The following is a 288358-nucleotide window of genomic DNA, read 5'->3' as shown; positions in this document are numbered from 1 at the left end:
CATTGTCAGGCTCCTACTATTACATATTTATCTTTCTTAAATCCATAGTAGCACGAGTAATCCATAATTTTTAATTCCATTTCCCGGGCAGACGGTAACAACAAAATTCATGCCATTTCAATAACATAAACTATTAAAATAACGGAATGTGTAATGGAATCTTCTTGAAGAATACATTTTTGCATAAGGGTTTAATAACAATTTATGTTATCATAACAAAATTTGTTATTGGTCTTATATTGGTTGAAAGCCAAAACAACTTTGGAATAACATATTTTGTTAAGGAAGAATACTGCCAACTGTTATTGGGATGATCGGATTAGTTGTTAAAATAACGAAAAATAATAATAAAGATTTATCCGAAGAATAACTAAAAAGGTTATTAGTTTGCTATTACAATAACAATCCAATAACAAAAAAATCATAACGACGAATAACAAATCTTGTAATAAATAACAAAAAATGTTATTGGCCTAGTATTTTCAAATATCAAAAAATGTTATTCCCAAGTTATTTCCGTCTGCTCGGGTTCTCGAATACTATTCAATAAATTGAATTAATTCTACTGCGCAAGTGCAAATCTTATCTGAAATATGTAAAATTTTTAATCTAATTGGGTAAGAAAAAAATCTCGGGAATTCCCGGGACGGAAAATTGGACGCTCTGAATAGAAGCTTTCATGGAATTTTCTTATCCTTCAGTTTTTTTTGGTAATTTCAAGATCAATCCATACTTTTTAAATCTAAGAGAACCATAAAATTTAAACTGATGAAAATAAAAAAAATAGATGTTTTATTTGAAATTTTCTGAATCAACTTGAGTGAACTTTTTCTAGTTAATTAAAACTTCACCAAAAGATTGTCAACGAAATAAGTCGAAACAAATTGAGCTAAACAGATTATTTGAAATCTTTATATAAAATGTACTTTTTTGTAAATCGATATTTCAAGTAGTTTTTATAAACTTCAACTTTTCCCTTGACCACTCAATCACGGCCACAAAGAGCACAGGAAAGGACTCGAATAAATTGTCCCATGCCGCGTCGCAGGACGACAGGAAAGGGCCAGTAGCGGGATCTTGGTAGTGCTGCAGCAACAGCAGAAAAAAAGAGAGACGTATTAACACGTTAGACTAGTATGATTACTAACTGCTGACGTTTTCATTTCCTGCCTTTTTTTTCCTCCGTATACCTTCACCAAAGAGAGAAAGGCTGAGAAAAAAAAAGTGCAGAATGAAATCTCTTTGTGTGCGACCCTCTTTAGTTGTCGAAGGTAGAGTGTGGGTGGGGAAGGGGGTTGTTTGTTGGAACTCTGCATGGTCTGGCCTAGGAAAAACAGGTGGTTTTCCCGTTCCCTCCCCCTCAACCCAGTATCATCAACGTTGGTGTAGGTTCGTTATGAAACCACACCGACAAATGGAGGAAAATGCCCTGGACGACATCGAGTAAAGAGGCAAAAATTGAAGGAAATACGACAAGTACTCAAGTCGAAGTGCAGCAGCCATTGTGCCTCTCCGCCCAGGTTGAACTATAATCAAATAGATTGTCGTGGAGGCCCTCACCAGGTTTTTTTTTTTTGGGAGCAAAAGTCGATTTCAAAGATTACGCTCCCGGCGATATGTCGAACAAATCCGGGATGAATCTCGGAATTGTAGGTGCAATCCAATTTATGAGTATACACAATTTTTATATGATTTTTTCTTCTTCTACAATTCTCATTCATTTTAAAAATAGAGTCGCTTTCATTAGTTGGAGAGAAGTTGCTTTCTTTCGAATGAGTGGTATAGTCTGAATGTCCTGAATGCCGTGAAGGATGCAGCCGCAGCTCCTCGCTCCGGTGACATTTATAATGGTTGAAAAAGTGCTTCGGTTTTCAAAGAAGCAGAGACTCGTCAGAGTGTAAGCAGGGAAAATTGCCGTCATGACCTTTTTTCCCTCGTCCTTTCTATTCTTTTTGCTTTTTTCTTTTGCTCACGTAGTAAACCTACCGTAATGATGCGATCGAATTGAATGGTGGAATTACACTAATGAATCAGCAGCAAGCAGCACCAGCAGCAGGTATCGAGAGGGTGGAAAATGGAAAAGTTTTAATTGTATGCATTTTTTTGTGCTGATGACTTGGGAGCATGAAAAAGGGTTTCTTGGTTAAAAGCTTGTTGTAAGTATGCAATTAAAAAATGATCGGAAGTTTGAATCAATAATTTTGAGAATGATTCTTTAAAACAATCATTTTAAAACCGAAAGGGGTTTTTTGCTTTTAAGTTGAATTTAACCAAATAATAATTCTACTTCAGAACAGTTCTGACTCGATGCAAATCGATTTTGATTTTGAATAGTACACTCAGTTAAAGTAGATTTCACGAAAATTTAACACTATTTCTTTTCTCACAAAAATGCTCCTGCATTTTTCGTGAGTCTTTTTGTAACATCTTAGGCTAGTTTTACAAAAAAAATTGAACGAAAAAAAATCGTGGGCTCACCTTCAAATTTGACTTTAAAACATAAAAATCGAAAAATCTCCAAATAGTGGCGTGTATTTTTCTTTCAGTGTTCGGTGTCCGGAAAGCCCGTCAAATTTCCTACAAATTTGTCTTTGACCACTTTTTGATACGATGCTTCGAGATACAGCGATATTTAAATTACGAAATGCAAAAATATTTAAAACACTCTCGCGCTTCTCAAATAACATGGTCGAGTGAAACTAGCTCCTTATACACGAAAATAGCTAACCTAAGCATAGAATAACATGTTCACAAAGTTTAAAAAAAATCCTATTTTGGGATGGAATTGCTATCTACAGAAATTCAAATGCAAAGGAACTCAAACCAAGGCCATAACTGTCTCTCCATGGTGCAAATTGAGCAATGACTTTATCACGTCATTATTATGTCTAATTGTTCGGAATATTTTGAAAGAAATTGATCAAAAATTGCAAATGCTTTGTATTCAATGAATTTCAATCATGTTACTTGACTGAGTCATTAGATATCATTGAAATAGATTTGCTAATTATAATCAAAAATAAATTTATTGAGGAACCAGTATAAAAGTTTAAAATAAACGAACATATTGGCATTATTCCTGAATTTAGTTTAACAACAAAAACAAAAGAAATGATTAGAAATATTACATTTACGACGTCGATTGATTAATTGCTTTGTAATAAAAAAACCTAACTTTTCAAAATGGCTTATGGTTTGGGTTTCTTGAAAATTAAGTTAATTTTTTTTTTCGAACCATAAGTAAATGAAAAATCTTCATTTGTAATTGAATAATAAAAAGGTAAAAATCAGAAAAACTCATTCTGCTAAACGTTTAATATTTGCAATGCAAACTAAGTGGAAAATGGATTTTCCGAAAAATTGAGAGATTTAAGAGTATCTGAGAAGAGTTGTTGCAAATGAGAAGGGGCAACTTTTGATTAGGTAGAAAATTAGGGTGGTTCACGATTAGGGTGATTTTGAAAATGTGATTTTTCAGGAACATTTATTGGTTTTTTTTCGTTTCAAAAAAGTTGTTGGGGTTGCCACTCCAAGCAACTTTGTCGAAGACACCAAAATTTTATTTCATAATCTACGCCTTCTACGACCAAATTTAGGAAAAGCATCTGTGTAAACCTTCAAACATCATTTTTTTGAACGTAGCAATTCAGGGTTCAGTATTAGTGAAAAGCGATATTGGAAGCACTAAAAAACTTTTTTTTTTAATAAGTAAATTTTAAATTAAGGGTAAAATGTGACAGCCATTTTAAGGCAAAAAAATGTAAATTTAAAACTTTAGTATCTCGAAAAGGCGCAAATATTAAGAGGCAGCAACATTCAAAATGGACATGCAAAGCTATAAACGCTGAAAAATCTCAGGATGTTTTTCTTTATACTCAAGATATCTTCATTTTAAGATGACTAATTTTCAAGTGAAAGGTGACGGGACAACCCTAACGAAATTCAAAAATTGTCCAACTTTATGTTTTTCCATGTAATTTTGCCCACTGAATCCAAGTTCCCTCAGAATTGAACAAAAGTGTCAAAATATTGATTTTTGGACATATTTTGAATTTATATGGACCACTGTGCAGCGTTTATTTATTTTTCTAGATAATTTTCCGTTCATTTCAAAGATGAATAGACACTATTTATGAAATTAAAAAAAAGGGTTTTCCTTAAAAAAAATAGCAACTTTTTTTGTATTCCCTATTCCCATTTCAATTTCGACAAAAGCTAAATTTTTCAAAATTTCAAATTAAAAAACAAAATATACACGAATAAAAAAATAAAGAATACTCGATTTACGAAAACGCTTAGATTGTCCAAGCCATATCCTAAGTTATTTTTGTTGTGTTCAAATCCTTGATCTGCTACACAGATCATACTGGCAGCTTTCTTAATTAATGAAACCACTGGTTACAATTTTATTCAATTTTAAAATAAAAAAATTTTGTTAAATTACAATTTATTTTAAATTTGTTTTGTATGCTTGCAGTGGGTTAATTCAAAAGAAAATTAAAATTAACTCATGCATTTGATAAAAAAAACATGGAAATCGCTGATTGTCTGTTGCTCGTTTATAATTTCAATCACATGATTAAACAAAATGATTGTCCATTGCAATTGAATGTAAATTTAAATATATTTAATACTTGAGCAACTCTGACATTGAAAGTGTGTCCATGATACTTGAAAAAAAAGATTGTAAATTTAATTAATTTTCCCTACTAACACACATTCGCCCTAGAAAAGAACAAAATATTTTTAATTAAATTGCAAAATTGCTGAGCAGAGCAAGCCGAATAATGCAACTGGTATGTAATTGCACGTGAAAAAAAAGACAGAATAAAAAAAAACTCCAACCCATCTGGCTAGATAATCACCCAGGGCGAGCCAAATAATCGCTTTGCAGAGCTCTTAATTTTACAAATTTGGTTTAAAATCCTCGCCGTCCCACACTGTGCCCGGTTGGGAGTCGGACTAATGAAATCAATCCCCCTATTTGGCTGCAGTCAGACAATTCACTCTGTACGCATTCTGATTCTGATTCGACAAATGAATGGGCCCGCTCGCATCATAAATGACAAAGTTATTGACAGGGGGGGGCATTATTACATTTTACAACAAGCATTTCGAGGAGTGTCCCTGCCCGAGTGATTGATTAATCAATATTGGCAATATCGAAAGGCGGAACGGCAAACCAACTGCGAAAACGACGACCTGCTCTGTTTAGTCAAAGGACTAACTTGGACTTTCGATTGGGCCCTTTATTTGCATTTATGCTTGCCCAACTTGACGGACCCGCGCTGTAATGATGATTTGCCTCAGCTCAGGGACGAGGGGAAAATATGTTGACGACGATGTCGTCAAAAGCTAGCTTTACTTTTCCACCGTGAAAAGGGGCGCGCGCGCGATGTACTTATCCTACGCCTTAACAAACTGGCGACGAAACGAAATTTTTAATGAGTATTTACCCAAAGCATCAAATCAGCGTCGTCGCTCGGGCCTGATGTTTACAATACTGATTTACGCTATTTGCCCCGCGCGATAGCGCAAAGGTTACGTAACGCGGTTCACGGAGAAAAATGATCGTTGAAATTACGTGAAAGTGCGCGTAAAGGTTCGAAGGCTTGCTGAACAAATCGATTTTCGGTCATTTGAAGCATACTGATTTACGAAACCTCTGAAAATTTACTTGCTTCAGAAAAATCACGGAAAAATTACTTGTATGTAACTAATCACTAACGTGCAAAATATTACATGAAATCCTATGTAAATTTACCGTTATATTTACATTGATGGAAATAAGTTGAGCTTTGCTGCAAAACTCCTATTGTGAGTTATTTTAAAGAAAACAATTACACTACAAACTCTAAATTACTTGTATTTGTACAGTAAATTAGCATACAATTGTCTGTAACAATGACTAGATTTTCCCCCGTGCAGTCAGACTGACTAACCGATGGCAAGGGCAACGGCGACTCCCACGACGCTAGTTGATTTTATTATTGTGATGACGATGATAATGTTTCAAAATGTGCCAAATTTACGCGTGTCAGAGGAAAGCCAGATCCACCCAGCAGTGTTTCGTTTTACTTTTTTACGATCGCATTCGTGCTCGAATAAGGTCTTTTTTATTGTTTTTTAGTCCCAAAATACCAAAACAAACTCTGTTTCGAGTGCCAAATTAGTGTCATGGTTATAGGTTTTTAACGATACGTTCTCCTTCGAAGCAATATTATTTAACTAGTCAAAAAAGAACGCAACGCATTGGCCATATGTATGTATTTTCTCCAAGAGATTAGAAGTTTGCCAAAACAAAAAAAAAAACGAAGAAGCAAAGTTAGGTCAACGCGGAAATACTCGAATTTCAGCCGACTCTCGGGAGGGCAATCAGATTGTTCTTATCGATACAGGGACATTTTGAGCGGTTGGAACAAAGAAACAAAAATATAGTCAAAGTCTGTTTTATACATAAGACCACCCAGATCCAGTCGGTATATTTACCTTATGAGTTGAACCAAAAATAAACTGATGATGCAATAGTAGTTATACCAAAAAGAAAGAATAAAAATTGAAGGCAACACGAAACCAAATAATAACATGTAAAAAAAATCACAAACACACATGTATACAAACATTCTCGAAAAAGAAGCAAAAACCAATGATGACAAAAACAAAAACACCCACACGGAACCCACACTTGGTACCAGACAAGTATTAGGTGAATAAATAAAAATGATCGAATTTATCGTAAAGTAATTATTTAAAATAATAACCTCTTGATTTTACCCCATTTTATAAGACTTAAGTGAAGAGAGAGAGAGAGAGTAAATCGAATCGAAAATGGAAGCACGCGTTAGATTAGTCAAAAGGTCAATATTATTGATGCCAAAAAAAGAAAAAGAGAGAAAAATCAATTAAACCAAAATCCCAGCATGAGCAGACACAGGAAGAAACCATCACAAAATGAAACAATATTTATTCAAGTAAACAATAAAGCAAAAATAATAATTTATACCGCAGCTGCAAGAGATACCGAAAGGGAATACAGAAAACAGAAAACAGTTTATCACATAATTTGACAAAACAATGGAAAATAAGAGACAACACAACACGAAACATAAAATGATGATAAACAACAGAAAAAATGGAGATAAAAATATTTGTGCATAAAATAGAGCTATATATACAACATAAACTGTAAAACCACTTTAGAAGAACACTGTACATGTTATTGTAATCATTTAAAGCAACGAGCATTTTTATTTCAACATTGAGAAATTCCTTGAGATTTTGACTTTGGATGACAGAACTTATGAATATCACACTAAGCCTATGTTGAAGATCAATATTTAAATGAAAAACTAACAGGTAAGAATAATTAACATCAAACCAACTTTGTTTTCAGTTGAAGTTATTTTTGCCATAAGTTTCCAAAGTTTCAAACTGAGTTATTGAACAATTTTAACTCTATTTACATTCGAGTTGGGTCGTGAGTAGGTTTTGTGATTTTTCACGATTTCGGAGAAGCCGCGTAATCGGTGAACCTGAACCTGAAATTTGATAAACACCGACAAATGCTTCAAAATGTTAAAATAATCTTATGTGTATTTTAGATTTAATTTTAGAATTCCAACACTCCATAAAATTTCAAACTGCCATTTTGGAAGCAGTATCAAAAAATGTATGGCAAATTTAGAACTTTGTTTAATATTATTGACTACAATATTTTAGGAAACGTAGGAAAAAAGCAAAAAATGGTTACGCTGTCCGCTTTGTAAGCGGATGATTCTGGGTTCGATTCCCATCTGCTGCAACCTTCCATCGGATGAGGAAGTAAAATGTCGGTCCCAGCCTTGGTTGTTGTTAGGCCGTTAAGTCATTCCAGGTGTAGGAGTCGTCTCCATGCCATAAGTACAAACAACACACCAAACCAAGCCCCTACTCCGGTGGAATCGCTGGCGGCGGTTGGACTCGCAATCCAAAAGTCTTCAGTTCAAACACTGGGGTGGAAGGTTCCTTGGAGTAAAAAGAGGTTTGGGTGCTCTCCCCATTCAAGCCTTCGGACTCCTAGGTTCGAGCAGAAACTTGCAATAGAGACCACAAAAGACCCGGGGGTCGTTAATGTGGATGGTTTGATTTGAGATAATTGATTGTAAATTTCTAGTGGAAATATATCTTATCGAAAACAATGGACGATAACTCTTTTTTTATATATTTCTTAAATTGACTTAATCCAACCAAAAAATTAGGCTTAGTAATTTTCACGCTCGAAAATTGCAAATTTAACGGGGATCTTAATTTCAAAATACCAAATTTCACGGAAATTTTGCGACACATGAAAAATGTTGAAAAAAAAAAAAATATTATGTAAATTAGTCAATTTTAACAAGTTTTTGTTGAAAAGCCAATATTTTTAAAACTTAAGCTTTTGGCATGAAAATAACTGCAATCAAATATTTGATATCATTCTTTTGATAAGATTATGGTTCCGAGAATATGTTTTTTACTTTGATTGATTTTTGTTTACGTCATTTAAGTATTCACAGCATTCACTTCTTAGTAAATGTTGTAACAATTTTATGTTAATGTGTGTTTTACCAACAATTCCTCAAATAGTACACATCCCGTTTTTCAATTTGAAACTTCAAAAAATTAACTTAACAAACCTTTATGGATTAAATACTAATTATGTTGTTATTTCAATGAATTGATTTGAGAAAATTGATAAATTTACGGTATTTCATGGAAATCTTAAAATTTCACGAATTGCACGCTGTTCGCGAAATCGTGAAAATTCACTAACCCTACAAATCATGTTTGATTTTCAAAGCTTTTACTAAGATTTTTCTTGACAATCTGGTATGTTTCAAAGTATAAATACGAAAAAACAGAATAATTATTTTTCCGAAAATACTCAAATTTTCATAATTCAATTATATGGGTATCAAACGAAGGGAAATTATGAGTGCATTTTTATTTAATTAATACTTAAATTCTCACAAAAAAGTTTAATTTTGTTAAATACTCAACTTATTATAGCTTGCAATATGAGTATCGATCGATTTGAAATTTCGTATTCATTTTTGCTATTTTGAAGTTTGTTGCACTTGAAAAAAAATGTATTTTTTTTAAACTCAAATTATCATAATTTGCAATAACGTGAAGACTTCCATCATTGCCATGATTTTAGCATAGTGGCACATGCTGATTCCTTTTGGTAACGATTGCCCCATTCCTTGCAAAGTTATACAAATCGTCATTAATCAATGATTTCCAACTAGGGGAACAGCATCTAATTCCAGCGTGCCTCTAATGTTAGCAGGTCGGAACTTTGACATTCAATTAAAGCTAATTTAAAGCGTTTTCAACTGAAATCGAGTGATAAATAGCTCAATAAGAAGTGAGCAAGCAAGTTTTTATCAAAAGTTTTGCAAAATTAGTTGTTTGAATAGTGAAAATCAGCATATTGGATGGAATTAGGAGCGAGTGCTTAACCTGCCAAACATACGAGAATTTCCCCTAGGACGCCAATGATTGTACCGCAAAATTATACAAATTTTGAAACACATTTGAATTGGACCAAAAATTCTTTCAGTGGCTTCAAGAAGGCAACAACCGGCACATGCTGATTCATTTTGGTGGCGAATTTCGTTAAACTGAATTCAATACAGAGAATTTTAGAGTGATGATCAATTTTCTTTCTTCGAATAAACTACTCTTATTTTCTCAAAATAGCGTTTTTGAAACATAAGTTTTTTTTATAATTTGCAATAAAGGTAAAAATTTCAATGCTTTATAACTTTTGTTAGAATTTTTCGAAAAAAATGTGGCATTTTTTGAAAATTTTAATATTTTATTTTAAAAATTCCAAAACAATGGAAATGAATACGAAATGTCAATTCGTTTGATACCTATATTGCAATTATGAACACATGAGTACTTAAAATACACGGTATTTTGTTAAAATTTAAGTATTTCATTCCAAAAAATTTAAAACAATGGAAATGCATCCAAAATTTGGAATCGTTAGATACCCCTGTTGCAAATCAGGAAAATTTAAGTATTATCAAAAAAATTCGGTATTCTGCAAGTATTTTGTGAAAATTTTAGAATTAAAGAAAAGTAATAATAAGTAAAAAAGCATACACAATTTCGCTACGTTTGTGATGTACTCATACCGCAAATTTTGAAAATTTGAGTATTTAGTACATAATTCAACAATATCTTCAGTTTTAGATTCAGTATTACAAGTTTCTAAGTAAATTTAGAAAATTTATTAGCCATGGTACTAAATTGTTTTATAAAGGTCGTCAGTTCAAATCCCGGGGTGGATGGAAGCTTAGGTGTAAAAAGAGGTTTGCAATTGCCTCAACAATCAAGCCTTCGGACACCTAGTTTCGATTAGGAATCTCGCAATCGAGAACGTCAAGGCAATGCAATAGAGCGAATAATTTGATTTTGATTTTAGACAAGCAAACTATGCTAAAAAAATATTAAATATCATTGACTAAATCACATCCCTTATTTTTTAAATAAAAAATGTTCAATATTTTCAACATTCCATTTGAATGATTTCCAAACAATATATTAATAATTGGGTTTTCTCTACCAATATTTTCACCTGATCGCCCCCAAAACTAACTCGTCTGCAACCCGCCAAATGAGCGATAAAGTAAATCCAAATCCATTAGTGGGCCAACAAATTTGATCGTTCTATCAACCCCGGCTCATAATTCATCATTTTTATTTATTCTCGAGTATAAACAGTGCGCACACGGAATGGAATGGAAATGGGTTTTCCCGAGAAGCTCAACCTCCTTCCCCCAAATAAAAGAAAAAGTCAGTTCGAAGATGATTCAACCATCGCGATGTCGACGCCGTTTTAACGTAATTAATCAGCAGCAGCAGCAGCGTTTTACGCCAAAAATTAACCACCCTCTGCGATGATGGCCTCCTGGTGGAGTCATGGTGAGGCGTGGGTAATCAAAACTGTTTTAAAACAAGATTCCAAACGATGAAAAACAAGCGGCGTCTTCCGCCGAAAGTGAGAGCGCATAACAACGAGCGGAGGAGGAAGTGTACAATCAACAACATTTATAAGCGCAGTCGGGAGGATTTTCCACGGGAGTTTGGGGGAGGATCAGACAAACAAGCTCCAAAAGGTTTAACCTCCCGCCGGTTTATGAGCTATTTTTCACCAATTTTACTTGGTAATGATAACGAGGTGGTAACTTGAAAACAGTACGGGATTATAACAATAACTTAGAGTTTTTTTAAGCAATTAAAGATTTCCAAACTGATTATTTTTTCACTGAAAATTATAAAACCACAAATATGACACTTGAAATATATGTTTTGAATGTAAATCTAAATGGTACCAAGATCATGCAAGTCATGGAATATTTATCTGGTAATACTCGCTATGAACATTGTTTTCTTTCTACCACCACGGAGTCCGTGTCCGGATTAAGACTGAGAACGATAACAAAGAAATAACGCGTGTTTAACAAGATCATTTCCTGCTCGTGGCCCAGCGGGACGTATTTTAAAGGTGCCCACTATACAATGTCGAATGAGAAATGGGTGGTGGGTGCATGTTATTGCCAGGAGGATAGATAAACAAGATAGACTTGGTGGTGTAACATCGGTTTTGAAAATGTTACAAGACCAGATAGGGCAGCGAATGACCAAGAAGGTTAAAGCTGCCAGAAATAAATAAATTAACAACAACAACAACAAGACCAGATAACATTTATTTTTTTCAGATTTTTTTATTTTTTGAAATTCCTTATTGATTTGGTGTCTTCAGAAATTTTGTAGGTATTGATGAGAGGACTATTGAGTTTTTTGCCGATTTTTTCTTTAATTTTCGATTTTTTTATTGTTTTAATTTACTAAAATAGGAAATTTTGTCTCATAGATAAGACTATAAATTCTTGATGAGGAAAACACCGTTCACTTTACCTATATAGCTCCTTGGTATTACAAAATCTGTTTAAGAATCATTTTGTTAAATTTGGAACATGGAACATAAAAAATAAAACTGTGTATTCACTGTTTACAAAAAATTTCTTTGATATCTGATTTCAATAATTACTAAATCAAATCTATAAAAAATGTCAAGTTGTCGAGGAGTATTCCTTTTCTAAACAAATTTTTTTAGCATCCAAATCAGTGCTATAATACATTTTCAGCACTATTGTTTACAGTTTGATATTTTGTCTTTCAACTAAATCAAAATCATCAGAATAACCGTTTTAATAAAAAAAAACAATTTAAAACTTAATTGAAAAAAGATGTTTTTGTCATCTGAACATTTCTCTACGAAGTCAGTCTTTTTATTAATTTTAATTTTTGCATTTTTCAATCCGGCTGAAACTTTTTTGTTGCCTTCGGTATGCCCAAAGAAGCCATTTTGCATCATTAGTTTGTCCATATAATATTCCTTACAAATTTGGCAGCTGTCCATATAAAATGATGTATGCAAATTCAAAAATCTGTATCTTTTGAAGGCAAAGTTGTAGGTATGAATAAGGACCAGGTGGTAATAGGAATTTATGCAACAAGTGGCAGAAGAAGATTTTTTCAACACGAGTCGTACATTTATCCAACGTGGTTTACCGAGTTGGATAATTACGACGAGTGCTGAAAAAATCAAGTTTTGCAACGAGTTGCTTACAACTTTTTTTTGCAATTCCGAAAAACGCCTTTTGAATGAAATTTTATGCCAAAAAACCATGTGCTAAGTAAATTCATCGATCAAAACAAAAAATATGGGTAATTCTCCGCCAACTCACACAGCAGTTGCCCCGACCCCTCTTCGATTTGCGTGAAACTTTGTCCTAAGGGGTAACTTTTGTCCCTGATCACGAATCCGAGGTCCGTTTTTTGATATCTCGTGACGGAGGGGCGGTACGACCCCTTCCATTTTTGCACATGCGAAAAAAGAGGTGTTTTTCAATAATTTGCAGCCTGAAACGGTGATGAGATAGAAATTTGGTGTCAAAGGGACTTTTATGTAAAATTAGACGCCCGATTTGATGGCGTACTCAGAATTCCGAAAAAACGTATTTTTCATCGAAAAAAACACTAAAAAAGTTTTAAAAATTCTCCCATTTTCCGTTACTCGACTGTAAAAAATTTTGGAACATGTCATTTTATGGGAAATTTAATGTACTTTTCGAATCTACATTGTCCCAGAAGGGTCATTTTTTCATTTAGAACAAAATTTTTCATTTTAAAATTTCGTGTTTTTTCTAACTTTGCAGGGTTATTTTTTAGAGTGTAACAGTGTTCTACAAAGTTGTAGAGCAGACAATTACAAAAATTTTGATATATATACATAAGGGGTTTGCTTATAAACATCACAAGTTATCACGATTTTACGAAAAAAAGTTTTAAAAAAGTTGGTCGTCATCGATCATGGCCGTTCATGGTCACCCGCGACAGACACGGACGACGAAACAAAGAGAAACGCAAAAAGTAACTTTTTCAAAACTTTTTTTCGTAAAATCGCGATAACTTGTGATGTTTATAAGCAAACCCCTTATGTCTATATATCAAAATTTTTGTAATTGTCTGTTCTACAACTTTGTAGAACATTGTTACACTCTAAAAAATAACCCTGCAAAGTTAGAAAAAACACGAAATTTTAAAATGAAAATTTTTGTTCTAAATGAAAAAATGACCCTTCTGGGACAATAAAGATTCGAAAAGTACATTAAATTTCCCATAAAATGACATGTTCCAAAATTTTTTACAGTCGAGTAACGGAAAATGGGAGAATTTTTAAAACTTTTTTAGTGTTTTTTTCGATGAAAAATACGTTTTTTCGGAATTCTGAGTACGCCATCAAATCGGGCGTCTAATTTTACATAAAAGTCCCTTTGACACCAAATTTCTATCTCATCACCGTTTCAGGCTGCAAATTATTGAAAAACACCTCTTTTTTCGCATGTTCAAAAATGGAAGGGGTCGTACCGCCCCTCCGTCACGAGATATCAAAAAACGGACCTCGGATTCTTGATCAGGGACAAAAGTTACCCCTTAGGACAAAGTTTCACGCAAATCGAAGAGGGGTCGGGGCAACTTTTCCCGATTTCGTGTGAGTTGGTAGAGAATTACCCATATTGAAAAATGTTACATTTCGATACTAGTGCAGAAAAGTTCAACTTTTCAGCACCCATTTCAGTGCTGAAAAGTAGAACTTTTCAGCACTGGTATTAAAAGGTACTAATTTTCTATTTTGCTATTTTTGGTAGTGAAAAGCAGGCCGTTTTGTCGCCCGAGAATGACAGGAAAAGTAAGTAGTTTCACGACGGAATCGCAAAAAAAATTGATGATTTTTAATTTAACTTTTTGTCACTAAAACATGATTTGCAAAAAAAAAACTATTTTAATTTTTTTAATATTTTGATATGTTTTAGGGGACATCATATGCCAACTTTTCAGAAATTTCCAGAAAAAATCGAAATACTGGTCGCAAAAATTTTTCAACTTCATTTTTCGATGTAAAATCCAATTCGGCGAAATGTCCTGCACCCGGTCGTATTAACAATGTTCAAAAAAGCAAAATATAGAGAATTTTCTCAGCTTTTCAAAAAAAAAATTCGTTAGTGGGCAAACATGTGCACTAATTTAAAAAAATGAAAAACTGTGACTATTTTCAGAAAAGTCATCTAAAAATGGATTTAACTTGAAAACGGTGCACTTTATCAAAGATTCACAAAAGTACTTTTTGATTGCAAATTTGATTTGACATCGAAAAATGAAGTTGAATTTTTTTTGCGACAGTATTGATCGGTATTGATTCAAAAATTCATAACTCAGTCAAAGATTTTTCTCACAACCTGGAAATTTCTGAAAAGTTGGCATTTGATGTCCTCTAAAACATATAAAAAAATAAAAAAAAATAAAATAGTGTTTTTTGCAAATCAAGTTTTAGTGACAAAAAGTTAAATAAAAAATCACCAATTTTTTTTTTACCGTGCATCATTTTTATTCAGTGTGGTCCATATGCATACCTACAACTTTGCCGAAGACACCAAATCGATCGAAAAATTCCTTAAAAAGATACAGATTTTTGAATGTTCATATATCATTTTTGTATGGCCAGCTGCCAAATTTGTATGGAAAATTATATGGACAAACTAATGATGCAAAATGGCTTCGAAGGCACCAAAAAAGTTTCAGTCTGATTAAAATATACAAAAAAAAATCTAATGACCGAAATTTGAGGCAAAATTAAATTCAGAATAATGAGCATGGCATTTTAAGAGGCACCCTTTGTTTCTCTATGTTCTATTAGATACACATTTGTTTGTACGTGTTTGTGCAGAAAACAACGAATAAAATTATATAAGACTTTTACAATCGGAAGAGCTATTCATTATAGAACTTGAAATAATTACATAAATATACATGGGTAATTCTCTACCAACTCACACGAAATCGGGAAAAGTTGCCCCGACCCCTCTTCGATTTGCGTGAAACTTTGTCCTAAGGGGTAACTTTTGTCCCTGATCACGAAACCGAGGTCCGTTTTTTGATATCTCGTGACGAAGGGGCGGTACGACCCCTTCCATTTTTGAACATGCGAAAAAAGAGGTGTTTTTCAATAATTTGCAGCCTGAAACGGTGATGAGATAGAAATTTGATGTCAAAGGGACTTTTATGTAAAATTAGACGCCCGATTTGATGGCGTACTCAGAATTCCGAATAAACGTATTTTTCATCGAAAAAAACACTAAAAAAGTTTTGAAAATTCTCCCATTTTCCGTTACTCGACTGTAAAAAATTTTGGAACATGTCATTTTATGGGAAATTTAATGTACTTTTCGAATCTAGTTGGTCGTCATCGATCATGGCCATTCATGGTCACTCGCGACAGACACGGATGACGAAACAAAGAGAAACGCAAAAAGTAACTTTTTCAAAACTTTTTTTCGTAAAATCGCGATAACTCGAGATGTTTATAAGCAAACCCCTTATGTCTATATATCAAAATTTTTGTAATTGTCTGCTCTACAACTTTGTACAACATTGTTACACTCTAAAAAATAACCCTGCAAAGTTAGAAAAAACACGAAATTTTAAAATGAAAAATTTTGTTCTAAATGAAAAAATGACCCTTCTGGGACAGTGTAGATTCGAAAAGTACATTAAATTTCCCATAAAATGACAAGTTCCAAAATTTTTTACAGTCGAGTAACGGAAAATGGGAGAATTTTTAAAACTTTTTTAGTGTTTTTTTTTTCGATGAAAAATACGTTTTTTCGGAATTCGGAGTACGCCATCAAATCGGGCGTCTAATTTTCATAAAAGTCCCTTTGACACCAAATTTCTATCTCATCACCGTTTCAGGCTGCAAATTATTGAAAAACACCTCTTTTTTTGCATGTTCAAAAATGGAAGGGGTCGTACCGCCCCTCCGTCACGAGATATCAAAAAACGGACCTCGGATTCGTGATCAGAGACAAAAGTTACCCCTTAGGACAAAGTTTCACGCAAATCGAAGAGGGGTCGGGGCAACTGCTGTGTGAGTTGGCGGAGAATTACCCACATAAGACATTAAATTGACAAAGCAATCCTTTATAAAGTGACTTGAAATAATTACATAAATATAGGGAAAATAAACCAATTTTAAGCCTAATAAGCGGTCTTGTTTGAATGACGCTGCATATTCTGGATTGTTCCTTGAAATCTACTAAAATCAAATACACCAACGAGTAGAACAACTTTTTGTGAATATTTCTGGTTATTTTTACTTTTACTAAAAGTTATATTATTCCTTTTACAAGCATTTGAAAAAAATATTTCCAAAATGATTTCTAATCAAAGGAGTGCATTGGGCCACGCTCATTTTCCTATTTTCAGCTTAGTTCTTTTTTCTTCCAGCGCTCTGCTTAGTGCTGCCAAAATTGATGAAATTTTAAGCGAACACTCACGAAAACTAGCATTTATAGAGAAAATTTCCTGGCATCACTGGCTCACTCCAACAGGCGCTACTGGTGGTGTTTGTTCTTTATTTGCCTTCGCTTCTCGCTTGGTTTTCTTCAGCCTTCGATTGGAATGGGTCGCCAAATTCAAACGTCAAAAGACTTGGCGCGTTTGTTTTTTTGATGGCGCTTGCTTATTATTTACATGTTTCGGGATTATTTTTCAAGTGAGTGACCAACTAATGCGCAAAAGAACATGTTGCCGAAAGTTGGGGGCAGTTTTGTATCGAGAGCGCCGTGAAAATGTAAGCGAAAGTTAAAAGTTGATTTTGGCGATATTCATTAAGCGTTTGAGGGTATCTCGCGTGTGCCACCAAAATGACGAGAAATGGTCTCGCAAAATAGAAATTATGATCAAAAGTGCATTAAATTTGATCTTTTTGGCCAGTAAATGGCATAAATTTGCGTGCTTACTCGAGGCGGTACTGTTGCTGGTAAGTTTATAGCCTAAATAGTATTTTTGGAGCTTTAATCGAGCATCAAACTCTCCATATGACGAAGATAGGTGTTTGATTGGAAAGGGTAGATTTCTCCTACATCTCTAATCTCTAATCTCATAAACTTCTGACGCCGCTTCTGGCCATGTATCATTACGATGAAGTCGCATTTCCTGCTTCATCATACTTCACCACGAGTACACGGAGTGGCGTTAAATTCTGCGCTGTGACAACACCGAAAAATATGTTTCACTCAACTCCGCCATCCAAGCCGCATCTCAATCAGCGGGCAAGTGCCGACTGACTGCCAGCAGTGGCAGAGAAGAGGGCAGGTCCCTGTACAACATAATCACTGATGAGTGGCAACTCGAGGACGCCACACCGGCGTCGTCGTCACCGTCACCGTCCTTCCTTCTCGTGGTCCTGGTCGCGTTACACCAACCAACCGACCAGCAGACGTCAACGGTTGACGACGACGACCACTCGAAATTGCACGCGGCCACATCGCACGTCAAGGGCGCTAACCGACCGACCAGATCCAGCCAACCAACTCCATCGTCACTCTACCCGGAAAGCCAGGCCCGGCAGCATATCGTTGATTCATAATTGAATTGCTCTCTTTTTTACAACTCAAATCAAGTGTACCGAATTCAACAATTTCTGTCGGTGCCTTTTTTTAATTTTTATTTTGTTTCCGGACTTTGTCCCTCCCCCTCTTGCTGTGCTCTATGTGGTGACTTTTTTTGTTGCACACAAAGCCGTGGTTTAGGGTTAGTTCAGGACTCGGGACAGTGATAAATTACAGGCAAAAGAAAAAAATATAATTAAAAAAGGTGCAGGTGGTTATGTTCTACATGACCAATATGACAAAGAACTTTGTACAAAACTCAAAAAATCATGCTATTTTTATTTATATTTTTTAATTCTTTGCCAATTGATTTAATCCCGAGTAATTAATTCTAATTAAATATTTGCATTCAATGGCTCCCCTGTGGATATAAATTGCCCATATTGACCCAAGTCGAATGGCTCGATAAACGTCCCCCCGGTAGAACCTTCCCTCAGGGCCATGGCCACTCCGGGTGTGGCCAATCCTGTCAAAATGGCCATTTTCACTACCAGTATCAAAAACCATGAATTTTGATACCCATATTGCCCCAAGTCGAATGGTTCGATAAATGTCCCCCCGGTAGAACCTTCTCCAAGGCACTGGCCACTCCGGGTGTGGCCAATCCTGTCAAAATGGCAATTTTCACTACCACACCCAAAGTTAAAGAACGAGGGGATAGTCCTAACGAAAAGAAGCGTGAGGAAAGTGCTATTTTGCGAGAGTATAGTCCTCTCGCGTGTTCATTCGCTCATTGGAATAGTTCATCCTACTGAATGGCTTATATGGACAAATGACCAACATTCTGTCACCGAACCATGGTGGCCCATACGGCAAAGGCACGGATCAATATGCCGAAGGTCTTGGGTTCGAGTCTCGGTACCGGTTCGTTTTTATATGGATGAACTTTTTTTGAAGATGAACCCATGAGTAAAGTACTCTCGGTAATTTCGGGATTTATCCTCTCAGTTCGCAAACAGTAACATTTTACTACCGAATCGTGCTCTTTATACTCTCGAATGCCGATGTCCAGTTCTGGGTGCAGTATCAAAAACCATGAATTTTGATATCCATATTGCCCCAAGTCGTATGGTTCGATAAATGTACCCCCGGTAAAACCTTCTTCAGGACACTGGCCACTCCGGGTGTGGCCAATCCTGTCAAAATGGCCATTTTCACTACCAGTATCAAAAACCATGCATTTTGTTACCCATATTGCCACAAGTCGAATGGTTCGATAAATGTCCCCCCGGTAGAACCTTCCTGCAGGGCCATGGCCACTCCGGGTGTGGCCAATCCTGTCAAAATGGCCATTTTCACTACCAGTATAAAAAAAACCATGAATTTTGATACCCATATTGCCCCAAGTTGAATGGTTCGATAAATGTCCCCCCGGTAGAACCTTCCCTCAGGGCCATGGCCACTCCGGGTGTGGCCAATCCTGTCAAAATGGCCATTTTTACTACCAGTATCAAAAACCATGAATTTTGATACCCATATTGCCCCAAGTCGAATGGTTCGATAAATGTCCCCCCGGTAGAACCTTCCCGCAGGGCCATGGCCACTCCGGGTGTGGCCAATCCTGTCAAAATGGCCATTTTCACTACCAGTATAAAAAACCATGAATTTTGATACCCATATTGCCCCAAGTCGAAAGGTTTGATAAATGTCCCCCCGGTAGAACCTTCCCTCAGGGCCATGGCCACTCCGGGTGTGGCCAATCCTGTCAAAATGGCCATTTTCACTACCAGTATCAAAAACCATGAATTTTGATACCCATATTGCCCCAAGTCGAAAGGTTTGATAAATGTCCCCCCGGTAGAACCTTCCCTCAGGGCCATGGCCACTCCGGGTGTGGCCAATCCTGTCAAAATGGCCATTTTCACTACCAGTATAAAAAACCATGAATTTTGATACCCATATTGCCCCAAGTCGAAAGGTTTGATAAATGTCCCCCCGGTAGAACCTTCCCTCAGGGCCATGGCCACTCCGGGTGTGGCCAATCCTGTCAAAATGGCCATTTTCATTATCAGTATCAAAAACCATGAATTTTGATACCCATATTGCCCCAAGTCGAAAGGTTTGATAAATGTCCCCCCGGTAGAACCTTCCCTCAGGGCCATGGCCACTCCGGGTGTGGCCAATCCTGTCAAAATGGCCATTTTCACTACCAGTATAAAAAACCATGAATTTTGATACCCATATTGCCCCAAGTCGAATGGTTCGATAAATGTCCCCCCGGTAGAACCTTCCTGCAGGGCCATGGCCACTCCGGGTGTGGCCAATCCTGTCAAAATGGCCATTTTCACTACCAGTATAAAAAACTATGAATTTTGATACCCATATTGCCCCAAGTTGAATGGTTTGATAAATGTCCCCCCGGTAGAACCTTCCCTCAGGGCCATGGCCACTCCGGGTGTGGCCAATCCTGTCAAAATGGCCATTTTTACTACCAGTATCAAAAACCATGAATTTTGATACCCATATTGCCCCAAGTCGAATGGTTCGATAAATGTCCCCCCGGTAGAACCTTCCCGCAGGGCCATGGCCACTCCGGGTGTGGCCAATCCTGTCAAAATGGCCATTTTCACTACCAGTATAAAAAACCATGAATTTTGATACCCATATTGCCCCAAGTCGAAAGGTTTGATAAATGTCCCCCCGGTAGAACCTTCCCTCAGGGCCATGGCCACTCCGGGTGTGGCCAATCCTGTCAAAATGGCCATTTTCATTATCAGTATCAAAAACCATGAATTTTGATACCCATATTGCCCCAAGTCGAAAGGTTTGATAAATGTCCCCCCGGTAGAACCTTCCCTCAGGGCCATGGCCACTCCGGGTGTGGCCAATCCTGTCAAAATGGCCATTTTCACTACCAGTATAAAAAACCATGAATTTTGATACCCATATTGCCCCAAGTCGAATGGTTCGATAAATGTCCCCCCGGTAGAACCTTCCTGCAGGGCCATGGCCACTCCGGGTGTGGCCAATCCTGTCAAAATGGCCATTTTCACTACCAGTATAAAAAACCATGAATTTTGATACCCATATTGCCCCAAGTCGAATGGTTCGATAAATGTTCCCCCGGTAGAACCTTCCTGCAGGGCCATGGCCACTCCGGGTGTGGCCAATCCTGTCAAAAAGGCCATTTTCACTACCAGTATCAAAAACCATGAATTTTGATACCCATATTGCCCCAAGTCGAATGGTTCGATAAATGTTCCCCCGGTAGAACCTTCCTGCAGGGCCATGTTCACTCCGGGTGTGGCCAATCCTGTCAAAATGGCCATTTTCACTACCAGTATAAAAAAACCATGAATTTTGATACCCATATTGCCCCAAGTCGAATGGTTCGATAAATGTCCCCCCGGTAGAACCTTCCCGCAGGGCCATGGCCACTCCGGGTGTGGCCAATCCTGTCAAAATGGCCATTTTCATTATCAGTATAAAAAACCATGAATTTTGATACCCATATTGCCCCAAGTCGAATGGTTCGATAAATGTCACCCCGGTAGAACCTTCCCTCAGGGCCATGGCCACTCCGGGTGTGGCCAATATCCTACCAGTTTGGTCCCAACCCCATTGCCTTAAATCATTCTGGTTTTCGAGTGACCGATCAAACAATCTTCGTTAAAACAGAATTCCTCCCAAGTTGGTGCACAACCTGTGTCTTTCAATGTGTGCATGTGTGTGTGAGCAATAAAATTACCACCGTCGATCCGTCTCTGACGGATTTTCGAATAAAACTAAAATTGTTCAGAGGTTATCTGTTACTTATATAGTTCGCATGAAATGTGGCAACAATGGTGCAGCATTCTCGCGTGACAGTTCCAAGAAAGCAGGAGACGAGGCAAAATTTGCACCATGTTGCCACATTTCATGCTAACTATATAAGCTAACAGATAGCCTCTGAACAATTTTAGTTTTATTCAAAAATCCGTCAGAGACGGATCGACGGTGGTAATTTTATTGATACACACACATGCACACATTGAAAGACACAGGTTGTGCACCAACTTGGGAGGAATTCTGTTTTAACGAAGATTGTTTGATCGGTCACTCGAAAACCAGAATGATTTAAGGCAATGGGGTTGGGACCAAACTGGTAGGATATTGGCCACACCCGGAGTGGCCATGGCCCTGAGGGAAGGTTCTACCGGGGTGACATTTATCGAACCATTCGACTTGGGGCAATATGGGTATCAAAATTCATGGTTTTTTATACTGATAATGAAAATGGCCATTTTGACAGGATTGGCCACACCCGGAGTGGCCATGGCCCTGCGGGAAGGTTCTACCGGGGGGACATTTATCGAACCATTCGACTTGGGGCAATATGGGTATCAAAATTCATGGTTTTTTATACTGGTAGTGAAAATGGCCATTTTGACAGGATTGGCCACACCCGGAGTGGCCATGGCCCTGCAGGAAGGTTCTACCGGGGGAACATTTATCGAACCATTCGACTTGGGGCAATATGGGTATCAAAATTCATGGTTTTTTATACTGGTAGTGAAAATTACGGGAAGGTTTTCCCGGGAGGGTTCTGTTGGATGACGTTGTAGGGCTTTGAAGTATTGGGCAAAGTTGTAGAGGAGAAAATTTCATGAAAGTTTGTCAAAGGTGCCAAATTTTTAGCTCTTAATCTACTCGAAATATATGCCATTTTTGCAAAAATGGTAAAAAAGCACTTTTTTGGTGATAACTTAAATGTTAGCATTTTAGCGGCCTACTATGTTCTGAAGAGTTGTTTATGACATAAAATTACCCATCTTTGCCGAAGACAGCAAAATGTTTCGAGCCTTTATTGAGGAGTTTAAAAAAAATTTAAGTGATTTTGAGCCTATTTTCAAGTTGCAATGTTTTCAAATGGCGCATTTTGGCGCATAATCGAACAATGCACCTGAAAGTACACACTTTCAACTACATTTTCTGAAATTTTTTTCGTGTTTATTTGTGTCTATTTTCAGATAGCTCAATTTGAATTCGTCAGATTTTTAATAATTTTATTTATGAATGTTATTCGAAATCATAATTAATACAAGGTGAAAATCGGTAAATTGAAGGGTAAATTGATCGATTTTTATGGAAATTACATCGTCTATGAAAAATTACGACAACTTTTCCAGAGTGACCTAATATAACAGGAAATACTTAATTCTAAATACGGACAATCATTTAAAATTTTCACTTACATTAGTTTTGAGAAAACATGTTTTTATTCATAATTTTAAAATATATATCATAATTTTAAGCATATACAATGTATTTTCCATAAAAAACGATCAATTTACCGATTATTACCACGTTTCAATAAGATTCCGCTTAAAAATTATAATTAAATTGATTAAAAACCGTCAAATTCAAATTGAGATATCTAAAAATAGACACCGATAGACACGGAGATATATTCAGAAAATCTAGTTGAAAGTGTGTACTTTCATGTGCATTGTTCGGTTTTGCGCCAAAATGCGCCATTTTGAAAACATTGCAACTTGAAAATAGTTTCAAAATCACTTAAAAATGGTTATAAGTAAAAGTAAAAGTAAATCTTTCCCAGCTCCTGAGGGGAACACCCTTGAAGAGTATCGGGGCCAGCAATTACAAAGCGGATTCTGTGGCAGTTTCAAAAATGGTTATAACTCCTCAATAAAGGCTCAACACATTTTGCTGTCTTCGGCAAAGATGTGTAATTTTATGTCATAAACAACTCTTCAGAACATAGTAGGCCGCTAAAATGCTAACATTTTAAGTTATCACCAAAAAAGTGCTTTTTAACCATTGTTGCAAAAATGGCGTATATCTCGAGTAGATTAAGAGCTACAAATTTGGCGCCTTTGACAAACTTTCATGAAATTTTCTCCCCAACTTTTCCCAATACACCAAAGCCCTACAACGTCATCCAACAGAACACTCCCGGGAAAACCTTCCCGTAATTTTTATTACCAGTATCGAAAACCATTAATTTTGATACCCATATTGCCCCAAGTCGTATGGTTCGATAAATGTCCCCCCGGTAGAACCTTCTTCATGGCACTGGCAACTCCGGGTGTGGGCAATCCTGTCAAAATGGCCATTTTCACTACCAGTATCAAAAACCATGAATTTTGATACCCATATTGCCCCAAGTCGAATGGTTCGATAAATGTCCCCCCGGTAGAACCTTCCCTCAGGGCCATGGCCACTCCGGGTGTGGCCAATGCTGTCAAAATGGCCATTTTCACTACCAGTATCAAAAACCATGAATTTTGATACCCATATTGCCCCAAGTCAAATGGTTCGATAAATGTCCCCCCGGTAGAACCTTCCCTCAGGGCCATGGCCACTCCGGGTGTGGCCAATCCTGTCAAAATGGCCATTTTCACTACCAGTATCAAAAACCATGAATTTTGATACCCATATTGCCCCAAGTCGAATGGTTCGATAAATGTCCCCCCGGTAGAACCTTCCCTCAGGGCCATGGCCACTCCGGGTGTGGCCAATCCTGTCAAAATGGCCATTTTCACTACCAGTATCAAAAACCATGAATTTTGATACCCATATTGCCCCAAGTCGAATGGTTCGATAAATGTCCCCCCGGTAGAACCTTCCCGCAGGGCCATGGCCACTCCGGGTGTGGCCAATCCTGTCAAAATGGCCATTTTCACTACCAGTATCAAAAACCATGAATTTTGATACCCATATTGCCCCAAGTCGAATGGTTCGATAAATGTCCCCCCGGTAGAATCTTCCCGCAGGACCATGGCCACTCCGGGTGTGGCCAATCCTGTCAAAATGGCCATTTTCACTACCAGTATCAAAAAACATGAATTTTGATACCCATATTGCCCCAAGTCGAATGGTTCGATAAATGTCCCCCCGGTAGAACCTTCCCTCAGGGCCATGGCCACTCCGGGTGTGGCCAATCCTGTCAAAATTGCCATTTTCACTACCAGTATCAAAAACCATGAATTTTGATACCCATATTGCCCCAAGTCAAATGGTTCGATAAATGTCCCCCCGGTAGAACCTTCCCTCAGGGCCATGGCCACTCCGGGTGTGGCCAATCCTGTCAAAATGGCCATTTTCACTACCAGTATAAAAAACCATGAATTTTGATACCCATATTGCCCCAAGTCGAATGGTTCGATAAATGTCCCCCCGGTAGAACCTTCCCTCAGGGCCATGGCCACTCCGGGTGTGGCCAATATCCTACCAGTTTGGTCCCAACCCCATTGCCTTAAATCATTCTGGTTTTCGAGTGACCGATCCAACAACTTCGTTAGAACAGAATTCCTCCCAAGTTGGTGCACAACCTGTGTCTTTCAATGTGTGCATGTGTGTGTGAGCAATAAAATTACCACCGTCGATCCGTCTCTGACGGATTTTCGAATAAAACTAAAATTGTTCAGAGGCTATCTGTTAGCTTATATAGTTAGCATGAAATGTGGCAACATGGTGCAAATTTTGCCTCGTCTCCTGCTTTCTTGGAACTGTCACGCGAGAATGCTGCACCATTGTTGCCACATTTCATTCGTTGCAGACCCCTTCCGCAGTACCAAGCATGCAACATTTTCGTAACGCGCGACATTTTTCGTTTTTCTGGATTGACACCTCACCAGAATAGAGCCCTTAGGACAAAGTTCTTTGTCAAAATTTCGCAAGCTTAAGAATCTTTAAAAATATGCATATTTTTCCACTTCATAACATTAAAAAATCTTTTAACCTTGAAGTCTCACAATAATTAAAATTACATTCAATTATAATTTCTTAAAACCAATCTTTCAAGTTTTAAATATCAAATCACAATTCAAAAGCTCCCGCTATCCTTTGACCATTCCACCCACGTTCAATTCATCTCACCCAGAGCTACCGTTTCTCGTATCCTTTCCGGGACTTCCTTTTCGTGCCCACCAGGCTTATAGCATCCCTTCGCCCAACTCCCCCTACTTGTTCCTGCCCTTTTTTCTCGTTTTCCTCATCAGAATAATGACACATACTTAATTTTCCGTTTTATTCCACTTTTCCTGACTTTCCGCCCGGCTGCAAAATGCGAATAAATCCAATCTTGGTCGCAATTCTTGTGCATATCATCATCAGTCGCTTCTTGCCTCTTTCTGTATGAGTGTGTGTGTGTGTGTTTCTTCCTTAATCCACCCCAACCAAAACTCCCACTCATTCGCTTGCACTAGCTGAAATGTATGCTGTTTGTATGTTGCAATGTGTGCCAATTTGTGGTGAGCCCATTGTTGCTCCTTTTTTGTGGATGACTTGATGAGTGTTTCCTTGTTGCTAAGGAAAATTAATTTGGATGATGATGCGTTGATTTTTCATAATTCAAAATTCATGACTTTTAGTTATTGAATTTATATTTTATTTGACATAATTAATGTGACTTTTTACCAATACTCAATCTCTCCTTTAAGACGAGTTGGAAGTAATCAATACAACTATCATTACTGCAACATCAAATCAACCACGAAAAGCAATACCAAACAGAACCAAGCTTCGCCCATCACACACAAACAAACCGTTCATTCCTTTTTCCAATCGACTTGTACCAGCAATACTATATTGCTGATTAAAATCTAGCCCCCTCCAGTCAGTGCAACAATCAGCCTCAGCCAGTAGTGGAAATGCCACCTCCTCACCTACCGCGCATCCGTTCCACGTGGGATTCAGAAACTGATGTTTTCACCCCGTGGCAAAATCAGATGCAAGAAGCATTAGCGTGCAACGGATTCGCAGCTCAAATGTTGCAGGATCTCATCGGCTCATTCTGATTTAGTTCGAAAATCTACAGTTGATTAGATCTTTTGAAATATAATACGTGAGTAGTGTTACTACAGTTTTTATGGATTATTTTTGAAACCAAATATTTTTTGGGTTTAAATGTTTAGAATATAGAAAAGTTTTTTAAAATCTAAAAAATTGTCAAAAATAGCATTAGCATTAGCAATAGAGGTCGCACAATTCCGGATGGCTGCACAACGCTTATCTTGCTGTTTAACTGTAATTAATCGTATAATAGCATTAGACTCTCATCCGGTTACAATATTCCAACAAGAGAGATGCCATGTTTTCATCTTTAGATGAGCGTGTAATACTATCCAGTAGGATAAGGGGATCCTGGCCGGTACCTTGCTAACCTCGGGTATTGGAAGGTATGTTAGTAAACATCTATCTAGAATACGCAGAGATCTCTACGTCACCTAGTGGTAGGGGCGGTGGGGGCAAAATGGCCCATGGGGGCAGAATCGGCCACCCTTGGGTTTGGGCTTTAGAATGGATTTAGAAAAATTGTAAGGCACGGGTCTTAAAAAGGACGTCAAATAACTTCACCATACCGAAAACGACGTTTGAATTCATTGTAGTTTTCGAATTATGAGCAAAAATGTAAATTTATTGACAAAACTATGCAAATGTTGTTTATTTCGAGGTTTTTAAATAAGCTTTCTGAAAAGTTGGATTGTTTGAAAAAGTTTACTCAATGCTTACAACGTTACTAGATGTTACTACCAAGGTATACAAACAACAACGGAACCTTAAAATCATTTAGAGGCTTGGTGGTGGAAGTGGTAAATTAAAATCCACTTGGGGCAGAATAGACCACCCTTATCCTGCCTTATAAAAACAATAAAAAGTTATGAAATTTGGATAAAATGGATTATTTCACTCCTGGTAGCTTCACAAATAACGTTTAATGCAACGTTAGTTTATTTTTTGGTTGTTTTGATGGTTGAATGTAAAAATAGTGTCCATTTTCAATATATTAACACTATTTTCAAAAATGTTTGTTTTGGTAAGTGTCTTTTTTTTAAGTGGTCTAACTTTATGGAAACTATGTTAGAAAGGTACCTTAAGTCATTTCTTATCTCCCTTCAACGTTGTATTAGACGAAATGGCTTGTTTGCTAAGGTGGCCCATAAGGGTGTAATATCAAAATCGATTTTCCAGCACGGCAATTTTTCAGTTCCTTTTGGGGTCCTAAACAACTCCCCAAAGTTTGGGAACGATTGGTTTAGTCCTCGCTTTGCGCAAAGCGATTCAATTTTCAATATAAATTTGTATAGGAAAAATCATGTTTTTGAATTTTAATATTTAAAAAATCACGCTGTTCTAAAACCGGATTCATATTCGGATGCTCTGGAAGGTTCTCTACAACCATACTCTCTTCGGGAAAGTTGTAGAGCACCTCCCAGAGCATCCGAATATGAATCCAGTTTGAGTACAGCATGAAACGTGGATTTTATAATTATCAAAATCCAAAAAAATGGTTTTTCCCATACAAATTTATATGGAAAATTGAATCGCTTTGCGCAAAGCGAGGACTAAACCAATCGTTCCCAAATTCTCTCGGAATGCCTAAAGAAGCCATTTTGCATCATAAATTTGTCCATAGAATTTTCCATACAAATTAGGCAGCTGTACATTCAAAATTGATGCATGAACATTCAAAAATCTGTAGGGGAGAGTGGGGAGACTTGATCCCCGGGGACACTTGATCCCAAGCCTGTATCTCGTAAGCATGTGGGTAAAACAATTAGCTTTGCTCTAGAAAGTTGTGCGAAATTTAGTAAAACTCATTGTAGAAAACAAAGAAAAAAATTAAAAAATGTTCAGATTGAGTTACACACATTTTTCTAAAAAGTGCTGCACCCCCCAACCCCCTCTCAAAAATAAAATTAAAAACACAATATAAACACCACCCCACCACACAAAAATAACACAACCTCAATAAAATTCAACCCCATCCAAATAAATCACCCAACACCCCACCCCCCCCCCAAACTCCAAATCTAACCCAAATCACTACAACCACAAAAACCCCAACCAATAAACCACAGCCCTATCTAAACTTCTATCCAATAACCATCCAAAAACCCTACCATTCCACCCCTCCACCCTCACCCCACACTTTATTCATTAAAACTAACATAATAAACTTAGCACATAATACCACCCAACCATCCTAACTACCCAAAAAACCCACTTAAAATACAAAACACACAACCCTAAACATAACCCTACCCTACCAAAAATACACCACACACTCCCCAATAACTAAATACACACAAAACAATACCCAATAACAAATCCCCCACTACTTAATCCATTACCCAATCATAACAACACTCCCCCAACCTAAATTATCTCAATCACCCCAAAATACATAAACAACCCCATAATCCTTTTTCACCCACCCAAAATCCCATTTAAAACCCACAAAAAACACCTAATTCCACAATCTCTAAAAATCAATCCTCCCAACACTCCATAATAATCATCAAACCAAACCATCCCCACTCAACCACTAAAATATCTCCCACTCCCTCTAACATATTCACCCCCACACTTTTCCCCCAACACCCCCCACATACACAAAATCCTTCCAAAAAATCACTCAAATTATACAACTTCCCCTAATACTTACATTCACCTTCCACCCATCCCCCCCATCACCCTTACCCCCCCCAATTATCAAAAAACAAACCCAAAAACACCACCCCAATCAAATCCCCCCCCCCCCCACAAAAAACAAAAAAATCCACAAAAAAAAACACCCTTACCCCCCACATTACACTACACCCCCAAAATTTGACTTAATTTTTGAATGTAAAATCAAATTTGCAATCAAAAGTACTGTAGTGAAATTATGATAAAGTGCACCGATTTCAAGTAATAGCCATTTTTAAGTAACTTTTTTGAAAATAGTCGCAGTTATTGATTTTTTAAAAATAGTGCCCATGTTTGCCCACCTTAAAAAATAAATTTTTGAAAAGCTGAGAAAATTCTCTATATTTGGCTTTTTCGGACTTTGTTGATACGACCCTTAGTTGCTGAGATATTGGTACAGGAAAATTAATATTTTTAAGTCTTACCCAAACAACTCACCATTTACAAAGCAGTTCTAATCACCGTACGATATGTTTTTGATTTGATACACAAGAGCTCAGCTTAATAAAACATTGTTTTTTTCTTTTTCATAAATATTTCAGTAAAAAATAATTGAATGAATAAAATTTTACTTAAAATTTAAATCTGATTTAATTTAAAGTTTATTGAAGTTTATAAAAATTCTAAGATCAAAAAACAATATTATTGCATAAGTTAGCCTGCTAGGTTAAGCTAGCTTAAAACCACTGTTTTAAGTCAAGAATTAAATTTTTATACAGTGTGTACATTTTCAATTTTTAAGACATTCTGACAAGGTGCAAATAATACAAAAAATGCATGATTCTAGATTGAATCAAACCGTTGAAAGTTTCATTGTATTTTTTGTTTCTGGCAATTAAGTACTATCCAACTTCTTGGCCTTATTACACTGAAATCAACATAATTTAAAATTCATCATGAAAAAAACTTTCCTCAAAGTAAAAAAAATCATCTAACGAGCTAAACAATTCTGATAAAATGCTGAAAACTATATTTTTGTTGTTATTACAAATACTTTTTTTATGGTTTCACTAATCTCAACTTTATTCCGTTCCAAGCCTCTGTTTCTGGGTTCACCAGCCCTGTCTAAGACTCCAGCGCAGCGCTTTTCTCACAAACTCCGTTGACTAGCTCGACTATCAGTGAGGCACGATCAGATTGGTGGCCACCACCAACCGACCACCCTCCCCAAAACGATGACGATCCTTGCCAGGCCACGGACGGCAAAACGAAACGGTTCATAGAAATGAATGGAAATCTTGTACATGCATTACAATGGAGAGAAAAATCTGACTAATGTACATGTTACAATGTGCTCCCTTCCCCCTTCCGCTCCTTGCTCGTCAAGAATTTCGAGGAAAAAGCGATGGAAAAAGAACATTTCTTGGCAGTATTAAAAAAATATATATTCCCTCCCGATTTTTTTTTTATTTTCCCGACTCGCTCCACCGAAACGAACCCAAACGAGAGCCCACAGAAACGGAGTTGGTGAGGGAAAATCCACCCACCAATTTACCACCCATTTCGATTTCTTTCTCCCCGCGAGTTGTTTCTCAAGCAGAAAACTCCAACGACGAATGATGACGACGACGCTGGGTAAGGAAAACTGCACACAGAAATGAATCAAAAAATAAAGAGAGAAAAATAAAACATAAAGGAAAATACGCTCCAGCAAATAATAATCGATATCGGAAAGCGAAAATGCTGGGAAATTCGCCAACAAGCACACACGAGACGACCCCCCTGGCAAACATAACTCATACAACATATCGGCAATTTGTTCCGGGAAAATCGAAATCATCAAACGACGTGAGCAATCGGAAAAGTGCGCGCATAAGAAAGTTTGACGGTAGATACCTAATGCAAATCGGGGAAAAAAGAGTTTGGGAGTGGTGGAAAAATTAAGTAAATGAATAAATAAAAGGTACACGGTTATAAATGATTTATGAATGAAGCGAACCTGGTGTCGGGCGTCATGAAGAAGGAGTGCATGTAAATGACAGAATCAATGCATAATTAAAGTAGTTGTAGTTGGACAATAAACGTAATTGCAATATAAATAGGATAATGCAAAATATGCAATGGATATGTTTTAAAAATATTTAAATTGATTTTTGAACACAATGTTGCTCATGATATAGAGAAAAAAGTGCTTGCCAGGATTTTTTTTACAATTTTTTTTTGCAAGATTTTTTTTTCTGTTCAGACTTGGTAACTCTGGTTATTACTCAAATGGTGCCCAAAATGAAGATCTATCTACAATTTAAAAGTGTTCACCATTAAACACACAAAAATGATCGATTTTAAAGGTCAAGCTTCAGCAATTTATTAAACAAAAACCCATAAAATCGCCATAGTTTTTAAGAATAAATTATCTATTTATAATGCACACCTTTGCACAACCACCAGGTTGAACTTGAGACACGGAGATGATTTCTCGGATTAGTTTTCAAAAAGCCGTAAGAGCCATTGGTAAACAACCCGAGCAGGGGTAAATAACACGGGAATACCAAATTTTGGTATTACTTGGGCAAATAACAGCGACCAAAATGTGCCCTTGGTTGCTCAGTAATAGATGGTAAAATACCATGAAATCATACCAAAATCTTGTATATGTAAGGGCACAAAAATACCAAACCATGTTATTCCAAGGGTAAAATAATACCTCAAAATAAAACCATTTCAATACCATGTTGAGGTCTTCTGGATTTTGAACATTGCTTGAATACCAAAACTTGGTATTGCCATGGTTTTATTTTTAGGTATTCCCGCGCCCTTGGAAAATCATATTTTGGTATTTCTGTGGTCTTTCACATACATGATTTTGGTATGATTTCATGGTATTTTACCATCTATTACTGGGCAACCAAGAGCACATTATGGTCGCTTGTATTTGAACAAGTAATACCAAAATTTGGTATTTTCATACCATTTTTAGTGCAGCAGTTGCAGTTAGTGAAAAAACGGAAATTATTCAACAGCCAAATCTACTCACCTGATGATTCCATGTTGTTATTAGTGATATTCTTCACCACACCGAATGCATTTGTCATTGATGAACGGCCTGTGCTTGAAGTTCTTGAAGCTTCTGAAAAATAACAAGATTGAAAAATAAGTATTATTAAAATGAAACTGAATTGAAATTCACCAAAATTCATTAATCTGTCGATTGACTCGTTTTTCAAAGTATTTGGTTATCCCGACTTAGAGATATTTCAACGTTTTTGAAAAAAATATTAGTGTGTATATCACACTAATTTTTAAAATCATCTTTAACATTTTTTGGTTTCAAGTCATTTTAGCGCAAAATTAATTAACTCGTGAAATTTTTTTAACAAATTTCCCATAGTTTCAGAGAAAATTGATGAAACCTTTCAATATTAAAATAATACCAAAATGTGCCATCCTGACTTAAAATTTTTTCCACAATTTCAAGTCATTTCTGTAGGGGGTATATCAAAAATGTTTAAAATAAAGTATGAAATTTCCGGTTTTGAATGAAAGCATTCGCTTTGAGACATCATTTTAGCGCAAAATTAATTATTTTGTAAAAATTGGTCAAAATTTTCCCATAGTTTCAGAGGAATTTGATAAAACACTTAAATACCAAAATAATACCAAAATGTGCCATCCTGACTTAGAAAATTTTCCACAATTTCAAGTCATTTCTATAGGGGGTATATCAAAAATGTTTAAAATCAAGTTTGAAATTTCCGGTTTTGAATGAAAGCATTCGCTTTGAGACATCATTATAGCGCAAAATTAATTATTTTGTCAAAATTGGTCAAAATTTTCCCATAGCTGCAGAGGAATTTGATAAAATACTGTAATACCAAAAGAATACCAAAATGTGGTGTTCGATCATTGACAAATTCTGCAATTTTGCAATATCAAAACAATACCTTAAATTGGTATGATACCACATTTTGCTCTTGCATAATCCTTAAGACAAATTTTACAGGGTCCAGGAATACCAAAATTTGGCATTGATACCAGAGAAAAGTATTATTACGCATTTCCCTTGTTATTTACCCATGCTCGGGAAAGTCCTTTTTTGCATCGGTATTCGACCTACTTACGAAAAACCAATATCAAAAATGCTCGAGATTGTTCATCTACACGTCCTTCAAGTGCCCAATACTTGAAATTAATGAAATTTTGTTTCATTTTCGAGAAAAACGAAAATTAGTGTCAGAGGTCACAGTGACTCTAACGGCTTTTTGAAAACCCACCCGAGATTTTTCCTATTTTTAATGAGATCTAAATTGATATAGAAAAAATCACGATGTGGTCAACTGGAAAACTTTTAGACTTGACCTTCACCGATTTGGACCAAACTTGGAGGGAACGTTCATCTATCGATAGTTAAAACAAATCCCAAGTTTGGTCCTGATTGGACCATCCCTCTATTTTTGGCACCGCCCTTTTTTGACGATTTTGTAAAAAAATAATTTATTTTTAACCATAACTTTGTAACTATTTGAGCAAAAGACTTTCTAGAGGTTGCATTTTACACCCAACTGGCAGTCGCATGATTGTGATGCATGGCGGCATGAAAGTATATCAGAATCTGCATGAAATCTGTCCTCATGCATTTTTGCCTTTCTTACTAAAGAAAGGTATAGGTTTTACTTTAAGCCAGGACGTCATTTCCAGCTTCGTAAATATGTCGATTCAGCATGAATTTTAAACCGAAAAATCGCTAAAAAATCACACTGCATCGATTTTCGACGCTCTATCGATTCACCTTGATAGAACTCGTCTATCTCGAACCCTCGAATTTTGAGAAAATAAATTCCGTGGAGGTCGAGTGATGTTCGTATGTGGTAAAATTTTGCAAAATTTTGTGTCGCGCCGTTCTCAGCTCCCATAAATCCGATTTCGATTCTCCTAAATGCAGATGAAAGCTAGTGTGCTGAACCTGGGCGAGTTGCCGCGCAAATTTCGAATTATCCATCTGTTTTCGGATGCGGCCAGACTTTTCCAGAAAATACACAGTTTCCAAATGAAAATATGGTCCAATTTTTTCATTTTCCTATCTTTTATTTATCTCAAAAATTGCATTTTTCCAGCTCTACAACCTCCCAAATTTTCATCCAGATTCATAATATGGTTCTGGAGTTAGAGCCGTTTGATTGACCTACCATAAGAAACAAAATCCCTAAAAAAAGGTAAAAGCCCACCTGGTGACCTTCGCCAACATTTTTCATTTCTGATTTTATTCGAAATTTCTTGCTACATTCATAGTACAGACCATGAGTGAGCATCTGAAACAAATTTGACATCGATCGGCAATCCCGATCAATTTTTAGAACGATTTACTTTTTGCCTTTCTTACTAAAGAAAGGTATAGGTTTTACTTTAAGCCAGGACGTCATTTCCAGCTTCGTAAATATGTCGATTCAGCATGAATTTTAAACCGAAAAATCGCTAAAAAATCACACTGCATCGATTTTCGACGCTTCGTCGCCAAGTCGACAAGTTGTCAAGTTGAGCTTCGAATACTGGCGCGAGAATGCTGGCGCATATGTTTCGGCTCGACTTATACTCGTTCGTAGTAGCTTGTCTACCGATGTTTCCTTCAACATGTAAGATATCGTAGCTTTTCGGTTTCTTTTGCTCTGTCCGTTTTTGCATAACTGTCCAATGTTAATGCAAAAACTTTTTTGACATAGGACATTCATCCGGGTACAATCAATTTGTTTCCCGTGTGCTCCTAAAATCGCCTTTAAGTAGGCTTCATTTGTCGTGTCGTTTTATTAAACAGAGTTCATTGGATTCCAATAGGAGCTTTCGAAGCTTCTAAGCTTTATATCGTTTTCAAAGTTTTCAATGCTCGCGACGCCAATGGCTATCTACCTAAGGTATTGCGATTGAGTGTGTAGTGGTGCGTTTGTAAAAATATATATCTCTGACTCTCTCACTTTCGTAGACGCTGAATGGCAAGCTTCCCACTGTGCGGTTAACTCGGTTTTGCTTTGCGCCTGCTTTGTTCGGTTTTTGGGCTCGTACCAAAACTAGAAAACCAAAACCGCGGTGTGTGTCGTCACTTGCGCATTGGAAGCTAAGAATTTGTACGATTAAAAATATTCGATAGGTGAAAATTGTGTTTTCAATTTCTTTTAGAAAACACATCATTAATAATACCTTGCTTTCATCATAAGATTTTTTGTATCAAGTCGATGTTGTGAATTGAGAGAAGTTATATTCTTTAGTAAGAAAGGCTCTATCTCACCCCTGGTGGGATTAAATCGGGTTTTGCGATATAGGAGTATGACATTTTTGCCCGTTACCGACAATTATCGATATTAACGACGGCTTTTTGGTTGTTTTTCACAAAAAAAAACACTTAGCAGAACGAGGATCGAACCACCAACTTCTTGGTTATTGATCCGACACGCTACCACCGCGCCATGGACGCTTGATGAAAAGTGAGTGAAAGAGCACCAACATATGCTTCTCTTTGGAGTGTTGCTCGGGGACGGGCCAGCTTTATATGTGTTGGTGAGAACTGCAGATCGCTGAAATTTTTACACGCGGGCAAAAATGATCTACGGGCTTGCTGCAAAAAATGTTATAAAATATGACATTTTCTGCAGCAAATCCAATGTTGCAGATTTTGAGATATATTTTTCCTTTGGGTGTATAGAAAATTGTACAAGGAATTTGATAAAAATAAAATTTTAACCCTTAAATGCCCCCTAACATTATATTTTATCGTTTCAAGTATTAAAATTCAGTTTTGATCCATTCCTTATATTTTTATTTTTTTTTTATTGCTTTTTTTTATTGCTGTTCTTTTTTCTTCCAGCGCTCTGCTTAGTGCTGCCCAAATTGATGAAATTTTTAGCGAACACTCACGAAAACTAGCAGTTATAGAGAAAATTTCCTGGCATCACTGGCTCACTCCAACAGGCGCCGCACCAGCATGTTGGTGGTGTTGGTGGCCACCCTTTGTTCTTTAATTGCATTCGCTTCTCGCTCGGTTTTTTTCAGCCATCAATTAGAATGGGTCGTCAAAACTCAAACGTCAAAAGACTTGGCGCGTTTGTTTTTTTGATGGCGCTTGCTAATTATTTACAGGTTTCGGGATTATTTTTCAAGTGAGTGTCTAACTAATGTTCAAAAGAACATGTTGCCTGTAGTTGGAATCAATTTTATATCTTAAGCGCTTTGAAATCATTAGCGCAAGTGAAAAGATGTTGATGGCGACTTTTGTTAAGCAGTTAACCTCTGATCTTGCGTGTGGATGTGTGTGCCACCAAAATGATGAGAAATGCTCTCGCAAAATAGAAAATAATGATCAAAAGTGGATTAAATTTGATCTTTCTGGCCAGTAAATGGCATAAATTTGCGTGCTTACTTGAGGCGGTGCTGGTAAGTTTATAGCCTAAATAGTATTTTTGGAGCTTTAATCTTTAACTTTGGGTGTAGTGTCCAACTTTCAATCATGCACTCAATGTTTACATTTGTTTATAGGACCTTATAAAAAAAAGGTGCAGGTGGTTATGTTCTACATGACCAATATGACAAAGAACTTTGTGCAAAATTCCTAAAAAATTATTCTATTACATTTTATTTTTAAATCATTGCCTATTTATTTAATCCTGAATAATTTATTCTAATTAAATGTTTCCAATCTTTGGCACCTCTGTGGAAATAAATTGCCAAAACACGAAAATATTGCCAAAACAAGTATGGTTCGGAAAATGCCACGGAACCGGCCACTCTAGGTTGTGGTCACCACAATCAAAATGGTTATTTTCATGTCCAGTATCAAAAACCATGAATTTTGATACCCATATTGCCCCAAGTCGGATGGTTCGATCAATGTCCTCCCGGACTAGCGTGCCCAGGTCCTCAAGGAAGGTGGGGCAAAAATATTAGAGTTTTGAAAATTTCGTCGTGTATGGACACCCCCTGCCCAATTTTAGAACAAATTTCCGAGGATGGTGGGGCAACTGCCCCATGTTGCCCCACCCTGGGCACGCTAGTGCTCCCGGTAGAACCTTCCCTTGGACACTGGCCACTCCGGGTGTGACCAATCCGGTCAAAATGGCCATTTCCATTACCAGTTTCAAAAAACATGAATTTTGATACCCATATTGCCCCAAGTCGTATGGTTCGGTAAATGTCCCCCCGGAAGAACCTTCCCCAGGGCACTGGCCACTCCGGGTGTGGCCAATATTCTACCAATGTGGTCCCAACCCCATTGCCCCAAATCATTCTAGTTTTCCGGTCACCTTCCTAACAATCTTCATTAGAACAGAATTCCTCCCAATTTGGTGCACATACTGTGTCGTTCAATGTGTGCGTGTGTGAGCAATAAAATTACCACCGTGGATCCGTCTTTGACGAAACCGCGATAGGCACTGAAATTTTCTGAGGCTAAGTGCTAGCTTATATAGTTCGCATGAAATGTGGCAACAGTGGTGCCAAACTCTCGCGTGAGAGTTTCGCGAAAGCAGGAGAGGAAGCAAAATTTGCACCATGTTGTCACATTTCATGCAAACTATTTAAGCTAGCACTTAGCCTCAGAAAATTTCAGTGCCTATCGCGGTTTCGTCAAAGACGGATCCACGGTGGTAATTGTATTGCCCATACACACACACGCACACATTGGAAGACACAGTTTGTACACCAACTTGGGAGGAATTCTGTGTTAATGAAGATTGTAAGGATGGTCACCGGAAAACCAGAATGATTTGAGGCAATGGGGTTGGGACCACATTTATAGGATATTGGCCAAACTCGGAGTGGCCAGTGCCCTGGGAAAGGTTCTACCGGGGGGACATTAATCGAACCATACTACTTAGGGCAATATGGGTATCAAAAATCATGGTTTTTGAAACTGGTAATGGAAATGGCCATTTTGACTGGATTGGCCACACCCGGAGTCGCCAGTGCCCTGGGAAAGGTTCTACCAGGGGGACATTAATCGAACCATACGACTTGAGGCAATTTTGATACCAATATTACCCCAAGTCGTATAGTTCGGTAAATGTCCCCCCGGAAGAACCTTCCCCAGGGCTATGGCCACTCCGGGTGTGGCCAATCCGGTCAAAATGGCCATTTCCATTACCAGTTTCAAAAACCATGATTTTTGATACCCATATTGCCCTAAGTAGTATGGTTCGATTAATGTCCCCCCGGTAGAACCTTTCCCAGGGCACTGGCCACTCCGGGTGTGGCCAATCCGGTCGAAATGGCCATTTTCATTACCAGTTTCAAAAACCATGAATTTTGATACCCATATTGCCCCAAGTCGTATGGTTCGGTAAATGTCCCCCCGGAAGAACCTTCCCCAGGGCACTGGCCACTCCGGGTGTGGCCAATATTCTATCAATGTGGTCCCAACCCCATTGCCCCAAATCATTCTAGTTTTCCGGTCACCTTCCTAACAATCTTCATTAGAACAGAATTCCTCCCAATTTGGTGCACATACTGTGTCGTTCAATGTGTGTGTGTGTGTGTGTGAGCAATAAAATTACCACCGTGGATCCGTCTTTGACGAAACCGCGATAGGCACTGAAATTTTCTGAGGCTAAGTGCTAGCTTATATAGTTCGCATGAAATGTGGCAACAGTGGTGCCAAACTCTCGCGTGAGAGTTTTGCGAAAGCAGGAGAGGAAGCAACATTTGCTACGTGCTTTCAGCCAATCAGCAGCCGGGATTTTTCTTGCATTCATTTTTTATTTTCATCTTAACTTTTAAGTACTTTAACAAAGTTTTATCAACTTTGTGAGGTAGTCAACTTGTACTTTAAGACTTCCCCTTTCGTTTGGTGTGTAAAACATAAAGATTGTTTGAATGGGGGGGAAGATATAAGCATTTGAAAAACGACAGAAAATCGTTACACTTTCGCTTCGCGAAATTTTGGATTGACACCCGTAGACAGTGCCCTTAGGACAAAGTTCTTTGTCAAAAAAAGTCGAGAAATGTTCAGAACGATCCGGATAACTTTTTGCAAAATGGATCAAGTCATGGATATTTTTTTAGATTTTGGCAACATTCCATAGAACAAGACTGACAAAACCGCAATTTTTTGTTGAAGATTATCTAGAATTTTTCTTGAAAGATGGGAATTTTCAAGTCTGACAAAGCAAAGTGCACTTCAATCACTACTTATTTCTTATTCATTTACATTACAAATGCAAGTCCATCAAGTAACAGCTCAAACATTGGCTTGTATCTACCCAAAAGACGATATCTCTGTACTTCAACAAACGACATTAACCCACACACTCGAGACACCTTCCTCACACGTGCATGACACCCTCCCTGTGCGTTCGAGACACCACCGGGGCTCATAAATGTCTCAACGCTCCAATTAATGCGATGATCAACTTGCGCGCCTCCCTGCTCAATTCGATCCATTTATTATTATATCAACACAAGATTGCTTCTGGTCCAACGCGACTTCTGTATATCGTATAGACGGTGCCACGGGAGGGAAGAGGGCAAAACAGGAAGTGCCAAAGTGCCTGTTGCTTTCCATCATCTTTCCCCGAGCGGACTCTTGGTCTTGGTCAGTTTCTTCTGAGAGTGGTATAACTCATACCTTTCCGTTTTTGCCGGTTGGGGGCGTAAACAAATCGTAAATCATTGGTCCAAGACAGACGTCGAAGGTTGGGGGATGCTGCATTTCTTCAAACATTTATAATCGAATAAATCACTCGACATGCGAAGACCTGTGCGTGAGATGTTCACGCCACGCAGCAGGATCCGAAAGCGTCCAACACCGGCAGGAGGCCGGCGAGTCTAGGGGAGTAGTTGGGCGGAATGCCATCTAGCTGGACTAATTAGTTTGGTCCCTCTAGTTTGGACTTCGTATCAGGTCTATGGGGGCTGCTGAAGACATTTTGATAGCACGCCAGAATTTTTACAAACGATTTTTAAAATTTTCGATACAATCATCATATTATTCTATATTTTCTAGAATATTTATTTTTACATTTTCATCATCTGGAAGAATTCTACCGTTGTTCTCACTTTCACCGTTCTCTCACCTAGTTGTGGTGGTTGTACCAATGGACCATTTCTCGGTGGTCATTTGGCACGGTCATAATTCATGCCATTCCTGTTCCACGCGCGCGGCTGGCGTTTGCGTGTTCCAAATATTTACATTGCACGCTGTTCGAGCCGAGTTATGGCGTTGTGTCGATCCCCGATTTAGCAGCGTGAATCCAACCGAATAGTATTTGAATAATTGCAAGTGAGATATATCAACAAAGTATTCGGTTCATAACATTGCATAACAATAATTTGCTCAAACTGACACACACAGCCATACGTGGGCTAGGAGAAGTGGCTAATGGGATTAGGATGCCATCAATGCTAATTTATTTATGCGTGCATTGATGAAAATGGATCTCACTCGAATCAACACTACTGAAAACGCGCGCGAAATTGAGTTCAGTAAGATTTCCTTCCTCGCCCGAATTTCCCTCCCCGCAAATATTTGCGGTTAAACAACAGCTCAAGAAGTGCGGCGAGAGGAACAACGCTCTGTCTAGAACCAAACCACCCCTTTTTCGTGCCATATCACTCGCCACTAATTGAAAACAACATTCGCACTCAGCAAAACCACTCTAGAGCAGCGCTAAAATGATTTTTAATTTTTAATTCATCTCCCTCCGGTTAGATGTTGAAGAATTAAAACATTTCTCTCTTGCCCATTGTTTTGTCCTCCGACCGACCGGTCCTGCCCTACTCCCGCTAGCAGCCCCATTTTACTACACACGCACACACATTTGTAATCCACCCCGCAACTGGCAAACACACAAACACACCCCCTCGTGAGAGCTGAACTAGCAGGTTTTTCCTGGCATTTTTCACTGGCGGTTTACTACGAACCGTGGTGTCAAGTAATTTTGTTTTTTTTTTTACTCCCATGTGATTTTTTGCGATCTTTGATTTTCAAAATTTCTAAATACTGACGAAAATTGTATTTTTGCGGAAAAAAAGTTTTTGCGGTGCTGTACATTGTAATTTCATAAAAATTCAAAATATTTTAAACGAGTCCAAACATGTTAAATATGATTATCAATGCAGAAAAAGGCATTATAGATTGTTCTCAGTTGATTAGACTTCTATTTCCATTGAAATTTGGATATTTTTTTGAAAAAAAAAATACAAAACGACATAAACTTTGAAAAATATTTGCAACGGCCTTATTTGACATTCATAAACACAGTTGGCCTTTTTTGAGACTTGATTTATTTGATTACTCGTTCTGTGGGATTGGGAAGAAAAAATTGGTCCCGACCTAGGATAGAGGATACATTGTTAGATCCAGCGATGGAATAATCATCATCAAAAGAAAATCTCTGGACGTTCATCAAGAGAAAAAAAATACGAAGGGAGCATGGCTCTCCTCTCAAGCGCACAAGAGATCGGTAAAAAGAATCTAAAAAAATCATCATCTTGATCAGGCCTGCAAAAAATTTCCAACCCAGCGTACATATGAAGCAAACCAAAATGTCAGTTCACTGCCCGCATAAACGAGAACCTTAAAAAAACTTTTTTTTAAATGGTTTTCTCACCATTTCAGAGATCGTAACCACTATTTGAAAAATGGTAGGAAAACCTTAAAAATACCATATCGGAAATGGTACCCTACCATTTATTATAAAGATCGACCATCTGAATTGAGGGTGGTTAGCAACGGTAACCTTAAAAATCCCCGAACAACGTTTCGTCAAATTACCATTTGTGTAATGGTAAAAATAAAGTAAATTTTCTCGAAAAAGCGACGTTTTTCCTCCGGTTTTTACTGTTTCAGAAATGGTTTTTAAATGGTATTTTAAGGTTGTTCGCACAATTTTTAACCTTGCTGCTACTACTTTAGAAATGGTTCGTAAATGGTTTTTAAGGGTTTTTCTTGCTATTTTTACCTAGCGCTACTATTTTGAAAATAGTTTTCATATAGTTATTTAAGGTTTATCCTACATTTTTTCCCAGTTTCACTATTTCAGAAATAGTTTTCAAATGATAAATTAAAGTTTATCATACAAATTTACACTTTTTGAGAAATAGTTTTGAAATAGTTTTTAAAAGTTTTTCTCACATTTTTTACTTACCTATTTTTTACTGAATTGTTCACTTTTTGACGGATGGTTCACAGCAATAATATTTGAACTTTAGAGGCGATGTCGATTCTGTTTAGTTGATCATACTGCCAAAATCGTCCAAACCTGAAAAAGTAAGAAGAAAAAAATCACAAAGTATCAAGTTGAATATAATATTCAAATATCATATGTACTTATCTAAGGATTCAGATTGATTGCTGCCAATTGTTCGTTCGCTTGATCGCATCCTCGGCGGAACAAATTTTGCGTTCGATTTTATATTGTCGGCCGGCAAGATCTCTTTTGATTACCGATCGAATCCTGCAGCACCAGCTGTTCCGTTTTATCAAGTTCTCCACGGCGCTGAAATGAAAAATATAAACAAATTATCTGGTAAATCAAATGATTTGTTTGAAAATTATACCTGCGCACAAAACGTAAACAACAACCAGCCGCACAAACGTTTCACATCAGACTGTTTTTGCCTGCGCAGTGCGCTGCGCTTGCCTGCGAAAGAGCAGGTAACGGAGCGTAGCGAGAGAAGAGAAAAGAGAGTTTAATTTAATTTTGCGTTTAATCCAAAATGTTGTTAACTACTAAATTGATTTAGAAGTACAAATATTGCCTAAAGAATTGAAATTAATAAACAATAATTTAAGACATGAGATTCTGCAATCTGCATTCAAAGAAAGGCGAGCCCTTACGTTAGTGAAGATTGCGTTTCCTTCGATGGTTGGCGTAAATTATGCGAAACCAAGAATAACGGAGGTTCTGAAACTCAATTTCGGTGGGGTAAACGCCCTATTTTTATAAAATATCACACTACACCTCCACATCACCGATTCCGTTGATGCTAGAGAACGGAACCGTAATTCCGCTGGTCAATCTAACCGATCTGACACTGTGCAATCAGCAGCTCGAAGAAGGGGTGCCTTTGCGAAGATCGTCTTTCGATGGCAAGGAGCGGTCCAAACGAATTTACTAACTTCCGCTCATCACACTCGGAACATCTGGGGTGAATCGGGACTACAGTCGGGACCCAACGCTGCCATAGTGATACAATCACTTGCGAAAACACCGCTGCAATTCAAACACCGCGAGTCCAAGGCGAAACAGCTGAAACACTTACCGCCGGATCCTGCGACTTAATCTCGCCGGCTTCTTTTCATCCACCTCAGGAAGTCCTTCTGGAACATTCAAATCGCCATCATCCTTACTTTTGTAGTCTTCCACTTGGATGATCTCGTACCGATCGAGGTAGAAAAAGTCCTCATGTCGGTGATCTGCAGCAGAACACGACGCGAAACGTTCAGATTGAACATCAGTCCACCTTGGTACTCGTCAACGGCGCTCACACAACCCAGTCTGATTTTCAGCCGGTTCTGCGGAATGAGCTTTGGCGCGGACGGATCATAGTTCTTCCGCCCCATATCTAAAGTCTTCAACACCTTCATAATCCGCTGGAAGAAAATGTTGTAGAACTGGATGTTTTCAGACTTCTGCTAGTTCCGTTTGTACATGCACCGGATAGTGACCGTGTGTACGTCATTGGCGGCGGTCAACTCGTCCGACACTCGCTGCGCACTGCCATAATCCTTCTTGTTGACCTTGTCCATCTCCTGCTCCTTCAAGTCCATTATGTTCAATGTTCACCTGCATCATTGGCTGGAAGTACATCTTCTGCAGCTTTTCCGTCGTCATCGACACGTACGCCAGCTGCATGTAGTTGCACAGTGTCGGCGTGTCCGCAAAGCTGCAACAGAGCAACGTTATTGTAACAATTTAGATACATTCATTGAAATACTCACGTCTGGATGTAGTTGCAAAACGGCGTCAGATCCATCCGCCGTTAGTACGCGTCCAGCTCGTCCGACTCGGTGTGCTGGAGGAACTCGAGCAGCGCCTGCCGTCTCGATAGTGAGGTTCTTCAGTGGGATCGTTTTGTCCTCCTCGCGCAGCCCGAGAATCGTGGCGACTTCGTTGATGCCGTATTTACTGCGAGAAAATTGCTTACTAGAAACTCACGTAAAGATCTCCTTCAGCGCAAGCTTGGCCGTCTTCGCGAACCGTTCCTTCTAGTCCGCGTCGATTTTGAGTGCCTTCACGAACGCCACATAATTCTGGTGGTACGACTCGAACCACTGCACGTTCTTGACGACCCGCTGCACCGACGGGGTCACGTCCCGCATTCGTTCCAGATGGTACTTTAGAATCTGATCGTCGATGTCATCGTCCAGGGGTGCATCCGGTCCCATGGCGTTCAGGACCATGATACTTTTCCTTGATCTCCCCATAAACGACCATCTTCGCCTCAATTTCCCACCTAAGGCGATCAATGTGCTTTCATTATCGTATTCGACGCACATCCGTTCACCTTGGCCTTACCTCGGCACGACCAGTTCCACAAACGTGTTTGAATCGCTGGCCACGCCGCTGTCTACCAAGCTGCTTCAGGTAACGGGTTCGAAAATGTCCGAAAACGCCGTCGCATATCCGGCTCGATCTCGACTGACGACGCTGACGATGAGCTGCTGGATAGTGCACGCTCCTCCGAGTTCCGCAACGATCTGAGCTTGCCATTTAGGCGGTTCAGGAAGACCTTCAGAAGAACCCTGGCGGAGACAAAATAGGTCGTTCCTGCCGTGGAAGGATCATCCACTCGATCTCCCGCAGCTGAAAGTCAATTCGACAACCCGCGCATCAAGATGATGAAAAAATGTATAATTAAACAAAATTGAAATTTTAATAAAATTCAACAAAATAATCAAAACGAAAAACTGTACCTACCTTACCATTACTGATAAAGACGACAAAATTAATACCGAAATAAAATTGAAAATTTCTCCAAAAAATATAATATTATGTTCGTGGGTCGTCGCAGCAGTTGTTTTGTAAACAAAGCACGTGTTGATTTCCAAGGTTGTCATTTTACACGGAGGATCGGCATTACACGAAATCGAGTTCGATTACACGAAATTCAGTTCAGGTACGATTACATACTTTCGTGTAACAGGGGTCGAACTGGATTTCGTGTAAAATCGAAATTGAAATGTTTCACCGGGTGAAAATTGCATATTGCCTACATTTGGGCGTTTTTGGATTTTCTTTGGGATTCCTATTAAGAGAAATTAAATTTCAATTTAACTATTAGATTAAACAATGTCTTTATTTTTTTCTAAATTCCATACAATAAATTAATGAAAAAACTAATTTTACAATGCTTTATATAATTAAAGTTTCTGACCTAATATCAGAAAATCACTGAGTGGAGCACTTCGAGGCCGTTCCAAGTTAAATATTCCGCCCACCGGTCCTAGCTTGTTCGCTTCTTGGAGTAACCTACGTAACTCTCTCTTGGCAATTGCCATCATCCGGATTTACCGGTCCTGGCGGATGTCACGGAGTTTCAGCGCAATCACTCGGAACTCTGTCTTGTTTCTACTTGCAACCAGCTTCCGGAATGAATTGACCGCGAACAGATGGCTTTCAACCCGGATCGATCGCTCGTTGCTGGTGCACAAAGTCGATGATTTTTTGGAGACGTGGCTCAACTTTCGCGTTGACCTTCAGGAGAGAACAACCCGGCGGGTGCCATCTGGAAAGAGGGAAACATTTTATCAGTGAAATCAAATATTTACTAGTGAGAAAGAACTTACCAGAAATTGGTTGATAAACCTGCACGACCTTCGCCCGAAATCTGTCCATTCTGAGAGTCCTCACCGATGGGTGGACTTGCTGCTGGTTTGGAGCGATGAAAGGGACGCTTCGCGCTTGCTGCGGCTTCTGCTGGAGTAGAGGGGGAACTGGGCCGGCGGGACGACTTGTTCGTGGTACGTACTCGGACGGCGAGGATCGCCGGTAGTGAGCGATTTCTTCGCCGAAGTTCCAGTCGACGCGCACCTGCCGTTTCCCACTTGGAACGAACCGCCAGTTTTGAGCTACTCCTCCGAGCTCTGCATCGGAACGCCGTCAATGTCCTCCGTGGTGTTTAGCAGCATCCCGTCGTTGTAGATGTCGTGCTTGAGCACTGGCGTGCTGGAATCTGTATCGGCAATTCCCTTCAGCAGGCGGGCACTTTCTCCGGTTGCTTTTCGACCTGTTGAGAGATTGTATTTTTGAAATTGTCAAACCAATAAGTAAATCTACTCACAATCGCAATTCCCAGGAAGGTGTGCTGCAGCCTAAGCAAAAAGTCCTTCGGGTAGCCCACTCCTCCCACGCTTTGAACACGTTCATCACGCGCGACTTGAAGCCCTCGGCTTTGAGACGGCTGTCCAACTGCATGTGGTAGGCGAAGAGATTCTTGAAGATGCCCAGCAGATTCTCCTCCACGCTGTAGGATTAAAATGTGATGAAAAATCTGCTGTTTTCAAAATTTAAACATTCTTACGCCTTCCGGAAGAAGCTCACGTTCGATACCTTGCCACTGCAGCTGTGCAGTGTCCGAGATCAGGTAGATGCGGGCGATCTTCCGCTTGAGCATGGTTTTCGTTGTTCGACAGCGACTCGGCGAACCACTCGCAAATCTCCTCGGCCGCGTCGGCGTGCTCGATGCAAAAGATCACCGCGTCGCCGACCTAAGCGGTCACGTTGGCTTTGTTTTAAAATGGATATGAATTATTGAAGCTTGACCAGAGTGAAGCGACTTACGCCGCAGAAAGGTTGCCCTTGTTGTAGTCGATGCCGTCCAGATCCACCAGCAGCTTCTCGGGCATTCCCTGGGTGTAAAAGTTGATAAAAGAATTAAAGAATTAAAGAATTAAAGAATTAAAGAATTTAAAAATTTAAGAATTTAAGAATTAAAGAATTAAAGAATTTAAGAATTTAAGCATTAAAGAATTTAAGAATTTAAGAATTTAAGAATTTAAGAATTTAAGAATTTAAGAATTTAAGAATTTAAGAATTTAAGAATTTAAGAATTTAAGAATTTAAGAATTTAAGAATTTAAGAATTTAAGAATTTAAGAATTTAAGAATTTAAGAATTTAAGAATTTAAGAATTTAAGAATTTAAGAATTTAAGAATTTAAGAATTTAAGAATTTAAGAATTTAAGAATTTAAGAATTTAAGAATTTAAGAATTTAAGAATTTAAGAATTTAAGAATTTAAGAATTTAAGAATTTAAGAATTTAAGAATTTAAGAATTTAAGAATTTAAGAATTTAAGAATTTAAGAATTTAAGAATTTAAGAATTTAAGAATTTAAGAATTTAAGAATTTAAGAATTTAAGAATTTAAGAATTTAAGAATTTAAGAATTTAAGAATTTAAGAATTTAAGAATTTAAGAATTTAAGAATTTAAGAATTTAAGAATTTAAGAATTTAAGAATTTAAGAATTTAAGAATTTAAGAATTTAAGAATTTAAGAATTTAAGAATTTAAGAATTTAAGAATTTAAGAATTTAAGAATTTAAGAATTTAAGAATTTAAGAATTTAAGAATTTAAGAATTTAAGAATTTAAGAATTTAAGAATTTAAGAATTTAAGAATTTAAGAATTTAAGAATTTAAGAATTTAAGAATTTAAGAATTTAAGAATTTAAGAATTTAAGAATTTAAGAATTTAAGAATTTAAGAATTTAAGAATTTAAGAATTTAAGAATTTAAGAATTTAAGAATTTAAGAATTTAAGAATTTAAGAATTTAAGAATTTAAGAATTTAAGAATTTAAGAATTTAAGAATTTAAGAATTTAAGAATTTAAGAATTTAAGAATTTAAGAATTTAAGAATTTAAGAATTTAAGAATTTAAGAATTTAAGAATTTAAGAATTTAAGAATTTAAGAATTTAAGAATTTAAGAATTTAAGAATTTAAGAATTTAAGAATTTAAGAATTTAAGAATTTAAGAATTTAAGAATTTAAGAATTTAAGAATTTAAGAATTTAAGAATTTAAGAATTTAAGAATTTAAGAATTTAAGAATTTAAGAATTTAAGAATTTAAGAATTTAAGAATTTAAGAATTTAAGAATTTAAGAATTTAAGAATTTAAGAATTTAAGAATTTAAGAATTTAAGAATTTAAGAATTTAAGAATTTAAGAATTTAAGAATTTAAGAATTTAAGAATTTAAGAATTTAAGAATTTAAGAATTTAAGAATTTAAGAACTTAAGAAGTTAAGAATTTAAGAACTTAAGAATTTAAAAATTTAAGAACTTAAGAATTTCAATATTATTTGAGATTTTTGAGATTTCCGTTTTTTTTTGTTTGCAAAATTGTTTTATATTTTATATTTTTTAGTGTTCAAATTTTTATTTTTTTTTTAATTTTGTTTTTTTTTGAATTTTTTTTTTTAATTTTGAAATTTTGACTGTTTAGTTTTTTGGAGTTTTGAATTCCAGATTTTTGAAATTTTGAATTTAGAAATTTCGGATTTTTTTAATTACGATTTTAGAAATTCTAAAATTTTAAAAAATTTAGTTAAAAATACTATTAAAATATAAAAAAAGTTTCAAATTTTTGAAATTTGAAATCCCATTTTGAATGACGGCGCATTAATTTTTGAATGTTATGATCTTTTTATTTTTCGCCAAGAATGTTTAAATTTAGAAAAATAGTTCTACGGGTAAATCCCATCTAAAATTCAAAGGCAAATTAAATATATCCACTATAAAATTAAAAATAAATAAGGTTAAAAAACATTACTCTAAACTCAAAAGAAATTACATATTCAGAGCAGGATATATTAATAAATGAGTTAAGTGTAGTAATAATTTTATTTAAGAAATTCTTAACCATAAATTTAAAAAATAATCGCTACATCTTAATTTTCGACGGTTCGTATTAAGAAAATACAAACAAACATTTTCAGAAAAAAATCTATTAATAAGAAATTGAAATTGCACTCAATGGAAAAAAACAAATTCTCGTTATTCTTGATACTATTTTTCTTATTAACTTGAAAGTAATTCTATCTATTTATCTATTTATTTATCAAAATTGCCATCCGCGCGAAATCCGCGTCTGAGCAAAATTAGTCAGCAAATCCGCGCCATCCGCGCGATCCGCGCCGTCCGTAACAACCCTGTCTCAAGACGAGGCCGCACCGCAGTCGGACTTGGGTTTCCCCGGGGACTGTGGAATGTTCAGGTGATCGGAGGGACAAACCAAGAAACGACTAGTGCCGCGCCGGTTGCCCTGGTTGCGGCCGATACGGATCTGGACCTAGACTGCTCCGATGCACTGCACGAACGGGCCGAACCGCTGTTACTGCGGCTTCGGCTCTGACGTCTTTGTCGGGGAACACGAAGGGGACTTACCGAGCTGGCACGATTGTCGGATCAGCAGCGGCTTACGGAGCCAGATCTAATGCCGCGAGCGGCTTTCCGGGAGCTGGTTTTGATCCTCCTCTCCGGACTTTCCAAGTTGCTTGTCCTCGATTCTCAAATGTTTTCTTCTCCAGGTCTGGGCGCACGGATACTTCCGGTAGGCGAAATCCGGGAACACGTTCTGTTCGCTGTTGGTTCGCGTGCGTATCTAATCTGTGAAAAGTAATTTTAGCTGTAGAAAACTTTCAATTTTTCAACAATAGTCGTGGCCGTCAGATTTGACAAAAATCCGGACAGAAGGTAACATTGCACTTCCCCCCCGAGTGGTACAATTTCTCTTCTCCCAGACCGAAAAACCAAGAAGTCAGTTGAATCCGGCCACAAAATTATTCACCTCCCGTGATTCGTGGTTAAAGCAAGATTCCGGTTCCCCCAGACTGGAAAACCAAGAATCACGGAGAGGTAGATAATTGTGTGGCCGGATTCAACTGATTTCTTGGGTCTTCGGTCTGGGGAAAGCAAACTTCTGCCTTCCGGTCGATATTAAGGCAAATTTGGTTCCCCCAGACCCATGAACCATAAAATCAATCGAATCCTACCATAAAATTAACTACCCGCCCGTTATTTTTGGATATCCGGTTTGGGGAACTGGAATCTTGTTTTTTTCCGGGCGCTGACGAAAAATTTGCGGCCGGAAGGTAAAAACTTGCTACCCCAGAACGAAGAACCAAATATACAATCGTGATCTTGGATATCCGGTCTGGGGGAACCGGAACCTTGTTTTTTTCCGGGCGCTGACGATAAATTTCCTTGAATTCCGGCCGGAAGGTCAAAATTTGCCTCCCCCAGACCGAAGAGCCAAAAAATCAATAGAATCCAGCCACAAATATATTCACCTCTCCGTGATTCTTGGTTTCCCCGTCTGAAGGAACCGGAGTCTTGCCTTTTCCAACCGCAGCCGTCAGATTTTAGCCGTTTCCTACCAGAAGGTAGAATTTCGCTTCCCCCAGACTGGAGAACCAAGAATTCAACCGAATTCGGCCACAACATTATTCGCTGGCCTGGTATTGTTGGTTATCCAGTTTGAGAGAACCGGAATCTTGCCTTTTCCGGCAGCTGTTCACAAATCCGAGCAGAACTTACCTGCAACACCTCTTGCTACCAGCATCCAAATTTCACTAAGTCCCGATTTGACAGCGGGTGAAATGATTCCGCAAATTCTTCAAAATTTTTCTAAGTCCAAAAGTTACACTTTTTGCAGTTCGGAACCCTGAACTGGAAAAGATGTAACTTTTACACTTTTTGCAGTTCGCCTTTTACACTTTTTTCAGTTCGAGGGTTGAAACTAGTCGGTGGTGTAAAATCGAACTGCAAAAAGTGTAATGCTGATTCTCCGTGTAGCCAATCGCGTTCTTCGATGTTTTTTGCACTCTAAAAGGAAACTGTCTTGGTTGACGACGCAACTCTAAAATAATTATTATTCAAGATAAATTTTTCTTGCATTTCAGCATTATGTATATTTTTTGTTATTTTTGTCAAACTGAGTAGGGTCCTTAAGTCCTATGTAAAGTTTTACATCAAATTGTAAAAAAAGCCCCAAAACCATTTCTGACAACTTTTTTTTATTTTAAAGCAAAAAAATAAATAAATAATCATGACAACACAACACAATTTTACGATGGATCAACTGTGGGCCTCTTGAAACAAGCTGTCAAATAAGATACTCTCTGGCAAGAAAAGCAGTGAAGTTATTTTTTTTAAATTAATTTAAAACCTATTCAAACCCTCTGTGATCGTATAAGGGGTCATTGCACTTAGAATGATATCAGCAATTTAATCTTAACTTTAGGGCCCAATGCAGTGAAGCTGTGGGAGTAAATTCTGAAATTTTAATTTACTGTTGATTGAACAACTATTGTGAAAAACTGGATTGGTACGCGGTTAGACATTTATGGAGCGTTCTTTAACAAAACCGCATTGACCCATTTACATTGTTTTGCTTTAATTTCTTTATAATAAAAAACATCAATGAACACAAAAAATGTTTTGCTATTGCTGTTAGTATATCATAATTTTAGAATAAAACTAGCATTACAATTACGGTAAACTTTGGTTTTTCAAATATTTTTAACAGCTTTGGGCTCATCTATACAATTTTGTCTTGATTTCTTCGATTTGTGTAAAATTGGGTTAGAACTCTAAATTGATTAGAATAGTGAGCACAAATAGCGCACAGCGCTGCAGAGATAAGAATAGGATGATAGGAGGATGACAGCTAGAAATGTCATAGCAGAGGAGAAGAAGAAAAGGGATTAAGAAGGTGCGGTCTTGAAGAAATTTTCTTCCTAAAGTTCGTCGCGTTTTACTTTTCCGAGTGGACCTGTTTTCCAGGAAATATTCCCTGTGCGACGATCACCCAATCTGGCCCAGTCCGTTTTAAGGAGAGCGCTGCTGAAAAAAGCCGACGTTCCAGTCCATGAACCGATGCCGCTAACTCAAAGTTGAACTGGCTGCTGGCGCCGGTTACGGTGTCGCTAAAAAATGTAGGTTTTGCCTACGGAAGGCCGGGTCCACCACAGAAAACTTTACCGCTGATCCAGAGGCAACGCCACTGGCAATTTTCATGGAGAGGCAAGCAAGCATTCCGCTGCGGGAACCGGAGAAGGAACGCTCGACGGAACGGCACGGCGGCAATAAGGTCAGGGTGAGAATGATGAGCATGAAAAAAGGAAGAAAAGTAAACTCTTTATTTCCTAATCCTACTTTCTTACCGTAAAAATCTGGAGCAACATTTGAAAGGGTCGGTACGACATTGCTGTTGTTCTTTCAGGTTAGCGACGATAGCTATTTCTCAAAGAAATCAATGACAAAATTCAAACACTCACAAACAAACAATATTTCAGATTATTAACAAAAAAAAAACAGCTTGATTTGCTTTGTCTTTTCTCGCACCGACTGTTTATCATGTCATTTCACTATTTCATACTCAAACGCAAGTTGTTAAACGAAAACAATTGATACTTTACGGAAAAATCAGCAATTTTCAATATAAACACTTCCGCTCTACTTCCCTCCAAACGAAAACCATTAAGCTATACAATTTACATGACTTTTAACAATTACATGACAATTTGGATTCCAAAATGTTTGTGTTCCAAAATTAATTAGTTTATTTACATGAAATTCATAAACTACATTCAATTAGAAGTTACATGATGAATAATTACATTATATTCATACGTTTACATTTGTTTTAGATTTTATATCAAGCGAATTTACATGAGAAACACACATTACATGTCGTGTAATTTTACCAAAAAAAAATTCTGTGTAGCAAAGTGATGGGAAATCTGCAAAGACGGCTGAAGACGAAGATAAATATTTGACTTTTTGCCTCGGTTAACCGTCAATTTTTAGTTTGAATTTGACCAACCAACGGGATACAGTAGGGTCCTAAAGCCCTATGTAAATGTTTTTGTACAATGGTTTTAACACTATCAAAAAAAATAATTGACAAGACAAGACAAAAAATTAATTGACAAGATAGATCAACTATGTTCCCCTTGGAACCCTTGGAACAAGCTGTCAAGAAGGGCCGAGAAGTATTTTTTTATTGATTTAAAAATACATTTTAAATCCTTTGCGATTGTACAAAGCATCATTGTTCTCAGAAAAATAAGCTTTATCGTTGAGAACAAACACAAATTAAAGCTTAATTTTAGGATCCAATTATGTATGCTTATGATGAATAATTGCGTATCAATTAAAGTGAAAATAAGCTCAATAAAATTTTCTTAAAGGTAAATTAAAAATAAAAGCATGATATAGATAAAAATTACTTCTTGATAAAAAAATAATGTTGGAAAATTGATATTTTACCAGGAGAAGGAAATTTGCTCCAACTAAACAAAATGAAATCAAAATATCATCTCATGATGCAGAATTTCCGAAAATGCACTTAGTTGATAGTTGAATAAATAAATTAATAAGAGTTTTGTCCATCTGCACGGATGCATGTTTTAAAATATTTTAAATCTTAATGAATTTTAAAGAATTCGTTGAAAACAATCATTATGAAAAAAGTATAATATTCAAATTTACTCTTTGTTTTGTGAAAAAAAACTTTGCAAATCGTAACTATTTTTCAAATAATTATTTTATGTTTTTATACGGTACTTGCGTATCGAGATGAACCATTTGAACTTTAAAATAATCTTTTGATATACGATAACCATATCAGAAAACATACTTAAATAGTTTTTCAAAGTCGTCAAGAAAAAAAATCACCATTACAAACTATAAAATAACTCTATTACTTATGGTAACCATTTGACAAATAGTCATCAAGGTCCGCCATTGGAACCATTTGAACATTAAAATTACCGTATGATTTAGGGTAACCATTTGAGAAAACATCCGCAAATAATTTTTGAAAGTCATCTAGAAAATTGTTTACCATTACAAACATTAAAATAACTTTTTTTTTTTAAAAAAAACTTCATCATCCCGGTACGAGAATCGAACTCACGACCTCTGGATTGGAAACCCAGCACGCCGCTAGTCGAAACCCATCCCCTACCGGTCAGTATTCCCAGTGAGTAGAATTACTCTTTGAAGGGATCTGACTTTGCCGAGCCAGACAGGAATCGAACCCATCACCTTCCGCTTACAAGGCGAAACCCGTAACCTCACGGCCACGGAAGCTCGGCAAACTCTATTACTTATGGTGACCATTTGACAAATAGTCATCAAGGTCCGCCAAATAACATTATTACAAATGGTGACCTTATCTCATAAGGTTTTTTTAAGTTCCTCACCAGAATCGATATAGTTTTCGTTTATCCGGGTGCTAGCATATGACTGCAAGCCTACTGTGTCTATTCAACCACTGCCGCCTGACTCGTGCCGGAGTGAAAAATGAGCTACACTCACTCAATTCGTGTCATATGACTGACTCGCAAAATCCTCTTTAAACACCATTTTGACTATTTTCAAGCAATTGAATGGTTGTAGACTGTGCAAAACACTTAAAACAACCATAACTTATATTCAAAATTACATTTCCACGCAAAAAAACGAACTTTTTGTGTAAAAACTTGTTTCTTTATGTGTGTGCGTGCAATGTCGAATGAGCGTTGGTCGACTACTGCCTCGCATTGCAGCTGCTTAATGAGTTAGGGCACTCACGACTGCGCCGGGTTTGTTTATGTCACGTTTTTGCGGTTCCGTCAATGGATCTCAAAAAATCGTGTCAGCATCGCCGATTTTCGCGTCATGACCCCTGACATTTGCAGCACTGATTTTGATTATTCGGTAGAAAATCTTTTTCACTACTACACTTGTAAGTGTAACGTCACACGTCGAAAAATGACCTGTCACATTTTGTAGAGCAGATTGATTTTCTTGGAGAATTTCGGGTACGATTTTCTTTTGCGTGATTTGCCTCCTCTTTCTTTCGCGGGTGAAGAAAATTCGCAAGCGAATTTGATTTTTTTTTGCTATTATTCCATCCCTGATTAGATCAGTCCAGTCAAAAAGAATCACAAAATGTTTTTTACATTATTATATTTATGATACTGTCATACATCTGTTACATATCAGCGAACCCAGAAAAAACATACTGAAATTTTACCGGTAATCCGTAGCGTGTAGTACGGTATGTCCACGCATCCTTTCTTCTCTATAGATTCAGTAAAATGTGATCCGTTCTCAGAAGGCTCTCTGCGGTAAATACAATAAAACATTTTTATGGAGGAATTGCTCACGAGGGAGGAGGGGGAAGATCTAAAATAAAAAAAATCCACGTGGTTTATGGATGACCCCCGCTGAAACTTTTATCTTAAGGAATGTTAATAAAGTTAATTTTGAAATTAAAAATTTCAATTTATATTTAGGAATGAAATGCTGAAATGTGTATGACCCAATCTCACCGCCTGACCCAAAGTCACCCTTGATGACGGTAAGTACAAATTTTATTTAAAGTTTAAACTTAACTTTAGGTCTAATTTTAATTACTTTTTTTTTGTAAAGTATCATAAAATTACGTTATACAGTGAAACCTCTATTTTCGCGGTGCGTTAAGTTTTTCTAATTTGTCGATTTCTCTGGAACGACGCAACATTTTCACAATGTTTTAAAAGCAATTTGTAGGTTTTGTTCAGATCTACAAAATGCTTTTTGAAGTTTGCAAAAATATTGTATGGTTTAAGAGAAACCTTCGAAACAAAAAGCGTAACGCCACCGCGTAAAAATTAGCTGATAGCTGGATTTTCTAGCATCTTAGGCTCAGGGGTGTCCAATTGGTGTGAAAAAGTTCAATTCAAAGAAAATTAAGAAAGACAATTTTTATCTTTAATCACTTCTCCAACATCAGAAATATATTCTTGCAAAATTTGTGTAATGTTGGCAAAATATTGTTTTTCTCGAAAAAAGTTTTGATTTTTTTTTTATATGATCATCCCTAGGTCTGGCACGTTTCCGCCATCATGCGGTCACGTACTCCGCTTGTTTGTCAACAAAGCTGCAGTTGAAAGGTGAGACGAAGTGAGGGGGAAGAGGTTTTGACATTTGCAATGCCGCATCTGACCCGCCGCCTATTTCCATGGTCGTTTGCAACGACCGAGTCCAGTAAGCAACTGAATGCACAATAAAAAAAATCATGAAAATATTGTTTTTCCTTGTGTTGCGTCTGTTTTTACTAAGAAAGTTTTTTGGTGGCAAGTTAGACATGTTTCATGTGGCTTTGCCAATGTTTTATATTATTTTTATACAAAAATAAGTATAAAGTAATTCTTGTAATGGCCCAGACTATGCATCTACATATTTTTGTATAATTTAAATGATAATGACATCATTCTATAACAGAAAATGTGAGAAGAAAAAAATCAAAAAAAATAAAAGTGGCTGTAAAAATATGAACAGACTAAAACAGCAAAAGAAGGTGGTAGCAAAAATCAAATACTAACAACAGGCATAACATAAACATGATAAATACTGATAATATGATTAAAATTAACAAAGAAAAACTTTAAACAAAAGAAGTAAAATTTGTAAAATTACCTTCTCAACACGAAAAAAATAAAAAAAGGCATTAAAGGGCTAAACTTAACCCTCTACAACCCAACCCACCAATCCATTTTTCAACCATTTGAACTTTAAAAAGCATGAGAAAGAAGAACTCCTAAAATTTTAAAAAAATTTAGGGTTCGAATGTTGACTTGTTTTATGTGATTTTGCCAATATTATTTAAAATGTAATTTTTTTGGGATCAACTTTTGCTGTGTTTTTTGTTTACATTTCTTATATTTTAAGTAAAAATAAGTATGCAGTAATTTTTGTAGTATCCCAGACTATGCCTCTACGCATTTTTTTTACAATTTAAATGATAATGCACTTACAGCAGAAAATGTGAAAAACAGTTGAAAATTAAAAAAGTGGCTGTAAAAACATGAACAAATCAGAAAAGCAAAATGTAATGATAGAAGATGGTAGAGTAGGCTACTTATTTTTATTCGAACAGTACAAAACAAAACTATATATTTTTAATCAAATGAAAAATAATGAATGAATGCTATTTTTTTTTTACTTAGAGTGATCAAAAAATGATATTAAAAACTTAGTGGCGAATTACCAAAGAAATTTTTGTATGTGTTCAACTCATTGTAAACGGTTGCTTGTCTTTTATTTTTGAAAACAGGAACTTTCCAAAACAACAATTTTACAACTTGTGTGAATTTCTGGTTATTAGAGATTAGGTGTTCCGTGCAACTATTTCCTTTTCGTTAACCGCTTGGTAACAGAAGGTTCTTCAAATGCAATTAAACAAAAACTAGGGAAAATTTGACCAAAACACCTAGTGAGATCGAAAAGCTTAAACTTGAAATATGTAAAAAGATTCTGTTCTAAATTCACTCACCTCACAGTAAAACGGAGTGATGAAGAGACGCAGTGTGCTGCTTGTTCACGTTATGTGCATTGTTTCACTTTTCAAGTGATTTTTCATATTACAGTACTCCTTTTTTTTGTTTTGTTTTGTTTGTTATGCTCAGCAGCAGTCGCCAGCGGGTGGTAATGGGAGGGAAGAAATATGCAACAACAACAGCAGCAGCAGCATTAAAAATGTGCTAGCATCATTGCGAAAAGGTTGTACGCTCCAGAATGGATTTTGCAACATTATGCCCTTGGAGCAGGAATAATAGTGTGTGGCTTTTTTTGTGCACGCAAACGGGGTGAAGTATGTGTGTGCACATTGTGTATGTGTGTGTGCCGGGGGGAGGTATATCAATGAACACATTTAATTGAAACATTCATAACCTGCGATAGATGAGATTCATGAGAATGTTTTGAGTTACCTACATTTCATTAAATTTGGTATGACTTTGAAAAAATTATCTTAAATTTAATACTTTTCTTGTCAAATGAAAACATAGTTAACGAGGAAATTTCTTCTTCCCATTCAATCAACGCAGAGCGGAAAGAAGTTCCTCAAAGGTAATTACGTCATTATTTACCAACATTGTCCACGCCACTTCACCGGTCCGATTTCATTCGGTGGCGAAAAACTTTGCCACAATGCCTCGGTGTCCCTCGTGAAGCCTGGAAAACTTAAAAAAGTATTTTTCCTAAAACAATAGAGCCCGGGTTTCTTTCCCGGTGGTTTCATTATGGTTTATTATTATTTTTTTGTGTTTTTTGTTGCACTGCATCCAAACACCCTTCAACACCCTCGGAGTGTTTAATACATCATCGCCGTAACTGCGCCGGGTAACATACAGGAGGCTGGACCCAGAGTTTCTTTCCCGAAACCGCACCGTGTCGTCCATGGATATGCAGGGAATGGGCCGGCCGGCCGGCGGGTGTACCACATCATGTCAAATTATGTAATTCAACGGAGGACACACTCTTAGAGGGTACTCGAGGCCATTATGGTAGCGGACAGTTTGTTCGGTTCAATTCACCTAGTTTTTCTTGGAAAATATAAAAAAATATTGAATTTATAACTCAAAATTGATTTCAAAATATGTTAAAATAATTATGATTGAAGAATTTTTTTTATTAAAACGTAAACTGGGGTGACATTGATACAATTTCAATTTATTTTTGGAATATTTTCAATTTTTTTGTAAAGTCACACAAGGTCCATGCACCATTTTAGAATTAAAAATCAATAGTGTTTAAAAAAAGTTGCGTTGAAAAGTTTTGTTTTGAACTCCTGGTGAATTTGACAGTCATAGTTTTTCTTAATAAAATCGGATTTAAGGTGTTAAATTTATATTTTTACGTCAAATAAAGAAAAAAATAAGTGTTTATATTTAGTCAACTATGATTATAAGCTTTTTAACTAAATACATATAAATTTGTGGAAAAATTGTTAAAAAGTCATAATTTTGTATGAAATTCTTTAAAACTATAATCATCGATTTATATTTCATTTCAAACTGAACTCGAAGCACGAATCAAAAGTTTTGACATTTAGTTGATCCTAGTTGATTATTGACCAAAGAATCTGAAAATGCATTCGGTATTTCGTTTCAAAATCATGTTCATTGAGAAAATCATGACACTTTGAGAAGATTAAAATAATGCTATTCATCAACATTTTCTTAATTATAGTTAACAAACTTTTTAAACTATTCAAAACTTCAAGAAAACTTCTTCTTGAAGTACTTTGAACAGTTATCTAACACGGTAAGTATGATTTCATACCATTCCGTAAGCATTCATGTTGTACTCTTAATTTTGTGGAAAACTTCCAAACCTACAAATCCTATCTACGTTTTTTTCTTTTTTTTTTTTTTTGTTGAATCGAATCTATTCTATTCTACACAAATTGCAAAAAAAAACACTTTCGCATTATTATTTTTTGCATGGTCAAAGAAAATGGGCGTGTAGATTCGAAGATCAGTAAATATATTGAGACAAGATTTTCTGATCGATTGTTGATCGAACTGCTTGTTCCTGAAATTATTTCTTAAATTTTAATATTTAAATTTTGTGAAAAATTAGTTGTTATTAGTGCCATCTATTCGGCCTCACTTGTCAACTCTCAATTTTTAATTTTAAACAATTTAACATTGATGAAACTTTCTGCTCTTTTCAATAAACATAATTTCAAAATGTTTAAACCAGGCCTGCCCAACGTATGGGCCGCGGGCCGGATCCGGCCCGTGAAGCTATTTCATCCGGCCCGCGACGACTTTTCAAAATATTTCTATGACCGGACCTTTAGGCTATTCATGTAATATTAAGTAAATAAATTGATTGTCTGAATTGAAAAAAAAATAGCTTGAGATCAAATGTCAACACATTTTAACAACATTCTTCATCTTCGAATTAAATTCTTATAATTTCTATATTGATATTTTCAAACTGGAAACTGGTGAAAACAAAATTATCCATTTCGTAAAATTGTTAAATTTATTAACAAACTTGGCATGTTGTCTAAAAATGAACAAAACGAAACTAAATTTAAATTTAAATTTCGTTAGCTTTAACTGTGTTTTATTCAAATTGAAGTTTTTTTTCTATTCTCAATTTTTTGTTTTAATAAGTGAGCAAAAACTTATGTTTTTTCCAGAATAATTATTCAGTTTGAAAAAAAGCTTAAAAAGCAATTATTCATACTAAAAAATGTCTCAAAATGAGTCAAGGAATCAGGGAGCAAAAATATATTTTTCATTAACTTTGGATTTCGAAGAATTGAGAATTTTTAATAATTTCATATATATTTTCTACACTTTTTAAATGTTGTGGGTGTTTAAAATCATTTTAAAATATTTTTAAAATATTTTAATAAAGGTGCACAACAACGTAATTATTGTTTTTTTTTAAAGGATGTTCGAATCTCAATTTCGATTGAATAAATTTTATCATGTCTCATTGATTTTTTATGTTGTAGTGTTGAAGAAATTAAACTTTAAAAAATTGCAACGACCATTGAAATTTGAATGATTTTTTCCATCAAAAAATATATCCATGTATTTAATTGCAATTGCAATTTTAAACAAACAATAATGAAAATAAATCGAGATATATGAATCTTATTTACACCACTAGTTCTTTTATTAATACTTTACATGAATCCAATCATAAAAAATGTGATTACTTCTTCAACTTCTTTTGAATATTATTTCCGGCCCGCCACTGTTTCAGAACAATCAGATCCAGCCCGCAGGGCCAAAAGGTTAGGCACCCCTGGTTTAAACTATTAGTACCTTTCAAAATGACAAAATAACCTACATGGGGCATTTTAAAATGCTGGGTTTAGCTTTAATTTTTCAATTATTTTTCAATTAAAAAAGCAGAAAATTTCGCAAAAAAAGTAAAAGTTTAAAAAAATATATTTTTAAACATTGAAAATTAAACCAACAGCTTGCAGACATCGTGAATGATTAAAATGAGGGCATGTTGCATCTTATAAAATTATTCAAAGTCTGGTAGGATTTTTTTTCGCTCCTCTAAATTTTTTTTTATTTACAAAAAATGTCCATTCTAAGTACTCTCATACAAAAAATACGTTTTATGAATATACAATCATTCGTGATAAAAAGTCAATCAAAATTTCAGGATTTTTTACCTTAACCCTATTCTTTCCGAAAAGTCCTTTTCATAACCTACATCTTTGCTGAAGACACCAAATCGATCTGAAAATCTCTTCTCTATATAAATATTATCGAAAAATCTCATGCCCATTTTGTTTGACCATCCCACAAAACTGCATAGAGCCCGGTATGGAAATAGTAGTTTATGCAACAAGTTGCAAAAAGAGGATATTTTCAGCACGAGTCGTACATTTATCCAACGAGGTTCACCGAGTTGGATAAATACGAAGAGTGCTGAAAAAATCAAGTTTTGCAACGAGTTCCATACAACATTTTTTGCAATTCCAAAAAACACACACTGAGTGAAATTTTATGTCAAATTTTCATGTATTTTGTCAATAAATCGTTTAAATAAAAAAAATGTTGAAAAGTGTTACTTTTCGAAACAAGTGCTGAAAAGTTCAACTTTTCAGCACCCATTTGAGTGCTGAAAAGTAGAACTTTTCATCATTTATTTTGAAAAGTGTTGCTATTCGATTCTGTTATTTTTGGTACAGAAAAGTAGGCTATTTCGTTGTTCAAGAATGGCAGGAAAAGTAAGTAGTTTCACGACGGAATTGCAAAAAAAGGTTTTGTAGCATCAAGCACTCAAAAATGTAGCAATGTTGCTATGGAAAAAACACTTTAACAATTATTGCTCATAGTATTCTTCAATTATTGAAAAAGTTAATTCAAAAAGTATGTCATTTTTTTATCTATGGGTAATTCTCTACCAACTCAGACGAAATCGGGAAAGTTGCCCCGACCCCTCTTCGATTTGCGTGAAACTTTGTCCTAAGAGGTAACTTTTGTCCCTGATCACGAAACCGAGGTCCGTTTTTTGATATCTCGTGACGGAGGGGCGGTACGACCCCTTCCATTTTTGAACATGTGAAAAAAGAGGTGTTTTTCAACAATTTGCAGCCTGAAACGGTGATGAGATCGAAATTTGGTGTCAAAGGGACTTTTATGTAAAATTAGACGCCCAATTTAATGGCGTACTCAGAATTTGGAATAAACGTATTTTTCATCGAAAAAAACACTAAAAAAATTTTTGAAAATTCTCCCATTTTCCGTTACTTGACTGTAAAAAATTTTGGAACATGTCATTTTATGGGAAATTTAATGTACTTTTCGAATCTACATTGTCCCAGAAGGGTCATTTTTTCATTTAGAACAATTTTGAAAAAGTTACTTTTTGCGTTTCTCTTTGTTTCGTCGTGTGACCATGAATGGCCATGATCGATGACGACCAACTTTTTCAAAACTTTTTTTCGTAAAATCGCGATAACTCGTGATGTTTATAAGCAAACCCCTTATGTCTATATATCAAAATTTTTGTAATTGTCTGCCTTTGTAGAACATTATTATACTCTAAAAAATAACCCTGCAAAGTTAGAAAAAACACGAAATTTTAAAATGAAAAATTTTGTTCTAAATGAAAAAATGACCCTTCTGGGACAATGTAGATTCAAAAAGTACATTAAATTTCCCATAAAATGACATGTTCCAAAATTTTTTACAGTCGAGTAACGGAAAATGGGAGAATTTTTAAAAACTTTTTAGTGTTTTTTTCGATGAAAAATACGTTTATTCGAAATTCTGAGTACGCCATCAAATTGGGCGTCTAATTTTACATAAAAGTCCCTTTGACACCAAATTTCGATCTCATCACCGTTTCAGGCTGCAAATTGTTGAAAAACACCTCTTTTTTCACATGTTCAAAAATGGAAGGGGTCGTACCGCCCCTCCGTCACGAGATATCAAAAAACGGACCTCGGATTCGTGATCAGGGACAAAAGTTACCCCTTAGGACAAAGTTTCACGCAAATCGAAGAGGGGTCGGGGAAACTGCTGTGTGAGTTGGCGGAGAATTACCCCTATGTGTAAGACAAAAAGCAACTTACCTTTTCAAACTTCGATTTGAATCATTACTAAAAGTTATGATTTCGAACAATTTTGCTAATCACAAATCACTTCCTCAATAAGAAAAGTAACTCGAACAACAGTAAACCCCCAATGCAACACGGTGTTGATGATGCCGACGCCGCCGCCAACAACCGCAACTAAGTCACTCCGTTGACAGCTCAATGTGTGCTAGCATGGCGAGGAGGAGGGTTGGTCCGTGTTGGACGAAATTTTTCCCCCCGAAAGTGTCATCCGGTTAGATTGGATGAAGTAAAGCAAGGCGCCGTAACCGTAATTCGTACAATAGTCAGTAGCAGCAGTGCTAAACAATGGGGATGTAATTTACCTCAGGGCTTGAACATTTGATTTAAAGAAGGGTAAGCTTATGATGGATATAAACAACGCCATTCTAGGCGGTAATTAATAATAAATAATTGTTGTCAGCTTCCAGAAATCCTGATGGTTTGACGTAGAATCACATAATTGATAATATAACGGAACATACGATAACTACAACAATATATAATAACTTTTTATTGAAATTATCTCAATTATTCATGATCCTACAATTGTACAATGTAACTCCAATTACTTTGATTCGCCAACGCCAATGCTAACCCGTTGCCACTTCCGTCATAGTTCTACTTTTTTTATTCATTCTCTGGGAACGCTTCCCTTAACCTAAGGAACTTCAACTTTGGTTTGGTCTACCGAACATCAATATATTCACAATGATGGGTGGCTGAAAAAAGTAGGAGTAAAAAAAGGTACATCCACTAACAACGAGGCAACCGACAACGTTGACGACAGGAAGAATAAATATAAGCACATAATCTTTCCCAAAGTAATTCCAAGAGACCAAAAAATTGTGTCCCTTTTACCCCTCTCTCGTCTGACCAACCTCCCTCTGCCCGGTTCCCTTACTTCCGTTCACCGAATTCCGGTTTATTTTCCTCGTTTGTTTAATATTTCCATCCTTCTGAGGGATGTTGTACTATCGAAATTTTCAAATAACGACCGGAGAGACAGAGAAAACGGGGAAGAAAAGTTGATGGCATCTCGGCACACTAAACTGCCTGCCTTACCCCACAACCCTGAAATTTTCCCAAGCCCCCATTTTTTTTCCACGACATTTTTTCCATCCTTTCCACTTCATATAGCGACCGGTTATTGTGGAAAAAAAACTGGAACCGATTCCAACATCCTCGACTGATTGTTACGGGGTGGTGAGGTTTGAGGAAAGGTAAGCTTGCAAAACCGAACCAAGTTGATAGAATGTAAAAATAATTGGAATAGGGTTGTTGAATTTGAAAAATGTAATGTGCATGCAAGCAGCCAAGTCAGGGAACCGAAACTCGTCGTCGTCGTCTCGATTCTCTACCCCAGAGTTTGCACAATTCGACGTCGCCACACCGCGTATCGCCAAGTGCCTTCCAGGCGGGAGTGCGCTGACAAAGTGCTGGGTATGTGCTGGCTTCGACAGTTGGGGGCTGGGTGGAAAAGACGATACAAATTAGATGGTGTTGAAAGGTTTTTTGCAGAGTTTAAATTTCATTTTTATTCTGCGGCATTTTATATTTTGTTACTAATTACGGTGTGCTTGTAGAAAAGACTAAAGATAAAAAGGAAGTCTGATTTTTGGCACCTTGAAAAAGGGCTCTTATCCGAAATTTTGCGGGGTAAATCGAAATACATAATTCGTCGGTGGGTTCAATGCAACTGTATTTTTCTTAGGTTTTTTTTTTATTTTGAAGGAAAATCGATGAATTCATATACACTCACTATAAATTATATAATTGGCGCGAATTAAATAGTTCCCAGAGTCAAATTTACCAGATTGCAAGCTTTCTTTCAAGCCCAAAATCAAGGGTTCTGATTGCTCCAAAAAGACCCTTTTACTCGCGAGCACAATTCGAGCGCGACTTATTTATAACTGCTCCAAAGTATTCTTACCGTTTGTATCTTCCACACCTATCGCTACTGAACACTCTCTCTCTCTTTGCTCTCGCTCTCACTCCAATCGGGTAGTACAGCGAATGGTTCAGAGAGACCGATTGCGTTAAGTCGCTCAAAGCTAAGTCAAAAATAGTTTGCGATCGGCTTTGTTTTGATCATTTATCAGTTCCTTACTGGACCCGGTCGTTGGAAATGTCCTTCGAAGTAGGCGGCGGGTCACATGCGGGATTACAAATGTCAAAACATTTCCCACCTCACTTCGTCTCACCATTCAGCTGCAGCTTTATTTACAATCAAGCGGAAATAAGAAAAATAATATTTCGCCAAAACGATAAAATTTTGCTGGAATATATTTTGATGTAAGAGAAGTGATTAAAGGAAAATCGATGAATTCATATACACTCGCTATAAATTATATAATTGGCTCGAATTAAATAGTTCCCAGAGTCAAATTTACCAGATTGCAAGCTTTCTTTCAAGCCCAAAATCAAGGGTTCTGATTGCTCCAAAAAGACCCTTTTACTCGCGAGCACAATTCGAGCGCGACTTATTTATAACTGCTCCAAAGTATTCTTACCGTTTGTATCTTCCACACCTATCGCTACTGAACACTCTCTCTCTCTTTGCTCTCGCTCTCACTCCAATCTAGTAGTACAGCGAATGGTTCAGAGAGACCAATTGCGTTAAGTCGCTCAAATCTGAATCAAAATAGTTTGCGATCGGCTTTGTTTTGATCATTTATTGTACGATCAGTTCCTTACTGGACCCGGTCGTTGGAAATGTCCTTCGAAGTAGGCGGCGGGTCACATGCGGGATTACAAATGTCAAAACATCTCCCACCTCACTTCGTCTCACCATTCAGCTGCAGCTTTGTTGACAATCAAGCGGAAATAAGAAAAATAATATTTCGCCAACACGATAAATTTTTGCTGGAATATATTTTGATGTAAGAGAAGTGATTAAAGATTTTTTTTTATTTCAATTAAACTTTTTTACACAAAAAGAAACTCCCCTAGGCGGCCTATCCACGACCGTGAGAAGATGCTAAGAAATCCAACTATCAGGTAAATCCACAATTAGGTCATTCAACTTTTTCAAAACTTTTTTTCGTAAAATCGCCATAACTCGTGATGATTAAAAGCAAATATGTTTATGTTTATGCATCAAAATTTTAATAATTGTCTACTCTACAACTTCGTATAACATTGTTACACTCTTTAAAATTTAGAAAATACAAAACAATGAAATTTTTTGTTCTAAATGAAAAAAAATCCCTTCTGGGTTAATGCAGATTCAAAGTACATTAAATTTCTCTTAAAATAACTAATTCAAAAAAAACTGATAAGTAGCGGAAACTGGCAGAGTTTTACAAACTTTTCTAGTGTTTTTTCAATGAAAAATACGTATTTTCGTATTTTTTAGTACGCCATCAAATCGGGCGTCCAATTCAACATGAAAGTCCCTTTGACATGAAATTTCTATCTCATCACCATTTCAGACTGCATATTATTGAAAAAATGTATTTTCTCACATGTTCAAACATAAAAGGGGTTGTCACGAGGTATCAAAAAACGCACCTCGGATTCGTGATCAGAAACAAAAGATACCCATTCCGTGTGTTTCCTGATTCCGTGTGAGTTGGTAGGGAATTATACCATTACAATTTGTAATAAAAATACAGCAAAATAATGCCTGGAAGGAAATTTTACGGGCTTTCCAAAAAAAGATACACTGAAAGAAAAAAACACTCCACTATTATGAGATTGTTTGATTTTTAAGTTTAAAAGTCACATTTGAAGGTTATCCTACGATTTTTTTTCGTTCAAATTTTTTATGAAAATAGCCTAAGATGTTACAAAAAGACTCACGAAAAATGCAGGGTGGAGCAACTCACCTGAAAAAAATACAAAAATCATTTACTGAAACTGTTTTTTTCAAATGTTCTCTAAACATCAAAATTATCAAAAACTAAACACGAGAGTCGATTCTCCAGACAGTCTTACATAAAAGTCTCTTTATTGACCATTGTCCTAAGTCCAATCCTTGTGAAGTTACAGCGGGTTTAAAAATAAAAATGTTGAAAAAATACGTTTTTTGATGGTTTTTGGCCATTTCAATGAGAAAGACTTGATTTTTCAGTCTTGAAAATATTTTTACCGGAAAGCTCGTCCAATTTCCCATAAGATTGTCTTAGACCACTTTTCAAAATAACTCGTTTTTTATGATTTACTATCCAGGTTATTATACTACACTGAAAAAATATCCTGTTTTCAGTTATGAGCAATGTAATTAGCTTATATCTGTAACCCCATACATCCAATTGAAATGTGGGAAATTTTGGATTTTGAGGATTGGACCTCTGGTTGCTTGGATACAGCGCCCTAAACTAAAAGAAACAGGAAAATTGATGTTTTCTAGTGCGTCCATCCCGGGAATTCCCGGGACAAACATCCCGGGATTTTTCCTAAACCGGGAATTCCCGAATCCCGGGATTTTTGATATTTTGTCCCGGGAATTCCCGAAATTGAAAAAAAAATTATTTTTGGTCTGAAAACTCAGATTAGGTCGTGGAAATAGATGAACAGTTGAATACTTAGTAATCGATATCAATTTTAAAGCATTAGCAAATTTGTATTCGGCATATATCAACATTTATTTGGCTTATAATGGATTTTTTTTTAATTTTATTTTACGGATCCCCAAAATGCCTAGCGCTTAAAATATTTTTCATTAAACTTTATTTATTTTTTAAATATTTACGTTGAATGATGGCTTTAAACGTGAAAAAATCATATTTAATTATATTTCATCTGGAATCTGGAACAAATTAGGACAATAGTAACTAATTAAGACAGCATGATGTTCTGATATATTTTTAATTATCAAAACAAATACATCAATATTCAAATTTATTGCTCTAAAATATTCTGTACCTATTCAGACTGCTGTCCCGATTTCTCCCAGTTGGCGGCTTTATAAAATTTATCACTATCAAGAAAAATATCTCGCACGACGGGTATCACCACATCGAGATGTCGATCAAGCTTAAGCATAAAACGTTCACCATTCACGGTGTCTATCGTCCGCCGGATAATGATCTTCCCCGACTGCTTGCTTTCGTTGAAGGCATTCTTGCAACGACTGATCCGATGTGCCCTACGTTCATCCTAGGAGACATCAATGTCGCCGTGAATAAACCAGCTGAAAATGATGTTCTGGAGTACCTCAACGTGCTTGCTTCATACAACATGTGCGTGACAAATACCGTTACAACTCGCCCGCTGAGCAACAACATTCTTGACCACGTTATCGCGAGAACAGACGATGCTGATCATACTCACAACTACACGATCGACTGCGATTTGAGTGACCACAGCTATATCCTGACGCAGTTCAAATCTCCACCTAAACTTCCACACCGCGTTACCTTGACTAAACCGAAGACCGACTACAGTTCTGTAAAGTGTGAATTTGAGCAATTTCTCCAAAACACTCAGTGGGAAGCTATGGAACCTAACCTGCGGCTAGCTACAATTGCTAATGTCTACAGGGAGATTAAGCATGCCCATACTACCGTCGTCACAGTTGAAGCTAAACTCAAAAAGGGTGACTGTCCCTGGTTTACGTTGGACGTTTGGGTGCTGATCCAAGTGAGGGACAATGCCCTGCAAAACTGGAAAGCCGACCGCCAAAACCCCCACCTGCGCGAGCTGCTTGATCGTGCAAACAAGTTACTTGCTGCAGCCAAAAGAAAAGCGAAACGCGACTTTCATTCAAAACTCTTCAACACCAATAACGCCAAACTTCTTTGGAAGAGGATCAACGAAGTTTTGGGTAAGAACTCGAAGCAGGATGCTGTCGTTTTGAAGGTCAACGAAAGCGAGGTAGCTGAGCCAACCATGGTTGCAACTCACTTTAACGACTATTTCACGACAATCGGAGCAAAACTCGCTGAACAATTGACGTCTACGCGGAATATCAACGAGTTCAACACGATCAAGACTTTACCTCGAATGGGTGGGTCTTTCTTCTTGTTCCCTGCCGCACCCGAGGAGATTGCACGTGTAATCAAGACTCTAGACCCGAGTAAAGCTGTTGGCCATGATGGGTTTCCAGTAACAGCACTAAAACAACACTCTGAACAGCTCTCCAAGATCTTAGCTTCAACTTTCAACGACTCTGTGACGAGTGGTACCTATCCAGAACATCTCAAGGAGGCGATTGTTCACCCTATCTTCAAGGGTGGTGATCCTACACAGATGAGTAATTACCGTCCTATATCTGTCCTGCCATCAATGAACAAAATCTTCGAAACCCTGTTGTCGTCACGGCTGACCAAGTTCCTGAGCAAACATAAGTTCTTCTACGAGATGCAGTACGGCTTCCGGAAAGGTTCCTGTACTGAAGTTGCTGTTCTAGATCTTGTGAATGATATCTCTGAGGTGATTGATCAGAAGCAAAAAGTTGCTGGATCAATTTTCCTTGACTTAGCCAAAGCTTTCGATACGATCGATCATGAGCTTCTTCTGGATAAGCTCAACTCGTACGGTGTTCGTGGTCTGGTGAATGATCTTCTTCGAAGTTACCTGTGCAATCGTCGACAAAAGGTTAGTGTAAACGGAACTTTCAGCCCCGAACGTTGTATCAACTGCGGAGTCCCGCAAGGAAGCAATGTTGGACCGTTACTTTTCCTAATATACATCAACGACATGGCCAGGCTAAAGCTCCACGGTCGGCCCAGGTTGTTTGCGGATGATACTGTTGTAACTTATCGCAACGGTGGCGTACTAGAAATGGTATCCGACATGACTGATGACTTGGCCCAGATCAACGCCTTCTTGGAGAATAATCTACTATCACTAAATGCGAAGAAAACTAAAATAATGTTTTTCCGAGGAAGCCGCATGACAATACCACCTCACCCGAATGTAGAAGTGAAGGGCTGCTGTATTGACGAGGTCGAAACCTTCAAATACCTTGGGATACACTTGGACTCAACGCTTACTTGGAAAATCCATATTGAAAACCTGGTCAAGTCTAATGCGCCACTTTGTGGAATGTTCAGGAAGCTTTCTCACTTTCTTCCGCGACACGTGCTGATGAAAGTTTACTATTCGTTTGTGCATAGCCGGTACCAATTTGGAGTATCCATCTGGGGCTCAGCCTGTGCGTCACATCTGAAGACAGTCCAGATCCAGCAAAACCGGTGCCTGAAAGCGATCCTGAAGCTGCCTTTCCTGTTCCCTACACTCGAACTTTACAATTCAACTCTTCACAATGCTCTACCTATTGCTGCTCTCCACGAACTCCAAACAACTATACTAACGCATCGCATGGTTAAACTGAAAGACATCCATCATAACTTCGAAATCCGCATGCTGAATCACCAACGTGGGATGAGAATCCAAGAACGTTTAGTCGTTCCCCGCTTTAGGACGGAATTAGGGAGGAGAAGATTTTGCTGCAACGGACCAAGAATGTACAATAATTTACCAGGTGATTTAAAAACAAGTGATCAACTTCTTAAATTTAAACAAAAAGTGAAATTTTTCATCCGTGCCAACCTAGCTAGATACTTGTAACGTTTTTAATATGTATTGTAGTGACATGTTAGTGTAATCTTAGATAATGTAAACAGTACTTGTAACTAATCGTTACTGCAAAGAGGTTTTTTAGAGGAACGCAAGTTCATTGAGACCTTAAGTGCACACGAATTGTTAAACTGAAAATAAACGACTAATTTGATTGATTGATTGATCATGGATGGTTTCATTTTATTTGTTTTCTTTTCTTGTTTTTTATTACAGTTACTGTGATTTTTTTTAGCTTTTGCAATGATTTCACATAAAAAAATGAAGAGATATAATTAATATTTTATGACTATTAATATGAAATAATTTGAATCACATTGGATTTAATATTATGATTCATTAAAAAAATCCAAAGCATAACAAAGAATAAAAAACAAAACAATTTTTTTTAACTAACTGAAAACTGCTGTTCTTGTTCAGATTGAAGTAAAGATTATCACCAATTAACAGTATTGAGCTAATTCTACGATTGTAAGCTTGAAAAACAAAACAAATTTGATGAAAACATAGACTTAATGACATTTTAGAAAATTTCCCGGGATCCCGGGAATTCCCGGGACTAGAAAAATATTTTTCCCGTTTCCCGGGAAATTCAAAACCCGGGAAAATTGGACGCCCTAATGTTTTCTAAATCTCAACCAAACAACCCTCCATTTTCTAATGTCGATGTCTCAGCAACTAATGATCCGAATTTCAATGTCAAAACATGAAGGTACTTTAAATTTTCCGAGCTTTTCGAAAACAATATTTTAATATTTTGATAATATTTGAATCAAGACTAACAAGTTAAAAGGGCATAATATTCCATGTTTGGCCCTTTTTAAATGTTGGTCTTGATTTAAAAAAAATATTATTTGAGTTTTTTTTGTTCCATAAATAACTTAATTCCTCTTTTTTAATTCTTATCTTAACCTGTTTGTTCTTTTCATATTTTGCAAGTCACTTTTTAGTTTTTTGAGTGTTTTTCACATTTTTTATATAAATTCAAAAATACAAAAAAAAACTGCAAACTTATTTAGAGCTAAGATAACGAGGATCTGAGTTGAACCCAAAAAAGATTTTTTTCAAAACATTTAAAATATTCAAAATCGGTTATAATATATAATATTTTTTTCTTTTTTTTTTATCGAGGCAAATCGAGAGGCGGGATTGGGTCTTAAAGATAACAATGACTCATGTCTAGAGTATTAAAAAAAAGGTTGGGTGGTTTTGACACCGCCTTGAGTCAGGACTATTCAAAAACACTCAAAAGCAAATACAAATAAAACTTTGTTTTTTGGTCCTTTAAAAAAACTCTCGATTTTTTCCTGGCCTAATTCGTGGATTAAACGTTGTGAGTGTTTTTTGTTGTTGCTTACTGTTCGTTTTAAAACAGGCTGACTGTGAAAAGCATTTAATTTAATGGCTTTCAATCATTGCTTCGATGATAAATGTTTATTGTAATTTAAATATGTCAAACGGCTAAGGAGTTAATTTTATTCTCATACCTAATTTAATAAAACTATGTTTGGAAATTCACAATCTTCAAAATTTTCAAGCAACCTTTTCTACGGACGCTCCCTGTTGAGGATCGTCATCGTGCCTGCCTGCCTGCCTGTTGTTGTTCCTACTGTGCCACCACCCGTTTGACGAGAGCCCGGACGGAGTGAAACGGATCGGATCTTCTCGGAAAGCCAAGTGGCGGAAAAGAAAGAAAGGACACGTGGGGCGCCCTGCGCTGAGTGTGCTGCACAGCGAAAAACGAAATGGAAGAAAATCCGCAAAAAGGTTGTCGTGTGTGTGTGTGTGTGGGTGGGTGGAAAAAAGGGGAGGTTTAGTTTGATATCGCGTTCGCAATCACTGAGTGGGTGGTAAAAAAGGGAGCAAAAAGGGACTGGTGAGGGGGGATGGAAAATTGCATATACACGATATTTTACATAGAAATTATTTCATTCCGGTTATTCACAATATAAATTATGAGGTATGGGAGAAAAGGCAAAATCATCAATTAAGAGAAATACAGCTGGAGCATATCGCTATCGTTCGTGTACCTGATGATTTCAGGATATGCTTCGGTTGGATGATGTTGTTGGGTGTTCGCACGAATTGTTGAAGGGAGAGAGAGAGAGAGTGGTGCCGTATGAATGAATGCGCGCATATGATTAGATGTGGATGATGTGAGTGGAATGGGGGTGAAGGGTAGGGAAAATGCAGAAACTGAGTGCATATGAGGAAAAGTGTGGGACAATTTTATCAGGATGCAACTTGAAATGACTGATGCATCATCGTACAGTTAGTGGAGCATTCAGTTGAAGTGATGTAGTACTTGAAAAATTGCGCATTTTGCATTTTAATAAATTGTAAATTGAAAAAAATGATTCAAACCCATATTTTAGAGGAAGGAAGTTAATTAAAAATGAAATTAATAAGGCAAGTCGTGATTTTTAGGATTTTTATTTTTAATTTAAGCCGTTGCAAATATTTGTTGAAGTTTATGGTTCCAACATTTGAATGAAAAAATGTTTTAAAATACGGGTCATTCCTTCCCAAATCTGTTTATATTTGGCATGGGGGTTGTTTTTGCCCCAAAAACAAAGAATCCCAAGTTTGGTGACATTGAGTCCACCACCGCGCCCGTGGCACCCCCCACTTTTTCAGAGATTTTTGAAAAACCTCATTTTTAAAATGCATTTTGCTTAGAGAAAAGTCAACAAAAAGTCAACTTTTTGTATGCAAATTTGAAGATTTTTTGACGTAGCATCGAATGGCGTACTCAGAATTTACGTACAGTGTTGCCAGATATGAAAATTTTGCGCTTTAAGTTTTAAAATGCATTTTTAACCTTTTGGACGAGCACTTACGGGAAAACAGACAATTGCATTCTATTGCTGAGAGCTTTTTACAATAAATCAAATCAAAACCTCAGGGTAAATTGAATATTTCTTGAGATATCACGTTTTTTAGTTGAACAGCCCTGTGTTGCATAGCAAATGTTTTACTTAACCATCAATTTTCAACAGTAGGCCTTAAAATTTGAAAAAAACTTGTTTTTGCATACTCAAAAGTTGACTTTTTGTTAACTTTTCTCTTAGCAAAATGCATTTTAAAAATGAGGTTTTTCAAAAATCTTGGGATTCTTTGTTTTTGGGGCAAAACAACCCTCTTGCCAAATATGAGCAGATTTGGTGATGGTCGATGTTGGACGCGTGGTCACTTGGGAAGGAAAGAACCATACATTACCCATCTATCTGGTTGTTTTGCAATCATAAGTTTTCAAAATATCTCAGCATTGACGAAAATTGTATTTTTGCGTGAAAAAATAGTTTTTGCGGTGATGTACATTCGATAATTTCATAAATATTCAAAATATTTTTAAACGAGCCCAAACATGCTAAATATGATTATCAACGTAGAAAAAGGCATTTTAGATTGTCTTGTGTTGATTATAGGCTTCTATTTCCATTGAAATTTTCCAGTTTTAACAGACATAAACTTTGAAAAATATTAGCAACGACCTTACAGCACATAAACTAAATTGCTGTCCCCTCCCTTTAACAAAATTGCACAAGGAAAAAAGTAGAAAAAACGCTGCTTAAAATTTGTTATACATGGAAAAAACACATTTTTCTATAATCTCTTAAACGAATTAATAAATTATCAAATTATCTTACTACAAACAGGAAAATGCCAAGAATACATTCTTTAGTGTAAGGTTATGATCATTGCAGTAGCCATTTTGTTATGAATGAAACGTCATCTCGTTTGCCCTTAAACCGGCCAAGCCTACTGCGTTGTATTAGCCGTAGACACCATCCATAAGCCACGCGGACATTTTTTACATCGTTTTACATCGAAAATTGAAATTGACAAAATTTTGCGACCAATATTTCGTTTTTTTGAAAAAAATCCGTATTGATTAAAAAATTCAAAACTCAATCATAGATGTGGAAATTTCTGAAAAGTTGGCATTTGAAGTTTAGGGGACATATACTGCCGTTCTACGCATAATTGTCCCATGTCAGTTTTCGATGATTTTGACTTTTTATCATTTTTAAGTTTAGTTTTACGTATACTTTCAGAAAAACACATAAAATCTAGTACTTTGTTCAGAAAATCATTGAAAACAACACCAAGTCTGTTTGTCCCATCGTTGAACTTCTACGCATAATTGTCCCACCAAGTATTTTCTATCACGAAATCATGAGTTTTACGAAGCATTTTATTTTGTTTACCTGTTTACCTGCAAGAGGATTACAAATAAGGGTGATAACATGTTAACCGGGGTGATTAGGGTCATATAGGGCGAATAGGGAACCACGGGACAATTATGCGTAGAAACACAGAAATCGATCGAAAGATTTCAATCGCGTTTTTCTCAGTTGCCCTTTTTTGAACATGGGACAATTATGCGTAGAACGGCAGTATAAAAAGTAAAAAAAAGGTGTTTTTTTGCAAATCAAGATTATTGACAAAAAGTTAAATTAAAAATCACAAAAAAATTTACCGTATATCATTTTTCTTCAATGTAGTCTTTATGTCTTTATCCATACCTACAACTTTGAAAATACACCTAATCGATCTAAAAATTTCTTCAAAATACATATTTTTTAATTTTCATAAATCATTTTTGTATGGACAGTTGCCAAATTTGTTAGGAAAATTATATGGACAAACTAATGATGCAAAATGGCTTCTTTGGGCATACCGAAGCCACCAAAAAAGTTTCAGCCGGATTAAAAAATAAAAAATTCAATAAAAAGACCGATTTCGTAGAGAATTTGCATTCCTCTACGAAATCGGTCTTTTTATTGAATTTTTTATTTTTTAATCCGGCTGAAACTTTTTTGATGGCTTCGGTATGCCCAAAGAAGCCATTTTGCTCATTATAGAAGTTGAATAAAACATGTTTAAAAAAATTAGTTGGTGTCATAAGAAAAGATTTTGCTTAAATATTAGAATGATAAGATTCGCGTACAAAAAACTAAAATAATGTATAATAAATCAAGGAAACATTCGGATAAATTGAATACACATGGCTATCAATTTCTGCTACTTTTATTCAAAGATGTCCGCGCCAACGTGGTCCACGATGGCACACGATTTCGTTTTTTACGCTTCATATGTTACACTTAGACATTTAGGGAGGTTAATTAAACTACACTTTCTCACGCATTTCTTACACTAGACACCTACATTTAGTACTGGCACACGAGACGAGATCGACACACGATCTCAACTCTCGCATATGTTTTTGGTTTGTGTTGATGATAGATATTTGTTTTGTGTTTTTGTTTTTGGTTCGAGCTACTTTTATATGGTTCAATGTACATGCGAGCGACTGTTAGGTCGCTCGGCTTTGGATGAGATTAAAATTAGTATAAAATAATAAAATTCGTTTAATTCTACCGCAATAATGGCAATCTTTTGACTAGATTTTTTTGATGAACGCTGCCTTTTGTACGATTTTTGTTTTGTTTTGGTATCTGTCGAAATCTTTTAACCAGCTATTTTTAAGGAAAATAAAAATAAATTCATTAATTGTATTTGCATAATTCAAACATAAATAACATTTTGGCAAGTTTCCTGCATTGGTTTATGGCAACAAAATGGCGGTACTTTGGTAATGTTCCGAAAAAAATGTGAGTAAACCGTCACCGGGAAATAAGAAAAGTTAAATCAAATCGTTCAAAGTTGGTTGCTTGTTAGTTCAGACACACCCAGATTAGTAACTAGACCTACGTAATAGAAAACAATCCTCAGTCGATGAGGAATTTGAGGAAATTTTAGCTACTTCGCACCCTCCAACAATTAATTCAGCATCAAATTCCCGATTAAATTTGAAAATTGACAGTGTTAGTAATGTTTAAAAAAAGCAAGTTAGTTGGTCAGATCTTCCAGGAGCTCCTCGGTGCTCCGGTTGGCCTTCTTGAACTCTTCCATGTACTTTTGCGGCACGGTCCACTCGAGCAGCTCCTGGACGTTCTTCTTGAGGCGGTTGGCCGGCTCGAGCGTTTTGTCGTCGCACGCGGTGCGGCCAGCGCACTTGAGCGAATCCACGAGGACGTTGTCGATGAGCCGCTTGTCGAAGCCCAGATCCTTGAGCCGCTCGTCGGTGGAGATCTTCTTCAGCAGGATGGCCACCAGGAAGCGCATGTGGGACAGGGGCATCGGCGGATCCACCCCGCTGTTGGCGGCCTTTACCTAAAAATCATAGAGAGATTTAATTTAATATTTTTTTTATCTCAGATAAAAAGCTCCTCAGACTCACATTCCGGTCGATAATCTCCTCGACGCTGGCCGCCGGCTGTTGCGTTTCCGGCGAGCAGCTCGCCATGTGCGTCTGGTGGTCCAGCTTCGTCTTGAAGAAGATGTTGCAGTGCTTGCAGAGGTACGACTTGTCCTGGTTGTGGATAGAGAGCATGTGCTTCTTGAGGTGGGGCAGCTGCGAGAAGCCGACGCTGCAAATCGGACACTCGAACGGCTTTTCGCCCGTGTGCTTGCGGATGTGCAGCTTGAGGACGCTCGAGTGGGCGAACGCCTGCCAGCAGACCTAGAATAGAAGAAAATATTATTTATAAATATTTGGTTTATTCAATGAATTTAATTGAAAAACATTATCGAAATTATTAATCTAACTTTTCAGTACAGCCAATCTTTCTGAATCGATTTATTTACTTTTTATAAGAACCCCAATTTTATTTGATTTTGATTTATTTACGTCTTATTCTCTTTAGTTTAAACTAAACTTCAATATTTTTTTAATTCTATCCTCCTAATTTCATGTTACATAGGATAGTTTTGCTTAGAACAATCAAAAAATCCAAATGCACTCAAAGAGTTAAAGCAAAAAAGCCAATTTGAAATAATTGATGCTGGTAAAGAGGCTGCCTATTCAAAAAGTTTACCTGAATATTCTGGATTTTGTGTTTTAAGAACGATTTTTTTAAGAATTTAGTGTCAACATTGAAGAATTAATTTGTGCATGACCAAAATGTCCAAAATTGCCAATATGACCAAAATATCAAAAAAGATCAAAATGACCAAAACAACCGAAAAGTATGGTTAGGATTAGTTGTTAAAGTGATTTTTTTCTTTTGTTTACCCAAATGTATTCGATTAAATGCAAAAATGTAAAACAATTTGAAATAAATGAATGAATGTGAACAGTAATAATAAAACGAAAAATACAACAAAGATGAAGAGCATTTAGCCATACCACTTAAAATGTATATGAAATGTAATTATTATAAGAAAGTTCAATAAAGACATATTTAATTTCAAAAATTTCAAAAACCGAAAAGTATGAAAAGACCAAAATGACCAAAACAGTCAAAATGACCAAAATGACAAAAGTGAACAAAATGGCCAAAATAACCAAAATTAATACAATTACCAAAATTACCTAAATTACCTAAATTACCAAAATGATCAAAATGACCAAATTACCAAAATGAACAAAATGAAAAAATCGACCAAAATGACCAAAATGATCAAATGACCAAAATGACTAAAATGAACAAAATGAACAAATCGATCAAAATGACCCCAATGACCAAAATGACTAAAATGAAAAAATCGACCAAAATGACCACAACGACCAAAATGACTAAAATGAAAAAAATGAGCAAATCGACCAAAATGACCACAATGACCAAAATTACCAAAATGGTTAAATCGACCAAATCGACCAAAATGACCAAAATGACCAAATCGACCAAAATGACTAAAATGACCAATATGATCAAAATGATCAAAATGACTAAAATGGACAAATCGGTCAAAATTACCAGAATTACCAAAATTACCAAAAATATCAAAATTACCAAAATTACCAAAATTACCAAAATTACCAAAATTACCAAAATGATCTAAATGACTAAAATGAACAAATCGGTCAAAATAACCGAAATTACCAAAATGTCCGAAATGATCAAAATTACTAAAACGACCAAAATAAACAAAATGACCAAAATGAGCAAAATGATCAAAATAATCAATATGACCAAAATTACCAAAATGAACTAATCGACCACATGACCAAAATTACCAAAATGACCAAAATAGCCAAAATGACCAAATTAATCAAATTAACCAAAATGACCAAAATAACTAAAATGACCGAAATCACCAAAATGGCTCAAACGACCAAATTGATCAAAATTACCAAAATTACTAAAATGAACAAAATGACCAAAATGACCAAAATAAGCAAAATGGCCAAAATGACAGAAATGACCAAAATGACAAAAATGACCAAAATAAGCAAAATGGCCAAAATGACAGAAATGACCAAAATGACAAAAATGACCTAAATAAACAAAATGACCAAAATGATCAAAATAATCAAAATAATCAAAATGACAAAAATTATCAGAATGAACAAAATTACTAAAATGACCAAAATGACAAAAAAGACCAAAAAATGATCAAATTTATCAAAATTACCAAAATGACTAAAATGACCCAAATGGCCCAAATGGCCAAAATGACCAAAATGACAAAAAAAAACAAAATGATCAAAATAACCGAAATCACCAAAATGGCTCAAACGACCAAAATGACCAAATTGATCAAAATTACCAAAATTACTAAAATGAACAAAATGACCTAAATGACCAAAATAACCAAAAAGACTAAAATAACCAAAATAGCCAAAATGACCAAAATGACCAAAATGACCGAAATGACCAAAATGACCCAAATAGCCCAAATGGCCAAAATGACCAAAATGACCAAAAAACCAAAATGATCAAAATAACCGAAATCACCAAAATGGCTCAAACGACCAAAATGACCAAATTGATCAAAATTACCAAAATTACTAAAATGAACAAAATGACCTAAATGACCAAAATGACCAAAATAACCAAAATAACCAAAAAGACTAAAATAACCAAAATGGCCAAAATGACCGAAATGATCAAAATGACCAAAATTACCCAAATGACCAAAATGATCAAAGTGATCAAAATGACCAAAATGACTAAAATGACCAAAATGACCAAAATGAACAAAATGATTTGTTGGGACGCATTTGGCAACCCTGCAGCGATTGACAGCTAGAAGACAGAAATTTTGATTCAGTGCATTTCCGCTTTTACAACACACTCACACTAACACACAGCACGAACAACCAGCACAGTTTTAGAGACGGCAAGAGAATAAACCAGTCGCAAATTACAGTCCACGCGTTTTTAATTCGTCTCTACATTTTTTGGTCCTACTTCGCTGGATATTCGTAGTAGTTTCGGTCGAAAGGAAAGGACAAGGACCCGGTCGATTGGATGGGCGTAGATGCTCTCAACTCCGGTGAAAGATCCGGACAGTTCGTTATTGGAAGTTTTTAGTACGCCGATCGGAGAGCTGCAACAATCGAGAAGAAAGATGGCGGAAGAGTTCGACATTTTGGTGAAACAACGTGGTGCAGTGAAAGGAAAAATCACCCGGATTAAGAACGTGCTGGGCCAGCACACGCAAAACCAAACGATTCCGGATGAGTTCCTCCTGCACACCCAGCTGAAGACGATTGACGCAGCCTACGAGGAATTCAACCACTTCCAGAATAAGATCTACGCGGCCAAGCCAGCGGAAGCGGATGACCAGGAGAAGAAGTATGTCGAATTTGAAGCGGATTACAATTTCGTTCGGGCCAAGGTCTGCCAGTTACTGCGTGGGGTCAAACAAGAACCGGACCCCCAGCCTCCGGCAGCAGCCCAACCCGTGCGAGTGCAAGCGACATCTTCTCTCCACACGCCGCTGCCATCTTTCGACGGGAAGCCAGAAAACTGGTACAAATTCAAGGCCATTTTCACGGATGTCATGAGCAAGCACCCCGGCGAGTCAGACGCAACCAAGCTCTATCATTTGGACAAGTGCCTGGTCGGAGAAGCCGTTGGGTCAATCGACCAGCAAACGATCAACGACAGCGACTTTGCTGCTGCTTGGGCGGAACTGACCGAGCAATACGAGAATAAGAGGAGGATCGTTGACATTCACGTCGGCGGTTTACTTAACCTCAAACCGATGACATCTGAAAGTGGTAAACAACTCCGTGAGCTGGTGGACGGGTGCAAACGGCACGTAAGTGCTTTGAACTTCCACGAGTTCCCGATGGCTGGCCTTGCGGACATTCTGGTGGTCAACATTTTGGCGTCGAAGCTTGACATCGAAACGAGGAAAGTGTGGGAGACAAGCATCGAGCACGGCGAGATTCCGAACTACGCCGACACGGTGAAGTTTCTCACAACCCGGAGTCAAGTTTTGGAACGCATCGAGCTTGCTGACAACAAGCAGAAGAAGCCTGTCGCAGCAAAGACAACGAAGATTCCCGCACTGAAGGCATCGTCCCTGGCGGCGTCGGTCGAGTACCGGTGCGCATTTTGCGGACAGGAGCACCAGAACCACGAGTGCGGCGAATATCTCAAGCTGGATCCGAAGGAGCGCTACGAGAAGGCGAAGCAAACTGGAGTTTGTTTCAATTGCTTAAAGAAGGGGCACATCACGCGTCGCTGCTCCTCGACGAAGACGTGCAAGGCCTGCAAGAAGCGGCACCATTCTACACTACATCTGAACGAAACGGGTGTCGCTGTTGAGCAGCCACTTGCACGATCCACGCAGAACTCCACGACGGCTACGCCGAGCGCAGAACCAGCCGGAACGACGGCGGTCACAGCCTCCTGTGTGATCTACCAGCAACGGGCGCTTCTCTGCACGGCGATTGTGAACATCCTCGACGACGGTGGCAAGGCCCTGCCCTGCCGCGTACTGCTAGATTGCGGTTCACAAGTGAATCTGTGTACGGAGAAGGTCGCGTCGCTACTGCGACTGAAGCGACGAAGTGTGAACGTCGACGTCAAAGGTGTGGATGGTTCAACGACCAGGGTTACGGCCTTGGTGCACATCAACGTGCAGTCCCGAGACAACGTCTACACAAGCAACTTGGAGTGTCTGGTGATCAACCGTATCACTGGAACCATACCTGCGAAGAACATCGACATCTCTACCTGGCCGGTACCCGCCGGCCTGCAGCTAGCGGATCCGGAGTTCTACCGCCCTCAACGGGTGGACATGCTGATTGGCGTCGGCCAATTCTTCGGTCTCCTGAAAACTGGTAAGGTCAAGCTGGCAGAGAGCCTGCCGTTTTTGCAGGAGACAGTGTTCGGATGGGTAGTCGGTGGCCTGGCCGACTCCACGAGCTGGAAGTACGAAGTGACCCGCTGCAACGTGGCGGTCCAAGACGCTGAGCTGAACGACCTCGTCGAACGGTTCTGGGAATCCGAGGCGGTGCCGACCGCTTCAAGGATGTCGTCGGAGGAGACGGCATGCGAGCAGTGCTACGAGCAGACCCACAGCCGTGACCCGAGCGGTCGCTACGTCGTGATGCTACCCTTCCGTGGCAACGTGAGTCAACTCGGCGACTCGAAGCAGCACGCACTACAACGCTTCTCATACCTCGAGAAGAAACTAGCCAAGAACGCGGACCTGAAGGCGGCCTACTGCGCTTTCATGGAAGAATACGTGCGCCTCGGCCACTGCCGCGAAATCGACCCGTCCAAGGAGGAAGATGGTGGGTACTACCTGCCCCACCATGCCATACTGAAGCCAAGTTCGTCCACCACCAAGTTGCGCACAGTTTTTGACGCCTCGGCACAAACGAGTTCCGGACTCTCGCTCAACGACACCCTGATGGTCGGTCCAACCATTCAAGATCCGTTATTCGATATCGCCCTTCGATTCCGGACGTACCCGTACGTGTTTACGGCGGACATCTCGAAGATGTACAGAATGGTTCGGGTGCACCCCGACCACACGAAGTTTCAACGTGTGTTTTGGAGAACGGACCCTTCCGAGTCACTCAAAATGCTCGAACTGTTGACCGTCACTTACGGGACGGCATCAGCGCCATACTTGGCGACCCGCACGTTGAAACAGCTCGCCCAAGACGAAGGACAAGCCTACCCTCGCGCTGCCAAGATTTTGGAGAACGATTTCTATATCGATGACGCACTTGCGGGTGCTGACACACTGAAGGAGTTGCTGCTGGCGCGCGACGAACTGGAGGAGCTGCTGGAGAAGGGAGGCTTCGAGCTCCACAAGTGGTGCTCCAATTCCGCCGAGTTTCTTGACACCATTCCAGACGAACGACGAGAGAAGCAAGTGTCATTCGAATTGAGTGGCGTGAACGAAATGATCAAGACTCTCGGCATTCTGTGGAACCCCACCAGTGACAAACTGCTGTTCCGCGTCGCTCTCACTGACTTGACTCAACCGGTTTCCAAACGTCGCATCCTGTCGGAAGTTGCCAGATCTTTTGACCCGCTAGGTCTGCAAGCACCGGTTTGTGTCACCGCTAAATTGATCCTGCGTCAGTGTTGGCGAAAGAAAGTGTCTTGGGACAAGCAACTGTGCAAGGTGCTTACGGAGCTATGGAACAAATTTCGTGGAGGACTGCGAGCGCTGATGGAGGTACAGATCGAGCGCCGAGTCATCGTGCCACACAGGGTGGCCCTGGAGCTGCACGCATTTTCGGACGCATCCCTGGAAGCTTACGGCACGTGCGTCTACGTGCGTAACATTCTGGCGGACAACACAGCAGTAGCCTACTTGCTGTGCAGCAAGTCGCACTTGGCGCCCAAAGAGACGATCCCGAAACTCGAACTGTGCGGCTTCCGGCTGATGTCAAGGTTGGTGTCCAGGGTAATGAAAGCACTCAAGGTGAAATTCACTCGAAAGGTGCTGTACAGCGACTCGACGATTGCACTGGGATGGTTGGCCAAGTCCCCAAGCGAGCTCGAAACGTACGTGGCAAACCGAGTTGCCGAAATCCACGAGCTTACCCCGAGGGCCGACTACGAGTACAAGTACGTGCGAAGCAGCGCCAACCCCGCAGACCTCGTCTCACGAGGACTCTTTCCGGAAGCGCTGATTGGGAATCGCTTCTGGTTCCATGGCGGGTTCCTCGAAGAAAACGACTACCAAGAAGACGAGATGGCCATCGTAGTCGAACTACCCGAAGTACGAGTTGCAGCCGTTGTGATAACCGACGAACAAGAAGAAGACTACAACAGGATCTTCACACGGTTCAGCTCGTTCCGCAAACTACAACGAGTGCTAGCCTACGTGATTCGCTTTTGCAACAAGACCCGGAAGCGATCCACGTACGGAGACAACGACAAGTACCCAACCATACCCGAACTACGATCGTCGCTGCGCTCGATTGTGTACATGGTCCAGCAGCAACGAATGCAGACAGACATCCAAGAAGTGCTGAAGAAGCAAGGCAAGCCGAACGAGAGGTACACTGGCCGACTACGAAGCTTGAACCCGTGGGTCGACACCTACGGCATTCTACGAGTCAACGGACGGATCAAGTACGCCAACGTGTCGTACGAGCAGCGGTGCCCGGCCATACTGCCTGCCGAGCATCCAGTAACGGCGATCCTGGTTCAAGCTGTCCACGAGGAGAATCTGCACGTCGGACCGAGCGGAACTCTATCGGTCCTGCGGCAACGGTACTGGATCCTGAACGGACGAAACGCGATCCGCGCAAGGTTGCGGAAGTGCGTACGGTGCTTCAAGGTGAACCCATCGGAGACCAAACTGTTCATGGGAGACTTGCCCAGCTACAGAGTGACCCAGGCCTACCCATTTGAACGAGTGGGCGTTGACTTCGCTGGACCAATCTACGTACGCAAGGGGCACCCGCGCAAACCAGTGTACTGCAAGGCGTACGTGGCATTGTTTGTGTGCATGGTGACGAAGTGCATCCACATCGAGCTGGTGTCAAACTTAACGACGGATGCTTTCATTGCCGCCTTGCACCGATTTGTCGCTCGTCGCGGCCTTCCCTCCGACGTTTACAGCGACAACGCCACAAACTTTGCTGGAGCCAGCTCGGAGCTCCACGAACTGTACGCGCTGCTGACGCAGCAGCTGACGAAGGGTGCGCTTCAAGAGTTTTGTCTGCCCAAGGAAATTCGCTGGCATTTTATCCCACCACGGTCGCCGCACGTAGGAGGTTTGTGGGAAGCCGGCGTGAAGTCGGCGAAGCACCTGATCAAGCGGAACGCAGGTGAAACGAAGCTGACAGAAGAGGAATGGTCCACACTACTAACGCAGATTGAAGGCATACTTAACTCGCGGCCGTTGGTGCCGCAGACGGCGGACCCGGGTGACCTCAACGTGATCACGCCCGGTCATTTGCTGATTGGCCGCCCATTCAACGCGATCCCAGAGCCGGCGTCCGATCAACTCAAGCCTGGAACGCTGACACGGTGGCAGCACCTGCAGAAGATGCGAGCTGACTTCTGGAAACGCTGGTCGGCGGGCTACCTGTCCGAGCTGCAGCAGCGGCAGAAGTGGAACAAGCAGCACACTGTCGTCATGGAAGGAGATTTGGTGCTGCTCAAGGAGGAGAACGTTCCGGCGCTGCAGTGGAGGCTCGGCCGAGTTGTGAAGGTCCACCCCGGGCAAGACGGAGTCACCCGCGTGGTGACGGTAAAGACAGCAGGAGGAGTTTACAAGCGGTCGACGGCAAAGGTTGCGGTGCTCCCACTCGACGACGAAGCAGAGGAGAAGACAGCCGGTTGAAGTTCCCGGATGTCCACTGGCGGGGGAGGATGTTGGGACGCATTTGGCAACCCTGCAGCGATTGACAGCTAGAAGACAGAAATTTTGATTCAGTGCATTTCCGCTTTTACAACACACTCACACTAACACACAGCACGAACAACCAGCACAGTTTTAGAGACGGCAAGAGAATAAACCAGTCGCAAATTACAGTCCACGCGTTTTTAATTCGTCTCTACATGATTGAAGTGATCAAAAAGACCAAAATGACCAAAATGACCAAAATGACCAAAATGACCCAAATAGCCCAAATGGCCAAAATGACCAAAATGACTAAAAAACCAAAATGATCAAAATAACCGAAATCACCAAAATGGCTCAAACGACCAAAATGACCAAATTGATCAAAATTACCAAAATTACTAAAATGGACAAAATGACCTAAATGACCAAAATAACCAAAAAGACTAAAATAACCAAAATGGCCAAAATGACCGAAATGACCAAAATGACAAAAATGACCCAAATGACCAAAATGATCAAAATGATCAAAATTACCAAAAATACCAAAAATACCAAAATTACTAAAATTACCAAAATTACCAAAATTACCAAAGCTACCAAAATGATCAAAATGGCCAAATGATCAAAATGACCCAAATGACAAAAATTACCAAAATTAACAAAATGACCAAAATAACAAAAATTATTAACATGATCAATATGATCAAAGTGATCAAAATGACCAAAATGACCAAAATGAACAAAATGACCAAAATGACCAAAATGGCCAAAATGATCAAAATAACCGAAATCACCAAAATGGCTCAAACGACCAAAATGACCAAATTGATCAAAATTACCAAAATTACTAAAATGAACAAAATGACCTAAATGACCAAAATAACCAAAAAGACTAAAATAACCAAAATGGCCAAAATGACCGAAATGACCAAAATGACCAAAATGATTAAAGTGATCAAAAAGATCAAAATGACCAAAATGACCAAAATGACCAAAATGACCCAAATAGCCCAAATGGCCAAAATGACCAAAATGACCATAAAACCAAAATGATCAAAATAACCGAAATCACCAAAATGGCTCAAACGACCAAAATGACCAAATTGATCAAAATTACCAAAATTACTAAAATGAACAAAATTACCTAAATGACCAAAATGACCAAAATAACCAAAATAACCAAAATGACTAAAATAACCAAAATAGCCAAAATGACCAAAATGACCAAAATGACAAAAATGACCTAAATAAACAAAATGAGTAAAATGACCAAAATAGCTAAAATGACCAAAATAACCAAAATGACTAAAATGACCAAAATGACCAAAAAGACCAAACACTATTTAAGAATATTTTTTATTTTGATATGTTTGAAAGGAACAAAGAAGACATATTTTGAGCTATGACCCAGCAACTTTTTTGCGAATCTCAACAACCCCCACAATTGTCCGTTAGGGTGTAAAAGCAAAATCGATTTTCCAGCACAGCATTTTTTCAGTTCCTTTTGGGGTCCTGAACAACTTCCCTAAGTTTTTGAACGATTGGTTTAGTCCTCACTTTGCGCGAAGCGATTCAATTTTCTATGGAAATTAGCACGCATCGCATCACGCATTAGGAGCATCCGAATATGAATCCAGTTTTGATATACCGTGAAACGTGGATTTCTTGAACATCAAAATTCAAAAAAAGATTTTTCCTATACAAATTTAAATGGAAATTGAATCGCTTTGCGCAATGTAAGGACTAAACCAATCGTTCCCAAACTTTGGGGAGATGTTGAGGACCCCCAAAAGCAACTGAAAAATTGCTGTGCTCACTTAATTTGGAAAACTTTATTTTTATCCATCTAACCATATTACACCTTACTGGGCCATGCCCTCAGCCCAGTTACCGACCAAGTACTGTAGTGTAATTTCTTTCCAGTTTGAACAGCGTTCCAAACTCACCTGACACCGATACGGCCGCTCCCCGGTATGGATCCTCTGGTGCACCACGAGCTGCGATCGCTGCGAAAAGACCGCCCCGCACACCGCACACCCATGCGGCCGAATCATCTTGTGCGTTCTCATGTGCTGCGGCAGATGACCCTTGAACATCTTGTTGCAAATGTTACAGTGGAACGCCTTCAAGTTCGCATGATAACAGAGCAGATGCTTTTTGAGCGCATCCGGCCGGTAGAACCCCTTGCCGCAGATGTGACACGTGTAATCTCGAATGTCCAGGTGACTCTTGAGGTGCATTTTGAGGTTCGCCGCGCAGGAAAACGCCGACGGACAGTGCGGGCACTTGTGCTTCCGGATGCCGTTGTGGGTGGCCAGGTGCTGGGTTAGCTGAATAGGGGAAGAGGAAATTTGGTTGAAAAAGATGCCTGGAAAAGATTCTTTTTTTTTTGTTTAAAGGGAACACGTGAACGCGACGCCGACATCAGAGAAAATGTCAATCGCGCCGTAACGACGACGACATCGGCGTGTTCCAATTATCCGGTTCTTGTCAACGACGACGACGGAAAAAAAAAACATGAAAGGAATAAGCTCTATTTGCTATTCATACGGCGGGAACGGAGGAAAAGGAAAAATTTTCGATGGAAAAACCCAACAACAACAGCAACGACGACGCCGGGAAAAAAAATGTACGGCACAAAAAGCAATATTTGTGTAAGTAATCAATTTATCGTGTTTTTGATTACAACCTCCCTCCCGCAGCATCCTTTGGAACGGTACCGAGTATTGGAAAAGGAAAAAAAATATATAAACTCTTCCAAAGTTCCGTGGCTCGAATCGGGCTCCAGCGATGCTAGGCTGAACTGATTGAGAGCGAAAGTTCATGAACACATGAATAAGTTCTTCTAAAAGAGTCATTTTATGATTTTTGCTAAAAAATAAAGCAAAACTGACTTTTATTCCTAAAGATGCACACATGCCATGCTAAGCTCGCAAACCCAGCCAGACTGAAGCCACCCCCTTCCCCTCTTTTGGAGCATGGTGTGGGGGTGGCACAGATTGAAAATTTATGTTTGAGGGGTGGGCGAACCCGGGCGAGTGTCAAAAACAGGCGAATAATTTCCAACATATTTTGCCTGCGAGCGGGTGCCACTCACAAATGGGGAGCTAAGCTACCGGACGAAAAGGGAGTTTGAACCTCAGCTCCCGGAGGAAGTGCAACCCTCGAGAATTATTTAAACACACTAGCGAGCGGAGTTAATTTGAACTTCGATACCTGGATGTTAATTATTCAAATTAGAACCGTTTTGCGCCCAGTAATTATCGCCTGCAATTATTTTTCAATTATCGGGGGTTTTGTTCTTTTGATCGTGAAAAGAGCTTGATGTTTGCAATTTTGTTTCATGGGAAAGTCCTGGTGACACCGGTTGACAAGTATAAGGACAATTTTTTAAATTTAGGATGTCGTTGTTTTTTTTCCGCGGCGTAATAATGGTAATTTGTGTAGGAAAGTGATAATAGGGTACGCGTGCTGTAGCAAGAAGACGCTTCCATCTTTCTCGGTCTTGGGCTGCTACTCGCCAATTTCCCAGGTTACAGATCTTCCGGATATCACCATTCACTTGATCTCCCCACCGTGCGCGCGGTTTCCCTGCTCTCCTGCCTGTACCGCCAGCTGGTTCGGCGCGGTCAAAAAGCAGTCTGACAGACTGGCTCTCGTCCATTCGGGCGACATGGCCGGCCCACCTGAGCCTCCCGATCTTCGCCTGGGTGGCGATGGTCGGTTCTTCAAGAAACGCGTGCAGTTCGTGGTTCATGCGTCTTCGCCACACTCCGTCAGACACCTGCACTCCACCGTAGATCGTTCGTAGCACCTACCGTTCGAAAACTCCAAGGGCACGTTCGTCCTCCTGCCGCATCGTCCAAGTCTCGTGGCCATAGAGGACTACCGGTCTAATCAGTGTTTATACATCATCAGCTTCGTGCGGCGCTGCACTCGATCCGATGTGAGGGTCTTCCGTAATCCGAAGTAAGCACGATTCCCAGCAAAAATACGAGTCCGGATCTCTTTGCTGGTGTCGTTGTCGGCGGTTACCAGCGATCCCAAGTACACGAACTCGCTCACCTCCTCCAACTCATCACCATCCACAGTTAGAGGGGTGAGACTTGGGGGGCCGACGTCCTTCGAACCCCTTCCTCTCATGTACTTCGTCTTCGTCGTATTCATGCCAAGTCCTACACGCCTTGCTTGTACCTTCAGTCGGGTGTAGACATCCTTCACCGTCTTCAGGTTTCTTGCCACAATGTCGATGTCATCGGCAAAAGCAAGCAGTTGGTAGGACCTGTTCAAAATCGTGCCACTCGTTTCGATGCCCGCCCTTCGAATAATGCCCTCAAGGGCGACGTTGAATAGCGCACAGGATAAGCCATCACCTTGCCGCAGCCCTCGGCGTGATCCAAAGGGTTCCGCTAAGTCCCCCGAAACACGCACGTGACACATCACACCGTCCAAGGTAGCCTTGATCAGCCGAGTCAGTTTATCCGGAAACCCGTTCTCGTGCATAATCTGCCATAGCTGCTCGCGGTCGACTGTATCATAGGCCGCCTTGAAATCGATGAAGATGTGATGTGTGGGCACGTTGTACTCACGACATTTCTCGAGGATCTGTCGGAGACAAAACATTTGGTCCGTGGTGGCGCGCGCGCCAGTGAAGCCCGCTTGGTAGGGCCCCACGAACCTCCTGGCTGGCGACAGAGGATCTGGGAGAGGATTTTGTAGGCCGCGTTGATAACCGTGATGCCGCGGTAGTTGCCGCAGTCCAGCTTATCGCCCTTTTTATAGATGGGACACACGACACCATCCATCCACTCCCAGATCTTGGAGATCACGCAGTTTTTTGACGTTTGTTTTTTTTAAACTGGCTACAGCCCAATTATCGAGCGCTCAGTCAAACAACACCCAAGCTAAAAAATAATTTTCGAAAAAAACATTTTGCAACTCAACGGGCAATTCTATACAAAAACCGAAAATGGATTTTATTTGCATTTTTTTATTTGGCACAAACTTGTGGGGACTATGACCAAAAAAGGCATTTTGTGTCAGTGGTTCACCCATAGAAGTTTCCATACAATTTTGGCAGCTATCCATACAAAAATGGTACGTAAATATTCGAAAATCCGTAAATTTTGAAGAAATTTTATGATCAATTTAATGTCTTTACCAACAGATTAGTGCGCTGACCACGGGGACGCGTTGTCTTGTTTTTGCATGCTCATTTTCATTTCTTTTGTGCCGCTGTTTGTGTGCTGGGGTGCTTGGTTATTATATATAGGTGAAGGGATTTTATTAAATGATCATTATATTGCATTATTATATTTATTTGACTATATAATCACACTATATTTTACACTTAACACATCATACAAAACACAAATGAAACTGTAAACAGGAGCGTTTGGTACGGTATGTCCACGCATCCTTCCTCCCCTGTAGATTCTGTGAAATATGATCCGTTCTCAGAATCCTCTCTGCGGTAAACACAACGTAGTAGGGCTGGCCGCTTTAATTTTTGCAATACATTTTCGGGTGTTCTCGGATGTACTGCAATTATTAATAATGACAAGAAAAGTGCTTGGGGCGTTATCTAATCACAAGACTTTCCAGCATGCTTTCATCGGACTGGCTGCGTTTGTGTTAGATTAGATTAGATTAGATTAGACAATTTAATGTCTTTGCCAACATTGTAGGTATTGATGAGGACTGTTAAAAAAATGGTACATGGAAAAAAATCTTGCCGATTTTATAATTGACCAGTTCTCTACGATCTTTTTTTTTGAATTTTAATTTTTTGTATTTTTTAATCCGGCTGAAACTTTTTTGGTGCCTTCGAAATGCCCAAAGAAGCCATTTTGCATAATTACTTTGTCCATATAATTTTCCATACAAATTTGGCAGCTGGCCATACAAAAATGACGTATGAAAATTCAAAAATCTGTATCTTTTGAAGAAATTTTTTGATCGATTTGGTGTCTTCGGCAAAGTTGTAGGTGTGGATATGGACTACACTGAAACAAATGATACACGGTAAAAAAAAATTGGGGATTTTTTATTTAACTTTTTGTCACTAAAACTTGATTTGCAAAAAACTATGATTTTTATTTTTTTTTTATTTTTTGATATGTTTTAGAGGACATGAAATGCCAACTTTTCAGAAATTTCCAGGTTGTGCAAAAAATATTTGAGCGAGTTATGAATTTTTGAATCAATACTATTTTTTTCAAAAAATATAAAAATTTGTCGCAAAAATTTTTCAACTTCATCTTTCGATGTAAAATCAAATTTGCAATCAAAAAGTACTTCTGTGAAATTTGGATAAAGTGCACCGTTTTCAAGTTAAATCCATTTTTAGGTGACTTTTTTGAAAATAATAGCAGTTTTTAATTTTTTTCAATTATTGCACATGTTTGCCCACTTTTGAAAAAAATATTTTTGAAAAGCTGAGAAAATTCTCTATATTTTGCTTTTTTGAACTTTGTTGATACGATCCTTAGTTGCTGAGATATTGCCATGCAGAGGTTTCAAAACAGGAAAATTGATGTTTTCTAAGTCTCACCCAAGCAACCCACCATTTTCAAATGTCGATATCTCAGCAACTAATGGTCCAATTTTAAATGTTAAAACATGAAACATTCGTGAAATTTTCCGATCTTTTGGAAAAAAATATTTTATTTTTTTTTATGCCAAGACTAACATTTCAAAAGGGCCTAACATTCAATATTATGCCCTTTTAAAATGTTAGTCTTGGTTTAAATTTTTGAAAATATTGTTTTCGAAAAGATCGGAAAATTTCACGAATGTTTCATATTTTAACATTTAAAATCGGACCATTAGCTCTGAGATATCGACATTAGAAAATGGTGTGTTGTTTGAGTGAGACTTAGAAAACATCAATTTTCCTGTTTTGAAACCTCTGCATGGCAATATTTCAGCAACTAAGGGTCGTATCAACAAAGTTCAAAAATGCAAAATATAGAGAATTTTCTCAGCCTTTCAAAAATATTTTTTTCAAAATTGGGCAAACATGTGCACAAATGTTAAAAAAATAAAAAACTGCAATTATTTTCAAAAAAAGTCATCTAAAAAAGGATTTAACTTGAAAACGGTGCACTTTATCCAAATTTCACTAAAGTACATTTTGATTGCACAAAAGGGCAGTTTTTTATCAATTTGGCTCATTATTCATACCACTAGATAGGGTAGTCAGATCTTCATATTGCAGGGCAATCCAGACAACGTTTTCATCAAAATATCTGAGATCCGGCCTAGAAAAAGTGCATAAATAACACTTAAGTGCTCATAACTTTTGATAGGGTTGCCAGATCTTCGATGTATTGGACGCGTTAGAAAGGTCTATACCTTAGATACCTTTCTAAAAATGTATAACATGACGGGGTTTCTTACAAAAACCACCCTTTTTAAAATCTTCCGAACATTAGTCAAAATCGTTTTTTTAGCATAACTTTTGAAATACTTCACTAAACTGCATAATTTTTAATAGCGACATATGGGACCCCAAGACGGATCGAATGAGGCCAAAACGGACAAAATCGGTTTAGCCAGTCTCGAGATAATCGAGTGACAATTTTTTTATCAACATCCCACCACACACACAGACATTTGCTCAGAATTTGATTCTGAGTCGATAGGTATACATGAAGGTGAGTCTAGGAGGTCTAATTGAGAAGTTCATTTTTCGAGTGATTTTGTAGCCTTTCCTCAGTAAGGTGAGGAAGGCAAAAATAGTGTTTTTTTGCAAATCAAGTTTTAGTGACAAAAAGTTAAATAAATAATCACCATTTTTTTACCGTGTATCATTTTTTTCAGTGTAGTCCATATCGATACCTACAACTTTGCCGAAGACACCAAATCGATCAAAAAATTTCTTCAAAAGATACAGATTTTTGAATTTTCATACATCATTTTTGTATGGCCAGCTGCCAAATTTGTATGGAAAATTATATGGACAAAGCAATGATGCAAAATGGCTTCTTTGGGCATACTGAAGGCACCAAAAAAGTTTCAGTCGGATTAAAAAATACAAAAAAAAAATCGATTGACCGAAATCTGAGAGAACTGCTCATTTAACAAAATCTCAATTTCCCAAATTTGGTATTTTTTTATCTTCGTATTTGTCTTATAAGTTTTAGGGGACCAACACCCGCAAATTTTAAGCCAAAGTGAAGTATGGTTAAATATTTTGCCACAGAATTATGAATTTAAAATAAAATAGCGATTTTTAGAAAAAAAAAATAAAAATTACATACATACATTTTTTGACCTCATTGCCTTCCTCAGCTTTTTTTAATGTAAAATTTGTTTTGCAATTTAAAAACAGATTTTTTTAATAAAGTACCTTGTTTTCAAGATATAGCCACCAAAAGTTTGATGACAGTGAAATATTTTTAATTTTTTTTAAATAGTAATCATGAGTGGTCGTATAAAACATTAAACTGTCGTTTGGACGGTGTCTGGATCAAATAGCATATGCTTAAGAGCGAGTTTTTCACCGATGTGAAACAGGTCGAGGTGCTCCGATTTGGATGAAACTTTAAGCGTTTGTTTGTCTATGCATGAGATGAACTAATGCCAAATATGAGCCCTCTACGACAAAGGGAAGTGGGGTAAAACGGACATTGAAGTTTGAGGTCCAAAACACATGAAAAATCTTAAAATTGCTCGCATTTCCGTAAAACTTCATCAATTCCAACTCTCTTAGATGCATTCGAAAGGTCTTTTGAAGCCCTTCAAAATGTGCTATAGACATCCAGGATTGGTTTGACTTTTTCTCATAGCTTTTGCAAATTACTGTTAAAAATGGATTTTTTTTAAACCTAAATAACTTTTGGCAACAGCCTCCAACACCCATACTCCCATAGGTCAAAAGTTAGGGAATTTCATGGACTATAAGCCTACGGTATTAACTTTTTGGCCTATCGCAGTTTTTCTCATAGTTTTTCGATTTTTCTAGAACAAACATTTTACAACGTTAGTTTTAGCTCTGTAGGCCTCCATAGCGGCACTTTTTGGTCTCAATTTTGACATATTCGGAATCCTCAGAAAATTTTACATTAGATTGAGGTGTTGGAATTTTGAATTTGATTGGAAAAAGTGGCATTTAGAATTAATTAAAATATTATTTAGAATTTTGTCGGATTAGGGGTAAACAAGTTTTCGCCTACTTGATACAGCATTTGACGTATTGATAAATAAGATCTATTTCTTTTTTCAAAAATGTTTTATTTAATTATTTTTTAAAATCAAAATTACAACTCCAATACTTCTAACTTACGTGAAATTGACCGAGGATTCCGAATATGACAAAATTGAGACCAAAAAGTGCCGTCTTCTTGGCCTACAGGGCAAAAACTAACGTTGTAAAATGTTTGTTCTAGAAAAATCGTAAAACTATGAGAAAAACTGCGATTGGCCAAAAAGTTAATACCGTAAGCTTATAGTCCTTGAAATTACCTATCTTTTGACCTATGGGAGTATGGGTGTTGGAGGCTGTTGCAAAAAGATATTAAGGTTTTAAAAAAATCATTTTTTCACAGTAATTTACAAAAGCTATGAGAAAAAGTTAAACCAATCCTGGATGTCTATAGCACATTTTGAAGGGCTTCGAAAGACCATTTGAATGCATCTTAGAGAGTTGGAATTGATGAAGTTTTACGGAAATGCGAGCAATTTTAAGATTTTTCATGTGTTTTGGACCTCAAACTTCAATGTCCGTTTTACCCCACTTCCCTTTGTCGTAGAGGGCTCATATTTGGCATTAGTTCATCTCATGCATAGACAAACAAACGCTGAAAGTTTCATCCAAATCAGAGCACCTCGATACGACCTCTAGAACAAACCGAGCAGAATCTACAAATACTGCCTCTTAAAAATATTGTTATCGAAATCGAAACAATAAAATGTTTTGAACAAAAAAAAATATATGGAGATGGTACAAAACTAGGTTGATGGATAAAAATATTAAATTAAATGTTAAAAAAAAGGTCCTATAAGCTACTGTGTTTCATAATTTTATAATAGGACCTATAAAAAAACTCAATTTTGATTTTTTTTTTAAATCTTTTAGAATGTGTCCAAATTACCTTATAAAAGGTGTTCAAATTACCCCACAAGGCATGAGCTAAGTACCTCATACGGGAGATGGGCAAAATCGCTCTATTTTAAGAGCCGCTCATATTCGTTAGCTCATTAAAATGAGCGGCTCACTTGAACGGCTCTCTTGTTCTTTTTTTAAATTTGGTGGAAAGATTAATGCCTATATAAGTTTTATTGGGCAAAATGATTTCATTTTCTCATCGAATATGATCTCCAATATCCTCTGATGCCATCCACATTGCTTTAATATATTTATAAAGCCTGTAGCAGGGTGTCTAAATTACCCCAAACTTCCTTATAGATTCCAAGACTCCAATTAAAACGTTTAAGAATACATTTAAAGAACGATGTCGTGGTTTCCGATAAATAAGTTTTGTTATTTTTGGCCAATTTATAAAACATTTTTACAACCCGGAAATTTGACCCTATTGAAATTTGAATGTTAAGAACCTGAAAATCAATCTAAAAAGCAATCCCACTCACCTGCCCGCCCCTCGCGAACGTCTTCGGACACATCGAGCACTTGTACGGCTTCTCGCCGGTGTGGACGCGCATATGCAACCGCAGCCGCTCCTTGATCGGGAACGTCTTGCTGCACAAATCGCACGTAAACAGCGTATCCGTGCCGTGCTGGGACGCGATGTGGTTCTTCAGACAGCCGGCCTGCCGGAACCGGTTCTCGCAGTGCGGACACGCGTACGGCCGCTCGTCGTTGTGGATGCGCAGATGCTTCCGCAGATCGTTCGCCCCCATGAAGGTCTTGTTGCACACCTGGCACACGTACTGCTTGCGTTCCTTCTTGCTCTTGTCGGATTTGGACTTTTTCGAGTCCGGGGAGGACGAGGTGCAGGAGTCTTCCCCGGCGGATTCTTCGTCGTCATCCGGAGGGTTGGTTTCTTCGGGTTGAGGGATGGGTTCCGGAGGAACCGGTTCCGGCTCTGCCTCGACGACCTTTTCCACCTTGTTGTTGTTGGTTTCGGCCGTTTTGGCGACCTTGGCCTTAACGGGGGCCTTACGCCCACGAGCTCCACGTTTCATTTTGAGGTTAGGTTAGGTTTTAGTGTGTATAAGACTTAAATGCACGATTGTACTCGATCGACTGTTGACTACTCTTCACGGTATGGCACACTACTGGCAAGACTCGAGGGGCTTTGCCTTTTCGTTGGTTAGTTTTAAAGAATAAGAAAGAGCGTTCTACTACGCATATAGGAGAGAAAGTTTGTGTTAGTAACACCACCACCACCAGATAGCACGATAAGCAATTGATTACATCACTTCGGGTTGCCTGCCCCTCTACCCCAGCCACAGCTCAACGCTTTGTCGTCCTGCTCTACTTTCCTGCTGCATTATGCATGGACACTACGATTTCTTCGGGTTCGCCGTTTGTTCCGATTTCCAAGGCGCTTAATATGCGCATTCAAAGCAAACTCGGTTCAGGGTTGAAAAATCGGAGCCGACGCGCAAATTGAAATTCTAATTTATTCTTTTCACCAGCAGCAGCAGCGCAGAGGTTTCGTCGCCTGTGACCGACCGGGGACTTCCTTCGCAGGGTCAATCCCTGGGGTGACACACGTGTTCTGCTGGAGCAAACCTAAAAAAAAGAAAGACGGACAAGCGATTAGATTTCGAACAACTCCGTGACAAATTCTTCATTCTACATGATGAAATAAGATTTCAAGCTCTAGATTAAGCGTGTTTACTTTCTCACCATGTAGAAGAGGGGCTTGAGGGAAGTGCTCCACTTCTACTCTGTGCCAACTGACTGAACGGAATCGTGTGTTTAAAGTGACGAGACGTTTTTCTCTCCAGATAAGCTGAGCAAACAACAAACGTTACGAGAGCTGAACGAGCTGCTGATAACCAACCGAACCGTTTGCGAGACAGACGTGGAAGTTCTACGAGATGCAAGTTCTAACTGCAGTGCAGGAACAGGAGTTCGCCCGGCATGAAGAATTTCAATTCAGGATAAAGTTGGAAACCCCTCGAGTTTTGTCTATGTTTGCTGGTGATCGTCGCCATAAGGCACCCCTTCCCTTATGTACTGGGTTGGCTTGGTTGGTACATAAAACGGGAATTTCGGTTTCCCCCTTGGTTCAGCAATAGTGCTGTCGAGTAGAGCGGGTCAATGAATTAATTTGCTTTCCGGTTGACGCAGATTTGGATACAAACAACAGCGGTACTAGGGTGGTGGCTAGATAGTTTGGACAGATTAATTCATTCAATCAAAATTAGGTATTTTTGTGACCTGATTGTCATATCAGTAAACAATAATAATGGAGTGCATGATTCGAGTGGCACTCAAATGGATGCTGAAAAGTTGAACTTTTCAGCACTTCTTTCGACAAGTAACACTTTTCAAATTTTTTTTGATTTAAACGATTTATTGACAAAATACATGAAAATTTGACTTAAAATTTCACTCATTGTGTGTTTTTGGAATTGCAAAAAATGTTGTATGGAACTCGTTGCAAAACTTGATGTTTTCAGCAACGAGCTCGGTGAACCTCGTTGGATAAATGTACGACTCGTGCTGAAAAAATCCTCTTTTTGCAACTTGTTGCATAGTAATAGTATCGAGCTGTAGCTGTCACAGCCCTGCGAAGTATGTTGGCTGACATATCGGGCAGTCAGTCAAAAAAACCAGCTAGAAGTCGCCTGACAATTTTTGTTTGATCGAGCTGTAGCTGTCACAGCCCTGCGAAGTATGTTGGCTGACATATCGGGCAGTCAGTCAAAAAAACCAGCTAGAAGTCGCCTGACAATTTTTTTTTTGCTAGAAAGAGATAGGAAACCTGATGCAAACAAACGTCCAGCTGTCATGTAAACATACTTTGAATGTGTTGGTAAATTTCTGACTAGAAAGCCTTATATACATACGCACGTAGATTACTCTATGGAGCACCGAATTTGAGTGGTAGAAATGACAGTTCTCCCAGCAAGAATACATTGAAGAAAAAATAAAATCGAAAGTTTTTAATGTATTCCTAAAATTGCTTCAAAACTATGTTGTTTTAATAAACAAAAACTAACTTTATCCACCTATGTGGTTGGAGCCTTCCTCACTTATTACCAACAATGGCTGATATGATGGAATTGTACAAAAATTTCATCTATTTTTTAGATCCGGAATAAAAAAGTACATAAATAACACTTAAGTGGCCATACCTCGAGACAGGGGTGCCAGATCTTCAATGTTTTGGACTCGTTGGAAAGGTCTTCTGATAACCTAACCAACAATGGATTGGATGGTGGATCCGGACATACTTTACATACATTTAAGTGAGATCCAGCTTCAAAAAAGTACATAAATGTCACTTAAGTGGCCATATTTCGAGACAGGGTTGCCAGATCTTCAATGTTTTGGACTCGTTGGAAAGGTCTTCTGATAACCTAACCAAAGATGGGTTGGATGGTGGATCCGGACATAGTTTACATACATTTAAGTGAGATCCGGCTTCCAAAAAGTACATCAATATCACTTAAGTGGGCATATCTCGAGACAGGGTTGCCAGATCATCAATGTTTTGGACTCTTTGGAATATTCTTTTGATAACCTAACCAACGATGGGTCGGATGGTGGATCCGGACATAGTTTACATACATTTAAGTGAGATCCAGCTTCAAAAAAGTACATAAATGTCACTTAAGTGGGCATATCTCGAGACAGGGTTGCCAGATCTTCAATGTTTTGGACTCGTTGGAAAGGTTTTTTGATAACCTAATCAACGATGGATCGGATGATGGACCCGGACATAGTTTATATACATTTAAGTGTGATCCGGATACATGTGAAAACAGATTTTTATACATAACTTTTGAACTACTTATTAAAACTTCAATCTGTATAAATCTCGATCTATGGGACCCTAAAATGACCCTAACCCCAACCATCTGTGTTATGTGCTTCTGTAAAAGCCAAACAAATTTATTGATTGCTTAATTTTTTTTCAGGTCTCCTCAATTGCACAATTTATGGATTATATTTTAAAGTAGAAAATGTTCCCATTTTTATACAGAGCAAAAATTTTACATTAATTTTTTTTTTACATCAAAATTTAATCTTTCAAGAATTTAAAACCTCAGTCTCTTTTAATTTATTTAAGCAGATCAAGCAAATTTGTGTTTTTTGAAATGCCAAATGATTATCCTATTTAATGATAGTAAATTTAACCACTATTACAACTCTAAATTTTCAATTTTACTTTTCATTTTCAAAACAAAAAGATATAATAATAAAGTTATTTATTCAACATCAAATAATATAAACAATCCTAAAAAAATAAGTAGCTCATTCTTAAAAATTTCTAGATAACCGAGATTACCCCCTATTGTTTTGTTTCTAAGATTTAATTTATTGAACTTTAAAATAATAAAACACTTCAAAAATTTCAGCAAAGAAAAATTTAAGTTATCGAATAGAAAGCAACATTTTTTTAAATTTAATTAAGATTTAAACCTCTGAACCTCTGGAAGGCATCATTCCCGATCGGTCATTTTGCGTCCATGTTTGTTTTAGAAAAAACATTCAAATCTTGATTCAGAAGTTTTCAATCAATTTAATCTTTGTGTTGTTTGTAGAAGCATTTTACATATATAGTGATTATTTTTTCATTTCAATTTACTATTTCTGGACCCTGAATTCAAAACCATCATTGCCCCAAAAAAGTAAGACACCTACTATCACCTTAATTGAAAAAAATAATTTACAGGTCGATTTAATAGAGTGAGTAATCCTCACTTTTTCAATCAATTCTGCAAGTCAAAATAAAAAAAAACCGGATCCGTTTTCAATCAAATGAAGAAATATTGGAAACATGTAAAGCAAAAAATAAGTTGGTAAAAAGAAAAAACAATAAACTCATCTATCGGTATTTGTTCGAAAGTAGGAACTATCGGTACAGAGTGCTCACAAGCAGCAACATTTCGGTAGATAATATCTGAAAAAAGAAATCCATCGGTAGAATCGAAGTGCGCCACTAAGAGTATATAGCGAGTTTGGTTGAGCTAGCTTTTGGGGGTCGTCCCATAGATGACGAAACACGCAAAGAAATTATCGTGTGTCGACTATGTGGGACATTCTCCGACACCTTCTGTGTCGGTTAATGGAAGACCCCTAAAAAGCTAGTTCAACCAAATATTACACTTAGAATTAATGGTCCTTAGCTTCTTCACCTCCTTTTAATTTATTTTTTTGAATTTCGATCAAAATTATAATTAATTAGTATTGTCATATATAATTATATATATATATATTTTCAATATACCGTTACAAATTTTATCTGAAGTGTAAAATTCCAAAATATATTTATCAGTTGTGCTACTGCAAAAAACTGGCAAAATATCTATGAATTCAAGAACATATGAGCAAGTTTCTACGAAATCGGTCTTTTTTTTAGAATTTTAATTTTTGTATTTTTTAATTCGATTGAAACTTCTTTGGTGCCTTCAGTATGCCTAAAGAAGCCATTTTGCATCATTAGTTTGTCCATATAATTTTCCATACGAATTTGGCAGCAACTATGGGTCGTATCAACAAAGTTCAAAAAAGCAAAATAAAGAGAATTTTATTAGCTTTTCAAAAATATTTTTTTCAAAAGTGGGAAAACATGTGCACTAATTTAAAAAAATGAAAACCTGCGATTATTTTAAAAAAAATGTCACCTAGAAATAGATTTAACTTGAAAACGGTGCACTTTATCAAAATTTCACTTAAGTTCTTTTGGTTGCATATTTGATTTTACTTCGAAAAATGAAGTTGAAAAATTTTTGCGACCAATATTTCGATTTTTTTAAAAATCAGTATTGATTCAAAAATTCATAACTCGGTCAAAGATTTTCAGCTCAGCCTGGAAATTTCTGAAAAGTTGGCATTTTATGTCCTCTAAAACATATCAAGAAATAAAAAAAAAATAAAATAGTGTTTTTGCAAATCAAGTTTTAGTGACAAAAAGTTAAATTAAAAATCATCAAAAAATAAATTAACCGTGTATCATTTTTTTTCTTCAGTGTAGTCCATATCCATACCTACAACGTTGCCCAAGACACCAAATCGATCAAAAAATTCCTTCAAAAGATACAGATTTTTGAATTTTCATACATCATTTTTGTATGGACAGCTGCCAAATTTGTATAGAAAATTGTATGGACAAACTAATGATGCAAAATGGCTTCTTTGGTCATACCGAAGGCACCCAAAAAGTTTCAGTCGGATTAAAAATACAAAAAAAATCGAATGACCGAAATCTGAGAGAACTGCTTATATGTTTCTTGTCAAGTTTTCGGTATTTTTGTAAATTTTTATAAATGTGTGACTTGTGCTGAAAAAAACTTCTTTTTGCAACTTGTTGCATAAACTACTATTAATCAGTTAAGATAGAAAAAGTAAAATTTTTTCAATGATTTTTCAAGTGTTTGTTACATTTAAATTTAAACTTAAGATCATTTCTGATAGGTTTCAGCTTTTAAATTTACAAGTTCACTTTTGTCGACACTCGGATACCAAAATAATACTAATATTTGCCAGTTAATATAATAATACTTAAAAAGTTTCATAGAATTTTTTTGTATACCTTTTGAAAATTCAACCTACAGTTTTATGTCATCAATTTAAAAGCAAACTTTTACTAAATTTTATTATAAAAACTATATCGAACCACCCCATCTGCTCGAATTTCAACGATATCCTTAAAATTCAAGCACATTTTTGCATTTTCGCTCTTTACACCCGTTTTCTCCCCTCCACAACGCCGTCGGTCTTATGTTTCAAAGTGACGACACCCCACACATTCGCCACGTTGATCCTTACCGAAACATGCTGAACAGAACGAAAAAAAAAACTATGTATTTGTGTGACTAACTCATTCCATTATGCCTTCATCAGCTGCTTTTGCCAGCGGTCGTGGCGCGCGCGCTCACGATCGATCGGCACATATGTTCCGCAGATTGCCCTCAGCTTTCTGTTGTTTTGTTGTTGTTAAACTGTTGGAAATCTATGCTCGCGTGAAGGCGAGTGGATGGGAGACCTCACTGGAAGCAACGAACTCGATGAGGGTTCCTCGCTTAATTGGATGAAATTGAAAGGAATGTCCGCGCGTCTCTCCCGCAAACCCATATGCAACGGGAGTGTTCTTAAAAGAGACGAGGAGGAATAAGAATAATGTGCAACGTCAGCGAAACGAAACTTGATATTTGCTGAGTTATTGTTTTAACGATTTGTGCTGATGGATTCGATAGTGCGCAGAAGGGGCATTCTTTCAGTCTGCAGTTGGGGACACGTTTGTTTACAGTTGGAAGAATATAAATAGTTTAGAATGGTTTTAATCAACCAATGAGATTGCAATATGAACAGGGAATTTGAAATTATTAATTTTGTTCAACTTTTACCAAATGCATATTTTTCAAGTGTACTCAAAATAGTTTCTTTTACACATTATCATTTGAGACATTCTCAGCGATTCTTTAAGTCGAGTTATCCTCTAGTTATTTTAAATTAATTTTATTTTGAGGTGACCCACGTGGAAACTTTTTTGAAAATTTTAGAACAACCCTCATTGAAATATCCAGATCGTCGCCTAATTACGTATGATAATTCCCGTCCATTCACTCAACATTATTCCCCCCAAAACGATTTGTACGAGCGCATAAGTAACGAGTCTTTTACACATTTTCATTCTCCAAACCCTGCTGAGCACACACACACAATTTTCCAGCGATAAAAGGGCCCGGCTTCCGGTCCGGTAAAGATCGACTTCTGTTTTTGAATACGTGCCAGAACGTCGTCGTCGCCGAAGCCGCCACAATCATTGAGACAATTCCATGAATGTGATGTGAAGCTTCATTGATTGCGAGCGCGCTAGCTCATCTCGTGAGGGACTGTGAATGACTTCAACGAAGACGACTAAAAAACCGTTGTCTTGGTTCAGTTGGCGCGAACAAAGGGCGTCTTTGGGGTTGGGGCTGGTATAAGTTTGTGGGGAGTGTGCGGTCATAATTGCTAAATGGATTATTATTTTTATGCATTGCTCTTCTTATTTTTTTTGTGAACTTCAGAACGATGAATCATGCGACCGGCTGTGTAGCCTTGCCAAAAGAGTTGGGTAATGTTTGCTTGGAACACAGTTAATTTTAGACGTTATCGCTGATAACGTTTCTGAGTCACAAGTAACCGATTCCGAGAAGTTTGTGGGAATTTCTCCGATAGTTGAAAATGTGATTAAATAGCTGAAATAAGTTTATTTATTGAATATTGATATACCATTTAAGGAAAACTGTAATATCGTTGAAAATGATCTTTTTCTAAATAGCCAATGTTGTTTTTTAGCTGTAAACAGTTATTTTTCCAAATTTCTTAACAATTTTGTTGAAACTTTTGGTGATCTAGTGTTTACCTAGTTTCATTCTAATAACTTTTATTTGTCAATACTGCACCCAAAACTGCCCACCATTGAAAAAACGGCTAATATCCACTTTTGGCAAAAACGAGATATTAGCACCAGGTGGTAGAGGACGTTCCAACGCATCTTCTGGAACTTGAATTTTACTGGAATAGTGTCTAGACTTGGCTGCCGATGCGAAAAACTAAACGGCTAATATGCCACTCTTATGGGAAATTACCTTGACGGAGATTTTGTGTCAAACACTAAAACGCGTTTTTCTCGGAATACTTGATTTGGCATAATAGCCGAATTTTCAATTATGGGCAGAAAACTGGTCAGTGCTCATCCGAGAGAATAAAGGATTCGAGCCGAGAATATAGTGGTATCATCTGCGGACATAGAGAATACAGCTCGAGATGGTCGTTTTGCCGAAAGTCATTTCGCCGAATGGACGTTTCGTCTAATTGCCTAAAAATTTACTTTTTTGTATAATTTACGTTTTTTTCGCTGCAGTGCCATCTTGTAATTCATCCATCTAAACTTGTAGAAGGAGTGGCAAGATAATAATATAATAATGTAAATATGTAATGTAATAATGTAAAAAACGACTCATGTTTGAAAGAATGCAAACACTCACAGAAATAACACAAATTATTTTCTTAAAAAACGAAGAATGCAAAAACTAAAGAAAATAATCAAAATTATTTGCTCAACATTAAAATAATTGCTCAGGTTTGAAAAAATGTAAAAACATACAGAAATAAAACAAATTATTTACTTAAACAAGAATGCAAAAACTCACAGAATCTATTTAAAATTATATACTAAATGTTAATAGAATGCAAAAAGTTACAGAAATAATTCAAAAAAATGCTCAAAAAACAAAGAATGCAAAAACTAACAGCAATTTTTCAAAAATGTTTTACTGAAAATCGAAAGAAACTGCTCATGTTTGAAAGAATGCAAAAACCCACAAAAATAATACAAATAATATGCAAAAACTAACGGAAATTTATCAAAATTATAAGCAGAAATTCAAAGAATTGTTCATGTTTGAAAGAATGCAAAAACTCACAGAAATAATTAGAAAAACACACATGCTCAAAAAACAAAAAAACGCAAAAATTAACAGCAATTTTTCAAAAATGTGTTACTGCAAACCAAAAGAACTGCTCATGCTTGAATTAATGCAAAAACTCCCAAAAATTCTTCAAAAAATATGCTTAAAAGTACAAAAACAAACAGAAATAATCCAAATTATAATCAGAAAATAAGAAGAACTGCTCATGTTTGAAAGAATGCAAAAACTCACAGAAATAATTCAAGTAATATGCTTAAAACCAGAATGCAATAAACTAACAGAAATTAATCCAAAATTATATGTTAGAAATAAAGCATGTTTGGAAGATTTCAAAATCTCACAGAAATGATTTAAAATTGTATGCTAAATTAAATAATTGGTAATATGTTTGAAAGAATGCAAAAACTCACACATTTTTTTAATTCGATTATTTTTTAAACATTTTGCCTTCCTCACTGAGGTAAGGCTATAATCCTGCTCTAAAAATAAACTTTTTATTAAAAGCTCGAAGACCCACCTTCATATATACATATCGACTCAGAATCGAAAACTGAACAAATGTCTGTGTGTGTGTGTGTGTGTGTGTGTGTGTGTGTGTGTGTGTGTGTGTGTGTGTGTGTGGTTTTTTTTTTTTCTTTTTTTTTTTTTTTTTTTTTTTTTTTTTTTACAAGGTCGGAATCTGCTACCAGACACCTGAGAATTCATTTCTCAGGTAGTGTGGGGTTGGGAAAACAAAAAAAAGAGTTTTCCCGACCCACTAAACCAGTCCTTGAACGCCGTGCCCTTGTCCCCCCGGGACCACCTTTCGGTATAACTTCGGGGGGAGGCGTTGCATTTTCTGCACTAGTCTACTTACAGGATCCATGCCGGGTGCTAGAACCATTTCCTGTCCTACATACATATGAGTCCATGCGAGGGTTTAACCGCGCCCAAGAATCGCGTTGCTTTTGATCGGCTAGTCATATGCAGCCCTCTCCTTGGACCATCGAGACGTGTACCGATTTGGTAGAGCCAACCGTCATAACGTGCTCTCCTTCACAGCCACACTCGTGGGTTCTCGACTCCTGTGACCATCGAGACGTGTACCGATTTGGTAGAGCCGACCATCATAACGTGCTCTCCTTCACAGCCACACTCGTGGGTTTTCGACTAGGCTCCTAGTCGTTCCTCCTCTGATCGTCTCTCCATTTCCGCTGGAGAGCCGAAGTGATCTGCGTCACCGCTCCGACGACCGCATTCCACTTGGCGATGTCGCTGCACATTCTTCGCACCACATTATCCGGGCTGGTGTCCGCTCCGATAATGGCCAGCATTTCGCTTCGCGCTGCCTCGAAGCGAGGGCAGGCGAACACCACGTGCTCCGGTGTTTCCTCGCAATCGACGCAGTCCGGACAGAGAGGAGACTCTGCATGTCCAAACCTGTGCAGGTACTTCCTGAAGCAGTGTGTGTGTGTGTGTGTGTGTGTGTGTGTGTGTGTGTGTGTGTGTGTGTGTGTGTGTGTGTGTGTGTGTGTGTGTGTGTATGTGTGTGTGTGTGTGTATGTATGTGTTCAAAAATCTTGCCAAGTTTTCTCAGCACTGGCTGAACCGATTTTGATCAAACCAGTTTTATTCGACTTGGTTTAGGGTCCCATACATCGCTATTGAATTGTTTGAAGTTTCGATAAGTAGTTCAAAAGTTATGTATAAAAATGTGTTTCCACATATATCCGGATCTCAATTATATGCCTGTAAACGATGTCCGGATCCATCATCCGACCCATCGTTGGTTAGGTAATTGAGAGACTTTTCTTACGAGTCCACAACATTGAAGATCTGGCAACCCTGTCTCGAGTTATTACCACTTAAATGATATTTATGTACTTTTTTGAAGCCGGATCTCACTTAAATGTATGTAAACGATGTCCGGAACCATCATCCGACCCAACGTTGGTTAGGTAATCAAAAGACCTTTCCAACGAGTCCACATTATTGAAAATCTGGCAACCCTGTCTCGAGTTATGACCACTTAAGTGATATTTATGTACTTTTTTGAAGCCGGATCTTACTTAAATGTATGTAAACGATGTCCGGATCCATCATTCAACCCATCGTTGGTTAGGTAATCAAAAGACCTTTCCAACGAGTCCACAACATCGAAGATCTGGCAACCCTGTCTCGAGTTATGACCACTTAAGTGATATTTATGTACTTTTTTGAAGCCGGATCTCACTTAAATGCATGTAAACGATGTCCAGATCTATCATCCGACCCATCATTGGTTGAGTAATCGAGAGACCTTTCCAACGAGTCCACAAAATTGAAGATCTGGCAACCCTGACTCGAGTTATGACCACTTAAGTGATATTTATGTACTTTTTTGAAGCCGGATCTCACTTAAATGCATTTAAACGATGTCCGGATCCATCATCCGATCCATCGTTGGTTAGGTAATCAAAAGACCTTTCCAACGAGTCCACAACATCGAAGATCTGGCAACCCTGTCTGGAGTTATGACCACTTAAGTGATATTTATGTACTTTTTTGAAGCCGGATCTCACTTAAATGCATGTAAACGATGTCCGGATCCATCATCCGACCCATCATAGGTTAGGTAATTGAGAGACCTTTCCAACGAATCCACGTTATTGAAGATCTGGCAACCCTGTCTTGAGTTATGACCACTTTAGTGATATTTATGTACTTTTTTGAAGCCGGGTCTCACTTAAATGTATGTAAACGATGTCCGGAATTATCATCCGACCCATCGTTGGTTAGGTAATCAAGAGCTTTCCAACGAGCCCACAACATCGAAGATCTGGCAACCCTGTCTCGAGTTATGACAACTTAAGTTATATCTGTGTACTGATTTTCCTGGACCTAAAAAAAAAGCTGAAATATGTGTCCAAACCACTCATATTACCCATTGTTGGTAAAAAGTGAGGAAGGCATCAACCACATAGGTGGATTAAGTTAGTTTTTTGTAAAATATTGGTCAGCACGGCCAAAAGTATTCTCGCAAAAAAAAAAATCGTCAGGGCTTAGGAGTTTTCAAAACTGATGATTACAAAACAACTGTAATGTTGTAAAGTGCAATTAAAAAAACAAATTTGTCATTAAAAATTTTCATCGGCCTTGTTGCATACAAAATATTGCAGATTTTTTATTATTTTTCTCAAACTATCATATATAATGCAACGTATATCAATCTTTTGACGAAGTTTGAGCTTGAACCTACATTTATAACCGATGAATTTGCCAAAAAGGTGTGTTTACATATATTTTTAAAAGTTGTAATACGAACTTCATCCTTGAATAGCAATTAAATAATATTGGTCGATTTCGCCCATTTTGTTTTCAGAAGATTATGATGGAACAGAAGAAATTTTAACTATGTCCTATATTTTGGGCAGCCTTATGTTGAGAAATAAAGTTATAATTTAGTAACAATGTAAAAAAAATCCTTTATCTGAAAAGCCACTTCATGCGGAAATTTGAATGCACCAATGAAACGAACCCCACGTGTCACCAACGCCAAACAGTTTCGTCGCCGATCGTGCAACATCGAATTGTAGTCGCCAGCCGGGAAATAACACCAGCAAGAAGAACAATAACAATTATTCCAAGAAACCCTGCTGCACATGGGAACAAGAACCTCAACCATTACCACCATGTCATCAAATTTCACTGGACGCGACGACACCAGTTCAGTCAGTCGGTAGCTTCAGACAAGCAGAAGAATTACTTCTTTATCGAGTAATTGTTTTTTGAGGTGTTGGTTAGACTTATTGTTCTAATAACAAACAAAAAACGACTATCAAACCAAGCGAACAGGGTGACAACTACAAGTGCGCAAACTGTAACAAGCGACTCAAACTCACACACTCAGCTTAGCGGGGGTATACTTACTTGGCGGCGGCGATGATGATTACACAGACTTCGACGGCGTCGACGGTGGAACCTTTTTAAGGCCGCGAGCGCGCGCGCGCGATAAGAACGTTAATTACGAAATTCGTTCATAAAGTAAACATAACTAGGCAGGTTCGCCACCGGGCGATACGACACAACCGACCGCCGCGCGACTACGACTTCGGCACACTTTTGCTAACCAGGTCCAATTGATGAGAGACCCGGCCACCACACACTACCACCACCACCAGGTCACGTCGTCGCGCTCTATCAAAATCGTTCGTTCCGTATTGTTCTGCGCCGAGAGTGGCGTGTTGTGTGTGTATTGTCCGATGATAACAGAGTCCACGGCGGCGCTGAACCAATTCAACCAGCAAAATTGACCTTTCGTCACAGTGCCCGAGTGCGAATGTCGTTGTGTCGAAACTTTCAGTACCACCGTAGTATTCTGATTTGTTTCAATTGCTCAATTCCGGGAACATCGAGCGATCTCCGCACGCGGTCGTTGCACAGCCACACGGAGATCAACAGACTGATCAAGCGACAGATCACGAGAGAGAGGATGCAGCTGTTGGCGGCGGTGGTGTGGTACAGCTTCCGATCGTCGAACTCTAAGCACTCACTAGAACTAGTCGGTTTGTTTATCCCGAGACCAAAAAAACGCAGCTCAGACTAATGAAACGACGAACCTCGAAAACTGTGACAACTTGAAATTTGAAAGGCTTTGAACTAGTACAGTACCAAGTGTAGTACCGACGAGTGAACTGAATGCCCTGATTGTTGGAGTCGGACTGTGGTGAGCGCGCGCGCATACTCGGTCAGGCCACTTCGTGTCGTTCGTCTGTTTTTCAAATTTTTCCTTCTTGGGACTTGGACTCAGCTCAGCTCACTGTGAGTTCGGGTGCGATATGGGAAGCGCGGCGTGTTGGTGTGAAGATTTTTTTAGAGTTTTTGAACAAAAAATACATTTAAAAAATATGAAATTTGATTGTTTGGCGGTTATCCGAAGCTCTCCACAAAATCTTATTAATTATATTTTGAAAATTACTTGTTTCATCCCGAAATTCAATGTTTTTTAAAATGATTTTTTTTATTTGATCTAAAATACATAAATAAGCATTAGACAATGTATTATGATGGATTTTTATCCACTAGATGTTTAAGGACAGTTTTTTAAGGGGTTAGATTTTCCGAGATTTTTAATTTTTGTTCTTTTTTATTTGGATGGAACTTTGTCCATTAAATTCCTCTGTCAAAAGAAGCCATTTTGTATAACTAGATTTTTCCAGTCTTCCCGAAACGCACTGGACGTTTAAACGTTCTTACTCTCTCTGCGGCAAACACTATAGTGTGACTGCATATAAAATGGGCATGTGAATATTCGAAAATCTGTACCAGTAAAAAGGGTTTTGCAGATCGACTTGGTATTTCCGGCAAAGTTGTATGTTATGATTCAGGACTTTCCAGCAAAAAATGATGCACGGAAAATTTGGAATTCCGATTATTTATTTTGACAAAAAGTTGAATTTCCAAAATACGCATTTTGAATTTTTCGATTTATTTAACAAAAAAACTCTAGAATTGAGGGTCCAAAATCTGGTACCGATGTTTTTTAGATAAAAATCTAAAATATTTCGAATATCATGTTTAGTTGCAATGTCGCATTTGCAGTCAAAAATGACACATTTTTTGATAAAGTGCACCGTTTTTAAGTTATAGGCACAACTAGCAAAGAATTTGTTATCTTCTTATTACAAAACTTTCAAACTTACGGACCTAATCCTGCAAAAATATTATTGATTAAAATGGTCAGACTTTGTTGTAAATAATTTCATACGCAGTTATTTAGGGGATGAAGAAAAAAATAGATCTAAAGTTTCCGTTCTTCTGAAAGTAACAAGGCTGATGAAAATATTTTTCAGAGTTTTTGTCTCTCGGCTTTGGCCTGGGTCGAGAAGGGGCAATTGTTTTTGCAATCTTAGGCCGTTGCAAATATTTTTTGAAGTTTATGTCCCTCCACTCTGACCAAAGTCGAAAAAAAAATAAAAAAGTTTAAACATTGAATTTACGAGCCATGGTTTCAACATTTGAATAAACAAAGTGTTCATCATTAGTTTCCAAAATACCTAAGCATTGACAATTTTTTTTTTGCAAAAAAAAGTTTTTGCGGTGCTGTACATTTATAAAAATTCAAAATACTTTTAATCCAGCCCAAACATGCTAAATAAGATTATAAATGCAGAAATATGCATTTTAGATTGTTTTAAGTTGATTTGACTTCTATTCTGTTTTCATTAAATTTTGAAGATTTTTGAAAAAATAGTTTTCTTGCCCCTTGATTTTTCGGACCGATTTTGAAGGTGACATAATCTTTGAAAAATATTTGCAACGGCCTTAATTTTTGAAAAAAATGTAAAATTTGACAAAAACAAAAATGTTAGCGAAATGTATATAATTTAAACATATTATAGGAAAATAAAGCATCCCTGCAAAAAATATTTTTTTCGAAAAGCTGAGATTTCTTAAAAAGATTTTGTTGTATTTTTTATACTTTGAAATTTAGCACTTACCAATGTTTCAGAGTTAGGGAGCGTTCTTTTATTACACTGTCAGGGGGGAGGGGGCTCGAAGGCTGCGTTACGCTCCATACATTTTTTTCAAAATTTGTATGGACATTTTGTTACAAGGGAAAGAGAGGGTCCAAAAATCAATGTTTCTGTGTTACGTTATAAAAGACGCCCCCTTATCCAAATGGTGATAATTTGACTTTCGGTGGTGTTTTTTAGATTGGGTTACACATTAATATTTTGCAACTGAATTGTATAGGACAGCAACTTTAATAGTCAAAATGAGTGTGAGGATCAATTAATGGTGAATGCTTAAGAAAATATTATAAATTTTCTTTCTGTCTTTCAAATTGCACCAAATCAAAAAAGAAATATTATTAGTATTTTTTGTTGAGAAATATGTTTTAAATCAAAGTGTTTGGACAATGAAAATCTATGCTCCACAACAATAAAATTGCTTTTAAATTTATGTCAGTGACTTATTTCAGAACAAGTATTTTTAACTTGTGAATAAATAGATAATCGTCTAATTTGCCTTAAAAATCTAATTTCTAGCGCTATTTAACATGAAACACTATTTCATGAAATCATAACTCATAGTTTTACATTATTTGAAGCCAGGTTTTGAAATATGGTGGCCTTCTTTGGGTAAATTCTATATGATACGAAGATGTTTTTTAATTATTTTTCATGGTTTTATTTAGGCTGGTACAAATTTTATTTAAAGTTTTTTAAAATAATGTTCGTAGTGTAAAAGTGAATGAAATTAAACGATATTTTTTCATATTTAAAATGTATAACTTTAAACAGTTATTTCTCGAATACTTTTAAACTTTTTGCCTTCCTCACTGAGGTAAGGCTATAATACTGCTCTAAAAATGAACTTTGTATAAAAACGTCGTAGACCCACCTTCAAGTATACATATCGACTCAGAATCGAAAACTGAACAAATGTCTGTGTGTATGTGTGTGTGTATGTGTGTGTGTATGTATGTATGTGACCACCAAACTAGCTCATGTTTCTCGGCACTGGCTGAACCGATTAGACCCAAACCTATTGCATTCGACTTGGTTTAGGGTCCCATAGATCGAGTTTTATACAGATTGAAGTTTCGATAAGTAGTTCAAAAGTTATGTATAAAAATGTGTTTTCACATATATCCGGATCTCACTTAAATGTATGTAAACTATGTTCGGGTCCATCATCCGACCCATCGTTGGTTAGGTCATCAAAAGACCTTTCCAACGAGCCTAAAACATTGAAGATCTGGCAACCCTGTCTTGAGATATGCCCACTTAAGTGATATTGATGTACTTTTTCGAAGCCGGATCTCACTTAAATGTATGTAAACTAGGTCCGGATCCACCATCTGATCCATCGTTGGTTAGGTTATCAAAAGATCTTTCCAACGAGTCTAATACATTGAAAATCTGGCAACCCTGTCTCGAGATATGTACACTTAAGTGATATTGATGTACTTTTTGGAAGCCGGATCTCACTTAAATGTATGTAAACTAGGTCCGGATCCACCATCTGACCCATCGTTGGTTAGGTTATCAAAAGACCTTTCCAACGAGTCCAAAACATTGAAAATCTGGCAACCCTGTCTCGAGATATGCCTACTTAAGTGATATTGATGTACTTTTTGGAAGCCGGATCTCACTTAAATGTATGTAAACTATGTCCGGATCCACCATCCAACCCATCGTTGCTTAGATTATCAAAAAACCTTCCCAACGAGTTCAAAACATTGAAGATCTGGCAACCCTGTCTCGAGCTATGGTCACTTAAGTGACATTTATGTACTTTTTGGAAGCTGGATCTAATTTAAATGTATGTAAACTATGTCCGGATCCACCATCCGACCCATCGTTGGTTAGGTTATCAAAAGACCTTTTTAACAAGTTCAAAACATTGATGATCTGGCTACCCTGTCTCGAGGTATGGCCACTTAAGTGATATTTATGTACTTTTTTATTCCGGATCTAAAAAATAAATGAAATGTTTGTACAATTCCATCACATCAGCCATTGTTGGAAATAAGTGAGGAAGGATCCAACCACGTAGGTGGATTAAGTTAGTTTTTTTGAAAAATTTAATTATATCGAATCAATTTTCATCCAATTTGGTCATGGTAAACAAAAATTATGAATATCTTAATGAAAATTGTGAACAGATTAATGAATTTTAACATCTGAGCAGTTCTCTAGGATTTCGGTCATTCGATTTTTTTTGTATTTTTTAATCCGACTGAAACTTTTTTGGTGCCTTCGGTATGCCCAAAGAAGCCATTTTGCATCATTAGTTTGTCCATATAATTTTCCATACAAATTTCGCAGCTATCCATACAAAAATGATGTATGAAAATTCAAAAATCTGTATCTTTTGAAGGAATTTTTTGATCGATTTGGTGTCTTCGGCAAAGTTGTAGGTATGGATACGGACTACACTGGAAAAAAATGATACAAGGTAAAAAAAATTGGTGATTTTTTTATTTAACTTTGTATCACTAAAACTTGATTTGCAAAAAAAACGCTATTTTTAATTTTTTTTCTTTTTTGATATGTTTTAGAGGACATAAAATGCCAACTTTTCAGAAATTTCCAGGTTGTGTGTGTGTGTGTGTGTGTGGTCCAATCCAATACCCGCTAACCGGTAGCGAAATTATGGGAAAGTATAATTTGTATCAGACTGTGTACATGCCGAATGCTGATACAGCTTATCTCAGTCCCGGGTATTAGGCGGTGATAGCCCTCGCGCTGCTTCCAACGACCCATTTCAGAATGACAGAGCTCCTTGCGGTCCAATTCCGAGGTCGCTGGGCATTGTTAGGCCCCGCCTAAACATAGAAGCAAGGAAAATAATGTTTTCGAAAAGATCGGAAAATTTCACAAATGTTTCATATATTAACATTGAAAATCTGACCATTAGTTGCTGAGATATCGACATTAAAAAATGGTGGGCTGTTTGGGTGAGACTTAGAAAACATCAATTTTCCTGTTTTTAAACCTTTGCATGGCAATATCTCAGCAACTAAAGGTTGTATCAACAAAGTCCGAAGAAGCAAAATATAGAGAATTTTCTCAGCTTTTCAAAAATATTTTTTTCCAAAAGTGTGCAAACATGCCCAGTCACGAAATATTCTAGCAGAGCTGGTTCTGTCAGAATCCTGCTAGAACGGTCGAACATTTCTGCTAGAATTCTGTAAGAATATCCAGCTCTGTAAGAACTCTGCTAGAATCCTGCTAGAACACCGTGACTGGGTGTGCACTAATTTGAAAAAATGAAAAACTGCGACTATTTTCAAAAAAGTCACCTAAATATGGATTTAACTTGAAAACGGTGCACTTTATCAAAATTTTACTAGAGTACTTTTTGATTTCAAATTTGATCTTACATCAAAAAATGAAGTTGAAAAAATGTTGCGACCAATATTTCGATTTTTTGAAAAAATCAGTATTGATTAAAAAATTCATAACTCGGTCAATGATTTTTTGCACAACCTGGAAATTTCTGAAAAGTTGGCGTTTTATGTCCTCTAAAACATATCAAAAAATAAAAAAAAAATAGTGTTTTTTTGCAAATCAAATTTTAGTGATAAGAAGTTAAATAAAAAAAAATCACCAAATTTTATGGACAAACTAATGATGCAAAATGGCTTCTTTGGGCATACCGAAGGCACCAAAAAAGTTTCAGTCGGATTAAAAAATACAAAAATTAAAATTGAAGAAAAATGACCGATTTCGTAGAGAATTGCTCATCTTTAGAACAACAACATGGATACAAAGTTACAACAACGTTGTAACTATTCAAAAGCAAAATGAATCTGGCTAATACCATTCAAAAGTTTTGTGTAAGTTTGTGATTGATTCATCAAACAATCTCAAAATGCATGCCAAAAATGGAAAAAAAATATATTGCAAATAGACTACTTTTTCAAAACAACCAATGCGCCATGAGTTTCCCATGTACATAGGACCTTTGAAAAAGTAAGCGAGAATTAATACATATTTTGGGATTTTTTTATCTATCGAACACCTCAATAAAACATTTGTATAACGCAATGTCACTCCTCCTACATCTTTAAAAAAATTACTCGCATTTTCTAAAAAAAAATGTTTGCAAAATGACCAATCCAAAAACTCAATGATTATCGCCATCAGTAAAATCAAAGAATTTGGCTTTGCGGAGAACTGATAAATTTATGTTAGGAAATTAATACCTATCGGTTAACAATCAAATTTTTATTATTATTTATCAATGAGCAAATTAACCCTCTCATTTAAAAAAAAAATGGGAGAGATAGAACAAATTCAATAATTTTTTTTTGTTTTTTAAACTGCTTTTGCTATAAAAATAAAATAACACAATTTAAAAAATTGCTTCGAAAATTACCCATTGCCGTACCGTGCCAATCACACCCGAAGGGAGAGAGTGATACACATTCGGCCACGATCGTCGTCAAACGCTCAAGTCTCTTCGTCCACACAGTCCAATCTAGAGCAGAACGTTTTTCGTCGTCGTCGTCGTCGCGTTGATCGCGGGCGCGCTTCGTAGGGAAGACGATCGCATCCTACCACATGCAAGGGAAAGCACACACATGTGGCGGCGCAATCGACCCCGAGAGGACGAAGTAATTCGAACAGTTTCGTGTACTCCTGCTGGCTTTGGCTGAGTGACTTGAGACATATGTTGGGACGCGCGGTTTTGCGTCAGTATAGTAACAAAAAAGGCAGACGGTTATATCCAAAAATAAATTATGGCATGTATATGCGTAAGTGTGTTTGTGTGCGTCTGTGGGAAGATCTGTACGAATGTATATGAGGGATTAAAATAAACATCAGAACAGTGTAAACAGCGCAGTAGATGCTCCTTAGCAAGAGCAACTGAATACCGAGATAAGCCACAACTCGCGCGGACTAAATAGACTTGTTTACGAAAGACTTCAACCTTTGGAATGAAATCTTTCGTTCAACTCATTCTAGTCTAAAAAATAACATTTCGCCAACATTTTCGTTCCAAAATGTATCATGTTTTTCCTGGAATCCAATACTTTTATATTAAGATTTTAGTATTAGGTAAGAACTTTGGTCACTTATTCCTTGCGCTTTTTGCCTTCCTCACTGAGGTAAGGCTATAATCCTGCTCGAAAAATGAACTTTTGAAAAACAGCTCGTAGACCTATATTCATGTATACCTATCGACTCAGAATCGAAAACTGAACAAATGTCTGTGTGTGTGTGTGTATGTGTGTGCGTATTCCCCTTGGTGCTCAAAATTCTTGCCAAGTTTTCTCGGCACTGGCTGATGCGATTTGAGTCAAATAAGTTGCATTCGATCCGGTTTGGTGCCCCATACTGCACTATTGAATTGTTTGAAGATCCGATAAGTAGTTCAAAAGTTATGTATAAAAAAGTGTCAGAGTTGCAAATCGGATCTCACATAAATGCATGTAAACTACATCCAGACCCATCACCCGACCCATCGTTGGTTAGGTTATCAAAAGACCTTTCCAACGAGTCCAAAACATTGAAGTTCTGGCAACCCTGTCTCGAGTTATGACCACTTAAGTGGTATTTATGTACTTTTTTGAAGCCGGATCTCACTTAAATGTATGTAAACTATGTCCGGATCCATCATCCAGCCCATCGTTGGATAGGTCATCAAAAGACCTTTCCAATGAGTCCAAAACATTGAAGATCTGGCAGCCCTGTCTCAAGTTATTACCACTTAAGTGATATTTATGTACTTTTTTGATGCCGGATCTCACTTAAATGTATGTAAACTATGTCCGGATCCATCATCCAGCCCATCTTTGGATAGGTAATCAAAAAACCTTTCTAATGAGTCCAATACATTGAAGATCTGGCAACCCTGTCTCAAGTTATGACCACTTAAGTGATATTTATATACTTTTTTGATGCCGGATCTCACTTAAATGTATGTAAACTTTGTCCGGATCCACTATCCAACCCATCGTTGGATAGGTAATCGAAAAAACTTTCTAATGAGTCCAATACATTGAAGATCTGGCAACCCTGTCTCAAGTTATGACCACTTAAGTGATATTTATACACTTTTTTGATGCCGGATCTCACTTAAATGTATGTAAACTATGTCCGGATCCATCATCCAGCCCATCTTTGGATAGGTAATCAAAAAACCTTTCTAATGAGTCCAATACATTGAAGATCTGGCAACCCTGTCTCAAGTTATGACCACTTAAGTGATATTTATATACTTTTTTGATGCCGGATCTCACTTAAATGTATGTAAACTTTGATCGGATCCACTATCCAACCCATCGTTGGATAGGTCATCAAAAGACCTTTCCAATGAGTCCAAAACATTGAAGATCTGGCAGCCCTGTCTCAAGTTATTACCACTTAAGTGATATTTATGTACTTTTTTGATGCCGGATCTCACTTAAATGTATGTAAACTATGTCCGGATCCATCATCCAGCCCATCTTTGGATAGGTAATCGAAAAACCTTTCTAATGAGTCCAATACATTGAAGATCTGGCAACCCTGTCTCAAGTTATGACCACTTAAGTGATATTTATGTACTTTTTTGATGCCGGATCTCACTTAAATGTATGTAAACTTTGTCCGGATCCACTATCCAACCCATCGTTGGATAGGTCATCAAAAGACCTTTCCAATGAGTCTAAAATATTGAAGATCTGGCAGCCCTGTCTCAAGTTATTACCACTTAAGTGATATTTATGTACTTTTTTGATGCCGGATCTCACTTAAATGTATGTAAACTTTGTCCGGATCCACTATCCAACCCATCGTTGGATAGGTCATCAAAAGACCTTTCCAATGAGTCCAAAATATTGAAGATCTGGCAGTCCTGTCTCAAGTTATTACCACTTAAGTGATATTTATGTACTTTTTCGATGCCGGATTTCACTTAAATGTATGTAAACTATGTCCGGATCCATCTTCCGACCGATCGTTGGTTAGGTAATCAAAAGACCTTTCTAATGAGTCCAAAACATTGAAGATCAGACAACGCTCAGTCTCAAGTTATGACCGCTTAAGTGACATTTGTGTATTTTTTTTATTGAGAAACAAGCCTTACCTGACAAAGTTCGTTCTGCCTTTTTTTCGTTTGTTGACGTTTTTGACTTTTTTGCTTATTCAGCCTCCTGTGATCAAAACTTAATTTAAACCTTTCCCATACAATCTGCAAATTTTCCGGAATCGGTTGTAACTTTTTGGCACTCACGAACTTACCATACGATCCCAACGCAAGAAAGAGCACCTCGATCGGACGTTCCGTGTTGAATTGATTCTCGTTCGAACAAAACCGTCGAAATTTTGTATATATATAAAAGATAGATAGAATTTGTTTCCAAACCCATCATATCACCAAATGTTGGTAAAAAGTGAGGAAGGCAACAACCACATAGGTGGATTAAGTTAGTTTTTAAGTTTAATTTTACCCAGTAAAAAAATTGTGATAGTTTTTTTGTCATTTTTTTTTTTATTTTAAATCAGAAACCGGTGAATTTTTAACAGTTTCTGTTGATTTTCACATTTTTCCGCATTTTTTAATTAAAATTGCTCAAAATCAGCGATGGAATAATCATCATCAAAAGAGAATCTTTGGACGTTCATCAAGAGAAAAAATCCAAAAGGAGCATGCTGCCGCTCGAAGCTAGTCCGTCCCATATGTAATTTCGTCAATTTTGAGGTAATAATTCAGTTTGGTTCAAAATCATGTAAACTATCAGAAAAACCAATAAAATGTAGTACTTTGTTCTAGAAATCCGGAGAAAATTCACTTTTTCGTGAAATTCTAACACGTAGCCTTATGGGCGGAACAACTTTGACACGCGTTTTCTCGGCTTGCTGTTTTTACATATGGGACGGACACGATTAGAGCGGCAGCATGGCTCTCCTCTCTCGCGCACGCAAGATCGGTAAAAGGAATCTAAAAAAATCATCATCTTGATTATTTGGCGGAACATCTTTTTCACTACTACACTTGCATGTGTAACGTCACAGGTCGAAAAATGAACAGTCACTTTTTGTAGTTGGGCAATTAGTGTAAACAAAGCGAAATGAATAATTTTAGGTGATGCTAACAAGGAAAATCACAAAAAATCATCCACAGATAGATTTTTTTGAGAAGTTCGGGAGCGACTTTCTTTTGCGTAATTTGCCTCCTCTCTCTTTCGCGGGTGAAGAAAGTTCGCAAGCGATAATGATTTTTTGCGATTATTCCATCCCTGCTCAAAATAGAGATAATATTCAACCAACCGCAATTTCAAACTTTTGAAATTCAATATTTTTTAGTTTTTTTGTAGTTTTGTACGTCAAAAGTTGACGAACGTACGAAACTTACTACCTCATTTTCATATGTAAAATTGAATTTTAAATCAAAAAGTTTTTTTTTTTTTTTTTTTGAAGTTTTAAATAAATGCTCAACTTACAAGTTATAATTATATTTTTTAATTTGTTTTTTCTTCAAATTTCAAAAAAAGTGTCCACCAGTTAAGCTGAGAAATTTTCCACAACTACTTACAATGCGAATGAAAATTATGAAAAAATAGTTTTTTTAGTGCTACCTAGCCCTATTTTCTTTGTATTTTCAAATTATCAAAAACACAACTAACACTTCAAAAGAGTCAAATAATACGATTGAAGCCATTTTGAATCGTCAGTCGTTATTAAAAAATGTGAAATTATATTTTTCAATGTAGTGAGAGAATTTAACTTAGGTTTCATAATTTTACATTTGACAAAATCGGATCAAAACTTCTCACGATATCGCTGAATGGTTCTTCGATAAAGATAAAGATAAACATATACAATAAGAGTGATTACCTATACGATTTCCTAAACAAAAGAAAAATAACAATCCTCCAATCCAATTTTATTAGAGTTCCTATCTACCATCACGATCTCCGGTAACTATAAACTTGATATAAAACGTAAAAATGTACAGCCGGTCTATACATCAATCGAAAGATCGCAAGAAAAGCTTTTACATGAAGCAAATCATTATGTTCAATTATCGATTTTATATGATTTGTTGAACATTAGCCGAACTGTAAACTGTTCCGAATGAGGGATGACTGTAACTTTTTATAGAAATCATCTTTTCATGAGCTTTTTGTAGCAAAATGTTCGGCATGAGTTTTTAAACAAAACGTAGTACTAGGTTTCTGTAAAATTTTAAAGGGTGTAAATACTTTTTTTACATACTGGACAGTGCTTTAGAAAAAGCCATTAAAATCGAGCGATTAGTGCTGCAAGGACTCTCGCATTGAAGTCTTTTTCCTGCAGGTCGTGACGTGCCAAGCCTGATAACACAATACACACCCTACCCTTCCCTGACCTGACGTGACTTGGCCGCTGCTAGCACTGCACACCCAAGGAAACATGCGCGATACCGCAGAAAGTGAAAAAAAAATCGGTTCCCACAAAGCCAGGGTTCCCTGCTTCAAGTCCGTGGCAAACGAAACCGCAGAAATCCCCACTGCGAACTCTACTGATAACCGTGAGCTCTCCCCATTATAGATTAGACTGTGGAGGAGGATTTTTTTTTCTGTTCTTTTTGGCGAAGGTTCGAGCACAGTTTTCGACATTTCCGAAACGTTGAGCTGAGTCGCGGAATTACGCAATTGGTCTATTTTTAAACCAACGCTCTCTTAATTAATCAATTGCTTGCCTGCCTCATCGTCGTCGTCGTCATGCGAGTCTCTGAAGAGGGCGAGACCAGACCAGTCAATATCGAAAGACTGCACTTTGACACTTGGCAAGTTCTCGAGGCAGGGCAGGTTCCTAGCCTAGAGTCCGTGCAGTCATCGTTTCTAGCCTAGCATTTAGTCGCTTCTACTCTCATTAAAGATTTCAAGCTCACACAGAAACAAAAACGGGGACGGAAAGCGAAAATAAAGTCATGCAGGAGATTTCTTTTCTATGGTTTGGTGGAATAAAAAAAAATCAAAATGAACATCATTTTCATGCAACTCAAACGAACATCACAAACATTTAATTTCACACACAAATCGCTTACTTGTAGGGATGGACACACACTTTCGGATACAGATTGATCGGCCCCGGGAAACCAGGAACCCACTGAAAGAGACTCACGGCGCGGAGCAGAACAGGAACGTCGTCGCTTCTCCCGGATGGGAATTTTCACCAACTTTTTTCACCCTCTGCCTCTGTTCTGTCTGTTCGTTCAATATTTTGACAGTTCGAGCTGTGTTTACTGTTTTGCGCATGCGCTTGGGAAAGGGATGCCAGATTTGTGTAGTTTTGTGGCAATTTGGAATAATTTTGGCATGAAACTTTTAAATAATTTGACGATATTCATAACACACTCAGCAAAAAGACTACACTGTAACTGAAAATCACACTTTGCTGAGTTCGTTTTCGCACTTTTTCATACGATTTTTTCAGTTCGACTGCGATTACACAAAAAAGTGTAATCGTAGTTGAACTGAAAAAATCTTATGAAAAAGTGCGAAAACGAACTCAGCAAAGTGTGATTTTCAGTTACAGTGTATATGGCGTCCATAAGTTGAACCTTATAAACGTAATACGGTCAAAGAATATCCATTAGCAATATGAGCAATATTCATTGCTTTCAGAAGTTTCTCATATACATTTCGTAATTCATAGGGAAAACTTAAACAAATAATGCTTTTTACGTATGAAAGCCATAAGTTTTTCGAATTCATTACCAAAACATAGATTATCTATGAGGTTATTCTATGGAAAAAATATAAGGTGTTCTTTTGAAAATCACGCTTGGTGTAACCTTATAAAATTCATGTGATTAACTTATACAAATTAATGGGCTTTCGCAATTCGCAATTTTCAGTGTAAGAACGGGCCTTGACCGATCTTATGCACTAGGTTCCCGACGAACACGCACTGCCCTTACACCTACATCTCACCCTTGCTCTGAGTCAGTACGAGCAGCACGCTAGAACACGCTTTGAGTGTTCGTGCCAGGCATACACACCTTCTTTTCCGGTTACACATTTTAACTCGGCCTGGGGTGGTACATTACGTAGGGTTTGATGTAAGTATAAGCGCCTAACCATTCATTGTGTGCCTATCAACTTTCATTAAAGCAAAAACTGTTTTGTTTTTAGTTTGAATTCAAAAACAAGTTGTTATTTTACTGTGTATTGTTTTCTCCTGAAATCTTCCCTATTGTTGAGTCGTGTTTATCTGTTGCTATTTCTTTTGTCGCGGTGTTTTGTTACAATATTTTGGTCCTAAGCATTTTAGAAAAGTTTATCAAAAATACAATAGTAATATTTGTGTTAATCCTTTAATCATTCCATAAATTGAGTAAGGGCTCGAACCTCACTTGCTTAAGAAAAAGGTGAAGTTTCAAAACAATGGACAGTGAAGGAAATATACTATGTAAAGAATCAATAGTAAAAGAAAGATAGTAGAAATTAGAAATTATTCAAATAGATAAAGAAAATGCACATGATAAACAAAATTGACATCGCTGCCAAATTAAGGGAAAGCAGACAGTTTGTTACAGCAGCATCAATTGGTAAAATAGAGTGGAAAAGTGTTAAGAAATAAGAGAATCAAATAAGTAAAATCGAAATCAAATGGAGGATAGTAAACAGAAGCCGTTCAAGAAAATCAGTGAAACAAAATAAACAGAAGATAGCTGTTAGTTTAAATGGAAAGAAGAGAAACCCCGTTCTGCGATGCTCAGGTACATCCATAGCAGTTGACTCAACATACTGCGAATCCAAACAATACCGTCTACAATCACAAATTACTTCCCTTTCCCACATTGACGCGCCCCTTTCTTCTAGCCGTCTCTACTCTGACCCTCGCTGGTCAAAGGTTTACGAGTCGTTTCCACAGGCCACCAGCTAGGTTACACCTTGTCATCATGATGACTAAACCAAGCCAACGTGGAGGTAAGAAAATAGGACACTTGCAAGGAACCAGAGCCATGCTGTTTTGTCCAGCACTACGGATGTAGTTGGGCTCCTTCCAGGATGTTCCTCGCCTGGATGTGTCAACCGACGAGTATCATCAGTATCATGCACCCTTGGCCTGCTACTTATACAAATTAATGGGTTTTCCATATAAAATCCAATATTTATATGGCATTCTTATAATATTTATATTTTTTACAAATGATTTCGTTCATATGCGAACCATATATATTTTAAACTTTGTTTTGGCTGAGTGCATTCTAGCATTTTTTTATATTTTTATCAAAATAAATTATAATTGAATCAAACATTGTTCACAGTAAAAAAAACACCACATCTAAAAATAGTTAAAAAAAAACCACCACATCTGAAAATATATTTTCCTCTACATTTGCTGGCACCACATGGCGAGCCCAGTGAAGTTAAACGATACTACACGCAACCCCCGGTGGTTGGTCACTTTTTCGTATGAAACTTTTTAGTTTGTACCCCGTTGGTGTGACAAAAACAAACTAAAAAGTGACGAACTGACAGTGCTCTGACATAGCAAAGGAAAAAAAAGAACTGTCACTTTTTACACTGCACTCACGCACACTATCAAAACAAAAGGTTGGTAGTGTGTGTGAACTCCGTGTCAAAGGGGTGTCAAACTAAAAAGCGAGTGTAAAAAACTTTTTCCATCGATTCCTTATGTCTAAATAAGCCATTTTTCATCATTAGTTTTTTCGTAAAAGTCTCCATTTGAGGGATGTTCATAGAAAAGTGCTACGAACACATTCGAAAATCCAATCGATTTGGTGTCTTCGACCAAGTTTTATGTTATGGTTAGGGTGGTATTGTATTCTGGGTTGTATTCTAATCGTAGTAAGCCGTTGTTAATAAATTATCATTGTGTCATTGAAATGTTAGCACCGGATTAACCGGATGTGTTTCCCTGAACTCTACAATATTACAATTAGGACTATTCAGAAAAAAAGTTTCACTCAAAAAAAATTAACCATTTTTCAAATAACTTTTTCTTACAAAAACTTGATTTTGACCGACTTTATAATCTTCGTTTATTTTCATATTTTTCATTTTTTTTGAAAGATATGTGTTAGTAGAGAAAGAATGCCAACAATAGAGCAATATGGTAGAACGTTCTGTTATTAAATGTCATGAAACTTCAGAAAAATATTTCTATACATTCATTGATATTTTGTCATTTTTTCGTCAGTAACTTAGGCCATATTTATTCTAAAAAAGGAGCAAAAAGAAAATATTGTTAAAAAAAGCAAAAAAATCTCATTCTTATACAATCTATTGTTAAGTAGTGTTTATTTATAAGACAAAAACAATATTGGCTTGAGATCATTATTTTGCAGTGTTTTTTGTGAAAAAAAAGTTTTGTTTGGATTTTTGTAATCAAACCAAAACAGACTTGAAGGAAAAGTATGAATCAACTTTAAATAAACAGTATTCAAGGCAGTTGCAAATATGTTTTAAAGTTTATGTCACCCCTTGAAACAATTTAAACTGCATTCCCTGCGTTTAGATTACAGGAACGCAAAAAAGAAATTTCTTCTTCTGCATAATGCATATTCCAAAAACTTTTTTATTAAAATATGGAAATTCTTCTGGAAATTTAAAATTTTCTTTTCTTTTACTTTTAAATCAATACTTAGAACTCTGTGAATCGTAACTGTTGTGATGTATGGAGTATAATCACATGTAACAAAAGTTCTTTTTCTAATTATTAACAAAACATTGCTTAAAACAACAATCTCAACCGCATGCATGTCAATGCTTTCTCGCGCGCACATTGTCTCAACGAACATTCCCACGATCTACTATAATCTGCCAGGCGCGCCGCTTAGCACGCTGATCGTATCGATAACGGCTAATTAATAAAAAGTGTTTGGGAGTCTCAAAGCACATCAACTTCTCATTGGTCGAGTAGCTGAATAAGATGCACTGGGCCATGTGCAAGCTTGAACACTCGGGAAATCCGGCGATATCCGAACTCCTCGGAATTCTTACTCATTCCTGTCAGTACGATCGCGACCTTCAAACCGAGCTCAAGATGCCCGCGCGGCTCCAACTACAATTTGTGCTTTTAATATTCATCGGTAGTGCTCTAGTAGATTCCACTCCCCGAAGATCTTCCCGCTACCGTCCACCAAAGCCACGCTTCGAGGTGTACCAACCGCGTGGTTTGATCGCTTGGATCCCTGAAGAAGCGGGGATCACTCTGTTCGGATTCCACGCCAAGCTGAACCACCGTTTCGAGGACGAGTACGAGATTGGCCGTTGGGCCAAGACGCTGACTCAGCCCCGGAACGGCCGCTTCGTGTTCGTCGACCGGAAGGCCGAGTTGAAGGTCGGCGATACGATCTACTACAAGACGGTGATTACGCACAACGGCGTGACGTACCGTGGGAACTATGGCACGTATGAGGTCACCAGGTTTACCGGGCCTACGCCGGGGGTTGGCGGAGGAGGTCGGAAAACGACTACGTCAACGACGCTGCCTCCGTTTGTGTACAAAAACAACGAACGGCGAACGAAAGGCGTAGATCCGGATACGTACGTGCCACTAGGACCGTTCGATTACGAATCCAAAGAGTTCCAATCCCCACCCCTGATCCGAACTCGGACAATCTCAACGCAAACCAGCGCCGAAGAGCTGGGCTACAAAGAGTGCGATCGAGCGCGAACCCTCGTCAACGGTCGCAAAGTGTGCAGCGGCAAGCTGATCTTCGAGGAAACGTTCGAAGGTCGCTCCCTGAACGAACAAAAGTGGCGCATCGAAAATCGCTTCGGCTCGGATCCGGACAACGAGTTCGTCGTGTACGCCGACTTCGACGAGAACATCCAGGTCCGGGAGGGGAAACTCGCCATCAAGCCGACCCTGTTCGAGAGCAAGTTTGGCCCGGGCTCGACCAACACCAAGTTTATGTTTGCCGCGGAGTGTACGGGCGTGTTGAACTCGCGGGATTGCATCCGGGATCGGAAGATTGACTTTGATATGATACCGCCGGCGCTGTCGGCGCAGATATCGACGTTCAACTCGTTCAAGTTCATGTACGGGAGGGTGGTGATTAGGGCAAAGTTGCCGAAGGGAGATTGGATATTTCCACGTGAGTATATTTTTTGCAAATATTTTTGAGGTATGAATTGGGTCAAAATTATGTTTAGATGACGATTTTTTTAGCATACTTACACTGCCGTTCTACGCATAATTGTCCCATGTCATTTTTGGACGATTTTGACTTCTTAACATTTTTAAGTTTAGTTTGTCGTATACTTTAAGAAAAACACATAAAATCGGGTACTTTGTTCGGAAACTCATTGAAAACAACATCAAGTCTGTTTGTCCCATCGTTTAACTTCTACGCATAATTGTCCCACCAAGTATTTTCTTATACGGAATCATTAGTTTTATGTAGCATTATGTCGTGTTTACTTGTTGTTTAGCAAGAGGATCACAAATAAGAGTGATACACTGCTAACTGAGGCAATTAGGGACACATAGGGCGAATAGGAACCCACGGGACAATTATGCGTAGAAACACAGAAATCGATCGAAAAATTTCAATCGCGTTTTTCTCAGTTGCACTTTTTCGAACATGGGACAATTATGCGTAGAACGGCAGTACACTTTGTACAAATACAAAATATTTAAAATTTAATTTTAAACTAATGTTGATAACATTCAACAAACTTTTTGTTAAATCAAACTTCGTACAGGTTGAGCGTAAAACTTTTTTTTTTGCGTGCAGAAAAGGTTATCTGCAAGATTGTCTACGATAAAATTATTGAGGTTCGATAACGATGACTATAATCATTTACACTATCGTTATTGTTATCGAAATGTGATAATCTTTTAACTTTATCGACGATAACTCTTTTAAAATATCTTACTAAAATCAACTAATTGAAGCCATATCCTGTTAAACTCCGTAGTAACAGTTCAATAGGGCGAATCTGCGTTTGTAAACAAGCAGTCTATCCCTCTCTTACTTGACGTGAACTGTCACTTGAGCGAAAGGGATAGACTGCTTGTTTACAAATGCAGATTCGCCCTATTAAAATGTTACTACGGAACTATTAAAGCTAAGAAAATATTTGTTTTGATAATGTAGGAAGGTTCTTAGTTTTGGTACTCAAAAAAATTACAAAATACCGTTTGTTATTTAAGGGGTTACATACATGTAGAAAATCACAAATTTTCATATTACAAAAAATTTATTGAATCCACTAAAAAAGATGATTTTTAATCACTCCTGAAAGTTTCATAAAGATATTTTATGATTAAACTGAGTAAGAGACGATTTACGGTAAAAATTTTGCCATGTGCAAAGCGGACTGTCAAACTTTCTGAGCGTTTTTCTCGAAACACCAAGTTGATTTACGGGTGTCACGATATCTCGAGATGGGATGGACCAAATTTGCTGAAATTAGGGGTGAAGACTCCCAAAACAGATCCCGTGCGCATGACGAAGCCCGATTTTGAAATTTTGCTTTAAAAAAATACAAAAATCAAAAACTGACAATTTTTTATATGAAAAACAAAAATATACTTTTATCTTTTTTTACAATGAGTTTTTTTTTTTTTTTTTAAATCGGCCTTCGTCATGCACACAGGATTTTGAGCCGATTTGGTCAAGGCAGTGTTGAGATATCTTGGCACCCGTTTTTTGAAACTGATAACTTCAAATAGCTATATCTCGGCAATGATACAACCAAATGTCTACTAATTTGTTTTGATAATAAATGAAAAAATATATTTTGATGCCATGAAAAAAGATTTTAAATAAAATTAAGTGTGTGCTCACACCAACCTCTGACTTTATTGTCGATTTACATGTATGTAACCCCTTAATACTTAAAATTGCGTGTTCGCTGTTTTAGAGTTCTTGGTATGCAACCCTAAAATTTTCACAAAATGCCGTTTCTTTTTTAAATACTAAATTTTTTCATAATTTGCAATATGGGTATCAAACGATTCTAAATTTGATAAGCATTATCACTGTTTCAGAGTTTTTGGAATAAAATACTAAAATTTTCACAAAATACCGATTTTCAAAAATTACTCAAATTTGTATAACTTGCAATGTGGGTATCAAATGTTTCTTTTTTTTTTGGATTATCACTGTTTTATAGCTTTTTTTAAATATTCAAATTACTACAAAATACTTTGAATAGATTTTTTAACATTTTTTTCAATACAAGCATATTTCCGAATAAATTATTTCTTTTTTTCAGTTTTTGTGAGTTTTTTTCGTTCTTTCAAACATGAGTACTGTTTTAAATAGTTTTACGAGAAAATGGCTGAATTTAAACAAGTCCAAAAAGTTTTTTTGTCTTCTTGTTTCTGTAATATTTCTGTAATTATTTCAGTGCTTTCAAATTAATTTATATTTGTTCCAGTTTGTTTTTAGAGAATTCCATTCTTTCAAGTATGAACAGACTAAACTAAAACGTATTTAAAGGATTCTGTAATATTTGTATGAGTTAATTCATTCTCTAAACATTAACTGTTCATGTTTATATAGGTTTGCGAGATTTTTAATTCAAACATATTGTTATATTCATTATACACACATTATACTTGTTTCAGTTTTTTTGTGAGTTTACAATTCTTTCAAACATAGAGAGATTTCTTAAAAAGTGTAATGTTAAAAAGCCAGAACATATTTCAAAGATTCTAGAGTTTTTTTGAAAAGGTCCAATAAACCAAATTTCCAGTTTTTGCTTTTTGGGTGTTTTTCAAACCACCTTGAGTAAGGGGTATTAGAGAACACAAAAAAGCAAAAACTGAAAATTGAGTTTATTGGACCTTTTTACAAAAAACTCCAGATGTACTTAAATTCTTTGAAAAAATATCTGTAGTATTTCTGCTAGTTTTTGCATTCTTTAAAATTAAATTCACTAATATGAAAAATAAAAGCTGTGGTACTTTCCATTTGAGACTTTTGGAACAATTTTGAAAATCATTTTTAAAGGCACCTTGAAAAACACTGATTTCGACCAACTGTCTTTTCGACATTTTGTCCATTCCACATCTTGTCATTCAACCTTTTGTCTATTCGGCCTTATGTCTTTCAACCTTTTGTCATACATTCAAAAGTAGTGTTCAATAAAAAAAAATTGTAAATCATAGAATGTTTTATTAATTTTCAAATTTTTAGGTGCAAAATTACATTCGCGGAAAGGATTTCACAAAAATGTCCAAAAATTTGCATCGCAACGTTTTAGTTAATATTTCTTATATATTTTTTCGGGCTGACAAAGGCCGATCGGGGCGTGAAATTTCTCAGCGGGTATGTTTTCAAAAAGATAAAAATAAATTCTTTCAATATTTCTTAGGCACGGCCACGGTTATAAAAATATTATACTTTCAGTTCTCAGCGACTCATCAATAATCATCATTCTCTACCTTGTGTTTACAAAATTCTGAGTGACATTCCTTATTCTTTCTCACAATCAACATAGCAACAGAAGACGCCACAAAACAAACGATGTTATAAGTGGTCGTGCTCTCGCGTTCATTCATTGCGGTTTTCTGAGAAAACAAAACAATCTTCGACGAGTGTGCGGAACACGGAACAGAGAAGGAGTGATAGAAAAAAAATCTCTTGCTAACAATCACGATATTAAAAAAAAGAAAACTCACAACCTATAGAAACGGTCGCTATCTCCTTTGATATTTCGGTACAAGAATAATCAAATGATAGTTTTTTCTATCACTCATTTTTAACACAGGGTAGAGGGCTTTCAAAAAAGTATAGCTGTTAAAAAAATATTTTTTTTAAAATCGGCTTTTAATTTTATATTTATTTTCAAACGAGAAGTTTTCATTTCATTTACCCACTTTATTTCCAGAGCTCTACCTCCGCCCGAGCAACGAATTCTACGGCCGTGACGAGTACGCTTCCGGTCTAATGCGAGTGGCCTACTCCCCGGGTGGACCCCGTCTGCGGAACCAACTCTCCGGAGGTCTCATCCTCAACAACGCCGAACCGCTGCGCTGCTCCAAAATGTGCACCCTCACGCGGCCACCCAACTGGAGTGACCAATTTCACGAGTTTGCGCTAACTTGGAGTCCGGAGGGGATTTTTATGGAGGTGGACAAGGAAACGTACTGCCATATTGTTCCGGAGGGGAGTGGTTTTTACGAGGAGATGGTCGCGACGAAGCCGCAGATTGCGAACTTGTGGAAGCTTAGCGGGAATCGGATGGCGCCGTTCGATAAGGAGTTTTACGTTAGCTTGGGGGTGGGCGTTGGGGGTCATTACGATTTTCATCTGTTTCCGGAAAAGCCGTGGAAGGATTTGTCGGTGAAGGCGATGTACACGTTTTGGAATGCGCGGGGCGATTGGTATCCGACGTGGAATGCGAACAGTACGCTGCTGGTGGATTACGTGAGAGTTTACGCGATTTAAATGTTCCTGATTTAGTTTATAAGTATTTTTCGGCGTAAATAAAAATGGCTCCTTCAAATTGATCAATGTTTCGTTATTTCAAAATTATTCACTTTCCCCAAAAACATCATCGATGTTCAAACCTTCGCTTCAGCAACAACTTCAGCCGCTTTGTCCCCACCCTCAACCTTACCTTCCTCCTTCTCTTCCACCTTCTCAGTCTCGTCCTTCTTCTGCTCCTCCTCCTCCTCCTCGTCCTGCTCCGGTTCCCGCTCGAACAGCACAATCAACTCGGCGTGGGGCGTGTGCGGAAACAGATCCACCGGAATGGCACGCTTCGGCATGAACGGCCCGCCGCGCATAACCTTCGACCGGGGACGCATCAGGTCGGCCCAGTTCTTGACGGCGCTCTGCGGCGAACAGGACACGTAGATCAGCCGGTTCAGGCCGCGAGCGTTGCGCAGCTGCGTGATGGAGCGAATATCTGGAAGAGAGATCGTGTTGATAGTTTATATGAAATTTAGTAATTTAAGCGAAAACTCACGAAGTCCCGCACGCGGTGGATCCACAATCGCCACCAGATCCTCGTCTTTTTGAACGTTAGCGTTCCTCACCAGCGACGTGATCAAGTCGTCCGCATTTCCGGTGTAAAACTTGCAATTTTCAATCCCGTTCTCCTTTGCGTTGTGCGTGGCATCCGCGATGGCTTCGGCCACGATTTCCACACCCAGAACCTGCTTGCAGTGCTTGGCGAAGCACAGCCCGATCGTGCCGGTTCCGCAGCAAATGTCCAGAATGCTGGTTTGCTTGGTCGTACCGGCCAGGTCGATCGCCGTTTGGTAAAGGATCTCCGCGCTCGGAGTGTTGATTTGGAAAAAGGCCTGCGGGCTAACGCGGAACTTCAACCCGTGAATTTCCTCGATGATGTGCGTTTCGCCCCACAGATGGGTCGTCGGATGAGCGTTCTGGCCAGATTTGAACTTTTCAATCGTTTGAAAGTAAATTGAGCTGATTCCGATCTCTTTAGCCTTCTCCGAGGTGAACCAACTGACCAGCGATGACCGCAATTCAGACAACTTTTCCTCTCCAAGCTCCTGCGGATGGATTCCGATGACCACCATCACTTGTCCGGTCGCGTTCGACGTCCTCACAGTCAGCTGACGGAAATATCCCTTGTACGTCTCCGGGCTGTACACTTCATACTCCGACTTTTGCACAAACTCTTCAAACAGCTTCACAGTCGACTTCATCTTCTCCGAAATGTGCTTCAACTGATCCGGCGATTCAACCTCCAAAAACCCATTCGAGTAGCTTCCCACACGAAACCCAACCCTCACCTCGCCCTGTCCATCCTTCCCGATCGAAAACTCGCACTTGTTCCGATACCCGTCAACCTGCGGCGAACCCCGAATGTCCTCCAACTTGCAAGGCAGCCCATCGTGCTCCTTCCTCTTCTGCTCAATGAAAGACCGCAGCGTAGGACAACTCTTCCAAACTTCATCACCAAACCCTTTCAACACGTTGTGCATCTCCGACTGCTTCTGCTTTAGCTGGTCCTCGTAACTCAAATAAGCCAGTGCCGTGACCGATTCCTCCAGCGTACGGCGCTTCTTAACCGATACAACTCCGTCCGGCTTCGTGGATTCATTCCGCCGCTTAACCAACGGATCCGGCGAAGGTTTCGCCTCGAGGGCCTGCAACTTCTTACCCTTCCAGGTGTACCCGTCAATTGCCTTGATGGCCGCCTGCCGTTCCGAGTCGTCCCGGAAGCAAACGAACAAAAACGGACAACCCGGACGCATGATCTTGATCTTGTTGGTCGCCAGCGAAAGCTTAACGTTGAGCAACTTTTTCATTTCCTGAAAGCAAAACCAATCAAAACTCCTCTACAAACCACACCAAAATCTACTCACATTAATCCCGTAATATTTGGGCAAATTCTTAATCTCAATTTTAAATCGCTCCGAGGAAAAGCCGGCCGCATCGAGGTAAGCAAATTCGTCACTCTTTTTGGGCGCACTTTCAACGGGTTCCTCGGGGACGACCTTTTCCACCTCCTGCTTGGACTCTTCCACGGCGGGCTCCGCCGCAATTACTGGCTCAGCCTCCATGGTTTAGGAAAAAGTTTCCGCGTGAAAAACTGACTCAAAAATTAATTTCAATTTTAATTCACTTCGGCGCCGATTTCACACGCGTTTTTGGATTGCACGTTTCGTGTTGGTAAACAAATTTCATTCGTCGCTTGAATCTGACAGTTGTGCGAAACCCGAGAAGAATATATTTCGTTCGTTGAATGTGATCTAATAGTTTAGATTTGAAAATGACTTGAAAAAAATATAAATATAAAAAAACCTGAATATTTGAACCAATATTTTTATATTTTAAACAAAATTGAATTTACACTTTAAACGAGATTCATTCACAAATAACATTCTGCATAGATATCTTAGGTGTTTTTTTTTTACTAAAATTTTAAAAAATTAAAGTAAAAAAGGCTAAGGCTCCCTGCAACAAGTAGACCGTGCTTTAGAAAAAAAAATATTAGAATTTTATTGTAAAGTTTTAATAAAAACAATTGTTTTCAAGTGAATTGTTAGCAATCAACAAATTATAAATTATTTTTCCTAAATTTCTAAGCATGAAGGAAACAAACTTGGCTTACGCACTGATCGAGTTTGACCAAAAAAGGCGGAGAGAAAAATTGCGTCGAGCGTGGAAATCGCTCAGTTAAATTTAGTGCCAGAGCGACAATATTTCCATTGAAATTTTGAAGTTTTTTGAAGAAATTTTTTTTGAATAAACATTTTTAATCTATTCAATTTTAACTTTTGAATAATTTTAATCTTTTTATTTTTTCCTCGAAAGAACCTCAAGCGCGCACACCGTCAATCGCGCTCATACCGAACTGTCAACATTTCTTGGGAGGGGGGGAGGGGGGGGGGGGGTCACGAAAAGAATACGCAACATTTCTTGACCGCGTTCCTTCCGATCAGCATACCGTAATTTAAGAAGGATAGAGGATTTGCAGCAAAGCTAAAAGCCACATGTCGCCACCAATGAACAAAAAGCTTAAACTTATGATTTTTTGGAAAAAAATGTGTTTTTTCCTTCATAATCAACATTTTTTTTGAAACTTATGCCGGATTTGGATGAGAAAAATTATTTCCAGCAATTTGGTGTACAACTTTCCAATATTTGTTTGATTTTTCTATGAGAAAACTGGAAATTTAGAAAAAGATAGTAATTTGGACTATTTGGCAAGAAAGTCTGTCAAAAATCAATGAAAATTGTTGAATATTCGTTAACACATCTGTTATCAACTATATAACTGTTTATTTCTTTGATATATACGGGGAAACTCATTTTTTCGTGTTCCAACACATGTTTTTTTTAAAGAAAAAGGTCACAAAATTTTGCGCGCCCAAAAATTGATGTTCATTATTTTAAAGCAAAAAATGTTTCTCGTCTTTTGCAACTAGTTTCATTAAGATTGATGCAGGGAATCATGAGAAATAAGCGATTTTGTTCTTCAATCCAGCAGAAAGAAATACGATTTTTGGCAAGTAACCTCATTTTGGCGCCACCTACATTTGAAACACAGGCGCGCTGCAAAACCTCAATCGGAGAAGGTTATTTTCAAATGCTTTTCCGCTTCAGATGGAATGATAACTAATAATTAAACTCTAGATTCTAAACAAAAACAGTAGCCGGCTTCCCCAGCTACCACTCAACTCTTCAGGTTTGTGAAATTGTTGCTTGTTCTCTCAGAATTAGCAAAATAGTTGCAGCTGTCAAAATGCTCCAGACATTGAAAATTGTTTAAGTATATTACTGAGGGCTTTTGTTAATTTGATTTGGTTAACCGCGGTGGATTTTCTTGAAATAATTCGAACTGTCAAAAAATCCACCAAAGCATCTACCACATTGATCGCACAAAAATCTGTGGTAGAAAAATATCCACCGGTAGATGCTTTGGTGGAATTTTGACAGTTCGAATTATTTCAAGAAAATCCACCGCGGTTAACCAAATCAAATTAACAAAAGCCCTCAGATTTTTTTTTGTTGCTCTGATTGTTTTTTTTTTTGTTTTGATTCTTTGATAAAATACAATTTATTCCTTTTTTCAATAGAACAAGTAATTTTAGAATACTTTTTTCAAAACATCCAATGTGCCATGGGATTCCTGTGAAAAAGTAAGCAAAAATTTTATTTCGTAACGGTATCAGTTTGACTTGGTCAAAAAAACGATATACAAAGTAAAACCCAGTAGCGTGCCCAGCTCCTTGAGGAACGTGGGGCAATAATATGGACGTTTCGAATATTACGTCGTTTATGGACACCTCCTGACCAAATTTAGAACAAACTTCTAAGGATGGTGGGGCAGTTGCCCCATGTTGCCCCACCCTGTGCACGCTAGTGGTAAAACCTGTCGAACCACCGAGTGTTCAGTGTACACTGAAAGCCCGACCATGGTAATTTTAAGAACATTTGCTAAAAATGCTGCCTATTAAATTAACTGCGGCTTTTTTGTAAAAGTAAACGCAAATATGGTAAAATGAACCATGCTTCCACAAAATTGCATGGTAGCAATTACGAAATCATTATCATTCTCTCCATATTGGAGGGTTAAAATTACCATACCGCTCACGACATAGTAAAACTGACTGCGTTAATCAGTCAATCCAAGCACGGAATGTTTTTAGCAAAAATACGTCGGTGTGTGTTCTCAATTTAACCCTACATTATGGTAGCAACTACCATGGTTGGGTTTTCAGTGTAGTTTAATTTTAGATCACTTTCGTCCAACATGAATGATGATGATGAAATGAATGATGAATCACAAAATGTCCGCCCCTAACCTGTTGTGAAACTGCTTTTTCATTCACAACCCTCCCCAACCAATCACAGCGCACCCGACAAACTGTAAACATTACCCCACCAGTTGTCACTGTTTTCATCTAACGGTGTGCACCACCCATCCGTCAACGTCGCACAGGGTGGTTACCGTAAACCATGCACCACCCAACAACAGCCCGCTTGACGTTTCTCTTCTGTCAAAGCACGCGTGGTTCGACCAATCGCAGCCGCACACGGAGCGAACCTGCCACGTACGAAGCTTTTCTCTCTCGGGTGCGCTCTCTCTCCACAAGCTTGCTGGAAGCAGCCAGCGGCGTTCCTCTTTCAGTAGTTGTCTGAGCGTGAACGTAAGTAGTCGTGTTTTTTTGTCTCTGAGTGGGGTGAAAAGAAAAAGGGGGGTTCAGTTGGTTGGTGATGAGCATAATTTTCCAATGACTTTTCCTCGCGGGAGCTGGTGTGCGTGTGTGTGATTCATTGCAAGTGGAAAAAGTAGCGAGGTCTTGTTCCGATATAAAAGTTGAGCGGGTGCTTCCGGCTCGAGCTAGTTCATTGGAAAAACGCGAACCGGCAACTGCTTCTTCCTTTTTTGACACCAAAAAAAAACAGCAAAACTACAAAAAGAAACAGTGTCGGCAAATATTGAATCAAAATTCCAAAAATTTCTTTTTTCCGGTGTTTGCTCCCACCGAACAGACACGGACAGGAGAGGCGCGCAGTAGGCTCTGAGGAATCGACGACGGGGGAACGGAACACACATACACACACACAATGAGAGTGCTGGGATTGATGCTGTTGGTGGCCGGATTGGCCCTGGTGGCCGCCGATGACGAAGTCAAAACCGAGGACAGCGTCCTGGTGCTGACCAAGGACAACTTCCAGAAGGTGATCGAGGACAACGAGTTCGTGCTGGTGGAATTCTGTAAGTAGCAATCTCCTTCTTTTCGATCGATTTCGATTCTCCATCTTGGAAAGACCCCGTTGTTGGCAGATTAGATCCGAAAATAAGCCCTCCGGTTGGCCCACTGCAACCACATGCACCTTGCAGCAAATGGCCAACTTGGCTACGTTCTTCTTCTTGCTTGCTTGACGTCTTGGACGCGCCGTCTGCCATCGTGGCCGGTGTCTTATCTAACCCTCACCACCTCGCGAAAGTTTAACCTTCAGGTGCTGCCTGCATACGTGGAAGAATTTTTATATGTTGCTCCATTTCTGAGTTGTACCACGTCGTCACAGCTGCACCACATCATTGCACATCTTGTTTGGGATTGCAATTGATTGCCAGCCTACTTAGATCGGCATCATCACCGTGGTCGTCGTCATCATCGGCAATCATTACCATAAACAAATTACTAGTTCGGCCTACTACTAGTAGGTGCTTGAGGCTAGTGTTGCTACGATTGCTGTGTGGAGGTGGAAGAATACAAACAATAAGATTTCATAACTGTGATACACAGTGCCAGAGAAAACAGAGTTCGTAACAATAAAAAGTATCGGCACTCTTGGGTTGGGAGTAGGTGTTTGGAGCTATTCTAGCTTAGCACTCGCTCAGCATTAGTATTGGTGCGCTAGCTCGCGGTCGACGGAGCGACGGCACGCAATGCGCACACACATTCATGGATGGATTGGCGTGGCGCATGGTGGCTGCTTAGAGGAAAAAGTGGATAATTTGATACATAGCTGGTCTTAGGCAATTGATCTTTTAAAATTTGTCATCGTTTTTATTCCGGATTGAGTTTTTATTTGTAGTTTATTGACTAACTAAATTAATCTTGTTCTCTGGTTTTTCTTTTTCAACATGCATAACTAATTTTTTTGACAGAAAACTTTTCTTTTATTCATTTAAAATTAAAAAAAAAACAACAAAACGCTGCAATTCTTTCTATTTGACTTAGCCAATGATTCTAAAGTTTTTGAAGTTTTTGATGCAGAATGATGCAATAAACCAGAAATTTGATAAACATTATGTTTGTGTTTCTAGAGTTTTTTTTAAGAACCTATAATTTTTTTTAGTGCCTTTTGCATTGAGTGTATCCCTTTCCCCATTATGTCAATGTCCATCGCAGTAAGTGAAATACACTAGATCTAGATAAATATATTTTTTGAAGTGTATGTCGCACCCTCTTCAAAATCGGCTTCAAAAATCATGGTAAAAAGTTTAACAAAATCATTGGAGCGTAGTAACCAAATCCAAAACATTTGTTGACTTGGCGTTTGCTACCTTCTTAATTCAGTTGAAATTAAAGGTCATTTTTGTTTCACACCTGAAACCAACAAGACGCGTTTGACTGTGCTAAAAATAATTTAATTTAAATCAAAAAGCAATAAACTAAAACAATTAAAAGTTCTTTACCTGTGTTGATAATCATCTTTAGCGAATCAAAACCAATTTTCAACTGTTGAGATTTTTTGTGAAAATTCAATATACTCTACCGCAAAAGGTTTTTTTTTTTTTTTTTTTGCAAACAAAAATCATTTCTTGAAAACCACGATTTTTTTAAACTATTAATTGAAAAACAACTGTTTATTTTTTACAATAAATTTAGATGATTTGACAACACTGACAACTTATTCAGCTAAACAATCATGGCTACCAGAATCAGTTTTTATACAACTTTTGTTAAGTATTTCGTTTGAAATTGGATTTTTAACTTACCTTGTAAGTTTATTGTGGATGAAAATATTATAAAAATGCGAAGTAGACCCCAAAAAGATATTCTTTAGATGACTTTTAAAATAACTTTGGAAAAATGTACTTGGCTGTTGTTATGAGAAACATTTTTAAGCATTTAGCATGTTTTCAGATAATCTCAGCAACAAGTTTGATTTTTGTTTTCTTATGTTTATATTTTTATGAAAAATGGGGGGGGGGGGGGGGTTGTGATTGTCCACGCTACATACAAAAAAAGAGTTGTTTTGTATGAAAATTGTCCACGAGTGGGGGGGGGGGGATTCTGAAGTTTAAAAAAAGTGTCCAAGTGGTTTATGGATGGTCCCGTAGTGTTAATTATTTTATAGTTATTACTAAACTCTTTAAAATACCTTGATCAAAGCGAGACAATGTTTTCCTTTAGTTATTACCGAAAAACTTAAATTAATTAATTAAATTTTATTTTCTGATAGTATTTTGATTTTAGTTGAGCCTTATTAACACTGCGACAAATTAGAGGAATATCGTGGTGTAACTAATTTTTTTATAACAAATCAAGTTAACCCTAAAAAACGATGCAAGGCATTTTGCTTGTTCTATTTATTTTGCCTTTTTAAGTTTTTTCTCTTCAATGTGTTGCTTTTTTCACATTTTCTGCTGTAGAATGATACCATTATCATTTGAGATGTCAAAAAATACGAAGAAGCATAGTTTACAATTACAACAATTATTACCTTCTTATTTTACTTAAAATTCCTTTATTTTAGTAATAAACACAGCCAAAGTTGAATCCTGAAAAATCACTATTTTTTATACATTGGCAAAAACACATAAAACAAGTCTGGAGCTTTTTTTAAGTCCAATAAACCAAATTCTCAGTTTTTGAGCAACTCTCTACGAAATCGGCCGATTTCGACATTGTGGGGGTCTTCCCTATGACCAAAGAAGCTTTTTTGTGACAGTGGTTCACCCATACAAGTCTCCCTACAATTTTGGCTGCAGTCCATACAAAAATGGTACGTAAATATTCAAACAGCTGTAACTTTTGAGTGAATTTTCTGATCAATTGTCCTCATCAATACCTACAACTTTTCCAAAGACACCAAGTCTTTGGAAAAGTTGTAGGTATTGATGAGGACAATTGAGGAAAAATAGATACACGGAAAAAAATTGCAGATTTTTTAATACACTTTTTTAACAAAAACTCAATTTCCCAAAATAAATATTTTTTGATTTGAGCAATTCTCTACCAAACCGGAAATGGATTTTATTTGTATTTTTTGATTTGGCTCAAACTTTGTGGGGGCCTTCCCTATGACCAAATATGCTATTTTGTGTCATTGGTTCACCCATACAAGTCTCCATACAATTTTGGCTGCTGTCCATACAAAAATGGAATGTAAATATTCAAACAGCTGTAACTTTTGAGTGAATTTTCTGATCAATTTGCAGATTTTTTTATCAACTTTTTTTTCACTAAAACTCAATTTCCCAAAATACGTATTTTTTGATTTTCGAGATTTTTTGATATGTTTTAGGGGACAAAAATCCGCAACTTTTGAGCCATAGAGAAACATGGTCAAAAAATCTGCCGCCGAGTTGTGAATTTTTGAAAAAAATAGTGATTTTTGGAAAAAATCGAAGTTTTATGCAAAAACAAGTTTGACATTACTTTTTAATGCAAAATTGAATTTGCAATCGAAAGGTACTTTACAGATTTTTTGATAAAGGGCTCCGTTTTCAAGATATAGCCACCGAAAGTTTGATTTTAGCGAAATTTTTGCAGTTTTTCAATTTTTAAAAATAGTGACCATGAGTGACCATTTCTAAAAATATTTTTTTTGAAAACTTCAGAAAATTTGCTATAAAATTGTCTAAGAGACATTGAAGATTGGACCTCTGGTTGCGGAAATACACCGGCTTAAAGAAAAAGAAACACGAAAATTGAAGTTTTCTAAGTCTCACCTAATCAGCTCACCATTTTCTAATGACAATATCTCAGCAATTGGGTCCTAAAATGAAGCTTAGATTGCTGATATTATTGTTTACAGCGATAAAGCTTATTTTTCTGAGTACAATGACCTTTTGTACGAGCACAAAGAGTTTAAAATGGATTTTTAAATCAATTTTGAAAAATTAACCTCGCGGTCCTTCTTGACAGAAAAGCTCCTACTTGACAGTTCGTTCCAAGGGGACCATAGTTGATCCATCGGAAAAATGTTGTCTTGTCAAAAAAAAAATTTGCATTAAAATCAAAAAAAGTGATCAGAAATGGTTTTTTATCGTGTTTTTTACCGTTGTACATAAAAATTGACATAGGGCTTTAGTACCCTATTAATGGTCCGATCTTCAATGTTAATACATGAAACATTCGTGAAATTTTCCGATCTTTTCGAAAACAATATTTTGAAAATTTTTAAATCAAGACTAGCATTTTAAATGGGCGTAATATTCAATATTTGGCCCTTTTAAAATGTTATGAAATTTGTATTAAATGGATTATTTCACTCACGGTAGATTCACAAATCACGATTAATGCAACATTAGTTGATTTTTAAATTGTGTTGATAGCTATTTGTAAAATTGTAGGTAGAATGGGTTTTAGCAACAAAATTTATACCGATTTTGATTAGAAATAAACTTTTTTGTTTTAAGTTCATTACTTTTATTGCCGCATTGCATGCACCATTGCCAAGCAGTTTTCTAAACCCAAGCAGCCACCCTGCCCGTTGCTCATTCGCTGTACAAATCCAATCGGTTGGTGGTTGTAGTGTAAAAGCAACTCTGTTTCTTTTGCTGACGCGCCTCCGGAGCAGTACCAAATAAAAAGAAAAGAGAATGTCATCCCCCCACACACACACACCGACACCACCATCATCAACCCGTCGAACTGCGACGGAACCCAGTTCCAGAATTATTTAGTGCTGGCCCGTTTTGCAGAACCGAATTTAAGTCCGTCGCCATCTGTGAACTCGGGCGAGGGTTGGGGAAAAGAAATGAAACCGGTTTTCTAGGTTGGGCGGTGTCTTGAGGGAGGGGGGGCAAATCTGCTGTATGGATTACGTGGCCTCGCGAGAGAAAGACGTGGACAATGTGGCGTGGGTTTGCGCTGTGTAATGGACACGTCGACCTAGTCGTGGAGAAATGATTTCACCACATTTCTTGTTTTTGGTCAATTTAAAGATGATTAATTAGAATTGGGTTCTCTTTTTTTTCCAGAATGTCTACGTGTTCGAAACAGTTTTTTGTTATCTGTCCGTTAACACATCGGCTAGTATGGGGGAAATGTAATCAAACGACGCTCTTATCAACAACAATTACCTCATTCTTGGTATCAAGATTCGTGGAAAAACAAGTCACCTAAAAATCTGATAACGGATAACAAGTGGAGTGCCAACGACAATTTGGGTCGTCGTCGAGCATGTTTTTGTCAAATATCAACGTCAACGAAACGTGAACAAACCGGAATTTGCCGGCAGTTTCGTAACGAAATTGCTTTTCCAACGGCACTACCAATACGTGCAATCAATTTCAAAATTGGAAGCATATTTTTCGCCGGCCGGCGGCTCGATCAACATTAAGCCTCCACAGCACCAACACATGTGGCGTACACCTTAACCAGACGCAGGCAATTTACATTTTCGGTCAGTCACCTTTCTCGCACTTGTCGTCGTTGAGTTGCTTCTAATGCTCAAGCTCACTCACCACGAAAGAGTGCTCAGATTTGGTCAGCTGGTTCCTCCGACGGCGACTTCCAGAGAAGGAAGAAACTTGGCGGAACGCAACTACAGTTATCTGCTCTCTTGCTCGGTTGCCAGCCCCAGAGATTATTATCGCAAGTTCCCTCATAGTCTTGACTTTCGCGTACCCGAAGGTTCAACATTCTTGCGGCAAACTAGTTTTCAACCTTCACCACCACCACACATCAACTCCGGGGCAGGCAGGCAGAGTGTGCAGACGTGGACATTCTCGGGACACGATGGAGCACTTCTCGCTCTCCGTTAATGATGTAATTCGATCGAATCGAAAAACCATGTTGTGCCGCAACAACTCCATGCTGTTTTGTCTTTCCTTCCCCATTTATGGCGACTTTCTCTACCGGCTGGACGGACGGAAACGTCGGGAAGAAGGGCAGGAAGATGAAGCAACAAGTAAAACCAACTAAAACATATAGTCAGGCCTGCGGCCTGTGGCGCGCGCGATAGGGCGACCTAACGAACTGGAACGGCAACGCCACTCCACGGGAGATTCGTCATCACTGGAAAAAGGGTGGGGTTCTGGAAGCATAAAAACTGCATCGAAACGTTTTAGAATTAGCAGGTTCGCGTTTCGAAGAATTCTCAGCATGTCAAAACATGTCAGGTTGTGCATGTTGGCCGTCAACGTGTCATAACAGATTTTCTTTTTACTTTAGGACAATGTGCAAATCTCGGGTCTCCGAGACTGCAAATGTAACTCGATACCCCGGGTTGGCAGTGTGTGTGGGGTTCGGACCACGTTTTCGGTACACCACGCTTGGACGCCGCCACGTCACGACGCGTCGGTTAGATGGGCTGGAAGGAAATTTGCCGGTGGGAAAGGCTTTGATTTGTTTGTGTACAGTCCAGACTCGATTATCCGAAGTTTCGATTCTGCAAAGGTTTCTTAGGAACTTCGGATAGTCTTTTTGTTTGTCAATTTTAGTCGAATTTGAATAGTTAATTGCTTATTAAAATAACAAAATGCATTTTTTTTTCAATATTTCATCGCAGCCATTTTGGCCGCCATCTTGGATTTTATTTGTTAAATGATTTAAGCGTAGTATAGGGGTCACAGGGCTCAACAATAAAAAAAAAGACGACGAAGAAAAAAAATGGAATTCGGATGTGAAATTTGTTCAAGACCTTCGGATAATCGAGTCTAGACTGTATATGTTTTTACGTTGAGTTTCCTTCACTTTTAATTCGAGAAATTGTCTAGAATTTTCAAACTGTTTTTATTTGCATGGAACTATGTCCATCGATTCCTTGTATCCAAATAACCCATTTTGCATCATTAGTTTCTTCTTACAAGTCTCCATACAAATTTGGGGGTTCTCCATAGAAACATTGAGAAATCTTTAACCCAAAAAAAGATTTTCTGATCGATTTGGTGTATTGGGCAAAATTGTACGTTATAGTTAGGACTACACTTAAAACCCCGATGGCCTGACACCAACTGTTGTCAAACGAACGAGGTCACTGTTTAGTTTGACACGGATTTCACACAAACTATCAAACGTTTGTTTTGATAGTGTGCGTGAGCGCCGTGGTTACACTCTAAAAAAATATGTTCAGGTTCTTGAAATCACAACTTACATTTGAATGGGGACAAATCTGGAGTTTTTTTTTTAAAGGTCCAATAAACCAAATTTTCAGTTTTTACTTTTTGGGTGTTTTTAGAACCGCCTTGAGTTAGGGGTATTAAAAAACACCCAAAAAGCAAAAACTGAAAATTTGGTTTATTGGTCCTTATAAAAAAAAAAAAAAAAAACTCCAGAAATAACAAATTTAAGTCGTGATATTTTTTTGATTTTTTTTTTGATTTTTTTTTGCTTCAAAGTGACCATTTTTTAATTTATTTTTTTCCAAAAACTACAGACTTCCAACTTCAAAAAAAAAAAATCTATTAAGCATTGAAGATTGGACCTCTGGTTACTTAAATAAAGCGTTTGAAAGATAATAAAAAAAAAGTTTATTTTTTTTAATTTGCTCATAGTAATTTGTGCAACAAGTTTCAAAAAGAAGATTTTTCAGCACGAGTCGTACATTTATCCAACGAGGTTCACCGGATTGGATTTATCCAATTCACCCACAACAAGTGCTGAAAAAGTCAAGTTTTGCAACGAGTTCCATACAACATTTGTTGCAATTCCGAAAAATAAACCTTTTAAATGTAATTGTAAGTCAAATGTCCATGTATTTAGTCAATCCATCGCTTAAATCAAAACAATATTGAAAAATATTACTTTTCAAAACAAGCGCTGCATCCATTTCAGTGCTGAAAAGTAGAACTTTTTAGCATTTGCTTTGAAATGTGTTTCTTTTCGATTTTGTTATTTTTAGTAGAGAAAAGTAGGCTGTTTCGTCATTCGGGAATGACAGGAAAAGTAGGAAGTTTCGCGACGGAAATTCAAAAAAAAATCTGAAAGTTGTGAAAATTGACTCTCTAAGATTGAAAATCTGATCAACGGTTTGCAAGATATCATCGATTGAATGTTGAGGATCAGTTGGGTAAAACGGGTAAAACATTTAAAAAATATCAAAAAGTTAAAAAAATATTCATGAGACTGGAAAATCAAGACTGTCATATCGAAATTTCCAAAAACTGCCAAAAAACATATTTTTCTAAATTTTTATTTTTAAAACCGCTGTTACTTCACAAGGATTGGATTAGGACAATTGTCAATATGGAGACTTTTATGTAAAATTGTCTGGCAAATCGATTTCCACTATCGGTTTTTAAAAATTTTAACGTTTAGACCACTTTTCAAATCAACAGTTTTAGTAAATGATTTTGTATTTTTTTAGGAGAGACATACCATCCTGCATTTTTCGTGAGTCTTTTTGTCACGTTTTAGGCTATTTTCACAAAAATTTTGAACGAAAAAAAAATCGTGACGTCGCCATTAAATTTATTTTTGAAACTAAAAAATTAAAAAATCTCATAGAAGTTGCGTGTTTTATTCTTTCAGTGTATTTTTTTCGGAAAGCCCGTCTTTAACCACTTTTTGATACGGTTCAACGGCTTTGAGATACAGTAATTTTTAAATTGCAAAATACAAAAATATTTAAATAACTTAGGCCCTTTTTCAAATGTTATTTTCGAGTAAAATTGGCTCCATATACACAAAAATGGCTTATATAGGCCTAGGATAACATGTCTACAAAATTTCATTGAAATCGGAGAGGGTCGGGTACAAAAGTACCAGAAAAATTCCTGATTAAATCAGCTGGATTGCTCTATTTCTTTATAAAAAATAAAAAAAATCATAAAATATCGGATTTTGTTGCGAAAATACTCAAATTTCATAAAGCGTCATATGGGTTTCAAACATTGCGAAATTTTAAATGCATTTGTTATTGTATTTTTTTTACAAATTACCGTATTTTTTTCGAAAACTCTGAAACAGGGTTGCCACATTTGATTCTGTATTTTTGAGGGTCAAAAATCTGTATATCTGTATCAGGGGGACGAAAATCTGTATTTGGAATCTGTATTGACATTTTTAAACAATTTTTCAAAAAACAAAATATTCTTAATTGTTTTTTAATGCATAAAAATGCTATACAATCTAAAATTTAATGTTTGGGCTCATCCAGCAATTGAAAAAAAATATTTAAAGAATTAAAATTATTTAATTTTAATAAAAAATCGGGAAAATCTGTATATCTGTATGTTTTTTTTTTAATCTGTATTTCTTTATATACAGATTCTGTATGACCTCATCACCTCAAAAATCTGTAAAATACAGATAAATCTGTATTTGTGGCAACCCTGCTCTGAAACTTTTATAATTTGCAATATGGTTATCGAAAGAATCAAAATTTAAAATGTTTATATTTTTCCAGGGATTTTTTTTTGTAAAATGCCATATTTTTCATACAATTTTGAGCATTTTTGGAAAAACATTACATTTCCTGAAAATTTAAGTATTTTACTAACAAATATTTAATAATGTGAAAATGCATACGAAATTTCGCAACGTACTCCAAATCCAAATTAGAAAAAAATGAGTAATTTAAAAAAACACTTGTAAAATTTTAGTATTTTACAGCAAAAAAAAACTCTGATAATTAGTAAGGTGAAAATCCAAACTAAATTTTGCTACGTTAGACGTTTGAATTATGACAATTTTAGTATTTTCGATACTATACAATACGGTATTTTGTCACGATAGAACAATTTTTATCGTTTTTTAACCTCGACTATTTGGTCGTTAACAACTTTGGATTTTTTTTTTGTTTCTCAAAATATTCGTAGTTTGTAGTGAAAATTCATAACATTATTGTTTAACTATTGAAAATCACAGTTTTAAATACTGGCAAGATTTTTGTATTACCAATACGCCAATACGCAACAAAAAACATGGTTACAAACTGTACAAAAGACAATAACAAAACTATAGTACAGTTTGATCACGAATCCATGCCGCCACCCTGGAGACCAGTTCAATGAGATGCTAACGATGATGATGGGCTTTCCAGATGGAAATAGAAATCTTTTTCCAGCAACTGCCATTCATTAGATATGCACAATTGCCACCGCCAGTGTTTTGAATCGTTACAATTTGCTAAAAATAGTCTTCCCCGCTTTCTCTACCTTCCACAGACGCCCCATGGTGCGGACACTGCAAGGCTCTGGCCCCCGAGTACGCCAAGGCCGCCCAAGCGCTGGAGGAGAAGAAATCCACCATCAAGCTGGGCAAGATTGACGCCACCGAGGAGCAGGAGCTGGCCGAGAAGCACGGAATCCGTGGCTACCCGACGCTCAAGTTCTTCCGCAGCGGAACCCCGATCGAGTACACCGGAGGTCGCGAAAAGGACACCATCATCTCGTGGTTGGAGAAGAAGACCGGACCGGCCGCCAAGGAGCTGGAGACCGTCGATGCCGCCGAGGAGTTCCTGAAGGAGAACAAGGTCGTCGTGGTTGGTTTCTTCAAGGATCGTGAGTCTGCCGAGGCCAAGGCCTTCCTGTCCGCTGCCAACGCCGTCGACGAGTATCCGTTTGCCATCACCTCGAGCGACGATGTGTACGCCAAGTACGAGGCCAAGTGCGGATCGATCGTGCTGTTCAAGCACTTTGACGATGGAAAGGCCGTCTTTGAGGGTGAGGTTAGCGAGGATGCGCTCAAGAAGTTCGTCGCCGCCCAGGCTCTGCCACTGATTGTCGAGTTCAGCCACGAAACTGCCCAGAAGATCTTCGGAGGAGAAATCAAGAACCACCTGCTGTTCTTCATCTCGAAGGAGGCCGGACACTCGGAAAAGTACATCGACCCTGCCCGTGAGGTTGCCAAGAAGTTCCGCGAGAAGATTCTGTTCGTGACCATCGATGCCGACCAGGAAGACCACCAGCGCATTCTGGAGTTCTTCGGAATGAAGAAGGATGAGGTCCCGTCGATGCGTATCATCCACCTGGAGGAAGATATGGCCAAGTTCAAGCCCGAATCCGCCGACCTGTCCGCCGACAAGATCGAAGCCTTCGTGTCCAACTTCCTGGAGGGCAAGCTGAAGCAGCACCTGCTGTCCCAGGAACTGCCCGAGGACTGGGACAAGACCCCCGTCAAGACCCTCGTCTCGACCAAGTTCGACGAAGTCGCCCTCGATGCCAGCAAGGACGTCCTGGTCGAGTTCTACGCTCCGTGGTGCGGACACTGCAAGCAGCTGGTGCCCATCTACGACAAGCTGGGTGAGCACTACGCCGACTCCGAGACGATCGTCATCGCCAAGATGGACGCCACCGCCAACGAACTCGAGCACACCAAGATCAACTCGTTCCCGACCATCTACCTGTACCGAAAGGGCGACAACCAGAAGGTTGAATTCCGAGGCGAACGCACCCTGGAAGGATTCATCGCCTTCCTGGACGGCAAGGACGCCGCTGAGGTAAGACCCACCTAAACCCGTATCACCAAATAGCTCAACATCTAACCCCCAACGTTTTGCGTTTCAGGAACCCGAGGTGAAGGAAGATGTCGAGGAAGACGCTCCCTCCAAGGATGAGCTGTAAATCTGCGCTTGCAAACATTACGATTAGTGCAAATACACACAAGGATAGGGACACTTTCAAAACATCAGCAAATTGCATTCAAAAAAACACTACACAAAAACACAAACAGAAATTCAAACAAACAAAACAGTGCTGTAAGATAGTCGCGAGTTAGGATTCTCCCCGTCCCCCCACATCTACCATTTTTCCCCCCTCTTTCCAACACGTGTTTTAGGTAAAAAAAAAGGTAGACAGAAGAAACCCGGTTCAAGATAGAAACAGCAGCAGCGATTGTGTAGGAATTAAAGGCGAAACTTTGCAAGAGACTGTAACTTTTTATTTAGTAATTTGTAAAACGTGTGAGAGCTGTCTGTCGCGCGGAAAACGGGGAAAACCAAAAAAACAAAGTTTGAACGGCGACCGGGTCCGGATGGTGCGTGTGCAGCAGAAGCAGAAGCGGAGGAAGCAGACTGTGAGAAAGAGATGCATTTTTTCAAATGTTATATTAACATTAAAGGAATAAAACTGGAGAAATCGTGAAAAAAGAGAAAGAGAGTTATGTTACATTTTTCTTCCTGCAAACCTGGCTTCCATCGGTAGTGCGGTGGTCCGTCGCACATTTTCTGACAAAAAAAGCACAATTCCTTTGAAGCACATAAATGGGTCATCTGGGGCATTCGATAACAAAGTGCGGGTATTGTGCACATTCCGCCTGGGGAAGATTAAACAATAAAATTTCAAATTATTGATAACACATTTGATTCTAACAATGGCGTAAATTGGTTAAACTTCTTTACCTGTCGGATCTTCGCTGTAACAGAGCATGAGCATGAGCATGAGAGACCACCCATGGTTGTCCTTCTCCGTTGCTGAACAGGACCGTAATATCCTATCAATACAATCGTTCATACGCTTCAACGATCTAATGGTGTTTCCCTTATCAACAGCATGTATGAATGCGCTGAAAAGATAAAACATCAAGATCATCAAAACTAGATCTGGAGCAAATAGGTAACAGTCGTTGGCCACCAACGGCGCCCGCCATGTCAGTTTGTAGATCTCGGGGGATTGGGACGGGAATGTTAGTTAGCACAGGTTGCTACCAAGGGTGGGTTCTATACGATATCCACACCCCCACGTGTGCCGGAAAACTACTTCTACTTGGGATTTTGTTAGTGGGTAAAGGTAGTGGCCAGGATTCATCATAGAGGATGATGATGCGGCCCAATAATCAATAAATTTTGTTTAATAGTGTGATGGATTATGACTTCTCAAGGCAAACAGTCGGATGATGCGGATGAGACTATTCCCGGTTATTTGGTGTTGATTTAGAATAAATGATTCAATCTTAGACAGCCGGCTGTGGAAAGATTAAACCAAATAATATTCGAAAAAGCGAAAACGCGAAACCGCCCGGATAGAAAAACAAACACAATCTGGGGGACAACAAGACGGAAACGGCAACGAAAATCTTGCGTGATGACCGCGACGCACACCGTTCAACTTCACGAACGCAACTATCAAACTCCGCGAAACCGCCCGGATAGAAAAACAAACGCAATCGGGGGGACAACAAAGACGGAAACGGCAACGAAAATCTTGCGTGATGACCGCGACCCGCACCGTTTAACTTCACGAACGCAACTCCACAAAAAAAGCCATGTTAGATTTTAATACAAATACATTACAAAACGAACACAACAATAAAACCATCTTCCTGGCCCTGCTGCCCACACGATACTGACGCGCAATAATATTAATTACCACAATGACCCCTTACCACCGACACCGAGTCGGTGCACATACTGCATGCATGACATGAACACGAACATAGCACAAAGAGAACACCACAAAAATCCACCTTCCCATCACCACTGCTTGCACAACACTGACGCGCAATAATATCAATTCTGCAACAGCCTAAAATAATTGAAAAAAATATTATTTTTTTTAAATTAAAATTTTGTAAAAGTAAAAAAAAAGAAATTTTAGAATTTTTTATTTTTAAATTTTTGAATTTTTGTTAAATTTTTGAATTTTTGAATCACCTACAAGAGCAGACATAGAAAATCTCCGAAACACGCATTCAAAACTTTGCCCCCGGCTTGCCGGTACTTGTCGGGTATCAGAAAATGAGTTCCCGACAGGTACCGACACATATTTTTCTTCTACAGATGAACTTGAGATCAAATTTGATACCTGCTTTGCTACGCGCGGTGGGAGACTCGGGGGCAAACTCGAGAGCAAATTAGGTGGGAATCAAATCGGGTAGCAAATTGGGTACTAAAGCCCTATGTCAATTTTTATGTACAACGGTAAAAAACACGATTAAAAACCATTTCTAATCACTTTTTTTTCATTTTAACGCAATTTTTTTTTGACAAGACAACATTTTTTCGATGGATCTACTATGGTCCCCTTGGAACAAGCTGTCAAGTAGGAGCTTTTCTGTCAAGAAGGACCGCGAGGTTAATTTTTCAAAATTGATTTAAAAATCCATTTTAAACTCTTTGTGGTCGTACAAAGGGTCATTGTACTCAGAAAAATAAGCCCTATCGCTGAAAACAATAATATCAGCAATCTAAGCTTCATTTTAGGACCAATTGTTTAACTTTCGACATTTTCGAAACATTAAATTCTTTGAAATTTTCAATAGGATTAAAAAGTTTAATGAACTTTTAGCATTTCTAGGCATGAATCAACACATAATTATTGATTTTGAAGGTAAACGAGAGCAAAAAATGATAAAACCCCATATTTGCCCCCCGCGGTGGGCTTGTTTCGGTGGCAAATTTACTACCCTAGCGGTGGGGATGACGGATTTTTTTCAAGGTGGCAAATTTGATCTCGGTATTCATGAGCCGGGTGCAAATTTGATTTGCACCCCAGCGCTGGAGATGCCCTTACCGTCGAAGTGTGTAAAAGAGAACTGAAAAAGTGTAATGCTGTTTACCAGTGTATAAGGTTTGTTAACATTTTTTACTTCGCACTTGTACAATGGTTTGCTTGAATTACACTGTTCATGAACAGCAGTTGAGTTTTGGTGGACCCCTTGCGACTTGCCAAAACAACAACATCGACGAAGACGCTGTTCATTCAAAGTAAAAAATAAATAAACTTTAAAAAACTTGGAAGAATTAAAACAGGTAAGATATACATAGTTAAAGATTAAACCATTCATCAATCAATTAAATTAAAAATTATAACCGTCCGCAGACTTGAAAACATCAAAATGCCGATCTCGTGCATCATCTGCAATGACACCCTGGAGCAGAATCCCAGCTGCGAACTCTTCCCCTTTCCGGACAAGGGCCTCCAGCCGGTCCAGTACCAGCGCTATCTGGTCGTGTGCGAACTATCCGCGTCAACCATTCCCGCCGATGAGCAGCTCTTCATCTGCTCGACCCACTTCACCCCGGACTGCTTCCAAGAATCGGCGCATCAGCGCACTCTGCTTGACGGCGCCGTTCCCAGCCTGAACATGGAACGAATCGAATACATCGACGAGGACATCCAGATGCTGGACGAGTACATTCCACTGTACAACGCCGAGCAGCACCAGGGTCCGTCCACTTCCGGAACCACCACAGTACAGCCGATGCTCATCCCCAAAGCAGAACCCGTCGACACGCTGGACGAAGTAATGGAGGACATTCCGTTCGTGGCCACCGAGGTGAAGACCGAAGCTCCCGAAGCAGACGAAAGCACTCCGGATCCGTTTGGCAACATCGAACCGGGCCCATCGACCGATCTCAACCGGTTCTGCATCCTTTGCAATGCCCGCGAAGGCTCCACCCCGGACTGTCGACTTTACGTGTTCCCGCGCAAAATCCCCAACATTTACCGCAAGTGGATTCTGGCCGCCCAGCTGGAACCATCCCAGTACAAAGACCGCGATATCTACAGCTGCCAGCGACACTTCCCGGAAAATGGTTTCTTCGCCAACGGGCGCTTCATCCAGAGCTGGGCTACCCCGAAACTGAACCTACCCCAGCGCAAGAAACAATCCGCCGCGACCTCTCCGGCACTCAAGCCCGTCATCCTCAACCGGAAGATAGCAGCATCAAGCTCCGCCACAGTGGACAACGCCCCAACCGAAACGCTCATCAGCAGCCCGAACGAGGAAGGACCGAAGATCGTGATCAAGCACAATCCGGCGAACCGCAAAAACGCCACGGCACTCAACATCGATCCGGACCAATACGCGAAGGTTTTCGCCCGCGTGGTGACGGAACTGGTGCCGAAGACGCTGAACTACAACGGCGAGCAGCGACCGGTCACCGGGACGATCGTGTTTTCCTCGAATCTGTTCTGAGTGGTTTGGGGATTGACATAAAAATGTAATGACAAAAATTATGCTCTAGATTTAAACATTGGATAAATTTAGATTTCTGCAAATATCGCAACATTTTTTTTATTTCATACAAATTTGCATGCCAGAGAACAATTTCTGATCATTTTTTTTTATAGAAAAAAAACATTTAGCGATGGAGCAACTGTGCTCCACTTGAAACGAGTTGAACAAGACAAAATAATAACAAGGTATTCCTTTAAAAAATTTAAAATTTTTAGTTTTGTTTTTTTTTTGTCTTTAAAATTTAGATTTTATAATATCAGAATTTTCCCTTATTTTTTATGTTAAGAAATTCAGAATTTTAAAATTGAAGAATGTAAGAACATTTAAATCTAAGAACTCAAGAATCTAGTGCCTGAGGACTGACCCTATACAGAATATCAAAAAATTAATAATTTTATAATTTGGCTATTTTAGAATTTTAAATTTGGAAACAGAAATCGGATGCATAGAATTTTAAAATATGGAAATTTTATAGTTTCAGAATATTAGAATTCTAGACTCTTAGAATTAAAGCATTATAAAATACGGGAACATTAGAGTTTTAAAATTTTAGAGCTTTAGAATACTAGAATTTAAGACTGTGAAATTTTAGAATGTTAAAATCTCAGAATATGAGCATTTTTGAACCTTAGAATATTGAATTTAAAAAATTTAAAAAATTTTAGACAGTAGTTGTTTGGTAACTGGACGTTGTTTAACTGGGCTGCTTTTAACAGGGCGCTCGATAACTGGGCCGTAGCCCAGTTAAAAAGCAGACAAACTTCAAAAAACCAAAACAAACCAAAATGACCGAGGGGTTAATGGATGCAAAAATCATATTCAATAACTTTTGTTTGATTTCAAGTTACAGTTAAAGAAATATGAAAAGTAAGCATTGTAAATAAATTTGAATAACTTTTATTTTTATAATTCATCTGGAAAATATTATGCATCCGTGGTCCCCTCGTTATTTTTGGTTCAGCCCAGTTAACTAGCAACCTTCGGTGACTGGGCTTCGAACAACTACTTTATTGGAATTTCAGAAAATAAAATTTCAGAATATTAGAATTTAGGAAATTTATGTTTTAGAAATTATAAATTTTAAAATTTTTTAGAATATTAGAATTTGTTGAATTTAAAAGTTTTTACATTAGAAAACCTTGATTTTTTTAAAAATTGGGTCCTAAAATGAAGTTTAGATTGCTGATATTATTATTTACAGCGATAAAGCTTATTGTTCTGAGTACAATGACCCTTTGTACGACCACAAAGAGTTTAAAATGGATTTTTAAATCAATTTTGACTAATTAACCTTGACATAAAAGGTCCTACTTGACAGCTCGTTCCAAGAGGGCCATAGTTGATCCATCGAAAACATGTTGTCTTGTCAATTTTTTTTTGCATTAGGCTGGTACAAATATTTTTAAAAGTTTTTGTCACCCCCCCCCCCCCCTTCAAAATTGGCCCGAAAAATCAGGGGGCAAAAAAAATATTTTTACAATAAACTTCAAAATTTCAATGAAAATTCAAGTGCAACCAGCTGAAATCAAATTAAAATACATTCTTCTGCGTTTAAAATCATTTTTAGCATGTTTGGGTTTATTAAAAAATCTTAAGATTTTTTGAAAATTTTCGATGCAAAACCTTTTTTTTCGATACAATTTTTGTTTTTGTCAAATCTTAGATTTTTTTGAAAACTAATGATTGCAAAACAACTGAACTAGTGTAAAATGCATTTTAAAACACTTTTTTCATTTAAATGTGAAGACTATGGCTTGTTATTTAAATTTTTATTTTTTTTATTTTTTTGCCCCCCCCCCCCCCCCCCCCCTTGAGGGACAAAAACTTTTTTTAATATTTGCATCGGCCTTAAAATGAAAAAAAAAGTTATCAGAAATTGTTTTTAATCGTGTTTTCACCGATGGACATAAAAATTGACATAGGGCTTTAGTACCCAATTAAGGAATTTTAGACGTGCAGAAATTTAGAATATTATTATTTTAGAGTTTTATAGTTGTAGGATCTTAGAATTTCAGAAATTTAAAATTTGAAAATTTTGGTACATTAGAATTTTAGAGTTTTTGAATGTTAAAATTCTATCTTAGAATATTATAATTTTAGACTTTTAGAAAGCATTATAGAATTGGACAATATCAGTTAGTTTAGAGCTTTAGAATATAAGAAAATGAATCTAAAAACTTTAAAATTTTCATAAAATATTATATAAATTTTAAATGTTTAGAATTTTAAAATAAAGAAGTATAGAATATTATAATTTTAAAATATTGAAATTTAAGAGCTTGGAATATTAGAATTCAATAGTCTTAAAATTTTAGAATGTAAGTATTACAATAAAGTATAACGCGGGACACGAACGAGTTACAACATTTAAAATTTGAGAATTTTGGAAGAATAGAAATTTTGTATATTAGAATTATAAAGTCTTAGAATATTAAAATGCTAGACTTTTAGAATTATAGAATTGAGGAATTTTTTGAATATTATAATATTAGACTTTTAGAAAGCATTATAGAATTTGAGAATATCAGAACTTTTCGAATTTTAGAGCTTTAAATTATAAAAATCTGAAAAATTTTAGAAGAATTTCAAAGTTTTAGAATTTTAAAAATTTATAATTTTAGAACTATTTGCATAGCAATTTATAATTTTAAAATACAGAAATTTTAAAATTTTGGTCGTATAGAATTTTAGAATGTTAGAGTTTAAGAATATTACAATTATATAATTTAAATTCGCAATTCGCAATTTTCAGTGTAAGAACGGGCCTTGACCGATCTTATGCACTAGGTTCCCGACGAACACGCACTGCCCTTACACCTACATCTCACCCTTGCTCTGAGTCAGTACGAGCAGCACGCTAGAACACGCTTTGAGTGTTCGTGCCAGGCATGCACACCTTCTTTTCCGGTTACGCATTTTAACTCGGCCGGGGGTGGTACATTACGTAGGGTTTGATGTAAGTATAAGCGCCTAACCATTTAAAGTGTGCCTAACAACTTTCATTAATGCAAAAACTGTTTTATTTTTAGTTTGAATTCAAAAATTAGTTGTTATTTTACTGTGTATTGTTTCTCCTGAAATCTTTCCTAGTGTTGAGTCGTGTTTATATGTTGCTATTTCTTTTGTCGCGGTGTTTTGTTACAATTTTTGGTCCTAAGCATGTTATAAAAGTTTACCAAAAATACAATAGTAATATTTGTGTTAATCCTTTAACCATTCCATAAATTGAGTAAGGGCTCAAACCTCACTTGTTTGAAAAAAGGTTGAAGATTGAAAACAATAGACAGTAAAAGAGAATTTATTTTATAAAAATCAAGTATCAATAGTAAGAGAATGATGAGCGTATTTTGAAGAATAAAAATGAGAAGCTAGATGTCAAATTAGACAATAGTGATAAATAGAGATACAAAACAAGCTTAGATTATAGTAATGATAATTTATAGGACAGATAAAGAATTATTCAAACAAATAAATTCGCAATAAAATCAAAAAAAAAAAAGATTAGGCGAATGATAAATGGAAAAAAAAAAAAACGGAATCGACGTAACACCTTATAATGTGGCCCTCTTAAACCTTGCGGTTTCGTCAACGGATCCACAGGCGTGTATCGTTCTTTTTGCGACAAGACTCCGCCTCCCGGGTCTCCTAAGTGTGAAGGTATGGGCACGGGGAGAGGGCACCGAATACCTATATTTACACTTAGAATTTTTTTGCGTCCGCCCCGGGATTCGAACCGGCGACCTCTGGATTGTGAGTCCAGTGCGCGGTCCGATTGATCCACACAGGCAGACTTGATATTACTACTTGATAAGAAAAAGTATATTTTTAAGGAAAACAAAAAAACAAAACAAAGTTTGTTACCCTGTCGGATCTTCGCTGTAACAGAGTAACAAATGAACAAAATACTTAAATTGCAGAAACACAAAAAGAACGGATAATAAAGTAATAGGAAAATTTAAAAGGTCTATTTTTTCGCAGATTTCGAAAATGTCCACATTGAAGATGTTTTGTTCAATTTTTGTGATATTTATGTTTGAAATACTTCAAATAACCTAAAGCATTCCATTCAGGATGGGAATTTTCAAGCATTTGATTTTTTTTTGTTTTGCATTGGAAATATATTCCGAAGAAAAAACAAATTTCGCCAGTCTTATTTTTATTCTTTTAAAATTTATTTTTTCACAGCTTTCTGCTGTGTTTCCACGCATAGCTGTAGCTGTACTTTCAATTCTTTTTTTTTTTTTTTTTTGAAAAGACAATAAGATTTAGGTATTCATTATTCAAATGTTTTAATTTTTTAATTTAAATAAAAACAAGATATTTTAAAAAAATAGGCCATATGAACCTACCTATCCACCTATTGGTTCGGAACGGTTTAACTAATTTGGCTCGTTTCAGGATTGTTTTGTGCCTTAATTTGTATTATAAAAGTAAATTTCTCTAATTCCTCATTTTCTTCATTCTTAAATTTTTAAATATTCAATTCTTAAATTCCACCATGCCGGAGACATAAATTTTCATAAGAAACATTTTTGGGGTCATTTAGTTTAGGTTAAGGTCCCGAATTTCGACAAAAAATAGAAATTAAAATGAAGTGACTCGAATATCCTGTATCATGCGAATGTTCCAGTATAGACTTCAGCTGAATTTTTGAATCCTTAGATTTTCAAATTCCTAAATTTGAGTATTTTGAAGGTTTAGAATTTGTATGTATGTTTTATTTTGGCATTTTAAGATTTGAGACTTTATAATTTCAAAAAATATTTTAACATAAAAGAAATATTTTAAATTTTTAAAATAGAATATTTTCTATTTTATATCTCTTGTTATTTTTTTTTTTGGTTTCTAGACTTACATCTATGGTATTTTTTTTGTATTTTTCAAAATTGATTTTTTCTCCAAAAAGATTAATAATTGTTCTAATTAATTTTCCCACTGGTTTACTCAGACTGATGGCAAACTTGTCAAAATAAATAGGGATTTTGTGAAAAGTTGTTTATTAATATTTTGTTTCAAATTCAACATTTAACAAAACCAAATCAGGCCGTTGCAAATATTTTTCAAAGTTTATATAACCCCCCCCCCCCTTCAAAATCGGCTCGAAAAATCAGGGGGCAAAATTTTTTTTTCAAAAAACTTCTAAATTTTAAAGGAAATAGAAGTCTAACCAACTAAAATCAATTAGAAATGCATTTTCGCATTTTTCGAAGATTTGATTTGATATTTATCCGAAGTGATTTTTTTATGTTTAAAATGTTGGCAAAAAAAGTTTTTATTCTTTTTATTTGAAACTTTTGAAAATACATTTTTGTTTTTGATGAGATCAAATCTCAGTACTCGTTCAAACTCAATAAACTATTTTATTATTTGAGTATTTTATTATTAAAATTTATATAAAAAGTGTTTTGGTTTATTTTTAATTTAAATAATGTTTAAAGCAACTAAAAAACTAAACTAAAATAAATATTTATAAAGAGCTTAGTAATAACATTAAAAACAAAATGTAATTTTTATTTGATTTTTGTAACCAATTTTTAACAATTAATTTTATATTTTAATGACGTGCGCAGCATAAGTCTTCTAAAAATACTTATGCCGTTGCAAAAATGGCAGATGGACATCAAATTTTCTGAAAAAAGAAACATTTTTTTATCTAGCTTAAACATGCTAAAATGATTATCACCACAGGAAAATGCATTTTAAAAAGTTTTCAGCTGATTGCACGCCCTGTTGCAAGCCTTTATTCCATTGACATTTCAAACTTTTTAGAACTTTTTTTTTTGTTTCCGACAACCGTGGTGTAGGGGTAAGCGTTCCCGTCCTCGCCAACGCAATGCTGTAGAGCGAATAATTTGTTTTTATTTTTTGTTCCCTGATTTTTTGGACTAAAAGAAAAACAATATTTTTGTTACTTAAACAGACTAAACAAATTGCATATATTTCTTGGTAGTTCACTAGATTTTTGCAAATCATTGAGCGATTTTCAAATATGTTTTTTTATGTGGATGAAATTTTCAAAGTCAAAAGAAGCCATTTTTCATTATTAAACCTTTTCCTCTTTTTTCTTTGAGATGGGATAAACACTCAACCCCCGGTGGTTGGTCACTTTTTCGTTTGACACTTTTTTAGTTTGTACCCCGTTGGTTGGTCAAAGTCAAACTAAAAAGTGACGAACTGTCACTTTTTACACGGCGCTCACGCACACTATCAAAACAAACGTTTAGTAGTGTGTGTGAACTCCGTGTAAAAGGGGTGTCAAACTAAAAAGTGACCCCGTTCGTTTGACAACAGTTGGTGTCAAACCATCGGGGTTTGAGTGTAATACGTTGTATGGAACTTAAAATATATTTTTTGAGCCATATGGTGCATGATGGTCAAAAATCCGATTCCAGAGATATCTTTTTTTTAAAAATCGAAAATGTGGTCAAAAATGCAAAACGAAATTTGCAATCCGATTTAATTTTTATAACTTGCCGCTTTGGAGTTATAGTCACGTTAGGTTATAACTTTCGAAAATTTTCAGCATTTTTTATTTTATTTATACTATAGAAATTTTCAGCATTTTTCATTTTATTTATACTATAGATCTTCTTGATGCTGGGTCTCGTGGCGCAGGGGTAGCGGCTTCGGCTGCCGATCCCGATGATGCTATGAGACGCGGGTTCGATTCCCGCCTTATCCACTGAGCTTCTATCGGATGGTGAAGTAAAACGTCGGTCCCGGTTTCTCCTGTCTCGTCAGAGGCGCTGGAGCAGAAATCCCACGTTAGAGGAAGGCCATGCCCCGGGGGGCGTAGTGCCAATAGTTTCGTTTTTTTATCTTCTTGATACAAAGGCACCTCCGATAATTACTCCGATTACCTGCTTTCTGCGATTTTGAAAAATTGGACAATTCTGGAGTTTTTTTTATTTTTTGAAAAGGTCCCATAAACTAAATTTTAAGTTTTTGTTTTATGGGTTAATACCCCTGACTCAAGGCGGTTTCAAAAATACCCAAAAAGCAAAAACTAAAAAATTGGTTTATTGGACCTTTTTTTTTTTAAAAAAAAACTCCAAAATTGGGTCCTAAAATGATGCTTAGATTGCTGATATTATTGTTTACAGCGATAAAGCTCATTTTTCTGAGTACAATGACCCTATGTACGACCACAAAGAGTTGAAAATGGATTTTTAAATCAATTTTGAAAAATCAACCACACGGTCCTTCTTGACAGAAAAGCTCCTACTTGACAGCTCGTTCCAAAGGGTCCATAGCAGCCGTCCCCTAACATGACAGTTTTCGTGAATTGCGCGTATCCACCGACAGATGGCATGTGGACCTCGTCGGAGTCCGCCCATTAAAAACGCAACTCAAAATTTGCATGGGAAACTTTTTTTCCGTGACGGCTTTCGCGGCACGCTCCCTCCAACTGTTCGAGACTAATATTTTAACGTGGCGTATCTTTAAACAAGTTTTTCAAGAAAATGATTCCAGAATGCTTATTTTGTCGTTTTAAACCGAAAGTAGGCAAAAACTATATTAATTTAAACTATTCGCCATTTTCAAATGTTTGGCTAGATGATATCAAAGGCCGCCATCTTAGGCCCACTGGGCCCACAAAAAGAGGTACGCTCAGTTTGTATGGGAGCTGTCAACATGCTCCCGGGCTGGTCCATAGTTGATCCATCGAAAAAATCTGGAGTTTTTTTTAAAGGTCCAATAAACCAAATTTTCAGTTTTTGCTTTTTGGGTGTTTTTTAATACCCCTGACTCAAGGCGGTTTCAAAAACACCCAAAAAGCAAAACTGAAAATTTGGTTTATTTGCCCTTTTCAAAAAAAAAAAGCTCCAGAAATGTTGTCTTTCAAAATGAAAAAAAGTGATCAGAAATTGTTTTCAATCGTTTTTTTTACCGTTGTACATAAAAATTGACATAGGGCTAAAGTACCCAATTAGTTTCTGAGAGCAGCAGAGATACATTAATTTTAAACTGACGATATCTCGGAAACTATTGGTTCCATTATCAATTTTAAAATATGAAACTCTTGTGATTTTGTTTTATCTTTTCAATGAAAAGAATTTCCCAATGTCCATGTTTACTTCCAACTGTGAATGCGCAGAAATTTTATTAGTCGGTTTATTGGTAAACAAATGAAGCTTTTTTAAAATTTAATCAAGATAAATCAATTTTTTTTTATTTAATAAAAACGGTAAACCATAACACATGTTTTACACCTCCCCCCTGTACCGTGTACAAAAGCTCCCTCTCTCGCAGCATAACCGCAAAGCTTTCGGAGAGAAAAGCTTCTTCCCCACATCGCACGCACCAAATCAAAACAAGTTTTCTCTCGCTTTGTTGACAGCTGCTGCTCTCGCTCAGTGTAGTGCGAGACTTCAACCAACGCGGTTCGACTTTCCAAAACGTGAGCGCTTCGTCGCAGGTAAACAAACTCGTGTTCCGTCGTCGTTGCCTCCGGGGAGGTGGGGGATTTTGTACCGTGCAAGTCCAGCAATAATTTGCCACTGCGCGCGGCCGTCAGCAGTTGCAGTATTATTTACGAGATTTTCGGTGGTTCCCTGGTGGACATTGGAGAAGGGGGCAGATGCTGGACGGGTTCCAACGAGGAGGAATTCCCTAGAGATTGATTTCCCCGGACCTGTGCCAGTATGGAATTGGCAGCTTCCGACGTAGCAGCTTCATCAGCAGTGCGTTGTTTCAAGATTGATTAATTTTAGCATTTTTATTCTGGGATAAAAAGTGGTGTAAAATTATTGTACAGAGAAGTTTCGTGTGAAAAAAAGTTAATCCTGTTTGAAATCAGTTATTGGAAAACAGCTCGAAAATAGTGGTGAGAGAGTAGAGTGAATGAAACAAAATTGCTTCAAAAGTGGTCCATTTTCATCCAGCTTCCCAGAGTGGCAAAAGAAAGCAAGTGCAGCAAAATCTGCAATCCGTTCATCTTCGGGAGAGCTGAAACTAACCCCGAAGGCATTTGGTGCAAGAAGAAAAACAAAACTGGTGCATGAAAATTTCGAAACATCTAACAAAAGCAGCGCAGAGCAGCAACGAAAACCCCCCACGGGAATTCCTCCTCTAAAAAAAAGTTGGTGGCGTTTTCTTCTCTTGTATCGATTTTTCTCCCCCAACTCAATCAGCTCTCTCTCTCTCTCCCTCTGTATGTATGTTTTGCTTATGTTGGCCAGTCCGGATTATGCTTGTTCCGGTGCTGACGGTGTTGTTTTTGTTTTGAAACAGGGCCCACCCTCCTCAACCCCTCAACTTCCTGTTTCGAATGACCTTGGGCCGTTACTCCTTTCTCCTGGCCACACTAATGGGGAAAGTTGTTTGGAGCTCTAATGTCCCACCACCCCCTCATCTTTTACTGCTTTTTACCTCTTGTTTGTGTATTTGTGTGTCTGCCTTTAAGTAGTTCCGGATTGCATGAACTTTCCCTTTGCCGACCACCCGAGCCCGAGGCTGATGGGTTGGTCTCTTGCGTCATCTGAAAAGGTCGGGCAGACGCGAGGACCGGGCGGCGGAAATGTGCCATCATCAGCATAAAATGTGAACTATTACTTCCTGCTTTCCCCCCACTCCTAATTTGCAATATGCGATCGGTGAGAGGGGAGGGATGTGGGGTGTGTGTGTGCATTATGCAACAATTCTAGCACGAAAGGTTGTTATGGAATGTGGAGAAAGCAAGAATGCTATTAAGGTAAATTCAATCAAAGGCGGAAGATTGCAAATGACACTTGATTGATACTTCAATTCAATTATTTAAACTTAATTTCCAGTTAAATTTTGTTGTTTTGTTTTATAATAAATACTGTACAATCCGTAACCAAAAAACCAAAATTGAACATGTTTACAAAAGCTGGTATATTTTGTTTACAAACCATTTTAAAAATGGGTCAAACTGCAATAAGTTATGTACAACTATACTAAAGGAAACAATGTACGAAAACTCAGCCCAGATAATTAAGCTTGAGGCTAATTCAAGTGACTGTAAAATTGCAGGGATCAATGTACTTTTTTAAACAATTGATTGTAAAATGGTATGACGATAAATTTAACGGCAAATGCTTATGGGTTTTGGAAATCGATTTTTGGTCATATTTTGGGTTTAAATGATAATTTTACATGGAAACCCAAAATATGACCAAAAATCGATTTTTCGACACTTTGGGTCAATTCTGAGGGCAGATTCAGATTCAGCGGGCAAAATTACATGGAAAAACATATATTTGGACAATTTTCGAAATTCGTTAGGGTGGTCCCATAAGGTTTTCCCTTGAAAATTAGACTTTTTCAAATGAAGATATCTCGAGTTTAAAGAAAAACACCCCTGAGATTTTTTCAGCGTTTGTAGTTCTGGATCTCTTCTTTCAAATGCAGCCTAGTGCTTAAAATTTGGCTTGCGCCTTTTCGAGATATTTAAGTTTTAAATTTGCATCTTTTTTACCTTAAAATCGCTGTAACTTTTGACCCTTAAGTTCAAATTGACTTGTCAGATAATAAAAATGTTTGTTTTTTAGAGCTCTAAAAGTGCTCCGAATACCACTTTTCTCTAAAACTTAACCCTGAATTGCCACGTTAAAAAAACTGAAGGTTTGCTCAGATGCTTTCTATATATTTTGCCGTAGAAGGCGTAGATTACGAGATAAAATTTTGGTGTCTTGGACAAAGTTGCTTGGATTGGCAAGCCCGTCAACTTTCTAGAAGACGAAAAAATTCCCAAAAATATTCCTGTAAAGTTAGATTTCCAAAATCTCCCTAATCGTGAACCACCCTAATTTTCAACCAAACCAAAAGTTGCCCCTTTCCATATGCAACAACTCTTCTGAAGACACCAAAGCTCCAAAACTTAACCATTTTTCGGAAAATCCATTTTCCACTTAATTTTGCAATCTGGACCACTGTGCAATGAGTTTTAGTCAATTTCGAACAACTTTCTAGAACAAAGCTAATTTTTTAACCCACATGCTGACGACGGATCCCTACGGATTCCGTCTGTAATGGTTGGGTATTTTTAATAAAATTAAATTTATAATGATTCTTAATATTTTTTAAATTCAAATCATCTGAAAGTTTTAAAAAAATTAATTTCTGTTAATTTTCTGACCTTCAACATAGAAGATATCAAATTTAACCAAAAAATCATGAAATGACATGAACACACTGTGCTGATCATGTCAGTAGCAGGTAGTTTCAAAGGCTCAATTGGCAAAGTTAATAGTTTTAATCTTTTCAATCTACCTAAGGTTTTAATCCAGACTTGGTAGATTTACCTGACTTTTATTGCTGCACTAAACTGCCGTTCTACGCATAATTGTCCCATTTCATTTTTATGTATGTTTTAAGTTTAAAAACTGGTCCGGCCCACTAACCGGATTGATATTTTTTGCAAACTTTCAACAAAGTTATGTTCACTGGTGATTTGAGAACCGATTCCATCAAAAATCATAAAAAAATGAAATTTTTTGATGTGACGGTCAAAATGTGAAAATTGAACTCAATTACATATCAAACTAAGTTTAAACTATATTTAGTGAAATTCCCTCCACAAAGTACGTCACGCTTTAAGGGGGGGCGGGTTTGTCACAAGTGGGGGTGGTACGAGAGACTGTGACGTCACGCTAGACTATTTCTTGAATACCGTAAACCGGGGTGACTTTGATAGGATTTCAATTTGTTTTTAGAATATTTTCCAACAGGTAAGGTTTTTCTCGAGATTATTATTTTTAAAACATGTACTGGGGTAGATTACACAAAGTCCATGTACTATTTCGGAAAAATTCAATAATGTTTAGAAAAATATTTACGTTAAAAATTCTTAGTTTTAATTCCGGGGTGACTTTGATAGTCATAGTTTTTCTTGTTAAAATCATATTTAAGATGTTCAAATTTTATGTGTACGTTGAATGTACCATCACTAAAGAAGCTGATATAGTTTTTGAGAAAAAAAAACAATGTTTATATTTAGTTAACTAAATGTATAAGCTTTTTAGCAAAAAAACATATAAATTTTAGGTAAAATTGTTAAAAAGTCGGAATTTTGCCTGAAATTTGTTAAAACTAGTTTTGTTTATAAAATTATCGATTTCTATTGCATTTTATACTGAATTCAAAGCACGAATCACAAGTTTTCACATTTTACATGAAATTTGTTCAACTGAAATTGCATATAAATTTGGAGATTTTTTTTAAATGTGTTTCAAAAATACATATTATTTATTATTTACAAACTTTTTTAACCTTCTCCTAGTGGAAAATTGTCCAAAGAATCCGAAAATGCATTCCATTTTCCGATTAAAAATAATGTTCATTGGGAAAATCATGACACTTTGAGAAGTTTAAAATAATGACTTTCATCAACATTTTCTTAACTATAGTTAAGGCTGGTACAAATATTTTTAAAAGTTTTTGTCACCCCCCCCCCTTCAAAATTGGCCCGAAAAATCAGGGGGCAAAAAAAATATTTTTACAATAAACTTCAAAATTTCAATGAAAATTCAAGTGCAACCAGCTGAAATCAAATTAAAATACATTCTTCTGCGTTTAAAATCATTTTTAGCATGTTTGGGTTTATTAAGATTTTTTGAAAATTTTCGATGCCAAATCTTTTTTTTTTCGATACAATTTTTGTTTTTGTCAGATCTTAGATTTTTTGAAAACTAATGATTGTAAAACAATTGAACTAGTGTAAAATGCATTTTAAAACACTTTTTTCATTTAAATGTGAAGACTATGGCTTGTTATTTAAATTTATATTTTTTTTATTTTTTTGCTCCCCCCCCCCCTTGACCTCGGCCAGGGCCGAGGGACAAAACTTTTTTAAATATTTGCATCGGCCTAACTAACTTTTTAAACTTGTCAAAATTTTATGAAAAGTTCTTCTTGAGGTACTTTGAACACTTCTCTACCACGGTCAGTATGTTTCTAAACCATTCCTTACGTATTTTAATTGTACTCTTAATTTTGCGGAAAAATCGCAAACCTATCAAAGTCAACCCGGCTATCAAAGTCACCCCGTTTTACGGTACTGAAAATTCAACATAAGTTTAATACTTGATAAACTTTATTCATAAATCAAACACGGTTCAAAGCTTTAAGAAACAGAGTATTTGATAATAGATTTAATATGCCTAAGCCATCAGATTAAAAAAAATATGGATGTTTCTGTCGACATTAAAAACTTTCCCGGTCAAACTCCGAATTTCAAAATAATACTTTTTATAAATCATGCTAAAACTGTGCACAAAAAACAAGATGGGGGGGTTCCCACAAAACGTAACGTGCTTATCGAGGGGGGGGGGGGTCAGAGCCAGCGTGACAACGTGTGACATGAGGGGGAGGGGAGATTAATTTTGGCCGATTTTAGCGTGACATACTTTATGGATGACGCCTTACTTTTCATCGCAATATCTAAAGTAGTTTCAGCATTCATTCTTTTTGCAACTTGTTGCATAAACAAAACACTTATTTTTTTAAGAATAATTCAAGATATTTCACCTATATTTGAAAAGAAATCGGAAAATAATCGTTTTTCAAAGTATCACAAAATTGCTAAGACACTCAGAAAGTTAAAAAAAAACAAAAAAACTTTTCGAAAATTCTGATAAATCGCAAATAATACATGTTTTACATTTTGTAGAACATTGTTACACTCTAAAAAATAACCCTGCAATGTCTAATCTAATCTAATCTAATTAGACCCAAGTTCAAGTTACCGCAGTTTTAGTGAAAAAGTTGATTTTTTCCCGTTTTCGTCATTTTCCCATTTCTGCGCGTCGAAAAGCCCAGTTTTTATTTTCAAAAAATCGTATCTCAGAGTATTGAAAACATAACTTCAACATTTTTTGATATGTTTTGTGAAATTTTCCGAGGAATCCGATAAAAATATTTTCAGACATATGCCCTTTGGTCCCGAGACCTTCAAAACAGCATTGTAAGTTTTCATACGACCTTTTCAAATGTTTAGCTAGATTTTTGAAACTTTTTATTATTTTTCCCAAATAGCCAAATTAATCACCCTTCATTTGCGTCTAGGACAGCTAAAATCGGATGAAATGGTGCGGAGATATGATTTTCTGAAAAAAGTGTTTTTTGCGAAAAATGACAAAAATTGCCATTTTTCGCACCACCCTAACACGGCGTAGGTCACCCTAATGGCCAAACAAAAAAAATACGGGTCTAATTATTTCGGCCAAGGAACCCCCAGAAAAATTTTGTGCCCGACCGATTTTTTTCGAATCATGCTGTTTTCGTGGGGAATTGCTGATTACTAAAAAAAAAGAGATAATAATCAACCTACCAAATTTACCAAAATTTCCAATTTTTCAACCTTCCAAATTTCAACTTTTTTCAACTTTCATAAAAATTTAAGTTAGATTTTACTTAATGGTCTTAAATTGTTCATTATGTTCTCCTTAAAACATAAAATAAAACTAAAAATAATTTAAAAAGCTTCATCATTCCGGTACGAGAATCGAACCCACGACCTATGGATTGGAAACCCAGCATGCCGCTTGTTGGAATCCATCCCCCTACCGGCCAGTATTCCCAGTGAGCAGAGATTTACTTTTTTTAGGGATCTGACTGTGCCGAGCCAGACAGGAATCGAACCCATCACCTTCCGCTTACAAGGCGAAACCCGTAACCTCACGGACATTGCAATAGTTCAACGCATTCGTTTTACTACACTGAAATAAAAAAAAACGAATTCCTAAATTCTAGGAATTTTGCCTCCTTTCCTTATTAAGTAATCCAAAAAAAACCCAACTACTAAATTAGAAAAGGAGCCAAAATTCTTAGAATTTAGGGATTTGGTACTTTTTTTTAATTTCAGTGTACGGGAGTTTGCTCTTTTTCTTAAAGCGGCTCTATCTCAGCAACCCGAGGTCCCATCTTCAATGTCTCTTAGACAATTTTATAGCAAATTTTCTGAACTTTTCAAAAAAAATATTTTTAGAAATTTTTAAAAATTGAAAAACTGCAAATATTTCGCTAAAATCAAACTTTCGGTGGCTATATCTTGAAAACGGAACCCTTTATCAAAAAATCTGTAAAGTTCTTTTCGATTGCAAATTCAATTTTGCATTAAAAAATAATTTCAAACTTGTTTTTGCATGAAACTTTGATTTTTTCCAAAAATCACTATTTTTTCAAAAATTCATAACTCGGCGGCAGATTTTTTGAGCATGTTTCTCTATGGCTCAAAAGTTGCGGATTTTTGTCCCCTAAAACATATAAAAAAATCTCGAAAATAAAAAAATACGTATTTTGGGAAATTGAGTTTTAGTGAAAAAAAGTTGATTAAAAAATATGCAATTTTTTTCCGTGTACCTATTTTTTTCTCAAAAGTCCTCAACAATACCTACAACTTTGCCGAAGAGACCAAATTGATCAGAAAATTCACTCAAAAGTTACAGCTGTTTGAATATTTACATACCATTTTTGTATGGACAGCAGCCAAAATTGTATGGAGACTTGTATGTATGAACCAATGACGCAAAATAGCTTATTTGGTCATAGGGAAGGCCCCCACAAAGTTTAAGTCAAATAAAAAAATACAAAAAATAAAAATGGTCGAAATCGGCCGATTTCGTAGAGCGTTGCTCAGCTTCAACAGAGTTCAATTTTGTGACATTACGATGAAACAGAATATAAACAAATTGATAGAAATGTCTCATTTGACCTTCAATTTCGGTATTCTTAGACAATTTCGCATAGAAAAGATGTTCATTCAAAACAACATCGGTAACTAGAGCATCACTGGTTTCGTGACACTGTTTTTTTCCGTTTGTTTTGTCATGCACACCACCCACTCCTCCCGTCCACTCCCACTTAGTAGGGACGGGGGAGATCGTAAAGCGTATTTTTATGCTGATGAAATTTCCTTGCCAAGCGACTACTCTCCCTGCTCGACTGCGACCGTTAAAATTATAATTGTTCTTTCTACACTAAAACCCCACACCTAAAACACAACAAAAACAAAAAACTGCACAAACCCTTTGCTTTCTTCACCTCTTGCTGTACATAAGACTATCCCGCATGGGGCCACTCTCTCTCTTGGTAGTTTCCCTCTGGTTGGGGTCTCACTTTTTTGTTTTCGTATTCAGCGCTCAACTGGGCTAGTTGGTCGCGCGCGCTCGCAAACAAAGTTGTAATTCATCAGGTGAAAATCCGTTTTTGCAGTTGATGAGCTGGTGAGACGCGGCCACGTCGAGCGCCATGGATAGTAGGACCACCAAAAGCACCACCTCGTACGAACTAGATGATGGAACAGCAGCAAAAACCGCAAAAGACAAGTTTCTCCGAGCCTCGTCGCCAACCTTCCTACTGCCACCGCCTTCACCGCCAACACTCTCGAGTGCCGCCGCCGGCCGGATCAGTCCACCAACGTTGTCGATCGACGACGATTACGGCTACGACTACCACCAGGAGGTCGTGTCACCCCCGACGAAAGCGAAAGCAGCCCTCTTCTGTGACCTGGATCTGCCGCAGCATTACGCGAAAACCGGCTCGTCTTCGGTCGCGTACCATCACCATCTGGTGTTAGAGCATAACCGGTACCACCAGCAGCATCACCATCCGCATCTGCAGCTGCAAAAGCCGAAGCCGGACAAGACCGGCGACGTAGACATGCGCGACAGCTACTGCTTCCTGCGGTTGCAACGGTTCGTGGCGCGCAATCCCGTCCTCAACTACCTGCTGCCGGTGGTCGTCGTAGCGGTGCTGATCTTCGTGATCTACGCCTTCCGGGACTACGCCAAGTCGATTCTGTACTGGATCGAGACGCAGAACTCGTGGATCATTTTCGGCATCTTTCTGTGTCTGTTCACGATCGTGAGTTTCCCCGTGACGGTGGGCTACCTGGTGTTGATCATCAGCAGTGGCTATCTGTTCGGGTTCATCAAGGGTCTGCTGACGGTGGTGATTGGGGCGAATCTGGGGGTGGCGATCGCCCACAACACGATCAAGAGCATGCAGTCGCGGTTGCCGATTCACAAGTGAGTAGATATTTTATCAGTTAATTTTATTATAACAAATAAAACTCAGATCACTCAACTTTCAAGGGATCTCAGATCTGTAACTAAAGATCTGAAGAATATTGACTATCGATAAAATTATGTAAAATCCGCCAGATGACGCAACCTTCAAATCGGTGAATGACTTTGGCCTTCGACAGCTCAGGCTACCGCTTTTCGTTGTCGTTGTCAAATTTTCAAAACTGCTGCCTTCCTAATAGGGCCGACTTGGGAGGGTGCTAACGACAATCGCAAACAGACAACTCAGCCGGGCTTGTGTTGGGACTTTATTTCTAGTAGGTATTTGCACAAGTGTCGTGCAAATATTATATCCACCACGGCAGGCAATAAGTGTCTCATGTTTATGCCAACGACGATACAATTGACACGTCGTCGTTCAGTTACTTCCAGAGGCAAACAATTTAATTGTGTGCGGAGCTGGTGGCCAAAAGAGAGAGAGCAGCCATATAGGTGATCATCAGTAACCACCATGTGACTCGAACCGTGCGATGTTACTTTCTCTGCAAATTTCGCCACATTGAATGTGTTTGTTTGTATGTACTTGAAGATAAATCATTTATAAAAAATTAAACGAAAAAAATACATTAAAATCTGAAACAATATCCAACTCAAAAAATTTTCCTCCACGTTCCGCTGAATGCATAACAATATCCGCATACCGTGTCCCGGCGTCTTCGTCGTGACGGCGGCAACTCGCCGCCGGCAAAGACGTTCCAGACACATACGGCGGCGGCAGACCTTCTCCGCGCCACTTGGCCACGAGAGGTTCCACAAAAAAAAAGACTGCGCTCGGATGCCATGTTCAACGGTAATTACGTGAACGGTCCAAAGTCGTTTGTCGAATTGGCCTCATACATATGTAGGTATGCTTAAGCATTCGAGTGTCAGCCCACAAATACAATCGTCAAACACTTTGGAGTCCGGTGTTGTTGAACAAAGGGTTGGACTGCAACATTTTACCAACTCATTAAATCTGCAAAAAAAAGTTGGTGAAAAGTTGTGAATAAATTAATTGTAAATTTTGTTGTTGTTGTGCTGCATTTGAATTTGCCATAACCTTTAAAAAAACACATTTTTAATGGATAAATTCTCAATTTTAAATTTTGCAATGTATCTAGACTGAGCCAAATGGATTTTCTGAAAACTTTTTTCGGAGAATTAGTGCGTTCAAAATCACGATGTAATTGCATGTAATTGCGATGCACTCTTACAAAAAAAAAAACACTTAGATTTTGGCAACATTCTACACAACAACAAAAAAGTAGTAATCCAACTGCGTGTAAAAGGCTTAGGTGTAAACAATTTTTTTGCAAACTTCGTCTTGTCTTTTTTCGTTTCTTGAAGTTTTTATCTTGTTTGCTTATTCAGCCTCCTGTGATCAAATTTTGATTTTACGTAACTTTTCCCTTACAATCTGCAGATTTTCCGGAATCGGTTCCAGAGTGGTTGACACTTTTTGGCGTAATAACCTTCCTTGGCCTTATACGAACCCAACGCAACAAAGAGCGCCTCGATCCGACGCTCCGTAACTATTGAACTGAATCGCGTTCGAACAAAACCGTCGAAATTTTTTATCTATCGACGTCGTCGTGCTATCTTGTCGCACCCGCCATTTCGACGTTCCGAGAAAACCGAAAGCAAACAATAACAAACACATTTTGTTTGGCTGACTATTATGTGTATTGTCCCGCTGTTTGGTTGAAGTTGGTTGCTGGAGTCCCGAGTTTTAATTACAAATGATTACGGTAGTCTAACTTGTACGTGCGTCAAACGCATTCTGGCCTGAAATCCCTTTGGCCAGTTGTCGCATTTGAGCAATTCTCTACCAAAACCGGAAATGGATTTTATTTGTTTTTTTTTATTTAGCTCAAATTTTGTGGGGGCCTTCCCTATGACCAAATAAACTATTTTGTGTGATTGGTTCATCCATACAAGTCTCCATACAATTTTGGCTGCTGTCCATACAAATATGGTATGTAAATATTCAAACAGCTGTAACTTTTGAGTGAGTTTTCTGATCAATTTGGTGTCTTCGGCAAAGTTGTAGGTATTGTTGAGGACTTTTGAGAAAAAATAGGTACACGGAAAAAAAATTGCAGATTTTTTTTATCAACTTTTTTTTTCACTAAAACTCAATTTCCCAAAATACCTATTTTTTGATTTTAGACAAACAACAAAAATCCGCAACTTTTGAGTCATAGAGAAACATGGTCAAAACATCTGCCGCCGAGTTATAATTTTTTGAAAAATAGTGATTTTTGGAAAAAAATTAAGTTTCATGCAAAAACAAGCTTGACATTATTTTTTAATGCAAAATTGAATTTGCAATCGAAAAGTACTTTACAGATTTTTTGATAAAGGGCTCCGTTGCTCGGGTTGCTGAGATAGAGCCGCTTTAAGAAAAAGAAACACGAAAATTGAAGTTTTCTTAATCTCACCAAAACAACCCACCATTTTCTAAAGACCATATCTTTGCAAATAATGGTCCGATTTTCAATTTTAATACATGAAAAATTCGTAAAATTTTCCGATCCTTTCGAAAAAAAATATTTTGAATTTTTTTAAATCAAGACTAGCATTTTAAATGGGCTTAATATTCAATGTTCGGCCCTTTTTAAATGTTTGTCTTGTTTTAAACATTTTCAAAATATTTTTTTCGAAGAGATCGGAAAATTTCACGAATGTTTCATGTTTTAACATTGATAATCGGACCATTAGTTGCTGAGATATCGTCATTAGAAAATTGTGGGTTATTTTGGTGAGATTAAGAAAACTTCAATTTTCGTGTTTCTTTTTCTTAAAGCGGCTCTATCTCAGCAACCCGAGGTCCAATCTTTAATGTCTCTTAGATAATTTAATAGCAAATTTTCTAAACTTTTCAAAAAAATATTTTTAGAAATTACCACTATTTTTAAAAATTGAAAAACTGCAAATATTTCGCTAAAATCAAACTTTCGGTGGCTATATCTTGAAAACGGAGCCCTTTATCAAAAAATCTGTAAAGTACTTTTTGATTGCAAATTAAATTTTGCATTAAAAAATAATGTCAAACTTGTTTTTGCATGAAACTTCGATTTTTTCCAAAAATCACTATTTTTTCAAAAATTCGGCGGCAGATGTTTTGACCATGTTTCTCTATGGCTCAAAAGTTGCGGATTTTTGTCCCCTAAAACATATCAAAAAATCTCAAAAATCAAAAAATAGGTATTTTGGGAAATTGAGTTTTAGTTAAAAAAATGTTTGTAAAAAAATCTGCAATTTTTTTTCCGTGTGCCTTTTTTTCTCAAAAGTCCTCAACAATACCTACAACTTTGCCGAAGACACCAAATTGATCAGAAAATTCAAATTTCGATCATTCGAGTTTTTTGTATTTGTCAGGCTGAAACTTTTTGGTGCCTTTGGTATGCCCAAAGATGCCATTTTGCATCATTAGTTTGTCCATATAATTTTCCATACAAATTTAGCTGTTAATACAAAAATTATATATGAAAATTCAAAAATCTGTATCTTTTGAAGGATTTTTTGGATCGATTTGGTGTCATCGGCAAAGTTGTAGGATTACACTGAAAAAAATTATACAATGTTAAAAATATGGTGATTTTTTATTCAACTTTTTGTTACTCAAACTTGATTTGCAAAAGAAAATACTATTTTTTATTATTTGATATGTTTTAGGGGACATAAATGCCAACTTTTAAGAAATTTCCAGGTTGTGCAAAAAATCGTTGAACGAGTTATGAATTTTTGAATCTACACAGATTAAAAAAAAACTGAAATATTGGTCGCAAAAAATGTTCGACTTCATTTTTCAATGCAAAATCATATTTGAAATCAAAGTACTTAAGTGAAATTTTGATAAAGTGTACCGTTTTCAAGTTATAGCCTTTTTTAGGTAACTTTTTTGAAAATAGTCGCAAATGATCGATTTCGTAGAGAACTGCTCCATAACAAAGATAAAACTAAAAAATGTCTATATTGAATTTCTTCCAGCCAAGTCGTAATTGTTTGGAAAAATATTCAATGTTGCTTTACAATAAAACACTCATTTAACGAAATACAACATAATTTTTATTTTAGGCAATGAATAAATTACACTGATGTTATTATAAACACACTTATTATTATTTTTTGCTTGAACACATAATCTGAAAATTATAGTTTTGTAATTCATTCAAATTATATAAAAATTCATTGAGAAAATGTAAAGTGATTAATGTATCGAGTAGATTTTTGTGCATAAAACTTTACTAGAAAGGGGTTTATCAGAAGGAAAAAAGTTGTGCGGAAAGGAAGTTTATCAAAATTCAACTTTCAAACTAGTACCTATTGTTTATTTGTGATTCATAAACGGCCCGCTATACTGCGGCAAATCGTCAAAATGGCCCTCGAGGTTCAGCTGGCTGAGAACACTGAGTTGAAATAAACAAAAATCCTTAAATTTATTGCTAAAACATTTAAAATACTTAGCAACTAGTTTTAAACTGATATTTTATTTCGGTTATTATACAATGTCAGATAAAGTTAACAGTTGAGAAGCATCTTTGTTATCTTTTTTTTAATCCTTCACAATTAAAAAAAAATATGATCGGTTTTCAAATAACAGCAGATTTGCCATCCTCAGTTTCAATTGCTTCAAAGACCTTAATAAAACCTGAGCTATTACTTGAAAGCGATCCTCAATCATTCAATAAGCACGACTCGTTCTGACCATAATTCGCAGAGAAAGCAATTTCAAGAGTGCACAAAACCGCACTGGTAGTAGCGCTTGTGTGGAGTGTACGGATTAGTACGATGGTTTATACTTTTTACACAATGTTTAATTACTATTTGCACGCTACGGTTTTGCGCAACCTACTGGTGGTGCACACACGTGACTGCATGTTTCCAGTTGGCGTCATTCTTTCACGTCTAGAATAATTGAGCTTCTGGGAAATTCAGTGACATTTATTGGCAGACTTGACCGTGTTGAACATATTTTCTCATTCTATATTTGAGTAGTTTTGTTTCTTTTTTTTTTCAATTTCAGATTTCGATTTTAATTCGAATTTTAGTAACGATTTCGTTAGAGAAATTTACTGGAACCGAATCAATTTATATCAGTTCCACTCAATCTCACCCAAATTCGTGTTCGATGTCGTATCTGGAGCGGAAAGTAAATTAAAACCCCAAAATTCAACACTCGACATGACTGCTGGTTGATGTGTATTAAACGAAAACTTCCACCCGGACAGCATTTGCGCGTGGTTTATTTCCACCTCGCGGGACAGAGTGTGCGGCGGCGTTCGGTACTGGCCACTTGCCAACGATTTTCGGTGGCCACTAAAACTGACCGTTTATTGGCGCACAGCAGCTCGCTACTAGGGTTATTCCTGGCGTGCGGTTTTGGAGTCGAATCGGCTGGAAAATTCAACCGAAAGCAGCCACCCCATCTCCCACGCAAATTGACACGTTCCTATAATTGCATGTGGCAGTCAGGCAACGGCTTTCGAAATGAGTTTATTACCGATTTTTGCACTCGAACTTCAACGACGAAATCGAAGTCACGATGCGATACCGCAGTGGAATACAAAACTCAATTCCTGATAAATACTGTTTACTGACGGAAATGGGCTGCGGAAATTAGTCACAACTTCAACGAATCGCCATCAGTAGCAGCAGCAGCAGCATGTTTTCAATCAGATAATTCTAAATTGCATTTTGAATTGGCAAACGGCCAATCGACTGGCTCCAACGCCGTCGTCATCAGGGGAGATAAGCAGTGGGAATTACAGTGGAATCACGGTTGGATTACAAATGAGTTGAAATTTAGTAGCGCAGTTTCGATTCTTGAGGTCGTCGAATGGAGAATTTTGCTTTGTTTGATTACCCTGTAATTTGTTAAGTGTAACACCTAACTTTCAATTCTTTACAAAGAAAATCAATCAAAAAATCATAAATGAGAAATTTCAAATTAGAAATTTGAAGTTTTCGATTCTTCAAAAACATAAAAAAAAACTTAAAAATTTATCGCTGTTGAAAACAAAATTTGAAACTGAATCTTGATTATTATGACCAGCCTGAAAATATCATTCTGTTTCCTTTTGTCACATTGCTAAACTATTTGAAAATATTTGGAATCGTTCAACTGGAGCATTTTTTTTGTGTATTATTATAATAATTTATAAATGTTAAACTAAATTTTTCTGCAAACATTTGAATTCCAATTGTTTGCCTTTCTTTCTATAGAAAGGTCAAGGTTTCACTTTATTGCTGAACATCATTTCTGTCTTTGTAAATATAATATTTCATTATCAAAATTTCAAACCGCTTAAAATTCACACTTAATCGATTTTCGTTGTTTAACTCCTGTAATTTTTTTTATTGGTACGGGTAAAACCAATTTAGGTTGATTTTCATTATCAGAAAAATTAAATTATCAAATATACCTAATCCAATCGTTTTTCAAAATATATACGAAACAATTAAAAACTTTTATACTTTTTTCAAAAATTTGTGCCTTTTTTAATTTGCACACAATTTGAATTCTTAAGCAGGTAGGTATTAGACTATGTCATACAAAATCGCACTTTTTGACAGTTTGGAAGTATGCCTGCTTTGTTTGCAGAAACGTCAGCCTGCAATCATTTTGAATTGTTTTCGAGTTTGCCGCAAACAAGTTTGTGAGTTTGGCAAACTTACAAACACGAAAAAGTGCGGGTTTGTTTGTCATAGTCTTATACCTGCTTTATTCAATTCTTTTAAAAATATGAAAATTCAATGAAAATATTAAAATACTGACAAAAACATTGATTTTTATTATTAAATATACAAATCTACATAATTAAAAGGGAAATAAAAAAATAGCCAAAATTATTAGGTAATTATTTCTCCATGTTAAAACGTTTGATGGTAGAAAAAATAAAAATAAATAAAATTTTAAATATGATTATTTTTTAACAATTTTCCATCCAATTGCTAATTTTTTTGATGGTTTTGCCCCCCTCCCCCTTCATATTTTCACAATAAATCAGGGGGCAAAAAATGCCTAAAATTTAAATTTGAAACTGAAACTAAAGTAAAATACCACAAATCGATATAAAACGTAAAAGTTTAGGGAAAACATATTTTCATAAATTCATTATTAATTTGTATATTTTTCGATAATAGCATAACTGTCAAAATGCATAAAAAAATTGAGCAATTTGTGAGAAGTATGGTCAACAATTTTGCCGCCGAGTTATGATGTTTTGAAAAAATAGTGTATTTTTGGAATTAATTTATTGTTTATTTATTTTGTTTACCTCATTTTTTTATCTTAATTTAAATTTGAAATCGAAAAGTACTTTACAGTTTGATTACACAATTTTTTACTATACTTCCTTATGGCTCAAATGATACGGGTTTTAGTCCCCTATGATAATCAAAAAAACTCCAAAATACAAAAATGCCAATTATGGGAAATTAAGTTTTTGTAAAAAAAAGTAAATAGGAATGATCAGCAAGATTGTTTTTTTCGTGTGCCTGTTTTTTTCTGAACAGTCCTTATCAAAACCTTCAACTTTGTCGAAGACACCAAATTGATCAAAAAATTACTTCAAAAGTTACTGATTTTCGAATATTTACGTATTTATGTATGGACAGCTGCCAAAATTGTATGGAGACTTGTATGGGTGAACCAATGACACAAAATGACTTTATTGGTCATTAGGGAAGGCCCCCACAAAGTTTGAGTCAAAGAAAAAATACAAATAAAATCCATTTCCGGTTTGGGTAGAGAATTGCTCAAATCCGGAAAATCGGTAAAATGTCGGCAATTCGAAAATGGGATTTAAGTTACTACCCTGGATATGGTGCTCGAAAATAATTTTAAAATCATTCGAAAAATGAACTTCTTTATTTGACCTCGTAGACCCACCTTCACGTATACCTATCGACTCAGAATCAAATTCTGAACAAATGTCTGTGCGTGTGTCTGGATGTGAGTCCGTGCACCGAAAAATATGCACCCGATTATCTCCGAATTTGCTGAACCGATTTGGGCCGTTTTGGTCTCATTCGATCCGTCTTGGGGTCCCACAAGACCCTAGTTAATATTATGAAATTTTGTAAAGTACTTCAAAAGTTATGCTAAAAAAACGGTTTTGACAAAAGTCCGGAAGATTGTAAAAAAGGTGGTTTGTGTAAAAAAAATCCCGTCATGCTATATATTATTAGAAAGGTATTTGAAAGACTCTAAAACATCGGAGATTTGACAACCCTATCAAAAGTTATTAGGTCTTAAGTGTTATTTAAACACTTTTCGGAGGCCGGTTCTCAGATATTTCGATGAAAATGATGTCAAGGTCCACCATGTGACACGTCGTTAGTTAGATAATTGAAAGACCTTTCAAATGAGCCCAAAACATCGAAGATCTGATAACCCTATCAAAAGTTATGAGCACTTAAGTGTTGTTTATACACTCTTTTGGAGACGGATCTCAGATATTTCGATGGAAACGATGTCCGGATCAATCATGCGACCTATCGTTGGATGCGTAATCAAAAGACCTATGGGACCATCCATAAACCACGTGGACACTTTAGGGGGGGGGGGGGGGGGGGATATGGCGATTGTCCACGATCCATACAAAAAAGTTTTTTTTTGTATGGACAATTGTCCACGAGGGGGGAGGGGGGGGGAAGATTCGCAAAAAAGTGTCCACGTGGTTTATGGATGGTCCCATCCAACGATTAAGTAACGTTTTTGGTTTTAGTTTTACTTATTTTGAATACAATATGACATGGACTTTTTCGATTAAAACCAAAGTTCAGTTAATGTTTTCAAACAAAGAATAAAAAAAACCTCAACCAACGCTCATTGAACTGTGTCAAACGTCGATGTAATGAAATTAAATCTTCTAGCTCGTACCACTTCCACAGCAACAAACTCCAAGATCAGAATCTTGACAGGCCATTTGACACCTGAGAAATCGATCGTATCTCGCTAATGAAACAAAAACAACCTCATAATCAAACCTGAAGCAGTGACTGACTGGCTCGCTGGCTACCGGAACTGACCGTGAAACGGATGATCAAGTTCATTGCGTTTAATCGCTGAGACAACCAACCAACGCTTCTGTACTCTAAAGCTGATAGCTGTGAGCAACAGGAGTCTGCGAACACGTTTTCATTCACACACGAAGTGGTTGGTGATGTAAATGCACCTCTGTTATTATGTACACAGATTCAGTGGATGTTTTTTTGTTGGAGTAATTGCGAATCGTTTCTTGGAACGTACGTGGTCGGAATTACGCTTGAGGTTCTGATTGACTGTCTCGGTTTGTTTTTGTTATCAAGCATTTCGCTTTGAATTATTCTTGAAATTTCCCAATGAAGGAGAATTTCAAATCTGGAATTGTCAAAAACGAAAATCACCGAAACAATCAAATTGAGTGGCTTGGAGTCAATTTGAATGACCTGCACTCAGCTTGAACCACTGAACAAGTGTGAAATCATCACAGACTGGAGCAGAGACAGCTGTTCTCAGCCAACAGTCACTAGAACGAGGTTAACTGTCGTTTGATCAAGCTTCATCAACTCGCGACTAACTTGCATCACACCATACTCGTGGGGGGACTTGGGAGCACATGTGGACAGCGACTTTATTCGGCTCTGGGGGGATTCATTGCATGTGGAATATGCCATGCCATATGGAGGAGACTATCTCGAAAACCTGTTTTGGGCAGATATACGAGTCGGAGATGTGCGTCACAAGTCCGGCGACGACGACGACGACGACGACTATTCGGAACCGGGAGAAAGTTGTGAGCTAATGTGTGGAAGGAAATAAATCATGTAACTGACCTCACCTATGAACGCAGGGGGAAAAGGTGGGAAAAACGAGTCAAAAGACGTAATCGATAGTCATGCTCGAAAGAATGAGGAGATGAAGGAACAGAAGACCTTCACGAGTATGAACGGGAAGTAGGGGAAATATACCCTTTCTAATCAAACACCTAGCTTCGTCATATGGAGAGTTTGATGCTCAATTAAAGCTCCAAAAATACTATTTATGCTATAAACTTGCCAGCAACAGCAAATTTATGTCATTTACTGGCCAAAAATTTAATGCACTTTTGTCACTCACTTGAAAAACAATCCCGAAACCTGTAAATAGTTAGCAAGCTTCATCAAAAAAACAAACGCTCCAAGTCTTTTGACATTTGATTTTTGACGACCCATTCCAATCGAAGGCTGAAGAAAACCGAGCGAGAAGCGAAGGCAAATAAAGAACAAAGGGTGGCCACCAACACCACCAGCAGCGCATGTTGGAGTCAGCCAGTGATGCCAGGAAACGTTCTCTATAAATGCTACTTCGTGAGTGTTTGCTTAAAATTTCATCAATTTTGGCAGCACTAAGCAGACCCAAAAGAGCGCTGGAAGAAAAAAGAACTAAGCTGAAAATAGAAAAATGGGCGTGGCCCAATGCATTCTCGACTGATTAGAATGCATTTGGGAAATATTTTTTTCAAATGCTTGTAAAAGGAATAGCATAACTTTTAATAAAAGTGAAAATAAACAGAAATGTTCATAAAAAGTTGCTCTACTCGTTGGTGTACTTGGTACTTGGTTAGTAAATTTCAAGGAACACTCCAGATTATCCAGCATCATTCGAAAACGACCGCTTATTGGGCTTAAAATGGGTATGTTTACCCTATCAGCTCGTGTAAACCTTGAAGAAGTCCATCGTCATCAGCGTCAGTGTGTGACGTATGAAGGACTTCCTAAAGAATAGAGTTCTACATTCTATACAAGTGTTTTGTCCATAATTGAAGATTTGGCTTTTATGCTAAATCAAATATTCCGAGAAAATCGGAATATCTTCTATCGCTTCGAGCAAAAATCTCGATTATGTCAAAAATGGATAATAGCCGTTTTCCAATATCTTACTTAATTTGTACTGGCCTGATTATGATAAGCAGTACAAAGGCCTGATTATGATTGGCTCATTTAGGATTTCCCTGCTAGTTAGTCAAATAAAATAACTGAAACAGGATAATACTTGTTTTGAAGGTTCAGATTCAATTGAATAAATTCAGATTTCATTCGATTTTTTTTTGTATTTTTTTATCCGGCTAAAACTTTTTTGGTGCCTTCGGTATGCCCAAAGAAGCCATTTTGCATCATTAGTTTGTCCATTTAATTTTCCATATAAATTTGGCAGCTGTCCATACAAAAATGATAAGTGAAAATTCAAAAATCTGTATCTTTTGAAGGAATTTTTTGATCGATTTGGTGTCTTCGGCAAAGTTGTAGGTATGGATATGGACTACACTGAAATAAATGATACATGGTAAAAAAAATTTGGTGATTTTTAATTTAACTTTTTGTCACTAAAACTTGATTTGCAAAAAAACACTATTTTTGCAATTCCGTCGTAAAACTGCTTACTTTTCCTGTCATTCTTGAACGACGAAATAGCCTACTTTTCTGTACCAAAAATAACAGAACCGAATAGCAACTTTTTTCAAAATAAATGCTGAAAAGTTCTAGTGTTTTTCGGAAATGCAAAAAATGTTGTATGGAACTCGTTGCAAAACTTGATTTTTTCAGCACTCTTCGTATTTATCCAACTCGGTGAACCTCGTTGGATAAATGTACGACTCGTGCTGAAAAAATCCTCTTTTTGCAACTGCAAAAATCGAATTTGCAATCAAAAAGTACTTCAGTGAATTTTTGATAAAGTGCACCGTTTTCAAGTTATAACCATTTTTAGGTAACTTTTTTGAAAATAGTCGCAGTTTTTCATTTTTTTTAAATTAGTGCCCATGTTTGCTCACCTTTGAAAACAATATTTTTGAAAAGCTGAGAAAATTCTCCATATTTTGCTTTATTGAACTTTATTGATACGACCTATAGTTGCTGAGATATTGCCATGCAAAGGTAAAAAAACAGGAAAATTGATGTTTTCTAAGTCTCACCCAAACAACCCACCATTTTCTAATGTCGATATCTCAGCAATTAATAGCCCGATTTTCAATGTTAAAATATGAAACATTCGTGAAATTTTCTGATCTCTTCGAAAAAAATATTTAAAAAAAATTAAAATCAAGACTAACATTCCAAATGAGCGTAATATTGAATGTTTGGCCCGTTCAAAATGTTAGTCTTGATTTAAAATTTAAAAAATATAAAAATATATTTTTTTTCGAAAAGATCGGAAAATTTTACGAATGTTTCATGTTTAACATTGTAAATCGGACCTATAGTTGCTGAGATATCGACATTAGAAAATGGTGGGTTGTTTGGTGAGACTTAGAAAACATCAATTTTCCTGTTTTTTAACCTTTGCATGGCAATATCTCAGCAACTATGGGTCGTATCAACAAAGTTCAAAAAAGCAAAATATAGAGAATTTTCTCAGCTTTTCAAAAAATTTGTTTTCAAAGGTGGGCAAACATGGGCACTAATTTAAAAAAAATGAAAAACTGCGACTATTTTCAAAAAAGTTACCTAAAAATGGTTATAACTTGAAAACGGAGCACTTTATCAAAAATTACTTTTTGATTGCAAATTCGATTTTACATCGCAAAATGAAGTTGAAAAATTTTTGCGAAAAAAAAAAATTTTTTTTTGAAAAAATCTGTATTGATTCAAAAAATCATAACTCGGTCAAAGATTTTTTGCCCATTCTGGAAATTTCTGAAAAGTTGGTATTTTATGTCCTCTAAAACATATAAAAAATTAAAAAAAATTAAAATAGTTTTTTTTTTTGCAAATCAAGTTTTAGTGACAAACAGTTAAATAAAAAATCACCAAAATTTTTTTACCGTGTATCATTTTTTTCAGTGTAGTCCATATCCATACCTACAACTTTGCCGAAGTCACCAAATCGATCAAAAAATTCCTTCAAAAGATACAGATTTTTTAATTTTCATACATAGTTGTTGTATGGACAGCTGCCAAATTTGTATGGAAAATTATATGGACAAATTAATGAAGCAAAATGGCTTCTTTGGGCATACCGAAGGCACCAGAAAAATTTCAGCCGGATTAAAAAATACAAAAATTAAAATTACAGAAAAAAGACCGATTCCGTAGAGAACTGCTCCACAACTTTAAAATGGTTTTGCAATAGGTTTTTTTATTGTATTTTCATACCTCAAAGCTATCGATTTTGAACTTGATTGACAGTTCGTTCTCCACGATTTTTGCTGCCCCGAATGATGCAATGAGGCACGACTGCCGTAAAACACATTATTGCGGGAGTCTTTTCCACGGGAACTGTTAGAGGTTCACCTTCAGGAACAACGTTGAAAATCGATTCAGCATGTAGGGTTTCTCAGCGTGAATCTACGATTTGCTCTGTTCCAGTCTCTAGGTTATTAGGGTAGTCTGCCAATGTTGGAATCTGTTTGTTGAGAAATTGTTCAAACGTCGTAACAATCGAAACATTCCCCTACTATAACGTGAAATTTGATATCGCTTCGGTTTTGAATTTTCGGGCAAATTGCTTCGACTCGAGCTCGTAAATAGTGGAAATTTTCGCGTGCTTTTGCCACTACTTCTGTTTTCTTCACTCCGTACGGCTAAATAAAGGAATAAATGTAAAAAGTACAACGATTCGGAAGTCGGCTGTCACACGAAGGTGTTGTTGGGCAGGTGTAGAGAGAGACGTTTGTATTATACCTACATGCATTCGTCTCGCGCACTCCGCAATGATTGAAATGGCGCGATAACCGACGACGACGACGACGACCGTAATGGATTGATTGTTAGGGGCCTTGAACTTGGCCAGCTTTGCATGCCACACGACATGAGGTTGCTCGGAGTTGTTGTTTTTTTTGAGTGATTTAAAATCGATCGTGGTTTATGCTTTGATATGTCAACTTGGCAAAGTTGTTTCATGAAAAATTAATCAAAACAGCCAGATTAACCACCAACGAGTTCAAACTTCCTGTGGGAACTCCCAAGTCCAAATCTGGAATTTCCCCCATTCCACCTTCGAAGAAGTGCATTCTCATCCCATTACCAGAACAAGAGCTCAAATAACTGGCGCCCCGTTACGATTCCTGTCTGTATATCCACCGTCGTGTCTGGCAGCAGCGTTTGCTCTGGAGATAAGCCAAAGTGCATCTCATCCCAAACAACGAGCCGGATTGTTACGCAAGACGAAAAGGTCAAACCGCCCGCCGCGCGTTGGGAGAGACGAGCCCGGACGAGACTAACTAAGACTTGATGATAAACTAACAGAGCCCATTTAAACGTGTATCCTGTTGTTAACTCCCTTTTGTCTTTCTTTTCCCCTTTTTTAGGTTAATTAAAAATGAGACTGGCCGTGCCATCCTGCGGGTGATTTCGGGTCCCCGGGCTTTTAAAATAGTACTGTTCGCGAGACTGACGCCGATCCCGTTCGGGCTGCAGAACACCATCTTCGGGGTAAGTTGAACGAACTTTATGATTTGATATTATTATTGTCAACCAAGCTGCAATTTTATAGGAATGCCTAAAATAATGCTTGCTTGCTTTCATTAACAACTTTAGGAAAGTTGATGGATGGAATGAAAATTTAATGTGTTATACTAAAATTCAAATGCCATATTTGATATTTTACAAGGAAAAAAAAACACTTCAATTTATAGGCATACTATCTCTAGTGAATTGTGCCATTCCAAGCAAAATAAAGCAGAGCAATTCTCTACGAAATCGGTATTTTTTTAAGTTTATTTTTTGTATTTTTTATTCCGAAACATTTTTGCTAAATTCGGTATGCCTAAAGAAGTCATTTTGCATCATTAGTTTGATCATACAATTTTCCATGCAAATTTGGCAGCTTTCCATACAAAAATGATGTATGAAAATTCAAATATCTGTATCTTTTGAAGGAATTTTTGAACGATTTGGTGTCTTCGGCAAAGTTGTAGGTATGGATATGGATATGGACTACACTGAAAAAACTAATACAGGGTAAAAAAATCACATTTTATTTTTTTTTACTTAGTTTGCAAAAAAAAATATTTTTTCATTTTTTGATATGTTTTAGGGGACATCAAATGAAAATTTTTCAGAAATTTCCAGAATGTACAAAAAATCTTTGACCGAGTTATGATTTTTTGAATCAATACTGGTTTTAAAAAAAAATCGAAATATTGGTCGCAAACATTTTTCAACTTCATTTTTCGATGTTAAATCAAATTTTCAATCAAAAAATACTTGAGTGAAATTTTGATCAAGTGCACCGTTTTCAAATTGTAGCCATTTTTAGGTAACTTTTTTAAAAATAGTCGCAGTTATTCAGTTTTTATAATTATGTTTGCCCACTTTTGAAATCAATATTTTTGAAAAGCTGAGAAAATTCGTAAAAGGGTCAAACATTCAATATTTCGTCCTATTGAGATGTTAGTCTTGATTCCAACTAAAATTAAAATATTATTTTTGTATAGATCGGGAAATTTCACGAATGTTTCAAATTTTAACATTGAAAATCGGACCATTAGTTGCTGAGATATCGACATTAGAAAACGGTGGGTTGTTTAAGTGAGACTTAGAAAACATCAATTTTCCTGTTTTTAACTTTGCATGGCAATATCTCAGCAACTAACGGTCGTATCAACAAAGATAAAAAAAGCAAAATATAGAGAATTTTCTCAGCTTTACAAAAATATTTTTTTCAAAAGTGGGCAAACATGTGCACTAATTTAAAGAATGAAAAACTGCGACTATTTTCAAAAAAGTCACCTAAAAATGGATTTAACTTGAAAACGGTGTTATCAAAATTTCACTAAAGTGCTTTTTGATTGCAAATTTGATTTTGCATCGAAAAATGAAGTTGAAAAATTTTTGCAACCAATATTTCGATTTTTTGAAAAAAATAGTATTGATTCAAAAATTCAAAACTCGCTCAAAGATTTTTTGCACAACCTGAAAATTTCTGAATCTCATAGAAATGTCGTGTATCTTTCTTTCAGTGTATTTTTTTCAGAAAGCCCGTCCAATTTCCTACAAGTTTGTCATTGACCACTTTTTGATACGATGCAACAACTTCGATATACAGTAATTGTTAAATTACAAAATACAAAAATATTTAAATAACTTACATTCTTCTCAAATGTTACTTTCGAGTACAAATGGCTAAACTAGGCCTAAGACCACATGTCTACAAAGTTACATTAAAATCGGAGTGGGTCGGGTACAAAAGTACCAGAAAAAAAACCTTATTTGAGCTGGATTTGCTCTATAATATTTTTGTTTACAGGATTTTTCTCTACCAATTTAATAAAAAGAAAAAATATTTTCATATATATCATCCATTTTTTTAATGTTGGAATCTTTTTGAAATTTTGATAAATTTAAAAAGAAAACTGTCAAAATAAAAAAATATCTTCCAGAGTTTCATGTATTACTATTTTTTCTTTTAAATTTTTGTACAAGTCGAGTAGACAAACAAAATTTCAATAGGCGTAGAAAAAACAATCATGAATTTTTAAAACAAATTCACGTGCAAGAATTTTTCAAAATAGGGCAAGCTTTATTTTTTAAAGGTATAAGACATAAGACAAGTTCATTTGCAAGTATTTTTTTGCAATTTTTCAAAAAACGTCCGTTCTAGAAATAAAATAAAAATAATGTTAATTTCTGTTATTATTCACGGTCCTCATTTTTCAATCGATTATATCGGGGAACAATTCCCCACAATACTCGACATTTGATGCCGAAAAATGAAACTTTTGTAAAATTTTCTCATCTTCTATACAAATATTTGAGAATAACAACCAATATTTCAAAAAGTGCTTTGATTTAGATTCAATTATATATATTTCAAAAAATAAAAACCTTCAAGGCTTAAACATTTTGATGAATTGATTTTAAAAAAATAGTAATTAGTGAAAGGAAAAAAAGCAAATTAATTTTAAAATTCAAAACTATTATTAAAAATATGAAGACAATAGTAACAAAAACACTTCTATTTTAAAATTAAGAACTGTGCAAATCAATTTCAAGAATAATTTTAAACTTTTTTGGTAAGCGAAAGGAAAACTTAAATTAAAAGCAAAAAAAATCGAATTATTCAATTGAATACTTCAGTTATATTTTCAAAACAATTTAAACAAAAAGTAACAGAAAATGCTTCATACGGAATCGACGTAACACCTTATAATGTGGCCCTCTTAAACCTTGCGGTTTCGTCAACGGATCCACAGGCGTGTATCGTTCTTTTTGCGACAAGACTCCGCCTCCCGGGTCTCCTAAGTGTGAAGGTATGGGCACGGGGAGAGGGCACCGAATACCTATATTTACACTTAGAATTTTTTGCGTCCGCCCCGGGATTCGAACCGGCAACCTCTGGATTGTGAGTCCAGTGCGCGGTCCGATTGATCCACACAGGCAGACAAATGCTTCATACATTACTGCAATTATGCTACTGTGAAGAAATGGCAAAATAGCATTAAATTTATTCATGGTTCACAACTTGTAAAAAGCTTTAAAAGACCATATTTGATTAAAAATGCAACACAAACGCTATAAGCTGAATTCTGAGTTGTTTTTATTCGTTTGTACAACTTTCAATTTCTTTTCTTTTTTTCTATTGTTTTTGTCACCTGATGTTTTGGTGAAATTGAAAAAAATGCAGTTTAATGCATTTTTCAACACTTTTGTATTGAAATGTTGGTGCCATAGTTTTTAGTCTAAACCTTTAAAGGATTAGATCATTAGATGGTCCGAATTTTACAAATCAATGGACATAAAATTTAAACAACTCCTTCAGTGATACAGAAAGGGCTTTATTAAAATATGGTACCAAACAATTAGGACAAAACTGGTGAAATGCAATAAATTTAAGGTATTTTCCGAAAAATAATCTGGGTCAGGGTCACCCCCGCAGAATGATCCAAACCGTCCCAAACTATAATCCTTTCATGTTGAACACAACCCGAACTCGCTTAGCAAAACAAACCGATGGTGAGAGAACATAATTCAACAACACAAACGCCAGACCAGATTGCTTTCTCAATTTTTTTTCTAGCCTAGTTGTTGTGCTCAAGTCGTCGCACTATGGGGCGAGAGAAAAACAGACTTTTATCGAACTGTTTACGTCTTCATCATTCGCCGATGCGCGGGCAGATTTTTATTTTTATTTCCATCGCGTTGCAAACAGATTTACACCCGCTGCTGGTTTGTTGACCATGTGTAAGGGAAGAAGATTTGAAATGGGTGTATTTGATCAAATATTTAATTGTTTTATAGCTTGATTTTAGTACTATTTTCTATAATATATAATAAATTTTCAAACCAGTCGGAGAAATTCACTTCCAAGCAATGTAAAAATCGAGGGCGTCTGTCATATTAAGTGCAGTCCAGCAACAACAAAATCGAGACTCTGCCAAAGAAAGTCCCATAAATCGCTCGCCCCCGGCAAACGTGCCAGGTCTGCAAATTCAGCGCGGTGAAGCTTTGCACCTTACGCGACGCCGGCTTGGCGACTTGGCTCTCGTCGTCAAAAGTGTGACCTGCTTCCTTCTTTTGCTGACTTTGGCGGTCAACAATAACAACAAAAAAAATGCTTATTCCTCATGTTGACACGCATAGCTGCTAGCGGGGACACGTGATCGTACGACCGGCGCACTATGGGGTTTCAGGCGGCCATAAATCGAAAAACCGACATACTCTAATTATTTTTTGGTATTTTTTTTCGAAAATAAACATTTTAACTAAGAAAAATCCGGAGTTTGAAAGTTGTAGGTTCAAAATTCACTGAATTGCAGACCTTCAAAGGCGAAAATGGTAAGAAAAAACATGTTTTTTGACAAAAAAATGATTATTTTTCATAGTTGTACTGTGTAGCTGTTTACGTATTTTTTCCTGCATCATTATATATATTCAGAAAGGTAATTGATTCAACTTTTCAATAATATTTTACAAAACACACTTTTACAGGCTAAAAAAATAATAAAAATCAAAAAAGATGAATTTTTATGCAAAATTTAGTTTTTTTCAACTTTGTTAATGGAGTACTTTTTTTGTGTGCATTTGTGCGATCTGAAAATTTTGCAGCTTAAAATTTGAACCATGTCCTAACTTGTCTCCAAATTTCAAAGTGCACTTATGTGCACTTTTTGAGTTATGCCATTTTGAACATTTTGATTCATGCAAGGAAATTAATGATTTCGCGTATACGCTTGGTTAAAATCACATTATTTACCTGCGGAGGCAGAAATGACGTACCTGCTATGTATGTTTTGAAATTGATTTGATATTCATGACTTTGTTGGTACTTAGGTACGTTTAATAAAATTAGAAATTCCTATTCTAAGTATTTTACAGAAACGATTCGTCGAATATTCGTATCAGTTCGTTGTTGTCTTCAAAGACAGGTGGATTTTAACTCAAGAAAAAGGGGAGGGAGATTGAACGTAAATCAGAAACTTTAACATAGCATAAACCGCCATTCCGTGCATCAAATAGACAGAGCAAGAATATTAAAATTCACCACTTTAATGCATGTGGCCTCAAATATATGAAAAAATCGAAAATTAAACTTTTTTTTTTGGAAAAATATCAAATTTCATTTGTTTTCATTATACTAAGTACAAACAACACAAAAAAGTCACAAAAAAGCAAAAAAATATTTTTGGCCGCTCGCTTATATGGAAATACCCCATAGTGCGGCGGTCGCACGTTTTTTGTTTGTCGACTAAGAATTGTAGAATGAAGAATGGTAAACAGTTTGAAGTTAAGACTGTAAAGGTAATTACTTTCAGGGGTTGTTGCGTAACGTACTTGACATCGCTAGTTCTGCTGTAAATAGCTTCATTCGTTTTTTTTATTTGTCTGAATCATCTTTAGTAATTTGTTTGGTATAGCACAATACATTTTTATTTTACAAGAAACCTAATGTTATTGATGAAACTTTAACTAAGTTTGATACAGTAAATGCATTATGCATTTATCAATGACCTCGAGAATTTCGAATATTTTAATACCGTTGGCAATTGCAGCTATTTTCTTCTGTTGTATCGATTGATTTTGATAGGAAAACAAGTAAATTTCTGCATTTTCAACTGCCAGAAAAATTGGCAAGTAATTTGAAAAAAAAAACAGTAGAAAAAGTGGCTAGTTTTGATTTTGGGCAGCTGTCAGCATAAATAAAAAAAATGCTGATTTAGCGAACATAGAAGTGGTTTGAAAACTGCTCGTAAATATTATTTTTTAAACAATATTAATGCATAATTCTAAACAGCGCCCCTTCAGCATAACTTTTGCAGTTGCATTTCACGCTAATTGTATGCAAATCATCCATCCATCACTACTCGTGCAATTATACTGGTGTACTAATTCTGCTCCCCCCGATCCCCCATTATATTCCATTCCGCAGATCAGCGCAGTGAACTCGCGAAGTTACCACACCGGCACGGTTATCGGGCTGCTGCCGGCCCAGACAATCAACGTGTACCTGGGCTCGAAGCTACGCTCGATCCACGAGGTTCTGAACGACCACCACCTTGGCCTGGCCGGCTACGGCGTGTTTGTGGTGGAGGTAAGTCGACTGATCTAGCTCTTTTGATGTTTGATAGATTTGTTTTTAACGAAATATTTTGGCGAGAAATAGGTGATTGTTGGCGCTGCCCTAATGGTTTGGGTTATCCAGAAGGCCCGCACGGAACTGTCCGCCGCTCTGCTGTCCGACATGGACTCCGACGAGAAGATACTGATCGAAATCGAGGCGTAGTCCGGGGGTCCTCCCAAAGATGGCACATCTCCGTTCGCTGTGAACACACATTCGTTATGAAAAGCGCGAGCTATTAAATTTTAGTAGCTGTTTTACGCGAGAATACACAAAGAGCGAAGCAAGTCGAATATTTTAAGCAAGTATTAAACGTTTAGGGCTGTCCTTAAGAAATGTGTTGATATCTTATTTTAAGCTGGATCTGGTCAACGATGGTGTTTTGTTCCTATGAAACAAACGAAAAGCGAAACGTTCAAACGCAAGAATCGCAAATTCTCAGCCAATCTACACTACTACGATATGCTCCAATTTCTACATGTTAAGTTCACTCTAAACCGTCCAAGTTGTTTTTTCTCGAGAACATTTTTCTGCCTAATTAAGTACCAATCTGAAACCCATCAAAAAGCTACGACATCACACGCGTCGCATCGCGCCAATCGTTAACGATTGTGGTGAAATCGAGTGATTCGATTGGCAGCAATCAGCGCTTGACATTCGAAGGAATCCAAAAACGAAAGTCGCATTAGTCAGCTGCAAGTGAAGCGCCCACAGAATAAAAAGTAATCAAATAGTCAAGCTAAGCCGTTTCAGTAGAAAATTGCGCCACTACTCAAAGGGTGGCGCCTCCACTACTCTCGAAAGGAACCAATAACGACCAGAAATCGATCGATGAAAGTATGTGAAATGAATGAAGAGTACAAAGCAAGAGAGGTTTGAATGTAATTTTTTCCGTTGTTTTTTGATATATATGTGAATTTTTCGAAACTATTTTCGAATCGATCGGCTCTTTTAACCAGAAACACTATTTTGTGCGAGGGACAACACCGTTTTTTATTACGAAATGTAGAGTATTTTTCCCCAGAAAACAAAACCAACCCGCACCTCGCACAGCTCTTTCCAAGCAAATTGTGTGTGCGTGTAAGTGTAAGCTCTATTTAAATTAAGCAATGTGATACCGATTGTTCAGAGTCTTATGTTGTGAAATCCCCTTTTAGGCATTTAAAAAACAAACGATTCTAACACGTCTAGAGTGTCCAGCGAAGGCGCGTTTTAAATGTTTCCTTCTTTTCCACGTTATTTATGTCTTTTGCGTCTCCCCTCCTTTCCCCTCCTGTAAAAAGCATTATAATATTATCTAACTATTAATTGTATCTATAGGTGTAACACATGATGTAAGAAGAGGGCCGTTAAAAATCGTTAAGGGTATTGAAAAGACTACTGGGAACATTGTTGACAAATGCAATGAGTTCAAAATATGTTGAAAGTGTGGTTTGCTCACTAGCTAAGGCGTATCCGAATTCCTTGTTCAAAATTGTTCTTAGTCTCAATCTGTTAGAGTTTGGCTTTTTTTTTTGTAATTTTTGATTGGGACGAAACTGTCCATCGATTCCTTTTATGTAAAAAAGCCATTTTTGCGTAATTCTTTTCTTCATACAAGCCTCCGACTGAAACTTTTTTGGTGCCTTCGGTATGCCCAAAGAAGCCATTTTGCATCATTAGTTTGTCCATATAATTTTCCATACAAATTTGGCAGCTGACCATACAACAACTATGTATGAAAATTCAAAAATCTGTATCTTTTGAAGGAATTTTTTGATCAATTTGGTGTCTTCGACAAAGTTGTAGGTATGGATATGGACTACACTGAAAAAAAAAATGATACACGGTAAAAATTTTTTTGGTGATTTCTTATTTAACTTTTTGTCACTAAAACTTGATTTGCAAAAAATCACTGTTTTCAATTTCTTTCATTTTTTTATATGTTTAAGAGGACATCAAATGCCAACTTTTCAGAAATTTCCAGGTTCTGCAAAAAATCTTTGACCGAGTTATGAATTTTTTAATCAATACTGATTTTTTCAAAAAATCGCAAAATTGATCGCAAAAATTTTTCAACTTCATTTCGTTGTAAAGTATTTTCGTGAAATTTTGATAAAGTGCACCGTTTTCAAGTTAAATCCATTTTTAGGTAACTTTTTTGAAAATAGTCGCAGTTTTTCATTTTTTTTAAATTAGTGCACATGTTTGCCCACTTTTGAAAAAAATATTTTTGAAAAGCTGAGAAAATTCTCTATATTTTGCTTTTTTGAACTTTGTTGATACGACCCTTAGTTGCTGAGATATTGCCATGCAAAGGTTCAAAAACATGAAAATTGATGTTTTTCAAGTCTCACCCAAAAAACCCACCATTTTCTAACGTCGATATCTCAGCAACTAATGGCCCGATTTTCAATGTTAAAACAGGAAACATTCGTGAAATTTTCCGATCTTTTCGAAAAAAATATTTTCAAAAATTTTAAACCAAGACTAACATTATATTTATATTAAATATTTGGCCCTTTTTTAAAAAAATCATAACTCGGTCAAAGATTTTTTGCACAACCTGGAAATTTCTGAAAAGTTGGCATTTGATGTCCTCTTAAACATATCAAAAAATGAAAGAAGTTAAAAATAGTGTTTTTTGCAAATCAAGTTTTAGTGCCAAAAAGTTAAATTAAAAATCACCAAAAAAATTTTAACCGTGTATCATTTTTTTCCAGTGTAGTCCATATCCATACCTACAAGTTTGCCGAATATACCAAATCGATCAAAAAATTCCTTCAAAAGATACAGATTTTTGAATTCTTATACATCATTTTTGTATGGACAGCTGCCAAATTTGTATGGAAAATTATATGGACAATCTAATGATGCAAAATGGCTTCTTTGCGCATACCGAAGGCACCAAAAAAGTTTCAGCCGGATTAAAACATACAAAAATTATAATTCTAAAAAAACGACCGATTTCGTAGAGAATTGCTCATATGATTTGGGGACATAAAATGCCAACATTTCAGAAATTTCTGGGTTGTGCAAAAAATCTTTGACCGAGTTATGAATTTTTGAATCAATACTGATTTTTTCAGGAAATCGAAATAAAAATCGCAAAAAAATTTCAACTTTATTTTTCGATGTAAAATCAAATTTGCATTCAGAATCAAATTTGCAATCTATAATATTTTTTACAAAAGTTGTCATTTTTCAAATTTTACAAATTATGTTCATCTAATCCATTTCTGAAATAAATATTTTCTTTTTGTGATATAAATTTGAATAAAAACAATTAAGGCATCTTCTATGTTTTTCATGTATTATTTTTTTCTGGAAAATCCAAAAATTTTCCAAAAATACCAAATCGCTAAGAAAATCACTTCCTCCCAGTAGCGTGCCCAGCTCCTCGAGGAAGGTGGGGCAATTATATAGACGTTTTGAAAATTTCGTCGTTTATGGACGCCCCCTGACTAAAATAGAACAAATTTCTGAGGATGGTGGGGCAGTTGCCCCATGTTGCCCCACACTGTGCACGCTAGTGCTTCCCCCTATCCTTGTGGACCATCGTCCATAAAAAAAACTATTTTGAATTAGCGGAGACTTAGAGTGCCCTATTGGATTAAAGTGCAAAAATAAACTTTATCTGATTAATTTTAAATAGTTTACAATAAACTGTACAGGTTTTTTAAAGTGAAAATTTACATAAAATGCTTTGGAAATATTCGTATTTCCTCACTTTTTTCCGTTTAAACTAAGATATTTGATAGCTAATGATTACAAGACATTTGTTCATTAAAATGTGGAAATTATTCCCTGTTATTTCCAATTTGTTTTTATTTTTATTTATTTTGAAATTATTAAATTAAATATTGAATAATTTTCGTACTTTATTGAAACTAGCGACATCTCAACTCGAATAGCCCAACTGAAATGCATTGGAAACGAACCTGAATTGCAAACACTGAAAATGTTCAACTGATGTTTTGTATGCAGGAAGGATTATTATTTTTAAAAATTGTGTAATTTGCACCCATTTCATCCATCAAAATTAGGTGTCCACGTTGTTTATGGATGTTCCCTTCTCATCTCTACTCAATTTATAACTTCGTAATCCTCAGCAGAAAAGGGACACTTTTTGACAAAGTTGTACAGCATTAAATTTCCTTTGCGGATATCTTTCTTGAGTAACAATGGCAGATGTCCTTGTTTGCTATAGAACTTCGCCTACAAAGTCTTTTGAGTGGGAAGGTACGGCAGAAAGATTGAGCGAATTTGTTGCTTCCGCCGCTAGATTCATTCCAATGACCTCTGCATTGTTATCTAAAAAATATCATAAAGTACATGGGAAAGTAATAAAAACAGTTTTCGTTTTAAAATGTTACATGTTTATTGCTAATCGGTGCATGGAATGAATCAACGTTACAGCTGGCAATGTGTGGATGCTTGGTTTATCTAATACCAGTCTAATCACAGGCTACATCTTAATAAAAGTTAAACGACAAATGAACAACGATCCTACACTCTACATCATCACGAATCACAGAATATCTTCACGGTAGTTAACAGATCGGCTGCTCAGATTCTAGTTCTTCCGGCAGCCCCGCTTCCGCTTCTTCAGGAATGTCTCGCAGGCAAAATCTATCACAGTTAGGGCGTACTCGGCGTCACTGCGCGTCACACAAAGCGGGGGCTTCAGGCGGAGGACCTGTTGCGGAACGAAACAAAAAGATTTGTTTTAATAAGTTTGAGTAAGCTACAAATGATACGACTTTGTTAGTGCAACACTACGTGAAAATGCGTTATAGGCCTTCGAGTGATGCAAATGTTCACACAATCACACATATACTACTGATACCGTCCATTTTTTTTTGTTTTTTGTCTGGTTAACACGTGCTCTGAACTTGGAAAGGGGGAATTGCTGGTTAGGGAGATCCGTTGTGTTTCTTTGTAATTTTGAAACTAAAACCCCGAATTTAGATATCTACAGTGCCAAAACTGGTTATTAGTTTTTTTATTGGTCATTTTTGCGCGTGTGTCTAAATTCCAATTCATGTTCAGTTATCTTGTGGGGATTCTTTTAGGGACAAGTGTGGGTTAATCTCAGATTAGTTTCTGGGAACTCTCGGAGTGACGTTCCAGAGCCACATCTAGCACTTGCAGTGCAAAGTCCACATCTTCTTTGGTTAGACACATCGGTGGTTTAATTCTAAGTACCTGTTGGGGAGGGAGGGAGTACGGGGTTTTTACTTGAGTCGTACAGAATAGTGTTCTTGAAGGGTGGTTTGGGTGGTTAGTCGAATGACTTGGATGGGGAAAGAAGTTCAAAACTTACGTTAGCGTTGAGGCCTCCTCGTCCAAACAGAACGCCCATGTCCTTGCACATCTCCCAGATCTCGACAAAGTGAGGGGCGCTCAGATGTTGACGAGTTTCGCGATCCGACACCAGTTCGACGCCGATCATGAGGCCCTGCAAAGATAAGTCGTTCGCTGTGTTATCTAGTCCGTTAAAACGCCCACTTGTTCTGTCCGCACGGTTAGTTCTGTTTCATCGTTCAACATGAAAACTTGTACTATTTGCCTGGTTCTACTGTTCAGTTCTTGTAACGCAACGGTCTCCAAAGTATGGAGACACAACTTAAACTACGACAATCCTCTGAACTGGCAATCGCAAAGAGTTCCTCAACCTGGACGAGATGTCTACCTTCCGGCAAAGCTGAACTCCATCGTGAAACTTCCCACTACCGTCAACGTGGCCTCGATAACCCTCCCCCTGAAAGGGGCACTACTCATCCCGGACAGCGACTTCTCGATGGTGTTCCAAAGTGGCCATAGATCTCAGGATTCTGCGAGTTTCAACGCACCACCCCGAAGACCGTACTACTCGACCTCAAATTGGCGCACCTTTACCGATCCAGGTAGCAAAGAACTGCAGCACAACAGTGCCATCCCACATACGGAACGTATTCCGTGCCAGTACGAGACAGCCAACTTCCCGGACGCTCCAGGTCCCGTTGACCTCCAATACCACGAAGCTATCGAGCTTAAAGACGTCGTTTTCGGTAGTGCGCAAGGATTGGACGAGTTTCGCGCCTTCCTGCCCACCGAACTGGGCCAGATGGTCTTCCTGAACGCCGATGAAACCATTACGAGGGAGGGCAAGTGTTCAAACCCGGACAAGTGCAAATGCCAACCGGATTGGATCACGAATGGTGGCGTCATCTGCGACAACGAGGTGTGTCCGATTCCGCGCTGCGTCGATCCGATCGTACCCAGCGGTCACTGCTGTGCCGTTTGTGGCAGTATGCTGACGATGGATTTGACCAACTTTGACGGTCACTTTGTGAAGAAGGTCTTTGTCGAAAAGTTGGACCAGAAGATCAAGCTGTCCGATGTGGACATTTCAACGATTGATTACCACGTGGGTATCCAGAACGATGCCCTTCAGTTGGTTATCCTGGATAAGGAAGAGTACGATGGAAGAAGCGTTCAGTTGATGAAGAGTTTGGATCCGTTCTTCGTTAAGAACTTCCGCGACGGCAAGTAAAGCATATCTTCCCCAACACCCCCTATTACTAACAATCTCCCAAACAGGTCACATCGTGCTCAGCGCAGGACACCCCTACATGCCGTACGAAAGTGGCCAACTATTCTTCGCCGTGTTCTTCTCCCTCCTCGTGGTCTCGATCTTCTTCACCACCCTGTACGTCTACTACTACGATGACAGCGTGGTCCCCCGGGTTACGGCCATGATCCGCAGCAGGCGATTCTTCACGTCACCGTTCGTATTTGCGAGATTCGATCCGAACCGCGAGAACGGGGAATCGACGCTGGATATCAACTTTGCCGCCCCGTCCGGCATCGAGAATCTCAACTCTTCGTTCAACAATCCGATGTTTGATGAGGGTGCGACGGCGGGAGGGTCTCCGGGGGAGGAAAAAGGTCCGGTTGATGAGCAGCCATACGTGGATGTTGAGTTGAAGAGTCAAGATTGAATTTCTTGAGTTAAATAACTATTATTAAACACAAGCAAAACCCGACATATTTCGTCTTGTCTTTTATTTCGTTTCTTGACGTTTTTAGCTTGTTTGCTTATTCAGCCTCCTGTGATCAAAATTTGATATTACCTAACTTTTCCCATACAATCAGCATATTATCCGGAATCGGTTCCAGAGCGGCCAAAGTTGTCACCTTTTGGCGAAAGGACCTTTCTTGGACTTAAACGAACCCAACGCAACAAAGAGCACCTCGAACCGACGCTACGCATTGAACTGATTCGCGATCGAACAAAACCGTCGAAGAAGATAAATCATGTTATTAATATCTGACGAGTTATTGACAGGGGATGACGTTTATTCGGGGAATGAAAAGTGGATGGTATTTATAGACAAAGCCTACTGCGTCTAATGCTATATCGCAACTATATAGATTCTAAAAGAGGTATTTAGGGATTGTCTTCCAACAAAATCAATTTTTGTAACTAAACCGACCATTTTTAAAGGATATTTACTGATATATGAATAATAGCTTACCTTTCCTCGTACATCTCCAATGACGTCGTACTTGTCGCGCAGCTTGTCCAGTCCTTTCAGCAAATAGGTACCAACGTCAAGGGCATTCTTCTGGAGTCCTTCCTCGTCGATCACCTACAAAAAAAAATCTGTTCAGTACAACACCTCACACTACCTTCAACCTGTACTCACATCCAGCACAGCGATTCCCACCGCACTCGCCAACGGATTACCTCCGTACGTGTTGAAATGCAACGCCTGAGAAAGCACCTCGGCGACCTTCCTTGAAGTCACCACCGCTCCAATCGGGAACCCATTGCCGATGCCCTTCGCCATCGTCACAATATCCGGCACGATATCGTGTCCCTCGAAGCCCCAGTAGTGCTCCCCTGTCCGCGCAAACCCGGACTGAACCTCGTCCGCCACGAACAACCCTCCGTTGGCACGGACCAACTCGGCAGCTCGCTTAATGTACCCCTTCGGATACTGCACAGTTCCGCCCACTCCCTGAATCGATTCCGCAAACATGGCCGCGACCTTCCCGCGGGGCAGCGAGTACTTGAAGACCTGCTCCAGCTCGTTGTAATATTTGCCCGAAGCAAGACACTGGTCCGCCGGACAGTCACAGTGCCTATTAGTTTGTATCGGCGAATCTCGACAGTTCTTTCCTCCCCAGATCCCACTGTACGGGTCCGGGTTCATGGCGTGGATCATCCCATTGCTAACTCCCGGCAGCGGATAACGCCACGTCGAGTGCGCAGTCAGTCCCATCGTGTACGGCGAAGCTCCGTGGTACGCGTTCCGGAAGCTGATGATCTCCTGATTTCCCGAGTACAGCCGAGCGATCATCATCGCGAGATCGTTCGCCTCCGAGCCGGAGTTGACAAAGTAAACGTTCTTCAAATCGCCGGGCATCTTCGACAGCAGCTTCTCCGCGTACTCGTGGATCTTGGGGTGCATGTAGATGTTGGTCGTGTGCCACAGCGTGTTCATCTGCTCCTCCAGTGCCGCGTTGACTTTGCTGCAAACAAAAATCGTAATCATTACTCCAACTCAAACCCAAAAAAATCAACCCCCGCCTTACGGATGACAATGCCCCACCGACACCGTAACAATTCCGCCAAACATGTCCAGGTAGCGGCGACCCTCGTGATCGAACAGCCACTGCATGCTGCCCTTGTGGATCAGCAGTGGCTTCTTGTAGTACGACGTCACATTCGGCGTCAGGTATTGCTTGCGCAGGTTGGTGATCTTGTCGTAGCTGTGGGTGGTGTACACCTGCGGTTCGTGGCCCGTTTTGGGCAGCTCGGGAGATTCCTTCAGGCTGGTGCTGGGCTGGGCCGAGAGGCAGCGTCGGACCGCGCCCAGAGAGGGGGGAGCTGGTGAGAAGAGATTTTAGCTTTTGTTAGAGGTTTGTGTTTCAAGTGCAGCAGGGCGTTTAATTAAATTATGACAAGTGGATGCCATCTGTGTATGAAGCAGTTATTGTTTAAAGCTTTATACATGTGTCTAAAAAAAGCTTGGTAGGATTACAGTCATCCGACAAGCACCGTACTTATGAAATTTTAGCATTGATCCAATAATTTTCGATGATTTGTTCATTTGACAAATTTCAATTCATACAAAAAAAAATCTGTTTTTAACGTGACTTTTTTTTTATTTTACAAATTAATTTACTCAAATTTTTTACCCAAATAATTTACAAGTTTTTTTTAAATCTTATTACTAATTAGTTTTAAAGAATTTTTAGTCCAGAGTATGGTTTTGAACAGTGCCACCTCTAAACAATATACCGAAAATCACTTAGGAATTTGTTTTCATCAGGAAAAAAAACTGGAAAAGGCTCAGGCATTGAATTTCTTTTGTTGAGTATTCCATTCTTTAATTCAATATACATAATAAACAACCGAATAAATGTATTTTTAAATTTTTTAATTTATTTCGATATAAATGTATAACATCATTAAGGGGTTACATACATGTATAAAATCTCAAAATTTCATATTTCAGGAAATTATTTAAATCTACTCGAAAGATGATTTTCAATCACTCCTGAAAGTTTCATGAAGATATTTCATTATTTAAGTGAGTAACAAAGCGGTCTGTCAAACTTTCTGAGCTTTTTTCTCGAAACACCGAGTTGATTTACGGGTGCCACGATATCTCGAGATTGGATGGACCAATTAAATGAAATTTAATCTCAAGATATATCCAGTGTGCATGACGAAGCCCGATTTGAAAATTTTGGTTTTTGAAAAATATAAAAATCAAAAACTTACGATTTTTTATACGGAAAATAGAAAAATATTTTTATCTTTAAAAAAAACCTTTTGAAAATCGGCACACAGGACCGCTTTAACGAGTGTTCACCAAAATTTTGTGCCGATTTGGTCGAAACAGTGTTGAGATATCGTGGCACCCGTTTTTTGAAACTGCTAACTTAAAATAGCTATATCTCAACAATGGTACAACCCAAATGAATTTGTTTTGGTAATAGATGAAAATGTATATTGTAATGCCCTGAAATCAGATTTTTTTAAAAAGTTTTAATGTGTGCTCATACCAATCTTGGACATTTTTGACGTTTTACATGTATGTAACCCCTTTATTGTATAGCATCATAAAAAAAGTTTTTTGTTAAGGTGAAGCCGTTGATCATTTTCGAAGAAAATTAATCATCGCTATAAAAAAATTTGTATTAAATTCAATTTAACGAATTTCAGCACCAAAATGAATCAGCATGTGCCGATTGTTGCCTTCTTGAAGCCACTGAAAGAATTTTTGATCTAAATCAATTGTGCTTCAAAATTTATATAATTTTGTGGCACAGTCATTGACGTCCTAGTTAGCAATCATTGATTAATGACGATTTCCATAACTTAACAAGAGCTCCATACACTTCTACCAAAAGGAATCAGCATGTATAGGGCACTATTCTAAACAACTTGTTGAAGGAATTTTGTCAAAATATTCAAAGCGACGCAAAATTTATATCTTTGAACGAAAAATCATGACAATGATGGAAGTCTTCACGTTAACGTAATGTTAAAATTATTTAGAGCGAATTGCGTTTTTTGTTACGTTTTATAAATTAATATTAATTGATGCTTGATGAATCCTTGAGAAAAATGCAAGTGCATTTTTTGAAAATTGATCAGATTATTTTTGTTTCCTTGAAAAGTCTATAATATTTGGATTTTGATATTTTAAAATAGTTTGTTAAGGAAATTTTCAACAGTACAATACCTATAAACATGTTCAAGCACTTTGATTTCAATGTAATTAAATAAAACATTAGTGAAATTGTTCATTTTATTAAGTTAAATGTATTTTGAAATTTAAATTTTGAATAATGTTTAATTTTCTGATAATTTCGATCTTGTTTTTCAGATTTGGTCAAGCTAGATCATGACTTCTTCTGGTAAAAAGTAACTTTTTTTTATACAAACATTCAGTTTTAGGTTTAAACAACATGAGAACAAAAATTTTTTTTTTTTGGTTTAAAATTTGATTCGTTATCTGATTTCCGAAAATAACGATTTGACTTTTTTTGAAAAAAAACATCCAAAAATAGTTATAATGCGCAATTCTGTTTCGTGAGATAAATTGAAAGAACGGTTTTTATTCTGGAATCCTACCTATGAATACCTACAATGTTGCCGAAGTTACAGAATCATACAGAAAAATCAGAAATTTTCAAGAGCTCCATACACTTCTTCCACTTTCAATAATTAAATTTTTAAATTGGTGTTTTTTGTTCCAGTCCAAACACAGATAAAGATAACATTAAAATTGTTTTTCACATAAAACCACTGGAAATCAATTCAAACAAATATTCCGTTGTTAAAAATTAACATTCATTGCAATGCAATTCAATGCATTGGGATAAGGAAAAGGGATACAAAGGTCCGGTGTAAATAATGACAGTTCGTCACTTTTTAGTTTGACTTTGTTACACCAACGGGGTAACAACTAAAAAGTGATCAACCACCGGCAATGTATTTTAATTTTTGAATTAAGCCTCAATTGTCCAAAGTTCGATTCTAACCATCAATTAATAATGATTTTCATATCTTGACAGAGAAATCGAGTAGCGTCCCCAACATTAATCATGGTGAGTAGGGGAAATATACCCGTGTTTGAATGATGCTGGATAATCTTGAGTGTTTCTTGAAATTTACTAAAACCAAGTACACCAACGAGTAGAGCAACTTATTCTGAACATTTCTGTTTATTTTCACTTTTCCTAAAAGTTATTCTATTCTTTTAACAAGCATTTGAAAAAAATATTTCCAAAATGTATTCTAATCAAACGAGCATGCATTGGGCAACGCCCATTTTTCTATTTTCAGCTTATGTTTTTTAACTTTCAGCGCTCTTTTGGGTCTGCTTAGTGCTGCCAAAATTGATGAAATTTTAAGCGAACACTCAAGAAAAGTAGCATTTATAGAGAACGTTTCCTGGCATCACTGGCTCACTCCAACAGGCGCGCTGGTGGTGTTGGTGGCCATCCTTTGTTCTTTATTTGCCTTCGCTTCTCGCTCGGTTTTCTTCAGGCTTCGATTAGAATGGGTAGTCAAAAGTCAAACGTCAAAATACTTTGCGCGTTTGTTTTTTTGATGGCGCTTGCTAATTATTTACAAGTTTCGTGATTATTCGAGAAGTAAGTGACTAACTAATGTGCAAAAGAACATGTTGCCGAAAGTTGTAGAAAAGTTTGTATCGAAAGCGCCGTGAAAATGTAAGCGAAAGTGAAAACTTAATTTTGGCGATATTCATTAAGCGTTTGAGGGTTTCTCGCGTGTGTCACTTGACTTGAGCGATTTAGAATTTTTAAATCCAAGTAAGGCCAAAATGGCGGCGTGAAAATAGTGAAAAAAAAATTTTGTTATTTAATTTAATATTTGAATAAACTAAAATGGAAATAATATAGGGCGGCTGCAAAAAAAAATTCAAGGTTTATGTTGCCTCCCCCTTCCATACTGGGTCGAATAATCAGGAAGCAAATAAAAAAATTTCTCAGAAAACTTCCAAATTTTAATAAAATTAGACGTGTAATCAACTGCAAAACTATTTAAAAGACATTTCCCTGCCTTGATAAATACCTACTTTGAGCATGATTGAAATAGCTAAAAATGTTTATGATTTGTAAAATAGCGATACACAGTTTTAACAAATAAAACTGAATTTCTTTTTCGTCAAATCTTAGTCGACTTTAACCAGAGGCAAGGGACATCAACTTTGAAAAATATTTGCAACAACCTTAAATTTTTTTGTTTTTAATTTATATTTTGTTCATGATTTGATTATCTGAAGTCCCATAAAAAGCTTCGGATAATCGAACTTCGGATAATCGAGTCTGGACTGTATTAAGTTTGTTTTATAGTAATAAATTAATCACACCGATTCGCAATATTCGAATCAAGAAAAGTACAAATTTGTCAGCATTCCTCTTTGAATCACCGCATTGAAATCGCCCAACCGGCTCATTCCTAGAATGCACTCTTCCGTTGAATTCTGCTCAGCTGATCATTATGCTCGTGGTGCTCTCTTCCTCTCTGCCCATCCCTCGGTTGGTTTGCATTTCATTCGCGTTGGTCCACGTTGCCCATCAATCAACAACCGTCCACGTCGCAGTTTCGACGCAAATCTCCGTACGTTGCGCGTTCCTGTATAATGTAAACTACGTCGGCTCTGAGCCCCTCCATGCTGGTGGTTATTGGGGTGCGATAACCTTTCTTGCGACCGAGATAGCCCTCGCGGATGAGTGCGAGTAGTAAAACGAAGAAAGTCAATCGTTTTGCGCAAAAATAATAAGCTCATATCTGAACACTCTCTACGCGTAGTGTGATTGATTAGCGCGCTTGACTTATTTAGCCTGATCTGGGCTGGTTGGTTGGTTGTTGTTTTGCCGGCTTATTCAACAAACCTGAACCTGGGCCGGTAATTGAGTAGTATCGGTGCGACCACACTCACCCTCGTGTGCATCGATTTGCATATCGTTAAGTTCTTGATCGGTTGATTGTATTCAAATTAAAGTTTAAGGTAGTGTTAGGGTAAGTTTTTTTTTCAATCCCTGCCACTTTCCTGCCCGTCATCCCCCGGGGTGTTGAAGGTCAATTTTATTTACACCGTTGCGGTGCATTCTTCCAAGGTATTTGTTACGGTATAAGCCGGGCTCAAGGGCGCGTGGGAAGTCAAGTAATCGGAGTGATTCGCGACAGGAACGGCGGGAAGTTAGCGAGACCGGTTATACCTATATTCGCCAGTTCGGTGAGAATGGTGAAGATGAGCTTGTTTTGCTGTGTATAGAGATAAACATAGCTCGAAAAAGGCGGTTGGTGTCGTTGTCGCTTGATAGGAATAACTATGTGAACAACACACGCAACATTAGCATCAGCCATTCTCTGAGTGTGTTGCTCTCAATTATAGCATGGAATGCGAAACAGACAAACATATCGGTAATTCTGTTCACGAATTGAATACATTTCTTCAAATTTCTATGGAATCTGAAAATGAAAAACATTTACTTGATTTTTAAACATTTCTACACATTGTTTTAAAGTGCCACGAAAATTCAAATAGAACAATGTTTTTGCTTTTGTTTCGGCTCAAAATGAAACGATCTTTAAAACACAAGTTGAGTTGGGGTATCCATCGAGTAGGTTTTGCAAATTTATTATTTTCAATGTTGTTCTGTGCCCAACCATCCTCAGAATTTTGTTCTAAATTTGGTCAGGGGGTGTCCACAAATGACGTATTTTTCAACACGTCCATATTATTGCCCCACCTTCCTCAAAGAGCTGGGCACGCTAGTGCTTAGGTATCTCCAAATTTTATTTTTGACCCTCATGAGAAATTCTGCAGAAATTTATTCCCCAGAAATCAATTCGCAAGAAATGTTTAATGTTGTTGTTTTACCAAAAGACAAGCAAATTTTTATGGCAATAACGAAACGCATAGAAATTCACCAGATTCATCAATCTTTTTTTTATAAGATTTGAAAATATCAAAAAGAAGAAAGGGGGGTCTGGAGTTTATGTTTATGGATGGTCCCTTAGTAATAACTATTTTTTGTTCTCAAAATTTTTGACTTGACCTTAATATTATAGACTAGTCTACCATAGAGTTAGTCTATGTTAATACCTTATCAATTTGAACCTGCCGAAATAAAATTTTGATAATTTTAAAAGTAATAAAATAACATAATTTTGTGGGCCACTAATATGAAATAGTGGACCTAGGTGGATTTAATATAAATCATAAATAACTTTAGTTTTATGTCAAAAATACAAATTGTTTGCCAGAAAATTAAATAGATAAAATACAAAAAATATATATTTATTATTTTTTTTTGCTGAAGTTTAGTCAGCAGCCAGCTGAAAAACTCTATAACTAGGCATAAAAAGATAACAAAACTGCTAATGTTTTAAAGTTACTTTTTCTAAATTTTCTTCATTGAACTTTGTTGATACGGCCTTTTTAATCAAGGATTACGTTTTGAAAGGGTCTAAAACACTAAATGGGACTAAACAATTTAATCAAATGATGGGCTGATTCTAAAATTCCGAGCTACACTACACTGGGCAACACTGAGCAACACAGCATGGCCATATCTTAACAATCAAAGGCTGTATCAACAATGTTTAGAAAAATTAAACAAAATGTAGAATATTTTGAGCCTTCCGAATTTTTTTTTAATGGGCTATTTTCATTGACAGCAAGTCATTAAAAAAAATCAGCGAAAAAATTCCGTTTAATTTTTTTATGTAAAAATTTGCCGATCGATCAAAAAGTTCTTTCTAAAGATACACATTTTTGGATTTTCACCTCCCATTTTTTTATAGACAGCTGCCAAATTTGTATAAAAAATTATACGTAAAAGCTGATTGTGCAAAAGCATTAAGCGCCTAAGCATACGGAATGTTTCAGCTAGATCAAAAAATGCAAAAAAAAACGGGGGGCCGAAATCTTAGATGATTGCTCTGCATTATGTTAAGAATTGTGGGAGGAAATTGAACATTGTGACCGTCAATCATTTTCAAAATAGAAAAAAAAATATGAAATTATTGTTTTCCCTAAGAGAAGTGTAATTATTTTTTATGAGTGGTCTTAAAACTCAAAATTTATAAAGAAAGTATTTTATATCTAAAAAACTTGAAATAAAACTCAAAAAATTTAGTTGAAAACTTATACAATCCATGCTCGATTATCCGAAGGCCTTGGCAAAATTTCACTTCGGATGACCAAAACTTCGGATAATCGATTTTTTTTCTTTGTCACTTAACATTTTTTTTATGGAATTTAAGGGGTTACATACATGTAGAAAATCACAAAATTTCATACGCATGTGCATGACGAAGCCCAATTTTCAAATTTTCCTTTTTTAAAAATACAAAAGTCAAAAACTGACGATTTTTGATATCAAAAAATATTTTTATCTTTTTGAAATATTAAGTTTTTAAAAATCGACTTTCACCATGCACACAAAACCGGTTTAACGAGTCTTCACCAAAATTTTGAGCCAATTTGGTCAAAGCAGTGTTGAGATATCGTGGCACTCGTTTTTTGAAACTGCTAACTTAAAATAGCTATATCTCGGCAATGGTACATCCAAATGTCTTCATATTTATTTTGTTAATAGATGAAAAGGTATATGTTAATGTCTTGCAAAAAGATCAAAAAATATTTCAAATGAGTGCTCATACCAACCTCTGATTTTTTCGATTTACATGTATGGAACCCCTTAAGCATTTTTAAATCCAAGATGGCGGTGATGAAATATTGAAAAAAATGCATTTTTCGATTTACTACGCAACCAACCATTCAAATTTGACTAAACTGGGGTCGCAGAACTCGAATTTGATGTTTAATAGTAAGAAAATGGAAATATAAAAAAAATTTTTTTGTTCGTGATTCGATTATCCGAAGTCTTATACAAACCTTCGGACAATCGAACTTCGGATAATCGAGTCTGGACTGTAAAATGCAAAAGATAATGATTTAAGATTAAAGAATAGACATTAGACAAAAAAAGGAATAACTGCCATTAAAAAAACATAAGAGTATGCAACACATAAAAAGCTAAGAGTAATGTTTTTTTTAAAAAAAAGGTTGTTAAAACTGACCTCCCAATCACGGGATAATAATACTAATGATATAAATTGTTGAATACTTAAAATCATATTTCATACGTAAGATCACCCATGTTTAGCTGTACGTCCACTTGTCTGTGCTCCTATCGCGTGCAAAACAAAATCGGACAAGAAAAACAACGCACTCTATTTATAGCCCTCCACTCCGAGAGATGTCCCCCGAAGAACCGGTCCAAGAGCATATTTCCCGTCCCGTCTCACGACAGCATGGGCAGCTGAGGAGCTCGAAACGGTTCTTGTTTATCAACAGTTATTATTGTGTAATAATTCAATCAACTTGAATTGGCGAGAATCTCTCTCGTGTAGAACACGCCTCCGTGAAAAGAGGTTAGGCGCGTGAAATTGCGCGTCAACCTCCGCGATCGAGTTAAGGACTTTCTACCGACCACACCAATTACTGTGCACTTGGGAGTGTTCAGTATATGGCGTATACTTCTTCGAACCTATAATCAGCCACATTCTTTTTTTTGTCTCTGTATCGATCAGGTTTAACCCGGCGAGTTCACTGAATTTGCATGGCCTTTGTCCGATTGGAAGTCCAAATCGCGGTTTAAAGTTGCATATTCATATACGGTTGTTTGTGGTGTGAGGAACTCGATTACGCGTCGATTGGATCGTCGTTGGTATCAAAGGTCAGTTTTTCAGCGTTTTGTGCGTCTTCGATATTACTTCCTTCCTTCCATTCGCCGTCCAAACCATGTTGGGCAACTGATGGGCAATGGGTCCGGCCATGAGTGATTCAACTCTCAGCTCAGCTGCCATGCTCCAAGTGGACTTTGGACGGCGCCATCAACGGTCAAGTCGTCATGTCAAGAGAGTGGGACAAAGGGCGAGTGGGAAGCTCGGTAAATACTTTGCTGGAATACGCGATTAAAGCCGCAAGATTGGATGCAACAGATGGACGGTTCTTGCAGTTGAGGCGTATTGTGGATCACGTTTGCGCTCGCGCATGGTACGCAGCAAAGAAAACATGTGAGGAATCACGTAGTCTGCAGCATGTTTTAATGACTGATTTTTGATTCGGAGGGGCAACCCCTCTGAAAGCTCGCCTCTTATTATCAACGGTTCACTTGCACTATCACTAACCTGATAAGGGCAGCTTTTTCAGCAACATTTTGCTTAGATTTTAATACACTTTTTTTGCACACACAAGTTCACGTGTTTCTTGTTCTAAAAATAGCTCAAATTCTAATTGTTTCAATATTCTTCACAAAAATATTCTTCACTTTTTCACAAACTCCAAATCTCAGTTGTTCTCGGAAAACGTTGTGCCTAAACTCTCGACCTGCTTCCGCGGCGCGGCGATCTAGTCTATTGCACTGCTCGACGGAGACTGTGCGCGAGCCGGTCGATGTGGATGGAATATATGGATAGAGTTTCCTATACTGTAGAGAGCTTAACTAGCGAGAACAGCAAAAGCAGCGCTTAAAACATGTGCTAGTATTAACGAACGTTTTCGAGTTGGAGCTCGAGCTGTTTTGAATCGGGACTTGCTCGCGATGCTCGGTGAAAATTAAATCGAGCACGTGGCAGCATGCGTGGCCGCTACTGTATCTGGGATGAGGACTTTAAATTGATTCAAAAATATAAAATTTACAATAAACAACATTGCAAATGTTGCGGTACGCTCCCTCTTCAAACCTACTTACAAATTTTCTTTCAAATCAAGATGTTAAAGTATTTTTTATTTAAGGCTAGTACGGAGTTCGGAAGGAAAGGAGTCAATAAACAGCTCTCGCCGCTGCTGTTGCCCATTTAATTTTTTTTCTTGACCGGTTCCTTCCGAAGTGCATATACCGCTTCGGGGATGACCATTAATTGAATTTGTTTAGTAATTTTTTTTTTAATAATATTTATATCAAAAATTAAAAGTAAAAAAATATTTAGCTGCATAAAATCCTTCCTGATTAATATGAAGAGTTAAATTGATTATCAACATGCAAGGACATTTATCATTTTTATTTATCTTTGAAAATTTTTGTTACGGAACAGACCGCAGTTTTTTCCCAGAACAGTAAAGAAAAAATAAAAGTATCAACACTAAAAATAACAGCGTTAGTGAATTTTCACGTTTTCGCGGACATAACAATCGTGAAATTTGGAAATTTCCGTAAAACCTAAATATTTTCTGAAACCAATTCTTATTATTTACAACATTCAACGCATTCAACAAATATTTTACACACACAATCTATTTATGTAAATTATAATAGTTTTCAATTCAAAAGCATGATATAAACAATTTAAAGAATTGCATGGTAAACACTATCACAGAAAAAAATGATGGTATTATTCATCAGAAAATGGTGACAGATTTTGTGGCAAACAAAAATGATTAATTTTACCCCAAAAAATGGTGAATTTTCATCAGTTTTTGGTGAATATTCATCAAGTTCACATTTTTACACATTTTTTATGTAATATTACTTTAAAATAAAAGAGGTAATATTCAACCTACCAAATTTTTAACATTCCAAAATTCAACTTTTTTTTTCTGTGTAATAAAAACGAAATTTTCATAACAGGTACCATGATGTTCGCAGTTATTGTTCTACCAATTAAAATTTCAATTTCTGTAAGTTTTATGTGCATTTTTTTTTTTAAATTTAAAGAAACCCTTTTTTAAATTCACTTTAAAATTTTTAGTATGTTTATGAGAAACCAGAGATTACTATTCAGAGTTGATTCAGAGCATCGATTAAAATATTTTTATATTCCCTGTTGTAACAATATTAGAGGTAAAAAAGTTTTAAAATTAAAATTACAGGCCACGGTTTCAACATTTGAATGAAAAAAAGGTGTTAAAAATATATTATAGGGTACGTTATCCATTAGTGGACCCCTTTCCTATAGTGGACCCTCTGAAGGGTTTTTGATGAAAAATTCAATAAAATCAAGCGCGTTGTTGTCTACAAATCTTTTATTTGGCATCTTCAGCATCATTAAAAACAATGTGGTTGTCCTTTTCACCAAAATAAGTGTTTTGCGTTTGAAATATGAATTCAGCCATGGCCACTAGCATTTTCACAACAAAACTGCATTTACATTTTATGATTGAATTATCTATCCAACCATCTTTTGACTGATTATTTAACTTCAGCAAGTTGAAATAATGTAAGTTTAAGGAACTTTACTAAAATAAAGCGAAGAACTGCTCATTTTCGAGCAAAAAATTAGGGGGATCCAATATAGGACAACGAAAATCCAAAAAGCAAAATTATATTGTTTATTGGACTTTTAAAAAAACTCTATGCTTCGAGTACCTATAGGTATACCATTTTATTTGAAAGGCAGTAAGTAATCTTATTCAATAAACTCATAATATTTTTTCAGGGACTTTTTTTCTTATCTGAGTCTTGGAAAATTTTCATGAGATTTGATGATTTGGTCCCCCCCCCCCCTTTTTAAGGGTCCACGGGGTTCATGGATGGTCACAAAATCCAAAAAAAATAACAGAAATTCACAAAATGATTTTTCGTGAAAAAAAAATGGTTTAGAAATAGGCACAACCTTGTTTTGTGTTTATACATTTCTGGAGTTTTTTTTTAAAAAGGTCCAATAAACCAAATTTCCAGTTTTTGCTTTTTGGGTGTTTTTAAAACTGCCTTGAGTCAGGGGTATTAAAAAACACCCAAAAAGCAAAAAATTAAAATTTGGTTTATTGGACCTTTTAAAAAAAAACTCCAGATTTGCTTATAGGACCTATTTAAAAAGAGAATAAAAATTTAACATGAAAATTTTTAATCGCAAAACACGACACGGCGCTCACCTTACTGCATTCGACTGCCTTGGGCCGCGCACCGCTCTCGCCCACTTTGACAGCTGCTGCCAAAAGAAGGTCTAACGTCAAATGTGTTTATAAACGACCTGGTCCTTTATTTTTCCAAAAGCAAATTTCGCGAGTTTTCGATCGTTGCGGTCCCCATCGGAACGTGGAATCGATAGACAATACCGTGGCGCAGTGTTTGTGGCCACTTTTCCCTGTGGGCACCCGTGTTCCGACGCAATCCGACCGCATTCCTGTGAACCCCGAAGAAGTTCGCTTCCTCCGTGGTGTGGTGTGCGAAAGAAGTGCAGAGAAGCAGTGGAAAAGAAAAAAAAGTGCTGGTTTTTGAACAGAGTTTGAAGAGCATTTTGCGGTGTAGAATCCTGTCCGGAAGTGGCTTTGGAGCGCGGAAAACCCTCCACGTAAGGTAAGTCACGGAAAAGTGGTTCCGGGGGACGGTTTTGGTGCCCTTTTGCTGCCACATTCGGCCGCTATTTTTGTTACCAAATCAGATTTTGCTTTTCCACGATTTCCTTTTTTGCATGCCGTCTCGCTTACTCTCGTCGTGGGCTCTCTTGTTGTTTTTCTCTTTCTCGCATTTTACACCGTAGTGTCGCACAATGGGAGAGATTTGTATGACAGTGGTAAAAATGTAATCAATAGTTACATAACCTTTTCAGGCCTTATTTCAGTATTTACATTTAACATGTTTTCAATATTTATTGAATGCAATTATGATAAAAAGGCGAATTAAATTAAACTGTTTTGTGCAATTATCTGCTGAAACCGAAAATAAATTTTCAGATTGAATTTTCAATACAACTTATCTGTCCTGGGTTTCCTATGCAGATAGGACTTTTTGAAAATTTAATCCAGATTTCATTTATATTTCTGATTTTGCTAGATCATTGAAGGGGTGTTCCATGTGACCAAAGAAGCTTTTGTGCATTATTTGTTGAACATACAATTTTGGCAGCTATCCTTTCAAAATAGTATGCAACATATTTTTTTCAGTGAATATGTGGATTATATTCATTAGGCATTTTTCTTATGCTAAAATTATTTACAGAAGATCTCTGGAGTTTTTTTTTTGAAAATGTAATAATAAACCAAATTTCCAGTTTTCGCTTTTTGGGTGTTTTTGAAACCGCCTTGAGTCAGGGGTATTTAAAAACACCCTAAAAGCAAAAACTGAATATTTGGTTTATTGGACCTTTGAAAAAACTCCAGATCTTTAGAGTTTGGTTAGTGGAGGTTAAGTAAATATCTGAAGCTGCAATTTGCAATTTCTCAAAAACTATCAAATGAAATGAACTCATTCTTCCTGCACAGTTTTACTTATGATGTTTATTGCTTCGAATTCAAATTCCAATCCAATTTGGTCAATTTTGTAAAAAAATGGCAAGCAAAACCGTAAAAATCTCGACATAGCTCTGGGTGGGAAGTGGTTTAAAGCCTACATTGAATTTTTTTTTTGTTTTTTTTTTTATTTTCGGGTGTTTTAAAACACTCCTGACTTAAGCCCAAAAAAAAATGTTTACTCGACCATGTTTTTGCGATATATAAACCTCAACCTTGAGAATTTTTTTTTTTTTTGCGATTTGGTGTCTTCAACAAAATGGTAGGTATATGATAGGAGCTAAGGCAGGCGAACAGGATGTCGAACCGCTGTTAATGCGAGCCACCTCCATAAGCTTGCGGTTGTGAGAGCAGAAAAGAGAACTCGTGAGACAGCATGTAAAATGAGACAGAAACCAAGCAACACAAATATCCGAGAATAATATTTAAAACATTCATGACATTAACTTAATTCATCCATTAAATGATTTCATTCAAGCTTCTAGCCTAATTGTTTGGGCGTTTTAAATTAGTCTGGGAATTGATCGAGGGCAACTGCTCGAATAATTCGTCAATGCTATATCGCAAAAAAAAGCGATGCAGAGGACAATCGTTCGTCAGCAGCAAAACAGGCAACCTGGTCATACTACAATAGATATGCAAGTGTCGCAGCGGTCAGTGTCTGTTCTCAGCAAAAATAAGCTGCAAGTAGTTATCGACTCAGCGTACACATGACACAACCAAAAAATATCATTGACCACTGCCACATGACTCGTGTTAGTCAGCTAATGGAGAAAGAGGGATGTGACAAAATGATCTACAGTCGTTAATTCCTGTCAAATGACGGACCTGAAAATTTCTTTATACATTATTTTGACTACTTTTAAACAATCAAACATTAAAAATGACCATCAGGTGTCCCAATCCAAAGGTCGTAAGTTTAATACCCGAGGAAGAAGGATTGTTTGTAGAATAAGTTCGGTTCGCTCCTTGTTGCGTGCATTTTCTGGGTACTTCGTAAATTTTGGTTCATCGAGTTTGCATTTGACCGATTCTTCGGCTCCTTTTCAAAAAACTCCCAAGTTTTTTTCAACGTTTTGGATGTAATGGCAAAATAAAAGAAGAAACACCCAATGTTTTTACATATTTGGAAAAATAATTGATTTTCCTGCACAGAAATGTCATGTAGAATGAACTATATTGTGCCTGTGCTTCCCCTGAAATGAAAATGTAGCGTGACGGGACAACATCGTAAAACTGGACTTTTAAAAGGCACACCAAAACAATCGCTACAGTTTTGCTAGTTTGATTTCTTTAAACTGTTACTCTTGTACACATTATCACAAATCTTTTGCTCCTTGAACTGAACCAATTGGGTACTTAAAGCCTTATGTCAATGTTTATGTACAACGGTAAAAAACACGATTAAAAACCATTTCTGATCCCATTTTTTTATTTTAATGCATAAATTTTTTTTTGACAAGACAACATTTTTTCGATGGTCCCTTTGGAACGAGCTGTCAAGTAGGAGCTTTTCTGTCAAGAAGGACCGCGAGGTTAATTTTTCAAAATTGATTTAAAATCAATTTCAAACTCTTTGTCGTTGTACAAATGGTCATTGTACTCAGAAAAATAAGCTTTATCGCTGTAAACAATAATATCAGCAATCTAAGCTACATTTTAGGACCCAATTGGTTGAAATTAGAGTTTCTCCCTGGGCTTTGTCATAATGAGTATCATAGGTTTGATGCTTGTTTGGCAAAGAGTATGATTTGATCCGATGTGGAATTAAAATCGAAGTTTTCAGTATATTGCTGAAGCTTCCATTTTTACACATGGACACCACTTCATGCTACGAGAACCCACTTTGACGTAGTCTCAGGGCTTAATCGATGGCCGGTAAGCTGTCATCGAGACCAGGAGGTTCTCCGATAGTGGAAATATCACATTTGTACAATGAAACGCTACATATGTGATTTTTCCCTATCTTAATGTGGGTGTCAGGTTAGGATGCGGGTTTTTAAAAAAATAGTTTTTGTAGAATTTAGGATTTTAACTATAAATATCAACTTTTTATATTTTGCCTTTAGTTATTTAGTGACAAAATTAGTAATAGTGAATTTAGTAATTCTATCAGAATCGGTGATTTTCATTCAAGTAGCATAAAAACCATTCTGATTTGTCAAAATTTCCATAGAGTCTCGATCAATCAATAGTGAAATGATATCGGACTAAATTCGTTGATCTGTTGAACTAACGGTTGTCGGATTATGATTGTATCGATCATTGTTGCGAATCGAGGATCTACTGGAATTCTGACGATCAAATGGTCGTCTCTTTTTCAATTCACGACTTGTAAAATATGAACTGTTAATCTATTTTTTTTGTTTTTGTTTTTTTTTAAAGAAGCCAGACAGGTTTTCAAAGAAACGTTCTAGATTTTTTGACTATTAATTAAAATGTCGGGGATTTGAGATAAGAGTAGCTTTCGGATAGGTTACTTTAAATCTTGTATTCAATTCAAGTTAGGTAGTTATCCGCAAATGAATATTTGGACTTATATGAATAATTGAACATTTTGGACTTATGAATAACACACAACTGTGCATTTATTCTAGAGTCAGATCCATACAGCGTCAGTGTTTATTTGGTCGAAGTGTACTAATTCATTGGCAGATCTGGTTCTAGTTGTAATGTACGACAAGACTACTGACGGACGTGACAGGACGAGGGCCCAGTTTAGAGGTTTCGACATCACCGATGTGCGGCTGGATCACCCTCCCAAAAAAAAAAAAAAAAATTGGTTGAAATTAGAGTTTCTGCAAGCCATTTCTTTTCGTGACGGGACAACGAAAGGAGCAGATTTTTGAAAAACTCCTCTCCCATTCAATGGTTTGCAGACCTTATTTAGTGAATACTTTTGGCATGTTTGGTAAGAAACCGGTTTTAAAGTTTAGCTTCGCTAAGAATTGATCATTTTAAATTTTATCGCACCGATCCCACCGTGCCAAAGGTTGTGTGTGTTTTCAGTGTTTTCAGCCGCCGTCCCATTCATTCGTCCGATTCATTCACGATGCTTCCAGCAGCCGCCGCCGCAACAATGTCAAACGGTACTGTGTCAACAACAGTGAGCCGTGAGCGGACCGCTATTCTCACGATTCCTCTTGCGGTCTCACTCACCGTTCGCCGCGGCAGGGTTGTCATTTTTCTGTAGTTTTGATGGTTAAAAATCTGTATGCGTGGTCTGATTGTCAAATTTAGAGTCAGTTTTCTAAAAAAATGCTTAGAAATCGTGTTCTGAACAAAAGTAAATAGGGGAACAGCATCTAATTCCAGCGTGCCTCTAATGTTGGCAGGTCAGAACTTTGACATTCAATTAAAGCTAATTAAAAGCGCTTTCAACTGAAATCGAGTGATAAATAGCTCAATAAGAAGTGAGCAAGCAAGTTTCTATCAAAAGTTTGACTAAATTAGCTATTTAAATAGTGAAAATCAGCAAATTGGATGGAGTTAGGAGCGAGTGCTTAACCTGCCAAACATACGAGAATTTCCCCTAGTCAAAATATTTGTTTACACCATGCTTAAAACATGATTTTTTCAACAAATTTTAATTTTGTTCAGAGAAATTTTGTAAACCTGCATGATTTCAAGAATCTGTAACATACAGAAAAATCTGTACATGTGGCAACGCTGCTCGGTTTCATTCATCGGCACGCGAGCGAGAGAGCGATCGTTTACGCACATCTGTCAGTTGAGATCTGTCAAACGACCGCAAGTGTGCGAGAAACGGGAGAGTCTCGCGTTTGATGGTGTGTGCTGAGAAGAAAAGTTGTGTGCCCAATTTGCAGCAGCAGCAGGCCTCGTCTCGTATCAAGTCTTGGCTCGCGGAAAAGACGGAAAAGCTTCCGCGGAAAAGCCCCAAAGGTGGTCGTTCCGGGTGCGGCGCGGTTCGGTGCGTACGGTGACGGTCAAGTTCCGGTGGGCCAGGAATCTCCGGCCCGTGGAAAGTTTCTCGATTGTGGCCGAAGGATTCGTCTCGCGAGGATTTTTCTTCACCAACACACGCACACACACACGGGAGAAGTGCACACAAGAAGTGGCTAGGGTAGGGTGGGCTGTTGTGGACTTTGGCTTAAAATTTGTTGATAAAGTTAGACGTAAACATTGCCCCTTGTGGTGGGGGAGGAGAGATCTTTGTGATTCTGGTTTAGAGTTTGTTTTGATCAAAAAGTGACAAGTTTCAAGAAAGGATCGCTCACCCTAATCAGCAGCAGCAACAACAACAACAAGGTTGAATTTTGTGAACCATCGGATGGGCGGCTGGCTGCTGCCTCTAGAGTGGCCACCACACAGAGCATAAGCCCCCTCTCGGCCAGCCAAAACCAAGGAAGAGTTTGGCCAACATCGGAGAGTTTCGCATGTGTCAAACGAGGACGTCTCTCATGCCGTCGTCGCCGTCGTGGTCGTAAAAGTGTGTATTATTGGAGGAATCCGTTTCTTTGCTGCTGTTATATTTTGACTTGGATTTTCGTTTAGCGAGAGATTTTACGCAAAAACACAAAAAGCAATGTGCGAGCTTGCCTGACGTCGTCCAACAAAAGTGAAAATTGTGCGAACCTGGACCCCGCGGAGGAAGATTTGTTGACCAACCTCCCACTTCCTCCCGCCCCAACAGCAGAAGGTAAGGAAACCGAAGATTAGACGCTGGAAGAGAAATTTCTCTTTTTCCCCCAAGCAGCAGCAAGTGACGAGCAGCGAAATTTCACTCCTCAGCAGCAGCATAGCTGTCAGTGTCGCCTGTCAAAAAGACGTCGTTTTTGTTTTGGATCGGTTCCAAGCGAAAATGTTGTCGCAACAAAGTCGCTGCTGCTCCCCCATCATTGTTAGAAAATGTCGTGAAGGACACACGCACGAACCTAATCGTGAGATGAACCTAGAGCGAGCAGCGCGTTATGTTGGTTACGACCACCAACAACCCGAGCAGCATACTTGTGACGTAGGCACCACCACTCTGTGACGGCTCAAACTCTCGGCTGGTTGGCTGGCTGGCGTTCACTTTTGTGAATGAGACAAATAATAGTAGGTCATCGTCACATGTTTCGGAATTGGTTTCAATGTCGCCTCTTTTTTGAAGCCCCTCGACCCGAAGCGTGAGGCAAGAGCACACAGTGAGTGAGTTGGTGCTCATGGTTCGGGTGGTAAATCAGGCAATGTTGCCAGTTGAGTCGACAGAGGGAGGATGAGCTGTTTGGGTCGGGTGGAGCATAGAATAGAGCTATCTAAGCCCGATCTCACGTACACTAGCACGCCATTTGTTTTGCTAGCCGGTACAAAATTTAACCTCAATCTTTTTCGTGTACGTACACGCAATACATGCGCACGTAGATAACTCTATAGAGTTATCTAAGGCCGATGTCACGCACACTAGCTTACCATATGTTTTTGCTGGCGGGTACAAATTTTAACCCAAAAACCCTTCGTGTACAAACATGCAATAGATGCGCACGTAGATAACTCTAAGGGCTTGTTTTAAGAAATCTAGAGTAAATTTTCAAAAGGTCCTATGCGACAAAAGTAAACAAACTGAGTTATTTATTGCATTACATTCTGCAAGCTGGAAACTACACTCACCGCTTACCCAATTTCTTCAAAGCCTTTTATTTTTAAAGTTATTGATAAAATACAAAACAACCTAAAAGCATTCTTAATAAATTCTACACCAAATAAATATAGGTCGTTTTACCACACGGAAGTCCTATGTGCAATCGAGTGAAACGTGCACATAGAACCGTATCAAATCAACCTATGGACCATTAATATATTTTTTTAAAGCTGATGCACATACGCTCATATCAAAATGACCTATGTACATGTTTATTGAGTTTATTTGAAAATATGTATGAGTCGTTTTTTAATGAAATTCTAAAACATAAATATTTTACAATCTTCATGTTTGTACAATCCACGCACAACGTGTAGTCATCAGCTGGGAGAGAGCATGAAATGTTTCAATGCTGTCAAAGCAAAAGAGAGAAGTTCAATTCAACCTATCTGCACTCTCTCGAATTTGACAGATACGCCACCCAAAAACTTGGGAGCATAACACCAACAAGGCAGCATAAAAAATCATAACATTTGTGCATATAGGTCGTTTTGTACGGTTTAGTTTTTCTGTTGTTTTTAAAGGCGATTTTTCATTGATGGAGGTAAGTCTTCATAAAATAGATAAGCCATTTTTTTTAGATGGAGTGGAGTGATTTGGAGAGAGTTTTAACAGGTTTTAAAGTGAGAGTGATCATTATTTTTTGTTTGTTCTATTTTTCCCAGAAGTGTCGAGGTGTGCTCCACCGGTGGTTTTTAAAACGCCTCATTATGTCCGGCACAGAACCGTAGCCTAGAACAAGATACTTATCCGGAAGTTGCCGTCTCCAGCTGTTGGTCGCGGGTGCTGTACAGGTGCGAAATTTCACTGCACTCAGTAGTGTTGCTGGCGGAGTTTAGTGACATCATTCATCAGTTTGGACTACGTGTGTTTTGCGTCCGCTGTCAGACCGACTTTCTTTCTTGATGTTACGCTGATCGCACCGCTAGTGGTAAGTTCCTCGGTATTTTCCTACTGTGAACAATAGCTAAACTCACACCTCCAAAAAAAGCATATTCCGAACGAAATTTCCGCCTTGCACGGTGGCCGATTCGGATCAACTCGAGTGGAATGCTGGAATGAGTGGAATGAAGTGTTGGAAGCGGGCAATCGTCTACGTTCCAAGGAATCCCTAAAACTGCCGGCGGTGCCAGAATCCAAGCTGAAGGCAACGAAGGCTAAGTTGTTGGCCCACCCGGAAAATCTGCGCCGCCAGCTGCAGGCCGTCAAGCTACTCCGCGTTAGGTAGAACTTGCTGCGCGCGGCCAAGTACTCCAAGAAGTGTGCCCGCATGGAGCATGAGGTGGTGGACAAGGCGCGCAAGGTTAAGAAGGCCGGAAACATCTACATTCCGGGCGAGCCGAAGGTTGCCTTCGTCATGCGTATCTGTGGTATCATTATCAAGCTGAACAAAGTCACCAAGAACTTGCTGCGTATCACCGCCCCGACGTCACCTAGGGCTACGCCTTGCTTAAGTTCGTCAAGCACCGACACAACCGAATCCCGACTACGGACTTCTTCGTGATCGAGCGGAAGCTGCGTGCCGCGTACAAGCCTCAACACATCGACCGGTGACTGGCGCAAGTACAACCGCTACGTCGAAGGCGGAGACTAACCACAAGGAAAAGATCAATGAGCTGATCAAGCGTATGGTTTAAGTGATAAATAGCGCGTTGAGGGAGAGTGTTGAATAAAACAAAACCATGAATATAAATAAATTAAGTTTGAGAAAATCCTGTATGTTTAGTACTTCATTTATGCAGCAATCGCGTGACACACATGCGCGGTCATGTCCGTCGTCTAGCTGTTGCCACGCGTGTTTCAAGCGCTGGTGTTCCATCTTCCAGGGGGACGCCAACTAGACCAGCTGAGTAACCACCTGAAAACGCTCCTTCTAAAATCTAACTTTTGCGTCAACGAACCGCTGGATGGCAATAATCACCGGAGACAGCACAACTAGGAGCGCGATGGTAAACAAAGGGGATACGGTCAAATTGACCGGTACCTGCAAACTGACGAAGGTAATAAGCTAGAAAGCAGGGTTCAGATCCTCTCAACACGCACTTTTCAACCACCCAGAAATTGTTGTCCGTCAGCGCAGGTTCGCAGGTTGGATGGATGAAATTCAATGATTCAATTTGAACAAAATAGCGGTTCCGGAATGACAAGAGTCGACGATGAATGCTGGAGCTTACTCCGTGGACAAATAACATAAATGTAATACTGTCAAAAATGCGATAGTAATGCAAAATCTAATATAGTTTCAAGAAACCGCCAAAAACTTTAATGAGGTATCCGAAATAGAAATTTATGCAAAAAGTTGCAAAAAAAAGTTTTTTTTTCAGAGCGAGTCGTACATTTACCCAACGAGGTTCACCGAGAACTTTTCTAGAACTTTTCAGCATTTATTTTGAAAAGTGTTACTATTTGATTCTGTTTCTTTTGGTACAGAAATGTAGGCATAATGACAAGCAAAGTAAGAAGTTTCGCGACGGAATTGCAAAAAGACAATTTCAAAGAAACGCTGAATAGGGAACACCAAATAAAATTAAAATGCAGAGCAGTTCATAAAATTTCATGTTCTTGTATGTTTTTATTCTTGGTAATAAAAAAAATAAAAAAGTATGTTAAATGAAAAAATAATGCTACTTCTATTAATTTTATTTATACAAAAATTGCATCAAAGTACTTTTTGAGACCCCAAATCCCCTACAGGAACTGGGGATGGTCTCGAACATAAAGATGAGGGTTTTTTTGTTGGCAAGACTTGTAAACGGAACCATTCCGGCCATGCCGGACAACATCACGAAACGTGCACTCTTTTTCCGCCGTATAGACCCTACAACGTCGTCAATCAAATATCAAATATTGGTCAAAAAATTTAACATTTAATGTAATCTTTGGCGCACTGCACGCGTACGCTAGCGGTTAACAGTTTCTAACACAAAGGTGCTCAGCCCAAAAGTCTGGACACGATCAAAACTTAAATCCGATGTTGATCCGTAACAGGTTACCAGTGTGGGAAACTAGATACAGCACCGTCTTCAACAGGACGCCGTTCAGGTTTAAGCATGTCGCGGTGGAGACGATTCCCTCCTCGATGCTTTTGGCAGTTCTCATCTCGGAATGCAGAATGATTCGGCAGCCAATCAATGGAAACGCCTGCATGGACCGAACAATCGACCGGATTGAGCAAAATGATACGGACTTGCCAGACCGACGACCTTGACCCTGTTCACCGGCTTGGAATGGCCATGGAATGGTGTACTCGGTCATGACCATTCTGGAAAGAGATTTTTTGAATTAAAAGATTGTTTTGGTAATTTTCAAAATGATTCCACAAACCAGACTTGAAGCAGTTAGTAGATAGCTTTTCCAAGTCCATGTTAAATATCAGTTTCCCACTGAACAGCAAAATCATGACCTGTGGCTGTTGCCGGCACTTGTTGATGGTCATCTTGTTCGAGGCTTTCCGCTCGTCCGGGTAATTTTTTGCCAAGTCGTAATCGTCTCCCTGCTTGGAAAATTTAAATCGACGTGATGCATTGCGTGGCCGCGAACCCGCCCAAAATCATCCTTATCGTTGCGTCATGGAATTGTAAACTGTTGACCGAGATTTGGACACGCTTAGTAGTTTTCCGACGAGATCTGTAATAAAAATTAAGCAGGAAAAAACGAACAAATAATGAGCTGTCACCGTACCGTAAACACAAAAAAAACTTACCTTAACACAAGTTATTCAGCTTAACAACATTAAAACACTCAAAAACGGCAAAAAGCAAAAAAAAAAAAACAACCACAATTTTCAAAACACGAAAAGTCCTATGCGTACTCTGCAAAATATTGTTTACATTGCCGGATAGGATGATTTGCCAGGAACCTATCTGACAGTTGTGGGCGAGAGCGCTGATTGGTTGTTTCGTTCTCCTAACGGTTTCTCTCTTTCGCGCTGGATGCATTGAAACATTTCATGCTATCAATCAGCTGTTACCTACACGTTGCGCCAGGATTGTGTGATCATAGTTATTATAAAAAAGTTGTTATTTTTAAATCAGGATTTAAAGTTAATCTGAAAAAGTCCTATGAACAATGCTCATGGTGTCGATTTCTGGAAAAGTCAGGGAAAACCTGGAATTGTCAGGGAATTTTATTTGACCTGGAAAAGTCAGGGAAAGTCAGGGAATTTCAAGCTGGGTCAGGGAATTTCGATGATCTTAAAAATATTACTACAAAATTTCATTTCTTTTTGAAAACTCGCCCTTGATGATGTATTTGAATGTCTTCCAAGCCAAACTTTGCAACATTGATAATATTTAATTTTTTATATTGGTCAGTCCGGAAGGATCGCAAAACTCCATATAAAAAATGCTTAAGAAAAGGGTCGCGAAGAAAAGGAACAGCAACGAAAAGTTGCATTTAGCATTTCTTCGCGCGTTGCTTGTTGGCAATATGTTTAGGTTTAGAAATCAAATAATTTAGATTTGCTTTGGACTTTCGTACAACTGAAAGTTACAAATTACTAGACACACAGGATGGGACAATATTATGGCAGTTGCCCCACCATTCTCAGAGATTTGTTCTAAAATTGGTCGTTTGCTCAGCATATAGGGACCATAGAGAAAAAAATTATACATTTTGTCAAAAAAATTTAACGATTAAAAAATTCAAAAGTTTAAAAATTCAAAAATTTGAAAATTAAAAAAAATCTAAAATTCAAAAGCTTAAAGATTCTAAATTTTGAAAGTCCTGAAATTCTGTTTTTTTTTTGAGTTTTTGATTTTTTAAATTCTTATTCTAAAATTCTAAAAAAATTTCACTTTAGTATTTGTTACCTAAATTTTTATTTTTCTCAAAATTTAACTGAACTATGATTCAAAAATGATCCAAAGTAGTCTAATTTTGTGTCTAAATGTAAGCAAAATAGTGATTTGAAATGGTATTAAAAATTAAAGAATTAAATTCAAGAATTAAAGAAATAAAACAAAAAATTATGGAATAAACAGGGATGTTACGGACGGCGCAAATTTGGCGCGGATTTCGTCCGGTAGCAATTTTGATTACAAAAAATATTGAGAGAGATAAAATATTAAAATATTATCAAGAATCAAGATAATTTGTTTTTTTTTCTTTGAGTGCAAAAACTTCGATTTCTTATTAATTGAATTTTCTTCCGAAAATTTTTGTTTTTATTTTCTCAATAAGCAACTTCGAAAGAAGATTATGAAGTGATATTTTTTTTAAATGTGTTGTTCAGGATTTCCTAAATAAATGTATTACTACACTCAACTCATTTTCAAACATAGTTTTGAGTAATGTTTTTTACCTTTATTTAGTGTTCTTTTATACTGGATACATTCAATTTTAATCTTGTGAATCTCAATCATATTTTTAACTTTTCCTGAAGAAACAGACATTAGGATGTAGCAAAAAATATTATTGGGGCATGTTCCAGTGGGTGTACTGTGCTTATATCCCAAATATGAGCTTGATTGGGCGTAACAGAAGCTTGCCTCCGCCTTTGAATTTTAGATGGGATTCAACCATTAGAAATATATTTTTTAAATTTAATCATTCTTCAAGAAAAATAAAAAAAATCAAAACATAAAAAAATTACAGCTTCAACATTCAAAATTGAAATATTCAGAAATTAGGAAATAAAATTAAAAAACCAAAAAAAAAAATTAAAAGATCAAAAATTTTAAAAGACTTGAAAATAAAAATTCAAAAACATCACTATTCAAAAATAAAAAAATAAGAAAAACAATCAATAAAACAAAAAAATATTTTCTAAAATTCTTAATTTCCTAAATTCTTAAATCGTTTATTCCCAATATTCAAAAATAAAAAAATAAGAAAAACAATCAATAAAACAAAAAAATATTTTCTAAAATTCTTAATTTCCTAAATTCTTAAATCGTTTATTTCCTAAATTCTTAAATTCCTAAATTCTTAAATTCTTAAATTCTTAAATTCTTAACTTCTTAAATTCTTAAATTCTTAAATTCTTAAATTCTTAAATTCTTAAATTCTTAAATTCTTAAATTCTTAAATTCTTAAATTCTTAAATTCTTAAATTCTTAAATTCTTAAATTCTTAAATTCTTAAATTCTTAAATTCTTAAATTCTTAAATTCTTAAATTCTTAAATTCTTAAATTCTTAAATTCTTAAATTCTTAAATTCTTAAATTCTTAAATTCTTAAATTCTTAAATTCTTAAATTCTTAAATTCTTAAATTCTTAAATTCTTAAATTCTTAAATTCTTAAATTCTTAAATTCTTAAATTCCTGAATTCCTAGGTTCTTGAATGCTGCCATATTTGTTACCTGCATAGATTACAGAAAACCTGATAAAATTTGAAGTATTTTTGCAGTTATTTGTTTCGGTTAGAAAAATTTTGAGAAGAAGATGTAGGAAAATTTGCTTCGATTTTTCTAAGTGACGCTTTGGTAAGATCATCGAGTATGAACTGTATCTTAAATTTAAAATCTCAAGATCGAGGATTTATTATAATTTTTAAATTTTATTATTTTTCTTTATTTAGATTTGATTCAGTTTTTAGATCTAAATTTCTAAATGTTGAACTTTTGATTTTTTTTTTGCTTAAATGTTTGTTTTGGCTTATTTTTCGATTTCTCCGTAACAACCCTGAAAGGAATTTGAGAGTTCAAGAATTTATAAAATATGGTCTCTTCGGAAAAGTTTTTTCAACAATTCCCGTTACAGTTTATATGGAATTTCAATAAGAATGTAACAGAAAAATCAGGCATCGGGTCCAGACTGTTAAGATCCAGCATCCGAGATTTCATAGGAGTTCCCGTGGTCAGATCGAGCTTAAATTTGGAATCTATTCCAAAACACCCAAATATCTAAGTTTGATAAATAATGACTTTTTGAAAAGCTCGTTGTAGCAGCAGGTTGTATTTTGTTTTTATTTTTATAAAATGTATTGATCGCGTGAATGATCATCTGTAGACTCTGGTCAAGGAAACTTTTTTTTTAAATTTTATATCAAAAATATTTTTTTGTAAAATTATTTAAGAAAATGTTTTTTTCAAATATCCAGAAAACCGTTTACTTTAAATACAAACATTGTTGAAAAAAACCTAGATCTTTTTTAAACCCGTAAACATGTATTTGAAAAAATCACATTTAATTGTATATTTTTTCTTAGTTTTTCAGTTTTTTTAATCTTTCTTAAGGTTCAGCAAAATTACATATTTTTTCAAAACCCTTAGTTTTTTTTTTCTAAAAACACAATCAAAAATGGCATTGGCCTAATTCGTCTGAAAATCCAGCAAAAAGCAATAATTTAAAATTGAACATGACTTCTTATTTTAATAAAAAATCTCAAATGATTTTTTTGGGAAAACTTTTAACTTTAAATTTTCTTTAGGAAATGAAGTGAAATTAACTAATCGCAATTTGAAATTCGCAAAATTTTTAATTATTAATTATTTCTAGAGTTTGTTTTGAAAAAGTCCTATAAGCTATTATGTTTCATATGTTTATAGGACCTATTAAAATAAATCTAGATTTTTTGGTAAGAGCAACATTTAAAATGACATCACCAGATAAAAAATAGGACATTTTTATGGTTGCTCATTTTGTATATTCGATAAGAAAGAATGCTGACAAAATAAAAAAAAAGTTTATAAGTTTTTGCAGAATCCAAAATAAAAAGTAATTGCAGTTTTTCAATATCTCTTCCAATATTCATAACGTAAAATGCATGAAACCATAAAAACGCTCCGAACAATATGTTAGTAAAAATAGAAAATAAAAAAAAATGGTGGTCTGGAGAGGTCAGGGAAAAGTCAGGGAATTTTATTTTGGGATTTGGATCGACACCATGAATGCTACACGAGTTTGGTCCAATGTGTTATGTCTTATCTGCAAAATTTGTCCTATGAAACGTGTCCTATATGCACTAACAGGTCGTATGAAACAAATTGCGTCAGAAATCATTTTAAACAAGACTTTTGATTATTTCCGTGAAACACACATAAAAAGCATCATTTTAGGTTCATTTGGGCGTTTTTAGAATTGATAAATACCCAACCGTGTTTAAATAGGATTTAAAAATGTTCCACAAAACTTCGACATGAAATTTCTCAGAATGAGGATTTTGCACATAGGACCTTTTGAAAATTTACTCTAGAAATCAACATAACTCTGATCCGGGTTTTACTGGGATCCGATGCCCATTGCATGCTTCTCCTCTTTCCAACCGGAGGAACAGGACCACTCCGGCTTTTTTTTGTGAACAGCACTAAATTTTCAATGTTATGCTGCTTGCATAATTTGTTAAATATCATTACATACTATAAGTAAGCTGTTCCCCCTTGTAATTAGTAACAAAGCAACAATCATGTAGTCTACGTTTGACAAATAAATAAATAAATAAGCATTAACATTCCCTAAATACTGCTGTCCTCTTTAAAACTGTAATCCCGAATCACCACAGTTGACGGTGCACAAAAAAGGTTTTTATTTCGCTCAGCTTGATAAAAAATCGAATGCTAAACCATAGACAGATTTTTGAAAATTCCCGACCCCTCCCTCCTCCATGTGAAAAATTGTCCATACAAAAAAAATGGAAAGTGGACAATCATCAACCACGCACCGTACAGTCTTAAAGTGCTGAGTTTGATTTTCATAAAGAAACGTTCAATATTGGCCTTGTTTATCCAATGAATGATATTTATTTTAGCAATAACTCTTTGATAAAAATACCTCTGATTTTTTGGGGAACTTTTTATAATTGGGACAAAACCTTGTACTATAATATACATATGCCTTATAACATCTAACTCCCCTAATGATTAAAACATTCCCTTCTCAAGATACAGATTTTAAAATAACACAACAAACACAAAGTTTCAAACAAATAAAAAAAATACAAAATTAAAAATATATTGAAAAAATGTCTTAAAATTTCGTATTTCTTTTCTTCATAAAAAAAACAAATTTAAGGAATTTGATACTTGATTCTTTTGTAAAATTTTCAGAACTTTTGAAACAAAAAAAAATACCAACGACTAACACTTGAAAAGAGGCACAAATGGAAATACTTTTTCAAAAGTTAGTCCCGAAAAATAAATCACAATATTAAAATTTTGATTTTTGTGAAATACTTTGATCTTTCCAATAAAAAATATAACGTCTAAAGTTTTTTTTAATGATCTTATTACAAAATTTTCATTTCCTTCTTTTTGGGTATTTTTGAAAAGTACTGACTCAAAGCGGTTTCAAAAACACCCTAAAAGCAAAAAGTGAAAATTTTGTTTATTGGACCCCTTAAAAACTCTAGACTAGGTCTTAAATATAAAATAAAGTTTAAGACGTTTCCAAAAGTTTAGCTTGATTTTAAAATTTTGCAAAGGTTTCAATTTTTAACATTTGAGAAACGGCTCAATATTACCCAAGATATCGTCAATTGAAAATTACAAACTAATTAGGTGACACTTAGAGAATTTTTTTTTCATCTTATCTCAGAAACTTAGTTCCTAATTTTCAAAGTTTCAGACAGAAAATTATAAGAAATTTTCTCAGATTCTGAAAAAAAAAAACCAGGCGCATTTTTTCAAGAATTATTTTTAAACTAAAAAAACTAAATGCACGGTGGCCACTCAAGTCGAGAAATCGAAAAAGTTGGGAATTTGCCAAAATCCGCAAAAATTCGGGAAAAGGTCGTGAATTTGTGATTTTTTGTCAAAAAGTCTGGAAAATTTCCTAAATCTTGAAAAAAAATATAATATTTTGTACAATTTTCAAATAAAATTAAGCAAATTCTTCAGTAATTTCCAATATTTTTACAAATGTTTACCTTGAACTTTTTTGTGAGTATGGGTAAATACTAAAGATAAAGCTTGCTTTTCTGTTATCTGAAAACTAAAATCCCATCGTTGAAATGAAAAAAATGCAAAAAATGTTATTTTTCGTTTTGAAAACATGAAAAAATATTGCCAAAAAATAAATCCAAGAAATTTTGATCTAGGTCATTGAAAATATGTTTAAATAATTTGTCTTTTAAACTTTTAAAATTACTCAACAATAAATGAATCAAAATTGGTTAAAAAATTCAATATTAAATTTTAAAAATTGAAAAGGGAACTTTGTAAAACATGTTTTCAAACGAATTACTAGATATTTTTCCAAATTCTTTGAAAAAGTTATAAAGTATTTTTCTATGATTTATTGTTAAGTTTCTGATTATACGAAAATTGACAACAATTTGATTTGATATATTTCATTTAGATTTTTTTATACAGTTTTAGTTGATATTAACTTTATTATAGAGTATTTTGTTTGAAATCATTCAAAATGCCGAAATGCCTATTATTTGAATCTCTGGAAAAGTCGGGAAAAAGCTGAGAATTTTAAAATGGGATTTGAGTGGTCACCCTGTACATGAATTCCTGAAGTGGATATAACATGAAAACGGTACATTTCATCAAAAAATTGTAAAGTACTTTTCTATTGCAAAATAATTGGCACAAAAAATTGTCCGGGTCTTCGATATCATCCAATAAAACACTATTTCAATAAATAAATATATATCTATTAAACCAGCACTATCACGCACTATGACTTGAAATGTGTCTTTTTGGCCCCCTAAAACATATCAACAAATTTTTAAACTTAAAAAATGCGCATTTCGGGAATTCAACCGTTAGTCATAAAAAATCTTTTCTAAATTTGTCAAGGAATGTGTTTACAAGATATTTGCCTTTTATTTATTTTTTGATAGCGTTTTTTAATATTGACTTAAAGGATCAAAAAGTTATGAAGTTTTAAAAAATATTATTAGCTTTATAAAGTCTATTAAAATTTATTTAGCTTTTAATTAAATTTAATTAAAAAAATAATTGAAAAGGATTTAACGTTGTTTTCCATTCGTTCCATACAATTTTTCAAAACAATTCATGGAAACATATTTTTGAAAAAATGATTTATCTGTGTTAATTGAGTCGACTACGCGCGATGAAGCAACGCGGTTGCTTCGCAGGATCGTTCGTGTTTTAGGTGTTCTTTTTTCTCGCTAGCAATGATAATATCAGTTCTTCCTATATAATCGTTGATCGGAAGGCATGCCCCGCCGGTTGAGTTTGTCGAAGTAATTGTATTCCAAAATGACATATTATTTCATTACAAACATCTCATAGCGTCCTGAGTTTTAATGTTTCCAAATTCGCTGAAATCAATACTAAATTGTTCTAACTAATCAAGCAATCCATTTTAGTGAAGAGTCAATTGTGTTTGTAGTACCTATTTTTAAATAGTCACGCGTAATCCAACATTGATAAGATGTTGTAGGAACATAAGTTTTTAAAATTTCATCCGATAACACATTGCACATGGTTGCATCACTTACCATGGTGAATCCTAACCACATACCTACTTACTAACCCCTCAAAACTCACGTGACGCCAGTATCGGACTAACATTCCCATCCACTTCCCCGTGATATCACTGGTCGTGGACGGCGCCGTGATTGATCAGCATGGTATGCTGACGAACTTTTTTCAGGCATGCAACTCAAGTTTTTCGGAATTGAACTTCAGTACATTCGAGTAAGATGTTATTCAACGTCAAAATTTCTTTGCACCTTATCAGAATGACATAAAACTAAATCAAAACCCCTTCTAAATAACCACAATGGAAATAAAGCCGGCAGCCCTGGCTCACCCACCGACTGCTCATTCTCACTTCTCGTTCAGTAAACTCTGTGAGAGCGCTCGCGAGTGAGATGTGCGAGCTCAACTCGTGTGTGAGGAAAATCGCGTGAAGTTGGAATTTTATTTATCAAAACACAGCAAGAGCAAAATTTGCCCAAAGAAGTGACAGATCGTGCACCCTTAAATATTCGAGTTTATTGGGTGGTATTTTTTCCCCGCAAATGTTATTCTCGCGCTGCGTGTGTTATACATAATGTAAGAGGACGTTTTGGTGCATGGAACCGGGTTTTGTGAATGGGGGGAATCCCATGCATCATCGTTTCTTCGAGCGGATGCACCTGTCAGAAAGTGGCTTGAAAAGCAGCTTAGCGAGCCTCCTCACACCAGAGAGTGGGTCATTGCCATACGCCCAAGGTCCCAAGAAGTGTGGTGTGCGAAAATTTTTCATTCAGTTCGTATTAGGTGGGTTTTTTGTGTTGCGAAAAGTGGGCTTATTAGTGAAATGCACTGAATTCTAATCAAGCACATTTTGCGATGTTGCAATGCAAAAGGACATTGATCTTTGTCTCTGGAAGCCGATCCACGATGTTGCTCTCTTTGTGTTGGGGAGCAAGCAGGTCCTTGTAGTGTAGCACACATCTCACGTGAAAAAGGATGATGATGATGATGTCCACACGCGTGTTTGCTCATTCTTCTCCCGTGTTCCGTGTGCCTTCTTGTATCGTGAGAAGTTTACGCAAAAAAAAAAATATTCGCACATACTCACACATAATCGTGTGACGGAATCGTGCCCCCTTTTTGCGTAATGTTGCAAATGCAATTCAGTTTCTGACGTTGTTTTTCTTTTATTTCTGTCATTTTTTCCAGGAATCGCACACACCTCTAAAATCGTCAGATGTCGAATCAGCGGAGCAGCAGCAGCAGCAGCGATAGTTTGTTCACGGATTCCTCCTGCTAGAGACAGATCCGCCAGACTCTTGTGAATGTATAAATCAATAGCATACCTGTACAAACCACAATGCAAAGTTTGGAACCAGCATCATGTCAAGAAGCTGATGTAAGTATTGTATGCGTTGTTCAGATTTTTTTTTTGAATTTACAATTGTGATTAAAATATTTGTTTCGCAAACTGCTATACAAAACAAGACACCAATACAGAATCAAACAAAGAAGCAAAGCATATCACAACATGTTTTATTTATATAGTACAGCAAAATGATTGCAACATATCTAACAATATATCAATTTTATTAAGTCACACATCGTTGGGAAATACATTCTATTCATTTAACTTTTTCTGTATCAAGTTACCTTGATTGACGGTATTGTTTAAATTAATTTAGATTATTTTTGGCTTTCTGATACTTAAAAAAAAAAAAGTTGTGGTAGGACTACGTAATTTACATTCATAATCCAGATAATTTATAAGTTTAATTTATTTTCATGCGAAAAGGATTTTGCAAGCTTTGCTAAAAAGTAGTCTTCTCCAATTTTAACAATCGGCCATTTCTAACTGTTTCCAAGTATCAAAATATTGGTTCCGAATTTCAAAATATTGAAAACTAGTCTAAGACATGTTCTCGTTACAAGGGTGAAAGCACAAGCTTAATAGGGGCAGGGGGGGCAGAATGGACCAGGGGGGCAGAATGGGCCACCCTTGGTTTTGGGCTTTAGAATGGTTTTAGACCAACTGTAAGGCAAGGGTCTTATAAAGGACGTCAAATAACATCATCATACCGAAAACGACGTTTGAATTCATTGTATTTTTCGAATTATGAGCAAAAATGTAAATAATTGACAAAATCACGCAAATGTTGTTTATTTCGAGGTTTCTAAATAAGCTTTCTGAAAAGTATGATTGTTTGAAAAAGTTTTTTCAATGCTTATAATGTTACTAGAGGTTACTACCAAGGTAAACAAACAACAACGGAACCTTCAAACCATTTAGAGGCTTGGTGGTGGAAGTGTTAAATTAAATTCCACTTGAGGGCAGAATGGACCACCCTCTTCCTGCCTTATAAAAACAATCAAGAGTCACAAAATTTGAGCTAAATGGATTATTTCACTCCTTGTAGCTTCACAAATCACGTTTAATGCAACATTAGTTGATTTTTTACTTGTTTTGATGCTTATTTGTAAAAATAGTGTCTTATTTCAACATTTTAACACTATTTTCAAAAATGTTTGTTTTGTTAAGTGACTATTTTTATAAAAGTTGTCTAACTTCATGGAAACTATGTTAGAAAGGTCCCTTAAGTCATTTCTTATCTCCCTTCAACAGTGTATTAGATGAAATGGCTTGTTTTCTAAGGTGGCCCATTCTGCCCCGCACCCTGGAAAAGTAGTCAAAAAAACTTTTTTTTAAAGTGACTCAAAAATAGTTCTAAGCTCAAAATTTTCATCAACCAAGTATACAACATTGAAGGGAACATCCCAAAGCATAAGCCTACTACACTGAATTCATAAATTTTTATGTTTTTCTATGGTTTTTGGCGCATTTTACTTAGGCGGACCATTCTGCCCCCCCTGCCCCTACGTATGTGATGGAGTTTAGCTTTTACAAAATTTTGATCATTTCAACTCAATCGTGCAGAAAAAGGGCAAAATTTAAATCAACTTTTTTTAATCTGGCTGTTGATACTATCAAAACAAGCAAGAATCCAGATTTTCATCCAAATGGAAAACCCTCTTCTTTTTTACACCACTGCAAAGTTTCACACTTTTCGTAAAAATAGAGAAAATCCTCAAGTTTTCAAACTGCGATATCTCGAGTTCCAAAAATCGTAGAATAAATAAAAATATTTTTTTTTCTTTTTCTTGTTTTAAACATCAAATTCGTATTCTGCTACCCCATTTTAGGCAAATTTGAATAGTTGATTGCTAATTTAATTTAAAAAAATGCATTTTTCCAATATTTCTTCACCACCATATTGGCCGCCATCTTGGATTTAAACATTTTAAATCTCTTTTCTAATTTTGTAATATTTGAGCTCGACAATCAAAAATTGGACAACGAAATTTTTTTTTGTGATTCGATTTTCCGAGGTTTCTATTATCCGAAGTGAATTTTTTTCTCGAAAAAAAAATCTTTTCGTGGGACTGTACATTGGTATTTCTAGATTAAATTTTCAAAACAACCTATCCCTCATGGGTTTCCTATGCAGATAGGGCCTTTTGAAAATTTAATCGAGATTTCATAACTGTTGAAACTGTTGCTAAGCTACAGTGAAAGACAGTTTGTTGCTGATGAACTGTTTATTGCGTCCGACGTTATGGGTAGCCGGGAACGAACTGTGCTGGGAGTGCTGGTAGTTAGCATGGCCTACTACATCTCCCCCTTTAGGAGATTTGGAGGACGGCCAATCTTCCTGCTACTTAACTGCTTCATCGGTGGACCAGTTTCCAGTTGTAGCCGTTTCCGATCGTCTCGCGGCGGCCAAGCCAGGTGCGGACCGCGATCGGCGTATGACGGCTCGAGATGATTCTTCAACCAGGCGATGTTTGTGGAATGATCTGTGACCGCTTTTCCTCCTTCGGCGAGATTTTTGAGACCTCTTGCATCCGTTGGAGAGATGCGATGCTTGATCTTCGTTGAGAGCTTCCGGAATGTCCGCAGGGCCACCAACCAAGGATGAGGATCCAGATGGCCGGCGTTGGCGCAGGAACTGGTGTCGGCAAGCTTGATGGCGTCGCTCGATGCCGGCGACGGACGATGATCGGGTCCGGGAACACTGTCGGAGGGCTCCGTGCGGGGATCGTCGTAGGTTGGACTTGAGACGGCCAGATCGACGGGTTGATCTGGATCGATGACGGCCTCGTTGTCTTGCGGATTGTGTGTGCGAGCGCTGTGTCCAAGCGGTTCCGAGGATGCTTCCAGATTCTTGGCACGCAGAACTGTCTTGCAGCGTCCAAGCGATTCGTGGTGTTGATCCGGATTCATGGCACACAGCGTGGTGTCGGAAACAGTATCCAGCTGCATCGGTACGGTCGTCCCGTTGAGCGCGATGTAGATATGATTCAGGTCCGTCTGCATGACCTGCTTGAGGTTGGCCACACGGTGGCATTCTTCCGTAGCGTGGTTCTCAGGTGCGCTAGACACAGAGATGTGTGCTTCCTCCTGGGGCTCGCTATCGGCAGATTCAGGACTTGAAGAAACTTGAAACTTCTCCGCCTTCAGGTTCTGCTTCGCTAGGAGCGCGTCCAGTCGGAGGATAACTTGCCGAAGATCCACGTCGGACATTTTCCTGGGGGCTTGAGATGACAAAAACTTCGTGAAAGTTCCAGGAAAATTTTATCCTCCTCGTCGCCAAATGTTGTAACTGTTGCTAAGCTACAGTGAAAGACAGTTTGTTGCTGATGAACTGTTTATTGCGTCCGACGTTATGGGTAGCCGGGAACGAACTGTGCTGGGAGTGCTGGTAGTTAGCATGGCCTACTACAATAACAATTTAAAATGTCTTCAAAGGAGTTCAAACATGTTGAATATGATTAAAAACGCAGGAAAGTGCATTTTAACTGGTTTTAGGTTGATTAAACTTTAATTTTCATTAAAATTTTGAAGTTTTTCGAATTTCTTTTTGCCCCTTGATTATCCAGGCCGACTTGAAAAATATTTGCAACGGCCTTACAAAAAATATCAATTTTAGAGCTGCCTAAAATTTTGTTTTGGATTTACCTTTATTTGAATACACATCATTTTCAAAAAAATTATTTAAAGAATGATAAATACTTAAAAAAAAAGTTTTTTTTTAAATATCCGTTAACCAGTTATTGAATAAAATTTACCCAACAATATTCTGGCAACTTGTTTTTTTCTGTTATTTGCCTCTATTAACTACAAAAAGTATTGTTAAGCTCGCAATGATAAAAAAAAGTGTTCATTTAACAAAATCATTTGAAAGCACTTAAAAAAACACAAAATAATTAATTGCACAAATTTGTTTGGTGATAAGGGAAAATGTTCCAAAATTATTTATTAACCGATTGTTTAACGATTATATAATCTTTAAAGGGACTATCCATAAACCAGCTGGAAAAATTCTGCAAAAAAAAAACAGCTAGAAGAGGAAATTTCCCTTGTAAAAGAAGCGTGGACTTTGTATTCAGAGTATCTTTTTTTTTGTTAAAAAAAAAAAAGATATCGAAAATCCCAGTTCATATTTTTTGGGCCCGGATTGGTCAACATTTTTAGGCAGTGTTGGGATTGGAGTGAGAGTAGTCCTTTCCTCTCCTCGCTCTCGCCGCGAGCGCCTCGTGCGGGAGAACGGGCAATCGGCGAGTTGCGCTCGGCAGCTCGGGACTCGCGGCGAGAACTCGAGAGAGATATTTTTTTTCTCGCGAGGGTGCGAGAATGCTAACACTGTTTTTAGGTTTTTACTCTTTCTGATATGAGGAAGGAGCGGACGAAAGGCATATTGATTAGATAAGGTAAGGCGGGTTTTCCAGCAGTAAAAATCACGAAAACCGGATTTTATTTGGCAATTTTCAGAAAGGTTATGCTCAAATTTTCACTTAAACCTTTTTTTAATGCTGGAAAACCCGCCTTACCTTATCTAATCTATATGCCTTGAAGAGAATAAGATTTTGACACTTGGAACTTGTATAGCTTAAAACAATGCACAGTGGGAAAAAAGGACCCAAAAAATTACCGCAACATGATTTCACGCAAACCATCGATTGCTATACACCAAAAGCTTCGTTTTTGCACCAGGAACAATAATCCGATGAAAAATCGCACTGCACGGACCGGTGGCCGGAGTACAGGCCACCGGAAGATCCGGATTTTTGGAAAAGTGTCAGAGTTATCCAATTGTGAACTGATAAGCTTTCTTCTACCATGAATAGTCATACAAACTCTCCCTGTTCAACTTTCGTTGGGTTTGGTCGTCTTTCGAGCTAGCTTAGCGCGTTTTTGACGGTGTTTTGTTAACTTTCGCCGACGGCCATGGCGGCGGCCGCGACGGTGGAGAGTGAGTGGACGGAGCACAGGGCTGAGAATGGAAGGACGTTCTACTGGAACGCGGCCTTGAGGAAAAGTGTGTGGGAGAAACCGGACGGGTTTCAACCCAAGACGCAGGCGGCGACGAGCATGGAGGTGGAAGACTCCGAAGGAGGAGGAGAGGACGGGGGCGAATTTCGTCCCGTGGTCAAGGTTCGCCGCAGGAAGGCTAAGGAGGAGATCAACGTCGGCGATGGCGGCAACGACGGCGATGTGGAGAAACTGCTCAGCAACAACAAGTTCAGCCCGCTAGCGGAGGAGAGCAACAACAACAACAATGCGAACCCAGCAGCAGAAAAAACCATCCCCGTGGTACCAGCAACCGGCAAGTCGGCCGGGGAGAAGAAGCAGCCGCCGCTGGTGGTGAAAGAAATGAGCTTCGCCCGCCTTGCGAAGGTGATGTCGTCGTGTGATGTCCAGCCGGAACACAAACTGACGCGGTACGGCACAAAAATTACGTGCTTCTCAAGCGACGACTTCGACACGGTGCAAGCCCACCTGACGAAGAACAAGGTGCAGTTCTACACGCACGGAAAGCGCAGTGCGAGACCGCACCGGGTAGTAATGCGAGGTCTCCCGAACGTGGAACCGGATTACATCAAGGAGCTGCTCAAGACGGAACATCAGCTGGACGTCTTGGCAGTACACGCCATCAGGCGGAAGCAGCAGCTTCCCGCCATCGATGAGACGCCTTTCATCGTGCTCTTCCCGAAGGGGCACACCAGTCTGAAGGAGTTGAGTAGCAAGGTAAAGAAAGTGGGACCAGTCGTCGTCCGGTGGGTGGCCTTCCGGAACAAAGAACCGCACGTGACCCAGTGCAAGAACTGCTTGCAGTTCGGTCACGGAACCAGTAACTGCCATCTCAAGCCCAGGTGCAGCAGCTGTGGGGGTGCCCACAGCACAGAAAAGTGCAAAGCTGAAGAAACGGAAGCCAAGAAGTGTGTCAACTGCTCTGGATCTCACGAGGGTCTGGACCGCAGCTGTCCCAAACGTGCGCAGTTCATCCAGTCGAGGCAGCAGGCGTCCAAGCCGAAGCCGCCAGCATGGAAAAAGGACAAACAGACTCCGGCAGGAGCTGTGTTTACCGCGGCGGATTTTCCTCCGCTACCTGGAGCGGTACCGGAAGAGAAACATCCTCGTCCCGCAGGAAGAAGTCAAGGAAATACTGGCGCCGACGCCGGTGCAACCCCGAAGGAGCAACAAGGTGAACGGATGCTGTACAGCGAGTCGGAGCTGTGGGCCATTTACCGAGAATACAGAGTTCGCTTGAGGCAGTGCAAGACACCCGAGGAACAGATTGACGTGATCGCACACTTGCTGACACATGGCACGAGAAAATGATCATCTGATTCAGTTACGTTTTTTTTTTATTATTTATTATTTGTTGTATTTTTGATCCTCGGTCCTAACCTGGTCGTAGCACCTAAAAGGACCTAATAAAAATAAGTTGTGAAGAAAAAAAAAAAAAAAAATAGTCATACAAAACAATCCTAGAATAATATTAAATACCATAGGACCCATCGGAACCGGTTCCACCGATCTCCGGTGGCCACATCCGGAACAGCATTAGGAAACAGTGTTAACCAGTCATGCGACGTATCAAACTTCTTGATTTTAGATGGGGACATGAGTTATACACTCCCCTCTTAAAAACATGAAGTTTGATATGTCGCAAGAGTGGTTTCAGGAATTTGCCAAATATGATCTTCGGATGTGGCCACCGGGGACCCACCATTGTGGGTTACGTTAAGAGTTAAAGTTTTATATGAAAGATCCTTGTCTGGAGTTTTTTTTTTTTTTTGAAAAGGTCCTATAAATAAAATATCTATTTTTTTTGCTTTGGGACCATCCAGAAACTACGTGGACACCTTTTGGGAATCTGTTACCCTCCCCCCCCCCCCTCCCTCGTGGACAAATGTCAATACAAAAAAACTTTTTTGTATGGATCGTGGACAATCGCCATAACCACCCCCCCCCCCCCCCCCTCAAGTGTCCACGTGGTTTATGGATGGTCCCTTTTGAGTATTTTGTAATACCCTTGATTCAAGGCGGATTCAAAAACACCCAAAAAGGGTCTGAGCAAGTGTGACATTGCATGTTATAAGTATAGGAAAAGCGTGACAAAGGGGGGGGGGAGAGGGGTAAATTTTGGCTGATTTTTGCGTGACGTACTTTATGGATGAAGCCTTATTGCACAGAAAAAAAGTTGAATTCTGGTATGTTGAAAATTTGGTTGGTTGAATATTACCTTTTTTTTAGTAATACTACATAAAAAAAAAACTTGTAAAAATGTGAACCTGATGAATATTCATCAAAAACTGATGAAAATTCATAATTTTCAGGGGTAAAATTAATATTTTTTTTGACTCAAAATCTGTCACCATTTCCTGATGAATATTACCATCATTCTTTTCTGTGTGGACCTTTCAAAAAAAACTTTAGATATGGTATATGGATGGCCCTTAGTCAGAAAATCAAATATATTAAATTCCATCTCTCTTCATCTTTTCCCTTTCCAGTACATGTTGAATGATGCTTACTGTAAACTAAGAAAATCTCCCTCGCGGCAGCAAACGTTGCTGATCGATCCACCGCCACAGTATCCAAGTCTACCTAGTCCCATACTGAACGACAGTACGCCCCTGTTCAACACGAGCAGCAGCAGCAGCGGAACCAGCCCGCTGCCCTCGTCGTCGTCCACGTCGTCGTACGCCACGCTCAGTGGCATCCAGTCGACATCGCCGCCGGCCAACCTGCTAGCAGCCTCGTCATCCTCCACCTCCTCCTCCGTCTCCTCGTCGGCCTACCTACTCAAATCTTCCTCCACAAGCAGCCACTACCATCACCACCACCACCAACATCATCACGTCGACAAGCGGGGAGCCACTGATTCCGGCTACGTCAGTAGCTCCCCATCGAAAAAGTCCAAACTTTCTTCCCTAGTGGCCAGTGGCGTTGGCGGCGGCGGCGGTTCCTCGTCAGGGTCTTCATCAATCAACAGTTCTTCCGCGGCGAGCGCTAGTAACTATGGCGGTAGTCAGCAGCAGCAGCAATATCATCTCCATGGCGGGGGTAGCAGCAGTCCGCAGTTGTCGTCCGCCGGCGGGACGTCCCATGGGGTGGCGGCGGCCACCGCTGGCAAATACAACATACATGACAAACTTAGGGAATTGTATCTTGAACTACTAGCTGAGGACAATACTGAAACTAATAGGGTAAGATGGGGGCGACCTTCCAAGTGTAACTAACTCTAACTTGGTTCACCTCCTTGCAGCTTAACTTAAGAAATACGTCGTTTCTGCTGGACAAACTGGTGTTGCGGGAGAACCTCAACACGCTGATCCTAAATCTCTACCCCGGCAATAAAGGATATTCGTTAGCATTTAGGAGAGGGCCCGACCAGCAGCAGCAGAGCGATGGCAGGGGAAATGTAAGTTGCGGACGTTGCTTGAACTGTGTTGAATTAATTCAATTCGTCGTCATCTTTCGACAGATCTCAAAAAGTGGTGCTTTGGCGTCGGAGCGGGCCGGCTCGCCGAGCCCCTCGCTGGCGACGGACATCAACGCCGAGCAGCTGCAGGAGACGATCCGGTGGCCGTACGAGGAGGAGGAACTGCTCGAGTGCATCGACCGCGAGGAGCTGCCGCTGGTGCTGGTGGACATGTGCGAGGCCAAGTGCCCCGGGCTGTTCTACTCGGGCTGCGTGATTGCGGAGATCCGCGACTACCGGCAGTCGTTTCCGATCTTCACCTGTGATACGTACCACGTGCTGCTGAAGCCCACCAATCAGGTAAGTGTGTCGAGACATCGGGGGGCTGGGTCTGTTGGCAGAAAATTGTTTGGCAAACTGGCGATCGGCAAAGTGCCATATGGCAAAAAAGTTCAATCAGCAGAAAATTTATAGGCAGAATAAGTCAAAAAGCCGAAAAATCAAAAGGCAGAAAAATTAAATGGCAGAACATTAATAAAAGCAGAACCTTAATTGGCAGAAAGTTGAACGGCAGAAAAATTAAATCGAAAAATAATTGAATTGCAGGGAAACGACTTCTATACCTGGAATGACTTAAGGAGGTACTAGACTACGACAAACAAAGAAACTTGCACTTTTTTGTGTTCGACAGTTTACTAAACTCGCAAACAAAGCAAAATGTATGCAGGCTGACATTTCTGCAAACACATTCCGAAAAACTGTCGAAACTGTGAGTTTGTTTGTTTGCCGTAGTCTAATAACTCCTTTAACGGCCTAAAAACAACTAATGCCGGGACCGACGTTTTACTTTCCCATCCAATTGAAGGCAGTTTCAGATGAGAATCGAACGCATGATCATCCGCTTGCAAAGCGAACAGCGTAAACATTCAGTCACGCCTGCTGTCAACCAAGTAATTCTTCTTAACATTTTCCATTTCTTTAAATTTTATTTGTAATTTGTATGAAATTTTGTGACTACTTTTTCTTTGATCAAAAATGCTAATTTGCTTCCAAAGTTTGCTTCCAAAGTTCGTCCACACAAACCTACATACAATTTTGGTAGCTATCCATACAGAAATGCTTTAAATATAAAATATAAAAATATCTTCAGCAAACTGTAGGTGAAAAATTTATGTAAACAATTCAGAAAACAGTCAGTTCATAAAAAAATATTGTTTTCGCTTGTCATCAAATTGTGCAAATTAATAATTTTTTGATAATTTTCTAACAGGACTTCTACTCCGGACAATCAAACAATTTTTTTTTCGTTCTTTTTACATCAAATTCGAGTTCTGTGACCCCATTTCAGTCAAATTTGAATAATTGATTGATTGCCAATTAAATTACAAAATGATCTTTTTTTTTCATTATTTCATCGCCTCCATTTTGGCCGCCATCTTGGATATATAATTCTTAATCACAGCGTAATGTCATATTTAAGCTGAACAAAAAATAAGCCAACGAATACATTTTTTTTTGTGGTTCAAAATTTAGTAAAATTTTTCTAAGACCTTCGGATAATCGAGTCTGGACTGTACATAAAATGTCATTTTTGAGATATAATACGAGACAGTAAAAAATCGTTTTTAACAAATTTCAATTTTCGAAAACGTCTAAAATATAGTCCAATCATTTTTTAACTTAACTTGCAAGCAAATTTAACAAAAAAAAAGAATTAAATTTTTCTTTCCTAAAAATTATTGTTTTTTTTTAAAGTGCCTTTTATGCTTTAAAAAACGTAATCAAGCAACCTTGAATATTTTTTTAAACCTCTGTCCAAATTTATGAGAGGGATTTAATCATAGGGTTAAAGTATCTTTAATAAAACAACAATTTCTTTTTTTTTTTTTTTCGAAAGAAAAACATTTTCAAAATTTAAACACATAGAAAAAAAGATTTCCAGAAATCAAACAATTTATAAACCAACACTATAAAAATTCAAAATTCATGAATTTATATAAATATCCTGAAATTTTAAAATTCTTAAATCCTTAAAAATAATAAAAAAAAACAAATTTCTTAAATTCAAAAAAATTAAATATGAAAAATCTTAAATTTTTAAGTGCGGCTTTTTTTAAGGGCTTTAATATTATATTAAAGAAAATCAGATAACCTTTGGAGCATTTTTTAAGCCATATTTTAGGTTAGACCCCCCATTTTATTTTTTAAATAAAAAAAAATCGTGATTCGATTATCCAGATTGAAATTTTCGCAATGGTTTACAATAATTGAGTACATTTTTGAAGGTTTAAAATCTAAATTTAGTAAAATGTGTTAAAATTCAAATTAAGTTCAATAGAACTGATAAAATTTCACCAGTTCCTGATGTAAAGTTACACATTTTTCAACACGAAATCTGTCATTTGAATATTCTGCCATTCGATTATACTGCCATTCAACTCTCCTGCCTAATCTAATTATTCTCCTGCTTGACTATTCTGCCAACTAACTTTTCTGTCAATAATAACATAATAACCGAGTAACTTTTCCGCCCTTTTGATTTTCTGCCATTTAATTATCCTGCCAACTAGCCATGCTGCCATTTTTTTTGCTGTTCAACTTTCTGCCATTTAAAATTCTGCCCTTTAATTTTTCTGCCTTTTGATTTTCTGCTTATTGATTCTTTCTGTCACATGGACCATTTTTGCCATTTTAAATTCTGCCAATTGACCTTTTCTGCTGTTTAACAGTCGGCCATTCTCGATTTAAATTTCTGTCATTTGACATTCTGCCGACTGATCCAACCCCGCCGACATCATCTAGCAAAAGCATGTACTGATGGCATCTCTTGAAATCTTTGCAGACCCTGCTGGCCGACGTGAACCTGCTGACGGCGGAGGGCGACTGGAGCGCCGAGGAGAAGCTTGCCCTCGAAAGTCAGCTGGTGCTTGCGACCGCGGAACCGCTCTGTCTCGATCCGAATCCGGAGGTGGGACGGATGGCGATCAATCACCAGCACCGGAGGCAAATGTTCAACACGAACCCGATCCGGCGGCAGGCGAAAAAGTTCTCCCAGGTGGCGATCAACCGCAAGAGGAAAACGGACCAGTTCACGCACAGCTTCGGGCTGGAACTGAGCGACTTCATGACAAAGTACCGTGCGAAGCCCCGTCAGTACGCGGCCACCAAGCGGAGCGTGGTTAGCTTCACACTGCCCAAGAAGCCGTCGGACGTGAGCTCGACGGTGCGCGTTCCCAGTCTGGACCTGCCCGAGTTGGCGGCCCCTAGCGAAGTGAACGTGGAGAAGTTTGCCCGGAAGTACGACGGTCCGAAGGAGAGCCGAGACTGCATACCGCAGCTGATCGAGGAGTACATTTTGGAGACGGATCGGGTGGTCAATCGGGGAGACACCAGGACGTACCACATTAAGCTGTCGATTTTCCAGCGGCCGTCAAACTCGGAGTACCTCGGAGAGCTGTACGTGGACCGGGACTATCGCGAGAGCGAACGCAACGGCGAAGCTTGTCAGTTTACGCTGGGAACTCGCGCGCACGCACACCGTTACATCCAGCAATTTACGGAGATATTCACCGAGGAGGGTCGCAAATCGGTCAAAATTACCCATCTGGTGCCGGGGCAGGTGCCAAAGGTGCTACACACGGCCGGAATGCGCGAACAAAGTGTTCAGCAACAGCAGCAGCAGCAGCAACAACAACAACAACAGCAGCAACAACAAGCAATGCAAACGAATCAATCTCATATCCAACAGCAAATCACGCAAATTCAGCAACAGTTCCAGTCCAACCCGACGCACGCGTTGATCACGCGACTGCAAGCAACGAACACCGCGCTGGTCTCGCAGATTGCTTCAGCCGGCGTCGGTAACGTGGCAACCACAACGACGACGACGGCGACGATCAACGCGACCAATCCGAGCGTGCTTCCAGGCAATCAGGCGCCCGTGCAGGTTGTTCAACAGATCGTTCAGCAGCAGCAGCAGCCCCAAGTCGTGGCGGCCGCACCGACGCCACAGCAGCAGCAACAACAAATGCAGCAAATCATTACCGCCGGACCGTCCACAAACATCATCACCATCGGAGGGGCCACCCTCCAGCCGCAACAGCAACAGCAACAACATCCCCAACAACTTGCTGTCCAACAGCAAACCATCGTCGGTCAGCAACAGCAGCAGCAAATCTTTACCACCTGTGATACTTCCAGCAGTTCCGGCGTCGCGCAACAACTGCAGCAGGCACAGCCGCAGGCCAACATCACCATCCAGCAACAGCAACCTGCCCAGCAGCAGCAGCAGGTTCAGCAAATTCAAGCTCAAGCGCACCCTCAACAGCAACAAACGCTGCTGCTGGTGCAACCCACTGGACAGACCGTTGGCCCAGGCGCACCCGGAACGCAAAACATTCAAGGCTTTACCTTTACCTCAGCTCCACAAACTGCCACGGTCATCAATCAGGGCGCCGTAACGGCGGGTGCCGCCACCGGGAACCGTGTCCCGTTGCTGGTTCGACTCGAGAATAAGCCCTCGCAGCAGCAGCAACAACAACAACAAACGCAGCATGTCCAGTCCCAGCAGCAGAATCAAAGCACCACCACCACCATCCATACGAACAATCCGGAGATTAACGCGATCGCGCTCAGCATCATGAACTCGGCCAACCAGTTTCGTGCCAATCAGCAACAGCAGCAACAGCAACAACAACAACAGCAACAACAACAACAGCAACAGCAGCAGCAACAACAACAGAATAAATCCAACTCGAACGCTGCGATCATTAGCTTGCTGAACAGTGCACCGGCTGCGATGACCAACTCCCCTGTGCTGAGCAGTAATTTGTCGGTCCCAGTAAAAACAGAGTTGCATCAAGGCGTTCAGCAGCAACAACCTCAGCAACATACCATTCACCACCATCAGGCCACCGGGACGACCACGATATCGAGTAGTGCCGCGGCGGCGTTGTTCAACAGCGTCGGAGCTCGGAAGATTCAAATCCAACAACAGCCGGGTGGAGGCCAGAGGATACTGAACCACACGAACTTGATCGCAGTCAGTAGCAATCCGGCGGGTGGTGGCATTGGTCAAACTCAGCTCATCAACATCCAGCCGGCAATCGACCAGCAACAACAACAACAATCCCAGCAACACACCCAACAACAGCAGCAACACCGGGTGACCATGTCGGCGTTGGCATCCCAACTGGCGTCCCCTCCGGCGATCCTAACCACGTCGAATCTTCCCCAAAGTTTCAACGTTTCGGCGGCGAGCGGCGCCGGCGGCCAGAACTTTGTCAACGCGTCCAACAACACCACCAGCAAGCTGATCATCAACAGTACAAATCAACGGATATTGAACATCAACACGAATAGCGCCAACAGTTCGTCGACGACGGCGGCCGTGATGGCCGCGCTGGGGGGCACCATCCGGCGGGTAAGTGGCCCCGCGGGAGGTGATGGCTCCGGCGGTGGCATTCAGCTGCAAATTCAGGGCGCGGATGGCATCCGACGGATCGCGACCGGCACGGGCAGTGACATCCAGCTGCAGATACAGGGAATTTCGTCGCCCAGTGGGAGTGACCACTCGAACGCGTCCTCGACGACGTCGGTTTCGGTGGGCGGAGGCGGCGGTGGCGGCGGCATGCAGGTCAACAACGCTGGAACACCCGCCGGAAACATCATCTTCAACAACATGTCCGGCCTAAGCGCCCTGCTGGCGACCACTTCTCCCTCTCCTCAGCAGCAGCAGCAGCAACAAGTGACGGCGGCGGACGGAACCGTGACGAATACCGCTAACCTAGGCAGTAACAATAGTAGTAGCAGCAACTCTAGTAATAATACTTCAGCATTAATCGAAAGACTGACTTCATGTAGTACTATTAACCTAACCAATAACCAACAACAACAATCGCACCCACATCCGGCGGCGAGTCCGGCCGGGCTGCAGTTCACGATACCGTCGCCCAAAACGCCCCAGCAATCTCAACAGCAAACGCACCTGCAAATTCAGTCGCCCTCGTCGTCGATATCGCCACTTTCTAGTCCTCCGCCGGCGACGCTTCACACGCAACAGCAGCAGCAGCAGCAGCACACTCATCAGACGCCCCACCAAACGACGGTCAATCTGCAGGGACTGAACCTGGCCAGCCTGCACGGTGCTATGGCGTCGATTCCGGGGCTGCAGAATGTCCAGGTAAGTCGAATCGCCCTAAACCACGACAACACCATCATCGCTAACCAACCACTCCCATTTCCAACCAGGTTCAAATCCCCGGCCTCTCGCAGCCAATCTCGCTGTCGCTGTCGTCGGCTAGTCCGGCCAACGCCACCGCTAGTGTGCTGAACGCTGCGGCCAACAGTGCTGCTGCGGCGGCCGGTAATAACCATCAGACGACGAGTTTGCTGGTGTCGGTGCCCGTGTCGAGTTCGGCCGGCAACGTCATCGGGACGACCCAGCTTGGGAACTCGGTGACCGTGTCGACGGCTAGTCTGATTGGGGCGAATGCCGGTCAGCAGCAGCAGCACCATCACCAGCAGCAGCAGAATACGCAGACGGTGGTGCTTACGAACCCGCAGACCAGCGTCGGCGGGTCCAGTCTTCTTTCGTTGCCAATTGGTAAGAGGGGAATACCCGTTTTTGATGATTATTATTTTTCGTTATTTGGCCAATTTTATCAATTTCAAAAAATTTAACATGTCAACAAAAATTGTTTTAGTTTATAACATATATATGGTGATATTTTCAAAGTAGTTTTGAGAATTTTAAAACTCTCAAGCTATTAAAATTACAAAAAATAAGTTTTTAGATTTTTTATTTTAGAATTTAGTTTTAAATAGCAATTTGTCGACAGTAGATCTTACCGTTGACAAAATACGATCGTAATATTTTGATGGAGATACCCCGATCGTGAATCGAGAAATTACGATCGAGTTCATAAATTCCGTCCGCCTTCCTCATGACTGCATTCAAATGATTGCTTTCGCCACACAAGCAAGAAAGACATAGGAAAGAGAGAAAGAGACTTCGTGTGTGTCAACTGATAGTCAGTGACCGATCCTTTTTCAAGCCCTGGTCGGGTATCCCAAAAACAAAACACAATGAGTATCACTCAGTCAATGATATATTTATGCAACCCAAATTTCCTACAATGTTTTAATGAATAACTTATTGAAATATCTTGATGAATCTGAAATATGGATATTCAAAATAAAAATATGCAAACCTGAATAATAATTATAATATTATTGTATTTTTAAATTCAATAGCTCAAAACATTTTAATTTCGAAACCTGAAAAATTCCAGAAGTTTTAATATAGAAATTTTTAAATTAGAGAATTTACAAATTGAAATTATTTAAAAAATTTAAAAACTTAAAAATTAAAAAATTGAAAAATTTAAAAACTTGAAATTCAAAAATTAAAGAATTCTTGACTTTTTTTTGATAAGGTCCTATAAACAAATGTAAACATTGAGTGTATCCCTTTCACACCTTATGTCAAAGTCGATCGGAGTAAGCGGGATACACTCAATGTTTACATTTGTTTATAGGACCTTATCAAAAAAAAGTCAAGAATTTATGAATTTAAGAAATTACGAATTTAAGAATTTAAGGATTTAAGAATTTAAGAATTTAAGAATTTAAGAATTTAAGAACTTAAGAATTTAAGAATTTAAGAATTTAAGAATTTAAGAATTTAAGAATTTAAGAATTTAAGAATTTAAGAATTTAAGAATTTAAGAATTTAAGAATTTAAGAATTTAAGAATTTAAGAATTTAAGAATTTAAGAATTTAAGAATTTAAGAATTTAAGAATTTAAGAATTTAAGAATTTAAGAATTTAAGAATTTAAGAATTTAAGAATTTAAGAATTTAAGAATTTAAGAATTTAAGAATTTAAGAATTTAAGAATTTAAGAATTTAAGAATTTAAGAATTTAAGAATTTAAGAATTTAAGAATTTAAGAATTTAAGAATTTAAGAATTTAAGAATTTAAGAACTTAAGAATTTAAGAATTTAAGAATTTAAGAATTTAAGAATTTAAGAATTTAAGAATTTAAGAATTTAAGAATTTAAGAATTTAAGAATTTAAGAATTTAAGAATTTAAGAATTTAAGAATTTAAGAATTTAAGAATTTCAGAATTTAAGAATTTAAGAATTTAAGAATTTAAGAATTTAAGAATTTAAGAATTTAAGAATTTAAGAATTTAAGAATTTAAGAATTTAAGAATTTAAGAATTTAAGAATTTAAGAATTTAAGAATTTAAGAATTTAAGAATTTAAGAATTTAAGAATTTAAGAATTTAAGAATTTAAGAATTTAAGAATTTAAGAATTTAAGAATTTAAGAATTTAAGAATTTAAGAATTTAAGAATTTAAGAATTTAAGAATTTAAGAATTTAAGAATTTAAGAATTTAAGAATTTAAGAATTTAAGAATTTTAGAATTTTAGAATTTTAGAATTTTAGAATTTTAGAATTTTAGAATTTTAGATTTTTAGAATTTTAGAATTTTAGAATTTTAGAATTTTAGAATTTAAAAATTTTAGAATTTTAGAATTTTAGAATTTTAGAATTTTAGAATTTCAGAATTCAGAATTTAAGAATTTCAGAATTTCAGAATTTAAGAATTCAGAATTTCAGAATTTCAGAATCCAAGAATTTTAAAATTTAAGAATTAAATAATTTAAAAAAATTAAGAATATAAGAATTTCAGAATTTAAGAATTACAAAATTTAAGATTTTAAGTATTTAAGAATTTGAGAATGTATGAAGTTGTTAGGAATTTGAAAAAATATAAACTTAAGAATTTAATAATTTAAGAATAAAAAATTAAAATAAAATACTCGCTGCAAGGTCTTCCTTAGGTCTACATCCGGACATGCGACGTGGGACTGCATGAATATTCAGCTGCCGCCGGACGAGTGTATTCCGAAATTACCGAATTTAGGAATTAAAAAATAAAAATTTTAGAATTTTAGAATGAAATGATATTCTAATTTCATATTTTCATAACTTCATAATTTTATATTTTTAAACTTCATAATTTGATAATTTCAGTAATTTCATGTCACGAAAAGTATGCGCAACATTTCTTGATCGCATTCCTTCCGATTTGCATACTTAGCTCAAGAATCAAACCATCCACATTAACGACCCCCGGGTCTTTTGTGGTCTCTATTGCAAGTTTCTGCTCGAACCTAGGAGTCCGAAGGCTTGAATGGGGAGAGCACCCAAACCTCTTTCTACTCCAAGGAACCTTCCACCCCAGTGTTTGAACTGACGACCTTTGGATTACGAGTTCAACCGCCTCCAGCGATTCCACCGGAGTAGGCTTGGTTTGGTGTGTTGTTTGTACTTATGGCATGGAGACGACTCCTACACCTGGAATGACTTAACGGCCTAACAACCAAGGCCGGGACCGACATTTTACTTCCTCATCCGATGGAAGGTTGGAGCAGATGGGAATCGAACCCAGAATCATCCGCTTACAAAGCGGACAGCGTAACCATTCGGCCACGCACTGCCACATACTTAGCTATAATTGGCAAAGACACTTTTAAACAAAAATATTGGATTTGATTTAAATACCTATTTTTCCGACATAAAATTCTTGAATATTTCGGCGTCCTGTAAACAAACATTCAAATAAAGCAGTAAAGAGCCTTATTTGTCCATTTTAAGTTAGGGACCATCCATAAACCACGTGGACACTTTTTTGGGAATCTGTTACCCCCCCCCCCTTCGTGGACAATTGGGTACTAAAGCCCTATGTCAATTTTTATGTACAATGGTTAAAAACACGATTAAAAACCTTTTCTGATCACTTTTTTTTCAATTTAATGCAAATTTTTTTTTGACAAGACAACATTTTTTCGATGGATCAACTATGGTCCCCTTGGAACGAGCTGTCAAGTAGGAGCTTTTCTGTCAAGAAGGACCGCGAGGTTATTTTTTCAAAATTGATTTAAAAATCCATTTTAAACTCTTTGTGGTCGTACAAAGGGTCATTGTACTCAGAAAAATAAGCTTTATCGCTGTAAACAATAATATCAGCAATCTAAGCTTCATTTTAGGACCCAATTGTCCATACAAAAAAACTTTTTTGTATGGAGCTTGGACAATCGCCATACCCCCCCCCCCCCCCCCCCCCCCTTAAGTGTCCACGTGGTTTATGGATGGTCCCTTAGGAACAATCTTGAAATCAGTTATGCAGATTTGTGATTCCTCACTTTCCATCATTCCCTTGTATTCAACCAAGGGATCATCGAGAAATAGAATCATCAGTTTACAGAATTATGCAAAATGAATACTCGATTTATTTATTTTTTCCTGATACCAAGCTATGGGAGAAAACGATGGCAACGTCCTCTAAACAAAAACAAATAAATGCCAAACACCTTTCAAAACTGCGTTTCGCAAAGGAAAGTGTCTATGCAAGCCATGAAAAGGTTAAAATCTTAGACCAAGTAGAATCCAAGGGAGGGAGAAATTCTTCCAGCAAGAGAAATATCGAGGTAGGAAGGGATTGAAGAAATCATCGGTAGATGGAACAATATTGAGATTGGGAAGATCGACAATCAGAGAGTCGACTGTAATAACCAAGTGAGTTATTTTAGTGATATTTCTACGCTTTTTGTATATATCGCTTAATTTTTCAAAAGGTCCTTTGTACGTAGGAAACACATGGCGCATTGGTTGTTTTGAAAAAGTAAATAACCTAGATATGATGATGATGATGGTCCTCCACTTACCCCTGCCCATTGGATTACATGAAACTTATTTATCTTGTAAATATAACAATGTTCGTTTAAGATCAGTTTTGATATCTATGTTGCCCAAAATCGTAACTGTAAATGTCCGTAAAGAATCGTCGGGTTATTTAGGTAGGCATTATTTTTAATATCTCAATGGGTTATTTTTTAGGTTAAAATAACTTTATGGATGAGTTATTTTTGAGGATGTTGTACTCTACACAAGTATTAAGTAAAATAATAAAAAAAATACAAATATTTCAAATATGAGGCACATAACTCAAATTTATTCATCTTTTTCCCTGCTTCCAGCTCAACTTGTTACCTCGGGGATGAAGGGACTGAGTCAGCAGAGCTTGCGGGCCGGCACGCCCCTCACGGTCAACACCGGCCAGCCGGGCCAGCAGATCCAGTTGCTCAACATTAGTCAGCGGCCACGCGTCGGCGGACAGCTTCCAGTGGTGACGTCCGTCACCACGCCCATCACCGCCAAGCAGATTGCGGCCCGCGTGGCCCAGCAGCGGAGCATGGCCGGCTCGACGCTGAAGATTGCCACACCCATCACCGGTAAGGGTTTGCCCCTTGTAGACCTTGTGCTAGGGTTTGGCGACTAACAGTATTGTCTCTTTCTCAGCCACACATCACGCGCAACAGCTGGGCCAAACGCTGAACGTGACCACCAGCGGCGGTGCCACAAATCAGCTAGTGATGACGGCAAAGCAGCTCCAACAGCGTCTTCAACAGCAACACCAACACCACCAGCAGCAACAGCAATTAATCGCAGCCGCCAACCAACAACAGCAACAACAGCAACAACAATCCGCCACCACGCAAATTCACATCCAGCAGCAGCAGCAAACCATTCAGCCGGTCCAGCATCAGCAACAACAGCAGCAGCAACAGCAAATCAGCATCATCAACAACAGCGTCGTGTCGCCGCTTCCCTTGCCAACGATAACGCCTCCGCCGGCGCCAGCTCAGGCCCAAGCCCAGGTGGTCACCGCCGCCCAGCAGCACCAGAACGTGATGAACGCGCTGGCCAGCAAGCACCGGCGGAGATCGGCAGCGGACATGAACAAGTAAATCCTAACAAACTACTTCTTCTACCTTCTACCTTCTTTTCCTGCAAACGTTCTTGGCTAAATTAGCCGTCGTCGCTGCGCGAGCGTGTGCACGTTCACTCACTAGAAAAGAAAAAAGCGGGAGAAGCTCGCTCTAGCAATTCAGCAACAACAAACAAACAAAAACACACACACACACAATGCTCTTTTAGTCACACCCTAGGATGTAAGAACAAATTATGCAAGCAACAAAAAAAATATCTTTCCAATTATTGGGATGGGAAGAGATTACCCAACTACCTACCTACTACAACTACTACTACTATTAGGCGATGTTTATTTAAATCGGAAAATAAACAGAGTTTTTGTTTTTTTTAATTTAAAAGAAAAAAAATCTGCACGCAGAGTTTATTTTTTGACACGATAAAACGAAACGCCGAAAGGTTTGAGATATTCCGGTTTGTATTCAAAGTGGGGTTTGGTGCGATGTTCGACTTCTGTTTGGTCCAGATTTGAAAAACTCCTCGTATTACTTTTTTTTCTAAAAATCCAAGCTGAACTTTTCTAAGACGACTTCTCAGGATTTTTTGACTTTGACTCCAGCCCAGCTCTTCAAAAAGACCCGACTTCAACCGGATTCGTTTGGCACGGTATGTCCACGCATCGTTCCTCCCCTGTAGATTCTGTGGTGGGTTGTTTGGGTGAGACTTTGAAAACTTAAATTTTCCTGTGCAACCAGAGGTTCTAAACTTTAAAAAATCGGAAATGGTCACTCATGGTTACTATTAAAAAAATCAAAATACTGCAAATATTTCGCTGATATCAAACTATCGGTGGTTATATCTTGATAACAGGGCCAAATATCAAAAATTTAGTCAAGTACTTTTCAATTGCAAATTCAATTTACAATTTACATAAAAAAATCATTTACATAAAAAAAATATGTGTCAAATTTCGAAATTTCCTAAAATCACTGTTTTTTCAAAAGTTCGTAACTCGTCGGCAAATTTTTTTACCATAGTTTTCTATGGCTCAAAAGTTGCGGGTTTTTATCTCCTAAAACATATAAAAAAATCTCGAAATTTAAAAATACAGATTTTGAGAAATTGAGTTTTTGTGAAAAAAAACGTTAATTTAAAAAATCGGCAATTTTTTTCCGTGTTCTATTTTTTTCTCAATAGTCCTCATCAATACCTACAACTTTGCCGAATACACCAAATTAATCCAAAAAAAAATCGTTGAAAAGTTACAGATTTTCGAAAACCTACGTATCATTTTTTTAGCTGCCAAAACTGTATGGAGATTTGTATGGGTGAACCAATGACAAAAAATTGCTTCTTTGGTCATAGGGAAGCCCTCACAAAGTTTGAGCCAAATACAAAAATATAATTTGGTCATAGGGAAGCCCTCACAAAGTTTGAGCCAAATACAAAAATAAAAATGGTCGAATTCGGCCGATTTAAAAGAAATTTGTTCATATGACCATTTGAAAAAGTACTTGACGTGTTTTCAGCATTTTTTCATTGTAACATGCAAACATACTTTTTTTTAAAGATGTTCAATCATTTTATAACCGTTAATTTTTCTTCTTAATGTCTATTTATCACTCCTAACCAAACAAATATTTGGAAATTTGATGAAAAAAAAAAATTAAAAAATCTAATAATTTGTATTTGCTAATTTTGTATTCGTCATGATAATATTAAAAATCCTAAGTTGTCTCATAGACCAAATCTCAAAAAGCAGAATCTTAAAAAGCCGAAAATTTAAAGGCTGTATTATATTTTTTTGAAAAAAAAATATTTTGTTTTAATCATAAAGTTTTTAATTAAAAAACCAAAAATTAAAATATTTAATTTTTTTTAAACTTTGAAACTAAAAAACTTAAAAATTTATAACATTGAAATAAAAAACATTAAAACTTAAAAACTTAAAATTTGGAGATTCAAAAAACTGGATTTTGTTTTTTGATCCATACATGAATTTTTTTTTTGAACTTTAAAAAAAACTTTTAAAAAGTCTGAAAATTCAAAAAAAATTAAAATACAAATTTAAATGCTTTAAAACTTAAAAACAAGTATTCTTAAAAATTAACAACCTAAAAAATTAAAAAAAAATTCATTGCTTTTTTATTAGATTCCTTTAGGTGCTGCTATCAGGTTAGGACCGAGGATCATAAAAAGTAAATTAAATTTCAAAACATAACAAATTAAAAAGTTGCAACTTAAAAATTTCAAATACTAAAAATTTACAATTGTATTTTTAAAATTTAAACAAGAAATAAAAAAAAGTATAAAATTTTGAAATGGTAAAAAATGTAGAGATTTTAAAACTATATTTTAACTTTTTTTATGAAAAATACGTTTTTTCGGAATTTAGAGTCGGGCGTCCAATTTTACACAAAAGTCCCTTTGACACCAAATTTCTATCTCTTCACGGTTCGAGCTACAAATCACAAAAAAAACGTGTCTTGGTAAAAATCCAGAAAAATGAAAGGGGTCGTACCGGCCCTCCGTCACGAGATATCGAAAAATGGAGCTCGGATTCCTGACCATGTTTCCCAACATTGTATCTGTTTAAAGAAGGAAAATTCCAAATAGAAGTTATTTAAATTGTTAACAATTTACCCAGATGTTTTAAATCGACGATATCATTGAAACTGTTGATCCGTTTTCAATGTTCAAAAATTTAATTAACGAGAAATCTGCTTATCTCATCGTAAAAAAAAATCAGAATTTTCACAGAATACCACGAATAACGCTGTATCGCCAGATTTCGAGTCTGTTAAAAATGATACATTTTCATAACTTCGCTGCCGGCCAGCGTAATAATACAGTTCAAAATTATATTTGAAAAGGGCTTTTACGTTTTTTTTAAATAAATACTTAAATGAAATGAAAGCTCGAACTTCGCACCAAAATTTACAAGATTATATTTTTTGGTCAAGAATACAATAAATAATTTCCTACAAAAATGAGGTTTGTGAACACAATAAAAAAGAAATAAGGCAGCGCATGTGATATGAACGAAATTTGGTCTATTGGTCAGAAAAGGAGAAGGAAACTAGTGCGTGCTGAAGAACAACAAAAAAAAAGAAGGAATTTACGCTCGACTCAAGAGCTCCTAGTTGATATTAGAGCAGAGAGGCAAAAGGGGAATGCAGCGGGTGGTGAAAAGCAAACAAACAAACAACACAAACAAAAAACTAGGTATATTATATTTAATTAGTTTTGTAACTGTGAGATGCAGATGAAGCAAGATTCGAAGCCGCGTTCTCTATATAGATTTGTGTTGTGCAGCGTCAAAGAGATAGTCATTAGAGTCGGAAATAAAGCAGAAAAAAAAACAAAGCTCTTTAGTGTGTACAACAGCAGAAGCAAGAGAAAAAAATAAGTAAACGATTTGTTAATGGTTTTTAAAAAGTTAGTGGAAAAAAATTACAAGAAAAAAGCACTTCGCTGGGTGTGTTGCCCAAATGCTTCGTTACTAAGTAACGATAGTTTGTGGTTAAAAGATGAAGCGAACTAAAAGAAAGAGCTCCTACATTAAATTCTTCAGAGATTCGATGTACCTAGTAAAACAAACTCACAAACACTGAACTAAGTAATAGCCTGCAAGCAAACCGTGCGAGAAACGCTTTCCGAAGATTACAAATTGTTTCGTTTGCCGCGCGCTAACATAAACAGGAAAGAACTTAAAACTCAAACCGATTGACTCGTTTTGTACATATAATTTAAAATTTAATAAAAAGCAAAAAGCTGAGAAACAAAACCGAAAACAACGAGCACCTCTATTAAATTATTATTTGTTTAATTTACACACATTCAAGTAACAAACAAACAAAAAAACAAGCAGAACAGCAAACAGATACCGGAACCGGAAAAAAGTTCAAACGCAAACGTTTATGTTCTGATTCGAAACCAAATCGTGTGTCAGCAGCAGCAGCAGCAGCAGCTTCTTCCTGTCGCGTCTTTCGTTTTCTGTGTAAATAGTCGTCATTTAATCTCGGAATATTGTTTAGTTTGTACTAGGAAAGGTGTTCAATCGAGAAGGAGAGCGAAAGAGAAAGGAAAACCGAAAGGAAATTAAGTAAAACAAAACATGAAGAAAAAAAACAGAGTTAGTTAAAGGATTACAAAAAGATACGCTTGTTTTAGGAGAATTTTTCGTTTTTTTTTTGTTTCGATTACCATGTGAGAAGAGAGATTGGTCATTTTTGCGGCAAGCGCCACACGCAGAAATATCGTATGGATACAAGGAAATAATAAAAGAAAAAAAGCAAGTTGGAATCGTGCGCGCTGACTGAGGCGGCGGTCCAGAATACTGTAATTGATTTGTGTTTTATTTGCTTTGAAGATTCATGCTGGGTAGGGGAAATTCTCGTATGTTTGGCAAGTTAATCACTCGCTCCTAACTCCATCCAATTTGCTGATTTTCACTATTTAAACAACAAATTTTGCAAAACTTTTGATAGAAACTTGCTTGCTCACTTCTCATTGAGCTATTTATCACTCGATTTCAGTTGAAAACGCTTTTAATTAGCTTTAATTGAATGTCAAAGTTCTGACCTGCCAACATTAGAGGCACGCTGGAATTAGATGCTGTTCCCCTAGTTATCGTTCTTTTTTGTAGTTTTGCAAATTTTTCGTCGCTGTCCTCAAATCTCCAGCTGTAATTTAAACATACCTACTTTGAATGTGTTGCCTGATTTTTTAATTGTCCGATTTTTAAAGTTCCAGAGAGAATTTTTTTTACCTATTGATAAAATATATTTTTCTTCAATATTTTGTCGACAAGTTGCGAGAATTACGATCGAGTAAACTCAAAATCTGTAAATAGAATTTTTGCGTTTGTTTTTATTGAAACGATAAAAATATTAAAAATTAATGGAACTTGGGTTTAGATACGGAATATAGGATCGTCCGAATTTGATTACCGAAACTTGGATAAGGGTCCATCCATAAACCACGTAAACACTTTTTTGAAAAAAATCAAAAATACAAAAATAAAAAAATCTAAGGTATTAAAATTCAAAAATGTAGTACAGACCAGAAGTTCGATTATCCGAAGATTTATATGGGACTTCGAATAATCGATTCACGAACAAAATAGTCTTTTTTTCATTTTCTTGTTTTTAACATAGAATTCTAATTCCCAAACCCATTTTGGTCAAATTTGAATACAGGCCAGACTCGATTATCTGAAGGCATCTGAGAAACTTCACTTCGTATAATCGAGTCACGAAAAAAAAAAGTTTTTTGCTGTCTTATTTTTGATTGTTGATCCCTGCGTCACCTTAGTGGTATAGATGTTTGTAGGGAGGTTTTGGACTCAATGTTAGTAGAAAGGACCCTAGGATATACCTCGAAAGGTATTGCGGGTTGATAAAAAGTGGTTTAAATTCTGAGATATTAAACTCATACAGCCGGCTGTATTGAGTAATGTGGATGATTTAGGCATTTCTGATTTATATGTTTATAATAATAGATTATTATACTCAGTCAGCCCGCTGTACTGGGGAAAATAAAGATTTAGGTATTTACGATTTCATTATTATGTAGGTTTTAAACTCATACAGCCGGCTGTATCGAGTAAATATTAAGAGTAAATTTTGGTGTTGAATTAATATCGATTCATTCTTAGACATCCGGCTGTGGAAAGACTGAATCGCAGGGAAAATAAACTGGGTATCTATTATTTTTAGTAATATTCACGTATTTGTATATTTCTTAAATATCTTTTAACCGAAAATTTATTCGAGTACAGGCAAAAAACAAAACAAACAAAACGGAGTAAACCAACGACGAAAACGGTAACGGAAATCTTTTGCAGCAACCGCGACGTGAATTGAACTAAAAACATAAATTATAAAAATGCAAAAGACGCGGCGTAGTTCTTTTTCAAAATACTAAAACGTTTTGCTCGGAACAAACTCACCGGGATTCTGTGAATAAGGCATCACTGCACTCATTTAGTTCCGCCACCGACCACCGCGAGCTTAGTGGCGTGGAAGTTGCCACACTGACACCAAACACTCAGCTCCGACGAGCTGTCACCCCTCGCCGCACTGTCAGCTCATCTGACTTTTTTTTAACCGCACTCAATCCTTCAAACACCCACGGTCATCAAAAACAGAGGCTGAATGAGACCCTTGCTATGGAAAAGGCACTTTTTCACTAACCCCCCAAAACTTCACTTTTCATTTTTCACCATGCACACAGTTTTTCATTGAAAAAAAAAAATGCATTTTATTATTTAATAGGTAATTAACTATTCAAATTTGACTAAAATGGGGCCGCAAAAATTAAATTTTATGTCAAAAAGAAAAAAAACGAAAAACTTTTTTTTCGTGATTCGATTATACGGAGTCCCATACAAACCTTCGGATAATTAAGTCTGAACTGTAGTTGATTGCCTATTAAATAACAAAACGCATTTTTCAATATTTCTTCACCGCCATATTGGCCACCATCTTGGATGTAAAAAGTCTAAATAACTTAAGCGTAGTTTACTGCCGTTCTACGCATATTTGTCCCATGTCATTTTTGGTCGATTCTGACCTTTTGTCATTTTCAGGTTTAGTTTGACGTTTACTTTTCGAAAAACACATAAAATCTAGTACTTTGTTCGTAAACTCATTGAAAACAACACCAAGTCTGTTTGTCCCATCGTTGTACTTCTACGCATAGTTGTCCCACCAAGTATTTTCTATCACGAAATGATCAGTTTTTCGAAGTATTGTGTCTTGTTTACTTGGTGTGTAGCAAGAGGATTACAAATAAGAGTGATAAACTGCTAACTGGGATCATTAGGCACATATGGGGTGAATAGGGACCCACGGGACAATTATGTGTAGAAACACAAAAAACGGTCGAAAAATTTCAATCGCGTTTTTCTCAGTTGGACTTTTTTGAACATGGGACAATTATGCGTAGAACGGCAGTTTAGGGGTCATACAAATATAACAACTGGATAACCAAGTCTTTTTCAATTTTAAGTTTTTTGCTTTTTGGGTATTTTAAAAACCGCCTTGAGTATTCTATAACACATAAAATGAAAAAAAAAAAGTTTTTCAAAGGTCCTAAACTGCCGTTCTAGGCATAATTGTCCCATGTCATTTTTGAACGATTCTGACTTTTTATCATTTTTAAGCTTAATTTTACGTATACTTTCAGAAAAACACATAAAATTTAGTACTTTGTTCAGAAAATCATTGAAAACAACACCAAGTCTGTTTGTCCCATCGTTGTACTTCTACGCATAATTGTCCCACCATGTATTTTCTATCACGAAATCATGAGTTTTAAGAAGCATTTCATCTTGTTTACCTGTTTAGCTGTAAGATGAATACAAATAAGGGTGATAAAATGTTAAACAACGTAATTAGGGACATTTATGCGTAGAATGGCAGTAAAAGCTATGGGATTACCTATGTTTATTAGACCTTTTCAAATGAAGCTGTGGTAATTAAAATGTTGATTATTGAATCTTTCTTTAAAAAAAAAACAAGATTTAAAGGACGTGCAGATGAACAATTCAAAGCATTTTTGAATTTGAAAATTCGTAAATTTAACGAGAACCGATCGTAAAACGACTTTGTTTACCACTGAAGTTTATGACCTTTGAAAACTAACCCGAGATACTTTTTTTAGAGTTTCTAAATTAAAATCACATTAATTAAACAAGGGAGGTTCACTCACAAAACAAAAATAATTTTTTTGCGTTTAATTTTTTTTTTTTGTCAATGGACTTATTTTATTGTTCTTTTTATTGTGTGTGTTTCGGTTCGGTAGATTTAAAGTATCGCTTAAACATTAGACTCCTCACGCGTGGCACCGTGGGTCCACCTTGTAAAACACTAAATTGCCCTAAATCTTAAAATTACCTTGGAGAAAAATTAGATAGCAAAAAAAATGTGTGGGAGGGGGGAAAATTAGTCTTCTACAAGCTAGTGTTAAAAAGGCAATATAAATGGTCCTGTCTTTCTTTCTTTGTAAGCGTACTGTAAACAGAGGGGAAAATTCACCTTGCTTTCATTTTTGTATTTTTGTGAGTGCATTCGAGTAAGGGTTGGATAAGTTTCACTTATTTTCTAACGTCTTTTTTTTAGTTTGTTAACTCATCATTGTACTGCTGCGGCCTAGAATGTGCGAAAGTGTTAAAAAAAAAACATATAAATTACAACCTAATGTTACTGGTCTCAACAAAAAGCGTTCAGAGATGTTTGTTTTGCGTCTTCGTTGAGTGGGCATTTTTATTAAATATAAATAGGCGTTTCAATTCGTCAAATTACACACAAAGTCTGGGCGCGCGCAGGGGGAAAACAAAACACGAAAAAAAACGGGAGCTTAGGTTTACGATTAAGCAGTGTTCTTAGGCAGGCTTCGTAATGTGTGGGAGTGTGGGGTAAAACCGGCATAAAAATAAAATAGGACAAAACGCGAATAAAATTATTCAAATTATAAACCTATCGTAACAGAAAAAAAGTTGGAGGGGGACTTGGGGGAAACGGGGAGGCGCTCAGACAAACAACAACGAGGACATCATCTCCCGCATGGAATCGTTGTGACTCAGCGGAGCGGTGCCTTCCACTGTGCTGCTACCAGCTGGTACCGCCGTCGTCGATTCCGCTTCGGCAGCCGCGGATGCTATCGCGGCCAACGATTTGCACATCTTGTCGAACGTTTCCTCGGACAGTTCCACCGCCGGAATGGTGGACACTTGCATATATCTGAAAGTACAAATCGGAATTAATGTCCTCTTAAACAGACATAAGCCCACAAAAACTCACTTGTTGGCCTTAAACTTTTCCTGGATCGCTTGCTGGGCCATCGATTCGGCCCGCTGGTGCGTCTTGTTGAGGTCCAGGATGATGTCGCGCAGGTCCTCGAGCCGGTAGCCGACGTTCGTCTCGAGCATCCGCGACCAGACGGGCAGATCGAGCGTGTAGCGGGAGAGAGCGAGCGCACCGGCCGCGATCTTGGACGGCAGGTAGGTGAGGTACGGATCGGCGTCCAGCAGCGACAGCTCGCAGAGATACTATGCGTGGGTGTGGGAAGGGGATGGGGTGAAGGGACGAAGAAGAAGGAAAATTAGTTTTTGGTTTGAATTAAGGTTGTTAACGATAAAATTATTGAGGCTCGATATCGATAGTTCTATCGTTATCGTTATTTCGATAATTTTATCGGCGATAATCTTATCGGCGATAATCTTATCGCCGATAATGGACGATTACCCATTTTTATAATCTTTCTAAAATCGACTTAATTCAACCATATCACTAGGAATATATTTTAAGAAAATCTAGTAATTTTCACAGTAAAATATGTCCTCAAAATTGTTCACAAAATACCGTATTTTTTCGAAAGTACTCAAATTTTCACAATTTGAAATATTTTTTTGCTAAACACTAAAATTTTCAAAAAATACTATATTTTTTTTCGAAAGTACTCAAATTTTCATTATTTGCAATATGGGTATTTAATGAAGCAAAATTTTGTATGCTTTTAACTTTATTTGAGTTTTTTTTTAAATAACAAACAATTACAAATTACCGTATTTTTTCGAAAATGCTCAAATTTAAAAAATATGCAATATGAGTATCAAACGAAGCAAAATTGTGTTTGCTTATTACTTTATTAGAGTTTTTGCCTTCCTCACCTTACTGAGGAAAGGCTATAAAATCACCCAAAAAATTAACTTTTTAGTTAGACTCCTAGACCTACTTTCATTTGTACATATCGACTCAGAATCACCAGCTGAGCAAATGTCTGTGTGTTTGGCTGTATGTAGACATGTGTACCAAATCAATGTCACTGGAAATATCTAGTCACTGGCTGAACCGTCACTGGCTGAACCGATTTAGACCGTATTGGCCTCATTCGATTCGTCTTGAGGTCCCATAAGTCCCTATTGAAATTCATAAGATTTAGTAAAGCACATCAAAAGTTATGCTTAAAAAATATAAATATAAATATAAAAAATATATTTTCTGAAAGGTTCTGAAATGACCTTTCTTGTGGATTAAGAATTTTTCAGATCCGACTTACCTACACTGAAAACCCAACCATGGTAATTGCTACCATATTGTAGGGTTAAATTGAGAACACGCACCGACGTATTTTTGCTAAAAACATTCCGTGCTTGGATTGACTGATTAACGCAGTCAGTTTTACTATGTCGAGAGCGGTATGGTAATTTTAACCCTCCAATACGGAGAGAATGATAATGATTTTGTAATTGCTACCATGCAATTTTGTGGAAGTATGGTACATTTTACCATATTTGCGTTTACTTTTACGAAAAAGCCACAGTTAATTTAATAAGCAGCATTTTTAGCAAATGTTCTTAAAATTACCATGGTCGGGCTTTCAGTGTATCTAAAATTACAAGCAGTTTAAAAAATTGGTCTGAATTGACATAACCTCAATCTATTTTCCAACAGGTTTTTTGTATTTGTTTTTGTTTACTAAAATTCGGTTGTACAGGGTGGTTCAGTTCATTAAATGAAAAATGACAGTCGATGATCGACGAACAGGGTGAGGAAGGCATCAACCACCTGAAGGTGGATTAAGTAAGGTTTTTTTTGTAAAATACTATTTTTGTTACAAAATGCCGTATTTTTCGAAAATACTAAATTTTTTCAAATTTCCAATATAGGGGTACAGCATCTTATTCCAGCGTGCCTCTAAAGTTGGCAGGTCAGAACTTTGACATTCAATTAAAGCTAATTAAAAGCGTTTTCAACTGAAATCGAGTGATAAATAGCTCAATAAGAAGTGAGCAAGCAAGTTTCTTTCAAAAGTTTTGCAAAATTAGTTGTTTAAATAGTGAAAATCAGCAAATTGGATGGAGTTAGGAGCGAGAGCTTAACCTGCCAAACATACGAGAATTTCCCCTATGTATCAAATGACACAAAATTGTGTATGAAGCATTAAAAAAAAAAATACACAATTTAAATGTATGTATAAAGCATGCAAAATTTCGCCTCGTTTGATAGCCAAATTGTTAATTTGGAAAATTTGAGTATTTTCGAAAAATACGGTAATTTGTGAAAATTTTAGTATTTTCCGAAAAAAAACTCTAATGTAGTGAAAAAAACATACCTAATTTCGCTACGTTTGATACCCATATTGCAAATTATGAAAATTTAAGTACTTTCGAAAATACGGTATTTTCTGAACAATGTTGAGTACATATTTTACTTTGAAACTTACTAGATTTTCAGGGTCGTTACGGAGAAGTCGGACAAAAAATCCGCGCCGTTCAAAAACGCAATCCGCGCCATTTTATGAAAAAAAATAATTTCGCGACAATCATACAAGAGAGTTTTAAAATGATTTCATTTTTTATGAAAAAAAGTATTTGAGAACAAAAATTAAACTCCGTGAGAAGGGACGCAAAAATAACAAACGTTTAATAAAATAAATACAATTTTAAATCCAGAATAGCCTCATAAGGCCAAATTTCAGAACGAAAAAAAAATCGTATATCTAGGGATTTAAACATTAAAATACAGTTCGTACTCGATGAACCAGAAATGTCACTCAGAAAATTGAAGCACAAAATTTGTATTATTTTCTACTCAAAGTTTCTCTAACCTAAAATATGACTCCAAAAATGCTCCAAAGTTATTAAGCAAAAAAATATACATAAAATTTTAAACAGTGTCATCATTAAAATGCAAAAAGTGTTTTTAAATACATTTTACACTAGTTCAGTTGTTTTGCAATCATTAGTTTAAAAAAATGTAAATAAACAAAAATTTGCGAAAATTTCAAAAATTCCAAAAGGTTTTTTTTTTTAAGTCAAACATGTCTAAAAATGATTCTAAACAAAGGAAATGTTTTTTAATTGATTAAAAATTTTGAAGTTTTTTGAAATTTTTTTGCCCCCTGATTTTTTGGGCCAAATTAAAAGGAAGGGGGGGGGGGAGGTACCACCCTTAGGTTTTTTTTTAATTTTTGAATCTGAATTTTAAAAAATAATATAAAAAACTATAAAAATCAAAAATGATTTAATTTTTTTTATTTTTTAAACTTCGAATTTTGAATATTGAAGTTTTTTTTTAGAGTGTATTTATCTCTTTATTTTTTCCCCAACAATGATTAAATTAAGAAAAACAATCCTTTCTACGGGTTAAAACCCATCTCAAATTCAATAGTGGAGAACCAGATCCTGTTACGTCCAATCAAGCTCATATTTGGGATTTTAGTACAGTACGTCCACCGGAACAAGCCCCAACAATCATTTTTGTTACATCCTAGTGTTTATATCTTTGGGAAAAGATTGAAAATTATTGAGATTAAAAATTGCATGTATCCAGTATAAAATAAACAATAAATAAGGTTAAAAAATATTACTCAAAACTCATAAGAAACCAAATATTCAGAGCAGAGCAAATGTTAAAAAATGAGTTGAATTTGGTAACAAATTTATGACATCCTCAATCCAAAAAAAAATCTCTTCATGAAGATTACATTGAAATAAGAAACTATTAAAAAATACAAACAATTTTTACGGAAGACAATTTAATTTTGTTTCAGTAAAAACTTCTGAGAAATCGAAATTTTTGCACTCAACGAAAAAAAAAAAAAAACGAGCAAATTATCCTAATTTCTGACAATATTTTTCTTTATAACTTGAAAAATTAGCCAATAAATCCGCGCCGTTCGTTATAACCCTAGATTTTCAAAGAAATATATTCTTATTGAAAGGATTGAAAATTTAACATGATATGGTTGAATTAAATCGATCTTAGAATGATTTAAAAAATGAGATTATCGACATTATCGAATTATCGCAATAATAACAACGATAATTTTATCGATAAACAACCTTGGTTTAAATATATTTTTATAATCGAGTCTGGACGCAATCATTCTCTGCCCATTCTACGATTGTTGTTGTTAATTTCTTGATTTCCGGCAGCTTTAACCTTTCGGTCATTCGCTGCCCCCATTCTACGATTGGTTTGACTAATAATTGCACAGGTTCCTCCTTGCAGGCAGCATCGCATCGCATCGCTCACACTCACCATGCACATGTACTTGACCTTGTCGGGCACGTCGTTCATGACGCAGTAGACGGAGGTGAATACCAAAGTCGTTGGTACGGACAGATCGAACCCGAGGACCTTCAGGATGAGTTGCTCCATACGCAGCACTTGCGTTTTGCTGTACGTGTCGTCGGTGATGTACACAAACTCGCCCACATCTGGCGGGTAAATCTCCTCGTACTTGCTGCAGATTTCAAGAAAGGAAAGAAAGGAAGGAAGAATGAGACAAAAACGGTTAAGAAGGTTGCGCAAAGCGTAAACGCGAGGGACAATTCGGCCGGTGACTTACGCGGCGATGAACATGGCAGCTGTGCCGACCAGCTGCAGTTTGGCGCGCACCACCGACATGAAGCTGAGGAACCGGTCAATGTACGAGATGGCCAGACAGAGCGTTTCGTTCTGCAGCCTGTACTCCTCGCACACCTCGACGAGCCAATCGACCAGGATGGTGCGCATCGATTGGTTAATGTCCGGCTGCTTCTTCATGTACAGCGGCTTCGGGCGGTGGCGCTTTTCGGCCTCGCGCAGGTACGCCAGAATGTCCACCTGGTACTCTTCGACCTCGAAGAAGCGCTCGCGGTCGTTGCGCGGGACCGCAAGCGAGGAGTCCGCCTCGATCAGCGCCACCGATTTGTCCACCGACATAGGCGAGAGGGACTCGGACACGGACATCGGGGTTTCGAGCAGTTCGGCATTCTTGAGCTCCTGCAGCGGTTCCCGCTTGGCGGCGTCAGCGAGCGATTCGTCCTTGGTGGTCGCCTTGGCGGTAAGCTTGCTGTTTTCCTTCGAGTCGTCGTACACCTGGAAGGTCTTGAACGGTTCGGCGGGTTTCGGGAGGACGGTCTTGGCGTGGTTGACCGTCGGAATGACGATGGCGTTTTCGTCCACATTTTTGGTTTGCTTGGACAGCACCGAGGGTTTGACCTTGAGTTTGGGATCCTTCAGGGCCTGCGAAAAATGAAGAAATCTCGGGTTAGTTTTTTAAAGAACGCGACTAATTTTTATTTTTCTCTGAAACAAAACAAAATAACAATATTTTGAACTTAACCCTAACCTGACCTGTTTAATTTGACTTATTCAATGTTTTGTTAAACATATTTTTTCTGGGGTAAATTTTGGCTGTTTTTTTACTAACATAACTTATATTTTAAGTCAAAACAATCGTTAAGTAATTTTTGTTATGTCTCGAATTAATACTAATAATAAAAATAAGTTTTGAAAAAAATACGTTCGGGTATAACTAATAGGCAATAACAAAATGGGTGTATTTTGCGGGCATTTCAGGGCATGAAACTCTAGGTGTACTGAGCTCGAATCCCAAATATAAGCTTGATTGGTTGCGACAGAACCTGGAACTTTGACTTTGAAGTTTAAATAAGATTTAACCCGTAAAATTGGTGTTTTGGTGTTTTGGTTTTAGCAATTTTTGAGTCCCTTAACGATTTTGCCTCTAGTTCATAATTCATCTTCCAGGGAACAACTTTGCCGAGGAGCAAAAAATGTGAAAATCAAAAAATGGATTTTCCAAAAAAAAATTCAAGCAAAAAGTACCACAATACAGTCTAGACTTGCGGTGCAGAAATATTGAAAAATGCATTTTTCAATTTAATACGCAATCAACCATTCAAATTAGTCTAAAATAGGGTCGCAGAACTCAAATTTGATGTTAAAAGTAAGAAAACAAAAAATACGAAAAAAATATTTTGTTCGTGATTTGATTATCCGAAGTCCCATCCAAACCTTAGGATAATCGAGTCTGGACTGTATTATTAAACTTATCTTACTACAAAAAAATTGCATATTATCAATTAATTTATGAAAATAACTTTTTTCCTAATGTTTTATGACTATAAAAAAGTCTGAAAGTGTAGGACTGGTTTCTTCATAAGAGTTGTTGCAAATAGGAAGATTTTGGCTTGGTTGCAAATTATGTTGCTTTAAAGCTCCAAAAAACAAACATTTTTATTTTAAAAAAGTCCATTTTGACTTAAAGGTAAAAAATTAGCCATTTTAAAGTAAAGCAAATGCAGTTTTAACACTAAAATATTTTGAAAAGGCGTTGGCCAAATTTTAAGCGCTTGGTCGCAGAATTGAGCTAAATTATCAAAAAAAATGAATATAGGCCAGGGTGACCACTCAAATCCCATTTTCCAATTCCCGACTTTTCCAGAAACTCAAATACAAACATTCTTTATAAAAATAAATATCAATCATCGAACACAATTTATTAATAAATTAAAAACTACTGACAATTCTAGAGTTTTTGTTTTTCAAAAGGTCCTATAAGCTATTGTGTTTCATATCTAGAGTTTTGTTTTGAATAGGTCCTTTAAACATATGAAACTTTGTATGAAACACAATAGAGGAGAAAATCGTGATGTCAGAAATTAACTCAAATCACTCAAAGTTCATTTTGTGAGTGACTTTAACATTTTGGCCTAGTTTGACAGCTACATTGTCCCCAGTTTTCTGCGGGAGAGAAAAGGAGGCGAATACTTTATGAAAATCATACCTGTCAAAATTCCTAGCCTCAAAATTTTGTCGCGAGTTGCTTTTCTCCTTGCTTCCTCCTTATAGGACAAAAAAAACTCTAGATATGTTTATTGAACCTATAAAAAAAAAAACTGCAATTTCAGTAGAAATTAGGCCGTTGCAAATTTTTTTCAAAGTTTATGTCGTCCCCCGCCGTATGAAAAAAGTGTTTTAAAATGCATTGTTAAATCCTGTCCAGTTGTTTTGCAATCATTAGTTTCCAAAATATCTAAATATTAACGAAAATTTTATTTTTCGCGAAAAAAAAGTTTTTGCGGTTCTGTGCATTGAAACTCCATAAAAATTCAAAATATTTTGAATCCAGCCCAAACATGCTAAATATGATTATCAATGCAGAAAAATGCATTTTAGATTGTTTTCAGTTGATTTAACTTCTGTTTTTATTGAAATTTTGAAGTTTTTTGAAAAAATATTTTTTTGCCCCCTGATTTTTCCGACAAATTTTGAAGGGGGGGGCGACATAAACTTAGAAAAATATTTGCAACGGCCTAATTGGTATTCACTCGAAATGAAAAAAAGGGATTGCAAAAAAATAATGATAAATAAATTTTTTTAATTCTTAATTTTATATTTTTTGTTTTTGTTGATGTTTAAAGAAAGATGTTACTGTCAACTGGGGCGAATTGGGACAGCTGTTTTAACCATGTTGGAGCATAATAATTAATTTTTTGGTTGGTTAGAAAAAAAAATAGTATGCTTGGGATTCCCGACTTTTCCCAATTTTTTGTATAAAAATCACAAATTCCCGACTTTTTCGAAACTTGAGTGTCCACCCTGCGAGTTTTGATCATATTTTTAGTTTCGATGTAAAATAATCATATAAATTCAAATAAAACAAATAAAAAACAAGTCAAAGTGAACTGAAGTTTCATTGTACAACAAATTTGTTCAAAAACCCTTAAGGCTACCAACTCTTGTTGATCAAAAATCCGTACACTTAGCCGATGTGACTATTTGGTATAACAAAAACTGTTCAAGTATTATTTAGATACCTTTTTTAGAGATTAAAAAATGAACCTGAGATATTTACAGCTTATCTTTTTTTATATATCAAATCTGGAGCAACATTTGAAAGGGGCGGTACGACATTGCTCTTACGGCCTTTGATTACACGCGTTTAAATGGGACGAAAGGCCGTAAGAGCAATGTCGTACCGCCCCTTTCAAATGTTGCTCCAGAAATTATGGATTGCATGCCTTGACAACATTTTTTTTAAATGCGATGAGCTGGATCAAACTTTATGTTTATACAATATTTTGTTGAAATCAGTTTGTTGTTGATTTTATTAGGGGAACTTTAACCCTATGGGTCATACCAATTTTTTTTATCGGGCAAATTTGAAGGAATTTGAAAATAACAGTTGAAAATAAATCAATAGTTTTTACTCTCATCAATAAATTCTCTAAAATCCGTATTATATGAAAGAATGAATGTCTAACCTTCATGTGTTTCATTGCCAAATATCTTTAAATGTCTGACATTTGGAGCCTAACATACCAAAAGGGCACAAAACTTTTGTAAACAATAGTGTATCCCTTTCACTCAAATGACAGTTTGCATTAAGTGTAAGAGGGATACACTACTGTTTACAAAAGTTTTGTGCCCTAATGAAATGGAAAGCACGATTTGACTTTAAAAAGAACTTTCAAACGAAATTATATGACCCTTCCCAATTACCCCTCCTGACACCGGAATGACCACCCTTCCCCCAAAACTCACCGCCTTGTCCCCGCCGATGTTCGCCAGGGCCGCCGCCGTCCGTCCATTTCCGGCCAAGTTGTTCAGCACCCCAAAGGTGGACCGCTGCTGGATCTGCTGCTTGAGTCCGGCGCCCACATTGACCGACTTGCCCGCCAGCTGCACCTGGTTCTCCTTCTCGGTGAGGTCCTCGTGAATCCTGAATCCGGTCGCCATTGCTTTTTCTTTACTTTGCCCGTTGGCTGTTGACTTTTGTTGTCTTGTCTATTGTTTTTGCCTTTGTGCGCGTCGCGTGCCCGTTTGGCCTGCTGCGATTCCTCCAAAGTGTGTGTCTCTCCTCAAGCAAGCTGTTTCGCTCTAGTGCACGGTACCTCACCTCGCTTCGTCTCTCTCCCGCTGACGCGTCCTTTTCTGAGCTACTTACGCACTTTTTTTTTCTTCTTCTCCGGAATCCTCGGGGTTTAATCCTGCGACGAAGCTGCTTCCGGCGCACAATCACACTAATTCCACATTATCGGTTCTTGGGGTGTTTTTATCGGGCTTGGGTTACTCGCCTCTTGCTCTCGCTCTGATGGTGGTTGGTCCAAGGACAGGAATGTTCCGGACGAGCATTTACCTCTTGCGACGCGAAATAGCAAATAAATGGAGGGAGTTCAACCAGCGCCAGCTGAAACGGCCGCCCAGTACTAAAAAGAGGAGTTTAGTACAAACGGCCGCAGCCAGAGTTGCCGCCTTTATTTTCAAGTTATCTGTATCTTCAATCTGTGGAACTCTGTATCCAGCCACGTAAAATTGAAGTGAAGTACAGATTCGATTCAAGGAACGGAACTGAGCGAATTCAAATTCGCTGATTAGCCCTTCGGAAGTCACGTGTTTAGGCATTTGTTACAAGTGTCCCTACAAAGTGTGTACATAATAGGGTACTAAAACCCTATGTCAATTTTTATGTACAACGGTGAAAAACACGATTAAAAACCATTTCTGATCACTTTTTTTCATTTTAATGCAAAAAAAAATATTCACAAGACAACATTTTTTCGATGGATCAACTATGGTCCCCTTGGAACGAGCTGTCAAGTAGGAGCTTTTCTGTCAAGAAGGACTGCGAGGATAATTTTTCTAAATTGATTTAAAAATCCATTTTAAACTCTTTGTGGTCGTACAAAGGGTCTTTGTACTCAGAAAAATAAGCTTTATCACTGTAAACAATAATATCAGCAATCTAAGCTTCATTTTAGGACCCAATTCACGTACGCGACTGCTGGTGGGTTAGAACCACTCGTCAGCTCTCAAGAGCACAAATTAGAACTTAAATTCTAAAATTCTAAAATTCTAAAATTCTAAAATTCTAAAATTCTAAAATTCTAAAATTCTAAAATTCTAAAATTCTAAAATTCTAAAATTCTAAAATTCTAAAATTCTAAAATTCTAAAATTCTAAAATTCTAAAATTCTAAAATTCTAAAATTCTAATATTCTAAAATTCTAAAATTCTAAAGTTCTTAAAATTATATCGATTGATTTTGACATTTAAGAATATTTTTACATAGATAATTTATATTTTTAATTCTGCAGGTTTTTTTTAAAAAGGTCCAATAAACTTAATTTTCTGGGATTTTTTTTGACCGTCTAGAGACAGGGTTCATCAAAAACACCTTGAAAAGTAAAACAAAAAATATTATTGGAATTACAGTTTAAGATTAACATTTTTCCGATTTTTTTGAATGCTTGATTTTTTTTATAAGGCTGATAATTTTTTTTAAGTTTTGTCACTTTCAAAATTTGCCCGAAAATCAGGGGCAACAAAATATTTTTCATTAAAACGTCATAATTGCAATGGAAATGCAAGTGCAATTAGCTGACATCAATTTAAAATGAATTTCTTTGCGTTTAAAATCATTTTTAGCATGTTTGGGTTTATTAAAAAATAATTATGAATTTTTGAAAAAAAATTATGTACAGTAGGTACCGCAAAAACTTTTTTTTTCGCTTAGATTTTTGTTTTCGTCAAATCTTACATTTTTTAAAACTAATTATTGCAAAACAACTAAACTAGTGTAAAATGCATTTCAAATCTCTTTTGTCATCCAAATGTCCAATCCAAAACATAGCTTGAAATTTAAATTTTTATATTTTTTCCGCTCTCCCCTCGACCGCGGGCAGAGCCGAGGGACAAAAACTTATTTAAATATTTGCATCGGCCTTAGCAAAATTCTGCCAAAAACATTTTCGTTTAAGAAAATCATGTTTCTAAGTCCAGCAAAAGAATGTACATGGGCCACAGCCGAAGTGTAAACAAAGAGTCTGTCCTGCTCGTTCCTAATATAAACATCCACTGACGTAAGCAGGACAGACTGTTTGTTTACACTTCGGCTTTGGCCCATGTACATTCTTTTGTTTGAAGTCCCATTTTTCTGTAGAAATCTGTATTTCGTGAAAAATCTGATGTATCTTACCGGTACGTCTGTAACAAACCGTACAGATTTTTCAGTTTCTCTCATGAGGCATATCTGGCAAGGCTGCAATCCCAACCAAATTTTTGAAATTTCAAATTTTTAGTACAGCTTTGACAGCTGCAGCGAATGAGAGAGCAAAAAGAAAACATAACCAAAATGCCGCCAACCAAAACATAAACAAAAGGAATGTTGAACACATGTTGAGTTGAGGATTTTTTGTTTTTGCTCTTTTTTCAATAGTTTTTTGATTGTAAAGTGCCTCAGAAATGGATCTTAAAACTTACAAGTAAGTATTTGATTTAATTTAACGTTTTGTTCTAATCGTCAAGTTTATCGTAGAAAAATTCACCCGGTCAAATACTACAAGGACCACCTCGAGAGCAACATAAGGCCGGATGGTCGGGAAGTCGGAGACCTCCGCCCGCTGGCCATCAACTTTGGCTCGATCACATCGGCCGACGGGTCGTCGATCGTCAAGATCGGCAACACGACCGTCGTGTGCGGCATCAAGGCCGAGTTGGCGCCGCCGAAACCGGTCGAGCCGGAAACCGGATTTCTGGTGCCGAATATCGAGATTTCGCCGCTGTGCTCGCCCAAGTACCGTCCGGGACCGCCCAGCGAGGAGGCCCAGGTCTACAGCTGCTCGTTGGCGGACGCAATCTTGAACTCTGGCTGTGTAAATTTGAAGGATCTTTGCATCACGAAGGAAAAGCTCGTTTGGGCGTTGTACTGCGACCTGGTTTGCCTGGACCACGACGGGTGCGTGTTTGACGCGTCGGTGATTGCGCTGGTGGCCGCCCTGCACACGCTGACCCTGCCCCGGATGCGCCACAACGCGGACACGGACGAGCGGGAGGTGCTGGAGGAGGAACCGCGGGAAGCGCTCAAGTTGAGCTCGATTCCGGTGACGACGTCGTTTGCGGTGCTCTGCGGGAGGATTGTGGCGGATCCGACGGCGGAGGAGGAGGCGCTGGCCACGTCCACCATCACGATCACCATCTGTGACGCCACGTTGAGCTACATCAACAAGAGCGGCGGCGAACCGGTGGAGCAGGAACTTTTGGACCAGTGCATCGAGAACGCCATGAAGCGGGAAAAGTCGGTCCGGGCGCTGATCAAGACGATGGTGAAGAATAAAAAGTAGATTGAAGGTGAGTTTTCTTATTCTTTATTTCTTTGAGAAATTCCTTGATAAATTTTAAATCTGCGAAAATGCAACTCAATTGTCTCGAAGCAGCTGGCATGCATTTTACCTGTGGACAGGTATTCTACAAACACATTCAAGAGTCACATCTGCCTCGCATCTCTTTAACCGAACTCGTTCCTTGTATTTCCGTAAACAAGTCCAGCCAGAGCAAAATATAAGATGAGAACTGGCTTTTTGTGTTGGTAGATGTGATGCAATACATTCTCAATTTACCTTTTAATTTTTTTTTATTTGAAGTCGTCAAGAATATTTACATAAAATAATTTAAATTAATAATTCAAAAACAAAAAAACATCTTTTCAACACTAGCAAAAAGGCAATTTAAAATAAAAAATCAATTATTCAGTACCAAGCTTGCTTGTTCAGCTGGCTCAATAAACCAACCCGTAATCGATTCCACGAGGTGTCCGATCAAAAGCAAGGAGAGAGAGACGAACAAACCGGCTTATTATCGTTTAACTGTTCTTTCGTCGTTAAAGAGGTGTGCAAAGCACATGAAGGCACGACGACAAAGACACCAATAAACCTTTGCGCTAATTTGAAGGGGCTTGCCGCATGCACGCTGCTGCTTCTGTGTGTTTATGTTCACAGAAATTTGTGTTGGTGAGTGTCGGATGCTGCCGTTTTACTGGACCCGGTTGTGGTTGTGTGTAGGCGCCGCGCACACACGGGTTTGTTATGTTTTGGCACGATGTTGTGTTTACTTGGTTTACTTTGTGTGTCGGCACTTGAGACAAAAATTGCGCCGAAATATAAAAAGATTGGTTGGAATTCTGATTTTTTTTCTAAAATATCATCGATAATGATTATTTTCCTATAAGATCTCACACTTGGACAAATCCGGGTGAGACTTGAGCCACCATCCGGGAAAAGGACGATGTCGCAATTTTGGCAATACACTTCACTTCAAACTGCAAACATATTTTTTTTATTCGTCCGATTTGTATTGGACTTTGGATAATCGTACCATAAAAACTAATTGCTTTTGAGTTTCTTTATTTTCTAACTTTTAAGTTACCGTAATCTGGGGTGAATCGGGACTACAGTCTGAATAGGGACAGCAGTTTATAGAGCACTTAAAGCTTTTAAATAAGGAAATGGATGTACACATTTTGTTGGCCTGAGTCTGTTCTAACCGAAACCAACCAGAAAAATCAAAATATTGTGCTCCAACATGGTTAAAACTGCTGTCCCAATTCGTCCCATGTGTCCCGATTGACCCCAGTTTACGGTAACATCAAATTCGAGTTCTACGTGCTTAGATATAAAAATTTGCCAAGAACATTTTTTTTCAGAACTTATAAAATTTTAGAACATTTTAGATTTTAGGGTGGTTTTGAGGTTTATATAATTTTGCCAATGTTTAAAAAAAAAACTTTTTGGGATCAATTTGGCTGCGAATATTTTAACATTTGGTATACGTTATGCATAAATAATTATGCAGTAATTTTTGTAATGTCCCAAATTATGCCTCTACACATTATTTTACAATTTTTTAATTGCATTGGTATCAATTTTTAGTAGAAGTAGAAAACTTGAAATAAAAACAAGCAAAAAATTTGAAACATGCCACAACTCAGAAGGCAAAAAATGATAAGAGATGATAGAATAAGCTAAATACAATTAGAAACAAAGATAAACTAAAAACTTACCCACCTCCCCCCCCCCCCCCCTCTCCCCAGAAAAGTTGACAGTTCGGTTTGAGGTTCTTAAGAGAAAAACAAAGATTAAAATATTCAAAAAAATCAAAATGCTTAGTTGCTAAAAAAAACACAAATTAAAAATTTAAGTGTCCAAAAATTTGAGAATTGAAAAAAAAACTACAAGTTTAAAAAAATATAAAACTCTAAATCTGGAATTAAATTCTAGAATTTATAAATTCCTAAACTCTAAAATTTAAAAATTAAAAATTTCTTAAATTTATAAATTTGAAATTCATAAAGGCAATTAAAGAATTGAATTGAATTTCTTAATTTCTGATCTTTTATTTTTTTAATTTCCTAATTCTTAAATGCTTAATTTTTTGCTTTTTTTTTTAATTACAAAAAAATATTCATTTTTGGAGTCATATTTAAGGTTAGAAACTCAAAATAAGAGAATTTAGAAATTGAAAATTTTGACGAAACATCGGTCAATTAAGTAGGTACAAACTGTTTTTTTTTTCCAAATTTCTAAATTTTTGTATTTTTTAAATTTTTAATTTTAGATTTTTTTTGTAGCATTTTTAAATATTTTAATTTTGATGCTCTGAATTTTACTTTTTTTGATTTTTAAATGTGTAAAATACAAAATTTTTAAATTTTGATTATTTGAATTTTTGAAACTTCGAATTTGTAATTTATTGACTTTTTTAAATTTTCTACGTGCATATTTGTATTTTAAAAGTTCAAAATCCCTATTTTTTTATATCTCTCAATGTAGAAAAAATAGTTTTTTAGGCCGTTACAAATATTTTTCAAAGTTTATGTCATCACCCCCCCCCCCCCTTCAAAGTCGGCAAAAAAAAAAAATGTTTTCGAAAAACTTTAAAATTTTAATGAAAATTAAAGTTTAATCAACTGAAAACCAGTTGAAATGCATTTTCCTGCCTTTATAGTCATATTCAGCATGTTTGAACTTTGAAAACATTTTAAATTTTCGTGAAATATCAATGTACAGTCCCACAAAAAGTTTTTTTTTTCGCGAAAAATAAAATTCCGTCAATACTTCGATATTTTGAAAACTAATTATTGGAAAGCAACTAGACGCGTGTAAAATGCATTTTAAAAACTTTTCCAAGTGTTGGAACGTGAATTTCTTATTAAATTTCTTATTTTCCTAATATCTATGTTTCCATTTTTTCGTGTTTTTTTTATTTTTCACGAAATTTTAATAATTGTTTGGCTTTTCCCTTTGGTTAATTCATATCGAGCAAAAAACAAAATCCGTCCTTTTAATTTTTTGAACATACAAAAATTGGTACGTTAATATTCAAACAGCTGTAACTTTTGAGTGAATTTTCTGATCAGTTTGGTGTCTGCGGCAAAGTTATAGGTATTGTTGAGGACTTTTGAGAAAAAAATAGGCACACGGAAAAAAAATGCCGAATTATCTATTTTTTCACAAAAACTCAATTTCCCAAAATACGTATTTCTTGAGCCATAGAAAAGTATTGTCAAAAAATCTGCAGCCGAGTTATACATTTTTGAAAAAATAGGGATTTTTGGAAAAAAATCGAATTTTATACTTAAAATTTTTTGACTTATTTTTTTTATGTAAAATTAAATGTGCAATCACATTTGAAAGTTTGATTTTATCGAAATATTTGCAGTTTTTCGATTTTTAAAAATAGTGACCATGAGTGACCATTTTCGAAAATATTTTTTTTTAAGTTAAGAAAATTTGCAATAAAATTTGCTGTAAAACTCTAAGAAACATTGAAGATTGGATCTCTGGTTGCTGAGATATAGCGGCTAAAAGAAAAAGAAACAGGAAAATTGAAGGTTTGTAAGTCTTAACCAAAAAACCCACAATTTTCTAATGTCGATATCTCCGCAACTAATTGTCCGATTTTTAATGTTAAAACATGAAACATTCGTGAAATTTTCCGATCTTTTCGAAAAAAATATCTTGACAATTTTTAAATCAAGATCAACATTTTGAAAGGGCCAAACATTGAATATTACGCCTATTTAAAATGCTAGTCTTGATTTAATTTTTTTCAACATATTTTTTTTCGAAAAAATCGGAAAATTTCACGAATGTTTCATGTTTTAACATTAAAAATCGGCCAGTTAGTTGCGGAGATATCGACATTAGAAAATGGTAGGTTTTTAGAAAACTTCAATTTACCTGTTTCTGTTTCTATAAGCCGATGTATCTCAGCAACCAGAGGTCCAATCTTCAATGTCTCTTAGACAATTTTATAGAAAATTTTCTGAACTCTTCAAAAAAAATATTTTTAGAAATGGTCACTCATGGTCACTATTTTTAAAAATCGAAAAACTGCAAATATTTTGCATAAATTAAACTTGCGGTGGCTTTATCTTGAAAACAGAGCCCTTTATCAAAAAATCTGTAATGTACTTTTCGATTGGAAATTCAATTTTACATAAAAAAATTACGTCAAATTTGTTTTTGCATAAAATTCTTTTTTTTTTCCAAAATCATTATTTACCTACAACTTTGCCCAAGACATCAAATTGATCAGAAAATTCACTCAAAAGTTACAGCTGTTTGAATATTTACGTACCATTTTTGTATGGACAGCTGCCAAAATTGTTTGGAGCCTTTTATGGGTGAACCAGTGACACAAAATAGCTTCTTTGGTCATAGGGAAGGCCCCCACAAAGTTTGAGCCAAATAAAAAAAATAGAGAACTGCTCATGTGATGAATAAAACAAAACATAAAAAATAACTATTACAAATTGAAGCAAAATCTTTTTCCTCTCACGCGTTCCTCAGCATCGCGGTGTGAAAAGCCCCTGATGGGAAGCGCTTATTCCAAAGTGGGGGGTATCAACATTTAGGACAGATCGGTTTGTGTGTGCGTGTTCTTTTCTACCTTTACTCGGTGTGTTCTGCTGATGGTAACTTAGCCCCTTCACACGGGAGAGACAAACCAAAAGGTTGACAGTCAGAATTTGATGACTCTGCAGTGGTGTTGACTTGGCAGACCGCAGCGGAGAGGCAGGTTTGTGTTTTACCCCAAGAACCCATTCACCAACCCCTAAAAACGAGGTTGGGGCAAATTCTTGATCAACCCATCCCTTGGAGTTGTCTCACGATCATCGTGGATTTGGCTAAATTAATTCCAGTGCAGTGCAGATCCGTAGTCAGTCAGTCTGCCTCGACATTCCATAACTTGTTGCCGGACAAAGCGGAGATTTGTTTTCGTCTGTGGATTCAATTGCTCCAAATTGGTGAGTTTATATTTTATTATCATTGCTGCAATCAGCGTTGACGCGCACTTTAGTTGGCGATCTTTGTGCCAGAACAATTTGATTAACAACCTCTCATGACTTCTTTTAGGAAATACATCTTTCTCAAACCGGAGTGAAAGGTCACCACAACCAACATCGGTGCCGCTGGATGCAATTCATCAGGTGAAAGTACTTGGCTGCCGTGACAAATGTGTTGTAACATCAACCGGTGAAGACCCGCGGGGAGGCTGGTGGTTGGGTCATGACACGGAAGAAGAGTCGATTTTAATCGCATAACCAGCCCCAGAGTGCCAGCTCACCTAAAGTGTACAGACTAAAACCGACGACGAGAGACAGTGGCGAGAATATCGTTAGACTTGTTTTTGGTTGTTGTTGTTGTTGTTGTTGCTATTGCTGCTGGTTGATACAGGTGAGTGTGTAAAGATAAAATGGGGCGATTGTTGATCGCGCAGAGTGAAGGGGACACACGTTTGTGCTTATCATATCATACCTACTTACGAAAATGAAACCAGATATGCTTGTACTTGTTTTCATTTTTGGAAAAAGTGTGGACGTGGTTCTGGGACAGTTGGCTTGGACTGGCATATGTTCTTTTAGATTAATTTTTATGACGTTCTTTCCGTTTCGATTCAGTAATGAAATTCAAAGAAAAACCTATTAAATAAAATTAATTTGATTTTCTATAAACGTTTTGAAGCGTATTTTCAATATTAAGATCAATGCAATGTTTGAACCGAGCAGTTCTCTCAGATTCCGCAATAAAAACCTGTTTTTAATTGGTTTTAATTTTTTTAACATTAAAAATTGGATCAATAGTTTCCAAGATATCATCGTTTGAAAAGGGGCCGAATGTGTAGTAAAAGTTTCAATTTTTTTTAAATTTTGGAATCAGCTCTAACATTTTAAAAGGGCGTATGTTCAATATTTCTGGTGTTTTTTTTGAAAAGGTCCAATAAACCAAATTTTCAGTTTTTGCTTTTTGGGTCTGCCTTGAGTCAGGGGTATTAAAAAACATACACCCAAAAAGCAAAAACTAAAAATTTGGTTTATTGGACCTTTAAAAAAAAAAAAAAAAATCTCCAGTTTTTTCTTTTTTGATATGTTTTAAAATAGTTTATTTTCGTGGAGATCAGAAAATTTCACTAATGTTTCTTTTTTTTTTATTTACTGGATTTCAGCAACCAGAGCTCCAATCTTTAATGTCTCTCAGGCAATTTTATTGGAAATTTCTCAACTTTTCAAAAAATTATGTTCAGGAATGAACAAACATGGACACTTTATAAAATATTTAAAAACTATAATTTTTCAGTCAAATTAAATTTTAAGTGGCTTATATGTTGGAAACGGTCCACTTTATCAAAAAATGTCTAAGGTACTGTTCGATTGCCAATTTTGCATTGAAAAGTAGAGTTAAAAAAATGTTTCCAGTAAAATTTTATTGTTCCACAAACGATTTTTTTCAAAAAATCCTAAACCGGCCGCAAAAATTTTGTCTGTTCTTTTCTATGGCTCATAAGTTGCGGTTTGTTGTCCTGTCCCATAAACATATAAAATATTTCTAAAATTCTAATTGCAATGATTTCGGGAAATTTAATTTTTGAATTGATTTTTTTTTCCGTGTATCATTTCTTTTCCTCATCAATACCACAACATTGCCAAAGCCTTGAAAAATATAAAAATTTAAATAACAAACCAGGATTTCTACATTTTAATGAAAAAGTTTTTGAAAAATGCTTACAAACTAGTACAGTTGGTTGGCACTAATTAGTTTCCAAAAGTTCTAAATTTTGACGGAAAAATATTTTTTTGCGAAAAAAAAACTTTTTGCGGTGCTGTACATTGACAATTCATTCAAAAAAAAAAATATTTTTAAGCAAACTAGAATACGTTGAAATTGATTATTATTTTTTTGCCCAATGATTTTTGGGCTGATTTTGAAGAATTGCTTAACAGTATTTTAAAACATATTTATATTTTTTTTTTGTATGGGTTTGAAACCATTTTGAAAAGTATTTGCCATGTCGGTGAAATGTTTGGCGCCTATCGACTATGTTATGTCATATGTCAGCCTGACATATGAGCAATTGGGTCCTAAAATGAACTTAGATTGCTGATATTATTGTTTACAGCGATAAAGCTTATTTTTCTGAGTACAATGACCCTTTGTACGACCACAAAGAGTTTAAAATGGATTTTTAATTCAATTTTGAAAAATTAACCTCGCGGTTCTTCTTGACAGAAAAGCTCCTACTTGACAGCTCGTTCCAAGGGGACCATAGTTGATCCATCGAAAAAATGTTGTCTTGTCAAATTTTTTTTGCGTTAAAATGAAAAAAAGTGTTCAGAAATGGTTTTTAATCGTGTTTTTTACCGTTGTACATAAAAATTGACTTAGGGCTTTAGTACCCAATTTTCCTTGAAAGAGGCCGATATCTTTAAATTGTATTTTTATATATTTTTTGGATTGGTTGATACTTTTTGGAGGGCTTTCCTATGACCAAATAAGTTATCATTGGATCGTCTATATAAATCTGCATACAATTTTGGTAGATGCTCATACAATAATTAATTGTACAGGGAAGGGATGTGAAGGGATTTTCTGATCAAATTGGTGTCTGCAGCAAAGTTTTTGTTTTAAATGAAAAAAATCCCAAAACCGCATTTTTAATTTTTGATATCTAGAGTTTTTTTTAAGGTTCCTATAAGAGCAATTCTCTAAGATTTCGGTCATTCGATTTTTTTAAATTTTTAATCCGGCTTAAATTTTTTTGGTGCCTTTGTTATGCCCAAAGAAACCATTTTGCATCATTTGTTTGTCCATATTACAAAAATGATGTATGAAAATTAAAAATCTGTATCTTTTGAAGGAATTTTTTATCGATTTGGTGTCTTCGACAAAGTTGTAGGTATTTAAAAGGACTACACTGAAAAAAATGATACACGAAAAAAATTTGGTGATTTTTAATTTAACTTTTTGTCACTTAAACTTGATTTGTCAAAAACACTATTTTTATTTATTTTTTTATGTTTTGGGCTGAGAACGTAGCACAGTTACCGAATGCGGCTCGCTAACTGGGCTGATCGAAAAATTACGAGGAGACCACCGATCCATTATATTTTCTTGATGAAATAAAAAAATAAAAAAAAGGTTCTCAATGCCTACTTTTCATATTTCTTTGATTGAAACTTGAAATTTAATAAAAGCTTGAAAAAGTTTTTTTTTGGTTCTTGAACTTGATTTTTGCATCTATTAACTCCTCGGTTTTTTCGGATTGTTTTGGTTTTTGACGTTTGTCTGCTTTTTAACTGGGCTACAGCTCAGTTATCGAGCACCCATATAAAAAGCGGCCATGTTACCGAACAAGTACTGTATTTTGAAAACTAATAATTGCAAAATAATTGGATAGGTGTAAAATGCATTTCAAAATACTTTTTTCGTTAACATTTTTATTTTTTTCAATATTTGGGCTTTTCCCTTTCGACTTTGGCCATAGTCGAAGGACATATATTTCAAACAATATTTGCAACGGCCTTAATGAAACTTCTTGTAAATTAAGAATTTATAAATGAGAATCTTTTTTCCGCTTAATTTCAGATATTTTCTTTCATAAACTGAGCACAATCATCCAAGAGCCACCATGCGTCGCAACACGCGCGTCCTGCTAAAGTACGCCCTCGTGGGCGGCTTCGTGCTGCTCTTCCTGGTGCTGATCGTGCGCTCGTTCAACGTGGTCGACCGTCAAAATCTGCTCGACGAAAGTCCCGCCGAACCGCTCGCCCAGCACCGCAAGCAGGGCTCGTTCTTCAACGGGCCAAAAAAGAACGTCCACAAGAAGCGCATCGACTGGCACGACTACAAGCTGATCGAGGCCGAGCGGAGTCGGAGTGGGGTGGGGGAGCACGGCAAGCCGGGACATTTGGAGAAGAAGGACGAGGAGATGCAGGACAAGCTGTTCAAGAAGAACGGGTTCAACGCGGTGCTGAGTGATTTGATATCGTTGAACCGGTCGTTGCCGGATATTCGACATCCGGGGTGTAAGAAGAAGAAGTATTTGAGTGAGTTGCCCACGGTTAGCGTGGTGGTTCCGTTTTACAACGAACACTGGAGTACGCTGTTGCGGACGGCGTCTAGCGTGCTATTGAGGTCACCGCCGGAGTTGATCAGTGAGATTATACTGGTGGACGATTGTAGTACGAAGGAGTTTTTAAAGGATCAGTTGGATCGGTACGTGGCGGAGAATATGCCGAAGGTTAAGGTGATTCACTTGCCTGAGCGTTCCGGGTTGATTACAGCGCGGTTGGCCGGGGCAAAGGCCGCTACGGCGGATGTGTTGATCTTCTTGGATTCGCACACGGAAGCGAATGTGAACTGGTTGCCGCCGCTGTTGGAGCCGATCGCGGAGGATTACCGGACGTGCGTTTGTCCGTTTATTGACGTGGTCGCGTGGGATACGTTTGAGTATCGGGCACAGGACGAGGGCGCGAGGGGAGCGTTCGATTGGAAGTTTTACTATAAGCGGTTGCCGCTGCTGCCGAAGGATTTGGCGAATCCGACGGAACCTTTCGAGAGTCCCATTATGGCTGGTGGGTTGTTCGCGATCAGTTCCAAGTTCTTCTGGGAGTTGGGTGGGTACGACGAGGGGTTGGACATCTGGGGCGGTGAGCAGTACGAGTTGAGCTTTAAGATTTGGCAGTGCGGTGGTCAGATGTACGACGCACCGTGTTCACGGGTTGGTCACATTTATCGAGGGTACGCGCCGTTTGGCAATCCCCGGAAGAAGGACTTCCTTACGCGAAACTACAAACGTGTTGCTGAAGTTTGGATGGACGAGTACAAAGAGTATTTGTACGTGCGAGATCGCAAGAAGTACGACAACACTGACGCCGGAGACCTGTCCAAGCAGCTGGCAATCCGCGAGAAACTTCAATGCAAACCATTCAAGTGGTTCATCGAGCACGTTGCGTTCGACCTGATCGAAAAGTATCCCCCAGTCGAACCGCCGGACTTCGCCAACGGTGCCATCCAGTCCGTCTCGAGCCCCAACCTCTGCGTGGACACGCTCAGCCACGGCGAAAAAGAGACAATCGGGTTGTTCGGTTGCGCCGCCGACAAGGCCCAACCCCAGGCGAACCAGTTCTTCCAGCTGTCCTGGCATCGCGACCTCCGCATCAAGTACGGCGAACTGTGCTGGGACGTGTCGGAGAGCATCGCCAACGCCAAGATTCTGCTCTACCACTGCCACGGAGGCCAGGGCAACCAGCTGTGGCGGTACGACCTGGACAGCCAGCAGATCCGCCAGGGCAAGAACAATCGCTGCCTCGATATGGACGCCGACAAGCGGGCCGTGTTTGTGAATCCCTGCTCGGAGTCGAATCCGAACCAGCGGTGGAAGTGGGGCTACCTCAATATGACCGCGCTAAGGCACTGGGACTCGTACGGGGCGAAAATAATCGAGTAGGGGAGGGAGGGAGGTTTGCTCAACAATCGCAGCACATCACAGCGTTGGAATTTGTATGATTTACAATTGTTAGTATGGAGAAAGATAGAAGAAGTTCGTGTGATAAGAGGGATTTGTTCGCGCGTAAACGAAAGCAATCACCGTTGAGACTGGGGCGGAACTGAGAAAAAAAAATGTTGGGATCGTGGGGAGAATCGAGGGTGGGAGTGTTCTGAAGTACAACTGTTAAAAAGGGATGCGATTCTGGATGGACATTTCGAAAAAAACATCTGGATGATTTTGAAATTTATTCTTTTTTTTTCGTGAATATGTCGTTTACACAAAGGATGAACAGATCTTTACAAAATTCAATCATTAAATAATTGTTTGATTGGGAAATTTTCCTTGCCAATAAAGTTTGGAAAAACTTGAAAGGCTTGAGAATATTTTCCAAATATGTATTTAAAAATTTTGTATTTGGAAATATTTTGTGAAATCACACAAGATAAAATTTGTTAAGTTGTAAGTTCAATGCCGTAAATATCAGAAATCGTTCCAGAATGGAGATTAAAAAAAGATAAATTTAAAATTACTATCTACTACTTGAGTTTTGAAAGCACCTTTAAGGAAAATGCTGTAACTTACAAAGTTCTGCTTTTTGCAGACGATGTATAGGTCGACAGCAAGCAGTCGACAGAAATTGATTTAAGTTGAACAAAAGTTGTCCAAGAGCTGGCGTCTCGTTTAACCTTAAAACATCAAAAACATTAAAGTGGCCAGGCCTACTGCCTAAAATTTACCGCAGAAAATATTCGTTGAATAGGATTGAGTTTGAGCATAAATGTCAAAACAACAACGCCGTTCTGAACTTACAGGGGAGGATAAAACTGTTTAAACTAGATTTTACAAACTTTTTTTTTACTTTCAAATGAAATATTTCTGTAAAGAAAGTCCTCGGAAAAGTTAATTCTTTAAACATCACATTTTTTTTCGTTTGATATTTATATCAGTTATATAATCAGTTTAAAAATCCTTTTCAAAAATGGTGTTGCCGTACAAAGTGTCACTGCGCTTAGAATATAAGCGTTATTGTTGTGTAAAAGATAATCAGTATTTTAAACAAAATTTCAGGGCTTGATTTCAAAAATCCGTATTTTCAAAAGCATCTGGCGGGTTGTGAACTTTGGAACAAATCGAAATCTTGCTGAATTTTTTTCAGTCGATTAGAACTCTTGAAATGTTTCAAATTTATGATTTTTTTTTCGAGTAAATCAAACACAATTAACTGTGAAATGAGGTCATGGACCATTAAAATAGCGAATTTTTTTTTTAAAAAGGGTGCTCTTTTACAAATATTCTACAGATTTCTTTTCGATTGAAAATTTATTTTTTCAGGAAAAGTTGAAAACTTGTTTTAATTTTGCATAAACTTTCAGAAGTTTCACTTTTTCGTTTGCCTTGTTGGTTTGTCAAATTAAAAAGTAATCAACTGTAATTTTTTACCCGGCGCTCACGCATACTATCAAAATAAACGTTTTGGTAGTGTGTGTGAGCGCCATGTAAAAGCGGGGTCAAGCTTAAAAAGAAGCTTGATAGATTGATAACAATCTGAGCTTAATTTTTTTTGTTTCACAAAATTACGCTTGGTTTCAAAAATCAATCCAACTATAAAGGTTTTTTAAAATTAAATTGTGAATTGTATGGACGAAAAAACGGATTTTTGGTTAAAACGAAGGGTCCACAAAGTCCCTTTATGTTGAATAAAAAAATGAAAGAATTAGGTCCTAAAATTGAATTAAGATTGCTGATATTATTGTTCACAACAATAAAGCATATTTTTCTGAGCACAATGACCCTTTGTACGACCACAAAGAGTTTAAATTGGATTTTTAAATCAATTTACAAAAATTAACCTCGCGGTCCTTCTTGACAGAAAAGGTCCTACTTGACAGCTCGTTCCAAGGGGACCATAGTTGATCCATCGAAAAAATGTTGTCCTGTAAATTTTTTTTTTGCCATTAGAATGAAAAAAAAGTGATCAGAAATGGTTTTTAATCGTTTTTTTTACCGTTGTTTTTTACATTTGAAGAGAAATCGATCGCTTAAAATTAAGAAGTTACTTTTTTGAAAAATGTCCATCTGGGTTTGCACAAAAGCCCACAACTGCACACTTGCCATGTAAGATAATGATAAACGATTCGCGCTTGGCATTCTGGATACAAAGTAATCAAATTATCACAACTCTACACATACACATATCTAGTCTGTAAGATTTTTTTCTCTGTGAGGCAGCCACAAATTCAAACAAACAAAATGTTAACAGGACAAGAGCCGCATTTATCAAAACCACTTGCCATCTTCCACGAAACGCAATCGAAACAGACATTTCCAGATTAGAAAAAACTAAACGCAATGTTAAGCTAGATTTCCGGTGACGCCAATATCGAATTAAGAAAAGGGAAACAATAAATATGAAACTCGTTGTTAAACACACCATTTTGACTGTTTTATTTACACTCACAAGCACCATTTTCTACTTAAGTACTAGCTTTAATCCTTTTTAATATCATCCGAACCAACTAAGTTTATCCGAAGATCCTCGTTGTGCTTAATGTAACATAAAAACACGTTGTACAACATCGTAATCGCGTTTATGTACAACACTCGATACTTTGGGTTGATAAAGTAAAAGTTAATAAACTGCGTCGGCGGCCAGACCAGCCAATCCGCCGTATAAATGGTCCAATATTTATCCTTTATCTCGTCGGTACACTCGCGGACGCTACTTCCCTCCAGCAGTCCCGCACTGTACATATAGGTCACGATGAAGATCGGCGAAATGACAAACTGGTCGATGCCAATCTTTTTGAATACTGTCGAAACGCTGGCCCCGGGCAGAATGCGGTCCATCCACTTGTACAGATAGTGATGCAGCGGGCCCTGGGATATTCCCACCAGAGTCATGCAACCTGAGAAGTGATGATAATTAGTCAAGAATTAGAAGAGAGTCTTACCCACAAGCTCATACCTATTCGATACCAATCGTAGCCCGGCTGGGTGAGAGCCGTTCCGTGGCGTCTTTTCTCAAGCTCCTGGGCCAAAACATCCCCCAGCATCATGAGCCCTCCTGAGCTGACCGTGTTCGTGACCAGCAGGTACTTTCCAAACATTAGTTTCCATATTCGACGCAGCGTTGGTGTGTCATCTGATGGGGAATTCTTTGGCGCGGATGACGAGTACAAGCGTTTGTCCCCTTTCGGAATTCTAGGGTTTATCCGCTGAACTACGAATTGAAAAATTTTGCGCATTTTTGCTTTGTTGAAGCTAGAAAATTTCAAGGACGAATCAGATTTCACAGGTGAAACGCGATCAATTAATAAGGTGCACCTACCTCGCTGCAACTGCACTGACTACTGAACTAATGACGAACGACTAGTTTCTCAAAGAGTCGTGTGATCAATGAATAGGACTTTTTCTCTCTAAACAAAATCCCACCATTCGCATCGTCACTAGCGATAGTAGTGGTTGCATCAGAGTCTCTAGAACACGCGACTACGCATGAAGCCGTTTTTCTACACACACGCGCGAATGTTGTTTGTTTTGGTTTTGTGCTCGTTTGATGGTGGGAGAGAAAAGGGGTGGTTGGCTTGGGTGGGTGGTTCTGTCAGCTGATTGAAGGGCGAAGTGGGCGATGAAATAAACATCGCACGCGCGTTGTACGGTTAAAGAGAAATACTAAACTAAGTCTGTTTTTAACTGAAAAAAGTTAGCAGCCTTGTTAGCAGCGCAATTAAAAAAACTAATTCATTAGGTTTCATGTTTCATTTTTCGAAATAATAGCGTAAGTCATGTATTCGACAAAAATTTTCTTGTGACGTAAATGGTTTTTTTCCACTACTTTTTATAAATTTTTATGTAACTTTTTATGATCTCCGGCCCTAACCTGGCCGCAGCACCTAAAAGGACGTGATAAAAAGTATTTAACGAAAGAAAATCTTTTTACTATAGTGTACAACGGCCTACTAGAGTGTACACCGGCCAGAGCCGAGGGACAAAAACTTTGAAAAATATTTGCATCGGCCTTATATCTGCCCATAATTGAAAATTCGGCTATTATGCCAAATCAAGTATTCCGAGAAAAACGTGTTTTAGTGTTTGTGACAAAATCTCCGTCAAGGCGGTCAAGGCAATTTCCCATAAGAGTGGCATATTAGCCGTTTGGTTTTTCGCATCGGCAGCCAAGTCTAAGCACTATTTCAGTAAAATTCAAGTTCCAGAAGATGCGCTGGAACATCCTCTACCACCTGGTGCTACTATCTCGTTTTTGCCAAAAGTTGATATTAGCCGTTTTTTCAATGGTGGGCAGATATGGTTAAAAATTTCTAAAATAAAGAAATTTTAATACTAAAATTTTTAAAAATTTAAAATTCAAGAATTTATAAAAATAAAAATTATAGAACTAAAAAATCAATATAAAAACCTAATTTTTTTAGAATTTGAAAATTTTGAATTTTAGATTTTTTGATTTAATTTTTTTTTAGTTTTTTTATTTATGATTTTTTTTAATACAGTCCAGATTCGCTTATCCGAAGCCTCGATTATCCGAAGTTTCGATTATTCGAAGGTTTGAATGGAACTTCGGATAATCGAATCACAAAAAAATATTTTTTTTTCGTTTTCTTGTTTTTAACATAAAATCTGAATTCTGTGGCCCCATTTTAGCCAAATTTGAGTTGTTGATAGCCTATTAAAAATAAAATGCATTTTTTCAAAAATATATCACCGACATTTTGGTCGCCATCTTGGATATATTTTTTTAAATTCATTTAAGGGGATACATACATGTAAAACGACAAAATTGTAAGAGGTTGGTTTGAGCACACACTAAAACATTTTTTAAATCTGTTTTAAGGGCATTGAAATATATATTTTCAACTATTATCAAAATAAATTTGAAGATATTTGGTTGTATCATTGCCGAGATATGGCCATTTTAAGTTAGCAGTTTCAAAAAACGGGTGCCACGATATCTCAACACTGCGTTGACCAAATCGGCTCAAAGTTTTGGTGAAGACTCGTTAAACCGGTCCCGTGTGCATGACGAAGCCCGATTTACAAAAACTTTACCTTAAAAAAAGATAAAAATATTTTTCTGTTTTTCATATAAAAAATCGTCAGTTTTTGATTTTTGTATCGGGCTTCGTCATGCACACGGGATATGTCTTAGGAGTCTTCACCCAAAATTTCAGCCAATTTGGTTCGTCCCATCTCGAGATATCGTGGCACCCGTAAATCAACTCGGTGTTCAGAGAAAAACGCTCACAAAGTTCGACAGTTCGCTTTGCGCATGGCAAAATTTTGAACGTATATCGTCTCTTACTCAGTTTAATCATGAAATATCTTCATGAAACTTTCAGGAGTGATTGAAAATCATGTTTTAAGTGAGTTTATTAAATTTTCTGAAATATGAAATTTTTGATTTTCTACATGTATGTAACCCCTTAAGCATAGTTTAGGGGTCATACCTAAGCTCGACAATCAAAAACAAGACAACGAAAAAAAAAAAAAATCTTGATTCGATTATCCGAAGTGAAATTTTTCTGAGGCCTTCGGATAATCGAGTCTGGATTGTACTTGAATTTATGATCTTTTTATTTTTTTTTGGTTTCATGATTTTTTTGTTTTAAAGCTTATGAATTTAAAATTAAAAAATTAAACTAATAAATGGAAAAAGAAAGTGAGCAAATAAAATTAGTTGGAAAAGGATCTCATTCTTAACTTTTCCTTGGAGAAGAAATTTCCCTTTTTTTAAAAGAAATGCTCTGTTATGTTTGCAATATTTTATGCCCCAATTAAAAAAAAAAAACAGTAACAGTGCAGTAAGAGACCATTCATAAACCACGTGGTCACTTTTTTTGAAATGTTTTTTGAATTGAGCATTGAAAATCGCTGAACCTCCCCTCGCTTCCAATATTTATTTATTGACATTCATATGAATATTTAGATTTATTTTTATTGTAAAGCATAGTTTAGTTTCTTTATTTTTGTTTATTTCAATGAATTCGTGTTTTCATTAAAAATGAAACTTAAAAAATTGAACAACCGAAATTGCAAAAAAAAGAATAATTGAATTTACCAAAATATTGTCCATAAAATAAGATTTTTTTACGAGCTACTTTTAAAATCTCTAAAAAAACAGAATTTCATGTTCAGTTAGCAGCTTAGACTCATTTTGGTTGAGGATATCAATAAAATATTTTACGATTTTTGAAAATTAAATATGGAAAAAGCTTAAATTCTATTTTGGCTCTAAGGAATGGTATTTTTTTTCTTTTCATACATGTAAAGCGGCAAAAAGGTAAGAGGTTGGTATAAGCACACACTTAACCTGTTTTAAAATCTGTTCACAGGGCATTAAAATATACATTTCAATCTATTAATAAAACAAATTTGAAGACATTTGATTGTTTCCTTGTCGAGATATAGCTATTCGAAGTTAGCAGTTTGAAAAAAACCGGTGCCACGATATCTCAACACTACTTCGACCAATTCGGCTCAAAATTTTGGTGAAGACTCGTTGAACCAATTCCGTGTGCATGACAAAAGCCGATTTTCGAAAAGTTCATTTAAAAAAAAAATTAAAAATATTTTATGGGTTTTCATATAAAAAAATCGTCAGTTAATGATTTTTGAAATTTTTTAAGAAGCAAAATTCAAAAATTGGGCTTCGTCATGCACATGGGATATATCTTGAGAGTCTTCACCTCAAATTTCAGCCAATTTGGTCCATCCCGTCTTGAGATATCGTGGCACCCGTAATTCAACTCGGTGTTTAGAGAAAAAC

At 37.2% G+C, this 288358-nt stretch overlaps 13 protein-coding genes, 2 long non-coding RNA genes and 2 pseudogenes across 23 annotated transcripts; 9 read left to right on the top strand and 8 right to left on the bottom strand.

Moving 5' to 3' along the window:
* Positions 1 to 43091: 43091 nt before the first annotated feature.
* On the bottom strand, positions 43092 to 44680 carry LOC120422228 (piwi-like protein 4; annotated as a pseudogene).
* A 2026-nt stretch (positions 44681 to 46706) lies between these two features.
* Positions 46707 to 51170, bottom strand: LOC120422239 (uncharacterized). Of its 3 annotated transcripts, none has more exons than XR_005606099.2 (4): positions 49770 to 51170; positions 47165 to 47232; positions 46905 to 47108; positions 46707 to 46847 (listed from the first exon to the last, which is right to left on the bottom strand). It is a non-coding gene; the product is annotated as an uncharacterized LOC120422239 (long non-coding RNA). The 3 variants fall into 3 exon arrangements; XR_005606100.2 differs by having other exon boundaries at positions 46905 to 47232; positions 49770 to 49991; positions 50922 to 51170; XR_005606098.2 differs by having other exon boundaries at positions 46905 to 47232.
* A 24660-nt stretch (positions 51171 to 75830) lies between these two features.
* Positions 75831 to 121581, bottom strand: LOC120422205 (zinc finger protein OZF-like). 2 transcript variants are annotated; one of them, XM_039585586.2, is made up of 5 exons: positions 121441 to 121581; positions 95977 to 97084; positions 87330 to 87713; positions 77060 to 77341; positions 75831 to 76992 (listed from the first exon to the last, which is right to left on the bottom strand). In XM_039585586.2, the coding sequence occupies exons 2-5, from the start codon at positions 96529 to 96531 to the stop codon at positions 76669 to 76671; spliced, it is 1545 nt and encodes a 514-aa protein (XP_039441520.1). In that variant the 5' UTR covers positions 96532 to 97084; positions 121441 to 121581; the 3' UTR covers positions 75831 to 76668. The 2 variants fall into 2 exon arrangements, with proteins under 2 accessions (XP_039441520.1, XP_039441521.1); XM_039585587.2 differs by lacking the exon at positions 121441 to 121581 and adding an exon at positions 108838 to 109706.
* A 3486-nt stretch (positions 121582 to 125067) lies between these two features.
* Positions 125068 to 130881, top strand: LOC120422204 (beta-1,3-glucan-binding protein 2-like). The gene is made up of 2 exons (XM_039585585.2): positions 125068 to 126468; positions 130217 to 130881. Exons 1-2 carry the CDS (start codon positions 125298 to 125300, stop codon positions 130774 to 130776), a joined length of 1731 nt encoding a protein of 576 aa, XP_039441519.1. The 5' UTR covers positions 125068 to 125297; the 3' UTR covers positions 130777 to 130881.
* On the bottom strand, positions 130829 to 132989 carry LOC120422202 (tRNA (uracil-5-)-methyltransferase homolog A). Its single transcript, XM_039585584.2, has 3 exons — positions 132669 to 132989; positions 131300 to 132614; positions 130829 to 131239 (listed from the first exon to the last, which is right to left on the bottom strand). The coding sequence occupies exons 1-3, from the start codon at positions 132864 to 132866 to the stop codon at positions 130893 to 130895; spliced, it is 1860 nt and encodes a 619-aa protein (XP_039441518.1). The 5' UTR covers positions 132867 to 132989; the 3' UTR covers positions 130829 to 130892.
* A 2854-nt stretch (positions 132990 to 135843) lies between these two features.
* LOC120422206 (protein disulfide-isomerase) lies at positions 135844 to 148532 on the top strand. The gene is made up of 4 exons (XM_039585588.2): positions 135844 to 135959; positions 136306 to 136531; positions 146609 to 147882; positions 147950 to 148532. Exons 2-4 carry the CDS (start codon positions 136381 to 136383, stop codon positions 148004 to 148006), a joined length of 1482 nt encoding a protein of 493 aa, XP_039441522.1. The 5' UTR covers positions 135844 to 135959; positions 136306 to 136380; the 3' UTR covers positions 148007 to 148532.
* Positions 148533 to 150980: 2448 nt separating this feature from the next.
* Positions 150981 to 152400, top strand: LOC120422207 (uncharacterized). The gene is made up of 2 exons (XM_039585589.2): positions 150981 to 151131; positions 151202 to 152400. The coding sequence occupies exon 2, from the start codon at positions 151218 to 151220 to the stop codon at positions 152298 to 152300; it is 1083 nt and encodes a 360-aa protein (XP_039441523.1). The 5' UTR covers positions 150981 to 151131; positions 151202 to 151217; the 3' UTR covers positions 152301 to 152400.
* An 8252-nt stretch (positions 152401 to 160652) lies between these two features.
* On the top strand, positions 160653 to 191311 carry LOC120422210 (transmembrane protein 64). Of its 3 annotated transcripts, none has more exons than XM_039585594.2 (5): positions 160653 to 160761; positions 168519 to 169333; positions 183646 to 183769; positions 189705 to 189866; positions 189939 to 191311. In XM_039585594.2, the coding sequence occupies exons 2-5, from the start codon at positions 168555 to 168557 to the stop codon at positions 190056 to 190058; spliced, it is 1185 nt and encodes a 394-aa protein (XP_039441528.1). In that variant the 5' UTR covers positions 160653 to 160761; positions 168519 to 168554; the 3' UTR covers positions 190059 to 191311. The 3 variants fall into 3 exon arrangements, with proteins under 3 accessions (XP_039441528.1, XP_039441527.1, XP_039441526.1); XM_039585593.2 differs by having other exon boundaries at positions 160690 to 161026; XM_039585592.2 differs by having other exon boundaries at positions 160690 to 161424.
* Positions 191312 to 193879: 2568 nt separating this feature from the next.
* On the bottom strand, positions 193880 to 207873 carry LOC120422215 (alanine--glyoxylate aminotransferase 2, mitochondrial). Of its 2 annotated transcripts, none has more exons than XM_039585600.2 (6): positions 207616 to 207873; positions 198459 to 198753; positions 197567 to 198395; positions 197396 to 197509; positions 195199 to 195333; positions 193880 to 194571 (listed from the first exon to the last, which is right to left on the bottom strand). In XM_039585600.2, the coding sequence occupies exons 1-6, from the start codon at positions 207641 to 207643 to the stop codon at positions 194449 to 194451; spliced, it is 1524 nt and encodes a 507-aa protein (XP_039441534.1). In that variant the 5' UTR covers positions 207644 to 207873; the 3' UTR covers positions 193880 to 194448. The 2 variants fall into 2 exon arrangements, with proteins under 2 accessions (XP_039441534.1, XP_039441535.1); XM_039585601.2 differs by lacking the exon at positions 193880 to 194571 and adding an exon at positions 194849 to 195080.
* LOC120422216 (protein amnionless) lies at positions 195340 to 197389 on the top strand. The gene is made up of 2 exons (XM_039585602.2): positions 195340 to 196402; positions 196458 to 197389. Exons 1-2 carry the CDS (start codon positions 195424 to 195426, stop codon positions 196856 to 196858), a joined length of 1380 nt encoding a protein of 459 aa, XP_039441536.1. The 5' UTR covers positions 195340 to 195423; the 3' UTR covers positions 196859 to 197389.
* Positions 207874 to 210358: 2485 nt separating the features above from the next.
* Positions 210359 to 254269, top strand: LOC120422208 (uncharacterized). 3 transcript variants are annotated; one of them, XM_039585591.2, is made up of 10 exons: positions 215436 to 216104; positions 216170 to 216314; positions 229821 to 230010; positions 237471 to 238166; positions 238226 to 238381; positions 238445 to 238741; positions 241224 to 244562; positions 244631 to 244985; positions 249436 to 249690; positions 249758 to 254269. In XM_039585591.2, the coding sequence occupies exons 3-10, from the start codon at positions 229972 to 229974 to the stop codon at positions 250204 to 250206; spliced, it is 5586 nt and encodes a 1861-aa protein (XP_039441525.1). In that variant the 5' UTR covers positions 215436 to 216104; positions 216170 to 216314; positions 229821 to 229971; the 3' UTR covers positions 250207 to 254269. The 3 variants fall into 3 exon arrangements, with proteins under 3 accessions (XP_039441524.1, XP_039441525.1, XP_052563281.1); XM_039585590.2 differs by lacking the exons at positions 215436 to 216104; positions 216170 to 216314 and adding an exon at positions 210359 to 210722; XM_052707321.1 differs by lacking the exon at positions 216170 to 216314 and having other exon boundaries at positions 215442 to 215585.
* Positions 215440 to 219880, top strand: LOC120422230 (60S ribosomal protein L7-like; annotated as a pseudogene).
* On the bottom strand, positions 220465 to 221356 carry LOC128092758 (uncharacterized). Its single transcript, XR_008211982.1, has 3 exons — positions 220999 to 221356; positions 220620 to 220922; positions 220465 to 220557 (listed from the first exon to the last, which is right to left on the bottom strand). It is a non-coding gene; the product is annotated as an uncharacterized LOC128092758 (long non-coding RNA).
* A 4138-nt stretch (positions 254270 to 258407) lies between the features above and the next one.
* LOC120422225 (G2/mitotic-specific cyclin-A-like) lies at positions 258408 to 268131 on the bottom strand. The gene is made up of 5 exons (XM_039585610.2): positions 267514 to 268131; positions 263531 to 264189; positions 263221 to 263425; positions 258976 to 259223; positions 258408 to 258915 (listed from the first exon to the last, which is right to left on the bottom strand). The coding sequence occupies exons 1-5, from the start codon at positions 267706 to 267708 to the stop codon at positions 258705 to 258707; spliced, it is 1518 nt and encodes a 505-aa protein (XP_039441544.1). The 5' UTR covers positions 267709 to 268131; the 3' UTR covers positions 258408 to 258704.
* A 1947-nt stretch (positions 268132 to 270078) lies between these two features.
* Positions 270079 to 271102, top strand: LOC120422217 (exosome complex component RRP43-like). The gene is made up of 2 exons (XM_039585603.2): positions 270079 to 270233; positions 270287 to 271102. The coding sequence occupies exons 1-2, from the start codon at positions 270214 to 270216 to the stop codon at positions 271089 to 271091; spliced, it is 825 nt and encodes a 274-aa protein (XP_039441537.1). The 5' UTR covers positions 270079 to 270213; the 3' UTR covers positions 271092 to 271102.
* A 4585-nt stretch (positions 271103 to 275687) lies between these two features.
* On the top strand, positions 275688 to 284010 carry LOC120422237 (N-acetylgalactosaminyltransferase 6). Its single transcript, XM_039585627.2, has 3 exons — positions 275688 to 276055; positions 276165 to 276485; positions 279672 to 284010. The coding sequence occupies exon 3, from the start codon at positions 279715 to 279717 to the stop codon at positions 281533 to 281535; it is 1821 nt and encodes a 606-aa protein (XP_039441561.1). The 5' UTR covers positions 275688 to 276055; positions 276165 to 276485; positions 279672 to 279714; the 3' UTR covers positions 281536 to 284010.
* Positions 283996 to 285169, bottom strand: LOC120422224 (mpv17-like protein 2). The gene is made up of 3 exons (XM_039585609.2): positions 284906 to 285169; positions 284543 to 284838; positions 283996 to 284483 (listed from the first exon to the last, which is right to left on the bottom strand). The coding sequence occupies exons 2-3, from the start codon at positions 284820 to 284822 to the stop codon at positions 284065 to 284067; spliced, it is 699 nt and encodes a 232-aa protein (XP_039441543.1). The 5' UTR covers positions 284823 to 284838; positions 284906 to 285169; the 3' UTR covers positions 283996 to 284064.
* Positions 285170 to 288358: the final 3189 nt, after the last annotated feature.

Source organism: Culex pipiens, chromosome 2, assembly GCF_016801865.2.
Source record: "Culex pipiens pallens isolate TS chromosome 2, TS_CPP_V2, whole genome shotgun sequence".
In the NCBI taxonomy this organism is placed as follows: domain Eukaryota; kingdom Metazoa; phylum Arthropoda; class Insecta; order Diptera; family Culicidae; genus Culex; species Culex pipiens.
This window is presented reverse-complemented; position numbering and strand designations above follow the sequence as displayed.

Excerpts from the sequence above, each read along its gene's own strand:
- LOC120422208 (XM_039585590.2), top strand. The coding sequence starts at position 229,972 with ATGCAAAGTTTGGAACCAGCATCATGTCAAGAAGCTGAT. Across the intron at positions 244,563-244,630 it reads CGGGGCTGCAGAATGTCCAG|GTTCAAATCCCCGGCCTCTC; the intron begins GTAAGTCGAATC and ends ATTTCCAACCAG. Across the intron at positions 249,691-249,757 it reads GATTGCCACACCCATCACCG|CCACACATCACGCGCAACAG; the intron begins GTAAGGGTTTGC and ends TCTCTTTCTCAG.
- LOC120422237 (XM_039585627.2), top strand. The coding sequence starts at position 279,715 with ATGCGTCGCAACACGCGCGTCCTGCTAAAGTACGCCCTCGTGGGCGGC.
- LOC120422216 (XM_039585602.2), top strand. The coding sequence starts at position 195,424 with ATGAAAACTTGTACTATTTGCCTGGTTCTACTGTTCAGTTCTTGTAAC. Across the intron at positions 196,403-196,457 it reads CGTTAAGAACTTCCGCGACG|GTCACATCGTGCTCAGCGCA; the intron begins GCAAGTAAAGCA and ends TCTCCCAAACAG.
- LOC120422225 (XM_039585610.2), bottom strand. The coding sequence starts at position 267,708 with ATGGCGACCGGATTCAGGATTCACGAGGACCTCACCGAGAAGGAGAAC. Across the intron at positions 263,426-263,530 it reads GCTGCCATGTTCATCGCCGC|CAAGTACGAGGAGATTTACC; the intron begins GTAAGTCACCGG and ends TGAAATCTGCAG. Across the intron at positions 258,916-258,975 it reads GAAAAGTTTAAGGCCAACAA|ATATATGCAAGTGTCCACCA; the intron begins GTGAGTTTTTGT and ends TTGTACTTTCAG.
- LOC120422204 (XM_039585585.2), top strand. The coding sequence starts at position 125,298 with ATGCACTGGGCCATGTGCAAGCTTGAACACTCGGGAAATCCGGCGATA. Across the intron at positions 126,469-130,216 it reads GGGAGATTGGATATTTCCAC|AGCTCTACCTCCGCCCGAGC; the intron begins GTGAGTATATTT and ends CTTTATTTCCAG.
- LOC120422210 (XM_039585594.2), top strand. The coding sequence starts at position 168,555 with ATGGATAGTAGGACCACCAAAAGCACCACCTCGTACGAACTAGATGAT. Across the intron at positions 183,770-189,704 it reads TGCAGAACACCATCTTCGGG|ATCAGCGCAGTGAACTCGCG; the intron begins GTAAGTTGAACG and ends TCCATTCCGCAG. Across the intron at positions 189,867-189,938 it reads ACGGCGTGTTTGTGGTGGAG|GTGATTGTTGGCGCTGCCCT; the intron begins GTAAGTCGACTG and ends GGCGAGAAATAG.
- LOC120422217 (XM_039585603.2), top strand. The coding sequence starts at position 270,214 with ATGGATCTTAAAACTTACAA. Across the intron at positions 270,234-270,286 it reads ATGGATCTTAAAACTTACAA|AAAAATTCACCCGGTCAAAT; the intron begins GTAAGTATTTGA and ends AGTTTATCGTAG.
- LOC120422224 (XM_039585609.2), bottom strand. The coding sequence starts at position 284,822 with ATGCGCAAAATTTTTCAATTCGTAGTTCAGCGGATAAACCCTAGAATT. Across the intron at positions 284,484-284,542 it reads CTACGATTGGTATCGAATAG|GTTGCATGACTCTGGTGGGA; the intron begins GTATGAGCTTGT and ends ATCACTTCTCAG.
- LOC120422215 (XM_039585600.2), bottom strand. The coding sequence starts at position 207,643 with ATGTTGCTGAAAAAGCTGCCCTTATCAG. Across the intron at positions 198,754-207,615 it reads GAAAAAGCTGCCCTTATCAG|CTCCCCCCTCTCTGGGCGCG; the intron begins GTTAGTGATAGT and ends TCTTCTCACCAG. Across the intron at positions 198,396-198,458 it reads TCGGTGGGGCATTGTCATCC|CAAAGTCAACGCGGCACTGG; the intron begins GTAAGGCGGGGG and ends TTTTGTTTGCAG.
- LOC120422205 (XM_039585586.2), bottom strand. The coding sequence starts at position 96,531 with ATGAAACGTGGAGCTCGTGGGCGTAAGGCCCCCGTTAAGGCCAAGGTC. Across the intron at positions 87,714-95,976 it reads CGTTCGCGAGGGGCGGGCAG|CTAACCCAGCACCTGGCCAC; the intron begins GTGAGTGGGATT and ends TCCCCTATTCAG. Across the intron at positions 77,342-87,329 it reads AGCGGCCGTATCGGTGTCAG|GTCTGCTGGCAGGCGTTCGC; the intron begins GTGAGTTTGGAA and ends CTTCTATTCTAG.
- LOC120422207 (XM_039585589.2), top strand. The coding sequence starts at position 151,218 with ATGCCGATCTCGTGCATCATCTGCAATGACACCCTGGAGCAGAATCCC.
- LOC120422202 (XM_039585584.2), bottom strand. The coding sequence starts at position 132,866 with ATGGAGGCTGAGCCAGTAATTGCGGCGGAGCCCGCCGTGGAAGAGTCC. Across the intron at positions 132,615-132,668 it reads CCAAATATTACGGGATTAAT|GAAATGAAAAAGTTGCTCAA; the intron begins GTGAGTAGATTT and ends TTTTGCTTTCAG. Across the intron at positions 131,240-131,299 it reads TCCACCGCGTGCGGGACTTC|ATATTCGCTCCATCACGCAG; the intron begins GTGAGTTTTCGC and ends TCTCTCTTCCAG.
- LOC120422206 (XM_039585588.2), top strand. The coding sequence starts at position 136,381 with ATGAGAGTGCTGGGATTGATGCTGTTGGTGGCCGGATTGGCCCTGGTG. Across the intron at positions 136,532-146,608 it reads GTTCGTGCTGGTGGAATTCT|ACGCCCCATGGTGCGGACAC; the intron begins GTAAGTAGCAAT and ends TACCTTCCACAG. Across the intron at positions 147,883-147,949 it reads ACGGCAAGGACGCCGCTGAG|GAACCCGAGGTGAAGGAAGA; the intron begins GTAAGACCCACC and ends TTTGCGTTTCAG.